General features: G+C 36.9%; 1 protein-coding gene and 1 long non-coding RNA gene across 8 annotated transcripts; one reads left to right on the top strand and one right to left on the bottom strand.

Annotated features, from left to right (window-relative positions):
• Window positions 1–23,669: 23,669 nt before the first annotated feature.
• Il1rap (interleukin 1 receptor accessory protein) lies at window positions 23,670–157,903 on the top strand. 7 transcript variants are annotated; one of them, XR_010051668.1, is made up of 14 exons: window positions 23,674–23,892; window positions 56,711–56,773; window positions 68,437–68,501; window positions 103,671–103,956; window positions 107,567–107,753; window positions 115,499–115,664; window positions 118,135–118,206; window positions 120,070–120,196; window positions 122,446–122,594; window positions 139,448–139,591; window positions 141,625–141,768; window positions 151,509–152,087; window positions 152,393–152,476; window positions 156,112–157,903. XR_010051668.1 is itself a non-coding variant. In XM_023560293.2 (13 exons), coding segments are annotated over exons 2-13 (1,923 nt in total). In that variant the 5' UTR covers window positions 23,674–23,892; window positions 56,711–56,771; the 3' UTR covers window positions 152,395–152,830. The 7 variants fall into 7 exon arrangements, 5 of the variants coding, with proteins under 5 accessions (XP_023416058.2, XP_023416059.2, XP_023416061.2 ...); XR_002788345.2 differs by having other exon boundaries at window positions 23,670–23,892; window positions 151,509–152,476; XM_023560293.2 differs by lacking the exon at window positions 156,112–157,903 and having other exon boundaries at window positions 152,393–152,830.
• A 103,356-nt stretch (window positions 157,904–261,259) lies between these two features.
• On the bottom strand, window positions 261,260–269,924 carry LOC134478772 (uncharacterized). The gene is made up of 3 exons (XR_010051669.1): window positions 269,742–269,924; window positions 266,673–266,854; window positions 261,260–261,777 (listed from the first exon to the last, which is right to left on the bottom strand). It is a non-coding gene; the product is annotated as an uncharacterized LOC134478772 (long non-coding RNA).
• Between the last annotated feature and the right edge of the window lie 18,434 nt (window positions 269,925–288,358).

Genomic DNA, 288,358 nt, shown 5'->3' on the forward strand with positions numbered 1-288,358 from the left:
GTCAGAAGTCATGATCGTAGGTGAGGGCAATTGGACAAATACCCATTTTCTATCTTCTTTGAAAATTTAACTATAAGACTGCTATTAGTAGGAAATAAAATGAAGAGAAGTAACCTCTTTCTCTCTAAAGCCAAGAGGAAGAGGCAAAAAAAATATTTTATTTATTTTATGGTGATTAATTCATGAAGAACCAGCATTAGATACAGAATGAAGAGTGTGGGATGATAAGTTTTAACAGAATTCTTTAAAACTGAAAAATATACATGGAAGAGACAATTTGTCAGATTGAACCAATGTAGTGATTTTTTTTTTTACACTTCTCTAAACTCCTTCGTGACATCTGCCTATGGCTCTCTCGTGTCATCTTCCTTCTGTGATGTCTATTTGTGTGCTTTCACCTCCTATAAGACTCCATAAATTTATGAAGGGGGAAAGTAGGTCTGGTTCAGAGCATGCTTCTCCATGCACAGAAGTTTGTATTTTGTTGGTGCATTGTGGGTGATTACTCATGGGCTGGCGGTACCAGAGGGCACAAGAGACCACGGATTGGGTGTGTGTGAAATCTATACCTTCATGCTATGCTCAATTGGTTTTGCTTTTTTGTTTCTTAAAGTGAACCATGTCAATGGGATTCAAAACTCAACTACATGATTTAATATTCCCTAACACTCAAGTTCTTCTTAGAAGATGAGATACCGGCTTGGTGTTTCAGCAAGGTTGGTCTTGTAAAATCAAATCACACAGAAGTCATGCATGCATCAGACAGCTACATCAGCGATCCTGGGAAAGATGTTAGCAGTTTGCATTTGCCAATTTGTTTTTGTTGGTTTGTAGGCAAAATAATTTCACCAACTCATTTTATGTACTCAGTTTTTTTTTTTTAACTTCAACTCGGTGTTGTGCATTTTCATAGGTAGATGACTATATAATATGGATGGAGTATAAAAAAAATCATTGTTGAAGTCCATATGAAATAAGGATGACCAGAGTAATTTTAATAAAATTGTCTTTTTGTGTCTTGTTCCAGGGGAAGTCAAGTTAGCTAATTAAATCTCAACGCAATGCTTGGTGGAGGCTAAGATCTAAACATTCTGAAGCTCAGTGATGAAAGCGTACTCACTAGCTCTGCACTGCATGAATATTAAAAAAATATATTAAACTCAGCACCACAGTGCTTGGTGAGGGCTTGTGACAGATAAGAAAAACTGTATTGTAGAAAGGAGTAGGTATAGCAGATTTGTAATGAATAACTTTTGCTCACTTTTCCTGTTTATATTTCTCTCCAGGAAAGTCACACCACTCAATTTGACCTTCATTTTAAAATGGGAATAGAAGCTCCTGCCTTTAGCTTTCTTATATCATTAATTTGAGGATTGAATTTATAGACACCAATGCTTATGTAGGGCATATTGAAGAACACGTACATTAGGAGTTCTTATCATTATAATTCCAGGGAAAGACCTTTCCTCCTTAAATATTTATGTAGAAGCTGACTGCATAGCTTCTCTGCTTTGAATATCTCAGTCTTCTTACAATAAATCAAGATAACATTTTAAATCTATTTCCTAGTGCAAAATTGATTGTTCAAAAATGTTTATTGAGTGCGCATGTTAATCAATTAATATATATCAACAGCATATCAGATATAAGGAATTGTCCTAGACTTTGTAGGGAAAAAGAATTAGTATCTTCTGTGGGCCCCTTAAAGATCCTTAAAGATCATGAGACAGGACCCAAGTGAGAAATTCATGTTAAGAGACTGGGGAGGGAGTTTCCATTTTTCCGTTCACATATAATGTACCACACATGAACGATAGTAGGTGCCTGGACTGTATTATCCCATTTAACACTCAAAAAAGCTTTCTTTTAGTGATAGAGTTTTGTAATTCTTTTTTTTTCAATCTGTAAACACCAAGACAAAGATGAGGCAAATTATTTAGTCAAACGCATTCAGAAAACTGGAACTTTAGCTCACTCCAGAGCATGGGTAAATATTAGGAAGGGTAGGTTAGGGAGTGGGTGATAAGAGCAATCCTTTTCTCTATGAGATTCTTTGGTTCCTCTTCCATGTCTTCCACAAGCACAAATGTTATGGTTTAGATCTACAGTGTCCGCCAAAGCTTCATGTATTACTCAGTGGTGCTTTTGGAAGGTGACTGGATCATGGGGTCTAGTGCTCATAGAGGACTGATCAATTGAGGTGTTAGAGCTGAGGGTCTGGTTCCTAACCACCATTCCTTGAGCAGCTTTCTTCCATGGTAGTTCCTTCTACCATACAGTTTCTGCATTTGAGCCAGCTAACCAAGGACTGAACCTTCTAAAGTGCTCCAACATAAAACCTCTCCTTTAAGCTGCAGGTTCAGTATTTTGTTCCAGCTACAAGGTAAGTGATTTAAGACAGCACACCTTTGGAAAACTTACCCTGGCCTCTCTTCCTTTCCCTTTCTCCTGTTTTCTCTCTTCACTGTAGACTGACTCACAAGAGAAATCTTCATCTCAGTGCTCATCATTCTGAATGTGGTTGTCTCCTGTGTCTTTTGTATCTTCACACACGATATTTGATATCACAAAGCAAGTGAGTGACTTTACTTCATTCTCCCACTTAGCAAAACATTACACTCCCATTACAAAGTACATTAAACTTGTCTGAGAAATATTGCACAGATTTGCTAACATCAGATTGAAATGTCAGTTATTTAATTTGCTTAGTGAAGAAAAATAAGAATACATTTACTAAATGTAGATGTTTAAAACTAGCATTGATAATCTCTGAAGTTACGTATTACAAAGACTCTAGACAATTTTTCTATTAATGCCTGTTATAAAACAAGATATATTCCAATGGAAAATTGTTTTTATAAAATTAGATATGAACACATATTCAGAAAGGAAAATTATTAAGCTTATAAAATCACATGTTAAAAGAGAAAAGGATGTCTGGTAAAAGCATTAATAACTATTACAAACAAACCACAAATTAGAAGTTTTGAAATTAAAATAATAACACTACAGTTACCTCATATCTCAAGTTTAACTTTTAGATTGTGGTATTGTTCTTACTCTAAACAATTCAGTGTTTTGATTTTTCTTTTAAAATATGTAATAAAGTACTTATCTGTTCATTTTTCTATAAGAAGGAAGAATATTTATTTTTAGTCTTCTGCTAAAGAGAAAATATATTGAAGTCCCTTTTGGGAGATACAATGCCACATTTATTTCATTTACAAATAACATTGTAGAACAATATAAATAAAACATTCCAGTGTTCACATAAAGTTATACATTTTATTACTTCACTTCTCCTCATTTGTATAGTTGACTACAAGCCTGTAAATATAAAGGTTTTGAGTTTTATGCTTTAAAACTTAAATATAAGATATTTTGTACTATGTATAATTATAACTTCTAATGCATGTGTAATACTCTATCTCATGATACCCCCACACCAAGAATTTTATAACCACTATTCTATTTTCTGCCTTAGTACTTTATATAAATGGAGTCATAAGTGTTTTGTATTTTTGTGACTGATGTATTTTATTTAGTATAATGCTTTAGTATGTTTTCAAAGTTTATGCATGTTGTAGCATGTGTTGGAATTTGCTTCCTTTACAAGATTGACTAATATTTCACTGTATTATTATTTTATTTATCCACTTGTTTATGGATCATATTATTTTATCAATTCTTTTGTGCATGGACACATGGGTTACTTTCATTTTAGGCTGTCATGAATAGTACTACTATGAACATGAGCATGAATATATTTCTTTGAGAATCTTTCAGTCATTTTGAAGATATATCCGGATCTACACTTGGATTAAATGATCATTGAGTGTTTAACTTTTAGACCACACTTTTTTCCATAAAGGCAGCAACATCTTACATATTATCAAGTACTTGAATTTCTCCTCAGAATCAACACCACTTACAAATTTATTCCTTCCTTCTTTCTTTCCTTTCTTCCTTCCTTCTTCCTTACACCCTTCTTCTTCTTCCTCTCTCTCTTCTGCCTCTCTGCTCTTGTCTTGTTTCTTTGTGATATTAGCCATCCTACTGGTTATGAGGTGCCATCTTATTATGGTTGCATTTCTCTGATGATTCACCAGATTAGACATTTTTACAATTGTGTATTGGTTACTGGCATACCTCCTTTAAAGATATGCCTTTTCATGTTCTTTGTCCATTACTTAAGTAGGTTATTTGTACTGCTGTAGTTCAGTCATGGGAGTTCATTGCATATTCTGGTTAATGGCTCCAGGTTGCCAGTGATTCTTCCTTTTTTTTAATTTTTAAAAAATTTTATCTAAATAAAGACTAAACAAACCCAAAAATAAGTAGAAATAATACATACGTTCAGAGAAAAAAATAAACAGTAATAAATCACTAGTTGATGTTTACATATTGTCATTGTACAAATAGTTGTTCAAGATACAAAAATGGAACATGTAAAGTGGGAATTCAAATAGCAAGACTGCAAACAGTTCTGTCCAACTGTCCAACAAAAACTTAGTAACATGGTTGTCAATCCTATACACATAAACATACATGCAGTTATTCATATCTTCATTTATGATTAGAATAAACAAACTAAAGCAGGTTAAAATCTTTCTGAACAAAGAATAATAATATTGCTGGATTTCACATCATGACACTCTGTGATCAGCACTGGGTACTGTAGTGTCTTTTTTAAAATTTAATTTAAAGAAAGACTAAACAAAACAGAAAATGGGTAGAAATAATACATAATTTCAAAGAAAAAAATAAACAATAAGAAATCACTAGTTGATGATTACGGATTGTCTTCTTACAAATAGTTATTCAAGATACTAAAGTAGAGCATATAAAGTGGGTATTCAAACAGTGAGATTGCAACCAGTTCTGTTCAACTAGCCAACAAAAACTTAGAAATATGGTCATCAATCCTATATACTTAAACATACATCAGTTATCCATATCTTCAATTATGTTGAGATTGAATAAACCCAAGCAGGCTAATATCACTCTGAACAAAGAATAATACTATTGCTGGGTTTCACATTATCACACTCCAAGATCAGCACTGGGTATTTTAGTGTCTCTTTTTCTTCAAAGTAGCTGTTCAGTCCATCATGTGTCATAATATCAGTTCTCATAAACTGTTTATAGATTCTACACATGCATGAGTCTTAACATGTGTTTCTATCCTTTCTACATTAGAGAGAGAAACAAAATAAAGCAAGACAAAACAAAACATATTCCTATAAACACATGAAATGAAAAAAAAAAAACGTATAAGTCTGTTGTACAAAGAGTTCTACCATGATTCCTGTATTGTCTCTTATTATCTCCAATAGAATTGGCTATATTACCAGATATAGTATAATTGAATATATCAGTACATAACAGTATTAATAAAAACACAACTTTGTACATAGTATAGAACTTCAAAAACTGGCAGTTATCAAACCAGAATGTGTATCATAGAGTCTTGTCATCTTCAGTGTAGTTGCCTATACTCTCAGACTTGATACTATCAATCGTATCAGTTTTGAATAAAATCTCTGCCTCATTTCTATTATGCTCCTTTTTTGCCATCAGTTGTCTGCTTGTCTTCTTCATTCTGTTTTCTGCTCCATTCATTGAGGCCTCTCTCTGCCACTCTTCCTGGAATCCCAGTACTTTTCTCTCTCTCTAGAATGTCCTGCAGTATTCTCTGCAGAGTTGGATTGGTGGTTGCAGATTTCCCAAGTTCCTCTTTGTCTTGGAAGCATCTTGTTTCTCATTAATTTTTAGAGACAGTTTAGCAGGGTATATCAATCTGGGATGGAGGTTATTTTCTTTCAGGGCTTGGAATATTTCACTCCAGGCTCTTCTTGACTTGATGGTTTGTGTCGAGAAGTCTGCTATTATTCTGATGGCCTTCCTTTATAGGTTATCTGTTTCTTGTCTCTAACAGCTTTAAACATTCTGTTCTTATATTGAATTTCTGGGATGTTGATTGTTATGTTTCTGGGTGTAGCTCTGTTTTGATTGTAGGTGGCTGGAGTTCTGTATGCCTCTTATATCAGAATATCATTTCCTTTTCTTATGTTTAGGAAGTTTTCCTTAATTATTTCTGTAAATAGCCATTGTAGTTCTTTTGTTTGCACCCCTTCTTCTTCATTCACATTCTTTATTCTCAAGTTAAAGATCCTCTTGTCATCTTCTAGCCTCTGTATTGTTACTGTTTGTTTCCTTGTTATTTTTAAGAAGTTTTCCCTTTCAAACTCCCATATTGCAAAACTGTCCTCCAGTGTGGATAATCTATCCTTAGTTTATTTCAAGCTGATTTGCCATCTTTCCATAGAGTTTTTAATTTCCTGGTAATCTCTTTGAATCTGCTTCATGTATTCTATATTTTTTTATATTCTTCATCAAATGGTTCTCTCCTTTTTGAGTTCCTTCCTTCTTCAGTCTGTGTCTTCTTGAGGGGGTGCTTAGTATCTCTTTTATTAATCTTCTTATATCTTGCTTTACTTGGCTGAATATTTCACTTTTGAACTCATCTATGAGGTCCCAAATATATCTCTTTATGTCCACTGGGGCTGTTTCTGATATTGCATGTTTGCTGTTCTCATTCTCCCTTGTATTTTCCTGTCCTGGGTCAATGTTCTCAGGGTTTGGACCTGGGGACTTTTTGTTGTTGCTTCCTCTTCCCATCTTTTTTGCTCCTTCCAGGAGGTTCAGTTTCTTTCTTTGTTGCTTACAATTCTTCTGAAGCACACTGGCTAGATGACCCTTCCCACTGCCATGTGCTAGTAAGTTGCAGACAGGGACATTGTATATTGGCCCCTCCCCTCCAGGTCAATCAAGCTGCTGTGGCTTGCACTGTATTACTTTGCACCAACTCCCCTCTGGGTCAGTCAAGCTTCTGTGGCCTGAACTGTATTACTTTGTGCCGCCTCCCCTCTGGGTCAGTCAAACTTCTGAGGCTTCACGGGGTTAGTGTGGTTAGTGTGCACCACTGCTGTAGGGACTTGATTTTGGATAACCTGTTGGGTCTCAGCCAGGTCACATGACCAAGGCCTAGCTCACTTCACCAATTCCATTTGGGAAATGAACAATTGACTGAAGTCACTGCTGCCCCTTATACATGCCAGTCCTGCCCAGTCCCAGAATGTCATCCGGCGGAGCCTCCCTTTCTATGGAATGACTCCACTCCCATCACTCACCACAGGTTGATCCAGGCACCCTGCCAATTCAGCTCTCTATTTGGCTCGCTGACCCCTGAACTCAATGTAACTGCACCTCCAGTGAGTCAAAGCGGTGGGACCTTGGATGGTTGGCAAGTTTCCTGCTGTGACAGGAGCACTGACCCTTTAGCTGTCCTAATAATAGCACCAGGACTGTATGTTTGGTTGGTTCTTCTCATCTTAATTTCTTCTTGGGATGAGAGAGTTCATCTCCCTCTGTTTGGGGCTCCTCATGCTCTATTATGCTGAATTCTCAGTTGTTTATCTCACAGAGCCTCTGTAACCACCTGTTATCTATCCGCCATATTTGCTCCTCCTGGCAAAAATTTTGGAGATTTCATTCCATACTCAGCTGGCTGCAAGGCAAGGTGGCATGGAAGTTGCAAACATCAGGTTCCAACTAGCAATCCCAGTGATTTTTCAGTGAGCATCTTTGTGATATACTTTTTTGTTGTTTAAATTATTCCCTTGAGCAAGTTTCTGAATTGCAATTTCTGGCTTAATGAATATTACATTTTTAAGATCTTGACTTAGTGGCCAAAGTGCTTCTTCAAAGAACTGTGTGTATTAACTTTACCATCATGGCAATAAAATAATTTAGCAGTAAAACCGAAAGTTCATTAGTAAAATTAGCTGTAAGAATTTTTTGCAGTAGCACAGGTCAAAATGTTCTTTGTCATCTCCATTTACATCTGCGAGACTATTAATAAAATTGTAAAGAACACTGCATCATATTTTTGGCTTGATTATCTTTCCGTATTTATTCAGTTTGATCATGGGTTTGTCTATTTAACCATCAGAATGTGGGTGTTTGTATTATCACTTTTCAAATATCTTACAATATTTTATTTATGCACATTTTTAATTTTAGTTATATTTCAGTTTTCAGTGTTTGATGTCATGATTATATATGTGTGTGTGCATAATTATTAGTCAAATATTTCTGACCACAGAGCTGTAGCATTGAATTTTCCCTCCTGCTATATTTTCTATGATTCTGTTTTAGAAACCAAGGTCAACCTTTATAAATTTTTTCAAGATATTTTGCAATTGACATACTGGAGCTATAGAATTTACACAATCTGCTGCTGTCCTGAGTGGTCACCAAGATGTCAGCCTGTTCTATTATGTGGCCAGTTGAACACAGTGGTGGAGGAAAATGCATCTTTTGGAAACATAGCACCAATAAATAAAATGTCCTTCAGGAGCAGTGAAAGTGTTTTGGTGTCAGCCACAGCAATCAAAGCCATATTAGAAGCAGTATGGCCAAAATAAGAAAGTAAAGGAAAGGGTGCCAGTTTGAGAAGGGTAAGGCTGAAAAATGCTGTCCCATGAAATTTACAGGAACAATAAAATTAAGGTCTCTGACCACAGAGGGTCTTTACAAGGACCAGGATGAGTGATGATATTAAATCTCAAGACCCTGGCCAAATTCCAGTGTGGGTAATTGCATTTGGTCAATTTTAAATTCCCTCTGCAATTTTTAATACAATCTCCTTCTGTGCTTCCTGATGCCAATGTACCACATGCTACTACTCTGCACTGATAAGTCACAGCTGAACTCTGTCTTGGAGAGAACTTGAAGCCACCAGGGAAACATTTATTGTAAAAGGTATTCCTGTCTTTCACTTCTAATGGATCCCACTTCCAAATAGTCTGCACTGGGAAAGTCTGGGCATCATTAGGTATGGAGTGATTTGCCTGGGAATTCCTTTGTGACCCCAAGGAGGAGATCTGGATATTTGGAGGCAGTAAAAAGATCATCAGAATTCAGAAGATCCAAATTATTACCTAGTTCTTCCATTTCCTGTGGCCTTAGCATTTCTCTGCTTGTCAGTGACCAGGTCCTTCCCATGGTTTGACATAGGAAGTCCCTTATGACTAAAGTCTAGCTTCTCCATCTCATTTCTACTTACTCCCTACAACAGAGATGCAGCCAAAAAAAGTGGATGATCTGCTGTCTTTTCCTTGTGCAAGGTCATGACACGTTGCCTTACTTCCTGGGATTTCTCCTGTGTGCCTCCCGCCATCTTCTCTTGAGATATCTTACCTCTCTCTTAATATTGACCCAAAATACAATTTCCATAAAACCATCTTTGATTTACTGGCAGGGAGTTACCTTATATTACACAGTACAAATGTAGAATGTGTAGTTTCTACACATACCTCTTTTACCAGAATTTTCTCTAAGAGTACTACTCATTTCCTAGGAAACAATACAAGATTTTATATTTAACAATTGTTATAAACCCTATTTTCCTGTGGCAATCCCTATTTTCTTGTGACAATGTCTCTGAATAGAAAAACAGATCTTTAATAAAGAATACTTTGGGGGGCTGGGGATTTAGCTCAGCAGCATAAGCGCCTGCCTTGCAAGCAGGCAGTCGTGAGTTTGATCCCCGGTACCGATAAAAAGGAAAAAGACAAAAAAAAAAAAAAAAAGAATATTTTGATTCATCTGCAGTAGATAAGTACACATAGTCAGTCTTTTAATTGTTCTTCTTTACTGTGGACTTTAAAAAATATCCAAAAGTGATGCATTTACAACTTTTACCAAAAGTATTTTAAGTTTGACTCCTTTATGATAATGGTGTGGAGTATTCGCTCTAATAAATGCATTTTAACATACAGTTTATAATGTTATTTCTTGTGGAATTAAAACAAGTAACCATTTGTGAACTTCTAAAATTAGTATTTGAATTCCTATGATTTAGGAATGTTTCTCTGGAAGATAATCAGTTATTCCAGCCATCCCAGAAGAATCAGTTATTCCAGCCATCCCTTATCTCTATTTTCATTTTAAGACTATTCTAGAATAAGATAACTCATCTCACACAATACACATAACCCACAGGTCAGCATAGAGATTGTACAGTTCTAGTTATTAAGTCCAAAACAAAGCACACAAAACCCAATAAAATTAAATTTGAAAACCACAAGTGTACTCTTTACTTTCCTGTGCCTAGAAAAGAAAAATAGCCCACACTTGTAACCTGGAAGAGAAAGGAATATTTTGGCTTAAAGTTTTTGAGGATTCAGTCCATAATCAGCTGGTTGCAAGGCAGAGATGGAATGAAAGCAGAGAGAGAAGGGAGGAACCAGGAACAAGACACAACCCTCTAACCGCCTCCTCCCCTACCCACACTGCACTGTCTTAACTATGGTCAGGTTCCTTCTCCTAACTTCACATTTAACTCTCCAAACTCATCAATGAATGAATCCAGTGCGAGCCCATGCCCTCACGATCCAAGTATTGTCCACAGAGCAGACTTTTGGAGGTCATTTTAGATCTAAACCATAAGAGCAGGTGATTTGAATGCGTTGTAAGGACAGATGACCAGTGTTGTTGGATGATACTGCAAGTTGCTAGCCATTTTAAAAGTAAGGAACTGACAGCTCAGAAGGCAGATATGACTGTCAAGAACTGACAGAGAATAATCAGCTAATCCTAGACAAAACTGAGGTGTGTGTTCTGTGGCTTATCTCCTCTAGACATCGCCACCCTATTCATTTTTTTCTAGGACTCTATCTAGGCTGTTTATTTAACTTTTACAGGTTACTATTGTAAAGGTACAGCAAACCAGTATGCTAATTATAGATCATTTTAAAAATAAGATGTACAAGTCTACTGCTGCTTCTCTTTTTGCTGCTTCAGATTCAGAGGCAGCTAGAATTGCCCCAGGTCCCTGACCCCAAGGTGTGTCTTCTCACCTGAGAGCACATACTTGCTCCACAGAAAGATGATATTATTTACCACCTGGCTCATTTTTCCATCAATTTATGTTTCAATAGTTCACGAGTTACCAGTAAAAGCTAATGGATAAATAAAAACTATAAGTATTTTACAGCAACTGACATGAAGGTACAATCATATTAAGTAAAAATTCATAGCATATCATTTCAAATAAAAATCTGGCCAGTGGTAAAATAATCTTTTAGAGCTGAATCCCTGTTAAGATGGTGGTGTTTACTTAAAAGCTCCTCATGCTGTAAACATGATTTCTGCATTTTTATGTACACATGTTGCATTAAAAAAATGTTGATGGTGGCTCACAGCCCAGTAGAGAGGACTTTTTCATCACAGGAGCTGCTCTATCTATGGCAGTTACAGAGCCACAGTTCAGAGCACCAGGGCAAAGCCTCTGGAAGCCAGCCTTGCCACAAGGAGCCAGCTATTCAAGACCCCATGAGTCCTTGAGGCACTGTGCTAGCCCCCATCCAGGGCATGGCCAGCTGATGGTGTGGACCTGCTGATACAGCTGGTAGAGGTTTTCATGCGTGCCACCCAGCAGAACCAGGCCCAGTGGTTGGAACGTGAGGACAGCAGAAGCAGGACCTGCAGTACCATCAAGTGAGATCAGGAGTGGAATGACAGCACCATCAGCCACTGCAAGAAGGTGACCTTTGAAGCTATGAGAGCCCTATAGGAAACTCACTGAGGAAGAAGGACCAGTAAAGAACTACTTCCTGAAGAGCAAGATCAGCATTGATCTGTGCAGTCAGAGTACGCTCATGGCTCTGTACCAGTACTGAATCAAAACCTTTGAGGAACTGATCAAGAAAATTCATTTTCCCTGGTGTGATATGAACACAAATGATATTAATCTGTGGACACTCCTGAATCCCGCAGCCACCCACGGCTACGTCAACTTGATGAAAATGCTCCTTTAGTGTGGAGCTGACTCTGCTTGCTGTTGACTCTAATAAGAAAATGTGAGGTTGGGGAATTAACTCAGTGGCATAAGTGCCTGACTGGCAGGCACGAGGTCGAATTTGACCCCTGGTGCCAAGAAAAGAAAATGACATGACCTCTACCAGGATGAACCTATCTTGATGTCATCTAGGACTAAATGGCATACCAGAGTATTTTTAAATGGAAAATTAAGCATCCCCTAAGCAGCAGATGATCATGGACATCCATTGGATGTTTGTAGCATGCAGAATTTTGACTGGATAAATGCCCATGGTACCACACTGTTGCACATAGATGGATCCACTGGCTGTCTGTGGGAAGCTGTGCTTCCCCTGGATCGTGGAGTGCATTTGGATGGGTAGAGGACTGAAATAGCTGGGAGCCCTAGCGTGTGGCTGCTTTCTGGAGAGATATGTGAGGTGCAGAGCTACTGGTATCACATGAGGCCAGGATATCCATAGATGATACACCAGTAAGCATATTTGAGGAGAAGGAGGTCAGGATGATCCTACTCCTGGAGATCAAATACATGCAGAGTGTGATTATGAAGTCATAGCTGGGGTATCCCTAAGCCATAAAATATCCAGTGCAGGCAGCTGTGGGAAGGTGGTATGTTGAGACAGCCGGTTGGACAGGGCCAACCTCTATGGGCAGGAATAAGAGGGAGAGGCCACACTGTGGATGTGTCAGACTACACCCAAGATCAGCACCCCTCCCCCTGAAACAGGGTCACTAGGAGGACTAGGACAGATCAAGACAATAGGGGCCCAAACTCCAGCTCAAGAAGCCTACGCTACTCCCAGAATGTTCTAACAGGATTTTGCAATGGGAACCAAGGAGACCTGGTGAGAATGGCTGCTGGGTTCCAGGCAGCACCTACTGGTAAGCACAGCACAACAGAAATGTGGGGAAGATGTACGAGGTGTCTGGCTACAGCATGGCTAATGAATCCCACTCTGGAGTGGCTTTTAAGAGCAAGAACGAACCCTTAAGTGCCTTGGCTTCCCCTTCCTGAACACCCACCTGGGCCGTCACATGGCCAGGCAGGACCAGAGACAGAAGCAGAGCCGGAGCTTCCCCATGCAGTGGCAATGGAACCTCTGCATTTCAGAGACATCATTGGAGATACTCCACTCTTAAACATTGAAGCCTTCATGGAGCATACAGGAAAGAAGGTCAAAGGCTGCTGCCATATTTCCTAGTTTCCTTGTGTTGGAGGAGAGATGCCTGCAGGAGGGAGCTCCTAAATCTAGAGCATCAATGGAGCTTGATGAGGAGCCATCAGAGGGCACCCAGGGAAGGGTAGGCTCAGCTTCCTAAAGTAATACTGACTGATGTTTCTCTGGATGCCTCCCCACTCTCCAAGGTTCTGCTTCCTGCTACAGTGTCTACACTGAAAAGCGGTAGTCTTGACTTAGCCTGCTGTCTAATCTGGAGGGAGCAGTTTGGGATTTCAGTTCCGTTTTTGGTAAAGGCTTCTCAGCACCAACTTTCCTATTTCCCTTCCCATTTTCCTTCTCATATACACACATGGTCAATCCCTACCTGCTGGAAGATGTATCTTGCCTCATGGAAAGTGGTTGGGGCTGAGAATCTGCAGGTTGTTCCCAAAAGGACAGAAGTGAAGACTTAAACCTGGACCTACTGCCAATGCAACTTAAACAGAGAAAGGACTCAGTAAGCTGAGACCTGCAGTCCTGCTCAGAGTTACACTAGGATCTAGGCCACTATCTACACTTGCAAGTACCAGGAAGTCCTCTCTGTATCCAGGGTGAGCCAAGAATTCACACAGCATGGAGGTGACTGCCACAGGCCTGCTCCTACCGCTTTGCCAAGATCTCATGTCAAAAGGGGGGACCTGTGACATCACCTGGGGCTGCGGTGGAAAAGCAGGCCCTTCCACTCCTGGAAGGACCCATGTCCTGTTTTGCTCTCAGGTGGAAGTGTGAATGAATGAGTGCGGCAAAATCAATGTTTCCAAAACTGCTTTCCAACAGAACATTTTTTAGGCAGCAAAACTCCAGGTGGGAAGTACATGAATTCACGTTCTCCCATGATAGAATCACAGGTACATTTTACTGGTTGCTCTCAGAAAAATGAAGCCAAGTGGGGAGCTGCTGCTGGAGGTCTTTTCTAGGGATGGGATCAGTTTGTTTCTGAGGCCATCTCTGGTTAGCAAGGACAGATCCCAGGACACTGGTAAATCTTTTTGATATTCAGTCTGCTTCAATCTGTTGCATCTCAACCATCCCTGCTCAGAGTGAGCCATCTGGGGGAGCATTTGGGGCTGCCTGCTCCCCACTCCTCCTACTTCACATGTCTATTGACAGTCATGACTGCAGAGTGAATGCTCAGAATCATTTGCCTTTTGTGGGATGTCCTGGGACAGGAGCTTGACAGGTGCCCTTGGGGGTCCCTGCCTGGCCCTAAGGGTCCCAGCCTGCTCTGCTGGGGTGGTAGCTCCAACAGGCCTCCCGTTATCATCCTGCATGCCTGTGGGGTAGCAGTGGGAGGCTGGGGTCAGGGTCCACCTGCCCTACAGCTCTGTAGTCCAAGTCTTCATGATGCCAGCGAGGAAGGGCTCCTCATTATTGCATTGCCTTATGAAGCCCTTTGAAGTTCTCCATGCATTACGCGATGTCCACAGGCTCAGCCTAAGTCAGTGTAACAGATAAGCAAGCAGCAAACTTGTTCCCTGTTCTATGCACCTTTATTTATGCTAAAGTTACCTCCTTAAATCTCTGCAGGGGCTCCCCTAGGTGCAACTTATGATGTGGAGAACAGATCTGGGTTTGCTATAACCTACTTCTTTCTGAGCCTGTGAATAATTCTTCAGGAAGGGCACTTTAGCTAGGGACCTTGACCTGGTGAGGTTTCCCTTGTGCCACAGTCCTAATCATGTGATCTACTATCTGGAATCTCAGTCTCCTACTATGGCCCTAGGGCCCCCATATACCAGAGAGTAAGCAAAACCTCAAGAGGTCTGAGTGATACACCGTCAAGAGCAGGGAAGTTGGACCAGAGAATATTCCTGATGGCAGCTCGACATGGAGGACATCTCCTGACACTATCATCAACCCTCTTCAACTGAAGTACAAGCGTCTGCCAGCGTGGAAAGGTGGCTCCAGACAGTAGAGGAAGGTGTACATGACACCTCCAGTATCCCTGAGGTCTAGATTCCCCATCATCTCAGTGCCCTGCTGAAGCAAGGATGATCCAAAATACAGAGAAACACGCACTGTAGGTTTTCAAACAGAATCCACCTTGCACTGACAGAGATGCCTTTGGAGATGGTGTAAAATATTGGGTGAGAAGTAACAAGGGAAGTTGTGTGTTCCTTAGGAAACACGGGTGCAGATTTTCTGATCTTTTTGCTTGGAGACTGAAGGCATCTATTACTGGGAGACCTCCATGCCCACTCCCACCTTCCCTTTCCTCTCCACTCAGAAATCCAGAAATCTTAGCTGATTCTCCCACAGGAACTGGAGGCTGAGGTGGCTCTGGGACTTTTTATCTTTTCTATCAGTGATAAATACTCCTTGTCAGAATTTCAAGTTCCTGAGAGGTTTCCCCTGTGCGTTTCCTGAGTGTTGAGGGAGGAGATGGGGACCAACCTCTAATGAATGATCAGGGTCATCATTTAGTCACACATGTTTTTTACTAAGTAGATCCAACACTGTGATAATGGAAGAATAAGGCAGAATGTGGACAGATCATTTTGGTTATCATTTCTTGGACCTGTACTTTCACAATCCTACCTGATTCCCTGAGCGTTAAGACTTCATCCTGGTTCAATATCCTGGTGATTTGCAGGTCCTGTAATCCTTGAAGTGCAGACTGGTTTAGCTAAGAAACAGCTTTGAGGTCATCCCTGGATAGCATCTGATACTAAGTAAGATGTTAATCAGTCTCTGTCACTGTCACTGTCTCTGTCTCTGTCTCTCCATCTCCCTCCCTCTGACCCTCTCTTTCTCTTTCTTTCTATCCTCCTTCCTAGCTGCCATGAAGTGAAGAGCTTTCCCCTTTGATTTCCTTCTGCCATGCTCTTTCTGCCTTGATGTAACCAACCACAGACTGAATCTTCTGCAAGATGATGAGTCAAAACAAACAACTCCTCCTCTAAGTTGCTAATGCTCCGTATATTGTCCCAGCAACTGGAAAGCTGATTACTACAGAACTCTAAGCTTACGTCTCCCAAAGAATTTATGCTATACTACTCCATCACGTATGCAGCATTATAAAACTGCTCTGTGGTGTTTAATGGATTTCAAAAACTTTAGAAAAGTCAATGAGTACTTACCCTTTTTCCAGCCCACCATGGTTTGTACAGGAATCTTTTCATGGTAGGTATCAGACACTGTTTCATCCTGAGCTCTCTTCCCCACCTGCTCTCCTAAAGTAGGATATTGCAGTGCTTTCCAGGAACACATGCCTTACAAGGTGCCCAGAAAGACTGTGCATAATTCTTGCTATTTGTAGCCTGCTCTTTCTTAGAGAAGAGAAAAAGAAGGAGTTGCTACTCAGTAGACAGCTCCCCGGAAGTGACTGCCTGAGACATAAGTCACAGGCCTGCACTTCACAGGAATCTCATGCTGACCAGAGGGGCTGCTTACCCTGGGTACTGCAAGTGCTACCACGTGGGTGGGCTCTGGCATTTGCTCTCTGAGTTACATAAGTGAGACACCTCTCTCGCCTGCTTTTTTCAATGCTTGATCCAAGAATAGTTATTCAGTCTTTTCTCTCCTGCTTCCCACATTCACCAACTAATCAGAGAACTCATCTTCTTTCATCCTTTCCACCTGTCAGTGACATGTGGTCACACGTCCCTCTGGGATTACACATAAAAAGTGTCTCCATCCTTCCAAAAACACACGGCAACTCTTACTTATATATCACGTCACGGTTGATTGATGAATGAATTCTCCTCTCTTGCCCTGTTGTGTCTTAGCATGTCTTATTTTGGTCCCATGAACTTTAACTCCAAATATCCTTTTAATCCCTTTAAGGAACACTTTCTCTGTTCCTTTTTTTTAACATTAAAATTTTTATTAGTATATGTTTGCTATCGCATGCTCAGACCCTCTTCCCATCTACATACAGTCTATCTGGATCTTTTTTTTTAACCAGAAACTATTTCCTTACCCAATAATCCAAGGATACTTTACTTGCCTTTTCTTATGGATCTTAAGTAGCATAGAGCAAATGTGGCCGTGCAGAACCAGTTATATCTATCTCAGATGACAGTTGGTTTTCATATTAACTAGCTGTGGGACTTTAGGCAGGACTGCTTCTCTAACTATATTTTCTTGTCACTAAATGTAGAGGAGATTTCTTCAACTGCTAAAGGCCACTAGAAATATTTGGAATAATGCATGTTCCAAGGGCATGCCACCTGCTCCTAGCAACTCTTCTGGAAAGAGGAGATGCTATTTCAACCTTGGACATTGTATCTTCTTTTTTCTTTCCTCTTTTGACCTACAATAAAGAAACCATGTCTACCTTATCTCAGCATTTCTTATCATTCCTTTATAGAGCAAATGTTCAACACATGTTTGAATAAATGAATGAATAAAAGATAAAGCAAGTTTCTCAGCGCTGGGGGTAGAAAAAGAATCCTATACAAAAATCTCAGAATCCCATATGACTATTTAGAAGTCCTCTGGAAGTGAATAATACAAATGCCTGCCTGCTAAAGGACTATTCCATCTCCACACTGCTGCAAAGAAAAAACATAGGGCTAGATGGCACAGTCCTCTCTTATTGCTGCAGGAATAAGCAAATATTAGCATGATTTTAACTGGCACCGACTGCTCCCTGTTCACCAGATGGTGACCAGGTTAGATTAGATCTGCCTTAAAGAATAGTACACTGGCTTGGTTTATATGATAATACAGGTGATGGTAGCTAAATGGAGAGTATGCTTTCAATATAGATTTGATTTTGGAGGACGTAAGCTAAGAAATGTGTTAAACACTTACAAGATCAGGTTAGAACTAAAAAGTTAAGTTTTCCTTTTTTGCATGCAAAGTTCTTATTTTTAAATTTCCTGCTGTAGTTAAGTATCAACATGGCATAATAGCCATCCTCCGCTTTATTAAAATCTTGACCTTTGCTTCAAAGTTTCTGTTTGGAAGAAGAAAAGCAAGGAGAGAAAATCAGTCTTTTTCTAACATTTTCTAGGAGCTTTAGGCCACGGGCCAGAAAGACTCAAGCTATTTTTGGAAAATATCCCGGTCACCCTGTCATGGATATAACCCTGTGGGGGCACCGGAGCAGTATCAGCATGGAAACAAACTTTCCAAGGAAGCAGAAGCCAATCGGAAAGCAGAGGCAATTGAGAGAAAGGGATTTTGATTCTCTTCCTAAGGGAACCTGGGAGGAGGATCCACCATACGGTCCATACATGTTGGCTTCGTCCATATCCATGCTCTTGATCATGTCTAAGATCAAACCATAGCATTGCTGCTACAGGATAAGACATTGTCCATAGGAAAACTTCAGTTCCCCCTGAAACACAAGAAAGTTTGACAATATCAGGAGATTGGGATTTTTGCTTTCTTTCAAATAATACCTAATAGTAAACTCTTGACTTTCCTTTTATTTAAAAGGGCTTACTGTTGTGAATTTATGTTTATCTTTTACAATTGTATAGTGTCTCTCAAGGACCTGAGAACTGTTCCTTTGAAATGTAATACTCTAGAAGCAGAAGGTCTCTTCTCCCAGTCCATCTGAGGACAGAACTCCAACTTCAGTAACTGCTAGCCAACAGATCCAGCAGTCTAGGTGCTTGTACATGGGCCAATCTTTTGTAATTTTTCATTTCTCTGACTCTCTTGAACACTGGCTTTGAATTTTCTTTATTTTTTTTCCCTTCAAAATGCCCAAACAGGAGTGGAGCTCGGTTCCTCTACAGTCAGTATTACTAAATAATATCTGTTTTCACCACTCTAGTTTGCTGCCTAGTTTATGTTTTTCAGTTATATGTGCTTAGGCAAATGAGCTTGAATCTATGATGAGGCAGAGCTGAGCTCTTTGTAATCCTCCCTTTAATGTGACTTTATTTAGTCTGCTTGTTTCCCCACAACCAGCTGATGAAAACTGAGGACATTTATCAGGAGCAGAAGCAATAAGGATGCAGACGGTCTCATGAGGAGTGGGGAAAGACAATTCCTGCATATGTCAGGAGGGACTTTGTGTAGACAGAGAGCAGGCAGAGGCGTCTTAAAGAAGGAAGAAAAATGACCCAGGAGTACCAGAGACATGAAAAATATGAAAGGTGCCATAATTATGTCTTCTCCATTTTCATATTTTCCTTTTTGATCAATCTTGCCCTTTACCTTCTATCCAAAAAGAAGCCATCTCAGTATTGTACTTTCTTTACCCTGATTCCACCCCAAACTGCTGTTTGCTGTTTTCCTTCTTTTCTTCCCATTTTTCTGGCCTCCCAAAAATGTAAAAGTAGGAGCACAACAAATTAATCCCTTAAATTTTTGAGTCATCATATGGGCTGGATTAGCAACTGGATGAATGTTTATCAAATGAATAATTTGTGCAAACAGCTGCAAACCACTTTCCGCTAGATATGCATCACATTATGCTCTTGAAACTTGGAATCCAGTTAAAGAGGCATTCAATAAACGTATCAAGTCAAATGTAACATAACTACGACAGACAATAAAAGTGGTGTTATTTAATGTTGTCAAGAAAAGCTTCACTGAAAAGCTGGGAGTCAAGTAGCAACATGAATGAAGATGTGAGAGAAATGCTGTAAGCCATAAGGAACAGCATTCCAAGAGTGGGAGGAGCAAAGTAAAGGCTTCAGGATAGGGACACATTTTGGAACAGCTGCAAGGAGCACACAGCAAACATTTTAAGATATAACCCAAGGCAGAGGCAGAGAGACCCCAGAGGCCACAGTAAGGGCTCTGAAAATCTACCTGGTCATAATGAGAAATTATTGAATGCTTGAAAGCAGAGTATGACATACTTTATCTTATAAAAATAATGATGCATACTTTTATAGCTTTTAGTGGTGCCAATCCCTCTTCTAAGTAAAAGCCTTTTACTTACATAAGCTCATTTAATTTTAAAACAGAACTAGGATAAAGATATTATTATGATTCCCATTTTATAGAGGATGAAACTGAAGCAGAAAAGAAGTTAAATAACTTGACTGCGTTACTATGTTATGGCAGTTGAACCTGGAGTTAGGCAGACTAGCTTCAGAATCTTTGCCCTTAATTCCTGGTCTATATTTATTCTGATTTTCATTTATAAGAATATCTGAAGTGTGAGATATAGATGTATTGCACAAAAGTTTAAGCAAGCACACCATTGAAGAAGAAACCACAGTAACTTGGAATATGGTGCTTGTGTGGAGGAGAGGATTACTGTACAGATTTGGGAGGCATTCTAAATTTATTTGAAACAAAGATTGGGGATGGATTGCCTGTGAGATAAAGAGAAGAATCGCGGGTAACTTTCTGACTAGATCAACTGGGTAAAACAGGGTATTCATTGCAAAGGAAGAAGTGGAGAGGAGATGGGTTGGTGAAAAATTGAAACTAAAAAGTTGAATATGTAAATATATGAAGAAGCATTACAATGTATAAGTCTGTCATTTGGACTATTATCTAAATAGTTGGGTCATTATCATATAGACATTTGAGAAAGCTATGGGTCTGAATAAGATTCCTGAGGAAAGAAATACAATCATTACAAAGATAGAGTACTGGGACATTCCTGCCTTTAGAGATGGTGAAGAGGTTAGGGATTGAGTAAAAGGCTCTAATAAAGACCAGTAGATGAAACAGAAAAGACAAGGAGGTAAGAAACAAAGTCAAGAAGCAATAGGTCAAAGGAGCATAATGCTTTACTAGGTCAACTAAAATGAAGACTGAAAACTGACCCTTGCATTTGGTAATGTGGAGGTGACTGGTGATCTTCAATATGAATGTAAGAACAAAAGTGTGACTGAATTAAGTTCAAAGTGCTAGGGAAACCTGAGGCACTTTACAGTTTTAGAGAGATGATTTAAGATATCTTAAGAGGTGGTGAGCAGTAGGAGCATGAAGAGGAAGATAATAATGCTTTTCCCCAATACTTCAATTAATTGTAAATATGTTACTGAGCACCTCCTACACGGTCAATACTCCTAAATACTAAACAATAATGGATTTTCAGTCACTCATTTGAGAAAGGATTATTCACTGAATAAGTATAAAGTGATGCATTTTAAAACATTTTTCTTAATCATCACAACAAAGTTTTGATATTAAAACAAATTTCCATGAGAGAAATTATGACTATACTCTCATAATCTTAACAAACTTTTCACATTACTTGTAATTGCTGCCTAAATGTTTCCATAATTTTTATTAAGCTTTGCTAGTCATATTACAAATCTTTTTCTTTGTAGATATATGTAATATGGTAATTATGACAACAAGCACATAGCATTGGTCAATCAATCATTTTAATTCCCAATTGTTTTAGTTACTTTTCTCTCATTGCTGAGACAAAATATTCAACACCTAAAATTAAAGGAGGAAAGGTTTATTTAGCTTGGAGCTTTTAGAGTATCAGTCCATAATTGGCTGACTCCAAGGGAGGTTGGCCTGGCAGAAGGGCAAACTTGCAGTGCAGCAGAAGACACCAAAAGCAAGGAGAGGAGGGGAGAGTCAGCCTATTTCAGTTCCTTATATTGTAAGCAGGCTACCTACCCTAGAGCAGTGTAGCACTCACTCCGTTAATCCCAACATTAGACCATGAATCAATCAAAACCCTAGATTCAGTTGCCTCTGAAAAGCCCATACCTCTATGACAGCAGGAGGTTTGGGGGGGACATCCAGATACAAAATAAAACACCAATCGTTCATATACTCTTCAAGTCACGCTGTGATTATTTAATGTCTTTTACGTTTGTTAAACTATGCATAGATCCCCAAAGTTCAAATCTACATCTGGATCAATTCTGAATTACTATCCTCTGCATGTTTCTAGGTAGCATAAGAGATTGTCTCCTGAGGCATTTAGGAACATCAGTGCTGATTGCCTAGGTTCTTATTTTGCATTTTCCACTTGTAGGTTTGTGTATGTTAGGCCATGTTATTTAAGGTCTTTTCATCTCATCTGTAAAGTGTAGATAACAATAGGATCCTACAGGCTTTGAGGGGAAGGAGAATTATTATATATAATGTCCTTATGATTGTATTGTTACTTTGTAGGCCTTACTCATAGAAGTGCTTAATGAGTGTGCTACATATGAAAAACCCAGGTTGGTTTCTATGTTTAATGAATTAATAAAGTAAAAAAATAGTTGTATTCTTGTTTCATACAGCTACATTTTGAAAGCTTTAGGATTATTTCCTTTTGCTTCTGTGACACTTTAGTGAGCATATATTATCTGCTAAGTGTCCAGGATAACTAAACATTTCTTGGGATAAGAAGTGGCATAATATGACCATTTGTGTGGTGCTGACCACACTGTTATGTGACCTTGGTGAGTTTAGCTGCCTGGGGAAGGTGACACATTGCTCTTTGTATTCCTTTAGCTTCAGCAAGACCCTGTCTTCTCTCACTCCACTTCTGGTCCTATTCACCCTGGAGCTTTTCTTTTCCTCCATTGTTGTATTTCTCCTTAACTGAATTCTGTGGATGTCAGTTTCCTGAATACATAAATTAAGGAGAAGCCATTGTCTGGCAGTGAGGAAAAAAGTCAAGGAGGAGGTGACAGGAGAGAGGGAAGACACACTTGAAGAGCTGGCCCAGCTTGGCAGACTGCCCTAGTGAGCGAGTCTTGGAAATGGGAACAGGGATTGAAAGGCCCTGCCAGCCAGGAGGAAATCCCTGCTCCACGGTGGCTGAGGCAGGACAACTGCAAGGTGTAGGCCAGCCTGAATGATTTGGCTGGAGCCTGTCTCAAACTCAAAAAATGGAAAGGGCTGGGAATGTAGGTCAGCGGCCAAGTGTTCCTGAGCTCCAAGGAGGATTCTGTGGGGGAAATGAAACTCTCATTGGGCTAAAAAAGCTAACAATAGAAAGCTCTTGGATGAAGGAGTTAGTCATTGTAAAGCCTCTCCTCAGCATCACAGGAATATCACCCAGTGACAGTGGGCTTTTGGAGAAACCTGGAAGAATGAGATGAGTGGAAGGAGATCATTGCATTCCACAACCCTTCATTTCATTCATTCTTCATATTCTGAGTGCCTACTTAGGCCAGGTGCTGTGCTAGGTACTGTTCACATAATAAGAACATACAGCTTCAGTCCTGCTGTTGAGATCCACTGCATGCTTCTGTGACTGTCACTTCCCACTCAGGCAGAGCTCTGGACCTGGACCTTGGCCATGGGTTTTCTGCATCTTTCTGTTTCGCTCGGTGCTGGTCAACCAGTGGGCCATCCATCGCCCACCGCCCACCGCCCACCACCCACAGCAGGGCCTTGAGGCCCCCGCAGCTAAATGCGGAGAGCTGGGCAGGAGTGGCTTCCACTCCACTCGGCGAACGCGTTCCCGCAGCGCATGCAGGTGTGCGCTCTGCTCTGCGGGGCCGGATCTGCCCGGCGCCCCCGGCGGGGCTGCAGGACGGGCGCTCACGCTCCGTCCCCGCGTGGCACTGCCGGGCGCCCGAGGGGGGCGCAGCCGCGCCTCCGCCCGCTGCGCCGCGGCTCCTCCTCGCGGCGGGCGGGACCGCCACCGCGCCGCCCAGAGGCCGCTGCCTGGGAAGCCCGGGGCGCTCGGGGATCGCGAGCCGGGGTGGCGGGTGGAGCCTGATCCGCCAGATCGCGGCCAATCGCGGGGCGCCGGGGGAGGAGCCCCGAAAGGGGAAAAAGAAAGTGCGGCGGAAAGTAAGAGGCTCGCAGGGCTCAGACAGCCCGGGCTCAGGTCCCCGGGGCGCGCTGTGGCCGGGGCACCGCGAGGACCAGCCGCGGGCGACCCAGCGACCTTCCCGCCGCATCGCCCGCGCCCGCTCGGCTTCCCAGAAAGGTGAGTCTGGCGCTGCGGCGAGGGCTGGGGATACCCAGCCGCGGAAACTCGGGGCAGATGGAGTCCTGGAGACCTTCTCTCCCCGTCGCTCCTGTTTTACAGAAGGGAAAACTGAGACCCAAGACGAGGCACCGACCGGGGTGGCTCAGTGTAGTAGAGCGGCGGCCGGGATTCGAACCCGGAGAGTCAGACCCGGCCTCTGCTCCAGGGACTGAGAAACAGCCGCGCGGGACTCCGCCTTGGATTCCCAGGAGCGCTCCTCAGCCCCGAGGGTGGGAGTCCCTGAGCCTCAGCCTGCAGGCTTGTGCCCCTTCTGGCCCTGCCCCAGCGGCCTCACTCGCTCTTCCTGACCTGCTTTCTGAAAGATGCTCCTGCCCAGAGTGTCCAACAGGCTCCTGGCCCAGTTGAGGAAGAGCTAAGGAAACTGCGCTGGTGACCTCCAGTGGTGGTCACAGTAATCTCCCAGGTCCACAGCACCTGAGCTGTTGGTCCCGTGGGACGTTAGGTGTCCCGGTTTAGGAAGAGCAGAGCGGACTTCAAGGCGCTCGCCCATCGCCCTGTTCACTGAGAAGGAGTGGGAGGAAGCCGGGAAACGGAATGAAAGGCAAAAATCCGAAACGGACCAGCAAACTTCTGTTGTTTCCTCTAAGAGCCTCACCTGTCAACCCTCCACTCTTGGGTTGCCAGATTGTGAACCTGGGCATCGCAGGAGGCCTTTGGGGCTCAGCTGTGTAGATCCCTGGGTTAGCTACCTGCTGGAAAAGCGGGGCTCACCTGGTTTAGGTCTCTGCCCTGTGTTAGCTGTGTGAACTTGGGAAAGTTAGCCCACCTTCCCGATTCTCCCCTCAACCCCCTTCGCAAAGTGGAGATGTGCAGGGGTGACAGTGAGGCTTAGTGCATAATTGTGAGGATGAAATGGGAAAATCCGAATTACATATTGAGGGGAGCGCCTGAAGCCGCACCTAGCCCATACAAAACACTGGACTCCATTGTGAGTGTTGTAGAGTGAGCCTGGAGACAGTGAGTTTGGGAAAGGTGTTTTTACTGCTTAGGAGTGACCTTGCGCTGTGTCTGGAAAGGTGATGCTATTTTCTACTTTGGAGTTGGAACAATTTTTTATTGTAAGCTTTTTTTTTTTTTCCTTCTGAATATTGTGCACACATGATTGGGGTAAGAGAGTCTTGATCTGGAATATCAGATGGATGTTTTTTAGTGATGGGAATTTCCTGCTAGTTTTTAGGTCAGTCCTTTGCCTGTGAACTGCCTGGATCTTAGGCATTCTTGATTGACAAAGCAGGTCTGGGGCTTGAGGGGGGATAAACAAGAGAAGAGGAAGTTGGAAGTTGAGGCAATTTTGTAGCCTGTGCTAAACCCCATCATCCTGTGCTCTTAGATCAGCCAGACAACTCTGTATTGTTCAGCTAATGTCAGAAAACAGTAGCAAAACTGTAATGTATTCCTGTGGGATTGTGCACGCCTGCTGCTGAATTCAGTCCCTTCTGGAAACTAACTTGTTTTATTTAAGCGTGAGCACACGTGTGTGCGCGTGTGTGCACACACACACATCTTTGTATATTGCTGGTATTTTATAATTAAATAGTTCCTTTCATATATCCCCACCCTGCTCATGACAGCTAATTTTGTTTTTATTTCATAGCTATTTAGATTATCTCCTGCCTATATGAATAAAATGCTTAGCATTGGTAGTGGGCTGCCTCCTTCGTCATCCTCAGCATCCCTTTGCAGTACTGCTGCATGCTTGAGAAGGAGTGTGACACGATTGGAGGGAGGGTGAGAGGCCAGCAGGGCCCACTTGGGTGCTTCCCACACCGACTATTTGCAGAGGATGGGATCACTTGCTTCCATCAGCTTGTTCTGTGTGCGTGCATTGTGATGAGCTGGCCACGATCATCAGAACGTGTGCCTGAGGGAGCAGGGACTTGTGGGGAAAGGGAAAATGCTCAAAATAAGGTCATAACAAGGGGCGGAAGGGAGATTGAGAGCAAAGTCTTGTGGGTTCCTGGAAGAAAGCATGCCTAGTGATACCCCTTCTCCCCATGCATATTATTTGTCATTGCCCATTGATACAAGTTTGGGCAATGACATATATGCATCACTTTAAAATTTCTAAAGTACAGTCCACATATATTATCTCTCTTGTTACTTCCAGCAGCCCTGGGAGAAGGACATGGCAGGCATATTAATAGTGAAAGGAGCCCATGTTTTTGGATTTCACATTCCAGCTCCAGGACCTAAGTTACTGGATAATACTAAGCAAGTTATTTCATTGTTTATAACTTCTGTTTTGTCCACCTCTAAAATGGAATAAACACATATACTTTAAGAATTCATGTGATGATTACATTCACTGAAATAGTGTCAGGTATACATAGTGAGTAGATGCTCATTAAATGGTACCTTAATTAGGCCCAATTGGTTAAAAGGAAAATTGGAATGAGATTGGAATGACCCTTGGAGAGTGCCAAGGGCCACATGGTTTGTAAATCTGAGCTCTAAGCAGGCAGTTCACACCTTTTGACTTTTGGATGGGGGATTTTCCTGTCACACTCTGCCACCTCTGTGGTGAGCTATTGAGCAATTTACTTCAGTTGCTAGGTTGATCTTACTTGGTTTGTGATTTCAGGGTATCTTATTTTTTTCTTTTTTATCAGAAAGGGGATATTTCCTTCCTAAGAGAACAATTCCTCAGCATGCTCTGTGAAGTACACTGGAGCCAGTTCTCAGAAGATTTTAAATCAGTGACCCCGAGGCAACCTTTTTATCCTCTGGTGTTTGATGTGATGCAAGTCCTCAGTTCCTAGGAGGAAGAGTACAGTGGGGACATAAAGCTCAGCGTTTCTTCAGGTTTTTCTTCTGTTGTGAGTGGTTTCTCCCCACCGCCATCAGTGATGGTTAGAAGACTGATATGAGCAGTCAGAAATAAAAATCACGAATAGCCATAGCATTATTTCAACTTTTTCACGAACTCTTAAGGCCAAAGGGTGGAATAGAGACATCATTGCGCCTAAGCAACATTTGGGGAATAAAAAAATATCACTGTTTGCTGTTGGTGCTAATCACTGGTCTGGGGTTTTATTTCTCTGTTTGGGTAGTGACAGTTGTAAGCTTATGCATGAAGCTAAACAGATCCATGGCCAGCCCAGTCAGTGGGGCCATTTATCCCTGGTGCCTTCTTGCAGGCCATGGAGTTTTTCCTCTGGGTAACAAGGGCACAGGCCTGTGCGCACAGATCTAGGAGAGTGTTTGGCTCCTCGCTTTGAGATCTGGAAACATATGCTTGCTTTTGCCAAAAGGTAGGCAGTTAGCATCATTTTTAATCATGAAAGGGCAGTGTGGCTAGGAACATCAGAAGAGACAGCAAGAAAACAAAAAGGTCATCTAAAGTATACACACAATTTCATTTGTTGCTCAACTTCGTCAAGCTTCTAGTGGTGACACAGATGTAGGATCTGGTGAGTCATTGTTGCTTTGTCAGTGAAATATTAGAGAGCCACCTACTGTGCTCTTTACCCATTTTAGAAATTGTTCTGTGGGGGAAAAATATCACCAAAGTACAGGAAGGTCACAAAACATTTGGTATCTGACATTCAGGGGATAAATTCAGGTTAGCATTCATTTCATGTGCCTGTTTTCAAAAACATGGCTCATGGCTTATGCTGATGGAAAGGTTTGGAGACCACTATCTAAGATTGACTTTTAGCTGTCTGTATCAGCTGCAGCAGAGTGAGTTCTAGAGTGTTCGCAGGTGCCTCAGCCAAGTTGTTCAGTAGGGCCCTACAGATAGGAACTAGGAACACTGATGTCTACTTAGAGGCTTAACACCTATTCTCAGGAGGCAGTTAATTGCCATTACTTCTTTTATCAGCATTTCCTTCAGTTTATTAGTCTGTTAAATTACGATTATCCACATTAACAGCTACCCTTTATTGAATTCCATCATTGTTTGTGCTAAGGGTTTTACCTATATCATCTCATTCAATTCTTGCGATAATCTTAGTTTTGAAGGCAACTGAGGCTTCTAAAAGTTAAGTAGTATGATCCATGTTGTAGCACAAAACACAAAATGATGCTGAGAATGATCTTTGCATTTCATTCTAGAACTAGGAGGAACCATGAATTGTCCTGCAGCTATACTAGAACTGAGGACCCCGGCTAGGACCTATGATTCATCTCATTCACATCTTGCTTCTCTAATCCTGGTGTAACTTTGCCTGTGCCTGTGTTTTCTTTCTGGAATCTAAAATGTGAGAGACCTGAATTAGCTGATCTCTGAGTTTCTTCTGCTACAGTGCATTGTGTGTTTTTCTTTAGGATTCCTTTCAGCTCTGAAATTTTGCAATCATATCATTTTGTAAACGTCAAGGCTAAAACAGGTAAAGGGGACTAACGAGAAAATACCCTCGTTGTTTTATGCCCAAGAGATGGATTCTTCAGCGAAAGAAAAGTACAAGAGAAATCAGCATTCAGTGGTGCATGTGTGATTGTCCTTTCATTTAAGCACAAAAATAACTCTCCTATATATTATTGTCTGCCTTTTCCAGATGAAAGAACTGAGATTCCGAAAGCTTAGAGACTTGCCCAAGGTTACCCAATTAGTAAAGTGTGTGCTTGAATGCAAAGCCTTTTGTTCTACTATACCACATTTGCTGGATGCCAGAGCGTAGAATCTGTGGACCTGTATAACTAGATTCATTAATTCCCACTCTGCATACCTGTATCCTGATACCATGCCAGCTAATGCTGCCAGAGTTGCAGTTTTTTCCCTCTTAACTTCCAGACCTGAAGCTCATACCCTTTCCTGATATTTCCTAGTTTTTGGAATTCCCTTAAATGTGTATGACATTTTAACTTTTCATTTGATAGGTTTTGTTTTTCCATTGCTTTCCTTCAGGTCCCTGGTTAGCACCTAAATAGTTGAGAATAAGGTTTGACCTGCCCCTTGACTGTCACAATGCCTTGTATGTTCAAGGTAGAAAACTGAAGGAAAGACGGATTCATACAAGGTCAGATAGGTCCAGAATTAGCTTTGTGATTTCCTCTTACTTTATCATTGCATTAATTAGCTTAAAGGTTGTCTCTGTAGATAAATAGCGTGGCTACAATTTCCTTTAATTTTGTGGTTGCAAAAACAAAACAATTGATAAAGGAACCACAGACGCTAGGAGGATTGCATGTCTTTGGCTCAGTGTTGGCAAACACATTTTTGTTGAAATAATAAAAGACATTTTGCAGTCAACAGAACACAGAAATGACATGGAAATACATTCTTGCATATATGGGCCCGCAAAGCCGTGTCAAGTATCATCAATAAACTACCTGAAAATAGGACGTTTCTGCGGAAGTAGGCAGTTGTCAGTTTCCATGGAAGTGGGCAGAGCTACCAAGAGCTTTGATCATAAGATTTCTAAAAGAGCTACGAATTCCCAGTGGTCCATCTGTACTTTGGTATAATTGGCATCAGTTGAACGTGAGGATAGGTAACCTTTTATTTCCAGTTTATGTCCAGCAGACGACTGTGGTCTCTGTGTGGCACACAAATCCCTGTTTGCATTGACGTGCTTCTCTCTCACTCAGTTCTAAGTGCAACAGAAAAGAGACTCAGTCATTTTATAGATTCTGATACCTGAAAATGTGTATTTCACTGATGGCAGTTGGTTAAGCCGGTTGTGTTGGAAAGTCATAGTGATTTCTCACTGTAGCTGTGTAACACGCTTGCTTTGACATCAGACTGACCTCCCTGGACTTGAATTTGGACAACTTATGCAATCTTTCTCTGCCATATTTTGATCATCTGTAAAATGGGGAAAGTAAACCTGCTCCATCAGGCTTTTGTAGGTGCCAATTATAGGCCCTCAGATTTGTTACAAACCTACCATATGGGAATTTTAACTTTCATTATGATCAACAGCAGTGATAATTGCATTCACATGGATTGGAAGATAAAAGGTTTAGGTTCAAATAATAATTTTTAAAATTTATATAGACTCGAAGCCTCCAAAAATCTTAAAATGCTTATTATGTAACACATTCACAGTCAAAAATACTACTTTATTTTACCATAACTCTGAGGTAATTGGGACAGGTGCTGCCAACATTTTTTTTTTTTTTTTATCCTGAGTTTCAAAAACAGTGAACATTTATAAAAACTATGGCGTGCAAGAAGTGGTCGAGCTGAAACCTGGCCTGAAGCTTTCTACCTTCCCTAGTGGTGCAGGCACCTTGTCTTTCTCCCCTCAGCCATGCCGTCTGCCAGGCCTGAAACTGATTATTCGCCTTTTTCCCCAAGGCTTCTGTGTTTTCACCTCTTCAATGAGTATGGGGACATAATGGGCTCTCTAAGGCAGCTGTGATCAATTTCTGCATGTGGAGGAATTGCCTTAGGAGCCACCATGCAAGAGCAAAGCTTCAATCCCTACACCTTGGCCTCCCCACACCATGGCGTCACGAGCCCCAGGCCCCTGGCAGCCAGCCTCCTTAGCCTCAGTGAGAAGCACTGTGCTGAGTCAGAACCAGAAAGATACCTGTATGTCCTTAGTCAGGGCTGTGATCCTACCATTCTCCTCTGATCCACACTCCCCACACACCATGCCCCCAGAACCCAGGTCTGGGGATCAGAAAATTTTGCATACTTATATTTAATATTTGAGAAATGAGAGTAGAGCTTTTTCTAAAAAATAAAGCCAACTCTGGATTAGCATCAATCACTAATCTTCAATGAAAAAAAATATGTGTGTGGAAAAAGCTTGCCTCTCACTTAAAATGTAAGACTTCTTTCACTTACTAAATTGATAGATTTGAGAATGCTAATACACACTGATCAGCACTTTTCTGGAAGATCTGACGTAACTTTTCCAGTTACAGAGTGAGACCAGTGGGGAGTAAGGGTTAATTACATACAGTTAGTCGTCAAAACCCGCCTGGTTTTGGATTGGGGATTGGGTTTGTACTTAGGTATTGCTTGATTATCCTGTCAAGACATAAGCTTCCTTATTTGGAAAACAATGATAAACTTGTCTATATATTTCTTATATAGATGGATCAATAGATAGGTGATAGATAAACAGATAAACTTTCACATGGTAGTTACTATTTTACTTAGTCTGTTGTTTTTTTATTTCACCCTCACTAGACTGTAAAATCCACACGGTGTGAAATTTTTATTTGCTGCTGAGTCCCAGGTACCTGGAAAAGCGGCTGACAAATAGCAGATACGCAGTCCTAAGTCAGTGATGAATAAATATATGGATGGGGCTGGGATTTAGCTTAGCGGCTCAAACACTTGCCTGGTAAGTGCAAGGTCGTGAGTTCAATCCCTGGTACCCAAAAAACAAACAAACAAATAAAAACAAAACCCCCAAAATAAATAGATACATGGAATTGGATAAGGGATTAAATTATATATAAAATATTGAAATAAAATTTTATACCTATACATATACACACATCTAAATATAGGTGCATGTGTGCATATGTATGGAATATTGAATATGTACATATCTAGACTATTGAAATGGTTATTTGTGTATCTACATATGTACACAAATGGGTACACAAATTGTGTCTAAATATAAACATCTGTTTTTATCTGTTTTGGAGATGCCCAGAACTGCCTTAGGAAGTAGAGTTGTTAAATTGTTGAAGTGAGTCCTTATTGTTTGTATGTGATAGTTAACAGATGCTGTATTAGGCAGTAAGGGAGAGAAGGAGACAGAAAGTCAGACAGAGACAGAGACAAGGAAAGAGAGAGACAGAGGCAGAGAGACAGAGACAGTTAAAGACAGAGACAGAAATAAATAAATGCAAATGTTTCAGGATTAAGAAATGAGAGATTACATTAAAATGGTAATAACACTGGAAGGGCATCTCAGGGAAGGTAACATATGAATGTAGAAAAAGTCTGCAAAAAAGCTAAGAGAGGCTTGAGGTGCAGTTTGCACACCAGAAGCTTGGTAAAGGGAGCAAGGACTGGATATAAAGTCCTACACTGGGTAGGAAAAGGTGTGAGTGGCTGTGAAGGTTTCATGCACAGTGCAGTAGGATGTCACTGGGAGCACAGGAACAGAATGGTGACAAGTTTGATATATTGAAGCCTTGAGCAGGGAGGGAAGCAAAATGCAGGAAGTTATTCCTAAAATGAGGAGACAGACTGCACTGATCTCCTATAAACTGCTATGAACAGAGGAGGAGGACAATATAATTTCATTGATGTGTCATTCACAGCCTCTTGTTCCCATTAGACTGTCTCAGAGAAAAAAGAAGAGAAAAGAAGCAAACTAGAATTCTTTGACTATTCTGAGATGGTACTGTGCTTATTTCCAAATGCATTGAATAATGGAAGGAAATGTATGCTCTGTTGCTCAATTCGATTCAGCTGGAAGTTTTATAGTTCTTATGTAGGTGTTTTATGTAATCAGTCTCCCCAAACATCGTACCTAGAGTTATTTCCTTATAAAACTTCAGCTACCAGTGTCTGAAATCTGCTGCACTGAACAGTGGGCCCATTTAATTCTGTATAAAATCAATTTCTTCCTTCTGGTTTTATACTTTTAAATGGTACCTAACTCTTCAAGAAGGAACTTAAAGGCCACATCCTCCGTGAAGTCTTTAATGGCCCATTTATACATAGCCTCATGATACATGCTTCAATAATGTGAGTTGAAAAGAGTGTGACAGTGTATGATAGGGACTGTGTAAATATTAGCCTCAGAGTCTTAGAGTATCTCTTAGGAGACAGGTACTGCTATGATCAGTTTTTATTAAAGAGCAAGTTAAGGTCTCAAGTCACTGAGTCAGGCAGTGCTGGAGACTTTATTTGAACTTGCGCAAAATCAACCTTATGCAGTTTGATTGTAAGATATGACTCTGAATATTTATTATATCTACTGTCTCACTTCGTGTTGCTTTATATGAAAGCATAGGTAAATAAATGCATTTAATAAATGAGTGAATGAATATATGACCTGTTATTCCAGGCTGTATCATTTGATTAGCATTTAGTTTTTAATTTAGTTTTAGATTGAGACAACCAGGGCAAGTAAATGCTACTCACAACCTCTGGGATGTGGTAAAATTACTTAACATCACTAATATTGGGGGCCCTTTCCATGGCACCATTTATCAGGGACACCTGCAACGAATCCCTGATCTCTTGCCTGGAGTTGCACTGTATAGTGAGAAGAAAGAGCAAGAGGTAAAATCAGGGTGCAGGCAAGGATCTAGGGTGACTACTTATCCTAGGGAACAGAAGGCCAGGAGCCATCAAGAACCTTTATTCATGACATCTAATCAAGGACTTTGGGCAAAGGGCGGTGTGTGTTTCTGAAAAGTGATGGTGACTGTGGTGGACCAGTTGGAACAAAGCATTCTGCAAGGACCAGGATGAGACAAGGTGCAGTGAGGAAACTGTACTTCCCCTCCTGGTTCCTTATGTCTTTAGCTGGACCTGTGAGCTCCACAGAAGTCATTAGCCCTAGTGCTTCCAGCTATGACCAGAAAAGCACAGGGAGTTTCCATCTTCTAGTCTGGCTCAAAGGGCAAGACAAGGACAAATTTGGACATCCTCTAGACTCAGTTTATAATTCATGGTACCCAGCACCCTAACCCTTTTTCTCATCTGTGTTCTTGGCACAAAGATGGGGCTGTTGTGAAGATTAAATAAAATATGCACATAAAGTACTCAGCACAGTGCCTGGAACATAATTACTGCTCAGCCCATTTGAACTGTTTGTTACTTTTTTGAACTAAAATTACCTCCCCAAACATGCTTATGCTTACATACACAGACAGTTTTTCAGCCGGGCTTTTTTTATTAACTCCTCTTTAAAAATCAGAGCCAAAGATCCAATCGTAATCAGCGCTGTTAATTTTGCTCCAGGGCCAATTCTGGCACTTCGCCTACAGGAAAGCACGCAGTGCGGATTCTAAAAGACCCTCTTGTAGGAAGAACAGCGAGTCCCGCGGAACTGCATGGGTAGTGAGTCCTGTGTGACTCTGCTGTTTCTCGCTTCCAGGCATCTGACATAAATGCAGGCAACATTTTCAGTCCTGCCCACCTTGTTCCTCAGACAGAGTCCCCTTGCTGGGTAGTCCCGTGATGGTCCCCAAACATCTTGGGTCACAAGGGTGGAACAGCAGAATGCCAGCCATTTGCCCCAAATAACACTTAACCAAGGCTAATTCATAGAGCTTACTGTATCAGTCAGTGTTTTGCTAGGGAAACGGATATAACACAAGACGTACAAACAAAGAGGAATTTAGGAGATTGGCTGATAGTGGCTACCAACAGAGTCAGGTGAGAAAGCGTGCAGAGGGTGTCTGCACACTGGAGAAGGAAGGTTTTAGTCCAAGATCTGGAGCTTACTGCAGTGTCCTGTGCAAGTTCCTGTCAGGAGGCCGAGGGGTCTGCAGTGGAAGGTTGAAAAGTCTAAGCCAGAAGATCAAAGCATCTGTGCCAGAAATCGACTCTGTGCTAGATGCCAGGAGATGACGTTCAAGCTGAAGGTGAAGACAGGAGCTCTTCTGAAGAATAGTAGCAGATCTGTCCTTTCTCATTTCCTCTTTATACCATCCAGGTGACAAGCTGCCCTGGGGTTTGGAGTTGGTGGTTCTCATAGCTAAACTTCTCAAGTTGACACAATCAATCAGTCAGTATCATCACAGGATGTAACACTGATACAAGGATTCTTGAGGTCAGGGGCTGTGCTGAATGCTTTATTTTCATTATTTCATTCTATCATTATTGCAGTCCTATGAGAATGTAAAATTTTAATTATAAACTTAATTGATAACTAAAATGTGAAAAGTAAAAAGTGCCAGAGTTGCCTCCATATGTGTGTAGAGGACTGTGATGAGGGAAACAAATATTTGTTACTTTTTTTTAGCCACATTTTTCTTCAGAAACAGAATTTGCAGGGTTGTAGCACCTTTGGAATCTCCAGGAACTTCCTGCAGGTAAGAGGTGTCTCTATGCACAGAAATGAGACATATGTATGGGGATGGAAAGCAACTTCATTGCACTTGACGGTTTGTTTTGCTCTGGTAGGTGATGACAGTGAACTGAGTCTGGTTCTGTTAGTTGCATTTATTTGGTTCTTTGTAGGAAACCAATATGGTGCTGATTTACTGTCTCAGTTCATTTTGTACAGTTGTAACAGAATATATCAGGTTGGGTAATTGAGGAGGGAGTGAGATTTATTTCTTGCAGTTCTGGGGGGCTGGAAAGTACCAGGCTGAGTGACCTATATCAGGTAAGGCCATCTTACTGCATCATCTTGTTGAAAGGGAGAAGATTGCAAGACAAGAGGAAAGGGAACTGAATTCATCATTTTATTCAGAACCCACTCCCTTGATAATGAATCTGTTCCCACTATGATAGCATTAATCTGTTGATGAAGGTAAATCCCTCATGGCTTAATCACCTTTTATATGGTCCATTTCTCAACATTGTTCTATTGGGAGTTAAATTTCCAACATATGAATTTTGAGGGACATATTCAAACTATAGCATTTACAATGAGTTTTTGTTTTACTTATTGTTGTTGCTGTGGTGGTGGTGGTGATGTAGTTGTTATGGAATAATTAAAAGGAGTAACATTCATCCTCATATATTTCCAAGTAAAGTTTCAGTGTATTAATGAATCTTGCAAAGTTTGACGATGTCCTTTGAGGAAAAATCTGAGCATGCTTGAGCATTCGCATGAGAATCATACCTAATTCATAGTTGGCATTTGTTATGGTTTAAATCTGCATGTCTCCAAATCCATTGGAAGTTGGGCTCAAGACCATGTGCTTTAAGCTGTGGCAGAAAGCTTTCCTGGGTTTTATCTATGTCCTGAGACTTAGGAGGAAATGAGATTAGATTGGTAGAAGAAATGTCAAGTCAGCCTGATGTTCAACATGTGGTGTGGATATGGTAGAGGCGTTTAGCCAGTTCTACATTTAGAGTGTAGAGCATAAGGCAGAACTGAATGATTTTAAAAGGTTTTAGTTTCACCAGAAAGGAAGTGCTCCACCAAAAAGTTGGGGCAAAAGAGAACATAATAACTGAAAAAAATTAGTACTAAAAAGAAGTCAAGTATTTCAGATGAGGACAGTAGTAAAGATGTCTAAAGGCATCTCAGATTCCAGTTATCAAGACCCCACCTTTCATTGGCTCAGGTGCGTAAAAAGGTGAAGGTAAACTCTTTTGTGAGATGTTGCTTTGAAGAGATTCCCAGGGAAGCTTAGGGAATTGGTTCCCTGAAATTTGGTTCACAGTAATCCGTTTTACGATTCATAGCCAAATACTCAGAAGCCTCTGTGACTATGATTCACGTTTTCCTGACTACTGCTCAAGCTGGCAGCAGACATTAGTGTGTTCCAAGAGGTGCTGATGTTATAGGCTTGCAGAATGCAAGGATCGTGAAGTCAGGGAGACTTCCACTCAGATTTTAGAAGAAGATATGGAAGGCCAGGGAGTGTCCCTGAGAGGGCAATGAAGGAAATTGTGAGAGTGAAGTCCAAAGTGCCCTGGGGACCTCAGGGGTTTGGAGATGTTAGGAATGAGGAACGCAGTAGGTAGTGAGATAAGCTGTCCTAAGAGAGAAGCTTTGAGGGCTACAATAGACAGTGCTGGAGGGATAGGACCATTCACACAATTTGGAGCTCACATCTCACCATAGCTTTCCCCAGGCATTGGATGCAGGGCCACAAGATTTAACCTTTTCCCTCTTGTCTTTTTTTGGCTGGATTCATTTCTATTCCCTTTCTCTATTTTTGAATAGGAATGTTTACCATGCCGCTGTATGTCAGCAGTATTTAAATTCCTTTTTTTATATGCATGGGAGATTTCTATCTAAGAGTTTGCCTTGAGTCTCAGATGAAACTCTGTACATCGACTTTTCAACAGTGGTGAAACTGTTAAGACTGTAGTCACTCCTACAGGTGAACTATAGTGAGTCTGACATGCGGCTTTCAGGAGCCAGGAGTGAAATTTTACAGTTTATCTGTGAATGACTCCCAAAATCCTCAATCAGAGGCGACTAGAATATAGGCTCACTCCAGTAATCACTGAATCAGTGCACCAAAGAATTCAGAACTAGATGTGGTTGAAAGAGATGGATCACTCAGAGAGGGACCAGGAATGTACATCTCTATCTCTACTCCCTCATTCCTCTTTCTGGTTTCTGACTGCTATAATGTAAGCAACTTTCCTCTGTCAATGCTTTCTGCCATGTTCTCCTTGCCTTACAGCCAGCTGATTACAAACTGAATAGCCATGAGCCTAAATAAAATTATCCTTTAAGTTTGAGTGTTGAGTATTATGTTCAGTGATGGCAAAGAGACTAAGATAGCACTCATATATTTTTGAGTGAATGTTTGAGAAAGTAAGTGTCCTTTATTTTTCTCTGATAGTGGAAGTTATGATGGGATAATTAAAATTGGTGACATTTCAGTTGGAAGCTTCCTTTTAAAATTTTGCCTTTAAAACCTATTTCAGGAAGAGATTATTGTAAAATATGTGGCATTACTTAATCTTGGTTATTCAGGGCAGTTTATTGGAGTGGAATATAATTCCTTTAAAATTTATTGAAGTGAGATCATTTACCCTTACATAAAATGGCTGCAGACTGGTATATTTTCAAATTTGCGTAATCTGACTTTCATAAATTTTCTGCCTTTTCACAATTTGCTACCTCTTGCATTTAGCTCATCTTTCTCTAGCAGTTTTCTTTCCATTCCTTGATAGACTAGAAATGCAGGCCAATGTGCAACACATTTGTTAGACTCAGTGAATGATAAGAATATTGAAAGTATTAAAAGTAGACTTGAGAGATTATTCTGCGTGGAGTGGAAGGAGAAGTGTGATGTTATGGAAAAGTTCTTACGTGTGAGGTTATCTCTCATAGTCGTACAGGTTTTCCGTTACCGTGTTAGTAAAAGGGAAATAGTCACAGGACTAATTCATTTACTGTTTTGGACAGTAGTATTTTCTGAGAAGTTTATGTAGGCAAGACACTGGTGAGTAGAAAGATTTAAAAAATCCCAGTTTCTGAAGAGTAAGACTTTGTAGATTCCTATGAAAGATAAGATACAGGGTTTGGGATACATCTTGTTTAACATTTGAAGTAAGGTAAGACTATATAATGTAATTGTGTATATTAAACATTTAGTAAACATATATTGACATACATCAAACACTTTGGTGTATCAGACAACTGATAGCTCAGGAGAGAGTTATGAGGAAGTCATGGTTGCTGTGAGTCTTGAAGGGGTGGCCGATAGGATTAGACAGAGAGGAGTTGGTGAGAAAGTGTGGTGTGTGGATTTACTCTAGTCAGGGGAAACAGAAAAGATGTGGACAAATGATGTGAGCACATTTCTTAGAGAAAGCCACAGTTATGGGAAAGAGAAGGTAATTAAGGGCCCGAAAGGGAACAGTTGGAAGATCAGGAAAATTGTCACTAAGGAGGACCCCTGAGAAAGAGTTGGTGAAGAAGTCTCTGGAATGCTGTAGCCTCTGCAGTAATGGGCAGGGGGGCAGGAAGAAAAGGTGTGCATGAAGTGAAGAGAACAGGCTTAGAATCTGGAGGATGGATTGAGACCCACTCTCCTCTTGTTGTATGTAACCCTAATGATGTAAGTGGCCTGCAGAAGGGGCTGGGGCCCTTGGCCCTGGATCAGCACACTAACCTCAGACATGGAGCAGCTGAGGGCAGATCTGGCAAGGGCTGAGGGAACAGTGGATGCAGACAGGGCTCCCACCTGGAAGGCAGCCAGCTGTCAGTAATAATGCGCGTTAATTGCAGTCACCCCGAGGGAACTTGATCGACCCTCTGAACAAATTATGCTCAGCCAGCCCTAACTCAAAATCACACAGAGCAGGAAATTTTGACTCAGTCTGAAACCACAAGTGGTACTCCACAGATAAAAGGAAAGAGATGAAAACAGTGAAAGAAAATAGAACAAGTGACTTTCTTGGGGAGAGCCCCATTTGATTGGGTCTTAGTTACCAGACCCTTTCCCATTCCCCCCAAAAATGAACCTGATCTGTCTTGTTGAGTACCTTAATGTATCCTGTTGGGTAATTTGTGTTTAAGCCTTCAGGGTAAAGAAGAGACAGTGAACATTCTTGAGAAGAGGAGGGTCCCTTATCAGATCTATATTTCACATAGAACTGATGTTGGGTGTGAAAAACATAGACAGGGACGAGGTTAATGAGAATCGTAATAATCCAGACATGAATTCTGTCTTCCCAGCCCTTTCTTCAGTTCTTACTCAGGGTGCTGATCTGTAGCTATTGTAAGAAACTGTGCAAGTCCGTCCTGGGAATTAGAAATGCTAGTATACTTTGTATGCCAAGGTGATTTTAGAACATGGATAACACTGTCAACTAATGCCATTCTGACACGTTTATCTAGCTGTTCCTTAAAGTCTCTGATCAGTCTGATTCTTATGTGTGATCAATAAGGGAGGTAGGTGTCATTGGAGCATTACATTAAGGGAAATTGATTTATGTGACTGGATCAGTATCATTTCAAGGGAAGAATGATGAACATAAAGATGAACAGTTTCCTTAAAAATAAACTAAGGTATTTTGGCTTCACTGAGTGGTTAGAAGCTAATTTCCTTGTTTGACCAAGTGTCCAGTATTTTACAGACTGTTACATTTCCATCATGTCATTCGGTGTGATATGCTCTATAAGATCAGTTTATTCTGTATTATTATACAGAATATGATCAGGCTGAAGCTCCAAGCTTAAGGTGAGCTGGAAGTAGTCACTTAGACCTTGATGATTCAAGAGAGCTCCCTGGGTGTGATGTATCACTGGGCGCCTTTCAGTCGCTCATCCCTTCCATTTCACTCTGTGCACCACTGCCTCTTTATCTTCAGGCACCACTTGGATCATGCCATGTTGCTGTTCTAAATGTGCCCATAGTTTTTAGGCTCCATCATGTTTAAGATCTCTTTCCACTCAAACAGCAGGCTCCTAGTAATCCAGGTGGTGTAGTTTCAGCTATTTTGATTCTTTAACGCCCCACCCCCATCCCACGGTATTTTCCATTGCCTTCAGTCAAACACGTGAGAAAGAGGAGCACGTGCTTTGTAAAAACATGCCTGAGCGAACACTTTAATGTCCCTGAGAGGGTCATACATCTTTGAATTAGATCATTCCTTAAGTGCTCTCTGTCAGTTCGTCCTAGGACATACTCCTGAATATTTCAAAAACGTATTTCCTTCCCTCCTGCTTGTGAAAACACCACTGAACTCATTCACTTATCTTGCTTTATTTAAACCACACATTTACTTGCAAAGCTATATTGCTTGAGTTTTCAACCAGGGACTAGCAAACCCTATAACACCACTCGATGTCTGCGCGAAGTTTTCCTGCTCCAGGGATACTAAGAACATATGTAGTCGAAGTATCTACCCTGGCTTCTCATTTGGGAGAATCTAAGACTTTTGTAGCTAACGATGTAGAGTCACAGGTATGGAGGAAGAAACAGGAAGAGGCATAGAGAAACCAAATTTTCACAGATGCTTTTAAACAGTATGTGGAGTGTTCCTCAAGAAATGCTAGATTCAATACTAGGTCAAAAAGGCTGCATCCCTGGCTTTGCAAGTAGTTAGTCCACTGAAGAAGCTGCTGTGTTGATTCAGCCAACCTTTCTTCAATTTGTCATCCTAGTTCTATTCCAGACTGCTTTGCAATGCGACACACTCTCTAGTTGGTCTTGATTCTTACACTTGAGAACTGACCTCATTGCTTTCTGTGAGATACATCAGTTTGACTTTTATTCTACTTGCTATCTTATATGAGGAAACAGTTGGAACAATCAAAGTTTAGACTTGTAAAAATAAAAAAAAGTAATACTAATAATAATGTAACATTTTTGAATGCAAGGAGCCTTATTTCACTGTAATCTTACCTGACTCCATGAGGCACTTTAGTGACCCTGTTCACTAAGGAAACTGAAACTTAGCATGTTTGCACAGCCATGGAGAGGATTTGAACTCAAGTCTATGTGGCTTTAAATGAAACCTCTTGCTTCACTTCTGCTTGCTGAGGCCAGTACAAATTCATAACATCTGTCCAAACTATTTACACATATAGCTGCACACCTGTAACAAGTGTTTAATTTCTACCGCGATTTGTCTGACAGTTCACCAGAAACTTATCTTAGACTGAGTTAGCCCCACTGACCGCCAGAATTTCTGGGCTCATTGCTTCCTTTTCTCCTTTTTCAATTTCCTTTTAGTTTTAGTTGATTGCTGTTTTAATGACATTTTCATTTTCTCATTCTGTTTTCTTCCCTTTCAAGGTTGGAGAGGGAAGTAGAGGTATAAGTGCTTTGCAAAAACTCTAGTTCTCATTTTTGAAAGTGGGACCTATGGAGATATGGAAAATCTATACCCAGATACTGGGGCTACTGTATGAAATGCCCATAGATGTCTGTTTGTTCAACCCGGCTCCAGAGACTTCAACCAGGACCAGAAGGTCCCAACTGCAGAGGGTCAGAGTCCAGCCAATATAGTCATACATTTATTACAGTGAGGATCCTATGAAAACGAGAATGGTAATGAGATCACCATCACTGGAGAGATTTAAAGAGCTCCTAGACATCCACTTGGCAAGGATGTTACAGAGAGATTTGAATATTGGAAAAAGGAGTTTGAATCAAAATGACATTTAAGGATCTTTCCGGCCATGCAATTCTGTCTTGAATTCACTTAGAAACTTTCTACTGGGAATAAAGGTTTCCCCTTGTTATAATTAACACCAACTAGTGATGTCGCCTCCTCTCTCCCCCTGTGCTTCCCCCTTCTGAACAACTACTCAATTTAGGAAGGGGACTTAGGGCGAGGAAGGATGTGGCTCCTTCCCGCTTGGCAGCTCTCCATGTCAGAATGGAAGACTTGTGTCTGGGCCTGGCACAGTTCCGTTGTCAGGGCCTCCTACCAGCCCAGTTCTGTCTGTGACCAGAGCATGTGGGAGGTGCACATCCGTGTGTAAAAACCTCCCCACGCTGCCAGCTCTGAATTTAAAAAGAAAAAAAAAAATCCTAATGAATGGAGTCTTGCCCAGGGAAAAACCTCTTGAAGGGGTGATGACACACCCCAAAACAAGTTTGAGTCAGACCAGACAAGCATCCCTTGGCGAATATTCCCTTTGCAGTTGGCAGCATCTGAGGAAGTGTCTTTGAGGGCAGTTTCTTCTTGCAGTTTCAAAAGCAAGCTGCTTGCAGGCCAGGACATCAAGGGTGCAGAGCTCCTGCCTCTTTTTTATTGTTTTCTATTTTTGTCTTTTTTCCCCCCTCTTTAAATTAGTTTATTGCTAATCTGAGGTTGTGCTGTTCAAAAATGTCAGACCTTTGATTTCACATCAGCATCACAGACAGTGCATGGGTTCCCGGAGGGAGGAATGTAGCAATGACAAGAAGTATTCGGCAGCTCATTAACTGCTGGGATTTGGAGGAAGAGAAAGAAGCATGGGAAGACTGGCAGTGGGTTCTATTGATTAGGGCTGCAACCTACAGTGGACATTGCTTTTCAGTTAAATAAGGTGATCTTTCCCCTCAAGACTTACTCAAGGCTTCGGTAATCTCTGAACATGTCACATTCTTTTAAATAAAACTTATAGTTCAGTATGCTTTGCTCAGATATATTCTGATATCTCAAACCATGAAGTTTCCAGCTCTTTTAAGGATGCCTCAAGCCTGGCATGGTGGCAGATGCCTGTCATTCCAGCACTCACCAGACTGAGGCAGATGTGTCAAAAGTTCAGTGCCAGCTTGGGCGATGTAGTGAGTTCATTGCACTGCAAGACCCTGCGTCAAAAAAGCAAAACAAACAAATTTCAAAAAGTCGTAGATATCTTTGGTCAGGTCATTCCAGATGTCCTCAGAAAATAAAGATACTGAAACTCATAGCAACAAGATCTCCTTAGGGATCTGATCCAACACTGCCTGTAGGAGATTTGGCTAAGATTCCTTATGTGTGCCATAAATCTTCACCAGTCTCTCAAAAAGAGAACAGCAACTTCAGCTTCTTTAGCAGCTTGCAAATTGCTCTTGGACCTCAGTTGCTGCCTTCTTTTGATAGAGACCACTGTCTGTTTAGGCATGACTCTTTCCCTAGATATAAATGGTGCTTTATTTTTAGGGGACAGCTATATTTTTTAGCAGTCTTTCAGGACTGGGAGGCAGCAGGCTTCATCAGAGAGAGCCTAAAATGGAAATCAAAAGACATCATCTCACATTTCCACTAGCAAGTTATTCATTGCCTGAAAGTCACCTCTCTGTCCTGGGCTCTGTTTGCCAAAAGTGTTCCAGATAACATTCCTGACCTCTGAGATGTATTCTGATGCTCTAGAAGTTATTTGGATAAGAATGATAGCCACTGGGAAGTGTAAAGCTTTCAGTTCACTCATTTTATGCATCAGCTATAACACCCTTGTATCACCACAGAGACATCAGCTCAAATCTCTTCCCTCTTTGGGCCGTTTTCCTTCAAATACATTGTCGACTCAGGTATTTTGGTAATGGCCAGTATTAAAGAAAGAATGGGGATTTGGTGGTCAGAAGAACATGCTAGCAAGGACATTGGCTTATGGTGCATGTATGTGCCTTAGTTTCCCTTACAAATGTGATGGTCGTACAGTAGTATCTTGGTTTATAAACGCTTTTGTTTTTAAACAGTTTGGTTCGCAAACAGAAACATTTGGCAAAATTTTGTATTTGTTTGCACATTCTGCATTGGGTGATAAATATGACTGCAGACATCTTTCCTGAATGAACATGAACTTAGGCATCTTTTCCAGAATTCACTGAACAAATTAAATTTGTGAACTGAGTTACCACTGTAATATCCCTTTCCTGAAGCTCTATGTAACTGTCATTTTCTTGGATTTTTAATGTATTACTTCTTCAGGTGGAAAAAAAAAAAACCAACTATGTCTTATAACTCACTTTCAACTCCCCACTGGCATTTGAATTTCTCATCACGATATTTCAAATTAAAACTGGAGCTTAGTAAAAATGTTCAGTGTCTTGCACTATTATGGAAGGTTAAGAATTCAGTCCCTTATTACCAAGCTCACAATCCCAGCATGGTCCCAAACACAGGTGCCCCAACTTCACATATCCCTGGATTATTTTTAACAACTCACTATGTTTTGGTCAATGTGCCTTTATGCTTTTGTTTTTCTGTCTGTTTAGTGGACTGGCTGACCTACCCGCTCTCCTTGAGATGTCCTATGACCAAGGATCTTATTGTACCTGTTTTGTCTCTGGTGTATATTCCATAGTACACTGCTGATATTTTAAGAAATACCTTTAGGAATTAGTGCTTTTATTAGTAATTACTATTATTAATGAAATATTTTTCCTTCTATTCAAGTTTACTGTTTCTCTGCTTTGGCCTATGGACTCAGACCATCCATTTGTTAGAATGAGGCTCTGAAGGTTTGTATTATCAGTGAAGCAGATCTTGTTTATTTTTTCTATTTGTTTTAAAATTGATGCATCCTACTTGCTGCATGGATCTCCAGTTTGCCTAGTTCTGGACTAATGGGTATTGACCTGATAATTTGTACAGTGTAGAGATTGTATCAGTGGTTGAGTATGAATTATGCCTCTGAATCTTTGATTCTCGTTTCCTTCCTCAGCTAGGTACAGTATTAAGCTCCTTGGTCTGTAGACTCATTTCAGGTTTTCACTGTGATTCATAGGACCTTGATTGATTTTTTTATTTCAAGGGGAAATGACTCTAAGCCTAAATGTAGTATAAAAGGCATAAATTTTCAAAAATAATAGTAATGTCGTCATTGAGAAAATGGTTAAACCTGCTATGCTATAGATAGACAATACAATCATAGTCTTTAAAAGGAATGAGGTTTAATTACTTGAAGTGATCTGGGTAAATATGAGCGATATTTTGTTAAGTAAAAGAAGCAAGTTGCATGACTTAGTTTCTATAAAAAGGAGAATACTGTGTGTGAAAATTGTAAACACTGACCATAGTAGCTACATAGAAAGTAGGATTAGATTAATGGTAAGAGGAGACAACAGGAGATAACTTTTTAATTCATACCTCATATAATTTTTAAAAAGAGGAAAAATTTCTTAAAACAGTATGAATTTTTAAAAATATACAAGGGCCAGGGATTTAGCTCAGTGACATAAACGCCTGCCTGAGAAGCGTGCGGTCATGAGTTTGATCCCCGGTACCAAAAATAAATAAATAAATAATAAAAAAATAAAATATGCAACAAAGTTGAAAGTATATTACACTGAACACCTAGGTACCTACCTCCTGGATTCCACATTAGCCTTATGTGCTACTTTGTCATGTATCTGTAGTGATCTTGTCTCTGTGTGTGTGTGTGTGTGTGTGTGTGTGTGTGTGTGTGTGATTTCATTTTCTACTTGTATAATTAGTTAAGAAGTTAACCTGGAGCCTTTCACTAAAATCATTTTATCTCCCATTCTGAGGAGCCTAGGGTCATATATATAGAGATTTTACTGATTTTCACGAAGAGAGACAAATACCAGTAGAGGAAAGGAGGTTTTACTTTAGGTAACTTTTCTTTCTTTCTTTCTTTCTTTCTTTCTTTCTTTCTTTCTTTCTTTCTTTCTTTCTTTCCTCATTCTCTCTCTCTCTCTCTCTCTCTCTCTCTCTCTCTCTCTCTCTCTCTCTCTCTGTCTCTGTCTCTGTCTCTTTCTCTCTCTCTCTCTCATGACCTCGCGCTTGCCAAGCAGGTGCTTATGCCACTGAGCTAAATCCCCGGCCCTCTCTCTTTGGCAAGGGAGGCAGCGAGCTTGCTCGTTAGGAACTGCCATTGCCTGAGTTTCTCAGGCATCCAGTGATTCCACTCTGTCTCCCTGCAAGTACACATTTTTTCTGTTCTTTGCTTTTCCATGTAGACAACAGTGCAGAAACCTATGCACTGTTTCAACATCATTTGGTTTCCTTTCTTAGGGTGCTGTATTAAGAACATTTCTAGAAGTGATGTTTTGATAATAAATACAGATTACTTGTATTTCCACTGAGCCACTGATTTTAGCCACTGAGATGTACACATGGCAGTGAATTTGAGACAGGCTAGCTACATTTACTGTTGATCTTAAATAGTCTTGATTGAGGACAGGTTTTCCATTGTTATGACTGGCAGTGAGGGAGTTATATTGGAAAATAATGGTAACAGTGATAAATATCAAAATGTGTAATAGGTCTCTAACTTTGAATCAGATCTACTTATAGGATCTTTAACTTCTCCTACTACATCCTCTTCATTGGAATTGTATTTTTGGTGATCAAATGTTCTTTCCACTCACATTCCAAAAAACCAAAAACAGAAACAAAAACAAAAACAGTCAAAACCACATAAAATCTGTATCATTTCCTCCTGGGCCTATGTCCCACCATTGTTTGTTAGGTCCTCTACAGATCATACTCAGGAGAATTCATGCTTCCTTTAAAAGCCCATTTGTGTTTCTGCTTGCTTAATTCCTTTTCTTCTTCCCTCCCTCCTCTCTGCTTTACTCCCCCTGCTCTTTCTGGGCTCCACTTCCCCACAGAGAAACACACCTCCATGGCCACTGCTTTTTCTCCCTGCGGAGATGCAGAGTCTTCTGTTATGAAGCCGCCTTAATGCTATCAGCTAAGGAGTCTCTTGTAGCATTCATTCGCAGCTTTTCAGTGTCTGTGGAGTAGACATAGCAGACTCTGGGGACTGACCAGACATGCAAATCTTGAATCTTGCCCTAGACTTAGGGAATACGAATCTCTCCTCCATCCCTATCTTTAGATCATCTTTGTACACATCACTGCTTGAGAAGCATGTTCTTAGAGCAGATATCCAACTTCACCTTTCACTTGGTTGCTTTCCTGTCAGGGGATTCTGAAAGGCCTTGTCTTACGATCAGAAACTGTATCTTCAGCTTTTTTCTGCAAGGCAGGGCAGAGTACTTCACACACAGAAGGGGCCTATTGAAAGAGAGTCTGTGTTTTTCAACAAGGAGGATATGAAGGGGTCTGCTTATTATCAAATCTTTTCTCCCTGGACTTGAAGATTTGAGTTCTGGGACACCAAGTGAATTCACTGTCCAAGGGATTGTTTTTAAAGCACAGGTGAAATACTTTTGCCTATTACTATTATTGTTGCTGTGTGGTAATATGTTTGCTGCATAACTGGTGTGAATTTTTGTTGTTGTTGTTCCAGAAAGTGGAAGCCTGATCATAAGTTAGTTTAAGGTTCAGCATTAGATTTTGGTACATCCAACTGCAGGGAAATGGAACCAAAAACAAAACACTGTTTTATCTGATTGTATTTTCTTTTTACCAAGTTGACAAGAGAGAAACTTCATGATTTCAAGAGTTTATTTTTCCACCTTCTGTTCCAGATTGTCCACATTCATTCTCCTACTGTCACTGTCTTCTCCACTTTCCCTGTCTTGTTCTTTTCTTTTTATCAGTCACCTCTGCCAGCCCTTGTAGTCTCTATGTATTTATTTTGTAGTCTTCTTACATATTCTACTTGTATTTGAAAAGTCAACACATCAACGCATTTCTGTTCTCGAATTCTGGTGATGTGTCATGTCCCTCACAGCAGTGTTAAGTGTCATTAATAAAGTTGTGATAAGACTGTATATATGTGTGTAAAATTAAACAAATAAATATATAGTAACAAGTAAATAAAATATTAAAGAAATAAGATAAAGTGAAGTAAAGTGGCATGAATGTCTAACTATAAATAAAGTTGAACATACATTAAAATAATGAAAGAGATCATTATTTGGCTTATACAAGAACAAACCCATTGTAAATTTGCACATTTTGAAATGCTATTGAAAATGAATCTTGGACTCAGTGTTGTGGTGCAAACCTAAAACCTCAGACCAACTTGGATTCTCAGATGGGAAGACAGTAGGTTTGAGTCTTACCTGGGCAATGTAGGGAGTCTTTGTTTCAAAACAAAAGATAAGGAGGGCTGGGGATGTAGCTCACTATGAAGGCCCTGGTTTCAATCCTCAGTACTGCAAAAAAGGAAAAATCAAGCCCTGAATATATTGTACTTGCTACATTCATTTCTTTATAGAATAAGGACTAAGAAATTGAAAACTGGAAGTGGTGATCTTGCCTATAATTCCAGGACTCTGAGTACTGAGGCAGGACATGAAGGTCCAACTCTGCCTGGGCAAATCAGTGACTTAGGAAGACCTTGTCGCAAAAATAAATACATACATAAATAATAAACAAATAAATACAATACAGCACAACAAGAGGACTGATGATGTAGCTTAGTGGTAGGCCATGCACTGAATCCTCATTGCTGCAAAAGGAAAGGAGGAAGGAAGGAAGGAATTGAATGTGTAATTCTACTTTCTCCATTTAATTTGTAGGCGATATTTTTTGGTTTCTTTTATGCATGTGGTATTACAATGGATGCAAGTACAGTGTTTTAAAAATTTGATTTGTTTTCAAACTTTCAAGGTGCTCACAATGAAATGGTAAAACAAAAAACAAATTGGAACTGTAAATTCTGTAAGTAAAAGAAAAGACAGTTACAGCTAACCCCCTGAATTATGTCTTACATATGAAGAATGAGGGTTACAACCAAAATTGTAAGTTTAATTTATGATCAAAGTCTTAAGTTATGAGCCAGATCTGAGCTACTAGTGCAGTTGTAGCCAAAGGCTTGTGAGGCCAGAAAAACAGGTGCAAATCTATGTACACGTCAGTCTGAGCCCAGATGCATGTCTGTGGACATGCTTTTGGTCAGTTCTTTATATAATCACTACCATTACTGATGTCAAAATTAACACTACCCTAAAAGGTAGGAAAAAAAAAAAAACTAAGGTAGGAAGGAAAGGTAAAGGAAGAAATTATAATCAACAATAAGGAAATCTTTGAGAAATACAAGGATAGTATTCCTGTGAATGATCTCGGTAATATGTACAGCATGTTGAAATCCACTATCATGACAATCTTACAGAGAAAAATTTTGTATAAGGAAGCTAGTGTTGCTAAAGGTATTATTCAAATTAATAAATTGCAATCTGGTGTTAGATGAGGTTGAAAGGCTTTAATTAGGATAAACAAAAGGGAGTTGACAGGTTATCGCCTGTCTGCAACTATGATTGGTGAAAAAGCTAGAGCTATAAATGCAGTGCTCATCAAAGATAACCCACCAACAAGGGATAATGGTGCAACATTGCCTGCTGGGAAGGGATTGTTAGAATTGTGGGTTTCACAATTCTAAATTAAGAACAGGGGTTCATAGTGTTAACTAATCATGGTAAAGTAATCAGTGCTGATAAAATGACTGCTGAAAATTACACATGCCACTTTGAAATAATGATACAAAGAAATAATATTTACTGTCAAGTTTTCAACTGTAAAAACTGGCCTTTTCTGGAAGAAAATGCCCGAGAGAACATACATTACTCAAGAAATGAAGACAATGCCAGGCTGAAAACCTGTGAAGGGTAGGCCAACTATGTAGTGGTGACCTCATGATAAAAGCTTTCTTGATTTATTTCTCTGAGACCCTTAGAATGTTTAGAAAACAAAAAACCATATAGAATAGGCTAGAGATTTTGTGGAAATCTAATGTAAAAGTCTGTGTACTGAGAGTACTTTTTCTTGAGTGGAATAGAAGGCTTTTTGCCGTAGTGTTAATAAATATCTAGAAGACAGAGATTTACCATTCAAGACTGTCCTTGTCATAGACAGTGCTCCTGATCATCCATGAGATTTGGAAAAAAGATTGGCTGAAGAATTCCTATGGCTCTCAGTTGAGCTCCTCTCACCCAATACAACTCCTCTATTCCAGTTGATAGACCAGCAAATTATAGCTAATTTATGAAGCAATCCACCAAAGATAGTTCCCACAGTGTTTCTAGATGGTCCCAGATACAGATTGAATCCTTAAAAATTTCTGGAAGGAACATTACAACATCCTTTCCTGTGTGGAGTTAATTGAGAAATCCTGGGCCAGTGTCTCTCTCTAAGGACAACGAGATATGCCTGGAAGAAAATATGGCCTAAATTTGTAAAAGAGAGAGAAATGAAAGGCTGTGTAGCCAAAACGTTCATCTGACCTTGTGGTTGATGACATTGTCCCTGTAGCAGAGTCCATAGGCTTTCAGGTACACACTGGTGATGTTGAGGAGCTGGTAGAGGAACTCCCAGAGGAGTTGTTTAAAGAGGAGCTTCAGCAACTTCTGGCTGAGCTCAGAGAATGGCTGTTGAGTTTTCTGAAGAGGAAGGGGAGTATCAACAACCAGAGCAGTGAAGTTCTTCTGAAATAAAGGAAATCCTGAAAAAATGGGCAGAGCCACAGACCCTGCAGAGAAGACCCACACAGCGAAAAACACCTTATCACTGCTTTCACTTGCTTAGTAACAGTGTCATGTGCTACAACTGAACAGTGTTCGAGAAAAGGCAGAAACAGACAACCTTAGACCAAGTGTTAATTCTGAAAAGGTTGAGACCTAGTGTCTCAGAAGCATGACCTACTGGGCCATCCAGGGAAAAAGGACACCAGAGAGCCAGATTGCTGATGCTCTTGTGGAAGCAGATGCCCCTTGGGAACAGTGACTAACTTCCACTTTGTCCTCCCTTCCTGCAAGCCAAAGATGTCACTTTCAGTGGTAGGTACAGTATGAAATTGTTGTTTCTCATAAACTAGGCACATTTTGTAACATTCTGGTGACTACACTGGGAAAATTATTGGTGCTGCTGGTAAATTATGCATGTTTTACTGCTATGTTTTAATTATGAAAAGGTTAGTTAGGAGTGCTTTGGATTTTAAGAATGCATTATGGGTATTTCCATTATTTCTTATGGAAAAAGTCTTGACTTACCACCAACTTGAGTTGCAACCAACCCTAGTGAAAGGATTGAGTTTTGTAAGTCAAGGACTCACTGCAGCTGAGCAGAGGAATTCACACTCTTTTATGTTCCTCCCCCTCCCCCATAGTCCTTCTTCTCTGCCTTCTTTCTCCTTCACAGGGTCTTTTACTATCCTTTCTTTACTTTTTTGTTTTCCATTTTTGGCTTCTGAAGCTGAAAACTTTACAGGCTTTACAAGCACATAATTCTGTTTGTGAAAGTCATTTTTCAAATCCTTTTCATGAACCTGTCAGTAGGCATTTCTTTCATTCTTTTTTTTTCCAGTCCTGGATGTTCAATTAGCTATCTATTATTTGGTTTTATGAATATCAACATGTATTAATTTAAAATTTGTCTCCTGACAACTGAATTCATTTGGTAATTTCTTCTGTTTTTTTTCTACTCATTTGTAATGATAGAATTAACTTTTCTTTTTTTCTGTGATTTGTTTTGTTTTGGTTTTTTTTTTCCCCTGTAGAAGTTGTTTTAACAGAAATTTTAAAGGTTGTAGGTCTAAGAAGTGTTGGGTAAATAAAATTTTAAAAAATGTTTCCCAACACATTCTCTCCATCAGTGGAAAAGAGAAAGAAAAACACACTGATTGATTGAACGTGCTGACCATAATAGGCAATTCACTCAGAGTTTGCAGAGAAGGAAGGAAATCTACTCCGTTATTCAACCAAACAGCCCTTTATATACATGTTTTCAAGGTGAACAATAACATGTCCGGTAAGGAAGCCTCAGGGCACCATTTGACACACCTTCTCCATCCTAGATGTACCTGGTAATTGGTAGATAATTAGCTTTGTCCAGAGGAAAAGGAAACTTCTCACATGTCTTTGACGTGAAGTAATGTTGGAATTTGGAGCAGGTCCTTACCAAAGTTGGGTTCCTACTTTCCCCACAGAAACTGGTAGGTGCCTATCTCTCTTTACATCTTCTTTTCAAAGAGATGGCCTCCAAGTCTTTGCAAAAGGCATTCCTGGGTCACAAGCTGACAGAAGCCCGTCTGGATTCAAAAGGCTTTGTTTGCACTTCAAAGAGAGGAGAAAGTACCTAACAATTACAAGGTTTTTAGAGTAAATGGTCTTAGGAAAGGGTAGGAAATTCTTCATTTAGTTTCATCAAGGAGAGTTAAGACTGTTAATTTTCATTTGTGTTTGTCTCTATGAAGGGTATGGTATCTTTCTCTAAGTTTAATGCTGTTCAAAATACAATCTTACTTTTTTCCTGAGTTTGAGGTCAATCAGATATTCAGCTGAAGTTTGTGTTTGACTTTATGTAACCAATTTTATACCTTCATGATGGCATCTGATTTTAAGATTTACTAGCATTTTAATGTTTTTATGTTTATTCTGATCATAAACGTCTATACACAGTCTATTCACAGTATTGTGCAACTAGTTACATCATCTGTATCTGGGACTCTTCCCTCTCTTCTCACTGAAACGGACCTGAAAACACTAATTCTCTAACTCTTCCTCCTCCGTTCAGCCCCTGGTAACCAATAGCATTCACATTTTAACCTTCTTTCAAAAGCTGCCCATGAAATTTCAATATCCCACCTATGAGCTGTCTATGGAGAGTTGTGTTTTCGCAGCGTTTGAAAGACAAATGTGTTTTCTTGGCCAGCCCCTTGGAAAAACATCTTTAAAGCCTTTGAATGCAGTGCCACCATTTATGTAAGTGGTGTTACCCTTATTACAAATAGTCTAAAGCCTTACGGCTCCCTCAGAAATGTCTCATTTGTGCCACTCCATTACTCTCAAAATAATAATATAAAGAAAGCATCTTTAATGTAATGTATATTTTTGCTTATAACTCAGACCTTTTATGGCATCTCTCCATGACCTTTGCCCCAATGAATGTTTATCTTAATTGATCTTTTGGATTATTTTGTGAAACACCCAGCAAACTAAATATTGAACACTTCCTTCATGTTTTGTTTTATAGCCTGCCCTGAGCGCTGGGGAGAATGATCTCAAATAATCAGGGCAGACAATCTGGTGCAGTCAGGGATCTTTATCTAAAACCAAGCTCTGCTTTTGATTTTGGTGCTATCTTGAGTGAAGAGTGTAACTGTTCGACACTTCAGTGTTTTGGGCCTAATTTCATCATCTGTGAAATAGGAGAATTATGGTCCCCTTTGAATATGTGTGAATATCAAGTGAAATAAGATATGAAAGAGAAGCATCACTGTATTCTGTCAAAGCACAAATTATTTCCAATCGGTAAGATACGTTGTATAGAGTAGGAATGTGGAAGAAAAATTTTTAGTGAACAGCTGTTGTTCTCAAAGTTAAATTTTTGAAGTTTCTCTCTTTATTGTGTGTACACCTGACTTGGCGTATAATCTCCCCACTCTTTACTTCTCTCTGATCTCTGATAATATTCACCTCTCCTTTCAAAAATTATGGTTAAAATCAGAGTCTTCAGGTTTCAGAGTTTGGGATGTGATCTTGTGAAACCCAAGGGATTTCTGGTATGGCCTCCCATTAGCCTTTCCTTTCTAAATCCAGCTTCTTCCTCTTGGCTTCTGGGGAGTTTGAAACAGCAGTGAGACACAGGCGTGGACTGCAACATGTGGAGTCAAACTGAAGAGAGTCGACTTATTTTTGCTCAGCATCAGCATTCTCAGGGGATTTCATCCTGGTAAAAAGATGCAATAATGCTGAATCAAGCTGTGTGCATCCAAAATAAGCGATATTCTAGGTCTAATTCCCAGAGTTCCCTGCATGGTCACTTGGGTGGTAGCTTACTGTGTGACTGTGTTCAGTGTCACCATGCATGTAACAGATGCAAATGTGTGAGTTATAAAGCTGAACTAAGGCTCGAATTGACTGATGGCAAATGACAAACCCAGGGTATTCTGTTGAATGTAAATTGACCAATTTTAGTGAGAAAACGCATAAGTAAAGATGATCTGAGTAAAGAAATGAATGTTCAGAGACAAACATGTAAAAAAAAAAAAGTGGAAAAGGTATAGTATTTTTTTCTGGACTGAGAAATAGCCTGTAGAATTACTCTACTAAGAGGACTGCAATCATTCAATCAATAGTCCAGAGAACTTTCTGTGTGCTCAAATTCATGATAGGACCTGAGACACCAAAGTATACTGTCTTAAAGGTAGATCTAGACAGTCTACAAGAGTCTCAGGAGAGATAGCATACACGTTTAACTGTCATAAAAGTTAAGTGGTTGGTACTGTAAGGGAAGCATAATGAAAGGTTTAAGTCCTAAAGGATGGGCGATATTTGTATATGTGAACAGGGGAAGAAGGGCATTCCAGACAAAAGGAACGATTAAGGGGAAAGGAAGGACCGGGGTGATTTATTGGCCTATCTGTATGTGTACTTGAGGCACGAATCCGGGTGATGTGTGAAAGGATTGGAAAGTGAAGTTTGCTGCCAGGTCCTGGAGGATACAGAATGTCGTATGAAGGACAGCAGGGAAATAGCATTAGGATGTGCTATGTTGGGAAATTGCTTTGGTCCTTGTCATCAGTCAACTTGTACAGTTGTCCTTACAGCACCTAATGCTTACCTAAGACTTTAACAACATTCTCATTTGTGGTGTGGCAAACATGTCTTCCTTTGGCTCTAGAGAACATGATTTCAGTTGGTTTTTTCTGCATCAGTGAATGGAATATTTACATGCAATAACTGTTGGTTTTCTTGGTCAGTTTAATGAAGGCTTGCATTTTCTTTTCTTTTAGAAATGGCAGAAGAACTGAAAGTGATGTGACATTTATTTTTTCTATTATATCATAAGGTCAGCTAGGTGAAGGGGTTATTTGCTAGATTCCATGTATGATGACTCCTTTTAAAATTGGAGGAAGAAAGATTCCTCTGTTTTATAGCTTTTTCCCTATGATGTCTTGTTTGGAGTTGGTCTTTAAGTATCCAGAATCCTAGAAGAAAGGAAATTATAATCACCTCCAATTAGTTGTACTGGCGGAGCAGAGCATTATCACATTTAAACCTACCAGTGTGTCTCATGGCTCATTTTAGCTAATCATTATGCTATGGCTCCTCTATCAGCTTGCCATAGACTGGCTTAGGAAATTAGAAAATTGATTTGAATTTCTTGCTTTTTTCCTAATTAAGAATTTATGACCCTTACTACAAAACCACTGCAGCTGGGAGCACTATACCCTGGTGGGAGAATTTGGAGGAATTTCTCAAAGCGAGGTCTCTTGTAGGAATGCCTTACAAGTCAAACCTCCCCCACTTTTTTCAAAACATTTCAGTCAGCATTTCTAAACTGTGGCAAAGATCCTAATGCTCAGCAATATTACTAAGGAAGAACTCCTCAAGTCAATTAGATTTGAGGAACACTGTAAATTATTCCTAGGTAATTTAGCTGTACAATATGCATTAGCATTTAAAAGACCCTGAGAAGTCTTTTAGAAAGAGATAACTTCTAAACATAACAGTTCACCTAATATTTATAACGAGTATTTCTCTAGAATGAAGGCAAAATACCCAATCATAACTTTTTAAGCACTTTCATGGAAACCCAGATGAGACACAACAGACTATTCAAAGGTTCTAAGTTAATTAAAGAACAAAATTCAAATGTTTTGGATAGGCTTGCCTTTGGTAACTATATTTTTTAGGACTAAGTATTGAATCCATCCTCTGTCTATCATAATCTGCATGAGGAATTGTTTTATAATGTGGCAACCCTTAAATACCCTGTCTGTGTCAACAGAGCTGCTGCATCTGATATTATTTTCCTGAATCCTAGAAACACCAAAGGGGACTGAAATAATAAGACATTAATTTCAGCTGCAGAACTCCGATGTTGCTGACCCTCCGGGCTTATTGCAGAGTGAGATTAATTATGCAGATCTGCCAGCCTAGGCTTCGGAGTGGAAGTACCCTGTTGTAATTCACTGCAGGATCACTCATGTAGCAGGCATATTGGTATGATTATTATTCCACCTAGGTTTTATCTGCCCCTAGACAATTACAGAACCACTTACTGGCATCTCTCATTGACTTCTTATTTAAAATTCCCAGGGCCATGGCAGGTGCTCAGGTCCTTTTGTTGAAGACAGTTACAGATCAATGACATGAGGCGACACGGGATTTTCCTTGGGACAGGACAAATGCTGACATTCTTTGCTAAGCAGATGATAGAAATTCAAATTGTGTTAGAAATGCATGTGTCTCCATGGTCTGTTGTCTTTACCACTAATGTTTAAAGTATTAATCACACGAGCGGATAGAGAGCACACAGTGGAAAGAAAGATCATGAGACTTAGTGTCAAGGTATCTGAGTCTGAATAGAGGCTTCCCCATTTATTGTCTCTTGAACTATGGGGAAATTATTACAGTGTCTGTAAAACTAGATTAGTATTAAACGCTAAGTTCTTGCAGTCTTAAAAGGTTTCAGTGTATGTGTGTAAAAAGAAAACTTCATGAATGACAAAGCATTTGGGACGTATTTTTTGTGCTAATGGGAACTGCATCCATTCTTGGATTGTCAGTGTTGTCATGGTTGGTGTTTCTTTCTATGGCCCCATTAGTTGGGTAATGTCCTATCCACTGGTGTCATCAGAGTGGTACAGCTGCTGAGTGCAGGAAGTGGTACCATCCATTGATATGGTGAGCAACTCTCAGTAGTAGATGTCCTTGAAATGAAGGACAGAAAAAGCATTTCTGTTCCTCAGTCATGGTTTGTAGGGACTTCCATATCTACACAGTAATAGTCACCTAGTTAGCATTTTTCAATCGAGTCTTGCTTTGTGTCATCTTAATTTTGCCCTAAATGTCTCCCTTTCTTATGCATGGCTTCATTGAAGAATAAAATCTTTTTTCAGGACCCAGCTGTAATATAATGAAGTCTTCATACTCAGTCACCCCTGGTTAAAATCCCTTTCCTAACCTCATTATTCTGATCTTTCTCTACATGCAGGTAATTCCTTTCTCACATCACGTTCTCATGGTGCATGGATGGATTTGTATAATCAATAATAATGTGAGTAAACATGGCAGAACTTCATTGTGCAGCTAAAACTAATAAAAATGATGTTTTAGCGTATATATATATATATATATATATGAATATATAGGCATATGAAGTAGGAACTCATTGAACATGTGAAGTAGGAACTATTAGTCTCCCTATTTTATAGTTTGAGAAACTAAGGCAAAAAGAGATTAACTAACTTGCTCAATATTCCATAGGAACTATAGGATAGAGCCAGGATTTGCATGGTTAATTAAAAGAATAGGATTTTTAACTCACAAGTATATAATTAGCTATATGCAAGTTGGAGATCCATATTGGGTTGAAGTTTTGGGATGCCTGGGACATAATAAAACCTGTGCATTCCTTTAACATTTGACACAGAGGCTTCACATTTAGTACTTGATTTCTTTTCATCAGTCTTGTGCCGCAAAAAAGTCCCTGAAAAGCTTATAGAGCAGCCAGAAAATATCTCTCCTTGTACTCTGTCAGTACGTTTTAGTACACATGCTGCTCAATTTCCCTGGCAACACAGTTTAAAACCTCATATTAGGCATTGCTAGAACACCTGTCTAAGAAGGAAGTCAGTATTTTGGGAGTATGTATGTGGTGGAGGCAAAGCATACTTGTTGAAACTAGGTCACTCAAATCTGTAATGGTGTATGGGTTGGTAAAGAATAGCACTGTAATATTCAGGCACAATTCCATTTCTTTGTGAGGTGGACTGCACAGTCTTAGGTTATTTGCAATAAAGTCACAAATGCCAAATGCACATGAAAAGAGCTGTGGTCAGTTCCCCACTTCTTCACTCTGTCCAGTGTGATCTGGTGGACTGAGGTCATGGCCCAGACTATGGGACTGGTGGGCGCACATTGCCATCTGTCAGGATGATTCTGGTGCCCAAAAATTAGTGAAAGAAGCCATAGAATTTTCTCAGCAGGAACACAGGCTCACACAGACCTCCTCAGTGTTGATTCCTAGAGGATTTTCTTTAACACTTTAGATTCAGACATGGTGTTTTTCAGAGCTGGTTTTACTTTTCTGCTTCTTTGGCTTCTGTGAGTTCCCGATGAGACTTGGAATATCAGCTTTGTGTTTCACAGACAAGACTGGGGATGAGGTTGGGGAGGTTGTCCAGCAGAACATTTGCTGCAGTGGATGGAGAACAGGTGAGTAGAAAAGGCTGTGCTATGTGCTCAGAGCCGGCACCGTGTCAGCCCACAGTACGCTCTGTGCTCCACAAAAGACTTAATTTAATGCTTGCCTTTAACTCTTTGTAAGGAATGTAGTTGTGAAAACTAAGGCACAGAAACTCTAAGGTGTGAGTCAGGATGCGGATGCTGGGTGCTGAAGGTTGGATTGGGGGAGACCTCCTTGGTCTCCTTAACCTGGAGTGGGTGGTCTTCAGGGAGTCAGTTCTGGCAGACTACAGGAGGCTTCAAAGAAATATTCTGTGAAAGGGAAACTGACATCAGCTTACACATTGGGCGCAGACCAAGTCTAATGTCTGAAGATAGTTTTATGTTGTGGGCAGAGGATCTCGCTGAGAGGGAGTCACAGAACTCAGTGACAGTGCCATATTCTAACCACTAAGAAGCTGCTCCTTGGGGTGGCCTCAGCCCTGCTGAGAAATGCAGTGTAGCTGTGAATAAGTGTGTAAAGTAGGAGTATTTGTATTGCATTGAACCTCATATTTGCACCACACTGAGCCATTTATGAAGGTTTTTTTAAAATGAACATTACGTAGTGCATTATGTTACATTACCTGTAACATTCTTTGCAACAAATTCCTATTTACCCTACTTTATTGATAAGTGTACCAGGATCTAGAGGAATTGCATAAATTATTCCAGCCTACACCACAAAAATGTGACTAGTAGAGTGTAGAAGAGAGAAGTAATATGTATTGGGGACCATAAATTCACAATGGCTAATTTTTACATACTTCCCTAAGGGATGAATGGAGGCTTGGGGTTATCTGTATCACCCATTTGAGATTTTCCATTAACACTTTAGGGATGGGCTATCCTCTCCAACCCACTAAAACTGAAACTAAGACCATTAATCTAAAAAAGAAAAGAACTCCAGGGAATGATCCTTCATAGCATATGATCATCTCCACCATCTTGAGTCATCCCAAGATTATGCTTGCCCATTGAGTGAGGCTTCTGAGTCTTCTGCCAACTTTAATCTTTCTCTAGCCCCAATTATCACTGGATTTACCCAATAGCTAGTGGCTGTATTTCAGTGTTGTTCTCTTGGTCTATCTAGAGGCATCGACTTCCTAGTCACTCATCCTCAATTATTAAATTTGCTCTGTTTCTTATTTTATCCTCTTGCATACCCTTGATACAGGCAATTGGGGATCTTGGCCCAGTCCCTGGTACCAAGGAAAATGTTCTCTCTACCACCCAGAAGCTTCTCTATATTAATGTGTTGAATGTATCAGAACTCTTGGACTCTATAGTCTGGACACAAACTTAGAATGCAATCTCAAAGTGAAATAAACAAAGCAGACCTAGGCAGAATTTTCTTGGCATTTCAAGAAGGGTATAGAAAACTGCTCAGGGTTTTCAGAAAAAGGAAGGTCTATTAGTAAAAAGAGAGACAAGGTGAAAGAGAACCAGGAAGGTGCAGAGGAGTGGCATAGCTCTCCTGAGGTTGTGGAAGAGTTAGATTTCTTTCTTTCTGTGGTAGCCAATTCAGTCTCAAGTGAAAAAAAATAGAACTTTCTGAATTGAGAATTGATTTGGGTACTACACACTGGGCTTTCTCTCCCTCAGGTAAAAATTTTGCTCTTATATCAGGGTTTCCAATGGGATTCTATTAGGTGTATTGAATGAAGTGGAGTTCATGGTCAAACAGCTGGTTAATGTTTTGTTAAGCTAGGTTGACCACAGTATTTACTTGATAGATTACTTCTAGACTTTGAAATGTCACCAGGGCATTGTCAATCTTCATAAGATGCATGGTACATTACTTCCCACGTTCATTTTCTTAGACTGCATAATTCTTCTACAGAGTGCTCATTATAGGATGTGACCATTTAAAAAAATGCATTTGAGGTGGTATTGTTTTGAATGAGGCTATTTACTTTCTGTCTCTTTTTCTACATCTTTTCCTTTCTTTTTGTTTGATGTAAGTCTGACTTTGCCCCCAAACTGGAAGATTGTTAGTTTTAAGAAGATCTTGCTTATTTCTACATTCTGCACAATTTTTATTAAATTATATGAAATAAATAACCCTTGACTTGGGACTCATATGTAACCCTTGAATTGGGCCCCCAAAATAACCATGGATTTGAATGAAACTCAAGGGTTCTAAAGACTCAGAAGCAGGATCCTGCAGTTGTTATGGATAAATCTGTGGAAACCTGGCCACAGTTTTGTTGCCTGTGCCCTTTCTAACAGTTTGGAGAAGGCACCTTTCTCTTGAGAGTCTCACAGACAGGATCGTGATCTTCAGGCCATCCCTGTGAATTAGAGAGGTTGTTAGTGGCCGTGTTGCTACATGAAATTTAAGGAGAGTAAAACCTCAGTTGGCCAAAAAGCTTTCCTATGCTGGGAAAAGTAATTAATTTCCTAATCTGGAGGCGATTGGATCTTGGTCCACAAGAGATCTGACTCTTTTGTGGCCGTGCTGGTTACACTGTCACCTCATTCCCTGCTCAAACTTCAAATGGCATCATGTGACCCTAGTGCAGTGCTTCCTGTTCTGTGCTCTTACTTGCTTACAAGTGCTGCTTCTGCAGGGTGTTCTCTAGGCTTTGGGCTTTGTTTTTGGCCTTAGAATTGCAGCCTTGGGGAAGACAAGGGCACTTTTTATCCTTTGTGTTCAAGGCTTGATAAGTGTTTGCTGAGTGAATTAGAATGTGTGTTATTGGCATTTTTCTATCCTCAGCCCTCAAGTTCCCTGACATGACTCTGTCATAGTATGTGTGGATTTCATCTGTTCTTTTGGTTTAAGTGTGTGTGTATGTTTAGACATGTATAATTGTTCATTACCTTTCTGAAAGATTTTTCTATTGTCTTAAACACTCTTTAATGTCAACCAAGCAACATTTTTCTATATTATTTTACAGAAAACAAAGCAACATTGAAGTATCTAATTTTATTTTGCAAACCAGATCTCACTGTGTACATCAGTCTAACCTTGGACTCACTGAGTAGCCGGCTACTCAAAGCAATCCTTTTGCCTCGGCCTCCAAAATGTTTGGTTTACAGGTGTACGCAGTCATACCTGGTTTTTGAAGTGCCTACATATTAAGAACAAAACATGTTGATTTTTTTTATTAGGTAGGCATCATCTAAGAAATGAACATTATCATGATCTGGTGGTTGACTGTGAATGTTACACAAGTTACCTGGGCACTTCTTTGTAAATAATCTTAATGGTAGTCCAGTTTACCTTCTGCCCCGCATTTTTGTGTATTTCACATCTATTATCTCATTTGCTAAGACTTGATAATGACCAGCATTTGCTCAGCACTGCTAATATTCCTAGACAATGCTAGGAACTTTACAGGGAGTGATAAAGAAAATTCTTTTTTAAACAATGATGAAGTTGGTGGTTATTTCTGTCCTCCACCAGTCTGCATGTCCATCCAGTTTTGTACGCACTAGAGAAGATGCAGCTGGACACTCATCTTGGTTTCATTTTGAAGGGCATTTATGATCCTGTAGCTCATCACCCTTAAGTTGGTCACAAAGACTAAGCAGGTTACAACTCTTGCTAAGCGGTCGCCGAATCTGCCTCTCTTCTCCTGTAAGGTCATGCAGTCTAATGTGGAAATTTAAGTTCGCCACTCTTTGAAAATTGTTGTTTCACCTTCCTCTCGCTGTAAACCCAGCTTTCGTTCTCTGTGGTGAGACAGGACTTCATGATATATCTTCCCTCACCCCTTGGATCTTGTTGCTATTCAAAATATTAAGGAACAAAAGGAAATCAATCTGCTTGCATTCTATTCCACGCTTCTAAAGAAGGCAGGTGGTGTAGCGCGTTACATCTGTCCTCACAGAGCTCCAAAGACTCTGAAGCCGTGGGGGAAGGCAGTATCCAAGAGAAGTGTGCTGATGCTTTCAGCTCTGAACTTTGACTCTGCTCTTCTGCTAGTAAAGGTGAGCAGCACTGACTTGATAAGCTGAAAGCTGGGGCAGTTCATTGATCTCTCTCACTGTGCATCTATTGCTACACTTTTCTGGAACATTCAGTACTTAATGATGAAACTGTTATTTTCAAAGTACATGCTGAGAATAGGAGCCATATTTAGGTTAAAGCAGCTTTCATTTATTCAAACTGCTTCAAAGGACCCACGTATCATTTGTTCAGTTTTTTTTTTTAAAGAAAAATGCTATTTGTAGCATATTTTTAATTAGTATGCAAGAGAATGGACTTCTCTAGGAGTAGGGCTCTATGATTTTTGACTCTTGTATTGAGTCACGTAACTGCTGCCATAATTAGGTCGCAGTGCTCTTGTGCTCTTCTTTTCATGTGGCACTCTTCCATTATCCTGACCTCTCTGGTCTGTTCTCTGTCACACAAGCTCTGTCTTTCTATCATTTAAATGGAATCATACAGTAGGTAGTCTAGTCAGACTGGCTTCTTTCATCACTCACAAAGACTTTGAAGCTGGTTCAGGTTGTTGATCAGTGTACAGTATGTGAAGCTCATTGTGTGGGGGTGTTGAATAGTATTCTGTTTTTTCGAATGGGCCAAATTTTGTCCATCCATTCACCTGTCAAAATCCATTTATTTCTACATTTAGGCAATTAATAACACAGCTGCTGCAAACGTTCATGCATAGCACTTTATGTGAACACGGCTTGTATTTTTCTAGGGGAAAATCTAAGAATGAGATTGCTATGTTGTATGACAAGATTATATTTGACTTTACAAGAAACTATCCCAGTGTTTTCCAGAGAGCCTGTGTGATTACATATTCTACAGTCTGAAACATTCAGTTGCTTTACTTTCTTTTTTGATACTTAGTAGTTTCACAACCTTTTTTGAGTCATTCTGTATGGTATGTAATGCTATTGTTTTTGTATACTTTTCCCTAGTAACCAATGGTTTTAAGCATTTTTTTTAGTGATTTATTTGCCTTTGCATATTATGTTTTTAAAGTATTTCTTCATTTTGAACATTTTAAAATGAAGGTATCATCAATGCCATTTCTCCAATTTTAGTTTCTAAAAACGGGTTTCTAGTATTATATGGGCTCTCAATTTCTATATAAATATTAACTGTAGCTCGTCTGGATCTGAAAAACAAATTGCTGGATTTTGATTGAGATTACCTAAACTTGTAGGTTAGTTTGGAGGAAATTTTGTATCTCTTCAGTGTTGAGTTTTTCAACTCAAGAATGTGGTATGTCCCGTGTAGTTTTTCTATTACTACTGTAACAAATTAGTAAAATGGTTCTTTAAAAATCCATGCATTGTTGCACATTGCTGAGTCAGAAAAGCAAGTAAAATGTGACATAGCTGATTCTCCAAGTAGGGTGGTCAAGATCAGAATCTAGGTGTTGGCCAGGCTGTGTGCTGCTCTGAAAACTATAGAGGTAAATGTATTTCAATTTCTTAATAAGTATAAGAAAATTTAGGGTATTTCACATCAGTTGAGCTTTGGCAGTTTGTAATTTTGTAGATACCAGTCTTATTTTATTTAAATTGTGGAATTTATGTGCCTGAAGTTTGTGAAATTGCCTTGAAATAAGCTTAATGTCTCTGTGATCAGTAGTCGCTTCTCCTTTTCGAGTCCTGTTATTAGTATTATGTATATTTTTTCCTTCTTCACTCCTCTGGCTAGAGGTGTATCTGGTTATTATTCATTGCAACAATTTCATATGTAGTATTCTTTATTATTTTTATTTTAAAGGTAGCTGTATCAACGCATTCTTTCCTCCTTCTCTTGTTGGTTCATATATTCTCGTTTTTCTATCTTTTTAAGGTAGAAGTTTAGGTTATTGATTTGAGATTATTCTTTTTCAAATATAAGCCTCTAATGCAAAGAATTATCCTCTCAGAACACATTTGTTGTGTCATATGTTCATTTTTAACCCATTCAATTTTTTTTTTTCAAATTCCCTTGGAATTCTCCTTTGGATCCATGGGTCATTTAACATTACTTTTGAAGAGTTTAGAGAAATTTTTTCTCTAATGTTTTTGTTTGTTATGTTTGCCTCAACTCTGTGATTAGAGTACATACTCTCAAGTTCTTTAAATTTGCTATGGTTTAATTTGTGGCATATGATATAACCTATCAGAGTGAATGTTTTCTCCATAGTTAAAAGAAACATACTATGATTTGCTTTTTAGAGTTCTCAGAAAGTCGCACTACTCTTTATGCCCATGTTTTATAGATGTGTTCACTGAGAAAGATATGGTAGAATATGCTTCTTTCATTTTTACTAGAATTAGAACCTTCCATGTTACTTTGCCGAAATTTTGTTTGTTGCTAAATACTGGGTTCTGAAATAGTCTGCATCAAGCACCTTTTATGGTTAGAAAACTATGCATAAAAATTGATGGTAAATATCCTTCTGATTTCATACTAAGGGCTATGTAGGTTTTGAGAACTCTAAAAGGAAAACAGGAACACATTCTTAGAACACATTTTTAGAATGGCTAATTACTAAATTGATGCATGTCCTAAAAACGTTTGTTATATTTTAGGTAGATGCTGATGTAAAACCTGAAACTTTCAGTAATTTAAAGAAGAAAAGTAGAAAAAATAGTAATGAGATCAAGATAGACGATTCAAGGGGGTGATTTGATAACAGGAGGAGTTTTCCCCATATGAGGATGCCCATCTGCAGTTTTCAGCATACTATTAATGGCCACGTTTTCAGCAGGCAGATCCTAGCAAAGAGCATTTGTCAGTCATGGCAAAAACAAAGAAAGCGATAGCTGCTTCATGGTTACGGGAGACTTACAGGGCACAAAACAGGGTCCTCGGGAAAAAAGAACTGAGAAGCATCAGACTGAAGGTTCCAGCCCCAGCTTCCTTATGAAGTTAAAGGGGTAGTTATTATAGGACTATGGTGTTATATAAGCAATCAGGAAGTTGGAAGAAGTCCATTCCTGTGGTTTTGTGAAAGGCCTCTGTGCAGAAGTAAGTTGAACAAACGGTGATCCAGAGCAAATACCAACTCTGGTGCAGAGCCGAGTAGTGTTACTGTGTCACTTGCTGGTCTGATGAGAAAATCCAGGTTGGGGTAACTCAGAGGTAAGGAAAATTTTGCATTTATGAAGTGCAGAGAATCCAGATGATAGCAAGTCCCATAAACAGGGATAGATATTAATGTCCTAGACACATTAATATGCTTCTTCAGTATTTTTATTAATTACATAGAAATAAGTACATATTGAAGCTTCTTGCTTGGTAATGTAAGCATCCAGGTAGACACATTGCAAAGCAGTGGTGTTAAATATGGAGAAATACCAATACAAAACAGGAGTATAAAAATAATCACATGGTAAGTAAAATATATAATGCAAAGAATTTATTGTATGTTAACTTGCAGTCACCTGAATCAAGAGCAAAATCTGACCACTTCAATAAGCTAAATTCTGAATGGTAATTCAAATACCGTAGACCCATGCATGCATTACTAGGTAGTCCCTTTGCTTTCTGACAGTTTCTACATCTTTGATCCATCACCCTCTACCTTAAAAAACAAAGAAGCAAAAGTATTTTGCTTAGTTTTTCAGTTATTAATACAGTTAGTATTAATACAGTAATACAGTTAGTATTAGTATTACAGTTCTAAAGCTGAATGCAGTACAATGCTAAAAGAACCAGAATCTTCTTAAGGATTCAGCCCAGCCAATTGCCTACCTTCAACTTGGTGCCTTTTGTGTGTCAAAATCGGCCTTCACACACATATTTCTTTCCATTATTTGAATTCATCACAGGGAAAGACTAACCCTGGACTTATGTTTGCTCAATGGCTATTTTAGATGAGCTTTGCCTTGGTGACCTGACGCTGCTGCCTCTGACATGATCCAGTTACTCTTGAGAATATCAATTAAGGTCCTCAATCACACTAATTAGACTGTCTTCCAAGTGTTACTGCAGGAATTCAGCAGCTTATAAACAGGCAAATTGGAAAAAATCTAGAGGTGTCTGGTTATTTTTTTTCATAGCTGTGAGTAATTTGGGAGGCCTGAATGCTTTAGGATAGCTGAGCAGTGGGGCTGAAATTACTGTGCCCTGAATCTGTAATAAAATGTCTTGTTGGTCTTACTGACAAGGATTGATGTAGAATTATTAATTACTTTTATTAATGACTTAGATGAGGACATAGGTAGCATGCTGATCGGGTCGGTAGATGACACAGAGCTAGGGAGATAGAGAATAATTACTGCAGTGACCAATTCAGGATCCCAAAACGATTCCAAAACAGAAATGACTGGCAATCCATGCACTACCCGCCTGGCAGACTGACCTCCATTAAAGTACAGTGTGATGGTTTTATCATTCCTATAATCAGAGAACATCAGTGATTCCCTATTTACTATTTAAGTTAAATCCCTTCTTTAGCCTGCTCTTCTGGGCCTTGTCATATTTTGATCCTTTTGCTCTCTGCTTTCCAGAAAAAAAATCTTTTGTAGTTCTCTTCTTACACACTGTACATGAGAGAAACTAAATTATATATAGCCTATTGCCTACTTATGTTCCATATTTTTATTACATTTGAACATTACTCTCCACCAGAAGTTTCTTTTTCTCATGCATACTTTTTTTTTTTTTGCCTCTCTTCTAAGTAATTGAATTGATGTTTGCAAAGTTAGGAAGCACCTCTGTGTTCAGTCTGCTTTGATTGCATTGGCTGGAGTGACAGAATTCTTGTGCTAATCTTCAGTAACACTTATTTGTTCCACTCTGTTTTTATCACTTTTTAACTTTGCATTGCAGGTACTTTTTATCACATGTTAAATCCTTGCTAGCCTCTGCTTAGTGTTGTGAGGTTCATGTGATAAATCTTTGTATTCTCTAGGAGTGTCCCAAGTGTGTGTTTTTCACACAGTTGAGAATATTGAAAGGGTTTGCATGGAGTTTATCAGTGGCATAGTAATGCCTTGAGAAAAGGGCCTATACTTTTCCTGCCCTTCCAGTGATTTTGTAGGAATTTGTAAACATAGAAGGTTCACTACATATTTTGTTTTTGTTTTTGTGGCACTAGGGATTGGGCCTAAGGCTTTGAACATGGCAGGCAAGTGTGCTACTCCTGAGCTGTGCCTCCTTCCCACGGTGCAATGCATTGACTAAATGCATGAATGCTGGAAAGCACACTCCCATGAGGTAGAGGTGTAAAGGTTGGAAAAGAGAAGTTGAGGGAAAAAAAGAGACACTTAGTCCCTGAGATAATGTAGTTGCTCATGGTAGACTCACCTCTACTCTGAACAGCTAAGGTAAAGAAGGAAATATGATGGGAATCAGACATTCCTGGTGGTGTATTTGGTAAGACAGGGCCTGGACATTTCCATTATCCTCTCACACGAAGTCACAGTCTGGATTCCTTGGGCAGTACTGTTTATATCTTGTGGCTCCACCTAGCATTCTTGTAAGTGGCCCATTTCGCTTGATAGAATAGGGACACACTCTTCAGCACATATTTCTTTGACCATTTTCAGCTGGTGAGTCACTGCAGTTGTAAAACTTGTGGCACAGGCTGTTTGAGACAGTTGATTGTTGTCATTCCTTCTTTATCAATTTCCAGAAACATGATCTGGAGAAGTTATCTAGATCACCACAAGCACTCTTATTTGTACAACATCTTCAAAAAGAAAAAAAAAAAAAAGAAAGAAAGAAAGCAGAGGTTTGAACATAGAATTTCTGAATCTTCCAGTATTTATCATCTTATGGAAGTTTTTTTTTTGTTTGGTTTTTTTTTGTTTTGTTTTTTACCAGTGGGCAACATGTCTAAGGTAGTAAGGAAAGAAATACCTTGCAGAGTTGTTAAATCTCTAGGTCTTCCCCATTAAAGATCAAACAACTGAAAGTAAAGAGATGCTTCTTGCTGATTGGCAGTTTTCACTTGTTCTTAATAGAAAGGCTAAGGATCACAGAAATTGGACTCCTGCCTCCTCATTTGCTCTCCCAATGAGAAAAGCAGGAGTTCTAGGACATGAAGTTTAGTTTCCTTAATGTAAATTCAGAGAGTAGTGCACAGCAGACTGAGTCTGAATTCAGAGTGTCTAAATTTTCCCATTCATGGCTAAGAAGGAAACATATCTGGAACATAGAATGTGCTCCACTGAGAAGAGATTAAAGGAATTAGAGGCAGGGTGAGAAGGTCAGATTTAACTGCTAGAAATGTGACTTTTGGTCTGAAAACTCAGATGAGTATTTTTTATGTCAGTGGTTATAGTTTAGTAATTAAGGAAGAGTTTTGGAGCCTTATAGCTGATGTTTAATTGTGGCTCTACCACTGAGTTATGTTATTTCAGCTTGTCTGAGTTACCTTCTCTGTTTATAATTTGAAGACTGAAAACTAAATCACAGCGGAAAATATATCTTATTGGTTGGTTTTGACAACTAACCTTATTGATAGTGTAAAAATATTGGAGTGGTTCTTGGTTGTAGTCAACACGCAAACACCAGGTCTTATTGTCTAGGTGCTTGAAGGTAACAAGTACTCTCCCTTACTCTCCTATTTATGTTGACAGGATGGGAATTCTGTGGTGTGTCCTGAGCCTCTGCTTCTTTGGGATCTTGCAAAGTGAAGCCTCGGGTAAGTGAACAACTTTCAATAATCATTTACAATTTGAGGTCTATATAAATTATAAGCTGTTTCTGAGAATGCATTTCAAATAATATAATGCTGTTTATTTCCATTGGCATTTGTGATAACATAGAATCATGGAGTTTGTGTGATGGGAGGAACCGCTGATATTTCTCAGCACTGGACACAGTGTACTTGATTTGTTGTAACTACAGGAGAATTTCATCACTTTTCACACCCAAGTTAGAGTACTACTTCTTTTCTTTACTCTAGGTTCTGTGAGAAAATAAATGACAATGAGAGTAGCACAATCTGTTTTCCCAACATGGATTAATTTCTTCTTTCCTTCCTTCGTTCTTCTCCCCTGTTTCCCACCCTTCCTCTTTTCGAACAACCAAACTCGGCCATTATGAACCCAGATCATAAGAAATCAGAGTTGATTGTCCACTACTGAGGTCTTTTGCTTCTTTCTACAATTTTTGCCTTAGGACCTTTAATCAATGAATATCTATTTTCTGCCTGATGTATATTTCAATGGATCAAATTGTTAGAAAGATTTTAATACATAAAACTGAAGACTTTTCTATAAATTTCTTTCATTCAGTCATTCTACGATTGAAACACAAAATCCTTCATACAAAGCTCTTTTAATTTTAGTACAGGAGACATAGGGACCCTCATTTTAAAAAGATCCCATGTATAATTCTCCTAAATATAATGACCTCTACTTGAAATATTACTAATTTCTATTCTGTGTGTAAGGGCTTCAGAGGTGTTACATCAGTGATTATATAACTATGACACCAGTTTCTGCAGTATGTTCCTCACATGGCATGGATTCGAGCCCTCCTACCATTTTGATCATCTTTGCTGGGTGCATTTCAGTTTTTCTGTCACTTAAAGCATTGTATTAGAAACCAAAAATAACTGTAACAGAGCGGTATAACTGGGACAGAGTACAGCTCAAAGCTGAAAGTGGAGATAACATCTAAACTTGTGGGCTTTTGAGACTTCACAGAGCAAAGTATGCATTGTAACCAGGGCTGATAGGCGCAGGTACCTTAAAATACCAGCATCTGTCCTGCTTGCCTGGGTGTCACATTTGATTGGTGAGTGATTTGACATCCGGATTTTTAAATACATTGAGTATAGGTCCTTATAATCATTTGTTCTTATTTCATTTGATTCAGTTTGATGTTTGAATGTTATCTGCTCACAGAGGCCTTTTGTGACTGTTAGCTAAAATAGTCATGTCGACCACTCTGTAGTCCTCTGTCTTGCTTTAATCTTCTTGTTTTCTGACTTTCTTTTCTCCTCTTTAGTTCCTCTTCCCTTTCGTTTTCTTCCTCAACCCCTGTCCTTCCCTTCCTAACCTCTCTTCCTTTCTTAACCTCCCTCTTCTCTTCCTCCCTGTCTCTGATCCTTCCTTCCTTCTTTCAGCCCTTCTTTCCTTGTTCTTTCTGTCTGTTTATCTCTTCATTCCCTCCCTCTGATTTTAAGCTACCCAAGGACATAGACTTGTCTGTTTTTGTTTGTTCTCCAAACATGCAGAACAGTAATCAGGACACGGAAATAGAGTAGATACTCAATGTTCAATGGTTGAATAAATATTTCTTCATATTTCCTTTTTCCCTCTCAAAGACTAGCCAGTTTTATGGAGGATGTGTTTACATCCACATTAATAATTCATCACTGTGTTTGTATCTACTACCTCACTGTGAGCGAAAGGGGAAGGTGACTGTTTCTTTTGGTGAGCTATCAGGAATCCCCAGAAGTCGGTCCTGGCAAAGCTGCTTGTCTAAATGATCTCAGCTATAATCCATTCAAGGAACACCCCCGCCTCCCTTTGCCCATTTCTCCAAATGCTGTTGGTAAGTGAGCTTTCTACCCAGGAACTGTGACTCACACTTCTGCCAGGGGAAGCCGCCCTCTTGAATAAGATAAGTTCTCATACCAGCCCCATTGAGTCACCATGGGAGCAGGAAACATGTTGTAATGCCCTAGGCCCATCTGGAGCATACTCATTTGCTTTCCTTATGAAGAGGTATATTGTGTTCATGTCAGTGCTGTACTTCCTAGCAGGAGGGAGGGGAACAAAAAGAAAGCGTTGTGGTCAAAAATAAAAGGGGCAAATGGCCCTTGGGAAAAAGCAGATCATTGCTCATCTTGAGGGATAACCAACCTCTGTGTGCACGGAGGTATCGCCTTCTGCGAGGATGGAGATGCTGAGCAGAGTTGATGCTGCGTGAGACTCTCTGTGCTTTACGTTCCCATTTTAATGGAAGCGCAGATTTGATGTGAGGAACAAAGAAGGAAAATATCCCAGAGCTCTAAAGTGCCCTCCATGCACGTGACACCAGTGAGAGACTTTGTTGTTTTGGGCCGTCCATGCGTCCCCTCTCTAAAGAGTAGCTCCTGATTTAAAATAAAAACAACTTGGAACAATTTAAGAGTTTAGCGTCATGTAATGAAGTTGAAGTGGCTTTCAAGGTACAAAATTCTGATTTCAGACCGTGGTCTTCTGGTAGCAGAACTGCAATTTGCTTATCCAGTTAGAATTGGTCAAGCGACATTTTTATCTCTGGTGCTGATAAACACAAATAAAACACAGCATTGTTTTCTTTTAAGGAATTAAAGCTTGATAACTATAATAGGGATAACATAATTATAATGTGGTGGTGATAATAGTAATAATAAAGTTTCCTTTACTTAAAAAAAGGAGTTCGTATTTTTCATTTGGATTGTCACTTCATTCTTATATGAGCGTGCTGGGAAGACAGTGCTGTCGTAGCTTCCATGTTTGAAAAGCGGACCAAAGAGGTACATAAGTTAAAAAGCAAAACAGAATCTAGATCATATGAAATAGGGAGGCAGGTGTTTTGTAAAATGGAAAGAGGTCAAGAGATGCCGAGAATCAGAAGGGAGTTGGAAGGGAAAGAGATGAACAAAAGAATTACAATATGTTATGCACAGGTATCCTTCTGCCAGATGAAATTATTATGTACTGCAAACATGTACTAATTAAATTAATTAATTTAAAATATTTAGTAGTTCAAAATGTTTAGTTGAATTACTCGAAGACAAACTACTACATAGATACTTGACTTCAACTAGATTCTCAGTTCCCAAGGCTCATGTTAATTTTATGAAATGTTTTCCCCATGAGCTCTTCTAGAATGTAAATGATTGAGAGAGATTATGATTGAGGAGTCATTGGTACCTTTTTTAAAGGAGTCACAGCTAATCATGTTGCTCATTGCCAAAGAACTACTCAGTAACAGGTTTCCGAGGTCTACCTGAGTATATTTTTGCAACCAGTTCCCTGCTTTCGAGATAGTTTCTTCAAGAGAAAATAGCATTGCTCTCCTAGTTTGAATCTTCAAATTCTCCTTTTTGCTTTTGTAATGTTCAGTATTTCTGTTAAGGCCAAGAAGTTTCCATCTGCAGGATTTCAAGAGGAAAACTTGAACACCTGACACATACCACTTTTGATGTGCTTCCCACTGGCTGCACTTTGGAAAGTTAAACTCTTGAAGCTGCCCACAGAGTAGAAATTAATATTTGGAAGTTACAAATCCACATTGGCAAGATAGTAGAAGTGTTACTACAGCTGAGTGATGAATTTGAAAGCTAAAGAACCAGTTACATAAGTGCATCATGCAAGTTAGTGCATGATGTTAATTCTGACCTGCTTATCAGAGCTTCATTTTGGCTGCCTATACTCTAAAAATGCCTCTTTCCTTTACAACATGCTGGTTTCTGAGGATTTGGTTCAGCTGATAGATGTAAAATTTTCCTTTTCCATTATGTCTTATTTTATGAAGCTTAAACAGGGTGGAAATAACCTGTTGATTTGTTGGGCATGTGTTCCATAATGCAAAATGCATAAGTTACAAACGACATCATTTACTAGAAGTTGAGAGACATTGGCTTAAACTTTCATTCAGTGAGCTTTTTAATGACTTTCAAGAAGTCATTTTATCACTTGGTCACTGTGTTCTGCCAGTAAACCAAATCAAACAACCACCTAACTTACAACAGCAGGAATCCACCATCAAGCTGACCTCTTTTTTTTTTTATCCTTTAATTTTTATTAAGGAATAGTGCATGTCTTGGATCTAAACAGGGTACATTTTTTCCCCTAGTATTTTAATTACATTGTTCATGATGAAAATATTTTCAACAGTTTCTCTTCATTTTAAAACTCATGTGTTTCACTGTTTTATGTTGTGGAATCTGCAGTGAAAAAGAGAAATTTCTTTTAAGGATCATATTGTAAAATTTGAGAAAAAACCAGAGAAAAACAAATATTTAATTGAATGCCATAAGAACGCACAGAATTTATTCAGCCTTTCCAAAGTTGTTGGGAGAAGACTTTTCAATTGCAGAAAAATGTTCTTTCCTAGGAGGAAATATGTTTCTTATATGTAATGCAGAACATCTAGAAAAATAATGTGAAGGCATTTTAAACCAAGCTGATAGGAATTCCTTCAAGAATAGAACATTTTATGCTTAATGCATTTAAATATAATTGGCTAGCGTAACTTGTTTTTTTTTTTTTTTTTTTTAATCTGTTTTATTTTTGCAAGGACATATGATATTTTTAATGCTATGTGATGGTTCTTTCAGCTTCTGGTACGAGTTCAATTTGTTGCCAGCCTCAATGGCCTCTTTTTATTTGAATGTGCCTTTTGAAAAACTCCACGCTCAGATGTACTTGTGACATTCAGTCCTGTCTCTGTTGCCCGTGGCTGATCACATTGAACTTTCTTCTTCGTTTCTATGCAATTTTGTCCAAAACATTGGCAAATGAAGAATACGGTTTCATTTTATTCTTAGACCTAAAGGTCTCTAGAGTCCCAGAATTTCACCCAGTTGACCTCTAACTGCACTTCTCAGGAGTGGGTCTGTTCCATCCTTTTGTTAAGCTGCATTTTGAAGATACACAGATGAGTACTTACGAGTCGCTTCACATTTTCCAAGGGTGATTGTGTAGCCTGTTTAAAAAGCGATTTGAGTATCTTAGCTTATTATTAGCTCGATGCTGACTTTGCAAATAAACAGAATCTTGTATGACAGAGCCAGTTCTGTGCAGAAAAATGACCCAGTTCTTCCTTCACCTGGCCGTATGAATTAAGTGAAACTAGACTCTTTGGAGGCAACCCATGGGATGCATATGGTTGTGGGTGGCAACCTACTTATTCCTTTCCCTCCAACCTTCCAGAATATTCGTCTCTGTCCTGTTGAGATAAATTTTGTAGTCCAAGAGCTCAACCTTAGCAGTAACTCGCTGCCAGGCCAGTTCCTCCTCATTTTTATTTCGCTGTTACAAAATTTTCTTTCCTGCTTAACTAATTAACTTCTTTGGGAAATAAAATGCCTTTCCACCCAGGGTAATGACATGATAATTGCAGTTGTAACTCACTGAATGCTCACATTTAATCTTGCATTTACTTTTGAGACACAAAGAGGAAAGTGTAACGTTTTACAAAGAATTCAGTAACTTCAGGTACCTGCCTGCCTTCTCGACCTGTAAAAGCTGGTGTACAAACTTGCCTTGGTTTGTGTTCACCGGTTTTAGAGGAAGTACAAGAATTGAAAATACTTGATGGTTAAGAAAATAAGAAAGAGATAAAATAATCACACCCTAATCAAGGTTTGACTGCGTTCTGTTATTTTCATTAATTTTATGTCTTCTACCATAGAAATCAAAATTTGGATATAGAAATGCATTGTTGGATATAGAAATACATTATTATGGTGGTTGTTGGGCTTCGAATAATATTTTAAAGCTCTTACCCTCAGCCGTATTGTTTTTCCTACCCAAGATATTTTGATATTTTTGAAATGTTAGTTAAGGTAGATAAGGGTATGCCTTTTGATATGGATACCAAGGCCCTGATTTTTGAATTTTTCTCTTGGCTTATGCAGCAGGGTATTGTGGTCCACCATTCCAGCAAGGCAGAGTACATGAGCGTATTTGTGTTGTGGTTTCTCAGTGGAAATTTAGAGCCTATTGCGTAAGAGTAGACACTTAAACAGACAAAAAACTAAAGCTGATGTATATCTGTGAGTCATTAATGATTTTTTTCATATAAGTATTTCTCATTGTCTATTTAGTGTAGTGAATTTTAATTCCTAATTGAAAAACAAATATAGCTACATTTAAAATATAAAAATATTTTATGTTTTAAAGCAACAATAGATATGTAAATTATTGTTCCTAAGGGGACTGAGGCTATTATTGATCATCATTTACTGAGGTTTTGCTTGTCCTGTTGTACTTAGAGGAGAAGGTTTTAATTGCTCACCATAGGCTATTTGATGTTTAAATGTAATAAACCTAGGAGCTTTAAGTTGATGTTCCTGACTTAACTTGAAAGATCTATACTTCCATGGATTCTCTGGGAATTTAGACTGCCGCAAAAGCTGATTAATGAACTGATCTTTTGGCATTCAGAGAGAAAACATTAATTTTATATTTTCTAATTTTCTTTTGATTTATCTTGTCTCCGTGGGAAAATTGTATTTCTCTTATGCAAGATGTTTTGACGTCCTTGGCTTGATTTTAAGTGCCTGTTCAGCATTTTCTACTGTCCACTCAAAGTAAAGGAAAATGAAGGGAAGAAGGCAGGGAGGGGAGAAAAGAAGAGGAAGGAGAAACACAAAGAGAAAATTGGTGCAAAGCAGAGAGAAATGAGAACACAAGCAAAAACTAAAATAGAGATACACGTATAGCCTTCCTAGAGGAATTCATTGGATTTGACATGAACCCAACTCTATACTTTCACAGATTCAAAAAAAAATTTCTTTTGTTAAAGCATCCCTAAATATTTTTTTCCTCAGTTTTGCATTTGTTTCTTTTCTTTTTCTCTTTTTTATTGGGGGGTTGGGTGGGTACTAGGGATCGAATTCATGACCTCACACTTACCAGCTAAATCGCCAGCCCCTTGTTTCTTTTTTGAATAATTATTTGTCCTTGTTTTCTTCATTCTTCGTATATGCCTTCATATTATATTCAAGTGATGAGAGAAAATAGGAAATTTTCTTATGACACAAATTTCCTTACATTTAGTATAACTGCAGTTGTGCTTATATTTTGAAGGAAGGGATGGTGGTGGTTTAACTTGTCATGGCCTTCACAATAAGGAAGGAAAGGGAAGGGTGAGAGGGTGTGGCAGTCTGGATTCCCTTCAATTCTAAGGCAGGAATAACCTGCTGCTGTTTGCAGTCTAAGCTCTGGAATGCCTGTGCAAGTAGCCGCATATTGCTTGAGATTCACTATAAACCCAGGATATATCCAGGTCTAGACAGAGGATGTAGCTTTATTAGCAGAATAATTGAAGTCATGGAAACTGTGAACAAAGTAATTAGTAAATGGAGGTGTTGGGGGAATCCCTCCCTCCTACTGTGTGCAGCTATGAGATTCCAAGAAAAAAGTGACTGCACTGTCCCCATTGTTCCTGGTGACTTTATTAAAGCAAGTGTTCATTATTTTGCCTTTATTACCCTAAATATCCTGTTACTAAAAAGGTTCTTCCTGTCATCTGCAGTACAGTGATAATTGATGACTTCAGTAGTAGCCGTGAAGCATTATACAATATTGATTTTTTAATCACTAAAGGAAGATCATGTTATGCTAAACATGACTTTAAATCCTCTTTGTTTTAATTCTCAGTAAATGAATAATAACTATAGGATGTGTGTGTTTGTGTGTGTGTGTGTGTGTGTGTGTGTGTGTGTGTAATAGAGTAAAAGGAAGTATGCAAGGCAAACATTACTTGAATCAAAGTGCACATTTATGTAATATATGAATTATTGTATTTTCCCTCAGGATAAAGTGATATTTTCTTTTCTCTTTTCTAGTGAGGAACTACAGAACCAAAAGTGATTAACTCACTTGAACTCATTATGGCTAGTAGATTGCGAAACCTATATTGCTATTTGATTTTAACATGCATGACATTTTAAATACGCCTTGCTGACAATGAACTCTTTGTAACTAAAACCTTATTTTCAAAATATGCTAAACAAAGCTGCATGTCAATAATTAAAGGGATAGAAAATACACATTTGCAAAAGAATACTCAACAAAGCAGAAAACAAAAACATAAGATGTACTTTTTATGATGCAAATAGTATTTTGATTTGTTGCTTTTTGAAACATATACAATATTTTTAATTATACTCATCATACAAGTTATAGACATCTTTCCAAGTGTAGAAACATTGTCCTAGAGGAATAAGTTCTAAACAAAATAAGTTTGCAGATGGATGAAGGAAGGGTGGCTCGGTGCAGAGGCAGTGGTCTCTGCAGTGGAAGGCTGCTAGCTTCTGTTCTCTGCTGGGTCACTGCCATGATTCATTTAGCTTCCTAGCTTCTTGTTTTTACCCAGCTACCTCAGGCTCTGCCCTCCCTCTGAGATGGTAAGGGACTTAATAAATAATGTTTACATGTAGCTCAGAGGTTTTTGTTTGGTATCCAGCAGTGTGTAGCACTAGAAAATTCTTTGTAAAGCCTAAAAGTGCCTCTGCATATATATGTGTGTGTGTGTGTGTGTGTGTGTGTGTGTGTGTGTGTGTGTGTCTTGTATGCACACGCTAGACTTTGGCAATGATTGAAAGTGAATTTTGAAATTTGATTGCGATTTTATTCCAAGTTCCATTTTATGTTTGGGAGAGTTGGAATATTCTATCCTTCTTGGAAATTGTTGCTTTTTCGTATGTGTGGCAGCAAAACAGAATAATTTTCCTGTGGACTTGGTGAGTACCCAGAAGGCTGGGCAGGAGGGATTATCCCCAGTCCATGCATAGGGAAGCTACTGCACAGTCTCCAGAATTGAAACCCAAGCATGTTAATGCACAAATCCTCTTCAGTTCCTAGAAAATCAGTTCCTCAATAGGCTGGTTATCCATTTTAAAGCATGCGGTACCTTTATCACAAAAGAAGAAATGTGTCTCTCTTATTTTGAGGCTTCATCCTGTATTAGAAACAAGCCAAAGCTTTATATAAGTGCCACATCTTGGGAGGCTGGCACTTCAAGATAAGAGGTGAAACCCAGTGCAACAGATGTTTCTTGAGCCTCTGTTATGTGCACTCTTTGTATAATGAGGAATATAATGACGTAAAAGGTATTTTGTATTCGTTCATTCAAGTAATCATAGTATGTGGGAATGTGCTAGACACTGCAGGCTTATATTGGTACATAATTAAAGAGCAAAATAAAAGATAATTGGAAACATGGAAATAGATCTTTTGCAAACGGGTAGGGAAACTAGAGAGTATGAGGAGCAAAGGAGAGAAATGAAAAAAGGATGAAAAAAAGAATTAAGATGTATTATGTACATGATGAGAAATATAATCTGCATGAGAAATATAATCATTACGTTCTTCAAACCTGTACCAATAAAAATAAAATAGTAAAAAATCAAAAAAATATACAGAAAAAAGAAAGAAATTTCTGTCATCATGGTGCTTATGATCTTGGACACAGACTCGGAGTGAAGAAATGTAAATAACTAGATGACTATATCAAATTCTATGATGGTTTTGTATAGAGGATTGAATGGATGGAAAGTAGGGAATCAGTACTTCCCTGTTTGGTTGTAAGGAAAGATCTGTGTAAGAAAATACCATTCTACTGATAATTGAAGGATGAGAAACAGTGGCTTGTATGCAATGCAGAGGGAAAAGCAATAATCCCTATGGATTATTTTTTTAAGAACTAAGGAACAAAACTACTGGGAAAGGGAAAAAGGTAGGGAGGGTCCAGTGCATATGAGGGGTGCTTTTGCACTTTCCTCCATTGCAGTAAAAAGTCACCGAAAGGATTTGAGCAGTGTCCTAACATAATCCAGCTAAACTATTAAATGTCCACCCTGATTACTATGTAGGAAATAGAGACGAGATGACTTTATTTCCTCCCAATATAGTGAACAAGGTTACATAGGCTGTCTTTTGCCCTGAAGTATGTAGAAATGTTACATTTAAAAATGAATATCTTTAAAAGTGAGTTACTAAGTTGGTGAGAAATCCTCACAGGCCAAAACTGAAGTGAAAACAGAAATCTAGAAAAGAAAGGAAACCAGCTCTGTAGGTGATGCCTACCCAGGATGATACCCATAGTTGCTAAAGGTGTATTTATGCACTAAATTATTTGGATATTGTTTAATAAAATTAAATTCTTACCTTCCAGTGTACCCCAAACAAATCTCAGTTGAACAAACTACAAGAATGTAAAAAACATAAAAATTTTAAAAATCTAAAGTGATAGCCCTAAATACATGTAAACATTTGTATATATTTGGGAAGGCCTTTCTAAATATATGGTTAAAGGTAAAAGCCATGAAGGAAAATTTGATATAGTTGATTACATAAAGATTAGAAAAATTATAAAACATCCAAAGAGTTAGAAGACAAATGATGAATTGGGAAACTTGTGCTGAAGAAGAGTCCTTCCAGTGTAAGGCATATGATGGGGAAAACGAGCATAGATGTGAAACTGGCAGTTCAGAAAGTTCCAGAACTAAAAACAAGCTTATTATACCAAAATTAACTCAGCAGTGTGAGTAAGAAAAGGAAAACAACAGAGTCCGGGTTTCCTTCACTGGCTTGGTAAAGATTAAGGAGAGTCATCCTACCTGGAATTGGAGAGAATGTGGTGATCTCAGCCAGGCATAGTGTTCGCATGCATGGTGGGCGGAGTGGTGAGAGTGTACTTGTGGTAAACTTGGTTATTCACTGCAAAGTATCACTAAAATGCCTCCCTGTAACCTCACAGTGAATTTTCCTCACCTGCATTCTAAGAAAACCATCAGAGAAAAGCAGCAAAGTGTATTCATAGCTGTGTATTTCATATGACAGTTAAAATAGGTAATGTTGGAAACAGCATAAACATTTCACTGTTGAAGTACGCTTAAATACATCCCTGTAGAAATGGAATGAGATACTGTGGCCCTATCAAAATATAACATGCATTTATAATTATTGGTGCAGCATGGAGCTTAGGATAGATGTTTCTGTGTAAAAGCAGATACCATAAAATAGAACTAAAATGGAAACCTTTAAAAGTGCGTGGCTTTTCAGTTGCTTTTAGAGCTGAAGAGTACAACTTGTAGATCCAGTTCAATTTTCAGGAAGTTTTGAGCCAGTTGTCAAGTATGTAGTTACTGGAAATTAACTTGGGTGAGAATATTTAGACCATGGAACTTGGTCTGTGGATGTTACGAATGAGTTCCTTCTCATTTGCCTGGTAGTTTGCCAGCACACTACTGTGGGCATAAAAGTGTAAGCATACGTGTGCATATTATGGAGCAAACCTTTGGTAGGATATACATGCAAATCTTAACAGCACTTGTCTGAAAATGGAATCATGTTCAGCGTTATTTCCCATTTAAAAATAACAGCTTGCTATCTAAATATCTATAATCCTATTATATTTATCATTAGAAATACAGAGTAACTTAATTTTTGGCAGTAAGGAAAAATAAATACCTGAACTCTTAGAAAACTGAGATGGTAAGCAAGGAACAATTTTTACAAGTGCTGTTGTCTAAATATTGTCATTTTCATTGTATCTATGAATTGGTATGTTAACAGCTTCTTTATTTGAGAAAAACATTTAATATTCATTAAACAGCCTCAGTATAGCACAAAGTTAGGTGTTTGGGGGAGGGAAAAGTGATGTTGTTATTAATTTCCCTGTATTATAACCATGGCTGATATCTGCTAGATAGATAATGTCAAGAAAATACGGATTAGCTACACAAATACTTGGAAGTTGCAGTCAATGTGTTCCTACTTTCCCTCATCAACATTTGCTAATTCGGGAATCAGTCCCCATAGTACCTATATTATTACCTAATTTATATGCTTTTTTGAAAAATTTCCATTGATTATAAGCAGCTCTCCTTTTTATATTTTGTTTTATGCTTTGCACACACAAAATCAGTACCACAGAGTATGCTTAGCCAGCTGTCAACATTTTAAGTTCTGTGGGCTTGCTTATGCATGTGTTAAACTAATGAATACTTTTGCCTTCAGCTGTCAGAGCTCCTACATTTCTCTGTGCAAGAAACATATGTAGTACTGGGTTTACACTATGTGCCAGAGACAATTTACATTTTTTTATTTTCTCTGTTCATCAAATAGTGATAAATGCTATTACGCAGTTTAAAATGCTTATATTTGCAGTTTAAAAATGCTTATATTGCTGAATGCTCAGAATAACGTCATAAAGTGTAACCTTTTTCCAGGTTCATGATGCAAAAGTATAGGTGTAAAGAGGTTAGATGACTTAGCCAATCATACAGCTACTCCAAAAAAGAACCAGACCCAAGCACCTATCTTCCTCTCTTCTTTTTCTGACAGACTCATGGGATTTCCTACCCTTTCACTACTAAGGACACTTTTTACTTTATATTTTTCTAAACACTCAATGTGTTGCAAACAATAAAAGCAGACATCTTATAGCCATCAATACAGTCTAATTTCAAAGCATTTCTTTACCCAAAAAAGAAATTGTATATCTATTAGCTAGTTCCCTCTGTTCTTAGCCATCATTGACCACTGTTTTGCTATTTCTGTGTATTTGATTATTCCAGACACAGACATGTCATACAAATGTAGTAATTTTACCTATGGCTTTTTGTGACTTTTTACTTAGCGTGCAACATTTCCACTTGCTAAACTTTTGAGGAAGTTTCCTAGTGTTTACCAGAATGGATGCAGACAGTGGGGTATAAACATTGAAAGTATTACTTAGCTTTACTAAACAACATCTGCCACTTGTAACAATACTGAAGAACTCAGAAGACATGATGCTAAGTGAAAGAGGCCAATCATAAGATAGCTACCACATGCCAACACTTACATGAGGAATAAAATTTGTAAACCTCATAGAAGCAGAGTAGATTGGTGGCTGTCAGAGAACAGAGAGGAAGAAATAGGGATAAGACAAAAGGTGTGGAGTTTAATTATATGAAATGATTTCAGAGTTACTTGTACAGTTGTGTTGTTAGCAAAACTGTATTGTGTACTTAAAAAATTTGCTAAGAGGATAATTGTTCTGTAAACTGTTCCACCTGCACAATAATAGTAAAATAATAGCAATAAGATAATGACAGGAAAATATCAGAGATAGGCTTCCTGCAGAGATTGTGGTGGCTTCCTGGATATACGCTATTCATCTCCTATGTTATGTACACTACACATGTACATCCATTATTGAATACAGTGGAAAGAAAGTAGGAAAAAGAGATGATGGTGAACTCAGATCTTTGCAGACGAGGCAAAGAAGTATCTAAGCTTTTCCTTTTTTGCTACTATAACAGAATTAAATTTCAGTGCAAGGAGAGGGTCAGAAAATATCCTGGGTCACAAAATGGTCTGAGTATTTCACCATTGTCAATATGTAATGCAGAAAAAAAATAATGCACTCAATTTATATCCTTGTTTCATACGATTCTTAGCATCCTTAACTGTAAAGTGAGCTGGATCGTATTGTTTCTGCCTGTATCAGAGTTGTTATGGGGGTCCAGTGAGGTAACATACTGAAGAAAGTTTCTATAACTAAGAAAAGGAAGCAGAAACCCCCTGGGATGGGTTTAGAAACAATATCACCTGTTATCCGATAAGTACCACTGGTCCTCTGTGTCATAGATTAGGATTGATTAGGTCCTCTGTGTCATAGATTAGAATTAGGTTTTTACATTTGAGGTAGCTGATTGTCCACATGAACACCTACCTTTTTTTAAACTATGGTTAAATTTGGGCCACAAACCTTTAAGGTTTATTTGCTGACCAATTTTATAAGGACTCAAAGGCAGACAGTAGTATTTGTCTTCAAAACTAGTTGTTGAAAACCTAATTCTTGTTCCAGAATTCTTACCACTCATTCTGGTATCAATGACTCTAAATCTGCTCTGTCTGCTAGTATTTTTCATTTGGGTTTTTAAATATAATTGCAAAAGAAAGTGGAAAAAGAAAATGTATTCATTTATTCAATAGTGATGTCTTGAAGCCTGCACCAAGCGTGGGATACAATGGTGAGGAAAACAGATTTTATTCCTTTCTGTATTTCTTATAATCTCCTGGGGTTTTTTGTTTGTTTGTTTTTGCTTTTTGTCTCGATCTTTCTTTGTCTCTGTTATTCATCATGATTCACGAATGGCACCATTACCCTGTATTATTTAAAAGTGAAGAACAAACTGGAGGTCAGGTTTAGTCTCTAAAAGTATGTGAGAATATAATGCAAGGAATTTAGAAGTCCTTTATACCACAGTTCAGCTCTGGCTCATTTGCTAAGTGACCTTGTGTGGGCTACTTAACCTGTCTGAATTTGTTTTTCCTCCTCTGTACAACTGTTCAGTTACTTTTGACTCTCAACATGCTAGGAATTCATAATTGAAATAAATGTGCCGTGAAGAGTCTCTGAACTGAGTCACCTTATTTTTCTTGGCTCATTTCTTACCATTTTAGCTCTCTCGTGTGTGGTTCTGTCCACTTCTGTCCCCCTAGTCTGAGCCACAGTGTCTTACTCTTGGACTTTCCTGTTCCTCCATGGACTGTAGTCCATGCTTCACACGACAGCCAGTCCTGTGTCCTTACACTGGTAAGTCACACTGCCATGTCTTCCAATGAAAATCCTTCAAATATTTTCTGGTATCCTAAGATTTAACTCTCAGGTCCTTATGGCAGCCTGTGCGGTCCTATTGTTCATGTGCCATCTGTTGTATTTCATTGTCTTTCTTGCTTTTCATCATGGTGCTTCCTAGGATTCTTCCTAGCATTCTTTAGTCTCTTCTTTACATTTGTTTTTCCCTCAGAACACTGCCCTGTCCCTTTCCTTGCTAGCACCCAGCTCTAAAGCCTCAAGAAAGAACTTCTCTCCCCAAGACCAGCTCAGGATACGTAACAATCCACCTTACCTAGCTCTTTCTAGTATACCATAATTTTTTTTTACCCCTACCAATAATAACTATGTCTTTTATTTATTTTATTTATTCTGAACCTGGGATGGAACTTACAACCTCACAGTTGCCAGGCAGTACCACTGAGCTATGTCCCTCACCCAACAACTATGTTGTTAATTGTGTACATATTTATTTATTAATTAGTTAATTAGTTCCTTAAAGTGTATCATCTTCTCTAGAAGGATACAGACAGTTTTATTCACCTCTGTACCTTTGGTGATGAAAAGAAGGCCAGCGCTTGGGCAAAACTTAGCAAATGAAGGTGCGGATGTAATAAGTGACAGAAATTTCCTTTTTTATATCAGCTATGTGAAAGCTGGAAGGTGAATAGTGTCACAAGAGAGGACCAGAGAAACTGTTGTAGTGGTCTCGGAGTGAAAGAAATTCCTTCAAACTGAGAGCAGGTAGCTATCTCTGTCTAAGGCCAGGATGTCCAACTGAAAGCTTAAATGATTACTGTGATTTAAATACTTGAAAAGCCATTGAAAAAGAGATCCATGACCAAATAATTGCTTTTTTCCCCAAGGTTACAAGCAAAGCCAAGCCCCTAAGCAAGAGGCAAGAATTTTTAATTTTTTATTTAATTGAATTGAATTAAATAATTAATTAAATACCTTTTTAATTTAATTTTTTATTTTTATTCATCCTTATTTACATCTTTTTCATATTTTTGTATACAAAGTGTACGAATCTGAAGAAATATATATAGTCATATAAAAATGACTACAATTAATGTACAGAAAAGTTCCATTTGTCCACCAAAATTTCTTTCATGCTCCCACTGTGTAGTCAAAACCTCCTCAGCCCATTCCCTAGTGACCCCTGGTTTGCTTTCTGTTCCTGCATCTCTGCCTGTTCTAGAATCTCAGATAAATGGAATTATGCAGAACTGGTTTCTTTTACTTTACATCATGCATTTAAGATTCATTCATAATTGTTGTGTGCAGCAAAAATTAATTCCTTGTTGTTAAATAGTATTTAATCCTATGTTTGTTTTTTTTTTCATAATTTATTATCTCTCTCCATAGTATAAAAACATTTGACGTCTTCCTCTTCCTCCTCCTCTTCCTCCTCCTCCTCCTCCTCCTCTTCTTCTTCATCTTCTTCTTTTCCTTCTCCTCCTCCTCCTCTTCCTCCTCCTCCTCCTCCTTCTTCTTCCTCCTCCCCTTCTCCTCCTCCTCCTCCTCTTTCTCCTTCTCCTCCTCCTCCTTCTCCTTTTTGGCTATTACTATTAAGGTTCTTATAAACATCTATCTATGTACAACTTTCTCCGAACACAAGTTTTCATTTCTCTCGGGTAAATATCTAGGACTGATATTGTTAGGTTGTAGGGTAAGGCTATATTTAACTTAATTGAAGCTGAAAAGCTATTTGCCAAAGTCACTATATGCTGTTATGCATTCTCTTCTTTGGTAAAGGACAGTTCTACCTTCTGCATATCTCACCTAACACTGAGGATTTTCCACTTTTTAAATTTTATTTATTTTTATAGTTATGTAATATTGTTTTGCATTGTTTTAGTTTGTATTTATCTAATGATTAATGGAACAATCTTTTCATATACTTACTTGTATTTTCCTTGATGAAGCATCTATAGTAAGTTTTTTTTTTTTTCTTTTAAATTGTTTGCTTTATTTTTGAATTCTGAGATTCTTTACATATTCTGGATATAAATTCTTCATGAGATAGGTGATTCATAATTATTTTCTTCACATCCATAGCTTGTCTTTGTTAACCCCTAATTTTTCGATTTATTTTAAACACATTTTTTTGTATTTATTTTTTAAGTCCTACCCACACATTCATCATTAGATATACCACTGTTCTTTTTCTATTTAACATGTTTACAGACTTCAGGGCTTCTTACAGTCCCCCTCAGCTGTGGATTGGCACAAAAATAAAAAAAGGTAACTCTCTTACTAACAAGAAGCCTTTAGGTATTCAAAAGAGAATGTAGTTGTTCATGCATCTGAAATCTATAGGGTACAGTATTGCTCTGAGGAATATACAGATTGCGCCACTGCCAAGCACTGTCATTCATCAAGATTTCTCATTGTTCAGATACCTTGAAATCTGATTTCACAAGCAAGGAGCAATGACGGGTCTAGATAATTAGGTCTCACAAACTGCAGTATGGTGATTGCCCCATCTAAGGCCTTGTGTCATTGCTGATGGTGATGGACATTGGTGATGCAAAAGGAACTAGCACCAGTCTTCCTCTTCTTGATAAACTACAGCCCACTTCTTTTACAGCAATGGAGCAGATGGACCGTCTTAGAAGTCATTAGGCCCACCACATCCCTCAGCATCCCAGCTTGCTGTAATTGCCTCTTGATTTCACATGTGGTTTATGCAACTAAGCACAGAGATTATGAATAGGATAAAGGCATTACATTCTGCACAGGTGTGGCTATGGAAGGGGCCCACATAGTCCACACATTGGCCAGGCCACAAGCATCTTTCCCATCCCTGGTTTATCTCTACTAATGGTTATTGTTATGTACTACTTCATTCTTCAAGTTCCATCAGTGCCTTTCAGTTGCTACCAACATCAAATCAGTCTTACCCTAGGTGACACCAGCCTAACAGGTTTGTCATACTCTACTCAATTGTCCCACATTCTGTAATCCAATCTGGTGACTAATTAACTGCCTTGTCACAGCCCATAGCCTGGAATTCTTCCCTTGTATCTCTCGGTGCACATTTTATTCATTTTTCAATCTGAAATCAGATGTATCTTTCTTCTTTTTACCATTTGCTCCCTTTTACTTTGCATTGGGAGTGCTTGCCTGACTTTCTTTTTTTCTGGATAGTGGATCTTTGAGAGCAGAAACTATATTTTCCTTGTATCTTTACCCCCATTGTAAACTGTCAAAAGTAGGTTCTCACTAAGAGCTTACTGATTGAAGGACATGAAATAACCCACAGTTCACCTTGCTTTGTGAACCAGACAGAAGAGGTGTCTGAGTGGCTGATAGTTGTAACTGGAGGTGACAGGGTGATCTGATGTGTTCGAAGCAAAGGCAGACCTGTTTCCCTATTGGCTGTGATTATGCTCTCCTGTCTAGAATAGGAAGTGAGTGATTTGATTTTGGGTAATAAGAAACCACACTCTAATCGTCTACCTTAAATGCCTTCCATTGTTCTGTTTAAGGTGCTTTTCTACCAGCATGAAATGTTCTCCTTCCAGACAGTTGATGGAGGAGCTGAGTCATGCCTGAATATACAGGCATGCCTGAATATACAGACAGAAGCAGCTCATGCCGGAGGGAGCTGCCTCTGAGGACAGGCTGACATTTCTGACTGCTCTGCTTTTCAAAAGTAGGTGTTGTGAGGGAAAGTTGAGCATGAGGAGCGCTTTGGAGTCTTCATTGGAAGCAGGCCTCTCTCATGACACCCTCTCATCCAGACAGAAGTGATCAGCCCTACCATCTTCCACTTCCTGTGTAATTGTGTGGCTAACCCTTCACTTATCTAAAGCCCAGGTTCCTCATTTCTTAAAATGAGACAATAATAAAACTGCACGAAAGATTTGTTCTATAGAATAGAATTGATAGCAAAGGTAAAATCTGATATATGGGAACTATTTGGTATTTAAGAAGTGATAGTAGTGATTACAATAACATTGGCCATACCAGCTATCCAAATTTGGACAAGGAACAAAGCCTAAGTGTTTTATGCCATTATTCTCCGTGGAGATTACCATGTGGCATAACTCAGGAACTGTATTTAGTGATAAGAAAATATGAAGAGCTTTGTCTAAGATGAATTCAAAGAAGAATCAGTAGGTAGTTTGCTATAGGACAGAAGGGCAGAACGTGGCTTGAGAAGTTTGTTATCATAAAGAATCAAAGTGAGTCGTCTATTCAAGGGAAGAAGTGCTATATAAAATCTGCAAATCAGAAACCTAGGAGCTGAGAGTGACTCTTGTGGCAGAGAAGTCTGGTGGAGAGAGGACTGCTTCAGGAATCCCATGACTCTACTGCCCACCAGTGCAGTGAGCTCCTCACCATGCTCCTAGAGCCTCTTTGCAAACTCCCCAGTGGAGGAAGTGCCTTAGCCCCTTTGATCAAAGAATTTGGTGTGTCTGAAACTGCTTTCTAGACTATGGGTCACTGTGACTTTCGCTTACAGTTATGGATTTGTAGTCTTTGGTGGACTACCCAATACCTGACACCCACAGTTTAAGGGAGGAAAGACTTGGCTCACAATCTGCAGAGGTTTCAGTCTAGCTGACTGCGGGGCTGGATGTTATGGCACAGAGCACCTGTGAGGAGAAGCTGCTCATCACATGGCAGCAGGGAAGCAGCAGAGAGAGTCCAGAGAGTAGGTAGGGCGAACGATAAAGGGAGATAAACCCTTTCAGGCCACGCCAACAGTGACCCTCCTCTTGGGACCAGATCCCACCTCCTGACAAGTAAGCTGCGCTCCACCTGCCAGAAGCTATGCTATGAGCTCATGAGTCTCTTGAGGGACATCTAGATATGAATTGTCATACCAGGGAACCATCTCGACTGTCAGCTTTTCCATGAGTCAAGGAACCATAGCACTGGGAGACCTGAATTCCCCTAAGATAAGTGATCATAGTGTTGCCTTGGGATATATGCTTGGAGATACAGACACACACACACACACACACACACACACACACACACACACACCCTCTGTATGTGCCCACATAAAATTTATCATTGTACAGTGAAGCCCTTAAAACTCTTTTCCTAGGACGGAAGACCCTTTTCCTGGTTTAGCACTTATTTTTATAATTTGCATCTTTCTACTTTCTCATAATTAATTGTTTTTCTTCCATGCCTGACATAGCCAGTAGTGAACATAAATGGAGAAAGAGTGGATATACTATATGAAAAAGAAACTTGACAACAACAGCGTTATGATAGAAATTGAAAATCTGATCTTTTTGGAGTGTTTACATTATTTGATATAAAAAGTGCCATGGCCTGTATTGTTTCCTTTGTTTTAAGAGCTGTAGATTTCAGAGAAGTTAGTTTGTAGTTTCTGTGTCCTCTTCAGCAATCAATATGTAAGAAAGAAATATTTTCAACCTTAAGATTGTAGTGAGTCGAGAAGCTGAGGGTAAATAAATATAAGTTTTAAAAATTCAGCATTTGACTTGCCAGAAGAAAGCAGACTGATGTCAGTATAGTGTAAACTGTGTTTTGTATTTGGCTTTCTATACAGATGCAGTGTGTGTGGTGCAAACAAAAAAAAAAATAGCTAGAAACCTAAGAGATTTTCATTGTTGCTCTGTCACACAGTATTTAACCTTAGACACTCATTCCTTTAGACTCAGAGCCTAATACATATATAACGTGTGACGGGAGAGGATGATTTCGAAGGCCCCCTTTCAGCTCTGATATGTGGCAGTGTCCCAAGGTGCATGATGCCTTATGGTGACAAAAGTACTTAGAACCTTGGGTTGGGATTTCATCTTAGCATTTCTCTCTTCCAGATCCTTCTCCTCTTCTCGGTAGGTAACACTGTTCTCCAGGTAAAGGACTACTTGGAAACCTCATAGAATGGCCCCCTCTTGAGGTTTTTTTTCCGTCATTAACACTTGCCTGTCAGACATTTCTCCAAACTCTCTTTCTCATGCTCCCTGCTTTTGATGCTGGCTTGACTCGATTTTCTCTCAGAATCTTTTGTTTTCTGCTTGTCACTACCTGCCTTCAAGAAAAATCTACATGCTTGACACATTATTAAAATTGGATGAGACTGCAGTGGTGTCTCATAGGTGATGCCTCTGTTAAACACAGTGGCAGGATTGCAGCCTGTGTGTCTCTCCTCTGGCAGGTGATGAAGATTGGAAGCTTCGTTTTACTCCAGGCAGTTTTCTCAGAATTGCTGGGGGTGGTGCTAGCAAGGCCTACACGATGTGCTTTCCTTTGATTTTGTAGTTGTGCATGGGAAAAGGCTGCAGAGTCTGACGTTAGGGAATCAGTTCCTAATTAAAAGTTGAAGACACTTGCTATGCTTTTACCACTGGAGCCTCTCTGTCCCTTCAACTGGGGAGTGAGAAGGGGGTTTCAGAGACCCTGAGGACCCAGAAAGCTTGCATCTCCATCATGTTGTTGTGATCCTTGAGGGATCTTTGCTTCTTAAGAAGTAAAGCTGCTGAGTGTGACAACATGTGCCTAAAACCCAATAGTCTGTGGGCTAAGGCAGGATCGTGCATATTGAGCCCAGCCTGGGCAGTTTAGCAGACTCAGTGAGAACCTGTCTCAGAATTTAAAAAGGACCAAGCATGTAGCTCAGTGTGACGGCCTTGGATTCAGTCCCTAGTACTGTACCAAAAAACAAAAACAAAAACATACCCAGAAATGATGAAAACACACACAAAGAAAATTAAAAACCAAAGGGCCCATAATTAGTTGACCTTCTTTATTCGAGGAATCAAATCTTAATTTTGGGTTTTGTGAGCTTGGCTCTGGTAAAATGCAATAAAAACTCAAAAAAAAAATACACAAAATAATTTTATTTCCCTGATGACCCATTTTCTAAGTCTGAATGTCTTTATTTGTACAAGTCAGCAGGATAACTAAGGCTAAAACTTATTAAATTTTTACCATACCCCAGAGGTAAAGTAGGTTTTCTTGGGTGGTTTAATTTAGCCCTAACAGCAGCCCTAACGGGCAAGTGTTTTAATAACTTCATATTTAGTTTCAGGTACTGTACATATGAGGAAACTGAGCCACAAGAGCCTTCTTTACAGGTTCCACACCTGTAGGAAACACTGAGGAAGTGGCTTTTGGTCTTAGGGGCAAGACTTAAACATCAGTTTCTTTGCCTAAAATGACCATGGTGTGAACAATAATTGTTATCCTGTGGCTTCACCAAATGGAACACATGCATACCTGTTTTCTATGCTACACTATTCTTTTTTGGGCTTGATTCCTTACCTATTTCTTGTCTCTTTTGGAGAGGAGTGTACTACTGTCTCATACCTTGGTATCAACTGGAAATGTCAATACAGCTATGCAGGTGGATATATTGTACCAGGATAATGCAGTAGAAAGAACATGAAATTTTATTTGCAAGGGAATGAATTCATACTTCCCCCTAGTCAGCTGTGTGTCATATATCAAGTTAGTGCTCTCTGCACTTTTTTAACTAAAGTGAGCGGATTTTCTTTAAATGTTTTAAAAATTCCCTTGTAGTACATCATTCAAGCTTGAAGTCAGTCCCCGAAAATAAAATATGAACAGCATTTTCTGAGCAACATCCAATCTAAAAATGACCATAGTCAGTTTGGAGTGGAGGAGAGAAGCCTATAATATAAACTACAGCAAGGAGAACTTGAAGAGCTCTCTGCTACCCAATTTACAAATGTCTCTTTCTCTTTTCATCTTCTTTTACACAGGGGGTATCTAATTTACTTTCACAGAGTTACATGAGGAAGAAGTTGAAGCACAAGGATTGTCAGATACTTGCCACTGCTTACTCCATAGAGAAGTGGTCTTAGGATGTAAGTGACTTGGCTTGGTTCCTCACAATGCCATCGTATATTGTAATCTCATCTTTTAGACTTGTCTCTTCGCTGTGCTAACTACATGGGTGCACTGGTATCTTACCATTGTGTCCCTGGAAGTTATAACTAGCTCTAAGACCCATACATTCTGTGAATCTGCAATAATGTCTGAAATGTCTTTGCATTTCATACAAGCAGTTTCTTTCCTGAATGGAAATTTAAAGGCAGAAATATCTTTTTTTTTTTTTTTGGTATCGGGGATCAAACTCACAAGCTTGCTCTTTCCAGACAGGTGCTTAGGTCACTGAGCTAAATCCTGCACCCCTAAAATTTTTAAAAAAATTTAAAGCATAGTTTTTTTTTAAAAAACAATTTATAGTCTTTAGCATTCCTGTGACCCTGAATAAATGTTTTGTAATAATAAAAGAAGAGAATCAAGGCTGCTTGGTTATTTTATGAGAATTGTAATTGGATCTTTACATCTTAATCATGGATCAGAAAAGATTGCTTGGGGGGAAAAAAGAGCTACAACAACTAGCTAATGACTGCTTAGACATTCCCCAGTGTACTGTACCGCACTTGACATAAGCCGGTTTATTTATTGTCATAACAGCTCTGCAAAGAAAATCATTCCCTTCAGCCACATGAGGATACTCATTATAGTAATTTTTTGTAAAGAAAATAATGGAAACATGATTCAGAGGCAGCATACCCAGAATCCATTCTTCAGCCTGATAACTCCTCCTGCCACTTTGATGAGAGAAACAGCCTGTCCCAGGCTGTTAGAATAGTTGTAATATGTGATCCAATTCCACGTTCTTCCTGTTGCATATGGCAGTGGGTGGTACGGGACCCATTTTGGATATCGAAGCATCCTAGTTTAGAGTTTACCTGGTGGTGCTCCAAACCAGTTGAAAGGATTTGATAGAGACCAGGAAATGACTCTTTCAGACCTGGAATTTCTGACATTGTTTAGGACGCTTGGGATTTTTAATCAGCTCCCTTGTTACCAGGAAAATTTTATAGAAATGACAGTTGTGTTTATAAACTGAGAAGACTTCTAGCATAGCAGATATCAATCAAAAATCAAACTGTTCAGAGACCCTAGACCAATGATGGTGAGTCTATAGCACACATAATATTTGTTTCTCTTTTAAGACAAAATATGTTAATACATGCTTTTTCTTTTTTCTAAACTAAAATGTCAGTATTCTGGTTAATTGTAGTGTTGGCACTTTGTGGTAAACAAGAGGATTTTGGATTGCAGTTTGGGCACTCATTTCAAAAGAGTTCACCCTCACTGCCCTAGAATGTTAATGCAATAATGATACATAATCCAAGGCTATCCAATGCTAAGCAATCCTTTAAATAATTCCATTTCATAACATTAAGTTTTAGTATTTATGGCTCTGAATTTAAACTATAGATATGGTTGTTTTCCAGCATGTATCTGGTGGTTCCTTTTTTCTTTTCAAATCACTTCTTTTTCTTTCATTCTGTTTTCTTTTGTTCTTTTTTCTTTGATGATATATTTATGATATATTGCCTGGTAATGAATTTTGCCTTTATTTATTTTTTTTTTTTTTTTTTACTAACCAGGCTTCACACTTCTATTTGATATGAAATAACAGCCTTTAGGATTATGTAAAGATAAATATCCAGTGCCACAGGGAGTAGTACACTGCTGGGGACAAAACTTAGTCTAGGAACAATCTCCAACAGTCCCTGAGAAATTTGAAGCCATTCTTTGTACATTTCTCTCCTTAGTCATTGATCCTTTTCTGAATTTGGCATTATTTTCTTACCTGGCAAATCTCATCATCTGTTATCTTTGCCCAGATCTATTTCCTATTTTCTTCAGATTACTCAATCAACAAAACTCCTCTTTTCGGTGGGTGTAAGGTATTTCTAATTATCTGGTCCAGAAAAGCCATCTGCCGAGTGATTTACCCAGTGTTATTGAATGGCACAAACAACATGAGGGAGGATGATGGATGCCCACGGCCACTCCAGCTCTTCCTCCCCCTTCTAACTTCTGTCTCTTTCCTTTTGACGGCACAGTTGACAAGTCTGAATTTTCAGAAACGTTTTAGAAACCTTTGTTTAGACTTTTATCTCCCCAAATTCAAAGCAATCTAAAATTTAGTCATATTTGTTACATATAAATCATGTGATTTTTTTTAAACTGGTGGTTGATTATATGACTATGTTATATAAATGTTTAGAAATTTTAAATATTTTTTTCGCTGAAGAACAAAATATAATTTGTATTTAAATTTAATCACTTCTCAAAGATGGCTTCATTGGATGGATAAAACTTCACAAACTGTTCACCCACACACATATTTTAACAAACAAAACAGGATATTGTCAGTGAAGAGGATGATCAAGCTAGAAATATAGAGACTCAGGATAAGAGTAGTTTAAATTAATGCTGCCACAACTCCAGTGGGGATCAAGATCACCCAAATATGTAGAAAGGGATGCTTCTCACTGAATAAATTGTAATAGCATAAGGAAGTCTGCAGGCCTGACCAGCTTCCAGGTGACACTAGAGGTGGTGCTGAGTCACGGTCCACTGTTGAGTAATAAGCATTTCTGTAAAATAGTTTATTTCTCATGTGAAGCCCAGAGGAAGAAAACCCAGGGCTGCTGATGCAGCTGCTTAAATTGTGCAGGGTCCCAGGTCTTTTCATATTTAAATTTCGTTGTCTTTAGTGCCACTGTCAGCACAGTGCCAGCTCATACATGTTCCAAGCTGCAGGACAGGACAGAAGTAATGGTGTAGAAAGAACATAGGAGCAGATCAGAAGTTTGCAAAAAAGTTTTCTGAAATCTACCCCAATATAATTTCCGATGTATCCTATTGGCAGTGGACTCACTGACCAAGTGAGAGGCAAGCTGAGAGATGTTCCCTTTATTCTGATTAGCTCTAAGTTGAACTGAAAATTCCCAGAGCCCCAAGAAAAGGAGGAAATGACACAGGGGGATGTAAATTGGCAGACATCACAAATGGGACATACACAACATACTCCTGGCTTCAGCCTTGAAGTTCGGGCACAGGAAATGATTACCATTCGCCTGTTATTTATAATTAGCATATTCATAAAAATTCCTAATTTATAAGGCTTTTGTAAGGTTGTTCACTTTTAATAACTGTAATTTTCTGTAGTATTTTAAGCCTCATTTCTTGGATGTGAAAAGTTAGGTTCCAAATGATTGAGGGGCTTCATTGATCATGATGCCTACTGTGACTTCTAACTCTGATTTATCAGTTTGATTGGATTAAGAAACATGTAACCAACTAGCAAACCATGTATTTAGGTGAGTCAGTGTGGGTCAAGGAGGTGTTATATTGGGTTCTATATATGGTCCATGATCTCTTTCCTGTCTTTTTCTGTTCCCCTATTGTGGTTACTGACCACCATGATTTAAGTAGTGTTCTTCGTCTGTGTCTTTCTATCATGTTTCTTTTTAGAGACATAAAACTGTGAACGGAATCCCCTGCAGCCATAAGCCAAGCTAAACCTCTCTTCTCTTAATTTGTAGGTGTCAGATATTGTGTCTTAGTGATAGAAAAGCCAATATACCTACCCTTCCTCTTCTCTTTAATACTGCATACTCTGTCTCTCCTTCCTCTTCCCCTAACCCATTCCTGATCTCTGTTTCCAGGCTCTATATTTTTCTTGTTCTATTGAATTATCACCTGCCAACATGTTATCTTTTTAAGTTAGCATGTTGGTTGTTTGTAGTCAGTCTCCCAACATCAGAAACTTAGCTCCGTTAGACCTTCATTTTGTTCTTCAGTGTATCCCATTCACCTGAGTTCATGCTTAGTTCATGTTGAATGTTCATGGTGAATAGTTTGCAGATAAATGAATAAAGCTAAAAGCCAATATGTATCATAGTCTTCTTTCGAATCATGACTGTCATCAGAGCCCTGATTCTCTGTACCACGTGCTTCCTCTACACTGCTCCTGCTTATGCTTTAGTTGTGGAACCGCTACACTGTGTTTGCCCTGGCTTCTTGCCCATGCTAAACTTACTGATTTATTGTTTATCTTTAAAATTCCAATTGAATTTCAACGGTATACTCAGTTAGCCAACCTAAACTTGGATTTGGTGAGCATCATAGCCCATGATTATGTCTTGAAGAGTCACGTATATCACTAATTAAAATGAAATTAAGAAAAACTACAAGGACAAATCCAAAACCAGCCTTTCTGTTCTGTTAGTGTCTGCTGTCAGCTTAGGGGAACTGCCAGTTGGGAGAGCTTTTTCAAAAAAATTATTTCATTAGTGCATGTCTGCAATACATAATAGTGATATGTTAGTTTGAGTATATATATATATATATATATATATATATATATATACACATATATATCTTCTTGGATAAAAGAAACCATGCAATATTGCACTCTTTATGTTTGAGTTATTTTACTTATCATTATGATCTCATGTTCCATTCACTTTCCTGAAAGTATTAGGATTCCATTTTTTATGGGAGAAAACATTCCACTGTGTATGTAGACCATGCTTTCTTTTTCCCTGTAGTGGTGGATATCTAGGCTGTTCCAGACTCAGTTGTCATGAATTGAGCTGTACACATGAGTATGCATGTATCAGTGTATTTTGATGTCTGTGATTCTCTCAATAGTGTGCCTAGGAGAGGTGTAGCTGGGTCTAAAAGAATTAATATTTCTATGTTGGGAATCTCCATACCGATTTCCATTGTACTTATGTAAATTTCCAATGTAGAAAGTTTCCTTTTTGTTCACATCTTCACCAACATGTGTTGCTTTTCATGTTATTGGTGATAGCCATACTGATTGGGTATGGTGGATTCTCAAAAGTCATTCTGATTTGCATTTCCCTAATGGCTGAAGATGATAATGTTGTCATGGATTTATTAGCCATTTATACATCTTTTGAGAAATGTTTATTAAGTTTACTTGCCATTTTTGTTGGGTCATTTTTTAGGAGGGGATTAGTCTTTTGAGTTTTTATATAGGCTAGTTATTAGTTCTTTATTAGAAGAATTGCTTGAAAATTTTTTTTTCAATTCTACAGGTTATCTTTTTCACTCTGTTGATTGTTTTCATTACTGTACAGAAAACTTTCATTTGATGACTTCAGTTTGTTGGTTTTTGATATTTTCTGTGCTACTGGAGTTCTGGTCAGGAATCCTTCACCGGTGCCAATAGCTCCAAGTGTTTCCCTTATATTCGCTTCCGGTAGTTTGAAAGTTTCTGTTGGAGATTAAAACTAGACATCTATTTCTCTCTCCTTACTAAAGACAAATCAAAGTGGATTGAACACCCACATATAAAAATAGACACTTAGAAACTAATGAGAAGTTTTTTAATGTGATTTCATCTACAATGCTCTGTTTGGCATTGAATGTAACAAATACTGACGTCAGCCCAGATGTCAGGAATAGTACCTCCATCAACCACCTTCTTTATAATAATACAACATATAATAGAATATAGTATAATATGTTAAAGTGCTTCTATTTAGAAGCTTTATTCTACTAATATTACCACAGTCTTAGGTAATGAATTGTGGGAGTCCCAGCTACCCATATCTACCTTCACCCTTCAGAACAAACATAAAAAACTAATGGCAAAAGGGAGAAAAAAAATTAATATTCAGGATAGCCATATTGGGAAGATATGCAGACACAGTATCTTCAGCTCTGTCTTGGGGGATACTAACATGAGCTTCAGGTTTAAATAAACCTGGGGTAGCGGGCAATAGGGCTATATAGTTCAGCAGTCTGGGTCAAACAGTGGTCTGATTGATTGCTATCTGAGATTTGGTTCCTCAGAATCCTGGAAAAATCATTATTTTGCAGTGGTGATTGGATTCCCATGGTGAGATGATTGCTGCTGCTTAAGGGGAAGACTCAGTTTCCATCATGCGGTAATTTCTCCTGCTTAAGAGAATGGATTTATTATGGGGGTGCCAAGCTTGCTAATTCCAGAATCTTGAAAATACCTTAGTTTTACTCCTTTCTTGATATCTTCAGAGTTGAAGGAATATGAAAGAGGTTAACGTTTAGGGCTAATCAATCTTTTATTACTAGCTTTTAAACAGACATCTTTTACATGAATAAAATTTTTACATGAATATTTGAGCAGGAATCTCACCATGAGATTCCTGCTCAAAATGACAAAGGTAGAAAAAGACAGATACAAAATGAAAGTAGAGATGCCAAGCTTTTATCTTGCTTTTACTTATTCACTGGGCATCTTCAGGACCAAGAAAAAAAGTCAGTCTTTTCATCAAAAGCAGCCTCTAGGTCCTTCTTACGTTAGTTCACTTATTTTATGTATGTGTGTATTTTTAATGAGGATTATTAACTTGTTGATGGACTATAATCCATTCAGATTTGTCATGCAGATTCAGCTAATATATTGATATAGTTTGAATCTTGAATGTCTGCCAAAAAACCATCTGTCAAGGACTTGGTTACCAGCCCATGGTACTCTTGGGAGGTGTTGGATGTTTTAAGGGGTGGAGGCTAGTTGGAGAAAATTAGGTGACTGGGAGATGCTTATTCCTTATTCCTTCCCTCTGTCTCTTTGTACATTGTAGCCACCTTAAGGTCAATCGCTCTTTTCACCTCACGTTCCCACCATTATCCACAGAGCCACCACAGGTCCAAGTGACATGCATGGAATGAAACCTCTGAAATTATTAGCCAAAATAAATCTTGCCTATTTTTAAATTGATTTGTCTTAAGAATCAAAAGCCAAAACGCAGGCTCTGAGTTCCTTTTGTGTTCCTTTAATTCTCATCTAGCATTCTAATATAGGTAGATTATAGATGTGGCAACTGAGTTTCAAAGGAGAAGCATTTTGACCTGGGTCATAATGCAAGGAAGTTGCACCTGGCAAGTAATTACATATGGAAAGTAGTTCCGCCTTCAGTCATTCACAATTCAAATCTTTGCTTTCTTTGCTGTCCATGAGCTTTCCCAGTTTTTACACTTATGAGACTATCCCAGCACACAGCACAGTACCTTGCTCCCAGCAGGTTCTCAATAAATATTTAATAAATACAAATATATGAACAGCTTTCCTGTGGGAAATATCCTGCTTTGAATGTGTGGGGATAGATATGGGACAGGCATCCTAGATCTATGTTCAGGCAGCTTTTATTTGTGCTACCACTCAGGCAAAAGTAAGTCAATTAATCTCTCTGTCTCCGTTTCCTGGCATGTAATGTGGGAATGGGCACGAAAGCCCAAGAGGGGTGTTGTGAGATTAATTACTTAAAATGTATACCCTGCTATATAAATGCTAATTGCTGTCAGGAGCGTGGGTTGGATTTTCCAGTGACTTGGCTTTGCACATTTCCATTAGTCCTCTGTGCCACCAAGTCTCAGCTTTAGGAAATCATTTGGCTGCACGAAATGATCACTTTGTGGTTCCCCCACTTGGAAGGGCCAATTTAGAAAGGACTTCCACCATGGATAAGAAGGGAGATTTGAAACAAAAAAGTAATTCACTGTGCCAGTAATTTGCTAAATTCCCTTTGCTGTTATTAGAAACAAAACTATTTGCATAACAGCCTTTCCCTGACTTTGCTTAGGCTGGTGCCTGCAGTGAATCATATAATTAATTTGGTTTTACATGACACTCCAGCCTGTTGATATAAATTTTATTTTTATTTGTTCTTTGAATAATTTAAAAAGCTGGGCAGGTACCCACAGGTAACTGGCTAGAGAAAGTTAAAAACATATAGAACAAATTTCAAGTGGACAAAAACCCCCAAAGATAAAGCTCAAAAATACCAGTACTTTTGCTCATGTTAATGAATGCCTAAATCCATGTTTACAGACTTTGTTATTAAGGAATCTTACTTACTTTAGAGAGACATGCATTTTGCCCATGAGCATAATAAAAAGGAGATAGCAGATAGAATTTATGCTTTCCCTGAAACATATCACATTTAATTTGATAGAAAGCAGATAGAGTCAGGTGAACCAGCCACATATTTTCATGATTTATCTGTGTTTAAATTTCAGTATGTAAGGACCTTTATTACTATTTTAAAAAGCAATTTAATTCAATTTGCTCCTATTTTATTAACTCGTGTTATAAAAGGTAAAATCTCCGTTTATTAGCAAGAGTAGGCAAGACTAGTTGCTATGGCAGAGATCAGTGTCTTGTCACAATAGAGGTTTATTTTTTGCTCGCACATCACAATCCATTGAAATTAGGTGACATTCATGAGCTCCAAGCAGTGACAGGGATCTAGACTCCTTGCATCTTCCTGTACTTGCCCCTTTTAAATTATTTCCAGTCTTCAGTGTCCGCCTGTAAGGGAGGGTGGCAAGCATTCATTATTATACAGGGATTTCAGGTTACACAGCATTTCTTTGACCAGAATCACAGGACCTGGGCCAAGTTACTAGTGATAAATAGTTTTCATGTGGGCCAAGGAACAGAAAACTGGACTAATGAGCAACTAGAGAGCCTCTGCTCAAGTCAGAGTCTGTCCTATGATCACCAAAAGTCCATTTCATATTTTTCCCTAAATTCATCAACCTGAGTACCTGCGTGTAGTGGAGGTGGTTTCCTATCTGTCTGTCCTCCCATCTCTTACTAGTTTGCAGTCATATTCTTCTGCTTTTCAAAAGAAAAACTGACACCATGATTCCTTATCTAGCATTCTATTATTCATTGCTTAGGGCTGTAAAGATCTCCAGGGACCGAAGTGACACACTATAATGTTGGTCTCAGAAAGCTTTTGTTAATAAAGACCCTGTTAACTCCCCAGCAGGGTTTCCAGATTACCAGTGTTCCTGTTAATAGTGAATCACAACAGCATGGTGGTGTGTGGTCTTGTGGTATGTTGTAGAGGGGGATTGCACAAAGGATGCTAATTTTAATTCAAGAGTGTCATCTCTACCATCATTCCAGGTTGGTCAACATCCTAGGAGAGTGGCATCTAGAGCATGTTTAGTAAATACAGAGGGCAGTGACATCTGAGTTCATTCATACCACACACAATTGGATAAAGTTCTAGCCTCTGTCAGCTGTCTCTGTCTTTAAAATTCTATTCTGTATAATTCAAAAGTGAAATAACTGTCACACTAATGAATAGCAACTCTATTTCTGGAAATTCAATAATAAAGCCTTTTCCTGAGAGACAGTATACTAAGGGTGGCTTTGCTGATTTTATCACGTGGCAGGTATTTCTCCCGTTTTTTCCCTAAGTATTATCTTAATTATTTTAAAAGATACATACACAGAGATTCTTCAGGGTCAATATATTAAAAGACTGCTGCCCAAATAAGTGCATTCTCTCTGCATTAATTTCCTCACTCCCACTAGTTGGCCTCCTCACAGATGGACTGCTTTTGAGTATTTTGCTTTTATTTCTTGTGGCATTTCTTACCTGTATTTTGTTAACAGATTTGTGTATATTGAAATTTTTAATACACTCAGCCCTAGGCATTTTATTTTCAATAATTTTTTTGCTGCATGAAGGGATTATCTGAGCAGTTCTTTCCTCTACTTTCTCTTTCCATTCTTTTCAATATAATATTGCATATTTGATTCGGTTAAAATCATAATTAATGCCTTACATATTAGTAGTTTGTATAATTATGTTACTTTTCCTATGTTTTGAAGTTACTCATTGTATTTCTCCATATGCTTACTTTATTATGTGTCTTTAGAAAATGACTTCAAAAATTTTGTTATTTTCTTTGTTGGTGACTTTATTTTATTTTTTATTTTTTGGTACAGGGAATCAAACTCAGGACCTCATGCTTGCCAGGCAGGCACTATACCACTGAGCTATATTCCTGGCACTAACTGGTGACTTTAATCCCCTTCTGCCTACACTGGTTCATTACTAAGACATGCTGCATAGCTGGTATTATGGAATTTCCTTTGTCATTCCACAGATCCATTCTTCTGCCATTTGAATTGGATCTTTTGTTTTGGGATATCCTATTTCCATTTTATCTTACTCTCTAATTTTGGTGGCCCAAGTACCCAGAAGCTTCCTGATAGAATACACACGGGAACCAAAATGATGGAATCTTTGTTGGAAAATATGTCCTTCATAATCCATTGTTTCATTAGGTTTCAATTCAAGTTTGGAGATACATATCGGCTAGCTTCACTTCTTTCTAGTTTCTAGCCAAGTTGTGCTTTTGCAAGTTGAAAAGCAATTTTTACTCCTGATAGCATGTTTTGCCTGTTTATACTGCTGAGTGGTTTGTAGAATCTTCTTTATTATTTTTTTCTTCAAAATACATTAGTGTTATAAATGTGTTTGCTTATTGTGTATCATAGATATAATGACACGAGTCCTTTTAAAAGGTGTATCCTTTGTTTTTCTTCTTAAAATATTTAACTGAAAGGTTTTTTTCTTTTTCCCCATTTGTATTAAGGCTTTCTGCTTACATTTAATGTTTTTAATTTCAGCCAGCTCTTCTTTTCTCTGAATATTCCTTTGGTATAGAATCCTGTTCTTCCTTCATGAAGGCAATAGATTCTTTATCTCTCTGAAGATGGTAATGATACCATTCCAAGCTTCTTTTATGTTATTGCAATGGACACTACGTTTCATAGTAGAGGTTTTCCTCAGGCATCTTCTTGGGTTGTTTGTTCATATTTAAAGAGAAGTTAAGAAACTGATTAGAAATTCTAAATGTGTGTGAAGTTTGGTAATAACTTTTAGCTTTCTCGGATGATGTGGCTCCCTGTGTTTAAAAGCCATTTATATAAAATTATTAGATCTTTCTACTTAATAGGGTCAATTTCCCTTTCCTACCTTGACCTTCCAGCTGAGTGGGAGCAGGTCTCCAGTCTGGAATTGAAAGAAAGGATGTAAGTGTTTGTCACACGTCCTCTGGTTCTCTTTATCTTACCACTCTCACCATGCCTTCTGTTTTGAGGCACCCATTTACCTTTGCCAGGTTAGGATATATCATTGCTGTGGACAGCAAGCAAACCCCTTTATCTGGGAGTTAGTAACGAGGATCTGCTGTATTGTCTTAGACCCAAGTGAAGTGTGTCTCAGTGTCTGCTTTCAGTTTTGCCAAAGCAGAGAAGAGAATCTGGTGAGACGCTTCCAAGCTGTTAAAACACTTGTCCCAGGGGCTGGGGATTTAGCTCAGCAGCGTAAGCGCCTGCCTTGTAAGCAGGCAGTCATGAGTTCGATCCCCAGGACCAATAAAAAGGAAAAAGACAGAAAAGAAAAGAAAACACTCATCCCAAGTGACCCTCGTAGCATTTTGTCCATAGAAGGTCAGACAGCCTCCTTACTTCAGAGGTGCAGAACAATACAATGTGAACATATGCCTGGGAGGAGAACCAGAAATACTGTGAAGATAGCACTATGGACTCCTTGCTTATCAGGTGCTCACAGTTCTTGGATCTTTCCAACACTGTGAAATGCACATGGGTTTCTTCCTCAGCTTTCCTCCCTGCTGGTTTAGAGTATGTGTTTGTAAATTAGCCAAACTAGTTACCATTTATCTATTTTCGTGTTTCCATTGTCTTTTCCCTGACACTCACCCTTATTTGGGAGTGTGCCTCAAAGGTTTTTGCTTTAGTGGAGTTTAACAGAGGAATGAAGTTGTATTGAATATGTTAAATATGTTGTCTTTATCAGAAAAGTATGGGTGTAATTTTCATGCGCTGAAGGAGCTAATTCTGTGACTATGCAGTTAGTGAAAATACTTTATGCTTAATGAATCTGATAGAATAAAGATTTCTTAAAATATTGTATTGCTAAATAACCTTCTGATCTTTCCAATTCTCTCTGCATGTTGCATTTTAAAAAAAGTACTCCATCACCACTGAAATCTCATGACTTGGTATGGTGACATCTATAGGCCTACACAGATACAATTCTTAAGAAAAGAAGTAATTATCATTTCTCCCTTAATACATGACTAATTACTTTTCATCAGAAGCCAGACATAAAAGCCATTAGGAATTTTAATTGATTCTCAGTCATTAAAATGCTAGACACCTTTATCCCCAATATCAATAGCACTTGGACTAATAATGATGGTAGCCAGAGAAACCAATGGCTAGTCCAGTTAGAGGGGTACTGTATGTACAAAAAATTTTCAATTTTGAAGTTATGCTACAAAAATGAATGCAAATGTAAGAGTTCCTTGATTGCTTTTGGATGTCTTGCATATATCGAGCTTAACAAAATATTGACATTAATTTTACCCACTTCTTTTAGGTTTTTTTCAGTGGGCAGTTGGGTATCTAAAATTACATATGTGGCACACCTTATATTCCTGTTGGACAGTGAAGGTCCAGTCCAAAAAAGTAGTAGAATTTGGAGAACTGGGATTCCTTTCTCCTACCTAGATGAAAGTTTCCTTTTCAGTTATAATTTCTTCCCTAAAACCACTCTCTCCAGGAAGTGCAGCGCCACACATGACCTTTTTCAGCTGTTACTTTTTTCATGGTATGTTTTGGTTCCACAGAATCAAGCTATGAGACGTAATGGTTATACAGGAGATGCTCAAAAGACAACAAAGAAATGGAAAGAAGTAATTTCTTTACACTGCAGGTCCTTACCATATGCATGTATTAGCCAGAGGTCATTGAAGATGGCCAGAGAAAGAAGCTCCCGGAGAACAATCCTGAGGAGGAAGTGTGTTCTCTGGAGGCCTTTACTGTGAAGTGACTTAGCTACCCGTTTTTGCTTTGTGATTATTCCAGAACGCTGCGATGACTGGGGACTGGATACCATGAGACAAATCCAAGTATTTGAAGATGAACCAGCTCGGATCAAGTGCCCACTCTTTGAGCACTTCCTGAAGTTTAACTACAGCACAGCCCATTCGGCCGGCCTCACTCTGATCTGGTATTGGACCAGGCAGGACCGGGATCTTGAGGAGCCAATTAACTTCCGCCTCCCTGAGAACCGCATTAGTAAGGAAAAAGACGTGCTCTGGTTCCGGCCGACTCTTCTCAATGACACAGGAAACTATACCTGTATGTTAAGGTAACTTAACTCGCAGCAGTAATTTTCTTTCTCCTCTTGGGTTTCTAGTCCTTTATTCTGATTGTGAGTGTGGCCCAAAGCTGGGAAGGGTGAGGAAGCGTTTGATAGAGTTGTGCATCACCTGAGTGTCTTAGACGAGGTGAGATGGAGATGTGCGGGAAAACTGATGTGGCCCTGAGATCATTTCCACGAGTGGCTCCTTTTCAGACCCTAACATATGCCAGGGGTCTGAAGTCATTAGTTTATTCACGTCTTTTCTGCAGTGTCAGAACCCACAGCTCCCCTGAGGCATCCATTTCCTTAGAAATTATACAGGGCAGGGAGGAGAACTTGTTTACATCTGTTATTCTTCAAATTGTTCTAAGTTCTGGGCACAGTGGACACACTCAGAGTACCTTGTAGAAGAAGGAATATTTGGGACACACTAAATGAATTTAGGGCAGTGATTTTGTACTTTTCTACCAGAATTCCCCTAAGAAGCAAGTAAACACCAGATCCCTGGGAATCTAAGACTTAGTCTAAACCACTAACCATCATTGCAAAGTTTCTCAAATCCATTTTTTGTTGAATGTCATTATAGATTTGATCTTTTATCCTCAATGTGCCTGTTTTTTTTCTTTTATAATCTGCTAATGCTTTGTTTTGCAAATAAAACAAAACTAAAGCAAATAAAGAATTGAGGTCCCAGCAAAAAAATAACCACTTTAACTCTTTCTTCTTTGGTTATTTTTTACTTACAGTCTCCTTTTATCTACCAGACTGAATCTTTGTTTCCTGAACTCCTATCTATTTTTGTTTGTTTTTGTGGGACGTTTTTTTGTTTGTTTCACATAATTTTCATTACATCCCTTAACAGGTATATTGATTTTCCAGAATTGCAGTAACAAAACACCACAGGCTAGATGGCTTGTACAACAGAATTTTTTTTTTATTCCAAAATTCTAGAGACTAAAAGTCTAAGATTAAAGTTGGCAGGGACCATTTCATTCCCATTAAAACTCTCCGTGGTTTCTAGGCTATCATGCTCTCTCCATACCTTTTCATGACCTTCTGTTTGTGTGTCTGTGTCCTAATCTCTTCTTCCTATTAAGATACTGGTAATACTTGCTTAGGCCCCACCCTTATGACCTTATTTTATTTACAGATCTTGTTTCAAATATAACAAAATTCTGAGGTTCTGTGCATTTGAACTGCAACACATGATTTTGGAGGTAGTGCAGAACACAATGCAATCATAATAGTAATCATGTCTCCTTTTTCTCTCTTAAATGTTAGCCATTCTCTGATTGAGACATATAACATGTTTTGATAAATGTAAGTTATGTGACAATTATATAGATAAGACATCTTCTGTGTCACCAAAAGCTTTTGATCTACGCCACCTCTCTAGTCCCTTCTGCGGCTTTTGCCTGATACTTTTGCCAGACTGACTTGTGGGTTCTGAAGTAGCCTAGACTACTCATGTGCCCATTGGTTATGTCCTGGTAAATCTCAGTTACAACAGATTACACTGGAAAGAGCGCTGACGATCAGGCTGAACAGGCAGGGCATCCGTCGGGCTCCATCAACGTGTGGCTGGTGAAGTTGTGAAAGTTGTGCTCACATCTGGATTTTTGGTGTCTTTTTCTGCACAGTAGGAGCATTGACCTACATGCTCTTTGAGCTCACTGACAATTATTAATCCATTAATATTTCCCTAGCAAATCCTTGGGAAGTAGTCATTGTCTGTTTCTCTTTGATTCTGAGTCTCTATACCATGTTCTAGCACTTCTAATCTGTTTCTTTTGTTTAACTACGCACTACTTGCCTGAAACTCTTGTCCAAATTTCTGTAATCTTTTTTCATCTCACTGATAGAGCTGCTTGAATGGTGAGGATATATCTTTAAGTATTGCTTATCAATTTCTACATGGTCTGTTGTTCAGTTTACCTGTCTGTTTATCTTCCTTGTCTCTTAACTAAACATAGAACTGAAATTGTCTTCCGGGAGCCCTAATAAACCACCTATTGCCCTGCTCTGATTCCTAAACTGAGAATGGCCTTCAACATAGCCATGCAGAATCATGACTGGATGTCTTTTAATCTATAAAGTGAGATTCATCTTCCCATATTTTACAGTTTATTTTTATACTTCTATATTATTCACTGTAGAATTGCAAAAGCCAGTCTAACCACTATTCATCACTTTTATTAAAGTAAGAAACTGTGCCTTAATATTGTTAAATGTGTCTTGTATAACTTCTACCTATAGAATCTGTCTGCTACAGAATATACCTTTTGTTATGAGTGGACAGAGATCATACCTGACGTTGCCCCTTGCCGTGTTCCTATGACTCTCAAAAGCTGCCTTGGAGCACCTTTCCCATCCTCTTTGGGGATGCATGTCCCATTCTTCCATTGTACTTGGTATTAGTTAAGAGTCATTGACTGTCTGCTGCATGTTTGGTCTTGTGGTTAAAAATCATGAGTACAGATGAACAAAACTATTATGCTGTCATCAAAATATTTACTTTTATTATTGTATTGTAAATATATACACACACACACATATATATATGTGTGTGTGTGTTTGTGTGTGTGTTTTACATCTATTTGACGTGTATCATCTAAAAATTTAGATGCTGTATCATATGCAATAAATACAATAAACAAAAATGGTTTTGTGGAGTTTACATTTTTCAGAGGATGTTGATAAATATTTATAATTTCAAAGTATGATATGTGAAATTAATATCTCCCAGGTGTGTAGGAATGCCCCCCCCCATTTGGGATATGGGTTTGGTAGAGGATAATAGACATGGTGAACTCTCTAGGCAGAAGAAAAGCTGTGAAAAGACAATTTCCCAGTTATTCTAAAAGTTTTTTGTGTTTGCTTTTGCCTTTCATGCCTGACTGATTTTACAAGGACTGATGACAGTTTTATTTTATTTATTTTATTTTTTTTTTATTTTTGTCGGTATCAGGGATCGAACTCACGACCGCCTGCTTGCAAGGCAGCTACTTATGCCGTTGAGCTAAATCCCCAGCCCTCTGATGATAATTTTAAATGGTTGTTCTATAGTTTTGTCACAATTTTTATATTTGATTTTTCTGTTTATTCCAGTTTCCTGAGATGGCACTAGATGGACCTTTTTGATTATGTGCTGTCTCTTTTTCCATTTTTCTCCAGCTCTATTACATGGAAAACAAAGGAAAAAACAAGCAAAAACTTCCAGACATAAGGTTATTAGGCCAAAACCTAAGACTTTATAAATTATCCTGGAAACAGTCATTTTCGAGTAGTTGTTTTAACTATCATCAGCTATGCATCCATATGCCAGTCTTGCCTTTGCTTTACCAATAATGAGTAAGCAAATGTTTTAAGTGAAAAATTTTAATCACACACACATTCTTAGGGTCTTATGTAAAATACAAATAATGTAGAGTAAATCATTGTGTGTGGTTTTTATTTTGTGATGCCAGTTGGTATAGAAAATACCTCTATAACTCATTAGATTTTTAAACCAATGTGTGCATATAAATGAGGTATTAATTGAGTTCATTTTTATTATGATCACAATACTCTATCAAATGCAAAGGGAACTACTGCTCATTGCATGTTCTGATTTCAGGAACACTACGTACTGCAGCAAAGTTGCATTTCCCCTGGAAGTTGTTCAAAAAGACAGCTGTTACAATTCCCCTATGAAACTCCCAGTGGAAAAACTATATGTAGAAGATGGCATTCAGAATATCGCTTGTCCAAATGTGGATGGGTATTTTCCTCCCACCATCAAACCAAACATCACTTGGTATATGGTAAGCAAATCACAGCAAATTTTAACCTTTCTAAAGTAGTGATTGTTATTTGCTGCATTAAATATAGACAGTTAAAACATAAATGTAGACACTGAGATTTTTTTTCATTTTCAGTTATTTTATTTGTTCTTAATAGCTTTATGCAACTCTTTGACCATTACCTCATTTGGTGTTGTTTAAAGAGAAGCCACATAAAACTTTGCCCCAGCCCACTATTTCTTAAGTTAACACTCGCTGGAATACCAGAACTGACAGATTTCAGCTGACTTCCTGTGGGACATGTTTTGAGAAATGCTGGCCATTTCTGCTAACCACTTAATGAAGTCAGAAGCTGCTGATTCATCTGGTGAATTTCAACTCCTCAATTAGTCAGTACCGTCATTTATTATTTATATGTGTTTTCTTGTTTGCCCTCATTTGTGGGTGCCATCCATCTGTAGTCTTTTCCACATCTGAGAGATTTGGAAAGTGTTTTTAATCAATAAACGAAAGTGTCAGAAGGTGAGGGTGGTGGCGGCAGCTCAGCTCTGACTCTCTTCAAGTCTCTGCAGGCACCACAGCTGAAACCTCAAGGACAGTAGTTGCCACAATATTCAATGACGTGTGATTTAGGTGATTTCTAAGAACTGATTTCAGCTAAGTGAATGAGAGAGGCCACCAGAAGCCTTAAGACATAAACGAATACATTTGTAAAAGGCCAGAAATTAGATAACTCATTTAAAACTTAGAATGAAGGAAATAAATTGTTTCAGAAATGAAGCTAAACTGAGAAGAACATAGCAAATGCCAACAAACACACATAATAATGTGAAGCCATAAAGTTTTTAGGGCATGAATTACAGAAAACTTACAAAACAATAGTGAGGAAAATAAGATTAGACTGGGTATATACACGTCAGATAGTATACTTTAAGATAATGAGTGTTACTAGCAATAAAGAGGACATTTTATACTAGTGAAAAAGTGATTTCATCAAGAAGACATGAAAATAAAGCTATAGTAATACAGTACAGTACTTCCAAATACAGTTAGCAAGACTTGACTGAATTGAAGGGGAAAAAGACAATTCCACAGTCACTGTGGAAAATTTTGAATTCTCTAAATTGCTATTGAAGTAACTTAAGAATGAACTTAGAGAGACTTCTTAGGAGCAATTTGCAATGAGATTTTGAGGAAAATCGTGCTTGGAAAGAACTATTCTACTTCCTATGCAATTCTGTGCCGAGCAGGCAGTGGTTGCATGTGTGTGGTTCTGGAGCATAAGAGAAAAATCAGAGCTGGTGATAGAGAATTGTATGCATCTATGTGATATTTGAAGCCCTTGAGAGGAATAAATAAAGCGAGAAGAGAAGCCAACAAAGTGAGTCACTGGAGACACTATTCATGCGGTGAATGGAAGCATGAAGTCTGAAAAAAAAAAAAAAAGACTGAGAGAAAAATATGTCAGTGATGTAAAACAGTTGCCATGGCAGTGGCCCAATAGTGTACAAGTGATGACAATCGGCAAACAACCATCTTTTCTATCTCTGATCATAAAAAAAATTGCTACTGGTGCATGCCATGCAGGCTTTGCTTCTCCCCCTTTGCCTACTTGGCAGATATTTTTAATCCTAAGATTTCTTCCATCTTGGGGACAAATCAGTGTTTTCATTAGCTATATTTTCTGCTGCTGTAAAACAGTGGCAGTGTTGCTTTTTGCTTTTTGCAGTGTTGCTTCTGGCATTATGCTCAAACATCCAGTGAGGGACCACAGTCCTACTACAGCAAGTCTCTTTTGGTTGAAATCTCTACGTTGATGTCGTAGGAATGGTGTATTTTACTACAAGGTTAAAAGTTACATTAATTAGGATCAATTCTAGCAAATTTGTTTTTATATCTGAAAGTTGAAAGCTGCTGTATTGAAACGATGAAAAGGAAGCTAATATAGCAGACATTTTACTAGTGCTGTATAAGGCAGTATGTCAAGGTGCTGACTTTATATGGTGTAATATTGGTGATACTCTTCACAACTGTTCAAGAGGGATGTCGTCTTTCAATAGACAAAGAAATGGAGCCTTAGAGAGGTAAACACAGTGAACATCCAATGAATGCAGGGCTTGTTCCAAGTGCTTTCTTTCAGTGTTTTGCTCAACATTCTTATGAAGTAGGCTCTCCTGTTTTCTAAGGAAAACAAGGTAGAGTGCCATTGAGAGATTTCCCAAAGAGCATAGGGCTGTCAGCCAAGATTGAATCCCATGTGCTATGCTCTGTACTTTTCTATAATTTTCTCAAAACAATTAAGATGCAAACAAAAGAGTCAGAGATTTCAGGTCAGTTTTGTGTGATTTCAAAACCTTTACTTTCTGGAACTGATGTACAAAAGGTCTTTACTGTTAGAATTTAGGGTCCTTTGCATCTTAGAATATGTAGCGGATGATGAGCTGAAGTAGGGGACCAGGGGAACTTGTGAGTGGCAGGGCCTGGGAAATGAGAAAGGGCTCTCATATAGTATCCTTGGAGGAAGCAGAAAACCTCATGTTTGTATTTCAGAATTAAGGGGGAAATGGGGCAGGATTTCATTTTCTTCCTCTGCACATCTTCACTTCATCTTTCTCTTCTCTTCTGCATGGCCTGGTTTCCTTAATTCAGGAACCAGAATTCACAGTTCTCTAATTCAACAATCCTAGGAGGTAAATTGATGCTCAGTAAATGTTTGCTGAGTAAGTCAGGTTTGGTAACCAGCCTGAAAAGGAAATTGTGGTTTCTAAGTGATTTCCTGAATTTCAAGGAACTTCTAGAGCACGGTATGTTTATAAATTGGAGAATGCCTGTTTTATGTACATTGGGACTTCTAAGTATATAGCAGTAAAAATGGAAGTAAATGTGATCCTGTTATTGCTGTCATTTTTATTGCTATTATTATTAGATTTATCTGGAGACCCGGGTTTTAAAATATGGCAAGCCATCCAAACTTTCGTATTACTGGATTAATTTTCTGTCTCATTGATATGGTTAGATATTTGAAATTCTGTTTTATAGAAACACTCATAAAAGATAAAACAATTTTTCCTTTTCTCCAAAGATCAAAAAAAATCCGCTTTATTGGATGTTTTGTTTATTATACTATGACAACTGCTGAAAGCCTCTCAACTACCACTCAGCAGAAACAATGTCAAGCTGGTATCAGTTTAGCAAAAGCAGATCCTGCTACCCATCGTGGTGCTTAAAATTGGGGTATGACCCTCCCACTTGTAATTTTTACCATGTAATCAACCAGATTTTGTCAGATGTTAGATACTTGAATCTCAGAAAATAGCAAAACCTTTGCTTATTTTTTTATGAAAAATATCATCAGGAAAGAACACTGCTGATAAAGTGTCTTGCTAGCATTACATGTACTGTTGGGCAGTTAGTCCAAGGTTTGTGTAATAGACTTTGGTTTTTAAATGCTTGCTTTAATTTGGTTTGACAGCTTAGATTGGTTCTTGCTCTCATGCCTTTCCCCATGGTCCCCATACAGCGATTTCTGACCTTTGAAGATAGTGTGTGTCAGATTTTCTTTTAGAGTTACTTGGATGCACTTAAACATGCAATGTTTTACATTCACTGTTAGGGCTTTCAAGGACTCAAAATTCACCATTTAAACTTAAAACCAAATTCAAATAAATATCCACTGAGTCTACAGGCTAAATTAGGTCAAATCAATCACCCATTCTGTGCTTTGATAGAACTTAATTCACCTCTCCTCTTTGTTCATGTGGTGATTGTATTCCAAATGTGCTGCACAGGGTGCTCTTTCACTTCCTGTTCCTTGAATACCAAGCACACAGTGTAAAACTGAGCCAATACACATTTCACTTAGGAATTGATTAAATAATTGAGTGAATTAGATGAGAGTATAAAGTTTCACGAGAACAAGTGCCATTTCTGTTCTTTCTGGCTTGTTGTGTGCATAGCTCCTAACAGTGCCTGGCACATTGGAAGGACTTTGCCAATATTTATAAATATTGAAAGACTTAGTTCTGTTTACTGGAAGTGACTGAGTTATGTAGCTCTTCTGAGACTTCATGACAGAGTAGAATGTATTTTATAACCATATAATCTTGGATGTAAAAGCTTCAGCAGCTATTCCAGACTCTCCAGAACTTGTGCTAGTTAAACTCTTTGTATTTTTATTCTTTTCCCTTCCTTTTAAATTTCATCACTCTGTGTTTCATATTCTGTAAACGCATCACCCACTGTATACACCATGAGCGCTCTAACCATGTCTTAAGCCGTTGCTTCTTACATATATAGTTTTGATGGTGGAAAGGAATGTGCAGATCTCCATGTGTCAGACATTGAGGCAGATTGTTGATCAGGCAGATGTTACTTATACACCTCCTACCGGGCCATACAGCAGAGAATTTTCTAAAGGAGGAGGTTTTCATGGAAACACAACATTGCAGTGAAGTAATTTAAGTCTAAAAAGAAGCAGAAAATACTATCAGAGTGCAGGCGAGTTCTTCGTATCTTCCCTGTGCTTGGAGTGTATCTCGCTAATGTTTTCACTTCTCCCCAGTAACTATGCATGTTACAATTATGCTGAAAGATCCAGCCCAGAGTTTCCTTCTTCATTAAGTTTTCTAGATGCATACTGTTGGATTTGCTGCATATACTCTTCTGCCCCCATAAACCTTCTATTTGATTTGTGACACTCTTTCATTAAACTAAATACCTATAGGTTAGGAGCCTAATCTTTTCCAGCTTTGTGCTTTGTTCTTTCATGTGATAGGTTCACTGAAGGAAAACACTTACCCTTCGCTTCTGCATGGCATTCCCTGCCAGCAACCTTTCTTTCTCCACATGCTTTATTTCCTTCCACTCAAGGATTTCAAAGTCACTTCTTGTGCTGCTTTTTACCCCCATGTTGGGGTTGGTTGTCACAGTAGCAACTTAGTGGTTGAAAAGTTGTTCTTCTATTTCACTTCTCTATTTTGAAATCAGAATGAGGAAGTTCTCGCACACCTCGAAGGACTGTTTGTTCTATAGTCAGTCTAGTGTTTGTTTCTTTGTAAACATCCATTTACTGTTAGCTTATTTCTCATTTTTGGAAATGTTTTATACTTGATTATTGAAATCTGTGTTTGTTTCCATTTTTTGATGGATTCCAAACAAGTGGTCCTGAAGTCATTACAAGATTCACAAAGTCTTATTTTTCAACATTTCTTTATTATGTTTAACAATGTCTTAAAAGTCATATTCTATAGGGTCTAGAGAATGAACTGCTTATAAGGAAGCTTGAGATCTAGTTTAACAGTTTGGGCTAAAATGAAAAGTTTAAGAGTGCCTTGATACTGATTCCTTGACACATATAAATATTTACAACCTGAAATAATGCCTGTATTTCGGTTCCCCAAATGCTACAGGCATAATGGATTCCTCTCAACACACTCTTAAAAAAAGTGCTGTTGACAAGTTTGGTATAACTGACTTCTAATCTTGAAAAGTACACTTTTCCAGCTTCCCACTAATTGCAGGAATCAGTGTAATTCATAGGACAGAATCCCAGCATCACTATTAGCAGTGGAGCTGGCCTTGGGGTTGGCATGGTTGCAGAGCTGCTGCATTGCATGAGGGACTCTAATAGGTAGAATTAAAAGCAAATGCTTTGACACCAAGATTTAGGTTCACAACTAAAGCAAATAGACCTAGATCCAAATTTCAGTTTTGACACTGCCTCGTGCAGTAACAGTGACTGCCACTTACATGTCATAGGTCTTTGTTTCTATATCTATGAACTAGAGAGAAAAGCAAGAATGGGTTGAGATAATGGAGCACATGGTAGTTGTATATCTCAGTGTAATCTGTACACCACCAGCTGGATCATGGCTGAGGAGCAGTGTTCAAAGTTAGCTAAGCCAGTAAGTCTTTATTCAGCTGTCTGGAAATCTGAGTTATAGCTGTAAAATTTCCTATCTGGAATATCTCTGTGTTTTGTGGTTCTTCTTTTCTTTTCTTTTCTTTTCTTTTCTTTTCTTTCCTTTCCTTTCTATTCTATTCCATTCCGTTTCTTTTCTTCCCTTTCCTTTCCTCCCCCCCCCCATCTATAAAACCAGAATATATTCTGATCTGTCTACTTCACAGGGATTTAAGAACAGCTAAACTAACAAATGAAGAGAAAAATATCTTTGGCTTTTTTAAATGAAAGGTGACACAAAAATCAAATAGAGTTCTATAGGCATTCTGTCCTCAATTTAAACCCAGTCTGGCATAAATGCACTGTAAGAGTTTAGGCCTTTGTGACTTCATTCTTTGCGATAACCTAAGGTGTTGAAATCTTCCACTGATGTGACAAGTGCCCAGAAGCACTGCTTATCAAAACAGGAGAAATTGCACTGAGGAAATCTCATACCCCAGCTTACATCAGATCCTCTCCACGCAGCCGAGGTTCAGTACTATTCTCAAAAGACGAATTTCCTGTGAGAAAGATTATGAAATGTGCCTCTTAAGGTAACTGTCATATTTCAAAATATGTGCTTCAGGAATTGAAGAAAAATTTAAATGTACCAGAATTACAGTTGCACATAAGAATATAGGAAATTAAACCTAAAATTATTAATAGATCAGAATTTTAAAGACGTAAAGGACCTCAGAGATGAATTAATCTTTTTTAACCCATGAATTAACGATGCTTAAAAGCAAGACAAAGACATTTTTTATCATTATAAGTTATATAAAATAAATACATTCATCATGGGAATTAGTGTCTATACATGTGGATCTTGATCCATTTTACTTCTCTTTTCCCTCCCCAGCTCTCTTTTCCCTTCCTCAGATTTCCTGCCAGTCTCTGTCACTGTTTCCTATCATCTATCTTTTATTTTAATGTTAAAGCAAAGTGATATTGTTTTACTTTTTTGAGAGGTGGGGCTTCTGGCAATCAAACTCAGGACCCTGTGCTTGCCAGGAAGGTGCTTATGCCACTGAGATATATCCCTGGCCCTCATGCAAAAGGTTTTTTGAAAAGCAAATATTCAACATGTTTTTTTCATGAATGAGAAATTGAATGTTTCACTAAAATAAAAAATAAAAAAAAAAACACTAGCCATTTGATGAGACTAAGCCAAAACAAGACTCTAATTACTTTGTCAGCAATAGTGGAGTCTCAAAACTTTTGACATCAGTTGACTTGTAGGAGCGTATGAGAAGCACAAAGATACTTGTCAATCTTGATAAGGCTCCGTGTTTTTAATATTTAAATTCTGGAGGCTATCCTACTACTCACTTGTAAAACTAAGATAAAATAGAGGAAAACGAGAATGGCAAATGATGTCTAAATCAGAGTCTGGTTAATCTGACAGAGTGAGTGGGATCCTGAAATAATAAAATCAGTGATAGTTGCAGAAAAAATGAAAAGTAGTTGTTTGCTAAAGAAGAGTTTGCAGTTGCTCAAGATTTCTTTGTCATCATTTCCAAACCGTAACCTTGCTTCACAATCAACACTGGGTTCCAACAATTTGAGTACTGGATCCTGAGACAGGAAGAGGTCTCTGTTTTTAAAGTCACACCTTTGCTCAGAATTTTAACTGCCTTCTTGCAAGAAAGTTAATGACATTCATGCCACCTTGCAGAAATGTTGTCTAGATAATTGACCAAATAGTTTTGCAAAAAGTGCAGAACAGATTATTTCGACATTGTTCTGTGAAGAATTAGATGCCAGCATAGATGTGTTTGTATATTTGTGATGAGCATAGCTAAGATATAAACATCTTTTCTTCTTCTAGGGTTGTTATTTAGTAAAGAATTTTCATAATGTACTGCCTGCTGGCATGAACTTGAGCTTTTACATTCCTTTGACTTCAAATAATGGAAATTACACGTGTGTGGTTGCATATCCGGAAAATGGGCGCATCTTTCACCTCACCCGGAGTGTGACCGTGAAGGTGGTGGGTAAGCATGACCTGTATTAAGCACTCACAGAAAAATATGCAGTAATGTGACACTGGCTCTTAGAAATTTATTACAGTCAGTCTGTAGATTCTGTAAGTGGAGACATATTTTTTGTCCATTGCACTATCCTCACAGCCTTCAGCAATTCCTAGTGCAAAGTAATCATTTACCAGCTATCAGTTGAGTCAACGATATGTGAACAAGTGAAATAAGGCTTATGGGGGGGTGAAAAGTGTATCAGGCAGACTTCTGTTTATTAGCCTTATGACTGATCAAGTTCTCCAACTCATCCTATCTGTAAACTAGCACTAAGATCACCTAGTAATTGAGAGTATTAGAAGTAATATACATACAGGCTGATAGATTTCCAGGCAAGCAGTGGAGTCTCAATGAATATTATTAATATTATTGTCCAAAAAAAGTATTTTTCTTGGTTGGGTTAAGTACATTGTCTCATTCTATATACTGAAACTACTGTTGCTGTTGCTGGTGATATTTGCTAGCAGTTCTCAGCATGGTTTTGCATTGAGGGAACTGAGCCAAAAACAGGGAAATGGAAGAGAGAGTCCCGTGACAGAGTTGGAACTCCTATCAGATCCAGATATTGAGAGAAATGATGTCACCATATGTGGCATTTAAGGGCAAACCATAATTTCCACTGTGTCTCCCCTGTTTAAAATAACATATGTGAGTAATATTTTTCTATACTTATATTCAACTAAGTGGAAATGTTGAATCCCAGAAACAGGAAGTCAGTTCTTTAAAGACACTCCATGAGTTAGTAGAACAAGTCAATTTAAAACCTTGCTGTCTGTCTGTTCAGTGATTTTTCTACTAGTTGGACACCAGATTCAAAGTTTCTACTAGTTGGACACCAAATTAAAAGTTCTAATGTAGGGCAAATAAAATTCAAATCATATAATTTTTAAATCATTTATCTGCTTACTTTTTGAGTGACACTGAGGTGGGTTTTTATTCTCATCTTAGAGTTAAGGGAAGATTTTCCTTTAAATAAAAACTCAGGTTCATATGGTGAATATATAGCCACATCACAATTAAAACATGCTCACTAAATCTTTAAAACCACAAAAAGTTCATAGAAGGTTTTTCTTTCAATTTAGGAATACAGATTATTATAAAGAGCAGTAATCCCATGAATGGGCTTTTAACAACAATTAGGTAGATGTCTGTTGATATAAATCTTTTTATGCATACATTTATTTAAAACATTTAAATAGATCCCATACAAGACTGAGGATTTTATAGATAAATATTTAAATAATAACTAATAAATGAGTTATAAATTGAAAATTACCATTAACATAATAATGCTAATTTATATCTAATGTGTAATAATTTGGTATCTAAAAGGAAGTATTTAGAGGAGAAATAATTAAAACATTAAAGCTTTTAGTTATACTGTGTTTGGCATAAATGAGAAGTCTATCCACATGTAAGTTTTAGAAGTGAAGGACCCGAGTTAAACAGTGTATCCTGAATCATGGGAAGAATTCAGTGTGCTTTTTTAGTGTCTTTATAAAGAAAAAAACTTGCTTTGTTGTACTCACAGCACTTGTCACCAAACGTGTGAGTTTTATACACCGAGTGATCCTGCAGGTCTCTGAGGCTTCTATCTGTGTTCCCTACAATTTAAATCAATTTGATACTGATTACCTGGTTAGCACAGGTCCCACAGTGGAAGGGCTCAGTCCCACCGGACTGCCCTGCTTCTCCCCTTCAAATGCCATTGCAAGCAGTGGGTCCGCAGGTTCCCCACATCTGCATCCCATGTGCGTATGGATTGATGGTTCCTACAACTTCCTTCTTAAATCCTGTGATTTTTCCATAGTGGTTTACAAAACTCAGAAAGTCATTTTACTTACATTTACTAGATTTTTATAAGGGATGCTATAAAGAATTCAAATGCACACCAAGGTGAAGATGTACATAGGTGAGGTCTACAAGTATCTGCCAGGCTTTTATATCATACCTTGCTTATCTTTCCTGCTTCCAACCCTCACTGTGAAGCTATTGAGGAACAGTGGCCATCTGATTAGCATACAGAGAGAAGCTCCTTACTCCATTGGATCCAAGAGTTTTAGAAGCTTTAGGACTCAAACTGGGAGTTAATACCAAATAACAAAAAGCTAGGGCAAAAATACTCATAGTCACCCTAATACTCAGGAGATTAAGTACCAATTAGGAGCTCTGTGTCAAGAGCCGGTAAAACAGACTAAATATATTCTTTTTAGGATGTTGCACTTAGGCACTTAGTTGTTTGCTTTAATTGAATGAAGTACAGTAAAGTTTTATATATAAAATACTACACATCTTCTCAGGAATTGAAAAACTGTCCCAGGAAATTGGACACAACTTCATGGAAGATTAATATAGCTACATGATTTAACCTCTCTCTCTGTCTCTCTCTCTCTCTCCTTTATCTCCCTCTGTCTTATTTTCTGTATCACAGGCTCTCCAAAAGATGCATCGCCCCCCAAGATTTATTCCCCCAATGATAATGTGATCTATGAGAAAGAACCAGGTAATTATAGCTGTGCAACTGAATTCCAGTTAGATTCTCTGAATTACAAGTAGTAAAGTGCGGTTAAGTTAGCAAAAGACAGCAAGGAGCTGCTATAAAGAAATGCATGAGTTTAAATTGAAAGCCTGTTGTCAGAAACCGAGGCAGCTCTAGGGATGAGCTGCTCTGGGATTACATGGGCAGAAAACTCAGGGATTCTCTGCCTCTCTCTCTCAGCTTCTGTGCCTTCTCCTACTGGCCGTCTTCCTCTGCTGATCAGCGATTTCTGTTTCACACAGACTTGACTTTGCACAATGCTGTGCTTTGCAGAGACAGGAGCATAAGACATCCGTTAAGCTTCTGTGCCACTAACAAAGACTGGAGGGTGGATCTCAGAGACTACACTAGGACTACCATAGAGAAAAATCAATAGAGCTATTACACCTGCGCACAGAACACTATTGAATGTTTACTGTAGCTTCCTCTGTCTCCTGTTGGTTTTTATAGTTTTTCAATCTAGATAAACATCATTTGTAACTGATCAACAAGAAATAATTATGTTCTTGTGATGCAAAGCCTCACACAGTTGAGTGAATAGAAAAAAACAACATTTGAGCATTTTCTTAACTGTATCCTTTATGATAAATTCCATCCAGACACAATGAATGATATAAAAGAGGATTTGTTTAAAGTACACTAAAGATAATAGAATCAGTGATCAGTAAAAGTAGAGAACAACACCATCAAAAACAGAAAACACTAAAATTTGTTTGATTTGCCTTAGTTAAAAGAAAAACAGACAACACACGTGTCATCTGCTAACCTCAAACCAACTGAATTTGTTAGAATTAGCTGGGGCATTTTATACGAGTGGAAAATTCTTCTCACTGGTAGGGTTAACTTAATCCTGCTCATTTCTAAATTGGTCTTCACTTTATCTTCTTCTGTAAAGTATTGAAAGGGAAAACTGAATGAAACAGACCTAAAATCATGCATTAGGGTGGGACTAGAATATGACCACTCTGCCAGATAAAGCTAAGTTCTCATGAAAGTGACAGCACAATTTATCGTCTAAAGGGACACACTTCTGGAGAATGAAAGCTTTCAGTATAGTAGTCAAGAAAGCACGAATAAAGCACAATTGTTCTAAGCAAACTGAGATGAGAAATCTAATCCAAATTCTGGCCTCCTGTTTATTAACAATTTGTCCTCGACATATCCTTTAACATGTAAGTTACAGCTTTTGCTTAGAAAAACCTCACAATGTTTTGTTAAGATTAAATAAGGTTTTTAAAAGATGTAAATATCGAGCACAGAGTTTTTGGTGAGTGTATTGCTGCTGCTGCTGCTGCTCTCTCTCTGTCTCTTCCCTCTCTCCCATCTTCCGTCCCTCCCTTCCCTCTCTCTCAGGATATCCTTCTCAGAAATAAGCTAAAGATAGCTTAGAATTTCTGTTTTTGAGGTATCTTTAAGTTTACTGACCAGCTTGAGCCTTTCCAGATGAGGCCTCCTTGGCCAGCAATCTCAGCAATGGCGTCTCCTTTGGAAAAGACCAAAGATCTGGAGAGTCTTCCTGTCACTCTTTCTTAGGGAGGGATTAGAAGAGCAGTCTGTGGAGGTTGAGCCCTAAACAGGACGTGGGCAGAGTCATTTTGAGCCCACACTGCCTTGTTAGAGCATATTGAGATGATATTAAAGTGGTCATTCTAGTAATTTATATAAAGTTATTGACCTTCTTTGTTAGTTTTGTCTTTTTGTTTGGTTGTTTGGGGATGGGATATTATCTGTGGTAGTCCACCAGACAGACCAATATAACCAACCACATGAAAGTCACAAAGGAGCGGGTTAACTTCATCTGCTAATTTGTTTCTGTTTTTGTTTTAGGAGAGGAGCTCCTCATCCCCTGTACAGTTTTTTTTAGCTTTATTAAGGACTCTCACAATGAGGTTTGGTGGACCATTGATGGAAAAAAGCCTGATGACATCACTGTTGATGTAACCATTAGTGAAAGGTATCATAGTGGGCCACAAGGAAGCCACTAACCTTTGCCCCTCAGTCTAATACTAATACGGCAGTTTGCTATGTACTAAACAATGAGAGAAAGATTTTCATTTCTACCTACCGTTCACACAACTGTGAAGAGTTTCAGATCTTTCAGAGCTGTCTTCCTGAGTCATAGCTACTGCACCTGCTATCATCCAAAGCCGTATGCCGCCTAATGTCCGTTAAAGATTTGAATCAGAATGCCCTGTGGCTTGCCATCTCCGCCATGGTTTTTCCCATTGCCTGCTATCATCTTAAGCCTAGCAAAATCAATACATTTATGATACTCACTTGGTAGTAGGTAGGACACTTAGCCTGTGAACAAAAAGGTTACAATGTAGGGCTGCAAATATATGAAAGTAGTCTTTGTCACAGTCCTGGGGACTCTGCCTGTATTTGTGTTTAATACTGCAGAAAACCGTGTTTAATTAGCATATTGCACTGAGCATACATTGTCTATTTTGTTCATCCTTAAATACGTAATCATTTTTTAAATGTTGACTATGTACCTCTATGTTTTTAAATTTTTAAGTTTCAAATGGTTGAGTAACGCTGTTCCCTTATGAAATAACAGCATGAGGCATTTCATTCTTAAATAAACCTGAATGTTTGAAAGAGAAGCATAAATTTTTAAAGGCAATAATATTTCTCTGAAAATGAACTATAGCATTACCAAAGAGCAATTGAAGCACTGCAATTACTAACAAAATCAGCAGCCAATCAATTACATAACAAAAGAATTCTAAAATCTTAAGCTGTGTCACCTGTGTATGGATAGAATTCAAAAGTTGGGTTTTTTTTCCTTAATAAGTTCAGATTTTGTGCATCAGTTATACAGTGGTTACTTTATATTGGATACTTAGTTCCTCACCAGGTAGGTTTTGTAGGAATAACAATGACAGAGTAAACACTGCAGTATAATCTGATAAATACAGTGACTTGGAAAGACTGGCCCGCATAAGGAGATTTAAGAAGGGATTTAGTCAGTTTTAGTAGATTTAGTCAGTTTCAGGGTTCAGTTTAGGAGTTTCTCAGAGGATGTATTACCAAAATAAGGATTTGGGTAGAAATTACCTGGAAAAAGAAACGGAAAGACTTCCTGGTAAGGGAAACTTCACATGCCAAGGCTTAGAGGTTAAGAAGCAGAACACATAAAAAGAAATAACCTTTCCAAAATTGAATTACTTTTTGTAGAAAGGAATATGTGACAGTTGTGGCTGAAGGCTCTGAGGCAGAGTTACTGATCATTTTAGGAATTCTCCTCTTTGCATCCCCCATCTTCACAGAAATAATAACAGTGAAATCACCTTCCTCCTGACTGTGATAGAGATCTGTTGTCAGTGTCTGTCAGAGCAAGAGGTGAAGCTTAGGCTAAACCAATCAGCACCCTTAGCCAGATTTTTAGGACTGATACACAGTAAACCTAATCCAACAGGAAAACTGGATGGCAGTCAGGCATAAGCACAAAGCAGGTCAAAGGGATTTTAAATCTTGATCTTAGACTCAAAGCTCTAGATCTTCGTCTCACTGAGTTTGGGTATATTTACTTTCCCAGTTTTTGTGCTCCTAGCCATTTCTTTTCTTGAGAGTGTTAGGATTTACCCATGACCAAAACATTCTGTGTTCAGCATCCAAGCTTCCAGAATCACTGAAGTGCAACGGCTGCTACTGTGAGATAATAATGATACCCTACATCGACATTGATTAAGCTTTGTTCTCCTACATATCCACAGACATATTCAGTCCGCAGCATGCTTTGGTAAATTACCACATGCAGTGCACTGTGTAGCCATTACCACTTTCCTCTTTTACAAAACACAAGATGTGGAAGCCTTAGTTACCTTGTCCAAAGTATGTGGCAGTAAATGGGAAACCCTGACACAAAGTCCCAGGCATCTAATCACTGAAAAGACTACAGCATTCTGCACCAGAAGCTTGTACAAAAGAGATATTTTTCTTTCAAGAGAGAGCAGTAATAAGAAAGCAATATTGGGATTCATTGTAGACCTGGAGATGGTGTACAGTACACATGGTGAACAGTAGTATCAATATCTAGATGTTCCCTTTCATAGACATTGTGTCACGGGCAACACTGTCTGTAAATATCCTGTCTGCCCCTACCTGGGAGCTCTTTGGTTGCTTCCTTGCCTGATTCACATGTAGTGTGAAACCATGGAGTCTCACACAGGCTTTGATTTTTTCTTCCCCTCTCTCCAGTGCAAGTTACTCTACCATGGAAGACGAAACAAGAACTCAGGTTTTGAGCATCAAGAAAGTCACCCCTGAGGACCTCAAGCGCCACTATGTTTGTCACGCTAGAAATGCCAAAGGAGAGGTTGACGGAGCAGCCACGGTCAAACAGAAAGGTAATGGATGCTCTCTGGACAGATGTGTGAACTCCGACTGTAACATGGTGGTGAGTAGGAGAAGAGAGATTGAGAAGGAGAGAGATCCTGCACCTAGCGCAGCATCTGACATGTAGTCATGAAGCAACACTCAATGGAAACACCTGAGAGAAGGTTTCCATCCACATGAAGATAAATACTACTTCAAATCATACTTATTTTGGGCTGGCTTGGGGTTTGAACTCAGAGCTTCTCACATGTTTGTCAAGGAGCTGTAGCCCCAACCCCTCAAAATATTTCTAATCATTCTAGAACTTTAGTGTCCTAATGGTGCTAAAAAAATTCATAGGATCATCATACGGAAGCATAATTTTATACCTATACAGTCATTAAAACTGAAAATATTCAAAGCTACCAAAGATAAAATTAAGCTGACAGTCACCTGTTATTTGTAGAGCATGAAGACACTTTTAAAAATCATTAATGACAGAGTTCAAGAGGAAAAAAAATCATCTTATAATCTGACCAAATTCTTACATAATTTTCCCGACTAATGGGTTACTATGTACCCATTGATGTCCTTAAAGAATAATGAAATACAAATAGCAATCATCTAATTGTATAAAAGTTAAATAAAGTATAGAGTGCTAGTTCTCAAAAATATATAATTTTTAAATCATCACAAAACATCCTGAATCAATATTTAATTAATTTTGTAATGTACCAACTATAATTGCTAAAAAGAAAATTATGATTTTTACATGTTGTAAAAATTATTGCTATGCTAATATGACTATATTTTTGTATAATAAATAAAATTTGTGAAGCCTCCTTGTGTGAGCTGTTGCTCTTAAACTGTCTAAAAATCTCTTTGGATTTCTCCCCTAATACAGAATCCCAGTCAATCCATCCCTTCCAGAAAGTTTTTTCCGTCTTCTGGAAAAGAAAAAGTAATGATGTCATCACACTTTCAATCAGGTCATTCAGAATCATCCTAGATCCTAGAATTTAGCAGAGCTTAAAATATTTATATCCAAAGTGGAAAAAACTAGTTTATAATCATTACATTTTTGCACTGGGACTAAATCTTTTTTTTAAAAGCTGATGAATCAGCAGGACACATCAGAACATTTTATTACAGATGAGAAAGACATGAGCAAGGCCGGAAGTGTACGTGCCTCTTCAGAAGTCTTGGTTTAATCAGGATAAGTCATTGTTGCTGCTCCTTGGTAGCCTCTCTAAAGACTGATGTCTTCAGACATAGCAACTTTCCAGTGTCAGTTCCTGAGAACTCCACTGGGAATGATTATGGATGCGAGTGCTGCATCTATTAAACTTCAGAGTTCAGATAGCCTGTTGAAATTGCGGTTTCTGTGTATGCTAACTCTGTGATCTCGGTAAAATCATGCAATCTCTCTGAACACTAATTTCTTGATAGTTAAAGTGAGCAAAATAATACCAATACCCCATCAGGTCATATGAAAGTACTCCAAACAGATCTTGTGTCTCATAATATATACTAATTCAATGAATATTACTCTTGTGATATTTTTCACAAGGTTTTCGTAAGTGTTATTTGACAGAGGCTTTTACGATCACATGCATGTCATTGTACTCTAGGCTTAACAAAATTAATCGGATTTCTTATCTCAGGAACCCTAAGGTTTTCATATGTTAGCTGGCATTTGATATGAATATCCATGGGGTTTATGATAGAGAGAGGTTTCAAATGTATCTCACTTGAGATTTCTTAAGTCTGGGACATTGCATGGAACACCTCTTCTGAGGCATGCGTTCTGGAAAGCAGTTATGGAAAAATGATATAAATTATTAATGTATTGTCAAAATTAAAAATCAAAACAACCAAGTAAAATATTTTCTTTAGGAGTGAGGCAGAAATCTGCCACCAGAGCTGCTTGAGCCACTAAGCCCCTGCTCCAAGTGCAGTGTGGACAGCGTTAGGGACATGAAAGGAGATGTGGTCAGATGAATTGTGCTTTTTGGTCCAGCGGTACCAGATGTATTCTGGCTTTGTTACTTAGCTTCTGATCTGGGCCAGCTAATGCTGAAATTCAGAGGGGCTATCTGAATTCATGAGCTCATGTTCTTTCTATGTATACTATGATACTTTCTATGATCCTTCCCTGAATTCAGTCACTCAGCATTCTCAGGACTTCATCAAAAATAAAGGGGGCAAAGACTCGGATACAAAATAAGAGAAATTTACTTAATCAACTTTATTGATTAAGCATGCATGACAGCATATTGTCATCTAGTCAGCTAAAGCAATTATAAAAGAAGAGAAAGTTAATGTTAGCACGTTAATGTACTGTTGTTTTTTAATATGATAGTGAGAAGGATTTAGGGAAGGTGTAAGTTTAATTTTATGAGAATCTGCCAAATCTACTTTCAGTTTTTTGGTGGTTTTCAAAAGAACCAGGAATCCCAACTCAGGACCTTATGCTTGCCAGGCAGCTGCGTGTGTCACTGAGCTGTATCCCTGACCAAGTCTGCGTTTTGGATGTACCCACATTTCAGATGCTACTCTGCCCCACCAACTTTTGAGTTATCTGATGTTAAAATTTTAACTAAGAGATGAGTAGTGGTATCACACTATTTTTAATTTGCATTTCTCAGGTACTAATGATACTGAGCACTTTCTCATAAACTTATCGGTCATCATTTAATAATCCTTTTTGTAAAGTAGTCACAACATCTTTAGTCACTTTTGCTATTGGATCATTTGTTTTTAATTTAATGGGTAACTGGACACACAGAGAATGCAAAACTTTGTCAAATATATAATTTTACACATTTTATCCAGCTTGTAAATTCACTTTTTTCTCAATTTTTTTGTTTAGTTGTTTTCTAAGTCCTTACTAGTAGTTTTGTCCACATTAGGTTAGAAATACCTTGCAGTTTCTTCTGGAAAACTAGTATATTTTCCTATGATCCCTTTCACAGTATTTTTGTATATATAAGTAAAGCATTTTATCTGTCAGTTGTTTCCAAATCATATTGAAAAATCATTTCCTTTTTGTTGAATTGTTCTGAAAACTTGTCCAAAACAGAGTAGGCCCCGAAGTTGTGACTGTCTCTGCATTCTGCCTTGTGACCTGTGGATCATTCATCCAGTGTGATTCTATCTTAATTAGCATAGCTTCCAAGTAACTCATAAATCAGATACCATACCTCTGCCTGCTTTTCTCTACATAAATTGATTTGACTGTTTTAGAGCTTGTTGATTGATACATATTCTAGGGTTTTGATTCAAACTTTACTAAAATATGAATCAACTTAGGGAAAACTAAAAACTTTAAAACACTGCTTTCCAATCCAAGGACATGATATATTTCTCCATTTATTTGTGTATTTTTATTTTTTAAGCAATAGTTTTTCCTGTCTGTCTGTCTCTGTCTCTGTCGCTCTCTCTCACTGTCTCTCTGACTCTGTCTCTCTCTCTCTCTCTCAGATTTGAAGGTACAAGTCTTGCACACGTATTGTTAAACTTGTAAAACATTTCGGGGTTTCGATGCTATTTTAGTAACCATCTTTAAAATTTCACTTTCAAATGGTTTCTTGGTAAACTATACAAGTGAAATTATTTGATTTTTATGGATTGATCTTGATCTTTTGGCCTTCTAAATTGATGTCCTGGTTTGTGTTCAGATCCCCTCCCAAGCCTCATGCAATCATGGACGTGGCTAAGTCTGCTATTCGTAATTGGTTCATTGTCTGATGCTGGGATTGGTTGTGTGAGTGCTGTGCCTACCCAGAGTGGAGCTGGCATACAGTGTAAGGGCAGGAAGGGTGCGTACATGGACCTCTTTTGCTGTGTTCATGCTTGGTTTTTGCAGTGTCTATGATTGGCTGCCATGCCACCTGCCTTGGAGCCATCTGAGTATGCACTGTAACTCTTAAAACTGTAAGAAATAAACCTTCCCTTGCTTCACTTTGGGTTTCACGTCAGGTATTTTGTGTTAATAAGGAGAGGAAAATAATCATGATAATTGACTACCTAAATGGTAAAGTTTTTGTTTGTTTTATTCTTTTGGTCACTTAAGATTTTCTATACACTTGATCATCTTTCCCATACAAAAATAGATTTTACATTTCCTTTTCAGGTTGATACCTTTGATTACTTTTGCTGTCTGTTTCTTTTGGGCCTCCAGTTCAGGGATCAATAGTAGTTATGAAAGTGATTCATCTTTGCATTATTGAAGATAAACATTCACACTATATATTTTTAAATAGCTTCTATCTGCATGAGGGATTAAGGTTTTTTCATTTTTCTAAAAATAATGTTTTAATAAGGGTATTAAATTTTGTTGAATTCTCTCCATCCAATGAGTGGTTCGTGTGAGTTTGTTTTTCTTTTTCTAATCTGTCAGTGTGATAATTTACAGTGCTTGATTTTGAAAAATTTATCCAGTTTTACATTCCTGGAATAAACCTCCACATCAGCATGTCTTGTCTTTTTAATACATTGTCTGACTTGATTTGCTAATATTTTCTCAAATATCTGTGCACATGTTAAAGTTTTTGTGCATATCAGTATTCATGTAAGACACTGATTTACAACTTTTATTTCTTACAATAATGTTCATGCTATGAATAACTATGCCTGTCTTCTGAATGCCTAAATATAAAATTGTTGTTATTTTTGGATAATTTTTAAAAATTACCTATTAACTACCTGGGCCTGGGGTTCTGTTTAAAAAAGAATGCTTTGAATTGTAAGTTCAGTTTATTTAGAAGTTATTCCAGCCTTCTGTCTCTTCTTGTGGCAGATTTGAGAATTGTTCTTTCAAGGAATTTTGTTTTAAATTTATCTAAATTTTCAAAATATTGGCATGCCTTTCTTTTATTATCATTTTATGCCTACAGAATTTTCAGTGAGGTTTCACTATCATTCTTGCTGTTTGTAATTTGTGTTTTCATTTTCTGTTCTTTATTGTTTATCGTTCCAATTTTACTTTTTTCAATAAACATATCTCCATTTTTATTGCTAAAATATATTGTTTCATTTGTTTTACTCTTTTATTATTTTTTTGCTTACTTTGCAATTAATTTGCTTTTCCCACCATAAAATGAAAGTTAATATTATTGGGTTTAAGTAATTCTTCTTTTTCATCGGAAGTATTCAGAGCTATGAATTTCTCTCAAAGTATTACTTTAAAAATTTAAAGAAATGTATTTGCATTATCATGAACAATGCTATGCGATCTTCAAATTTTCTTTTTCATTTCTTGTTGACCCACGGTTACTTAGAAGTGTGCTACTTGATTTATACATAGGTGCTTATTTTCTTGAGCTCTTCATTAAATGAAGTATGAAAATTTAATTTTACAATTTATGTTCACTTGATAAAATGTGATACTGCATAATGCTATTATGTCTAGGTAGTTAAAATATAGCTGTGGTCATAAAAACTCAAGGAGAGGGCTTCTCTGACTTCAAAACCATCTGAGAAAACTGATGCAATAGGAGAAACATGAATCTGGGCTTCAAATAGGACGTCAGGTTCCAGCTCTGGTGCTGACTGTATGTAAACAGGTCCAACCCTGCTTTCCTCTTCCTCAGGTGCCTCCCTTAGAGAGCACTGAGAGAACAGATCAAAAGTGCTTTGCGTTGTGCTACCCTCTCGATGCTGACTTCTGACTTTTAATTGGATTCTGTAGTAACCGAAAGCATAGTTGGTATGATTTCATTGGTTTCAAGTATATTGAGTGTTTTGTTTAATTCTTTGCATATTTCCAGTTCAAGTTAGTATTCCACATGTTCCTGAGAAAAGTATAAACATTCTGCAGACATTGAGCATAGTGTTCTGTCAGTGTCAGCTCATTCAAATAGTGTCAGTGTTGTTTAAGTGTTCTATCTTCTTACTGGATTTCTTGTCAGTCTACTTAGTCATTCAATAATTGAGAAAGAGAGAGAGATTGAAATATTTACATAGAAAATGGATGGCTGTTTCTTATTTTTACTTCTGCCAGTATTTGTTTCATGTACTTTGGAAATGTGTTATTAACCATATGTAAAATTAATATTCAATATCTTTTGATGAATTGACTTAAATTATGAAATATCTATTTTCTGTAATACACCATGGCTAATTAATTTAGATATTTTGGCTTTCTTAAAATTACTATTTTTATTGTACATTTTTTCTATCCCTTTGTTTTATCCATCAGTCTCTTTATATCATATACATGTTATTGGATCTTGAATTTTTAATCTAGTCTTACAATGTCTGCCTTTTGGTTCAAATGCTTAATACATTTATATTTAATATAATTATTCACTTGCCTTAATTCTTACATCTGCTACTTACTGTTTTCATAATCTACTTTTTATTCTTTTTTGCATTTTCTGAGAAATTTGTGGTTTCTTAGTGTTATACCTCATCTTTTTTCCACCATTTTTATTTTGCTTTCACCTATTTTGTTTTAGTTTTGTATTTTTATACAATTTTTATCTGAAATATACAGTTAATATTTTTGTATATATTAAGAAGTACCATGATATACTCTTTAATTTTGCTTTAAACTGTTGTCTTTTAATAAAGTTAAGAATAAGAAAAAACTTTTTTTAATTTCTGGCATAATACACTGGTAACAGCATTTTAATCTCAAGAGCTGTACAGAATTCCTAGGGGTGCACATCTGCTGGTGATAAATGCTCCAAAACTGTCTTATTTCATTTTAATTTTTATATCTCAACACTTTATTAAGGAAGTTCTCAAATGCATGGAAAATTTTAAAGAATTATACAGTGAGAAGTCATATACCCTACATACATTCTAAATTCAAAGTGTTACTGTTTTTATCTTTTTCATACATATATTCATTTTGCTTTCCATCCATCAATTCATCTTGTTTTTGAAACCTTTGAAAGTAGTCATAGACATCAATAAATCATATCCTAAATACTTAAGCTCTTATCATTGCTAGTTTTAATAGTCACTTATGGTACTTTTGGTTTTAGGTAATAAAACTTTGATAGAGTAACAGTGAAGAAATTATGTGCACAATGTGGTAATTTTTGAGAAATACATATATCTGCATAGCCTGACAGCTTATCAAGAAATTGAATGTTACCTTCACCTCAGATCGTGCCTTACTCTTTCCTCTTATAAGCTTTGCTGCTCTCTCCCCCTACCACTGGTAACACAAGAGTTTTGAGTTTCTTTTACAGAATAGATTTTTCCTCTTTTAAAACATATGTGCATGAACCCATGCAGAATTTACTGTTGTGTAGAGTTCTTTTGTGAACAGAAGTTCTTGATATTTGTTCATTCATTCATTCATCCCTGTCTTTATCAGTCATTTGCTCCTTTTGTTTGCTGAGGAATAGTTATTTAAAAGAATGATTGCATTTATTTATTCATTTTCTGGCTGGTGGACATTTGATTTGTTTCCAGCTTGTGGAGCTTTTAATTACACTTTCTGTGAACATTCTTATCCAAGTGTCTTCGTGGACTTTTGCTTTTAGTTCTGTGATGTGAATGGTGATGAGCTAGTGGTGAATCACTAGCTTAGTTGCAGTGAAATTATTAGATCTGTCCACAAGTGTCTGTTGTTGCACATCAATGCCTGAAACAGAGGCACCTCTTTACCATCCTGGTTGTAGCCATCCTGGTGAGCATATTGTGGTACCTATCAGATAGTCTTATTGTCAGTTCTCTGATCACTGAGTAAAGAGCACTTTTTCACTTGCATACAGGCCATCTGTATGTCTTCTCCAGGGATACGACTGTTTAAATATTCTGTCCATTGTACCACTAGATGGATTGTGTTTTTCTCATTGACTACCAGGCATTCTTTTTTCTTAAAGTAGAACACTTTTTAAAAACTTTTATTTTTATTGGAACATTTTCGTTATACATAAGATGACATTCATCATAGGGCATTTGTTCCTATTGGTGGTATACATTGCTTCTTCTTTTTTATGGATTTCCCTCCCTTCCCTTCAACCACTCTTCCTTTCATTATTTACAAATGCTTTGTTTCCTTCCTTTTTTTAAATACTGGTGATTGAGCTCAGGATCTCACACTTGCCAGGCAGGTGCTTGTGCCACTGAGCTAAATCCTCCACCAAAAACTTGGTTTCTATTTTTACCTTTTGTTCTGTTTTTTTCTTGTCCCTTGTTTTCTTTTCTCTGTCCCCCTCCCTGTACCTCTTATTATATGAATGTTTTCTTCCCATTTCCCAATATATGTTATACATTTTGGTCCTTATTTGTACTTTCAATTTTCCACACCAGAGAAATGATAGGGTATTTAAACATGTTTGGCTGATTTATTTCACATAAAAGTATGGTCTCAAAGTACACTCATTCAGCTAGAAATGTCTCAAGCTTACACTTCTTTATTGCAGTGTATAAACAACCCCGACATTTTCTTTATCCGTTCATCAGTTCATGGACAGGAAGGGTATTTCCAAGATTTACCTATTACAAATGTGCCATCATAAATGTGGGTATGCATGTATTGCTGTAGTAAGATGGTTTTAGTTCTTTTGGAAAGGTAATAGCTAAATTGAATGGAAACACTAGTCCTATTTTTTTGAGGAATCTCCACATTGATTTCCACAGTGGTTGCACCAGTGTACACTCCTACCAACAGTGGAGAAGGGTTACTTTTTCCCCATAGCCCCTCTAGTATCTGTTATCAGTTGATTTCTTCATAATACCCTTTATTTCTCGAGTGAGATGGATTCTCAGTATTGTTTCAATTTACATTTCATAAATGACCCGTGATAATGAACATTTTTTCATATTTCTATTTATTATTTCTTCTTTATCTGTGAAGTGTCTTCATTTCAGAGTCCATTTTTGGATTGAGTCTTTAAATTTTGCAGGGTCTGATTTTTGTTTTGTTTTTTTTTTTAGTTCTTTATATATTCTAGACATTAGTCCTTTGTCTAAGGAGTAGCTAGCAAAAATATTTTTTCCACAGTGTATAATGTTGGTGATATCTTTTGGGATGCAAAATCTATTAATAAGATGAGATCACAGTTACTGACTCTTGATATTTCCTGCACAATCAGGATTTTGTTCATGAAGTCCCTGCCTATACTTATGTCTTCAAAACTTCTATCTATTCTATCTTCCAGAAGATTTAGTGTTTCAGTTTTAATATTTATATCTTTGTGACATTTCAATTTCAGTTTAGCGAATGATGAAACATACAGGTCTAGTTTTCATCTCCAGCATGTGGAAAGGTGGTTTTTCCAGCACCATTTATTTAAAAAGCAGTCTTGCTTCCCATAAAGGTGTTTGGCACCATTGTCGAAGAGTAGGTGGCTGGATGTGTTTCGAGTTGTTTCTGTGTCTGCTAATCTGTTCCACTGATCCTCAGCTCGCTCGCTCTCTGTCGCTCTGTCTCTCTCTGTCTCTCTGTCTCTGTCTCTGTCTCTCTCTGTCTGTCTCTGACAGTACTGTGCTGTTTCTTTTCTATTACAGTATTTTGTAGTATAATTTCAAGTCAGGGATTGTGATATCACTGACCTTGCCTTTTTTTTTTTTTTTTTTTTTTTTTTTTTTTTTTTTTTTGCTACTCTAAGTCTCTTCTGGTCCCAGATGAATTTTATAGGGTTTTTTCCCTCTAACTCTGTGAAATATGTTATTGGAATTTTGAAGAGGATTCCATTAAATCTGTGTAGCAATTTTGAAAGTATGGTCATTTTCGCTATATTGGTTCTTCCTATCCAAGAACAAGAAATATCTTTCCATTTTCTGATATGCTCTCCATTAACCTGCTTCAGAGTACTGTGGTTTTCAAAGCAGAGATCTAATCTTCATTCAATTGATTCCTAGGTATTTTATTGTTTTGGATGCTGTTGTGAAAAGCATTTTTCCCTGATTTCTCTCTAGTGAGATTATTTGTATACAGGAATGCTACTGATTTTTGAGTGTTGACTTTGTATCTAGCCACAGTACTGAATTTGGTTATTAAATCTAGAAGTGCTTCGGTAGAATTTGAAGAGTATTCTATATGAAGTATAATGTCGTCTGCAAATAATGATAAATTAACTTCTTCCTTTCCTCTCTTTATTCCTTTAATTTCTTATCTAATCACTCTAGCTAATATTTCCAGAACTATATTGAGTAAGAGTGGTAACAGTGTGCAGTCTTGTGTTGTTGCTGATTTTAGATTGAACGGTTTCAGATTTTATTTAGTGTGATGTTGGCTGTTGATTGTCATGGATGGCTTTAATCAGTTTGATACAAAGACCATTTATCCCAATTTTCTTAGGTATTTTAATCATGAGTGGATGTTGGACTTTGTCAGACACTTTTTCTGCAGCTATTGAAATGATCATGTATTTTTAATCCTTGGCTGTTAATATGGTGTAATATATTTATTGATTTGTGGATATTGAACCATCAGTGCATCCCTAGGATAAATCATACTTGGTCATGATGTGTAATCGTTTTAGTTGGTAGCATTCTGTTTACCAGTGTCTCACTGAGGAATTTTGCATCTATGTTCCTTAAGGAGATTGGCCTGTAGTTCTCTTTTTTCTCTGAATCCTTTGGTGGTTTTGGTGTCCATGTAATACTTGATTCCAGGAAGTATTCCAGGACTTTGAGAGTATTGCTTCTCTTTCAGTTTCATTAAGGAGTTTGAGAAGTAGCAGTATTGTGTATTCTCTAAATTTCTTGTAGAATTCAGCAGTGTATCTATTAGGGCATGGGCTTTTCTTTGTTGGTAGGGTTTTAAATGATTTCTTCAATTTCATTGACTGATACTAGTTTATCTAGAATTTTTATATCTTCTTAATTCAGCTTTGGTAATTCACATGTATCTAGAAATCTTTCCATTTCTTCTGTGTTTTCCATCTTAGTAGAATATGGGTTCTCAATGTTGGTATTCATGATTGTCTTAGTTAGTGTATTGTCTTTGCTGAGACAAAATACCTGACACCCCAAGTTTATTTAGATCACAGTTTGTAGATGTGTCAGTTCAGAATCAGTTAGCTCCAAGGCAAGGTGAGTTAGCAGAGGTGAACAGGTCCTGCTGGGCAGAAGGTAGCAAAGTAAACAGGAGAGCAAGACCACCCTCTTTCTGACCCTTATGTTGTATGCAGGCTGCTAGGATTGGAGACAGTACCCAACCAATCTGTGGACTAATTTAGTACTCAGCCACCCTTAATCCTAGCACTCTTAATCCTAACATTGCACCATTGGTCACCATACGACCTAGACTCAGCCACCTCTGAAAAAGCACCACCATGAACATACTAGGCTTCATGGGGGACATCTTAGCACAAGTCATAAAAATGATTTTCTGGATTTCTGCAGGATTTACCCCTTTTCATTCCTAACTGCATGGATTTGATTCTTTTATTTTCTTTTTCTGATAAGGTTGGCTATGAGTTTGTCTTCATTTAATCTTCCCCAGAACCAACTCTCAGATTCTTTAATTATTTGTATTGTTTTCTTAGGCTCAATTGCATTAATTTCTGCTATGCTCTTTATAATTTCCTCGCTGCTGTGAGCTTTGTGTTTGACTTGCTCTGCTTTTTCTAGAAGCTTGAAGTTCAACATTAGGTGATTTGAGCTCACTCTGTTTTTCCGAAATGTGAATTCATCACTGTAAAGTTTCCCCCTACGACTACTTTCATTGTGTTACAGAAATTCCAGGATGTTTTACTGGCATTATTGTTTAATTGAAGAAATGTCTAATTTCTTCTTTACTTTCATCTGAGACTCATCAGTTTTCAGGTATTTTTTATTATTCCTAGCTATCAGTTCTGTAACAGACACATTTTGCCAATGTTCTTTTCCCCTTTGTCCCATGCCATTTTCTTCATTTCCTGTAAATTTTATTGTGTAAATGTGCTTACTTTTGATGAGATTAGCACCATATTTTAAGGTCATGAAGTTTCACCATTTTGGGGAGCTATGAGCTGTCTCTGTTTTTTTATTCGTTTATATGAAATAGGAATTAAAGTTTAATTTTCTTTTCATGTTAATATCCAAAACAATTTACTGGAGATTCTTTTTCTCTTATGCTGTTCTAGTGATTTTGTTTATATTTTCAATGGATAGATAATTTTTGATTAAAAGATTTTTCTTGACATTTTTAATCTAGCTCTTTAAAACTGTTATTTTCCCCTGGCTAATATAATTTATGAGTGAATTGGGATTTTTTTCATTTTGCTATCATTTCCTTGTTATTGTTTTTGTGATAAATTGGGGGATTTCTTTTTTTCTTCTTCATTGGTTTTGAACAATTACCATATCCTAATATAGGCTTGCATTTGTATGTATCTTATTTATTAGTCTTTCTTGTTCTGCAAGTTTGTATTTTTCACTTAAGGACTGAAAAATTTTTAGTCAGTACTTCTTCAAATATATCATCCTTCCTTTCTGATTATTTTAATCCTAGAATTGTATTTGTGGTACACAACTCAGTAATTCCTCTAGGCAGCTGAAATTCTCATTTTTAAAATCCATTTTCATCTGTTTTTGCTTTCTGTTTTGGTAGGTTCTAGTATATCTTGATAATTTTTTTCATCATGTCTAATGTGCAACATTTTTTATTTCAGAAATATACTTTTCAGTTTTTTAATTTCAATGTTTTCCATTGAAATACTTTCTTTGATATTTTCTATTTGTTCTTCACAGTGTTCACTGAACAGACAGATTTTAATATGCAGTTTAAAATATTTATCCAGTTCTTACATCATCTCCTGATTCTGAGTCTGTTTCTATTTGATGATTTTTCTTCTGAATATGGGTCGCGTTCTTACTTTTGCTGTTTTTTTCTTTGTGAAAGGCTGTTATCCCATTGTGCACTTCATAGATATTAGAACACTGAATGCCTGAATTTATTAGTTGACTTCCTTAGATACAGCTTTCTCTTTATTTCATCATCTCATGGATCTGTATAAGAATTTCCCTACATACCCTTTTTTACAGGACTATATGGTCCTACTTCTGAGGCACAGCTTTGGGAGTGTGGGAGCAGCTAAACAAACGTTATTTCCTCTATTGACTGGGTTCAGGTATCTCCAAGTCCTGCTATGCTCTTAGAATTATTCAACTGCTTGTTGCTATCTGACTGGCCTTGGCAAATAACACCCTAACTAAGCACAGATTTACATTTGACCAAAAAAAGTCATAACCACATGTAAGTTTCTAGAGTTTCCTTATATTCAGGTCTTTTCTCTGTGGTACTCAGGCCAGTGAATTCAATTTAACACAGTACCATTGAAGTGATTTTTCTCTCCTTAGCTCAGTGTGACCACTGTCTTCTTTTGACTTTGTTCCTTCTGTGCCATAATCCAAAAAGTGTCTGCAGGCAAAAAGTCAGAATGGTTATAGAGCTGATCTTTTCATATAATTTTTCCTCAAAAATCGCACTCATATGTTATTATTTGTCCAATTCAAGAAAAAACATTATTTTAGATATTATGGAAAGAAAACTACACTAATATTACTTTTCTGTGCACAAAAACTGAAGCCAAGATTGTGTAAGTTTTACCATACTGTTTCTAAATCAACCAGATCTAACCAGGCATGGTGACACACTCCTATAATCCCATTCTTGGGACGCTGAGGCAGGAGGATTGCTGTAGATTTGAGGCCAGCCGGGACTACAGAATGACTTCAAAGCCAGCCTCAATTGCAGAGTGAGACTCTGTCTCAGAAACAAAACAAAACAAACAAGTCTGCAAGTCAATTCAGTCATAGCTCTCTTGCTAACATCACTTTAAAAATGTATGCTGTTTGTTTACAATTTAAGAAAATGGTCATTAGTGTAATTCTAAAAATTATAAGGTATTTCCCACAATTTAGCACTGAATACTTGCAGGGAACAATTGAAAGTCTAGGCAACTGGCATTTGGTTTGAAGACTCAATACATAGAAAGATTCTAATTACTGCAGTGAAGATATATAACTGAAGATTTGCAAAGAGAAGGATGCTTGCAGAATTAGAATGCAAAGTGGGGGAAGAGTTAGAGGTGAGGCATTGAGAAGTTTTACCCAAAGGTTATTGGCTAGACAATTATAATTTGGAGACAACTGTTATTAAAGAACTTCAGAAGGAATAGAGGAAATTGTAACTCAAGGAGTAAAGGAAAGCACTTGGCTGTATCCTGTGTTAGGGTAAGAGTGAAATCAGCAGGAGAAGGACTGTAGGAGTCCAATCTAGTCACATTGCATCACCTGTCTCCTATTGGTCCAGTATTACATCAGCATAAAGCCGTTATGCCATAGCGCTAGACAGTCCAGTCAGGGCAGACGGAAAATGTGGACTGAGGAATACCATTCTCTGTAAGTTGGCCCTGCTTTATCTGAAAGCCTTGTATGGCGCTTCCTGCACACAGTGCAACCATGTGGAAGAATCAGACTGGTATATTATTTACGAATTAAGTCTGTTAAATAGCACTTGAGACTCCTTGATATTAAAGGAACAATACAAAATACAGTCTGTCTGACACATATGAACAAGTGACACAAAATGTGAAAACCCCATTAGAAATAAAATAGGAATTGGTGAAATAAATGTGGCAGAGAGAAATTCATGAGGGTGATTGAACTCTTAGTCATTAATCAAGGCATATATTGATATTTAGGGAAAAAAAAAAAAAAAAACATTTCAGGTAAATCTAGCCAATGACCTCTCCTAGCTACTGCCTGATTTTGTGTAGATGAAGAAAGCATCCATCCAGAGAGAACTCAAATAACAGCAGATAAAATAACAGCAGGATTAACCCAGTGTGCTGTTAACATAATACGTACTCAGAAACTCCAGAGACACAACGATTTTTATGCCAGCTACCTAAACTGATCTTAGTAAATTCTCAATAACTACACTGATGTTGCTTCTGGCATTGTATGATGGAGTTTTCTTATGTTAAAAGGACCATTTCTCATGGAATGAAGACATGAGTACCTGATAATAATTTTGCACTGCTGACTCTCAGGTTATACCTAAGGATTTATATCCTGGGTCTGGAATAACAAATTGACAGTGCAGCTTGCTCTTTTTTATTTTAAGGTATGGTCAGGCTCAGCTCTGGGTTGTTTAATGTTTTCTTTATAGGGTACATAATGGTTCTAGAGATGTTTTTCCCACTAATATATGATCAATAATTAAACTTTCAAACATACTGTGACAAGGTCCTTGCACAGTGGAGAGTCTCAGTAGCTATTCCAGCTTGAGTGCCGCCCTCCCATATCCTCTCTCAGCAGACACTTATCACCTACAGTGTTTCAGGTGCTCACACCTAACCACTCTATCTAAGATACATCTACCAGGCAAATGACTCTTGTTCCCCAGTCGCCTCTACCACACTACCTTTATTTTTAACATTCATGACTATTTAAAATTAGCATATCTATGGCCGTATTTACTTACTTGCCTGCATTGGAATGTTAATTCCAAAAGTGCAGACGCCATTCTGTCTTATGCAACACTATAGAAAATAGCAAATGTCACTAACTAATTACCAAATCAATTTATATCTAATGTGCATCACTCAGTTTCTGATCCAGCAAATGGTGTGTTCCTTCTTGAAATTGATGCTTCATTATCACAGCAAACATAATAACCAGAAGCTTCTGAGACCTAATGCAATACCTGGCTTCTTTTAAGGATATTGGTAGTACAAAGTGTTATTTGAAATGTTATTTGAAATACTATATGTTCTAACAGTGGCATGAGAGAGAAGAAGTCTGCTCCTGGAAGACTATGAATGTATAGTTTAGAGGAGAATGAGTGGGTGAGAAACCAAGCCTCCAGACAAATTACAGTGTAAGAGCAGTGCTGTAAGGCAATCATAAACCAGAGAAATGGGAATTTACACTGGCAGAGCTCGAGTTACAAAGTCTTACTCTATGAAACCTCATACAAAATAAAGACAGTTGAACTTGAAAACTAAAAAGGGAAAGGGCTGTTTCACCCAGATTCGTGGCAGAGCAAGAGCTTGCTATTAAGTATTTTTGAAGTTTTAGAGAAAGAGCTAAAAGTAAGTAAGGCAGGAAGGTAGCCAATGATTTGGTTGTAACAGACTTTCTTACAGGGATAGTGAGTTAATATCCAGTTTTGAGTTAAATCGGAATTACCTCACTCTTTGCTGATAGTTGAAAAAACTGCTAAGGTGTCTTTGATTTGAAAATAAGCTGTTATATGTGGAAATAATAAGATTTTGCAAGTCAGTTTTTGGAATGTATATCCTAAAACTGTGGACATGGGAAATCCTTCCAGAGCCAAGCATGGTCGGCATTTGGTGAATGATCCCCATTTCTCTGCAGAGAGAGAAAAAAAAAAAAAAAAAAAGGTTTTTGAAGCCTATTTGAATGATACTTTGCAAATTAAAAGCCTTTTATATGATACTTTGCAAAGTAAAATTAATGGAAAGTCACTAAAAATTGTACTCAATCAACTGCTTCAAAAATTAAAATTCTGCCAATATGATGGAATTCTCTAGGTAGGACTCTGGGAACTCCATCCTCACAGATGGTCAATCATAGAAGTGTGCTATTCAAAAATACCTTTTTGAGAATATTTAGGTAATAAATTGTACATAAATTAAATATTCTAAACCTTTCCAAATATTAACGTTCTACTTAAATTTGTGTATTGTCAAAATCTATAAAAATCATCCCATAGTTAAAAAGACACTCCATACCAAGTCCTAAAGGCCCACACATGCACATAAAAACATATATGACACAACCCAATATTAAAAACAAATAGTCCCTAAACTCTACCATGTTAACCATTTGTTCACACACGGAGGTCAGTTTCATGATTCAGTCATTTGGCTTTTCCAGCTATTGCAGGGAGATGGGTCAACATGATCACTGGAAATTAATTCGGTTTTGCTGTTATTTTTACTATAATTTCTTTTGCTAGCACCAAGATACACAGTGGAATTGGCGTGTGGTTTTGGAGCCACAGTCCTGCTGGTGGTAATTCTTATTGTTGTTTACCACGTTTACTGGCTGGAGATGGTCCTCTTTTATCGGGCTCATTTTGGAACAGATGAAACCATTCTAGGTAAGGAATGGAATTTTCATGCAAATCTCTTATATTGTCCTTAGAAAATGTTCACTTGATAAAAGCTAGATTAAATGGAAGATTTAAGTAAATGACCTTTCAACTCTTACTATCAAAAATCTTTCCAATGTATATTACCACCCTTGAGTAAATTGGTGTGATTTAATCTAGATTAGCATTGTCAAAATAGAAAATAAGCAAGCCTTTTGTTATTGCTTGTGTCTAGATGTCCTCTCAAATCCTCATGTGATCATAGGTGTGGCTTTTCAGGGGTGGCTGGATCTAGGATTTCTGCTACTGGAATTAAAAAAGTTATGCTTGGATTGATTTAAAAGTGTGATACTAGAATTAATGTTGTGAGTGCTACCTGCCTTAAGGATGGGTAGCCTATGTAAGACATAAGGGACAGAAAGAGCTGTGATCATGGCTTGTTGCCTGTTGCTTGCTTCTTGAATGTTTTTGCTCTCTTCTGCCTGCCATGATCTGTTTCTCCTCTGTGAAACCCTTCTGCTATGCCACTACCTTGGAGTGAGGCAATTATAGACTGAAACCTCTACACACTGTGAGCCAAAACAAATCTTTCCACCTTTAGCTTTAAATGTTGGGTATTTTTTCTCAGCAATGAGGAAAAGTAAGATACCATACATGAAACTTAATTTTTTCTAATGACTACATTAAAAAAAAGTAAAAAGAAACAAATGACAGTAATGATCTGATTTTGTATATTCATATTTTTATTTTACCACATAATTGATATTAAAAAGTTAATGAGACACTTTACATTCCTTTTGGCAATAAAATACTCAAAATTTAGAATATATTCTACAGTATACTTATAGTATACTCAGTTGACACTAGCTCTATGTCAAGGGACTAGCTCTATCTCAAGCTCTATCTTAGTAGACACATTTTTGGGGGTATCTGTATTGGACAGTGCAAGTTCACACTTTATATTTGAGTGCCCTATCAGCCAGGACTATCAGCATCATCTAATAACAATAGGAAAATTTTATATCTAATCTCTACTAAATCAGAATCTACATTTTAGCCATATTCCCAAGTGATTCATGTGTGCATTAGTTTAAGAAGCACTGGTCTAGTGAAAAAAAATGCCTTTAAATATGAAAGAAGCCATCTAAACGTGCAGACTATGTCTACCCCATAAAGACTCTAAAGAAGCAGGCTTTTGGAAGAGGTGCACAATCTGTATTTCTAATGACTTATGACTTCTACAGTCACACAATTTTGGGAAAGATTATTATATTGAATACATGTATATTTTAACTGTAGTTCTGTTCAGCTACAATTTAAACACTGTCAAAAAAATTTACTTGATTTGTAATACTAATGTAGTTTTGAATGATATACTATGACAAGAGTAGGAATTTTCTGTGTGGCATTAAATGCTAACACATATATTTTGCATTGTTGTTCTGTTAATTCACAGTTAAATGGGCTAAACCTCACTCTTTCTCTAATAAAGACTCAGTTAAGTGAGATTAGATTAGGCAACTATATGGGTCAGCTTTCCTGTTGCTGGTACAAAATACCTGACACCACAATTTAAAGGAAAAGAGGTTTAATTAGGTTTATGTTTTCAGAGAGTTCACTTCATAGTTAACTCTGTCAAAGGCAGACATGTCACAGTAGAAGGGAATGCTATAGCACACATGCTTTCTTCCTAGGGGACAGAAAGAAAAACACAGAAGAGCCCTTGAGACAGAAAAGGTCCAGAGCCTAGATACAGACCTCAAGGTTACACCTTTATGACACACACAGACACACCTTGAAGTATGCTTTGCCAAGCCCTAGGGAGCTCCCATGGTAATTATGTCAGCAATTAAAGGCATAGAGATAAAATAGCCATTTTTCTGGAGACTGTCACAAATAGAGAATCATATTGAATCTGTCATGTAATTTATGCTTGTAAGAAATAAAACTGTCTAATATGCAGAAGTTAGATTTAAGAAAAAATAAGTAGTGCTATTAATAAACTCTCCTAATTTATATTGGATCTGTGCTCCTTTTGGTAGATGGAAAGGAGTATGATATTTATGTATCCTATGCAAGAAATGCTGAAGAAGAAGAATTTGTCTTACTGACCCTGCGTGGAGTTTTGGAGAATGAATTTGGATACAAGTTGTGCATCTTTGATCGAGACAGTCTACCTGGGGGAAGTAGGTATTTCAGATGAGTACAAATGACACCATCCTGAAAGGCAAAGGTGATCCTTCACTTTGGATCAAATGTGAAACTCATAGCTTCTATTTGTAATGTTGGATATTTAATGTGCAGTTTGTAAAGGAATAGAGATATCTTTATAATTAAAACCACATTATAGTCTGTGCACTTTTCAGTCTGACTTATGGTTTCAAAATATTTGCCCTTGTAATTTTTAAGAACTCTTTACCAGAAAATTGGGTACATGGTGGATGAGGACTCTATTCAAGTACCACAATGTTCAAAGTTCTGTTTAGTCACATTTAGAATTTTAGGTTTAGGTTGATTTCATTTGATTTGTCTAGAATTTTCTTTTTACAAAGAATGTACAAAAGTAAGTTTCTTTTGCAACCTGAAGTTTACTCAGTTTTGTTGAAATTGAGGTATAGAAGAGACTGCATCACTAATAACAATTAGAATATTTCCTTTTGTTACTTGGGCATTTCCTTTCCTTATTTTCTGACAAACTAGTGCTACTCACATCCTCCTTTTCCTTAGTTCTGCATCCTCTTTTCTATCAATTATTAATTGGAGATGTAGGGTAAAATGTGTAAGGCTATAGAGCACTCTCATAGATTTAAAAAAGGAAAGCTTCAGTTCATGAATATTTTAAAACAACAATATAGGTCAAGTGCAGCTGGTGACACCCTAATGATGAGAGTATTAAAACAGTAACAATTATAAACCTGCTGCTAAAATCCCTACCTGAAATTTATATAATGGCTCTTTGAAATTTATATAGTGGCTCTGATGGTAAGCATGACAAGCTAATTTTCTTCCTCAAAAATCTTGTTTACGTTAATCATTTGTTATGTGGCTTGGAAAAATAATATGTGGATAATTGAGACAAATACAGTTGAGTTGGATGGATCACTTTCATTATCTTTCCAGTCCTCAACCAGAGGCTCATCATACTTGTGTCCTATAGAAAACATCTCCTTTAGTGTAAATTTGCCAGGAAATCATGAATTATACAGTTAAGGAATAAATTTCACTCATTTTAATATTTAATTTACCACATCCCTTACTTGTTCATTTATTCACCATATAGTCACCCAACAGTGACTTGTTTACTATGTGAAGTGTTAAAGAAAAATAAACACTACATAACTAGGTAAGAGCCTCCAATAAGATTTAATAGTTCTTCGAAGAACTCAAGCTCTGCATAATTCCCCTTGCATCTCGCTTTTAACACATGACTCTTGAATCACTTTGGATTCTCCCTGCTTCTCACTCAATCCACTTTGCCTCTAGGTCTTTTTCTATGCTTACAACCTATGGTCAGCCTCCAATGAAGCTGCTTGGAGTAGATAGCGTCTTATTCCTGGATTCTCTTCCATGTTGCATTCCTAGATTTGAATTGCAAGCTTTTGGTACCTGTGCAGATTAAGAATCAAAACGACTGCCTCAGACTGTTCAGCCTTGATATAGGGCTCACAAAGACAGCATTACCTGGAGATGACAGTGTCTCTAACCCATGGAGGGGATTATGCAGTCCTTGCTAAGCATCTATAAAGAGAGATTAGTCTGAAGAATTTAGTGACAGGAATTAATCAGAGCCCTGACAGCAGGATAAAATTATACTGCATTTTCATTTTTCTACTTTTATTACTTGGAGAAAGTATTTGCCAGTTAGTGAAAGCAGACTCATCAGCTGACAGTTGCTAAAATACATGGCAAAAAAAAAAAAAGAAAATTAAAAAAAGACTATAAAGAGAAAAATCTAGAAACAAATATGGTGTCTAGAGCACAATGAGGTAGAATCACAGTTGGGAATAAACTGTTAGTTGAAGTATTATTGGACTGGCCAGAAGTTTTGAAATTCCTACTCCAAGAAATAATATTTCTCTGAGTCAGGGAGCTGTCCAACCATAGATAGAGACTTTCTAAACATGAAGGTTCTGCTCTTCTTCCCCTGTGGTAGGGAAAAAAATTTGAAATTTTATGATTTTGATTCTGTAATAGGTAACTTTAATTCTTTCCATACTAGAGAGTCTGTTCATTAGTGTCTAAGGGTAGGAAGAGGGACTCAAAACTAATTCCAATGGGCCACGCTATGCCACACTGAAGAAACTGATTTTGGTACAACACATCCCCTGTGGCTCAGATACTACTTTTGAAGACCATGGTCACAGTCTTGTCTCATTTGGAATTCTTTTGGGAGGAGAATATACTTATATAGTGTCCAGTTTCCCTTAGGAAACTGACAGTTACTGGACAGCATGACAGTTAGTAGACAGCAGAAAAAAGTTTTTTAAAATGTTCCTGGTAAAAAAAAAAAATTTAAAAAAAAAATTTTACTTAATTTCTCAGCTGTCATCTAAAGCCTGCTACATTTGCTCCTTGAGCCCGATGCTTCTGGAGGGTCCTCAGCCAAAACTAATCCCCGTGGTGTTTTCTTTCCCAGTTGTCACAGACGAGACCTTGAGCTTCATTCAGAAAAGCAGACGCCTCCTGGTTGTCCTAAGCCCCAACTACGTGCTCCAGGGAACCCAAGCCCTCCTGGAGTTCAAGGCTGGCCTAGAAAATATGGCCTCTCGGGGCAACATCAACGTCATTTTAGTACAGTACAAAGCTGTGAAGGAGACGAAGGTGAAAGAGCTGAAGAGGGCTAAGACGGTGCTCACAGTCATTAAATGGAAAGGGGAGAAATCCAAGTATCCACAGGGCAGGTTCTGGAAGCAGCTGCAGGTGGCCATGCCAGTGAAGAAAAGCCCCAGGCGCTCTAGCAGTGACAAGCAGGGTCTGTCCTATTCATCCTTGAAAAACGTATGAAAGGGAAATGGAAGGAGTGAAAAGAACCAGGGGTGCTCCTGGAAGGAAGAGCTTCCTTTTCATCACTGCCAGTTCTTGGTTTGATAGGCAGAAAAATAATTCTGAATGAGCCTCCTCATGGGGATAAATTCAGGGCGACTGCATGGCTGATTGTTCTGCTACTCAGGCAATACCAAGGTTCAGAATGATGTTGTCAAGTCTTGCCTGTCTCTGATGTCACTAAGAATGTTCTTTGCAGGCAGAGACTTGGTTGATAAGAATTCCCCCCTCCCCCTTCCCCTCTCCTCCCCCTCCCACCCGCTACCAGTCCCTCTCCACCTCTCCCCTCCCTCTCCTCCCCTCCCTCTCTCTGGCTTCCATTTTAACACTATGGAGCAACCTTGCCTGTAGATTTAAAGATCTTTTGAAGATGCATTACCTGTTGTCAGGAGTATTACAAGATTATGAATGCAGTTTTCTCCTTTACTTTTTTACTTATCCATTAAAAATTTAAAATATAATCAGGGCATACAGTCATTTTAGCTGCCGGGTATGTTTGCTCACCTTTAAGCATTACACCCACTTAGGGTGATAGAAAACAGTGTAACTAAAAATGTTCCTTACCGTTGATTTAACGAACGTGCTAGATTTCCTCCTGTTATTCCACATTTTCCCTCATCTCAGGTACTTAACATCATGTTTGTAAACTTGAAAAATAGATCTTAATGTTTGCTGTATTATAGTCAATTCTGAGTCATCTACAGATTGAACTGTATCCATGCATCTAACTCCTCAGTTCTTACATCAGTCACTCAGAGCCTACAGGTGAAAAGCAAAGCAGATGCTGTAGGTGGCTCACACTTGGTGCAGTCTGAGAGGAAACCCTGAATGGTGCTAATGGAGAGCAAGAAAGTAGCAAAATGCTTTTAGTGCATTTTTGACTTATGAAAAGAGCACAGAGGATGATGTTTGGCAATTTGTCTTTGAATCCTAGCCTTGCTAATGTGAGAATTGGAAAAAAGATTTCTCCATATTTGTGTCTCCTTATTACAAGTTTTAGCAGGTAGATTTAGAGAGGTCTTGAGAGGTGCTTTTAGCATTAATATTCTAAAAGAATTAATTGTGCTTCCCATAATTTAGTCATCAGTACAGATAATGATTTAATTCCAAATAAGCCCACCTAAAAGGTTACTGTCAATTAAACTTGCTTTTAAGTAAAATTGTACTACACGTCAGATTTGAAAAAGTCAGCTCTAAGTGCAGAATTTACAGAATAGTGTATATCTGTGTACATGTAGAATATACATACATGCATATTCATGCAGAGAAAATTCATACATGTGTGTGTAGATATAAATATCCATAATCAGTGTTTCTGTGTATGCACATGAATTTTCTATTTGGCTGGTATATATCATGACCACTGAAACAGTATTACAAGCCACTAGGAACTTTTACTTTTGTGCTGTTTTTAAATTGTGTTTGTACTGTTATGTGTTTGTGTTGGTATTTTCAGTTCGTTAATATTTGTGAATTCACAGCTCACAGAGTGGTAGTTGCCATTAGCTATCTTCTTTAGATGAGTGTCATAACTTACCACTGCCTACAGTAGGTGATCTAGGTTGCAGGGCAATCAGCTGTTCACTGAGCATCCATGGTCATTGCTAAACACTAGACAGCCATCTGGTATTAATTGATCTTCTGTACTATTCCCAGCAGGGCCATTGAGAAACTAAGCTATGTTAATCTCTGTGCTCAGGTATGGGAACTGTTGAACAATACAGGACAATGAATATACCTATAAATAGGCAACGCAATAATCCATAAGTTAAGGAAGGCCCTTATCTCAGTAGTGTAAATGTGAATAAGCAACTCTAAAATTAACTTCTATGTTATATTGTCCTGCATCAGTGTTGTAGTCCATAATAAACCATTCTCTGTGTGAGGAAGAAGTTTCTCCTCTAAAATCTTGATATGGTGGCATTCTTCGAACCATTATTTTTAGACTTATTAATGCTTTTCTTTATTACAAATAACTATTAGTCCTCCTATTAACTCAAATCATAATGCCAGAGGAGAATTGACTCCAGGTAAACTTTCATCTTTTTTTTTGGCTTGAGTTTAGGTAAAGAAGGGAGAGTCTCATCACCTGGGGGCTATTCTTTTGTTATGCTGCATTTCTTTTGCACTTTTCCATTCATATTTATCCCAAATCCTGTTGGGTATGCCTAGAAATTAATTTTTTCTATTTATATTACTATGTTCGGAACTGAATGCTTCCAAATGTTGTAATATAGAGCACATCAACTCTAAGCCACAAGTCTCATTCTAAGAGAATTTAGTTTCAAGTTTTGTTTAGTTTAGTGTTTTTATGTTTCAGAAGATGCCCAGTACGGATTATTTGAGGGAGATGGGGACACATATTTATAATTGATCAAGCAAGAACAAATCATGTCTCTTAATTACAAAAACAGAAAAGAAGTAAAAAACTAGTGGTTTTAGATCTGTGCTACAAGGACCTTCTGCACCCGGGGTAACAAAGAGTCATGCTGTATAGAATGTCTAATTCCACAAACTCAGTTTATTTAATTCTCCTTTGTACTGTAACTTAGATGATTCCGTAGTATTCTAATAAAAAAGCATTCCGTTGTATTGGGAAACATGGTCACCCCACTTGTTATTTACCAATTTTCTTTTGATGGTTTTAATATTTTAAGGTTACCTTTTTAATTTTATTCATGAATTTTGTATTTTCCATTTTTCATTTGATGTGTGTAAATTTTACGTATTTTTAAAATAAACCATTTATTTTCAGCTTTGAATTTTATTTTGTGCATGTGTTTATGTCTTTATTTTCATCTTTGGGCATAAATATGGGGATAAAAATAAATGCTTATACTTATAAAAGGAAATCAAATAAGTTACAGTAGTTCAGCTTCTTTCTGAGAGAAATCTGAGAAAGAAGGAAAATTCTTATCAAGAATATTTCCTTTACAAATTAGCAAAAGAATTAAGTGTACTAGGATATCTTGTGCGTATTTGTGTGTGTGTATTGTGTGTGCGTGTGTGTGTGTAGAGGCAGACATAGAAATGCAGGAGAGGATTGATTCCTTTATTAAAAGAAATACAAACTTACTCGTTTTGGTTCATGGGTAGTTATATGAATATTTTATCTTTTAGACTTAATATGACTCCAAGACAGATGCTCTGGAAGGAGATCAAAAGATTAATGCCCTGCATTAATATGTGATAATTTGAATCAGAGAGGCATTCCTATAAAACTTCAAATAAATCACTGAAAAATATTTGGATGTATTTTCTTTTGGGGTGGTAATATTGAGCCCTTAAAGATAAAGGATGACACCTTACTTTTAGGATAATTCCTATTTATATCCACTTATTCAAAGAATATTTGTTGAATCCCTGTAACATCCTCGGAGCTGGTTAACTTGGTAAAAATTTTTCTACTGAAGTACTTGACTTTTGCCAACCAGTACCCATGGTTAGAGTTAAGATCAATCAGTCAAAGTTACAAGGAAGTAGATGTCTGTTCAATTAAGAAACACCTATAGTATAGCTGAACGTTAATGGAATTCACTGTTCTCGTACATGATGCATCTCCCATTGCAGGAGTTACAAAAGAGGCTTCCTGAACTCATGTTAGATTTTACTTGTGAACTTTTTGCATTGGATAAGTAGTGATGAGTCTTAAATTGCTTTCAACCTTAAACACTTATATGACCTTCTTGGACATAGTGTTGACTACTCAAAAGATTCAGTCTCAACATTTTGTTACCACCACTCACCAAGTTATTACTGACCTTGTTAAAAGTCTCAAGATATTTTCTTTAGTCATTTACGGATGCCACTAAGTGTTTCACCCAAGCAAATCCACAGTATCACATGTGAGACACATGTAACAGTATTGCATTTGTAGCACATGTAACTAGACTGTCTTGTTTTTCTGTCCTACCCAAGAGATGTAAAATAACTTTCACAATCAGCTAGGACACTATTTCAGCAATATTTTTTATCTGCTACCGGTTTACACTACACGGAACTTTTAAAGCCTATGTTTCTCATCAATTCATGTAAGGCGATGCTCTACAGTTAGTATTAGGAATTGATATGAATTCAATAAACATTAGTATATATTCTTTCAAATGATGCTCACCAGACATTTTAGGAATAATTTAGTCAAATTATTTATTCAGATGTTCGCTGCATGCTACTCATTCATATAGTTGTCCAATTTGTTTCACCACCCTAGAAGTCTATTCTTAAGTGCAGTTTGTAGGTGACTGAACTCAGATTGAAGGATTTGAAAACAAAAACAATTAATAGAGACAGGGAGATTTTAATGTAGAGCTATCTTCCATATTAGGTGCTCACTTTTTATTACACTTCAAAGCTTAAAGGACAGAAAGAAACAGAAATAGCGTGGGGCATGAGAGAGGTTGGGAGGGAGGGAGAAGAAAAAGTTGCTATTGTTTCTTCCACCAGTATCCTAGATACGGAATAAAATTATAGGAAGATTATGACTTTTAAAGAAGGAAATGTCCCTGCCTATTACAGGGTTCTGTGCCACTACTATGACTTCAAAACCAACTTAGTGCTGCAAAAAAAAAAATTTACCCCATTATTGCACAGCCACATCTTGTTTGAGATAAACAGAAAACAATCTAATTTGCTACTCCCCATGCAAATACTATTCAGTGTTAAGATACGATAATAGCTCTCAATGTCAAGTGGGAAGTTTTGACAATATGGAAGTTATCTTAAACTCTGCCACAAAGGGAGGCGCTTCCTTTACAGTAACAAGTGGGGAGCCCTGGGTCTCTGTGAAGCCTCTTCTGAGAAGCATCTCCTTTTTCACTGGACTACATTTGGAATTCTGCCACGTAGATCTGTATTTACCATTGTCCTCCTTCAAATGTATGTCCTCTCTGTTCTGGAAACATTTACACATTTTTAAACAGCAACAAGCTCTTAAAAGCAGTATTTTTAGATCAAACAAAGGATTGTATTTTCAATTGTGGTATCCCTATTGAAAAGAACATACACTTTTCTAAAGTGAGTTCTGTGTTTTGAGGAAAAACAGCAGACATACCCTGCACCCCTACCCCACACACTTGTGGAATTTGTACAAAATTGCTGCGTTAAATGCCAGCCATGTTGGGCTTTTTTGTGTTTATGAGCCAGAAGAAATAGAAAGGTTTCTAGTCTTATTTTCTCCATTTTATTTCACAAGCAGCTTCATAAATTCTGAGTAGCGCTAGAGAGGACAAAAAGTACCAGAACACACACATGAATTTGAAGATTATTGCACTCAGAGGTTTTATCTTTCTTTTTTTTTTTTTTTTTTTTTTTTGAGACAGGGTTTCAGTATGTAGTTCAGGTTAGCCTTGAACTCACTTTGTAGCCCAGACAGGCCTCAAACAGCCATCCTCCAGCTTCTACCTTACAATAGCTGGGCATACAGTGTTTGCCACCATGCCCAAACACACACAGGTTTTGAACAGAAGTAACAGTTTAAATTTATCTTGCAATTTCAAAACAAAAATGCTCTAAAATATGTTTACATTCTTATTAAGTCAATCAAATGTTCTTGAAAACTGACACCTTTTCCAATTCATATTCAAATCCATGTTAAATTCTCTGATTGGAAACAAAAATTAGGGAAGGTTCGTAACCCCCTCATTCTCTCTCAAGTTCTTAATCGTCATACTCACACCTTCACGCTGTCGTCACAAGCTGAAAAGTGTCTCCAAAGTGTAAGTACAACTGAAGTTTGTCTTTAGAGTCTGTTTTAGGGTTATCAGAGCCATGATTTACACATGTGAAACAACTTTCTTTCGGATAATCTCACTGTTGGAGTTCCTAAATCTCACTGTGCATTAAGTACCGCATTTATTTGAAGAACTTTCTTTTGGGACCTGCCCAAATCCACCTTATTAACTATCAGAATTGAGTGATTTGTAAAAGTCTTAACTAATTGATTGGTTAGTACCCTTTGTCGTTGTTTTGTGGCTGATTTCTGGCCAGTTCTTTACAGAGCACACACACAAACACTCATACATGTTCATGAAAGGACAAAAAAGGAAGGAAGGAAGGAAGGAAGAAAGGAAGGAAGGAAGGAAGGAGGGAAGGAAGGAAGGAAGGAAGGAAGGAAGGAAGGAAGGAAGGAAGGAAGGAAGGAAGGAAGGAGGAAGGAAAAACAATAAACATTATTTGACAACAAAGCCAAGGTTACACCCCTAAGTTAGATATCAAAGGAAATACATAATTTAAGGATCTCAGAAGGCAGTAATTCCTGCTGTATTTGGCTGATCAAAACATCGTGTCTGCTATTCAAATATTCTTAGAAGACCCATACATAAGCAGAATATTCCTCATAGAAAACTATAACAGTGGTGAGGTGAATTTAAATTACATTATGGATGGAATAAGAGAAAAATCCTGAACATATATAGTCTATTGGTAAGGAGAAAACATAGCAGCATTACAACTGTTGTCAAATCCTGCAAACGCTGGGGGTCAGATATGTGACTGGTCAAACCTGCAGAAATGGATATTTCAGAACAACACAGAAGGAGATGCTTTTAGAGTTGGTTGCTTTAAATACCAATTTTACTTACTGATTGATTGATTGAGTGATTGATTTGGGGATGGAAGGAAGACTTTGTTAAAGAAAGGGATGCCAAAATAAGGTTTTGCAGGAGCAGGAAAGGATTGAACTGAATTCCCTCCTCCTCTTTGAAGTTAGTAAATTCCCCTCAACTATGAAAGAGGATGGAGTCAGTGAGATTACTTGATTTCTTGAGTATCGAAAATCTGTATTCTCACATATTTCTCTGTTGCCTGCCCTTTTTAGGTTTGACCATGCGGACCTGGGCTAAAAAGTTTTCAGTCAACATTATACTGTTTTCTCATTTTCCTGTAGATACAGTGGAAGCAGTTTTTGATTTCATTCAGAGGAGCCGGAGGATGATCGTGGTCCTGAGTCCCGACTATGTGACAGAAAAGAGCATCAGCATGCTGGAGTTCAAACTGGGAGTCATGTGCCAGAACTCCATCGCCACCAAGCTCATTGTGGTTGAGTATCGTCCACTTGAGCGCCCGCACCCAGGCATCCTGCAGCTGAAGGAGTCTGTGTCTTTTGTGAGCTGGAAGGGAGAAAAATCCAAACATTCCGGCTCCAAATTCTGGAAGGCCTTGCGGTTGGCCCTTCCCCTGAGAAGTCTGAGTGCCAGTTCTGGCTGGAATGAAAGCTGCTCTTCTCAGTCTGACATCAGTCTGGAGCATGTTCAGAGGAGGAGAAGTCGTTTGAAAGAGACTCCAGAACTGCAGAGCTCAGAGAGGCCCTCGGGGGCCCCTGCAGCCCCAGGCACAGTGTCCAAACCCCGAGGGAAGCCCTCCGCAGCCTGCCGCTGCTGTGTCACCTACTGCGAAGGAGAAGGCCAGCTGAGAAGCAAGAGCCGAGCAGAGATCCACACCCAACCCCAGTGGGAGACGCACCTCTGTAAGCCTGCCCCCCAAGAACCAGACACTCAGTGGATACCAAATGGCACCAGATTGGGACCCCCTGTGTCCCAGATCTCTGCTCTTGCTCTTCACCATTTCACAGATCTCTCTAATAACAATGACTTTTATATCCTATAGTTACTGCGTGGTTATATCCTATAGTTACTGGGTGGTTGCTGCCTATCCCTACCTACTAACCCCTCTTTCTGTCATGAACCTTTGGGAATAATTGACTTTTTATCGTCTAGTGGACTATCAGGTCTGTGTCCCTTTTATTGATTTTTAAAAACTATTTATTTCTAGGAGTCAAAAGACCCGAAGAACCTGAATCCAGAGTTACTCCCTCTATTGGCCTCAGAAGAGCACACTCTTCTTGGGCCCTAGAAGGTCAGTATGTGAACATTGCCTAAAGTCTGATCCTCTTCCCGATGGTTTAACAGTGACCCAATAACTTAAGTACATTTCCATTGTGGATTGATTTCATTTTATGATGAGTCAGTCAGGTGCCCTTGGGCTGTGAAGCTTACAGGGTGTGTATATACCAAGGGAGCATCGTGGGGAAGAGTTGGTTCTGGTGGAAGTTGTAGGACAGAAGCTCAGTAGACAAACCTACAACGCCTTTACCCCAAAGAACCAAACATCCCCGCCTAGGAATACAGGACACTCTCTGTTTCACTGTACATTAGTGTGCTTTGAACTTCCAAACATTGTTAGCATCAATAAAGTTCTATTTTTATGTCACTTCATTTGTACTAACAAGTTTTTAACTCCTCTCCCTTCTACTTTTTCTGACTTTTGCATTCAAATGTGAGTGAAGAGTGGTCCATTTCAGGAAATTGAGATTTGGTTTGGGTACCAGGGAAACCAAGCTGTCCCTATAGTTTCTTCCTGATGTATATTAAAACAAATCTAGGAAAGAGCCAAAAGACAGTCAGGAAATGTTTTCAGTGAAACAAAGTTCATGTAATAATTTTATTGTTCTCTCCAAAGCTGACAGCAGAAAATTTCGGTATTGTAAAGTGTTCAGGGTAGATTTTGGTGTCTGGTCACTTTTGCTCATTCAGAACTGAGAAGGGATATTAAATGCAAACACCAACAGGGATCAGAAGATAACAATTTTTTTAATACAGTGCTAGATATAAGCATAATGCCATTGGTCCCTACTTAGTACTGTACCGAGGTGGATGGAATATAGTACAAACAAGACTTTCTTTCCTGCAGACATTTTCCCATAAAAATTAAGAACGTATGATATTTGATTTTCAAGTCTGTACTGCAGTAGGGATCAATGAACCTTTAGATGACTGAAGAGCACATATTTCTTAAAAGAGAGACAGTTGTTATTCAGCTCCATTTGTTTGCTGGCATTCATTGATTTATCCCCCTGTGTTGCCAGATGTTCTAGTTTTTTGAAAAAAACAAAAAGTGTGGATTTTTATGTATTTCCTCAATTACAGGCTGGCTTAGAGTTATTTTTAAAAAGTAAAATGAAATCAAAGAGCCAAGGAAAACACATCTGTGGGACATGTCCAGCCTGAGGGCCCCTGGTAATTTCAAACTAAAGAATTCAGCCAAAGAACAGATGTTGTAATGGGATTCAAGTGCCACTGGCAGTGCTGGCATTGGAGAGCAGAGCTGGCCCTGAGAATGTGTGGGGATGTTTATGCCCCCACAAACTGAAGACATATGAGCCTTCAGAATATGGTTAATCTGACCCCCTCCTACAGGACAGTGAAAACACTAAAGTTGAGTGTGTCTTCTATACATTCTGGAGAGGTCCCCTGTCTTGTGGGTTTACAAGAAAATTAGAAACAAAGTCTGCTATTAAACGGAAGCAGATCAAAATAGGAAGAGACTGTAGTGACTTGAGCAGTCACCTTTGGTCTGTTAATCCTGGCTGCAAGTGAGCTTAGCTCAGTGAGTGTCAGATCCTTTCACTGTTGGAACGAGAAACAAAAAAGCTCGTCTCTACACTGGAGGAGATAAGGGTCGTCCAGAGAGTGAATGTTACTCACCGTGGAACACATCATTAGACAACGACAAGAAATCCCAACAGACTATTAACTGGAAAGGCCTTGTTCTATATTTCATGCCTGCTTGAAGATAGTAATCCATGTTTGATGTGTGTTCAAGGGTCTTATCTTGGCAGACGGATGGCAGCTTCTCCCCAAATTTGTTAAGGATGTGTAACATCAGAGGCTGCCAAGCCTGTAGGGGGGAAAGGAAGGGTCTCCTAGCCGTATTTAGCCTTATGTTTTGTTAACACAGTATCCCAAACTGCACAATATCTTTGCAAAAACTGACATACTACTTTTGTTATTTCTAAATTATTTTCTGAGTGCCGAAACATAAATGAAAGAACTAATGGCAGAAAAGATGAAATTTAACATTGAACTCTTGTGAACAGCTGTGTAATTTGTGCACTCGCAAGGCTAAATTTTGATAAGTATCAATTTCTTTTGACAATATAAGTACAGCGTAAGCAATGCAAAGTCCCAGCTTTGGGAATTAGTGACCTAGGGGTCAGAATGATAATGGGTTACACTTTTACTTTATGGAGAAAGGTCCAGAAATTCTGTTATTATTCCTTGACCCATTATGCCACAGCTGAATGTGATAGTGTCATATATTTCAATGAGACAAGTGATAGTAAGGGCACATTTTTCTTATAAGCCATGAGTATGTGTAATGGAAATGACATAATTATAAGGTTAAATAAATACATATATCATTATGAAATAAATATTGGCTTTTTAGGAATGTGAGTTTAAAGTCAAGTAGTCTTTTTTCTAGCTCAGCTGTGATATCTCTGAACTTCAATCTGCTGCTAGCTAGAATGGAGGTAATATTAATCTCACTGAGTGTTGTGAGCATTAATTGGTATATTACAAGTTTGCGTCATATCAATTACTTCTTTTTTAAAAAGTACTAATTCAGTTTGGAACGGGAATCTATTATCTAGAGTGAGTGACTTTCCTAAAGACACTCAAGCAAGTTGGGAATCTAAACTCCTAACAGGTTTTCCAGTGTCAACTGGAGGAAACAAAAGATAATACTATTATTACAAAGTCCTCCAGATGGAACTATTTCTGTAGAACCACAGAATATCAAATAAAAATCCATTTAAGGTAACTGTATAAACTAGGGTGTCATTTGATCTTGTCATACCATGATTTTATAGGACGTTCTTTTTACACATTGTAAATTTAAAAAGCAGTCATTTTTAGTGTCTTCTAGTCTCAATGATTGTGCCATATGTTTTACCCCCAAATATACCATTTTGCATTTTTCTTAATGAAATACAGAAATGCATTCAATAGTTACCTTGAAAAGAAGTTTAATCTTTCAGTAGCTTTGGGAGATATTATACATTCTAAAATTATCTCATGGATAACTAGTCTTAATAACTATTAGAACTCTAGTAATAAGATATTCACTTCCATATTGAAGGTTTAAAGTGATTGGAAAACTAATGTTCATTTCAGAAAAAGGTATGGATAATAAGTTGAACGCATCATTAAGATATGCACAGCACAGATAACTCCTATGGTAATGTTCAAATTTTTGTGCATCTGGGAATCACTGGGGACAACTCACAACTCAGGGCAGATCCCTTTGGCTGAAGGGCTGTTGTATGAGGTGCTGGGCATTGTCTAACAATCTGCATTATTTTCAACTGTGACCTTGATAATGTGAATATGGTATTTCATGGGTAAAACTTGGAAATCTACTACTTATAATAACTTTTCAAATCTTTTTCATAATTCCTATATTGTTGTTCAGGTTGTAAGGAGAGAAAGCCTCCTCTAGGGTTTTTGTCTTGGACTTCACAAAGTATATTTCTTGAGTCACACACAAGAACCTCTTTATATTCGTACTGAGATGGATAGTTCTTGACCCAACCCAAGAGTAACTAAGTAGGTGTGTCCAATCTGTACTTTAAATAACTTTCTCAGATGAGAAACAAAATGTTTAAGAGCTATTAATTTTTACTTCTCTTTTACTCCTCTTTACTCTTGTAGGCTCCGATTTTCTCCAGCCAAAGAGGACTACGAATCATCATTTTAACAAGGTGTTTGCAGGCAATAGATCAAATTACGGGGCATGGTTAGCCCTTGGAATTGGCTCGACACAAGGAGACAGTTGTATACAGTGACTTGTAGAATGTATTTATGAGACATGAAATATCGAACATTGACATTTGTGACTTGGTGGGATTGCTGTAGTTATCACGTGCATTAATTAGAATAAGATAAGCTATGGGGCTAACAACCCCAACATTTGAGCAATTCCATACACGAAGCCTTGTTTTTTGCTTATGCCACATGTCCAACAGGACATTTTTTTTTTCCCCCCTTTGGTAGCTTTGCCATCTGAAGTGTGTCGCTTGCTGTTGATCTATACTTCAGGTTATATCCACATCCATTATTTTCATAGAATTTATTGACCAGGACTAGCTCCAAGATCCTGATGTGGTCATAGGGAAAGTCAGAGATAGTACAGTCTTTCTGTGTCCCTAGGGGGAAAAAAATGAGTTGACCTTAGAAAATACAGACATACATAGTTTCTTTCTTCTAGATAGAGAATGAAAATGAGATAGCCTGAACAGGGAAAATGCTATAAATTGAGACAAAACTCATGCTCTGATAATGAAGGAATAGAAAGGCTTGGTTGCCAGCACCCCAAGGTAACAGGATAAAATAGCACACAGAAAATAGTACATATTTTACATAAATGTTCTCCAAATAAGAGTTGCTGGATGAAAGCATACTGATATTGACAGCTTCTCCTGAAGAGGAAGCATGCTTAAAGATGTGGAAGTCACTGTACTTGCTTACTTTCCTTTCAGTGGCGTTAGCTCCCTAAGAATGTGATGCTCAAACTATCTGCAAATGAGCCATTTCATTTTGGATATGCAAGGAGCCTCAGAAGAATTGAAGGCATTTAGAACACAGCAGAGCATGTAACACAGTCATTGAAAAAACTACATATGAGCCATTTATCTGAAGCACTAAACAGGGGATTAAAAATGTGCAAGTTAAAAGCTCAGATAAAGAAACACATGCTAGTGTGGGTTGCAGTCTCTCTATGATCTGGATTATGCTTGTATTAAAGATAAGACTTTTTATTATGTAAACTATTGTTTGATTCTAAGAAAAAAAGTCTCTGGACTGGCAAAGATGAGTTGTAAGATGTTAAAGTGTAAGTGAGTTACAAGGTTGAACAAAGAAGTGTCATTTCCTAATGTAAGGTCCAAATTCAAAACCTTTTAAGAATAATTCAAAGGCTTTTCCCCTTGGGAATTTCGAACATTGAAAACCATTTAAATGCGAAGAACAGCACTGAAATGTTTCAATGGGAAGAGAGAAGGCAGCCTCCAGATAAATTCTGAAATCAGATCATGAGTTACTTTTATTTTATGTTAAGTAATGGGTGTTTTTACACTCCCTTGTTTTATTTAAAAAATTAAGATAAAGTGGGATACTCATAATTTACTTAAGACTCAAGGCATCTAGTATTATTCATTTTTCTATTGTCATAGGCTGTGTCACGTGCTTTCAGTTAATTTATTATTAATGGCATCATGGTTTGAAATATCTTGTGAAAGTGGTTCATAACCAAAATTAAACATCACCTTTCAAAAAAATGTAAATAGCTGGTACTGATCCCAGCCTAGTAAATCTCCCTGAATGATTTAGATGTGTGTTCTTATAAAGGATGATTGCCTTAAGTACTTTTAAACTTTTTGAAAATTACTCAATGGAAAATCAATGATGATATATTCTAAAAATGAAATAAAAAGTTAAAAACAAATCCTCATATGGTAGACAGTATTCTTTTTTAAAGTAAAATATCTTGAAACATATTGCTAAATACTGTATTTGAATTTTTAAAAATAATCATTTATCATTTATAATACTTTATGTCTATATTATTGACATTATTATGAAATTACATAAAACAGAAGAATAACAATGCACATAAGATAAACTTATAGGAATAATCAACACAATTACTAATCTGTGTAGCAAAATGGGAACCCCTAATATTTATTATTTCATGTCACTGGTCATCTAAAACAGGATAAGATGTTTAAGATATAAGGAGTTGTTTATGCATGAAGACAATTATTGTAGATTATTTCTAAGAAGAGAAACACACAAAACAAGGGAAAAACAAGCTCCACTAACCCATTTCTAAGCATCAGTAATATAAAATAGAAGAGAGATGAGTAAGATCTCTGTAGTATTGGAATGAAATGCACAGTATGTAATTGGTTTCAGGATTTATGGAAGAAACTTGGATGGTTATTTTCATTATAAACACCCTTGATGTAGTAGAAAAATGTTGCAATGGACTCAGAAGATATACTTTGAAATATAAATTCTTTTTTGAAAGTGCAACTTTAAATAACTCATTATTATTTTCATATTATTACTTTCTTTATATATCAAATGGGGATATAACAATACCTATCTTGAATACCTAAGATTAGATAAATATGAAGCTCTAAAATCTATAGAATACATGTTTGGTGGCATTATTAATATTAGTATTAATATTTTAGTATTAATATTAGTATTAATATTTAGTATTTTGTTAGCAAAGAAAGGTAAGAAAATAAAGGGAATTCGCTTAAATTGTAGAGTAATGGAGTGTTGTCAAAGCACATGGTCCAAAGCACATGATCTAACTGGAATCTTTTATATGTGAAATTTATAAATAGAAAGTTTAGCTACTGGTTGCTTTAAGTGTTAAAAGCAATGAAAATGGTATCTGAATAAGTAAGAAGTAGGAAAAACAACCCTGATTGTTTTGCATTGCTGTAAGAAATAACCCTTTAGAAACTGAAATGAGTATGTATTACTCAGTTTCCATGGGTCAGCAATTTGGTCTCAGCTTAGAGACATGGTTCTTGCTGAACGTGACAAAGCAGGAGACTCCCAAACTCTTGAGTGGGGTTTGTGCATGTGAGTCTTACCGAGGATAGAGAAGCCAGGTCTTCCACAAAGGCCTGGCTGTGGGTAGGAAACCTCAGCTTCTGCCTTGGACACTTCCCTGCAGGAACCTGCCCATGGGACTTCTTGAGTACTCCAGAGCGAGTGATCTAAAACAGAGATCAAGGAGGAAGCCAAAGTGCCCCTTACAATCTAACCTATTTACAAAACGACACTGTGGTCTCTGCAATATTCCATTTGCCATACATAAATTGTAAGACCAAATCCAATCCAGGAGGTGAGGGATTGACATCTCCCTCTTTTTTCCTTTTTTTTTTTTTTTTTTTTTTTGACTAGGATTGAACTCACGATCCTCACTTGCAGGCACAGGTGATTTATCTACTAAACTAAATCCCCTGCCCTGACCTCTCCCTCTTGAAGGAAGGTGTGCCAGAGGACATACAACGCTTTTCATCACAGTAACACAGGTAGCTTTTTACTTTTCAGTTGAATAAATTAAGGACCCCACCTTCACAAACCATCTGGTCTTTAACTTTCTCAAATTCAGCCCTAACTTGGTAACCCACTGGCAGTAGAGGTGCCGCCCCTTCAATGAGACCTGGCTCTCTCTGGTTAGGACATTATTTTGCCTAGCAAAGAATGACAGCATGGGGAAAATTATGTCTTCTGGGGTCCTGCTCTCTACCTCACCCATCTCCTCTCCTGCTTGACAGAGAACGCAAGCCATGCTCTGGAATATAGGTACAAGATAGATGGGGCTGGTGAGCCACATGGTTGGTTTGGGGTCTGACTCTTGAAATTTAAATTTAATTTTGGAATAACCTTTAGATATATTGGAAGTGACCGTTTATTCCAAAAAGCAACCACTGGGTAATCGCTTTGCCTGAAGTAACTGAGACTCCCCTCTTCGCTCTGAACGTCAATGGTCATGTAACATTAGACAAGTGATATTATCCTCTGTCTCGTACTTCTGAAACCTCACAATGATGGGATTGGAGAAGACATTTGTAGGATGCTATAATTCTATGATTCATTGGTTGACTGAGTAAAGCTTAAATAATCCATTACCCTCTGCGTATATACACAGCTACCCCTGGGGTCTGGTGATAGTAGGAAGAATGCTGAACAAGCAGGAGGCTTTGTCTGGGATGAGCCATCTCCACTCCCTCCCTGTGCTCGCTTCCAGTCCTTATAACACACATTTCTCACTTGCAAAGTTGTATTAGCTTCTCCCTTATCTGTTTTCCGCTGCTGTCTGGAACCAGCAGCTCTGGGAAGATATATTGTGTTTACATGGAACTTGTTCATGATTCACCTTTGGTGCCTCCAGTTTCTCTAAATCAATTTAAATCTCAAGGTCTAAGGTGACTGGTTTGTAAATTAGGTTAAACAAATGGTAACTTTGGTCTTCTTAATAGTTTTATGACCTTATCTCTCACCCAGTACAAATTCATAGCAACCTTCTTATGATGATATATTTCACGATATCCCAGAAATGAATGGAGTCTGGTTTTAAAATCATACAATGTATAAATAGCAACATTTCAGGAAGTTAGGAAATCTAAGTTCTAGTCCAAGCTGTAATTCCTTTCTGTGGCCCCTTGAGTAAGGAGTGCCATCAGTACATCTCAGCTATGAGGTTCTACAAGTTTTTTTTAGGTTTGAAGATGTACTCCAGGAATAACTGTAGCCCAGATGTGTAAGAGAACTTGGCTTTCTCTATAAAAGCATTACATGCTAGTTGAGTTGCACAAAATCAGACCAAATCCCTGAGATCTCTTTTTCTCGCATCCTCAATTTCTCATCCAAAAAGTCATTCAAAATTCTTCTCTCCTACTTCTTCCCAAGTATCTCAAGAATTTAAGCTAGATACACACTATTCGATTCCCTGAACATGCCACATAGTCTGATGTGTCTTTGCGAATGTTACTTCTGTTTGGAATATCTGCCCTTTCCTCCTTTATTATAAGAGCTCTTACAGTGTTTCAAGTTCAGCTCAACTGTTCTGAAATCTGTGGAATTTTACCTGGGGAAAATAGGATATTCCATCTCTCACTCTTGCATCATTCATAATACTGCTGATAGAAATGCAAACCTGTATGTGTCTGTTTTACCTATTATGCTACAGCCCTGATGAGGAGGTATATATATATATATATATATAAAATCTCTAACTGAACACTCAGCCTGGTGCCAGCCATGTATAAGTCTTTCCATTGGCATATCTGTAAATTCATCATCATAATGATTGCCATTAGTAATAAAAGAGCCTCTTTCTTATATCTCCCCCCATCCCTGATAAAGTGTTTTATCAAAGGCATCTCTTTGAGCTTCTGTTCATCAGTGTGTGAAAAGAATTCCAGTATTGGAATCCTGCAGCTCCCAATACACATTCAGCCCTGGTAAATGTGGCCATCAGCATTACTTGAAGGTAGATGATCCATGACCAGAGAGTGGGAAGAGATGCAGCTGTGTCCTGCCTGGCCTGGTTGCCACTTCAATTCAGGATGTCCCTTCCTGCTCAGCTCTGCAATAAGAGCCGATGCTGGAAGCAGCACCAGGCTCGTCGGCAGATGTTCTGCTTGTGATCTTGCTATTAAATAAGCTCAAAATGCCAAAACGCCAAGCTGTGACAAATCCTGTCTACCTGCAGTGCACTATGGAGTATCTCCGGCTAATGAATTGAAACATAAAAAAATCACTTAAACCTGTTCATTGTCAAAATCCAGAAAATACTAGGAAAATGAAATAATGTCTTGGGGTAAGGTCAGATGGTAATGAAGAAATCAGTTCTTCCAAACACCTTGCTTCACATATGCTGTCTTCTCCAGGCCAGTGCAACCTGGCAAGACACTACATGGATCAGCCATCCAGTCCATGCTCACCACCCCTGTGGAGGGTCAGGATTCATCATTTGTCATAGCAGCTTTTTGGTTTTCCTTAATGAGTGTACCACTTTCTAATTGTGTCTGCTAATCACAGGATCAATGTTTTCAGGCTAGCATCCTGGCCAAGGCACTAACCTTCTCCAAAATGAATTTACTTGGGCTTGTTTTACTTTGCATTTTGGGTTCTCCATTCTCTTATCTATGCCTGATTTCCTTTTGCTTCTATAATGGACTGAACCCAACAATCTAACTAAACAACTTGTTTCTTAACATTTTTGCACAATAGGGATATATTCAGGATGCTTTGATCTTGGAAAACACTCTTCTCATACGCTCATACTTTACATTCAGTTCAAATACCATTTTTAATTTTTGCTTTCTTTTTTATTAAATCCCACATGGCATTCTTCCATATTTTCATTCAGTTACTCATTCAATAGTAAGTACTTTAATTATGTATTTATTCTGTGTTCTGTACTATTACAAAAAACAGAACATAAAAGAACAAAGCAGAATAACTTCATTCTTCCACCCATCTTCCATGCTAGTGCTAAGAGTTACAAAAGAAACCAAATATATCAGTGTGATACAGAATGTGATATAGAAGTAGATGGAGGAGTTTTGAGGTGTGGGGAGTACTGAGAGGATACTTCCAGTTTTAAATAGTATTGATAGAAGATCCCTGTGAGAAGTCCTGTGTTGGAGTGCAAAAATAATATGACAAATAGGCCATGAAGTCAGATACTGGACAGAGGAGACAATAATATATATGACATTCTAAAGACTTCATTTTATTCCAAGTTAGATGGCAAATATAGCAGAAAAACAGATGATGGCCAGAAATAGAAATTTATGGAGAGTATAATAAATTCCCTATTCACACATGTGCAGCCAAGGTTTAGGAAACTAAGCATGAGATGATGTATCACACAGTACTAGTATCAGCAGGAAGTATCACTATTCTAGACCTCAAGTGGCCAAGAACAGAAATATTTCTAAGTAACCAGGGGCATCTGTAAGCAATGAACTCTAGACCGACAGCTATGGCTTTTAGCTTAGGGAATTAGCCAATACTTTTTTGACCAAGGTGAAACAAAGGGAATATTTAGGCCTTACTCTCTGTCTTCCCATCAAGTATTAGCTATTGTGTTTCATCCTTGAATCCAAGTACTATCCAAAGACCAAGAAATCTTGCAAATGCTACGTAGAAGTTCGTCCTCCCGAGATAATGAACGTAAGGAACAGAGACTCACAGAGCTGAGGTCTCTGGGAGTGATCCAAGCAGAGTAATCTGATCTTCCTACAGTTTGACAAAAAACTACCTGTTTTGTGGAGAATAGAATTTACTGAAAAAAGATGGAATTGAAGGCTACTATACTAAACAAAGAAAAAGACGGCAGAGATTTAGATTAGCCTATTGTCAGACGAGCAATGAAGTGAGTTTCCAAACCATGTAGTTTAGAAAGTTGAGCAGACAGGAGTTTCTGCAATGTCAAGGCAGGGGAGGAGTCAAGAATCAATTCGTGTTTTTGGTTTGAATAAATAGAAAGATGGAACTTTGATGGGGAGAGGGGATCAGAGTTTTTTACTGTTAATTTCAAGTTGGCTTGAAATCAGTACTGGGGCAGGGGATTTAGTCCCTGTATAAGCTCCCATGTGGCTGGTGAGAGGTTGTGAGTTCAATTCCGGGTACAAAAAAGAATTTAAAAAAATCAATAATAATGTTTAAGTGATAGCTTAATGGTGAGAGTCTACCATTTGACACAAAGTCTAGGCAGAGTATATTCATATAGAAATAATCAGAAATCATTATTTAAACAGTGGATGCTGATTGGAAGAAGAAACATAATAACAAGTGAGATATCCAAGTGATGAGACATCAAGATAATGAGAAAGAATTAAAAAGTCTTAAATGAGATTAACCAGAAAATCCAAAGCCCTGGATGTCAACTGAAGAAAGTGATCTGAAGGGCAGGGAATGACCAACGTCTTGTTCAGGGGCTGGGCCAAGTAAGATCAGGATGGAGAATTCACTACTCAGTTTATGAAGAAAGATTTAACTGAAAAAATTGACAAGAAGTCCCTTGCAAAATGCAAAACCCCAAATGGAGTAGATTTAAGAAAGTAGAGAAGGAAAATTAAGTACAGCATTATGACAATTAGTGAAATATAGATGGGAAGGGGAATAAAGACATGAGGTTCTAGGAGTGCAAATTGACATAAAAAACTGTCCTGGTGCTGTTCTTCCTGCATTGATGAAAATAGCAACAATAAAACTCCACTTTAGAAGAATAATCTACACTTGACATGTAACTGTTGACCACTTGTATGTGTTTTCCTTCACATTTGGGTATTCAAGGACAGGTAGATAGAAAGAGAAGAATAAACACACAGGGTAGACAGGAACAAATTGCTGGAAGCATGACCCTGAGTAAATAGAATCTAGTGCACAATTAAAAGAGATGTTTTCCAAGAGCACAGAGTTCAAAGGAACGGGAGAGATAGTGGAAGGTGAGTAGTTACTGTGCTGAGAATCTGAAGTCAGCCTTTTCTACTGATTCTAAATTTAAAAGAACCAAGGTAATCAGCTAGACTGAGAACGTGAGAGGAGATGTTGAATTTTAGATAAAATGGCCAAATAGGGAATGGTTGCTAGGAAAGGGAGTGAATATTCCCAAGGAAAATGTGGAATAATTTCTGGAGCAATAAGGATCTGTATAACAATGGTGACCAGCATAGTGTGGGTTTTACCCCACATCACTTTGCCTGCACTGTTCAGGAGGAAAGTGCTTGTCAGTGTTTGATTGTGCTGATTGACTTGAATCTAAACTCTAGAGGGAAGGAACTGAGAATATGGGAGAGTGTAGGAATAGTGAAAAGTCATAGGTCCAATAGATTAGTAGTCTTGATGAAGTCAAATGATTGTTGAAAAGAGTGTTCTAATTTAAGTGAGCTAGAAACAAAATACTACAAACAGATTACAAAAAGTTGAAATTCTTCCACATCATAATGTCTATGGTGAGAGAGTGGCAGCAGGGAGAGAGGAAGATCTGCAAAAAGAGGACCATGGTAGGAAAGGAGATAAGAAACTGCTGGGTCAAATTACACATAGTCTTTCTTAACCTTAATCACCGAGAATTGAGGTAGTGCTGGGGAGGCATTGACAGTGATCTAGGTAATAAAATTACAAATTGTAGGGGGTGGCAGAGATCAGGAGTTAGTGGATGACTGCATCTGGAAAGCAATTTGGGTGATTTATATAAAATTTAATGCTAATTTTATACAGGATAAAGGGATAGTGGCCCAGGAGCAGAAACAAAGGGAAAGGAGGATATTTATTTTACCACTAGCCAGCTGTCTGAGCGATAGGGAAGGATAGCAGGCTCTGCCTGAGAGGGCTGGAGGAGAAGCAGTATCTCCTCTGACAATCCAGTTTCCATTAGTTAAGAAAAGAATTTACAGGAAAAAGATTAACAACAGTGATTTTGCTAATGACTCACTGAGTTTCAAAATGTTGTCATGCTTGAGGAAAGCTGGATAGATAGATGTGAGGAAGAAGGAAAGACAAAATCATACATGAATTATGTGTCAGGAAACGTCTTCTGAGAGGATTGTGTTAATATGACTTCGATTATGAAATTAGTCTGACTGACCCCAGCAGATAAATGAGTAGGATGACAGGATCAGGTTGAGGGAATATGAAGAGTTTTCCAAGAGTAGAGTTTGATGTTTTGACAGTGACCAGAAGATATATACATATACATACACACACACACACACACACACACACATATATATATATAGCTGTTGCAAATAGGACTCAAGTGCTCTGGGAATGAATGGTCCAGTATTCTCTGATGAGCTTGTAAGTGTTGCATATATAGAGAAACGGACTCTTGCCAGATACGTATGCAATTTTGGAGCTGTTTCTTGATCCATGTAAGTGTAACTTTGAAGCATGAGAACTATGTTCTTTGTTTTCTAACCTGTACATACTGATTTATTTAGCTATTTCATAGTTTCTTTTTATGTGTAGTTATTGCTGCCTGCTTGACATCTGCATTGTCTGTCTATATATGAATTTCACATATAGAAGACTCTATATAAATCATTCTGAAGTAACATTATAGCCATCATCATTTAGTGTTGGACATGAAACTTTGAAGTGAACCCCAGAATAATACGCTTGACAAATGCATGACCAATATATTTTTTGTAACCCAGCATCCGTGCTCCGTTTTCACGGTGGTAACATTCTGATTCTCTGGGGTATACAGCTCTTCCCTTGTTTCACTTCTTGCTTAATGAGCAGGATGAGATCCAAAAGAGAGTAAACTTCAGTTGTCCAGTAAGTAGCAATTTCCTGGCTATCATGATTAGTTTTAGAGAAGACATGTAACCCAAACTACTCCAAAGAAATTCGCTGGTACTGCTTTGGAACTTTTAGGAAAGAAAATTATCTTTTAATGGATTGTGGAGAGAATGGGAGCTACTAAATCCTTCTTGCTAAATGATAAAAAATGTGAATTAAGCTAATGCAGTGAGAAAGAGGAGACAAATAAGAATAAAGCATGATTCTTGAAAATTTATTTTGAGTCCCTAAATCAGGAAATACTTATAGCAATTTCTGTCTCTGGAACTTTCAGTGATGCATGCCAATATATTTCCTACCTTTTTCTGAAAATTGTTGGAGTGATATCTTCCATTTATAAATAATTGACCATAACTAATACAGTCACTTTATGTAATGATGAGTCAGAAAGATTTTGTCCATTAATCAAACCCTAGGATCCTAAGAATTATTCAGTCTTCTAGGACGCATTATAGAAACAGTAAGTCTCTTTGACAGTGGAGAGAAAGATCTTGTCTAGAAGTGTTCTTTCTGGCTCTAGCCTTCTATTTGTACTTTCCATATGATGAATAACCGCAGTTAGGTCATTAATGCAGAGATAATTAACCAAAGATAATTAAAAGTAAATTCTTCTTCCCTTGAAAGCCATGCAAAGTCTACAATTAAAGGTTCATTCAGTTATGACAATGCCTATATTCAACACAAGACACAAGTCTTACAACAAAACCTGGAACAAATATTTTAAAATCAAAACAGGCTTTCTGGTTCCTCTTATATTTTATCAAATTCCTGACTCTTAGAAGAGCTTTCAATATGTTTAATTTAGAAAGTTCAATTTTTATTCAGAGATATAAATCTGTTAATTAATCAATTATCATTAATTCAGGAACAAACCAGAACAGTACGTGAGAAGTTACACTCAAAAGGCACAGAGAGAATTTTTGAAGTACACTGCATGGTTACTTTCAAATTTTGAAAAGCAGATAAGAACCATGTCTTGTTAGATATTTTTATGGCACACATGGTCTTTTGAGAACATACTAGAAATGAAAGCAATCCAACCATTCTCTGTCTCTCCAGTAACAGGTTCACAGTCAACAGCATGTCTACAGCATATGACACTATTTGCTACACACACCTTAATTCAGAAAATCCTCAGCTAGATGTCTCATCCAGAGAGTTTCATTAATTTCCCAAAAAGGACACTGAGACAAAACATTGTGTTCCATTCCATGCAGATAGTTATCTCTCTCGTGGAGCACATTGCTGATGGTTTATATTGAAGTGTATGAAAAAGCCACTTCTACACTTTTTAGTTTTTAAGATTATTGTTTTCATTTAAAAATAAATATTTTCTTCCTAGTTTGCAGTGTTTTTTATCCTTCTGACTTTGCATTTTTTTTAAAGGATCGTGCGAGAAATAAGTAGGGATTAGTTAAAGAGACAAAGAGACAGCAAGTTCTACTTAATCACAAAATCAAGGCATCTAATCATCCCAGTTATAACAAGAGCAAGATAACTATCCCCATTTTATAGTTGTGAAAATAGAGATTCAGGAAAACTAATTTATTACAAATTCAAACAGCCAGAAAGAGGCACAACCAGAATTTGAAAATCAGATAAGTAAGGCTTCAATGTTTAAGTTTTCCTTAAAATTCAGGTGGCCTAATGATATTTACCATTAGCAGAATTCTTAAGTTGTTTGTATTTTTGACACTTTTGACACATTATGATGAGGAAATATTACCAAGGATGGTTTGATGATTAATAACTCTTATTATTTTGTCATTAGTGATTATAATAAGACTACATAAATGATTTTGTAAGTTAAAGTATAGTTTTCTGTGTGTTATAGGCAATAGAAATAAATTTTATATTTTAAGAATAGCATGTAATAGTGGTGCTATGAAAAAACTGACCAAGACTTTAGTTCCTTCATATAATGTAGATTGCACTTAGGCTTCAGTATAAATCCTAAGTCAAAATGAGTGCTGCTTTGTTGCATACAATGGGTCCTAAATTCTCTGAAATCCCTGCTGACTGCCAGTGTCACTTGAAGACATAGATATGTATTACATTATCAATAAGAGATTTATACATCTTTGTTCTGCACTTGTCTAGAGCCTGAAGTTATACTAATTAATTTATTTAGAAGAATCATAAATAGAACATTTTTTACAGAAATTGGAAATAGACTACTCCATAGATCCTAGGCAATGGCACCTATAAAAGTGCCAATATTAGAGGCTTCCAGTATTCAGAATTCACATAAGACTCCCGAGAAAGTTGACCATGGAAGATGTTATTACACACATGAAAATTAAGCAGACAGTCGACTTAACCAAACTCATACATAAAGAATAACAGGAAAGAGAGGAATAAGAGACTTTAAAATCAATGTTTTTGCAGGGTGTATTTCAATGCTCAAAGTCAGATCTATAAAAAACAAAAAAGAATAAAAGATGATGTTATAAAAGTAAATAGTTTTTAGTGTCTATGAAATTCTTAGCAAAAATTGAAGCTAGAAAACTTCTGGAATCATATTACCCAAGAGCTGAGAACAAAAATAAAACTGTCACCTAAAATTATGTACAAAGTCAAGGCATAATTCACAGCCACAGATGAAATAAAGATATTTGAAAAAATGCTAAGTGTAAGTACTATTCATGGGATTTATATGTAGAAAATTTACTGAAGAAGAGATTGCAAATCCATAAGGAAGAAGTGAGTATAAGTAAAAAAATTAAGTATAGTGAGAAATGTAGACATTAAAACTAATATTAAAATAGTGATTTTTTGCATGTGTAAAGAGGAAATAAAATGCTTGATATTAATAATATGAAAAATAAACAAGCAATAATTAAGGAGATGATTAAAGAAGACTCATTTTTTTTCTTGTTTAGAAGAAAAGAAAATTAAATTTATTTACTTTTGGAAGATACCATCCAAGTAAGTATTTCATAGTATAATAGATGCTATTAGAAGAACATAAGTATTTACCTTTAAAAATAATAAATAAAAGCATAAAATGATACAGGCAAATGGCAAGTCTACCAGTCCTGTAGAAGGCCAAAATAAATGTTAAAAAAAAGTTTGATAGAGTCCTACACTGTAGCTGAGTGGCAGAACATTTGTTTGGTACATGTATTGAGTAAGACAGAGAGGGAGGGAGAGAAAGAGAAAGAGAGAGAGAGAGAGAGAGAGAGAGAGAGAGACAGAGAGAGAGAGAAAGAGAGAGAGACAGACAGACAGAGACAGAGACAGAGACAGAGACAGAGACAGAGACAGAGACAGAGACAGAGAGAGAGACTATTCTGTAGGTTAGTGTGTGTAGTTTGATGTGTTCTCCAAGAATACATGTGTTAACCTTATTCTCTATTGTGAAGTATTAGAAAAGTGGAAACTGAATCTGACTATGACGTTTAGAGGTGCGGTCTTTCCACGTGGTTATGATTAGATAATATTATCAAGATGATTTAGTACTATTGGCTTTATAGGCAGAAGGAAAAAAATGCCATCAACAGATATGGCCTGTCAACACTTGGGCCAAATTTGTAAGTCAAAGTAAACCTTTTGTTTTTACAAAGTTACCTACCTTCAAATATTTTATTATAGTAACAGAAACAGCAACTAACATCAAGTAAGTTCTAATGTACTAGCAATTGATAAAATATTCCATCTCCATGAAAAACTTTATAGGCAGTCTTATGAATATCATGGATACATGCTCTAAATTCCTACCAGCAGGTATGTCTGAAGAAAAGCAAAAGAATATGCATGGGGATGAGTAAAAGGGGTTCAAATTTATCTTTAGTGTATGTTTTTTTTTTCCTTTTAGAAAAAAATATTTAAACAATCTGTAGTACTTTCTTAGTTGTCAAGTCTGGGTGGTGAATATATGGGTATTTTAAATGCCACATTGTTTCTTTAATTTACGTAAGTGTCCCTTTTTAAAATTGAATATAGTATATTCATGCTAATAGATCACTGAAGTGTTGGGGACTCTTGCTTCTGTTTCATGCCAGTAGATAACTCCATGATTAAGGTTTCCACAATAATGAGCTACAAATATTACTAGGTTTGTCGGAGACTCATTTTTTTTATTTTCCAGCACATATGATATTAAAAAATAAATCTATTTTGCTTAAAGTAGCTCAGAAAATCTCTACTGCTTTTACATTAACCAACCTGACTATATATAAGAGGTGTAAGAAACCAATGAATTTGAAAAAAAATCAATCTCTTGTAATCTAGATGTCTGAGTTGATTTGATTCCAATTGATTTGACTTGATTTAATGTAACTCAACAAATATTCATAAAGCAGGTGTTAAAACAGAAATGATGATGACCAAAACACATGACATATGGAGTTTATTTTCAAATATTTGATTGATTGGTTAAGCAGTAAACAAAAGAAAATGAAAAGAATTACAGACAAGAAAAAATGTACCCAGGTGTATCCAAAAAGGAGATGTTTTAAAGGGAGTTAAAACCCTATCTGCCAGGAGTGAGGATGTTTTACTCACAGTCAGTAACATCGATGTGCTAGTTTGAAAACTAAATAGCAATTTAATTCTGTTTGATTCAAGATGGGTCAAGTGTACTTCAGTTTCACGTACAATAGTAAGCCAAGAAAAAGTTAAAATGTTATCACTTTAAAACTTTTAAAAGATTTAAAGGCACATCATTGTGAAAAGTCATCCTTCCTGATCAGAAAATCTGTGTTGTTAATGGATTTGCGTGACACAGAGGGTGCTGGAAAAACCTGTGTCTCCCCTATTAGCCTCACCACTGTAAATGACTGAGATTTTCAAACTTTTCACAACTAGTGTCATTCATTTGCAGTATTCACTTCATTTTATTTACTTAATTTATCCATTGTTTTATTTTGCATCATTTCAAATAGGATATGGTATAATATAAATATGGTAAATCGACCAAAAATAAGATTAACCCATAAAAATACATAAATTCACATATAGGAAGTTTAAAGGTAAAGTGACTATGTTATATTTGTCAAACTAGGGCTCGGATGTATAAATTCCTGCCATGGCATCACTTGACTGTATGACGTCCTGGCTTTAGTATCACTGGAGTCACTTGTGACAGTTGTGATTATCAGGCTCTCCAGAGGAAAAGAACCAGTCGGAAATGTATACACATCAATCTAAGTGTAGATAAGAAGCTGCAGGTAGACTCGTTATATGGAATCGGCTTATGATTATGCAGGCTAAGGAGACTTCAGATTTCATCTGTAAGCTGGGTACCCAGAAAAGCTCACAGTGCAATTAGATCTAAATGCACAGATCAGAGATCCAGAGGCTTTCATGATGATAATCCAAGTTCTGCACAGGAGAAGATCATGATGGAATGCTCCAGCTCAAGTAGTGAGGTAGGAAGAATGGGACGCATTTCTCTTGTCTCCACCCTTTGTGCCGTTCAGGTCGTCATCCATTAGATGACACCTAACTACTGTGAAGAAACAAATCCCCTTTACTGATTCCAAATGGTAATGTCGTCTGCAAATATCTTAAGGACCTGGAGGCAATGATTAATCTGGGCACCCTGTGGCTCACTCAGGTTTGACACATAAAATTATTCAACATAGTTACTGCGCAGTTACAGACAGTGTACCTTGCCTCTATGCTAGCATCATAAAAACCCTGGAGATTAGCTGTGTCTCCTCATGCACAGATTTTCCTCTTTGTCCTTGTTTACATCCTGAGGTCCAGTTTCTCTGATGTGAACACAGGTATAGCAGCTTTCTTATATTTAATGATGCATAATGTATTTGCTTAATTTATACCATCATTTTCAGTCTGTCTAGTTTCTAACTTTGAGGTGTGTTTCTGATAAGCAGTGTATGATCGGACCATTTCTTAATTGACTATGGCAATGTTTGCTGATTCATTGGAGTATTGCTTTTACTTTCACTTAAAGTTACTTATTGTTGTGGATTAAGTTTTCCATTTATCCCATTTATTCCCCTTTTCTCTAGTCCCTTTTCATCCTATTGAGGAAGGTGAATACTATGGTTAGTTGGTATTCATTTTTGGTCCCAACATTGGTGTTGTAGTCAGGGGTTGTGCAGAGAACAATTAGAATCAGGACATGGAGTTTATAATATTATTTTTATAACAGTCACCCAGAGTTAACACAAGAAAATGCAGTAAATCTATCCACAACACTAAAGACATAGAATATTTTGCCAAGGACTTGAATCCCATAGTAATGTCCCATGTGAGTCCAGAAGAAAACCCGGAGCTCATGACAACACCTCCCATGAGTCCAAGTGGAGGTCTAGAGCCTACAAAAAGGACTCACTGCTAGTCTCTTTTATGGATCCACGCTGGGAAGCCCCAAAGGTCAGCAGTGGAAGCTATCAAGTCTTTGCCAGCAGGATGAAGAAGCTGTCCTAATAGGTTGAAGGTCCTATGCTGGAGCCGAGAAGTCACACTCACAGCAAAGACCAGGCAGTCCTGAAAAGCACCACAGCCATCCTCAGTGGCACAGAGGTCCCGAGCTCCTCCAATGACAAGCACAGTCAAGCACATGCCAGAAAGCCAGCATGATAAGTTCATCCTGGAGACCAACTGGCACACATCTTCCCCTCCGGAGTCAGGAAGCGATGCTCAGTGTGAGGACCAGAGCTTCTCCAGGAGAACCAATGGCTCAAACAGCAACACGTAGGAGAACCCACAATGCCTCAACACCTCAACACACCTCAAAGCATTAATGCCTCTCCTCCATGTCTCTATTTATGCTGGCAACTTTCCTCAGGTGAAACATCTACACTCAGCAGCATGGTGATTCAATTCCGCTGGTGTTAAGTTGACCACCAGTTTTTAATCGGCTTTAGCTAAATATACTTGTTACTTTCTATTTATTGTGCCAGGGGTTAAAATAAGCATTATTAAGTTATTGCAGTTTCCCTTAAAATAATATTATAGACTATTATTACATTTATGTATTTGCTTACTTAGACTTACTTACTAGACTGGCACTGAACTTGGGATCTTCCTGCTTCAGCTTTCTAAATTCTGGAATTACAGGTGTGCGAAGATGAACAATGCCTGCTACTTCAGAGAGTCTTAAATAATGTATTTCTCGTTAAATTCTCACCCACTGAAATCTAGTTGTCTTATATTTTATTTCCACATAAGCATGATACAGCAAAAACATTATTATTGTTTTAAATAGATAATAGTATTTTGAAAGATAGACATATAAAAACTTTTCTACCAAAATATCTTTTGGAATTCACCCCAATATTTCTCTGTCCTGATGCTCTTACTCTTTCTGCTCATCTGACATTTCATTGGGTATAATTTTTTTCAGCTTGAATAATTTGATTTACTATTGGTGGAACTCAGTCTTTGTAGTGCAAATACTCTGGAAAGAAATCATCTCGGGTGTTTGTCTGTGTTAAAATACTGGGTCTAAAATTCAAAATTGATGGTAGTATTTGTTTTTATTTGTTTAATTTTTAAAAAAAACTCCTGGTAAGAAGTTAGTAGTAATATATATAGCTATTATTGTCAATGAAATATAAAATATCTCTTCAAAACTTTTAAGTTGCCTTAAAATCAATATATTTTGTTATAATTTTAATAAATTCAAACTCTTCATTGTGTGCATAATTTACTGATATTTTATCACTTTATTAAAATATTTGCATCATTCCAGAAATTTCCTTATGCCTGTCCCAGACAATGATGTACTGCTTCTGTCAAAGACAATTATTATTTTTATTTTAAAGCCAGTTTTTCTTTCTCTGAAACCGCACACACCGAATTATGTAACATAGAGCCAGGCTTGGTGGCTCATGCCTGTAATCCCAGCCCTCAGGAGGCAGAGGCAGGAGGATCGTTGTGAGTTTGAGACCAGCCTGGGCTACAAAGTAAGCTCAAGACCAGCCTGAACTGCATAGCAAGACCCTGTTTCAAAAAGACAAAAAAGAAAAGAATTACATAGCATATTATTTTTAATATTCTATCTTCTTTCATTTAGCATGTTGTCTGTGAGATTCATCCATATGGTAGCATATATCAATAGTTTGTTCCTTTTTAATTATTGAATAGTACTCAATTGTGTGAATACATCACATTTTAAAAAGATACTACCTTTTTTCAAAACCTTTAAGTTGCTTCTAGTTTTTGAAGGAGATAAACATCTATAAATATTCTGAAAAGAATTTTCAGGAAATTATACCTTCATTTCTATTGCATAAATACCTCAGGGTGTAATTACTTGATTACAGGGTAGGTTTCTGTCTGAAATTATATAAAGAACGGCTGAACCTTCTCTAAGATGATAGTGATATTTTGTATCCTCACAAGGAGTGTGTGAGAGCTCTCATCCTCTCACTGCTTCACATCTTTGCCAATGTTTTCTACCATCAGACTTTTAATCTTAATCACTCTGTGGGTGGGTACTGGTATCACACTGCAAATTTAATGTGTTTTCCTTAATGAGTAATGATGTTGAGAACATCTTGATATACTAATTAAACACTGGCCATTTGTATGTCTCAGTCTTTTGCTACCCTCATTCCATTGTATTTTTCATATAATTAAGTTAATAAACTCATTTTGTGGTGCAGGACAGAGGACCCAGTGTCTTTCACAAACTCAGCAAAAGCTCTACCACTGAGCCACACCTCTATCCCTTCTGTCTCTTATTATTAGATTTTAGCAGTTCCTAATATGGTCTGCAAAGAACTATATGTGTGTGTATTGGTGTAAGCCTTCACATGTATATATTCATAGACACTCATAAGTGCTTATGTATACATGGTATTTTCTGCCATTACATAGATCACATGTTATTTTTAATGTAATTTTGTTGAATAAAAACTTTAACTCCAATGAAGCATAACTGACCTCTTTATCTTTGTGGGTATCACTTTCTAAGTCTTACATATCAGAAATAAAATTCTCTTGGGTATCTCCTTATAGTATTTTTTTTTTTTATCATTTTCACATTTAGTGTTTTTTAGTCCAGTCCCATTGTCCATTTGAACGCTGTGATTTCATGTGGTGCTAAAGGAAACCCACAGCACAGTTTTCTTTCTTGGCATGGTTAACAATTCCAACACAGTTTGTTGTAAAGGTAACTGTTCTCTCCATTGAACTGCTTTGGTGTTTTAAATGGAAGTCATTTTACTGGGCTGTGTGGATTTCTTTCTGTGCTAAGGGTTCTGATACAATGGTACTATTTTTATGTTGATGTCTGTATTGCTGTTTTGATGATTGTATTGCTGTTCCCTTCTTTCAAGATTAGACTCACCCCCTGTTTGTCTATTTGTATCACACTTCAGTGACTTTAATTATTTTTCTAATTTTTTTTGAAAATTTTTCATTGTTATTTCCAAGATTAAATGATATATCCACTTTATCCTTACCAAGACCAAGCATCCGTTCATTCCTGTTTGGTATGATGTAATATGATCATGTTTGTTTGAAGCACTTCAAACTACTTCCTTGAAGAAGGAAATAGATTTGTGATGGTTGAATTTATAAGTTTTTCATTTTATTTTGATGTGAAAGAGTATCCATTCAATCATTCTGTTTGGTACTGTCACTACAACATTTAATAAATTACATGAGATATTCAATCAGTTACTATAAAATAGGGCCAGGTGTGGTGGCACATGTACTTGTCATCTCAGCACTTGGGAGGCTGAGGCAGGAGGATCACTGTGAGTTCAAGGCTTATCTGGAGTACAAAGTGAGTTCAAGGCCTGTCTGAACTGCATAGGGAAACCTTGTCTCAAAAAGTTAAAAAATAAATAAAATAAAAAATAGGTCTGTAGAAAATGATTTTTGCCTAATTGGAGGCTAATGCAAGTATTCTGATCCCATTTAGGCAAGGCTAAACTTTAGTGTTTTGTAAATTAAGTAGATTATGTGCATCTTCATCTTAAGATGTTTACTGGGGTGGGACCCCATCACAGTTAAGAAACATCAGAGGCTGTGTGTCTGACCACGCAATAGTGAACTTCAGTTGAGAATGCCCAAGTAGGAACTTGTTTAAGGGATGTGGAGACTTGAACTACTTTCCTGGAAGATTAGCATGAGAAAATGATTTGGTGGGAAGATTTGTGCTCTCAGGGAAATCTGATAACGTTAATGTGGCCAAAGAATAACAGTAAAGAAATGCAGGTTTTAAAAATTAGGCTGAACTTATTAATAGTTGGCCCGGCCATACAGACCTTATGAATTGTAAGTATTGGGGCTTTAGCTTAAGGGCAATAGAAAGAAAGTTAGGAAGAATCTTCTGAACAAGAGAAGGGCACGATGGGATTACTATTTAGTTGTATTAGTACAAATTTGCAGTAGATCATAATTGCATCCCTTGTGTGGAATCAGAGCATTACATACCAGTCTTAATTCTGTTTTTCATCCCTTTTCCTTTTCTTTCTTCTTCCTTCACTCCATCACTTGATCCATTTCCTGCTTGAGAAAGATCTACCTCCCTGTGTTCTATAATCTATCTTATTTTGCCTTTTATTTATAATTTGCGTTCCTCATACATGAGAAGCCATGTGATATTTAAAGTTGTGTGTCTGGTTTACGTCACTTATCATGGCTTCATGGTGTGTCTATTTTCCTATGAATAACTCGATTTTATTTTTCCTTATGGCAGAGGAGCACTCGATTGTATGCAATGCACATTTTATTTATCTATTTATTAACTGATGGACATATAGGTTGTTCCAAATATTTATCAATTGAGCTGCTATAAATGTATCTATACATGGATCACTGTAATATGATGTCTTTAACTCTTCCAGGAAGATACAAAGAAGCGGAATAACTGAGTCTAGTAAAATTGCTAGTTGGAGTTGTTTGAGGAATCTCCAGATTGATTTCCAAAGTAATTGTGACAGTTTACATTCCCATGATACAGAAGAGTTCTTGTTATCTGTAGTCTCACCAGTATTTGCTATAATTTGCTTTCTTGATGGTAGTGATTCTTTCTAGATTAAGATAGAATCACAGTGTTGTTTTAAGTTAGATGTCTAATGGACAAAAATGATAAGCATTCTTTTTCATGCAATTATAAAGCTCATTCTGGCTACAGAAAACAAAAAAGAAAACAATAGGGAGAGAGAGAGAGAGAGAGAGAGAGAGAGAGAGAGAGAGAGAGAGAGACAGAGACAGAGACAGAGACAGAGACAGAAAGACAGAGACTGCATTGGAGAAGAGAGTTTCCTCAGAAGTGTATTTGGTAATGGTATAAGTTAGAGTAGATGGTAACTTCAACTAGCTGATGTTCACACTGTAAAAATGTGAAGACTTAAAGGAGCATTATGTAGTGAAACTGTTGCAACTCGATGGATTCAGATTATGTGGATAGATATGAGGAAAGAAACTTGTTTCCTACTTGATTCTTTACCCATTTTATTTGATGATGTTATTTTAAACTCATGAAATACTGTGAGATACATATGATTTCAAATCAGTGAATGAATGCATAAATAATACTTAATGAATGATATTCTATTCCACCAAGTTAAGAAACAGGGCTTTTAAAAATTTATTTTGTTTTGCTTTTTAAAAATTGTGATTCTTGGGGAGCTTGCAACTCTCCCAGCAAACACATTATGTTGGTGATCAGTTTCAATATTCAGAAGAAAGTTTATGATTAATATGGTGGCAATCATCTTCATTTGGTAAAAGTGAACCTGTGGTAAAAATGAGGTCACTTACAGAATGTAGAGTTAGAAGAAAAGAAAGAATCTTCTAAGCTACACTGCAAATTTATCCACTTGCCCAGAGAAATATTACTTTTCAAAAGCCATTGTTGATTGTAATGGATTTAACTAGGCAATTGCAAAATAAAATAGGTTGAGTACTGGGAAGTTACTGCCAGTATAAGGGAGACTGGTTTCTACTTTATCCTCCAATTCTCCTTTTCAACACTGTATTTTGTTTTCCAAAATGGTGTTAATGCTCAGAATGTATCACTAAAAATTTGACTGTATGTGACCAGAATATTATACTTCACGATATTCTTTTTTAACAATTATTTCAGAAAAATATAAAAATAGGAGTAACTCCAAAAAGTTGCCATTTTATAAAGAAAAATTTGCATTTATCAAGTAAATATACACTAGTGAAAGTATCTGTATCTAGAAGAGGCTGCTGTGAGACAATTTTTATTACTAGAGAGACTTGTTTTATCTGCGTAGCAAGACAATGTTTATTCACCACACATTTATTTCCCTTACCTTTCCCTGACCTCCCAGAAGGCCCAAGTCTGAAACTTCTGTAGTTCAGGGTCTTTATAGGATGTCTTTGAGTTTCACAGTCTTGTGTGACTCTTGAGTGTGTGTATGTGCATGTGATTAAGATATTTATTCCTCCCTCTAATTTGTCTATCACAATTTCATTTGTATCCCAGCCAAACAGCTCAGAGGAAGGAGGGAAGCCGCCTTTTCCCTAACCTATACACATGGCTAAAGAGAAAATAAACACAAATGTTAAGTCTTTGAAAAGTTATTTAAGTATATATTTTAGATACATTAAAATTTCATTTTATTTTCTTCCTGGAAGATATGTACTTTGTAATTACAGAAATATTTGCTTTCTGGGATGCTTACAAAGAATGTCATGAGGAGGAGGGTGGATTTTACTCTTTAACAAATCCCTGTTCTTTTTGTTTTCTTTCCAGTGTCTTAATATGTACCCTCACCTACAAATTCAAGCTAGTCAAGACTGAAGTGCAGAGACAATGAAAATACTTACCCAAAGAATATCTTTATAGCTTTCCCAGCCCCAAATCAGTTGTTTTTCATCTCAGGATTGAATGTGTGTGCGTGTGGGTGTGTGTGGGTGTGTGTGATTCTAATAAAGAAGATAACATTTGAAGAAATACTCTATAATTAAGTAGGTCTGATCTCAGTAGGCTAGAGATGTCCCACAGGCTTTGGTGATCTTAGAATCCCAACGTGTAATGTGGAAAGCTTTTTAGTCTGGCAATCTGCAGGATATGAACTTTGTACTTCAACCTAATTATTTATAGCTCAAGGAAGCAATTATGTATTTGTAATTTACTTGGTTAAATCTAATGTGGAATAAACACCTTTTTAACCAGAAAGATGACTTAAAAGGATTATGGAGGATAAGAGTAATAGTCACAAATATTTATCTTGCTGTTTAGAGTTAATAAAGTGCATCAGTAAACATCATTTTGCTGATCTTCACAAAAAAATCTTTATGGAGAGTGTGTATAGGGACATTATTATTATTTTAACTCTTGAATGAAGAATCTGAGGCTTGGAAAAATTAAGGGATCTGCATAGACATAGAAAGAAAGGAATTAAGGGACTATTTGTATAGTCTAAATTTTACACCTCTTTTAAAATCTTACATTATCTCCCTGAAAAGCCCACAACAGAAGGAAGCAGCTCTGGTCTGAGAATAGTTATAACTGTATCTGCACAGAGATTTCTGTTGAATGAGATCTTTCATCTCACAGAATCTCTTCTGTTTTTGTAGTAACTGAATTAGCTTTTGTTGTTGCAGTTGTAAGGATGATCTAGGCTATGACTTGGCTGAGGTAACTCAAGTGCTTACCTACCCAACAAACTTCACAAAACGCTAAATGACCTTCACACATGACTAAAACCTGTAGAGTTACTTTGAGCTGCTTAGTACACAGTGGTCTCAATCTTGTCTTCTTTCTTCTCATGAACTCTTTCTTCCACTCTTCTATCTAATTTTCTCTACTGTCTAGAAAATGCAAAGGTAGGACCAGCAGAATAGCCAGGTCTGGAATGTCTTTGCTTTGATGGATCAGAATTTATTTTAGTTCACTTTTTGAAGAAAAAAAATTATCATTAATTAATGTGGTCATGAATTTCAGTTTACCAAGAGTGAAAAAATCTGCCTTTTCTCTTGGAGATGGGTAGGGACATCTCACAGAGCCATACAGAAAACAGTGGGGATAAAGGTAATGACAATGACCCAGATATGCAAACAGTATTATTCTGCACTACTAACATGCACTAATACAAAACCAAAGTGGTTGCCTTGTAGAGTTCTGCTCTCCTCTCTCAGATGATGTGGTCTCAACACCCAACTGTTGTCTGTGGAAACTGGGTAAAAGCATCATCCCTCTGTCCTGCCCTGGGTAACTTGGGAACTGCAACAAGCATAAAACACATGCATGGTATGATTTATCAAAGAGAAAGAGTCTGTGATGTAACAAGGAGGTATATTAGAAGACTAAAAGGGAAGGAGAGGACAATAGGGCACAGGCACAGTATGACTGATTGGCACTGTTCTACCTCCCTGAGGAGCTATATAAACTGAATATGAGGACAGCTTCTTAGGAGAAAGAAAATAATTTATGACTCAGCTCTCTCTCTCAGGCAAATGTTTCCCCTATAAATTCTTCATTTCCTCAAACTGTGCCTTGTACTTATGTGGACTCTCTCAGTTCTCTGCTTCCAGCTCTGGTGGGCCTGCCCTGAGAAGGGAGGCAAGCGCTACATGGTGGGGTCCGAGCCAGTGCACTGTCCAGTTGCATGTGGGAAGATGTAAGGTCTAACAGTTGTAACTGAACCGGGAGACAGATGAGATCAAAGGATCTAAAGTGATCTGTACAGGATATCTAATAGAGACAATCTGATCTCTTATCTATTCTATCATCACTTCTGTTTGTGTTCTACAGTAGAGAGCCTTATATTTGTGAAAATAAGATGCTTTCACTTTGTTCAGTCTGTCACCATGTGTTCTAGATGTTGGCCACGGAAGCCCACTTAGATGTAAATATTTAAATAAGCACCTACTTAGTAGTCAACAGTGCCTACTATTCCTTCCAATGATGAAGAGGTAATCAATTACCTCACTCTTCCCCTTTCCATTCTAGGTAGCTTCCTCCCAGAATATTGGCTCATATAGTTGATTAGTAAAGTCACAGTTCTTGTTCTTCTTCCCAAATTATCTTTTATCATTAGGCAAGAACCCAACATGTCAGTTCCAACCCACTCCTCTCTGCCTACCTTAAGCAATAGAGAACATGACTGCCCATCACGATCGGAGCTAATTATGTCCAACTCTTTTCTTTGCTTGATGATCTACTGGCATGAAGACTCTAAATAAAGCAGTTGGTGAGTACTGTTTCAAGTTCATGAGACACCCCCGGCAGTTCATGAGACACCCCTGGAAGAAGTGTTTACCCTTCTGGGAAGCAAGTATTTTAACAGCAAAGCCAACAAACAAAGTGACAGGAAGTCCACATTGTGTGACTGTGGCTGCCCATGAGAAACAGTGAGAATATATCATCTGTTTCTCAGATCCAGATATAAATCTTGATTCCCAAACAGAGAATTACATAACAACTTTCCTCTAAAGGAGAGAAAGAAGCCACCATACATAGCTTTACTTCCAGTTGAATTTACTCTGCTTTCTTTTTCTTTTGCACAAATTTAAATAAACACAGCTGTACTTGTTTTGTTTCCCAATGATGGGGAAAGTACAAATAAATGGGTCCACCCAGGCCATGTGTGTACGCATCTATGCACACACTTATCTCTCTTTCTAACTCTCCAAGTGTCACGTCAAAGAGAATCTGATACTCTCTAAATACTGGTACCCATTTTCTCTTAGTCTCATCATTCCAATTTAAATGTCCTTTCCTTGTGGTTTATTTTTCTTCCTTTTCCATACTCTGATAGCACTGTGTTGTGATATCATGATCTAAAATTGTGATCCACCCCTGCTATTTAAGGAATTCCCCCACACACATCTGTGTGCTTAGCTGTGACGAGCTGTGGCAGTTTCTGCTGCTGTGTGGTGTGTGGGATCTGTAAGTGAGGTCCTGATTTGCAACACCTACCCAGCCCAGCTCATTCTCATGCTAGGGTGGTTTCCTTCCGGAGTCCATGTCAGCGAGGTGCTCTGGCAGAGCTATTGCCCTCTCCTAACCTATGAATTTAGTTTGCTTCAGAAATAAACTTCCTCATCCTATATGCTAGGGAACTCTTGGAGCAGGTATATTAGCTAAGCCAGCTTTAGAAGATTAAAAGGAGTGACTCCTCGTGCTAAAGGTTAAACATGCTTCACTGTACATTAAAATACTTCACCCACACCAATTGCAGACATTTTTTGAGTACCTACGCTATTCTGGGACTGGATATTCATATTCTACAAATGTTATTGAGATATATTGTGAAATGTGCTGGAAATAAGCAGAAAATAATGTCAGTTATACGTATACCTATGTCACTATATATAAAACTAAGGGTTATAGGCCATTCTAATAATCATGGTAACCACAAATGTTAGAACAGAAAAAATAGGATAAAGCACCAACAAAGAATTATGGGTTTCAGATAATATAATGAATCTAAAATCTTTTTAAATTTTAAAACATTCTAAATATGCAAAAATGGATAATAACTGGGTCAATACTTAGGTTTGGTGGCTTTACCTTTCCTTTTCTCTCTCTATTTTTTCCCCTTAGTAAGCTTTTCTTTCAAGAATTATCAAAATCCACTTCACCGTTATTGTCTAATCACAGAATTTAGGAAAGTCAGTCTCCATCTTGAGTAGCATGACCATATAGCAACCTGGCCTTCAAAGCAAGACACTCTTCTGAAATTGTACATCCCAGAATTATCCTTTCCTTTTGGAAATAAATAAAATGAAATAATGTGAAACAAATTGCCTTCATTGAACTGGAGAAAGTGCTGAAACTCCCCTCATTTAGATTTCTCTCAGCTACCGTGAGTAAACTCTCTGATGCCTAGTGGAGAAGCCCTGGGTTGTGATCTCTAAGATCACTTTGATTTTTGCTATTCACAGGTCTGATAACACTAATAACCCTTTAGTGACCCTATATATTAGTCAGTTTTACAACCGACAGTGTAACCAATCAGCAGCGGCAGCTACTGCAGTCTCCCATAATCCTTTTCATGCAGGTTCCTTACTCTTCGGTTTCCTTAGGGGAAACGCTAGATAGAGCCACTTCAGCGTTCTGATATGAAATTTATGCGGCATGTGTGTTGGAGATCACTGTGAAGTGGCTCTGAGCAGGATTTAAATTTTACTAATTGGCTTTCTGTGTTTATCCGTGAGTCTGTCCTAGGCCTAGACCCCTTGCCTGGCGACAGGAGCTGATCCATAGTAAGTGAACCTCTATGAACCACTGTTCCTGGCTGAGGCCTGTAGTGGCCTGAGCCCAGAGCTACCTCCGAGGGCAAGACCTGGCCACAGCTGAGGACACTTGGTTCCAACCCCAATTAACAAGATAGAGGCTGGGGCTGCAGAAATTACTTCTACAGTCTCACTTCTACCATGTCTTCATGATGGAGACAGTGCTACTGAACTGACTTGGTTCATTACTGGGAGACGTCCTTGAAGTGACTCCCAAAGTCCTGCTCAGTGCCTGCACTTTCCTCACCTGCTCTGCCTTTTGTCTTTGTCTTTGTTCCTAATAAAAGTGGGTTGATCCAGAAAACCTTTTGCATTAACCCTCAGAGTCATGAGCTTAATTAAAGGGTTTTGACTCTCCTGGACCCCTAAAAAAATCACACAATTTGTCTCTTTTTATCTAACCTCCGCCATACACTCGTTTGGGAGATCAGGGATCTAGGTCAGGACCTGATACGTATGTGTATTTTTAGTCCCAGACATCTCTTTGGAGTTGATTTTAACCTTCATTTTTTAGATCCTGTGATCTTCCATAATAGGTGTGGCTTGAAAATCCTATCAGCATTTCCTCTAGGGCTTAGTATCAGCTACTAATTTCACCGCTAGCATAAGTGTTGGGTCTATCCCGGTTCACAAGCGGAAAATATTTAACTAACATCTCTGCCAAACTGTACTTCTCCTGGGAGTGTTTTTAAAAATCACAATAAGGATGAAAAATTTAGCTTAACTTCTTACCTACACATCCTCAAATAGTAGTGTTCTGCTGTGTGCAGAGATGGGGGAACACTGAGGAACTGAAAAGATATCTGAAGTCTCAGTGGCTACTACCATACTACCCTAATTCTGTAAATCCAAAGGAACTGCTAAATAACAACAGCAACAATAAAAACTCCAGCACAGGTAAATCACAGCACACTTGCCACCCTGTTTTGGGTATAACATACATATGGAATAGTTTGAAAAAATTTTATTTAGCTCCATCTAGTGGTGGATTTCTGAAAAGTGATTATTTCTTAACTGGTTTGCTTATTTATCTGCTTTTATTCTCTTTTCTTTTTATTTCTTCTGGATCTTCTGGAAATCCTTAAGCACAAATTGTCTGAAACTGAATTGCATTTCCCTTGAAAGCAGATATTCCAGTCAGAAGAACAGAAGTATTTCAGGTGCTCGCTACTGCAGCAAAACGTGTTATAGAAATTACAGGTTCAAAATTAGTTTTCACGAGGCCCTTGTGGTTTGTATGGACAGATTTTGCAGGATGAGGAACTTTTGTCACACCAGAAAAAAATTAAAATGATAAATGGTCTTCATTAATTAGCATTGTATGATTAAGCGAGGAAAATGTCAAATATATGATATGGCGTTCATCCAGTACACAAAGACGGCTTAACACACATTTTGAAAAGTTTCAATTATTCTGGGTGCAACATCAAAAGACAGGGAGTAAATGAGAGTCGGGGAGTGGATGGTGGAAGCAGCCTATGCACGTAGGCCTGTAAGTTGTAAGCAGATTACCACCAAGGAACATGAACTAGGGCAGCAGCGGGGCAAAGTGCAGAGGACTGAGGCCCAGGGTTACTCCGGATATGTAGTGGTTAGAGTTTGTTGATTGAATCAATGCAAACAGGGAAGAGAGAAGAGCTGATGTGAGTCCGTGGGCTTGTGGAAGTTCCCTCCAGAGTAGAAAACACACTGCTCCCCCACCGTGCTATGTCCCAGGATCTTTCTCCCTTGACACCCCCATGGCATTATTGTCTTGACTGGGTCAGAGAGACAGAAAAGGATTGAGATTTACAGTTATGGAGAGGTCATTTGATCAGAGAAACCGGGCAAGCTAACAGGACTTAAACTAAATTTTCTCTTTTTAGCATACAACAAAAATAAAGCTGGTGCCTTATACAGAGTGAGTTATGAGTGACCAAACCAACTCTACTTCACTTTATTTATTTTAATGCATCATGGGTTTTTATATTTTCCTTGTTACGAGGCATTGTAGTAAGCACTGGGAATCTGGATAAAAACAAGAAATTCTTGTTACCCGTGGCTTAAGAGAAGCACGCAAACCACTCTGAGAAATGTGAGATCTAAGGTAGAACCCAGAGAACAAGCAAGCAGTGACCTGGGAAATGAGAGGCGATGGTCCCGGGCCACAGCAGAAGGAGTCAGTGACAAAACCCAAAGAAAAATGCGCTGCATGCATAGGAAAGGAGGGAAGGAAGAAAGAAAGGGAAAGAGGGAGGAGGGAAGGAGACAGAGGGATGAAACAGGGAGCAAGAAGGAAGGAACTGATTTTCAGACATAATACAATAAACCATACACATAGTTCATAAATAAAAAAGCACCTGTCTTCCTTCGCTTGTAACTCCTGCCTTAGTGTCAAAGCATTTTAGATATCTGTCTCAGCATTTAAACAAAGCTACCTGTTCATTGGTGGATGGGTAGTTTTCACCACTTGGGTTTTACTGAAACTGAACGCTGCAAGTCATTCCTTGTTAGGAGAATCTTTTTGCTATCACAGCAGGATGCTTTACTTATGCTTGATAAGGCCCCACAGCACTAGGTCTGATGGGAGCCCTGCCGGTCCAGCGTCCAGCCAGGAAAGAGAATCAGAGGTTGTAATTTGGTTTTTGGTGTGTGATTAATACACAATATTTTCAATTCCATCAAGTTTTACTTTTTTTTCCCCCAGTAACTTTGTTTTAAATATTTTTCTAAGCCAGCTCCAACAGGAGCTTTTCTGAAAAGATTCTTCAGGAACTTCTCTCACGTCTAAAAGATGAATGGCTTGGAAACTCATCTTTGGGATGGGATTCAAAGAACAGAGAAAGTGTGGACCTGGTTGCCTCAGCTCAAGGGATGGTAGCGCTGCACACAGTTTTGGGTGTTGAGATCTCATGTAGCAACCTAGATAGAGGTCATCCAGGGGGAATAATGTACTTGTTCGCTTTCACTTTTGAGGTGTTTTTCCCCAAGGGAGATGACTTTTTTTGGAGACAGGCTTTCAAGGAAGTAATTCAAGTTCAACAAAGTCATGAGAATGCACCTTCTTTTGCACCCAAAGCACAGAGAAAAGGCCTTTTGAACACACAAGAAGAAGATGACTGATGAATTCAAGGGAAGAAATAGCCTTGAGCTGGGAATCTCGCCTGACCAATTGTGAGAAGATAAATTTCTGTGTAAGCCACCCATTCAGCAGTGCTGTGTTCTAGTGATCGAAGCTGACATACACATATGTGTAAGATATATGGTATATTTTTTCATGCCTATGTCTTGTAATCTGAGCAAATACTTTGAGGATGATAATGCATAATATATTAACCATTGTTAATCTCTTAGTATTTTGTATTGGAATTCTGTATCATGTTTATTCTTTTGGTTTTCAAAATAAAAAATACACATTGATTCTTATATATGTTCTTCCTAGTTATTTCCAAACTTGTACATGTTATTTCTTATTTTGTTCTCTTTTTCCTATGATTTTAAGAGAATGGATTTTGGGCCCAAAATATCTGTTACTTTGGCCAAGTTCTTTAATTTGCTTTTAGTAAATCTTCCAGAATCTAAGAGAGGACTGACATTAATACTTGTTTTGCTTATTAGACTGCTGTAAAGTTAGACTTTAACAATGCATAGAAGCCTGGAAAATAAAAATGTATTTTTGTGATACATTTTCTATATTCTAGATTTCTTATTTTACATGAAAACAGTCCTTTTTCCAACAAAAGTAATTGGAGCTTTCCTTTACTCTCCGTTTCTTGCTCACCTAGCATGAGTTCCACTCTGCTATCTGCTGTCTGACTTCCCCCTGGCAGGGACAGCATCACAAGCTCAGCGTTATTCTTCCTCGAAAAGTGTAGTCAGACAGACCATCCATTGAGGCTCCCGCTACATCAATAGACGATTGATTCAGTTTGGTCACTAGGCAACATATTTTAGGAAAAGCATGCTCTGGACACTATTTTTCGCACATATTTTCCAGGAATAAAAACATCTGCAGATAATATTTGGCTTTGTTCTAGGATCCATGCAAGTTAAAAATGATCTGCCTTCGCTTGCCCATTACACCATAAATTCTTTCTAAACACATAAATCTTTACCAAGCTGGCTCTGATGCAGAATACAGATGCATAGGTTTAGAAGGAATGTGAGAAAGGAAGAGTATTTGGGCAGAACATTAAGAAAGTTAGATTATCAGGCGAAATATATACAAAAGGTAAAGAAAGCTGGCAGATGCTTAAGCACTCAGGCAATAGTTTCTGGGTATCATTTGGTTCTCAATTGTTTCAGACTCTTGGAATCTGGACCTTACTCTAAGGCTTTTTTTTTTTTTTTTTTTTTTTTTTTTTTTTTTTTGCCTCCCACAATGGCCACTGGAGGGCGTTGTCAGTCAGCAGAGGGAGATTTATAGAAAAGCCTTCACTGGAGCATTTTAAAGGTATAAAGATGGAAGATGGCTGTTGGGTCAGCCAGCAGGAGAGCAAACCCAAACATCTAACAGATGAGCCTCAGTAGTCCTAATACCAGCCTCTTGCTCCAGGGTTGTCAGTTATCGAAGTTACAGCCTAAAACTTTTTATGTACACAGTCTACACGCAGGCACACTAAAACAAATTCAGATTTGAGGCTTATCTGTCTGATTTACAAAGCTCAAAGGGGCTCTTCTGGCCTCAGGTTATTGGAGATGTTCTCTCTTTGGTCTCAGAGCTGTAATCTTCTCCATTGTCTCTGACATCAATGACCCCACCTCCTCAGTCTCCCTCACTTTCCTCTTCCTCCTGGAATCACTTCTGGGCGTGCCCAGGGGACAGACATTGATCCTATTTCCTTTTGTACCTGTGCCGTTTCTTCTGTGATCTTTTCCAGCTTCATGACTTTTGGAAATCACTTATAAGTAGTGACTCAAAAATGTATTTCTTAAAGCTGTGTCTTTCTCATATGCTCCAAATTCTTAATTTCCAGTGTTGACTTTTCAGCTCCACTTGATTATCTATAAAATTAAGGTCTCTAGTAGCAATTGCTGATATTTCTGCCTAAACTGTTTTCTCATCTCAACTTCCAGTTCCTCAGGTGAAAGAGGTTGTGGTTATTTTTCACCCTTTTCTATCTCCCTCCCTCTCTTTCTCTCCCTGTCTCTCATGTTGTATCAAATTCATAATCTGATCAATAATCCATAATCGAACACTGGCCTCTCTTCTTTTGGCTTCCATTGCTGTCATTTCTCTGAGACTATTTAGGGAATAACCAAAGGACAGTATTTATTATCTGTATTTACATACTTATAACCTAAAATACATTTTCAAATACTATTATTGCATTTCGTTCTTGGCCTTCCCTGCCCATGTAGTAGGTAGAAATAAAGAAACTTAATCTGTACAATATTAAGAGATATATTTGAAATCACACCATGTGGAGTGCTGGACGCTGAAGAGTTTTCCAATGATAGATGAAGGAAGTAAGGAAAATGAAGCAAGCTTTCATAAAGTTAAAAGTATTTCATTTAAATTAGTGTCCATTATTGTGAAATTAAATTCTCTGCAATGTTTGATGTCATAACTCAGTTTTCTTTATAACACTCTAAAAAGCTTGGTAACATTCACAAATGCCTTAAATAGGCAAAATTAAAAGTTAATTGCTGAATCTGAAAAATATTATGTTCTGAGACATACAAAATCTGAGAACCACTGAACTACACTCCTACTTCTCAGTCAAGAAAATTAACGGGCAGTGTTATGCTCTCATTAAACTGTTTTGCTTCTAGACATCTACTAGACTATTCTTAGACATTTGAAGCTGCCTATTTTTATATCCATTTAAAAGAATGACTCTCAAGCAGGGAGTGTTAAAAGGGCACTTTCTGTACTTGTGCCTTATGTGTATACCCTTCCTCTCTGGTTGTTTCCCCGCAGACTTGAGATGAGGCAGCTGAGACAAGTAGAAAAGGTTCTTCTTGTTTTCTTAGATGAATAGCAGTTCAAAGGCCATGATGAGTTCATTTTAGAAAATTGTCTCTTTTTTCTATGAAACTTCTGGTGAATATAAGTCATAAGTATTTTATTTTAAATGATTGCTAGCTAAAACTGCTGAGAAATATTGTTGGTAGTAATGAAAAGTAGGTCAGAAGAATGTAAAATAGAAACAGTCAGTTCATCCTTCCACAAATGAGTTTAAGCAGGAGGAAATGAGGTCTACTCAAAATACACTGAGCCTCAGAGATGAAAGGCAAGCCGATGACGGAGTAGTGACCAGCAGTGGTAGCAGAAGGATTGCATTTAGTGTGGAAACTGAAAGACCATACAAAGAGCACAGATGTCTTATTTCAGGACTTTCATGGTCCAGACTATCTCAAAAAACTCAGTATAGGTTGCTTTATGATGCTTAGCAACAGAAACAATTTAAGCTTTATAATACTTCTCATAGCCCTTGTTTACAAAATATCATTATTCTCTTTAAACAAAGAATTGGTTTTTATAGATGGAAGTTATCATGAAAAAATTGTCTATGAAGTAAAGAAAAACTTCCTAAAAATCTGGACTCAAATGGTGACTTGATTTTCTTAGGGGATCAAATTTTTCTTGGTTTTGAAAATATTAAATAGTAACTTTGATATTATTGATAGGGAGTGGAGGAGAGGGAAATTATTTGTTGGATGAGAGAGGGGTGGTAGTGACCCTTAATTCATTTACCATTCTGACATCCTACGATTTGTGTTTTGGCTATAAATTATTTCCTGTAGCTATATCATATCAAAAGACCCTTGCATTAATCAAAGGTCTCTTCTATTAATTGAGCTTCTAAATACCTGGCCAAGTAGAGAAAAATATTCACCTTTATATTTTCCTGTGACTACTAATAGGCTCAAGACTTCTGCAGCTTTTCTTATAAATAAATAAATTAATCATGTCTATAATCAGATATGACTCTTCTATGTATTTTGGACTTTTTAATAATTTCTATCTTCCATTTCAGAATTTTCACAATCACCTTCACATGCATGATCTCATATAGGCTTTACAGAAATTCTGTAAGAAACTTGAGGCTCTGAATACATAGAATGGGAGTGATCCCCCACCCACAGTCCACCTACTTTGCTGCACAGATGGTAAGGATTCCAAAAGCCAAAGCTTCTTCCTTCTATATTTTGATGCCCTATTTTATGTACTTGGAAGCATCTTCCAAACTGTAACATACCAACATTAACTTTTACAACATATATGGCAAGCAAAGGTGGGTGGGTAATGCTTTCAGTAGAAGAAAGCTGCAAAGGAAGGTCAGTTTGGGAGCTGGTTTGGATGAGCCAGAATAGTTTACATGAAAACCACATGTCTTCATAATTTATTTTGTTCAAATGCTGGAACAAATGCAAAACTGATGGAAGAATATGCTGCTCCTTTGTGCTTCAGTGAATTCCTTATTTTGAAACATGTAATGATAAATGTTTGAACAAATGCAATTATAAAGTTAAGGAACCATACACACCACACACGCACACACACACACACACGCACGCACACACACACGCACACAATCACACACACACACACACACACACACACACACACACACACATTTGTTTTCCTTCCAGGGCTGTTGATTGGAAATATGCCACAAAAAAGAATCCCTATTTGAATAGAAATATATTTTCATTTGTTTGCCAAATCCCTTGCATGGTGCGACTTTCTCAGTGTGAAGTTTACCTCGAGTTGAAAAAAAATGTGGACAAACCAGATTTTGTGATTCAGCATCTTAGAATAATTTGCAAGACATTGTTGTTTCAGGTACAAACTGAATAGTTTTGCAACAACTGAGGACTAGTAGGAAAGAGTTGGATGTGGAATCTCAGCAATGTCCATGATGCTAGAACAAATCATAGTTTCCATTTTATCCTTATATACTTAAGAAGCCTGTTATTTAATTTCCTTGTTTCAAGCACATGTACTCTAAATGTACACTATTATGAATGTGAGTCTGTGTATCTGCTTAATCCATATGCAGTCATTGTAAATCTTTTTATTGGTTAAAATTTGAAATCTGAGAACTTAGCTCTCTGTTGACATTCTGGGAAGTTACGTGAAAAATTATGGTAGACTTAATTTCCCCGTTGTCTGCTATAAATGAATGAGTAAGCTTGAATCTGCTGCTTGCCATTTACTGAGATAGAATGGCTCATCCAGCATCATACAGAATAATATTAGAGAATCCTAGGATGTCAGAGTTGGAACTTTCGGACCCACTGTTGCAACTTTATCCATGAGCAAAACAGAGTCACTAGAAGTAGTACGGGAATAAATAATTTATTTTAGGGTTTCAACCTTACACAAATGTAGGAATTGAGAAAGTGACGATCGAGTGCAGTATAGGAAAAGCCAAGAAAAAGCCAATAATCATTTTTCCTCAAGTACTGGTGAGTGTGGACAAATAAGAGCATCGGTGGAAGCCCAAGTAATCTAAAGGTGACATAAAATTATAGTTAATGTACTTGTGCTTTAATGACAACTTATCACGCGCTTCTCATCTCCTAGTTCTTTCCTCACTGATGTTTCCATTCCCTTGTATTTACATGTAGTTGAATACAAAAGTGCATACAGTTAAGTGTAAATGAGCAGGAAGCACAAGAAACTCTGTAAGAGCCACACTGTCATAAGAACAAGGATCCTAGCAGAAAATAACTTAGGTGGAATGTGTGAGTCCGTTTTTACTTTCTCATGGAAATTTGAAGAAATCTACTGGGAAAGGAAGTGAAGGGAGCTAAGGAAGTAGTGGGGAGCTCCACAATCTGGTGTTTACAAAGCAACCCAAATAGTCAATGTCTGGAACATACATCACCAGAGGAATAGGAATATTTGGTATATATCATTGTTCTCTTCTAAGGTCACCATGTCCAACTTTCAGCTCTCAAGAAATTCCAATATGGTGAGATAAATCCCCTCATTTTCCTAGTGCCCAGGACTTCATCAGCGTGTAGCCCCGGCTGAGAATAGTGTGGATGGGGCTTACCCAAACAGTAGCTTCTACTAATGATAGCAACCAGAATGTCTATTTCATGAGTCACATTGCTTACATCTGGTTGCTTTCTGTATCTTTGTTCCATTGCCATATCTGGTTAGCGCATTGACACGATGCTGGGTATTCTTGTTAGATCACTGGGTCCTGTGTTGATATAGAAGACAGTATCAGAAACTTTCTGCGAATGATTCATGGACTGTTTTGTGACCAAAAATGTTTTAGTTTTATCCTCAGATTTCATTTATAATTAGTTTTCATCACAGTTTTTGGATTTTCACTATTTAACCATAATCTTTAAGGCATTGTTCAGCTTTCCTCTTGTTGTTAGTATTGTTTTTGAGAAGTTCAAATCCATTTACCTCCCTAAAAGTTTGTAAGACATTTTTTGTATCACAATTCTTTATGCTTTCAAGTTTGATATACTGTATTTAATTTATAGCTTAGGAATTATTTCTGAGTAAAGTCTGTAATGTATTATATAAGCACTTCTTGGCTTTCCTTTCTAGAACCTTCTCATAAGTTTCACTCCTTGAACTCGTTCTCTAATTTTAGTGTTTCTTGCAATTTCCCATTTCCTATTCTTGCTGTTCTCTTTTCTTTGTCATCCTTTGAACCTGTTACTAAAAACTTTCTGTTAAGCTCCTCACTTTGGCTATTTGATGTTTTGTTCTTTGAAATATTTATAACACTTCTTGTTTCATGGCTGAAATATTTTTCTTATTGCTGTGGGGATGAAAAATGTCAGTCTTTATCAAAGTTCCTTCTAGTCGTGTAGGCATCATTTATCCCAAGTTACTTATTTTTCTGTTTGCTTTGTCTCTTTTACACTCGTTCATTCTTTGAGTGTTCTGCACATTTTTGGCAGTTGGTTGACCCCATTAACAGCAAGAGCACAAATGTGGACTGGAACTCTGCTTGTTGAGACCTTGCTGGCCACGAGGCAATCGTTTTGGGCTTTTAGTGATACAGTTTCTTCCACAGGCTAATTAAACTGGAAGATATGATCTACCAATCTTGGCTTTGTGTGTTTTAAGTGTGTAAAGGAAGGAAGGGATCAAAGTGGGTTTTCTTTGTAATTATGGAATGGTATCTCATTAAACCTCACAGCAAATTACAAATTAAGATGAAAGGTGGTGGAGATTTAGCTCAGCGGCATAAGCACCTGCCTTGCAAGTGTGTGATCGTGAGTTTGATCCCTGGTACTGATAAAAAAGAAAAAGACAAAAAAAATTAAGATGAAGGTAAATAGCTGCAAAGTGTTAACATTATCTTCATAGAACTGGAACTTAAGGAATTTAGTGCTGTATCCATGGTCTCACATGACTGAGTGGATTAGTCAAGACTGTTGTGTAGGGAAGGCCAGTTCCACATACATTATATGAAGAATATGTAGCACATTTACCCAATAAAGGCTGGGTAAGAGTTTCTCTGAGAGTTTACCAAGATCTCATAGCTTTTTTTCCCCCTGTATACATGAAATAGGAATCAATATCACATAGTTATATAACTTTGACTGAACATTTCAAATCCTTTCAGCCAGAGAAGCTTATTCTACCTTTGTTAGTTCTAAAACTAAAATAATTTCCAGTCTGTGTCCCTCTCCCCAACTCTATTGCTCCCTTTCTCATCTTCTACATTATCAGAAAAAGCTCTGACTTAAAGAACTCATACGCATTCTTATCCATTTCTTATATATATGGGAACCATGAAGAATCTAAAAGTTTATCTTTTTCTAAAAGATTTTCTAAAATTATATCATGCCATTTTGGGGATTGAAATGTTTGAAAGATTTTCCATAAGAACAAAGAGTATAACATACAAGCTTAACATGGTTCAAAGGCCTGATCAGGCTAATTTCTACTCACAGTGCACCCTTAGACTTTACTTCATTTGCATTGGTCAAGCCATTACAGTTTCACTTCTAATCTTTGGGAACTATCAAAGAGTTTCCTGCTTATGCTGTACTCTCTATCTAGGATATTCTCCCAACAATCACACTTTGTGACCGCTGTATAATTATTCTTTAAAACTCAGTTTAAATCATTGCCTCAAGAGGTCTGGCATCATTGAAAGCTCAGATCAATTAGATCCTTTATGTTTCTTTTAATGTTTTAGATTTTCGACAGGCAATGTGTGGATAATCAGAAAAAGATTTAAAAACTCTAAGAGGTCACACTTTTCATGATATGAATTTGCACATCACGTTAAAAGCATGTGCTCTCAGGGTACAGAGTGAGATTTTAAGAGCTCAGTTGGTATGTGTTCTGGATTGACAGCTGGTGGTCAATTTGCAACACCAGCTGAACTGAATCAGCATGGTGCTGAGTGTGGACTGCCCGCCTGAGGATTGTTGCCAACATAAAAGTGAGAACTGGAGAGAAAGATGTGGTGTTGTTGGTTCTCCTCTTACCATTGCTTCCCCTGGAGGAACTTGTCAAGCTTCTTTCCTGATATGAATGTGGCTGTTCTCATCGTCAGAGGAACACGGGACCTTGTTGTCATTGAGAATGGCTGTGGTTCACACTGAAAGAGCTCTGGTTCTTACTTTGAGCATTGCGTCCTGGTTCCAGAGGGAAAGCTGCTATGTGTTCATTCTCCTAGAGAAGCTAGTTATGCTGGCTGCCTACCAAGAACTCTTCTAATCTTCAGAGGAGCTCGGGACTTCGTTTTCGGGGAGGATGGCTGTGGTAGTTTTTTGAGAGAGCTTTGGTCCTTACATTGAGCATGGCTTCCTGGCTCCAATGCAGAACCCTCAGCCTCCTGGCACAGATCCTTCATCATACTGGAACAGACTTTATGGTTTCCACTGCTGACCTTTGGGCCTTCCCAGCATAGATTCATGAAACGGACTTGCATGAGTCATTGTCATAGACTCTATATCTCCAACTGGACTTGTGGAGGACATTGTCATGGGCTCTAGATCTTCAATTTGGCTCATGCAGGACATTGCCATGGGATCAAGGCCCTCAGCTAGATTCTTTGGAATTTTTAGTATGTGGACAAGTTTTTTGCACTTTTTGTGTTTGACTCTTTGGGTGACTATTATAAAATAATTCTATACATTTGTGTCCAAATTGTTTTTCCTTGCAAACTCTTGGCTACAACAGTGCAAAACCATGAAATGAATTGAAACAGCATCAGAAGGTTGGACTTTGTCACCAACTGATGGCTTTCAATAGTCTTTATTGTCTCTGTCACCTTGATCACCTTTGCTTACTTAAGCAAATCATATTGCCTCTTGGGGACTGCATTTCCCCTTGTGTGAGGTACAGAGATCGAACCAGATTAATTCCTATGGATTTTTTCAGCTCAATATTCTGTAGTCCTCCGTGTTAAGCCACGGGTTTCTATTTTCAAATACTGTCCTGCAGAATTTTTCAAAAATTTAAAGTAAATCTTAAAACTCATGTATTTTTTATTTAAGTAAACTTTTTCTTGACTAAGGTCAGGTCTGCCATCATCTGAATACCTTTTTTATGATTTTAGTCCAACATTGAAATTAAACTGTATTTCTAGATTGCATAGCAGAAGTGGGAAGAAATCTCAAAGCACTATTGCAAGCAAAAACCATAGTGAATATACTTCCAATGGTTGTTATCCTGAGAAGACCTGAAAATAAACATTTTTAAAATTATGAGAAAAGAATGCTATAAAATATGTACTCATTAGTGTGTTTAGGAACAGACTCCATGATGGTGATAAATCCATGTTAATTTAAAAATTTGAAATTGTAACTTTTTTGACTTATTATATCATGTTAGCCAAAACTTAAAACCAAATGCAGATCCTAGTAAAAATGGTTTAATTATTAATTTATAGTGATTGTCAGCTTTATGGAATGTCAGGCACCAAAGTTTTTTTTTATTTAAAGGACTTCACTCTTTCCCCAGCACAGTCATGGGAGTTTCTCTTTGGGGAAAACTGTGGATGGGATAAGATTTATAAACTGTTAACCTGATTTAAATGTTTTGCAAAACCCAAAGACTTACAGATTTTGAAAAATGTTGATATGTTATTAACTACACTTTTGGCAAAATACCACTATGGAAAGAAGAAGAGAACAAACTTTCAAGAATGTCTAAGAAATGTTAAATTAAACTCATAAGAAAGGCATGCATAATAACAATAGTAAGCAATGAGGCTTGTTCTTCAGGCTACCATTTTACAGAGGAATCTTTCTCATAGACAAGTATTAGTATAAGACAATTGTTATGGATGTATGGATGGTTTTCACTATGATAGTGCCTTACATATGTGAACATTTCAAAGTAGTCAGAGGACTTTCACATCAGGCATTGACTGTATTGTGAGAACTGAATATTGTACAAAGTACCTAAACAAGCTTTCTTCATAGCTCCATACTCCACATATGCAAATGTCCTATAAAATATGCTGAATGAATTAACAAAGTTCACACACATATTAAACTGTGAAGTGCAAAATAAGTTTTTGATACCATTTACATATCCAGAAATAGTTTCTGTCATTTGTCAGAATGTCTTAAGTAGATGATGAAAAATAAAAGAAGATCTCTTTGGGCATGGTGATGCATGCCTATAATTCCAGCACTCAGCGAGGACACTGAGGGAGGAGAATCACAAATTCACAACCAACTAGGGCAGTTTAATGGCTCAGAGAATAAAAATGGGTGAGGGCATAGCCTTGTATGAAGGCCCTGTGTTTAATTCCAAGCCCTGCGAAAAAAACAAAAACAAAAATAAACAATCGGCGAAAACAATTAAAAAAAAAAAAAAACACCTAAGATCTATAGTTTGTGTTGTGCTAGCCTTCAGTGAACAAATCAAATCTTAGAGACAGCAGGAGAAAAATAACCAATAAAAATCTGGAAAGATGAATTTTCAAAGAACACATCTTTCTTTGCTATTTCTTACGTGGATACAGAGACCTCAAATCAGTATGTATTTCTTCAGTTCTTAGGTTTTGCTGTCTGCACACGAAGCTGTAACCAAGCGTTTTGTTTATCTTTGTTTTTTTCCAAGCATTTAGTTACCACCACCAATATTTTTGCAGTATTCGTCTTAGTTTATCATGTAGGAATTAAAGAAGGAAGTTCAATGTTTTTGAGCCTTGTGTCTGAATAAAATTACTTTTGAATAATTTTTAAGAAGAGAAATACATTTGAATAAAATTTGTAGGATTAAGTGAAGAATGCTTGAAACTGAGAAAATCTTGCCTGCACACTCATTAGGAAGGAAACTGATGAGTGTGTATGGTAGATCATGCACAAAACCCCAGAAAAGGAAAAGTTTCACTTTGAGGTCAAGTTAGGAAGCACTTGAATACTGAACACAGCACTTTGTCTGGGGAACAGAAGGAATCTGGATATTTATTCAGCAGAAGGAAGGCTGTGTAGATGTGTACTAGAATATAAGAATAATTAAAAAAAACAGAGCAAAATATAAGAGACAGTCTTTCAATAGCCCAATAAGAAAGAACATGTTTCCACCATTTGCTAAGTGTGTAATCTAGGACACATTACGTCTTTGTAAGCCTCTTTTTTCTCATTTGTGTCCCATAGGATCATTGTTAAAATTCGGCAGGACATTGTGTTGACAATTACCAGCACAATGCCAAGTATAATATGCATGTTTGATAAATGCTTATTATTATATTAAGTCAATTAAGATTCATGATTTAATTTTGGAGTATTTAAAATACAGATTACTATTATTCATTTCTTTTTATTGACAAAATTATGTATGTTTATAGGATACAATGTAATGTTTTGATAGATGTATACATCATAGAATTAAATTCTATGACTAAATCATGCTAATTAACACATCTCTCAACTTACACATTCATCCGTTTTTTATAGGTGTGGTAAGAACATTTAAAAATCTGCTTTCTTAGCAATTTTAACATATATAATGCATAGCTGTTATTAACTATAGTGACAAGGCTGTATAATAGGTCTCTAGAATTTATTTCATTCATGAATATGTCCCAGTGAAATATTAGTTTCTTTCTCCATGAAACTTTCTTTCATAACTGAGGACGAAGGTATAAGAACAAAGGTAACAATAGTCACCAGCAATGTCATCCCCAAGACCACCCACTTGGCCTCTCTTGCCCAAGACTGCCTTGCCAAAGACTCTTACAGCAGGGGGGCAGGCTGTCACCGGGACTTTTACTGCCTTACACCACACAAGCAGAGTGGAACAAACCCATGAAACAACATTAACCTTCTTCATCCTTAAGATGCTGAGCATGAACTCTATGCTCCCTGGTTTGCTCTTTTCCCAGAGTGAGTCAACAATGGTGCTCCACTTATCTTGGAATGTTTGCTAGAAACTTGGCCCTAATTTATTTAATCATTTATTTATATGGCCCATCCTATGTGTAAAATGGAACAGTGGAAATATTCTCTATCTTTTATTGTGTATTTCCCCTTATTGGAGAAAAAATAGGATCTCTGTTATGTTTCAAGGTATGGAAAATGTAAAACTAGTAAATATGTATTAGGAACAAGTAAGTAGCAGGCTTTGATTATGTTCTCATCTATTTATTATTATTATTACTATTACTATTTTGATGGCATTGGGTGAATTCAGAACCTTTGCACTGAGGTACTCTATCAGCCTTTGCTTTTGGCAAAACTGGACCCCACTTAATTTCTCAAGGGGAACTCAAACTTGTAATCTTCCTGCCTTAGCCTCCCAAGTGCTAGGATTAAAGGAATATGCCACAGCATTCTGGTCTATTATAATTTTTGGTTGGTTTTATCTTACCAGTGGTTAAGAATGTTCATATTTCTGGGCACGTAAAATGCCATAGATGCATATAGTATTAAAATAGCCGTTACTTTTGTTGTTGCTATTTAAAAGCACCAAACAGCCACACACGTGTCATAATAATTTCCTGCAATAAAGAACAGAACTTTGAAATAGATATCATTTAATCCAACATGCTACTGATCATTATTCACACAGCAGATCCTCTTCAGTGATGTTGGGATTTAAACACACAGTAGTACACTTTTTCCTCCTATCAAAGTATTCCAAATGGGGAGGCCACATGAGGATCAGGCCTGGGAAGGAGCAATAACTAATTCACTTCAAAAATTATTTAATCTGAAGTTGAGTTATCTACCTGCCATTCTGGCTATGTTTGCATATATCTTCATGGTTGGAAAAATGTTGCTTAGAAGAGATAATGAATCCCTTTTAATAACGTTTGGTCATCTGAGTCCCTTTGTTAAGAAACACAGCAAACAATCCTGTGTTATTTATGTGCACTTTTAATCAGAGAATGACAAAATTTTAAGTTAGGAGGGCGGGTAAAGGTCTTTACATCCTGCATTCAGTACTATGTTGAAATTGTCCTGTGAACAATGTACGAGGATAAGAAAATGCCAGTAAAAGGCATATTTATTTTAATATGACACGTTGGGATTGTGTCTGTAGCTGATAATGACTGTATTTTAGTACTATAGTTTTCAAAGTTGCTTCAGAGAAAAAAGAAGGCACCATTCTGAATATATTGTCTGTTAAAACTCTAGGACGAATCTACTCAATTCTTCTAGAAGATTTGATGTTAGATTGTTTGAATTTCCAAGAAAAGAATAAATATTGCTGCCAGAGAATCATCACTTGATTCCTTCCTTTATTAGCCTATCTTTTACTGATTTCTACCATGAAGTGGAAGAGAAACAGAATCTAAGAAGTCTTAAGTAGCCATATAAATTCACATTCCCAGTTAAATTAATCCAGAAGATCAATATTTACTTTTTTTAAATCCAGCAAAGTATGTTATATGAAACTCAACATTTTGTTCAGTGTCAATCTACTACTACCACTATGTGTTCAAATTTTCTACCTATTAAGTTGCTACTGGTATTTGTACTGGTATGAACTTATTACGTGGAGAAGCCACATTTGATATTTAGATACACATAAACTTGTTAACCTAATTCCACACAGGCTAATAGGAACACCAAGCCTTTTAAGTTAGAGAAAGTAAGAATTGTGTGATTCAAGTCAATTGGGGAATATGGACAGTACAGATATGAGGTGCAATTTCTATGAAAATGATACTGTTGGTAGAATCTCATCGAATTTTTCAAAAATAAATCCATTTGAGTAATTAATTCATTTAGGTAGGCTTAAAAACCAGAATCTGTGACTATTAATCGTTGGCTGGAAAATGTCTGTATGAATTACTCATACCTTTAAGCATATGACAGAAAGAAAATCCATTAGAACATTGTAAGACTTTGTTTATATGTCTTTGTCGCACCTCAGCTGTCAGCAAACCACGGTGGCTATCTGGTTTCAAGTGTGTCCAATTCGTTAAAGTGGCAAAAATCCTTTCATAACACAGATTGTGTCCTTCTTGTTCTGCTACCCATTGCACGCACAAAATAATCTCTTTAGAGCAGGTGGCTCTATTTGGAATGCCTGTTCTTTCTGTTTCTTAAGATGAATTTGAATATTTTCTGTTTAAGGTAGAAAATGGACATTTGCAATACCTGATTGCAAATACCTGATTGATTTTTCATAGCAGAAATTAGACTAAGAGCTTGTACTTTGTATTTCCTTCAATTTCTGATAATCCAAGTCTATGGCTAAAGACTGAAAGATGGGCCATTCCATCAAAAGCCCAACCCTAGAAATACCTTCTGTCAAGATAAAAATATTCTGTTGAAGGGACAAATGTCATGTTTTCTGTGAAGATAGCCAAATATTATTTCCGGCAAACAAAGTTGCCACACATTCCTTGCGGATGGATTAGATCCTTACCAATTTCCGCTGCAAAAGTAATGGCTTCATTGAACTTGCCCTGATGGATCTGTCACCCAGGAGTGTCATTATTTCAAAATGAAAAGTGACATAGGAGAGAACAACCATTTGAGACTAATGTAAGTTTTTCTTTTTCTTTTTTTTGCCTGAGTGTACTATTAAAGAACACTTAATCTCCTGAATAATACCACAGGCCAATTTGCCACTTAGAAGAGACAAATACCAGAGAGAGAGTCCTGATGGCCACAACCCAGCTTTAGTTAAAGAGGCCAGTATCCCATAGGGAACCATGAGCTCATAATGAGGCACTCAATTACATCTGGAAGTCAGTTTTATTTTAAAATGTATTATTTTAATAAGACCAATGTCTGCTATGACAGTAATAATACTCATAGACAAAATAGGTCGGCCCACTATGTACTGGCATTAAGTACTCCATCTACAACATATTCTTTAATTATGGCATCAATCCTATGAGGTCAGCATATTATCTATCTTTCCATTTAAAAGGTAAGGAAGGCAGAGAAGCCAAGTGAAATATTATTATAATAAGGAACAGTTAAATGGTGCTTATTACTTGCAAGGCTACGCTTTAAGAGTGCAGTGACATTAATTCATTTAACACGTGCTACCTCTCTGTGAAGAGGGAATATCTTGGGCCCAGTTTTAAGAAAGGAAAGTAGAGACACACAGAGGTACTGAAAGATGGATTCTGGACTTGGACGCTGATGCTGTGTTCCCTAAAACTGTCTCTTACCGCCGCATTGCATTGCCCGTGTGTTTCCACACAAATCCCAAAGGTTTACAGCTGGGTAGCACAAGCAAAGGGCTTTGATTTCAGGCCTGGAATATTAATAGTTATATTTTATTCAAATGCCCCTTCAAACTACCTCCTGCCCTCTGTCTCTAGATCCCGCTTCCCATTTTTATCACCCCTGGGTTTGTTGCTGTGCAGAGATTGGCAGAGATGCATACAGATGCGAGCCCCCCCTTTAAAGGTTTTGCTGTTTAATAGGAAATCTTTTTCTGTGGACACAGGGCCTATCGACCAGCTGACTCAGGACGCCTTCTCTAAAGGGTCACTCTTGGGTCGGCAGAACTTTTTCCAGAACACCTGTAACTTTGACTCCTGTAACTCTTAGGTATTCTAGGCTCTCATATGACTCTTTTAACTGACTACAGAATGAGCCCATGGCCATACTGAAAACATCTGTAGTATTTCTGTCCTACAATACTTGTTATAATTCACAAAAGGAGAACTCTGAAACGTTTTTCCTTACCTCAGAAGAGGAAAAGGCTTATGTGAAGAATAGACATAAAGAGGACAGACTTGAATCAAAGAGTGAAAACACATTTAATGTTCTCGTATCTATCCTTTTTTAGGGGAGAAAATGATGGTATGCTATGAAGGAATTAAAAATGTATCTAAAATTTAATTTGTTATGGTCCCCAGATATTATCAAATATAATAGACTGAATAAAAATTATTTCTGCAGACACAAAATGATATTGAGATAAAAGTGGAGGGGAAAACACATTTTTGAGAGATTGGTATTTTGAAGATTTTACTAAATTTATAGCTAATAATTTAAGTACTATGGAAGAAATTAAACTAAATGAGAAATCACATGGCCAGGCTCCAAGTCTCTCTGATACCTCAGGGTCCATTTTTGTAGATAAACTATTGTTGAATTTAGTGTATTTCATTGAGGAAAATGATACCATTTTTGGAATTATTCTCCTAGTTCATATATCTATTTTCTGAGCTCTTCAGTTTATAGCATTCACCTGATCTATTGGGTACTTTTATATGTTGTCACATACTTTTACTTGCTGAGCTCTATATTATTACAGTACTTTATTCTGTTTCACTGTAAGTGATGTCAGTGTTCAGTCTATGCATTCTACCTATTCATCACACATGTTCCTTGCCCAAAAGGGGTATAGGATTAAAGTCTTGATAATAAGGCTTCTTTAGAAAGGTATTCTTATAAAAATAATGCTTTCCAAATACACCAGTACAATTCAAGTTTGTTATTTACAGAGTGCCAATGATAAATTGCACTAAATTAGAAATCACACCACATAAATAGTTGGATCTAATTGTAGAAATGTAAATATGATGATGGATATAATTACTGAAATGACTGCCAGCAAACACAAACTTATTCTTTGCACTGTCAGAGTAACCTTCTCTCTTAAACTTGTTGGTTCTTTTTTTTTTTTTCGTGTTGACATTTTCAATAAATGATTTGCTTGGTATTTCTTTGGTAATCATAGTAAAGAACTAATATTTGGGGGAGTAACTTCTCATAAAAAAAGGAATATTAAAGAATAGTCCTACTTTTACCCAAATGTATTGAAATCATAATCCCATTTCTCTTGGCAGGTTATTTTTCATCACATCTTAAGTGTAATTATTTATACTTTTTAAAATTTGATTTTGTTAGTACTTATTTTCAGTACACAAAGTTCATATTTGCCTTAAGGAATAGGTTCTGTACCTAAAACATCCTGATTCTCTTTTATTCCTCTTCCTCTCTACCCACCTCTCTACCTTTGTCTCTGATCTTTCTCCCCCATCTCAATACTGTGACTATTATAACTTTGTAGTTCGTGTTATGGCATATAATGCTCACATTCATTGTGGGCACTTGGTTCATGTATGTGACACATCCTACATCTTTTATTCCCACTTCCCATCCATCGTTCTCACCATTGGTCTCTTGGACCCTTTCCAATCTACAAAAGATCTATATCCTATTTTCTTCTATCTTTCTTGTCTTTTGCTCTTTAGATGAATTTAAATACTTTAAATCTGACTCCTAGAATCAGGGAGACTACAGATCATGTAATATGGAGATTTTGTTACACACCAATGATAGAAAGAGTGCTGTACTGAATATGGAGATCAGATGTGAAGTTCTGGCACTGTTACAGTGTTTTGCGTGATACAGTGTGAATAAAATCTGCACAATAATTTTTCCAGGAATGATAAATGTGATATCTCAAGACATAAGTTTTTGCATTCTTCCTTCTACATAGGGCCCAAATCTACTATTTCTCTTATCCTGGAAAATTATATTACTTTCCTTGTTTCTCACCCTGGAGTGAAAAACGCAAGTTCATAAAGAAAACAATCTACAGTTGAAATAGCTTTTGGTGCTGCAAAGAACTAAGGGATCTCTAGGGAGACAAAGTGACCATGTAATAGATGTGCTTGATATTTTAAGTGTCAGGCTGTTAATGAGGCCAAGGTGCCTGATCTTATTTGATACTATTCACCTATTTTCTCCTTATGTAATTGCATTTGCAGTGTGCAAGTTCTTCTTAATAAATATAGTCATGTCAGAAATCAAATGTTTCCAACTTCTTAATACTCCATTAACTTGGGCAAATTGCATGTTTAGTTTTGAGAGTCAGCTATGATATCTAAAGTAGGATAATAACACCTAGCTAACAGAATATTCATAAATATTCAGAAAATGTTTGTTTAAAAGTATTTCTGAATATTTTTAAAATTCAAAAGATGATGATGATAACAATGATAAGAGAGAATGAACACAATGTTTGTGGACAATCCAGTAGTTTATACAGTATTCCAAGCCAAATATGTACTAACAACCTTTAAGTTAGCTTCAGAATTTTGTGGATTTACTTTTAATTTTGATTCATCAACCCAGATTTACCTTAGCAAGAAGGATCTGAATACCATCTACTTATTTGATTAACAAATCAATTAACTCTTCCAACTTCCATCACTAAAAACATAGTATTGATAATGTTAATATCATATTCAAGCATGATCATTCCCCCCAAATTTATTAAGCTTTATGATTTTTTATGACTGCTTCTGTTACCTAGTGAGAAATGCTCATTGCATTCATTTGTCTCTTTATGGTGTTGTTGCGAATTGGCATAGTCATCATTTAGAGCCAAAGTATCAGAAGTAACCTAGGACTAATGCATATCCTTTGGGCTGGGAGAAATATGGAGGAAATATAAGTATATAAAGTGACAGAGTTGTCTTCCTGATTTGGATTTGAAATTTGTTTAGCTTCAAAAGAAAAATCAAGTCTAATAAAAATATGACTCTTAACTTGTGGTTAAGTCTAAATCTTTCAAAACCTGCCAAGAAATTTCATTACTTTGATCAATTAAATATATGCACTAGAACCCTGGAACTAGTATTTTTCACAGCTCAACTGGTTCAAACTGTGATGTTTGTGAGCCATACACAGCCAAAGAGAGTATATAAAGAGAGTGCGTTGCTTGCACATCCCAGTAGTCAGGACCACTGACTCCAGAAATCCTGCAGCCTGTCCCAGGGATGAGTTCACAACTGAGATGTATGCCTGAAGTTTCAAGATCCTAACTTTGAGGAGAAAATAACCCTAAATAACTAAGGGTAATGAAAATATTAATTTAAGGAATTCATTCTGTCCAGTCTCTTCCTTCAGGAGGCTGGGGGGGTAGGAGGGTGCGGTGCAGAAGTTGGCTCCTCCTAGGTTGTGGTGAAAGCCAGACACAATGTTTTAACAGGATTAGGAAATACTGATAGGCACGTGTCAATGGAGTCAGCTCAAAAACATGGGCAGCAAATATTCACAGAGAGTTTAAGCACACACAAAATAAATATATTTTATTACATCTGAGCAAAAATATCTGAAAATATCAAGATATTTCAAAATGAGATGCTCTGCCTTGTTAAGTATTTTGCAAGCAATTTTCATGCAAGCTAAATACAAAAACATCACATCATGATTAGGGGCAGTCATTGCTTATGAAAAACTACTAAGTATGTGATTACTTGTCTAAATTTGATGAAGTATAGAATCAGCTAACCCAGGAGACACACTATACATAGTAAATGGCCAAGAAGGCAGAGATGATAAATCTTAGCTTAGTTTTGAGTAAGAAAGTGACTCTGACCTACCCAACGAGTAGGGTCCCATTTTCAACTACATAACATATACTGGGACCTACTAAATGAGGTAGGGGAACAACATCCTGGCCTTTAAACTCTGATTCAAAGATTTTAAGATAAGTACTCTTAGATTCTCTTGGGTGAATAAGTTTATTCATTTCACAGACAATTTATCTACATAAAGATCCATTTCTTCTGGTGTTCATTTGCCCACCTGTTAACCTGAAAACATCTGTAATCCTGAGAAGTAAAAATGAGTATCTTTGTTCTTGTCACTCACATGGCTCTTGAGATTGATTTTATAATTGCTGTGGCACTCTGCCTTTGGTCACTCTGTCCATGTTCTTATCCCCAAACTGAAATTCTCCTGTGTGTGGAGCCAGTTGCAGCCCTATGCATAGGTCAGTACCTACATAAAACATTGCTAAATTCAGGATGACTGATACAAGGAACAAGGTAGTGTAGTTTATGAACTTGACTATTGATAATCAACTCATCTCAAGTTCGGTTCATGGTAAAATGGACCTTTGTTTTCCAAGCTAGAAAATTCAAGGGTGCCCTTAGGTCTTCTCTATCTTTATATCACAATCCAGAGAGATTTGTGCTAGAGTTACAAAATCTTACTAATTGTACTTTTTTCATTCTGTGCATTTATTGATACATTTTAGGTGAACATAATGATAACATTCAGCGTAGGGATTTTGTGCCTGTACGTGATACAGCTTGACTATTTTTTACATTTCTCTACCTTCCTTTCAACCCCTCGTCCTCTCCTTATCCACAAAAGCTTTGCTTCCATTTATTCCTTCTAGTCTCTTTTTTTCTCTTGTCTCTTTCTTTCCCCCTCCTTTGAAACTTGTTCCACCTCTCATTTGAACATTTTCTGCCCATTTCCCAATATTTGTTATACATTTTGGTCCTCACATCAGAGAAACAATGTGGTATTTAAAAATGTGTGTCCAGTTTATTTCACTGAAAAGTATGGTCTCAAAGTGCCACCATTTAGCTAGAAATGTCTAAAATTTATCCTTCTTTATGATAAAATAATACACCCTGTATTAAAAAAGCCCACATATTCTTTATGCATTAATTGGTTGATGGGTACTTGGTCTGTTTCCAAGCTTTAGCTACTACAAATGGTGTAGTTATACACATGGGAGTGCATATATCACTGTGGTATGATGTTCTTAATTCTTTGGGGGAAAATATCAAAAAGAGGAATAACTTGGTGAAATGGAACCTCTAATCCTACCTTTTAAGGAATCTCTGCACTCATTTCCACAGAGGATGCATAAATTACATTCCCACCAATGTGGAGAAAGTTTCCTCTCCCCCCAAAACCCTAGCAGCATTTGTTTGTAGTTGATTTCTACGTAGTAGCCTGGAGTGCGATGGATTGTCAGTGTTGTTTTAATTTACATCTCTCAAATGATCACTGATGTTGAATATTGTTTCTTATATTTTTGTGCTATTTCTACTTCTTCATCTGAGAAATGTCTGTTAATTTCAGATGCCCATTTTTGGATGGGACCTTTAAATTTTGGAAGTCTGATTTTTGTTGTTGTTGTTGTTCTTCATATAGTCTAGATGGTAGTTCTTTGTCTGCTGGCAAAACTTTTTCCCACACTGTGATTTGTATTTTTATTTTGTTGGTGATTTTTCTTGGTGTGTGTAAAGCTATTTATTTATTTATGGTCTTACTGTGTAGTTCGGCCAGGTCTTGAACTTAATTTGTAGCCTAGGCTGGTCTCAAACTCATGGCAATCCTCCTGTCTCAGCCTCTTATGTGCTGGAATTACAGTTATGCAAATTACTGTACAAGCTTTTTAAAAAGATGTAATCCCAGCTGTTGATTATTTGTCACAGTTTCTGTGTAACGGTGTTTTGTTCACAAAGTGTTTGCCTACACCAGTATTTTCAAGAGTTTTACCTATTCTATCGTTCAGTAGATTCAATGTTTCTATTTTAATATTTAGATCTTTGACCAATTTTGATTTTAGTTTAATGCCTGGTGAAAGATCTGAATCTAGTTTAAATCTTCAGCATGTGGAAAGCTGGTTTTTCCATCATATGTACTAAGGAGCCTGTCTTTCTTCCAGTGAAGCTGTTTGGCACCTTCATCAAAGATAAGGTGGCTTAGTATGTCTGGGGCTCTTTCTGCATCTTTTAATCTGATCCACTGCTATTTTAGGAATCTCACTCTCTTTCTCTTTCTTTTTCAGTTTCTCTCTCTCTCTCTCTCAATATATATTTCTATTTATATACATGTAATTGATTTCTTTTATCTTTTTGATCAGTCTTCTACTGTTTTTCCAGTACTATCATTCTCCCAAGAAAATTTGATCCTAGCTAAAACTTCTTTTGACATCTCCTTGCTTACATGATGAAATCCAAATGCTTCAATTTGAATTGACACAATTCACTTTGTCAACTCCATCTTCAGGCTCTGTCCTAATTGTCCTTCAAACACGTTGGCATTTTAAATATCCTATTGATAGAACTGTAGAAAGGAGAAGAGGAAGAGGACTGGCGGCGGCTGAAAAGATAAGAAGTATAAAATATAAGTAACCTTTATTTTGGGAATGCGGGGAGAGACACCCCCGACCCCCTGGGGCGTGGCATCTCCACCCCAGGGCTAGCGATCTCTCCGTGGAACATGTGGTGTGAGGCACATAAGTAGCCTCCGCCTGGGGTGGAACCCAAGGGGCATTAGGGATGCACAGGCAGCCCATTGGTCTTAGTTTGGCGCCAGAGGTAATTTCTAAGGGTGGGGGGAGATAGGAGCTCCTTGGCTTTACTGGCTACAGTATCCGGCCTGGGCCAGCAACCCTTTCACTATATCTTGTCATATGCTATTATTTTCTTTTGAAATTCTTGGTAAAAATCATAATTAGATTGTGATAAACTTTCCATTAGCATTAGTGAAACATTTGGAAATGATGATTTCTATGCTATCTACAGTGAAGTTCTATTTTTCAGAGTACAATCTAAAGTCCAATATAAAATTTCCTGCTAGTCAAGTCTTGACCCTGACCTGATGTTTTGAACTGTATCAGTCTTTGAGGTGATGTCATGACAAATGCAGGAATGTACTTCTGGGGAAGCAGACAGCCTTGGAAATGCTAACACATCAAAATCCCTGGAGTTTATCTGACACTTCCCAATTTCCAATAACCTTATGTTTATTTGACATCAAACTAGAAGGCAAGTATTTTAAACAGCAATATTCAAATTGAAGAAATAGCTTCTGTGACTTGGCTTTTAAGAAGGTAAGTGGATTTTTTTTTTTTTTTTTTTGGCATGCTTCTTTGTTTTTGCTGGACTTCTTTTTAATTTGTCAAATGTACATATCTGCAGGCAAGGTTGCTGCTAACACATGTGCTGTTCTGTTGGGTGAACAGACTGAGTTGTTTCAGAGATGCTGTGGTGAGGATATGAGAAGGCTGCTTGCACCCTGCTCATGCTGAAGACAGCTGCTCTTACACACACACACACACACACACACACACACACACACCCTAAACACAGACGCATACACACACACACACTATTACTTTTAGAATAACTTTAAAATATTCAGTTTTTTTAAAGAAACAAATAATGCACATGTCATATTTCTATCACCTACAGCTAAGCAGAACTCTTTTATTTTTATTCATATATTCTTATATGTATATTTAAAGTATACGTATACATCCAGGTTCTATCTTGTCACTTGCATCATTAGTTTTTTGTTAGTGGGACAGAATTCCTAGCACACAAAATTTAAGAATGCAAAAGGTTTATAGTTTCAGAGGTTTCAGTTCATGGTAAGCTTCAAGTTTGCAAGGAAGTGGATTAGAAAGGTACCATGGATCAAAGCAGCTCTCATCATGATATCCAGAAGCAGAGGACCAGAGAGGGAGGTACACTCCCCAAGGGCACAACCCAGCATCCTCCAAAAGTCATCTTCTAGCAGTTCATTTTGCTAGAACATCGATGGGTTAATCCACTGATGATTTCATGCCTGCATGATCTACTCACCTCTCCAGGGGTTTTCTAGTCCAGTATACATGATATTTAATATTACATGGAAAGTTTGGATTTGCCACTAGTCACATTTTTAATAGTTTTATACTTTTTATTTGAGGATTAAATTTATTAAGTACTCATTAGGATTTTATTTCGTCATCCAACACACAGATCCACTACAGAGCTAGGCCTAATCACTGTTCAGCCCAGTGACTCAAGTAGGAAAAATGGAAGCTAATCCTTGTCCAAGGACTTTTTGAAGAAAGTAACGTGTCCCAGGTTGCTTTAGCATTTCTGTTATGATTTCCTGCGACAGCAATGGACATCAGCATGACTGAGGCTTTCTTATTGTATATTATTTTATTATTTAATTTTAGTTTTTACTGATTCTAAGTAAATTTTTTTTAACTTTGTCTTCTCTTTCTGTGCCTCTATCTCTATTTCTTTCTGTCTCTCTCTCAGATAAATCTCTCTAGAGTTTAATTTTTATCAACTGAACATTTTAAAAAGCTTTATTCAACCCTTATATTTCCACTTTCTGAATTGGTTCTTTAACCTATCATTTAAATGTAATCAATCTAATTTTTATCATTTAAAACAGAAAAGAATGATTCATCCTTTTAAAACTTTATAATCTTTGCTGTTCATCTTGTTTCACCCTAGTCATCTTTAGGACTATGATTTGTAAATGTAGCTGCTATGTCAAGAGTTTTACATGAGGTATCTAATGTAATGCAAAACCTCAAACTATGCCACTAATTAGTCTATTCTGTTTCTTTCAACCTCAGGGTCTGAGATACTGGATTGTGGCCAAGTTATCCATTTCTGATTCTCTCAGCTCCATTTCTAACGCAGTTACAATTGTGATTTGGCTTTGCCCAATTTGCTAATGAATAATTCTAAACTTTTCAAGTTTGTAAACGCAAATCAGTTCTCCATCTTCATTGGCACTCAATCAAAAGGATGTTAACATAAGAGAAACTATTAGAATTGGTCATGATCTTAAAATTTAATCTTCTCCAGTCCTTTCACAGGGGTGGTGGAGGTGGCTGCTGGGATAGCTAGAAAATTAACCTGATTAGAGTTATAAAACAAATCTGCTACAAATCCAGAACTAGATTTCATGTCTTCCAATTCCTATACTATTCTTTTGTCAACAAAATCATGCTGCCTTTCTGGTGCTGGCTTATTAAAGGAGCTTTTCTGCAAAGCACTCAGAGAAATTTCCTATGTTTAACCCTAACGAACGGTGTTAGGCAATCATATTGTGCCTTTCTATGCTCCTGACTTTTAGATTTTATGCTAAGTGATTTCTTGGAAGTGAATCCTACCGTATCAAATACATTTCTCCAAAAGTCATTAACTTGTTCTACCTTCTGAATTCATCACGACTCACAAGTATAAAAGCCCCTTGAGGAATTACTAAATGTCTCAGACATTTTAAAGATGTTCTGGGTCAAATTACCATTTAGAAAGAGGACACTTAAATTAGAAGTGGAGAAAAGAGTTGAAACTCAACTGATTTACTCCCTGAAGGAAGGAGGAATGTCTCAATTAGATGCAGTATCAGGTCAGACTTCTCTGGAGGTTTTATAGTGATACGTAATTTCAGTGTCCCTGAATAACCAAATCTTTATAGATGACCTAATTTAATTATAAGAATAATTGGTGTAAAGGGCAATATTCACCTTACATTAGACTAAAGTGTAAGCATGTTGAAATTTATTAGTGCATTTGAATCATTTACAAAGCAGAACACTTCCCTATCACTGAGCCTTAATTCCTCTTCCTTCTTATTTTTACCTTTCAAACTCTGTTCAGTTTCTCAGCACACAAAATTTTCTGCAATCAGAAGTGCTCATTCTGACTCAGGAAACTTTTTGGAATTTCATCTGTGCTGTTCTCCATAGATAATAAAGAATCATTTCTATTTCTTTCCTGCCCACTACTTTATAAACAACTTTATATAAAACAAACAAACAAACCAAACCAAACAAGCAAACAGAAATACTGAGTTTATCTTCCATCCTGAGAAACTGGCATGTAATTGGGGTTCAAGATATGCCTGAATTGTTCTGAGCAAAATCTGACTCGTGATTGTTTCTAGAGAAACATGTCACCGACAGAAATGCTTAGAAATGTATTGTTGAATGGCAAATATAAAAATAAATGTTTTCCTAAAATCCTTCTCAAATGATTCAGATTTGTTCGATTTGTATTCAAAGGAAATGAAGTTAACAGTTTCAAGATGAAGGCTAAAAATGAGAATTAGCTGATTCTGTTGTGAGGAAACAAAATTCATAAACCATTTAAACCACCCAACCGAAACACAAACAGGAGTGGGCTGTTAGGTATTTACATTAGAATTAGCATTCATTTCTTTAAATGAGGAACTAATGTTAGCTCAGTTTCCATAAAAATGAAGATTTACCAGTAGTCACATTTGTCTGCATGGGGAAGGATTTTGCAGATCTTAACAAAGGGATTAAACAAAGAGAAATGAACAAATTACCCAAGTGTCACCCCCAACTATTTATTTGGCTTAATCATTCTCAAGGCACTTTGGACTTCCTCAACAAACAAAGCCACAAAAGCTAAGTTAGGTCAGTTATCCTTTTGGGTTTTTTTTTCCTTAGGAGATTTATTCTGCTCACATGCAAAAGAATGTGAGTTGGCCTTTCCAACTTTTATTTAAAGTATTTAACAATGTGAATCCAATCCATAAACATCAGCTGAAACCATTACCTTTAAAATGAACCCTGAAGGAATTTGAAACAGTGACTGTGTCCTCAAAGGGTCTCCTATGTTATAGGTACACTTTACATGTGCCAGCAAAATACCTATTGAGCCACAGGCTGAAAAGTACAGTCATGGGGATGAAGATCTATCATAATTTTAAGAACAAAAATCTTATTTGTGGGTTTAGGAAACCATTAAAGTAAAGAATAAATGAACGATGCTATTAAGTTGTACATTATCAAAGATTAATTGTTTGATTATATTTAAATCATCACTACCAACATTTGAATTATTTCACAAATATCCTTCAGTTCTGTCTTTCCTGCATAACTCCAAGGCATGAAATTACTTACTTACTAAAGAATGTATACTATATTTAAATGAATTTACTGAAATACTGTGAAACATCAGTTACCTTGAAATATTGGAACATGGTGCACTCATATTTCTTATGATCACAAATATATCTATTCAAATGCAAAACTACTTACTAGAAGAAGCATAGAACTTCTTATCTATGTAAACTAAATGCTATTACATTTGTTTTTCTATGTGATGTAAAGGACTCTCACTATTATGGTTTCTGTTTTCATATCCTAAAGTATATCTATGTTTATAAAATTCAGACATTTTAAGGGTTTGTTATTTGTTTGCCTCATTCAATGACGTTTATTTATAGAATACATTATTAATTAATGTAAATGACATTCAGAAAGGTAATAATATAGGATGTCTAGTGATTAACCTAATGAAAAATATGCATAACTCATAAACAGTAGCAATTTATTGAATATATAAAATTAGTAGTGACATTTTTATTATAGGTAAGTTTATTGTAGATTTCAATTTTCATAAATTAATTCATACTTATAACTCAACAACTAAACTCATGTCTTCTGAAATTGCAAAGCAAGGAAAATCAGCTGAAAACAAACAGATAAGAATATCAAAGGATATCAAATGGAAAAATGGCCATATATGCAAATATATTTTTATAAGTGAACACATTCAGTACTAGATAAAATAGATATGTAAAATAGAAAATAGTATAACCACATGTAAACTTGTTTTTTGGGTTTTTTTTGTTTTTTGTTTTTTTTTTAAGTATTGGGAATTGAAACCAGGGTCTTCCCAGTGAGTTTCACCCCCAGCCATTTGTTTGTTTATTTATTTATTTATTTATTGTGGGGACAGTGTCTAAATCACCAAACTGTAGGGCTAGAGTAGAACTTGTGATTCTCTTGACTCATTCCCAAAATGCTGGGATTACAGATAGCCTGAGGCCAGCTAAGTTGAGCATATTTGGGAATACATTTTCAAATGAACAGAGAGCTTGGTATTATTTAATATTAAGTCTAAAATTAATGTTTAGAAAGGAAAATAATTTATTTCTCAAGGTTTACTCTCAAACATAAAATTGTAAAAGTATAAAAAAATTGTAATTCGTTTTCTGGGGCATATATTGCAAGTTTTTAAATTTGAAAAATTACTCATATGCTTTCAACTTCCTCTTTATCGTTTCCAGTTCGCATGGTGGATCACTAAGGTGGACTAGTACAATAAGAAAAAGAATTCTGTGATGATAGATGTCCCTGTTAACTAATATAGTGGAAAGAAGAATAGTTAACACCCTATACAGAACACTTTATTTTTCTTTATTGATGGCAATTAAATAGAATTAATTATCTGTAGCCACTGTTGTGACCAGAATATCAACTGTCTTCATTTTTTTTCCAATAAGGGTCAACAGCTAGTGTAAATGTGTAAGTCCCACCATCTGAGAGTGATCTTATTTTCTTGTTACCCTCCTTGATCCATCTGAATTTGTAGATACCATACAGCTGAACTGCCCATGACAGTATACTTTATGCCTTTGCTGATAGCATTAACTTCTGCAGTTTCTCCTGAAATGAAGAATTGCTGCCGGCTTTTTATAGTTTGAAGGGAGAGTTTTATGAATGAGCACTAGGTCCTTAGCCTAAGGCCATTTATTTCACAGTCCCAGAAACAGACATTGCTACCAGCTTTAAGAATGTTCATCCCAGTTACACACTTGAGATCAGGGAAACGACCAGAGGACGTGTCCGCAGATCTGCGCTTGCATCCTGGGATTCATCTGGATCATAATTTCACTTTTAACCCAATCTCTAACAAGCTTCAGGTTAAGTCTACACGATGCATTTCAGAGCCCAACTTTAGATCTAATATCAATTCTGATTCTGTATCACACTGAAAAATATCAGTAAGCTGTTACCCAAAAACGGCTATGGGCTTCTTTGGTGAATAACTGGGAAGTAATTATTTAATTGATATGTGGCAGTCACTGGATAATTCTTTTTCTGAAAGATTCAGCCTCTCTTTAAATTGATAGACTATAGTTTGGATGGTTGTCTTAGAGACAGAAATTGGGTAAAGGATCACATTTTTCTTTGCAGTCAGTGAAGTCAGCCTTCTGTTTACTTACATGTTATTTTCTGATTATCCAGTTGTAGCTCATCTATCTCACCCCTAAGATCTCTATGGTCATCACCATAGATTCCTAATATTCTATTATCTTCATTGCTACAGCAAACGAAGTTAAAGCTAGCTTTCATGCTATGATTAAGTGCTAAGATTTGACTTTTCTTATTCCGTATTCTGATAAACACTAAAGGAGATGGTGTACAGGGTTGGTAAACTTTACATCCACAGCTGAGCAAGAATGGTCAGAAATTATATTCTCAATAATGCCAGTGCATCCTTCTCTAGTGCAGCCTTCCCTTCTTACTGCTTTAGTGAGTCGTGCGTCATTGTAGGAGGTACACGAAGCACATCATAGCCGAGCTAAAATCAGATAGGCAAAAAGGTTAGTGGTGCACCATATGCATCTACTAAAAATGGCTATCAAATCAATCTTACTGTGCAAAAATATTTTTTGGCTCACAACGTTCTGCAAGGCAAATCCATATTCCTCCGCAAGTCATACATAACCATTTTAAATTGACTTCTACTTACCATATGTGGAAATTCACTCCCAAAATACCTCATTATCTATTCATATGAAATTCCTTCTTGGTGTCCGAAAATGTGTGTTTTTCATACCTTCCTGACTTTGCATATGTTATCTTCATTGCCTGACATATGTTAAATTTTGCCATGTTTTATACAGAGAACATATTTAAAATACTTTGATGTGTATTCAGAGCACTGTACACTTGATTTTTTTAATTGTGTCATTACCATGGCATTGCTTGCCAAACACCCCAGAGAATTTTCATTAGTTACTTTTAAAACTCTCAGTAAAATAACCCCAATGCATTATGAAACATTACGAAACTTCAGTATCTAAACCCCTCCGGACAGAATGAGTCCCTTCAAATTCATTTTTACTGAGTAATTTTTATAAATTTCTATTATAGGACTTATCATATTGCATTATGATTGTCAGTAAAGTATGTGTACATAAAAAAAGAATTAAAACTTAGAAATGGGCCAGAGATTTAGCTCAGAAGTATAAACGCCTGGCTGGCAAATACAAGGTGTGAGTTTGATGCCCTGTACCACACACACACACACACACACACACACTTAAAATGTGTGTCCAGGAATGTGGCACATCATGTAACTTATCTTTTTATCTACAGTACTAGTTATCTATTAGTTGAGTGTTGAACCAACAAAGGAGGAGAGTTGATATTTTTCTTTTAAACTTCTATATGAAGATAAAATAAGCCCCCTGAAGTAGTCTGCTGATATATAGTATTGCCATTAGAAACAAATTACATATGATTCTTTAAAATATTTTTCATATGTACAAATATATATGATGTTTTTATTAACTGTGGTGGTTGTGTTTTCATAAAACATCTTAAGTAGACATACAAAGACTAATATATCATTGCATTATATATATATATATATTTTTAAAGCGGAAATTCTTCAAAGCATGAGTAATATAGCAAAAGCCAGAAATTCGGGACATGCATTACATTCTCTTTGGACTCTTGGGGGAAATGGTGTGAAAAATTTAAGCATACCACTGCTAAGAATTTTCATATCCTCAAAAAATTTAATATCTGGAAAGTGTGACTCTACAGTGAAACTTAGGATTCAGTTTATAAGAAAAGAAAAATTTTTAATTCCCAAAATGTTCATAATGATCAATAGTTGAATTCAAAAAATAGAATTATGATAAATTATGTAATTTTGAGTGCTTTTGCTCAGGGGTAAAATAAGGAGATGTGACAATTTAAGTTGAAGTTACCACACAGTTGAATAAAAAAATTATTAAAATCCCTATGTTTAGACTCATTCCCTCCAATAATACTAGAAATTATTTTTAAATGGATAGCAAAATTTAAATAACTACCATTCTAAAATATATAAAGTAAAATTCAAACAAAATGGGCGTAGTATAGGAGAGCAAAACTCATATAACCAATATTTTATTTGGAGGAAATTTTATAAAATAATTTTATAAAATAATAAATAGTTGAAAAATAAAAGCAAGCCCTCAATTTAATATTCTAGTGATAGTAAAACAACAATAATATGAAGACGTGTTAATTAAAAGTGAAATTATAGAATAAATTCAATAATATTGGTATGTAAAATAAGAACTATCTCTCTGAACACTGATAAAATAGATATATTGATAGCAATATTGACAAGTAAAATGAAATTTGTTTAATATGAGAAATTATAAAGCAGATCAGGAAGTATGTAAGTTTACCCCTACATACTGTGTTAAATTTTGTTTAAAAAATGTGAAAGTCTACAATGGATTATCTGGTTAATTTTCTAGGAAAATAAAATTTAAAGTAAATGTAACTTAAAAGGAATAAAGTCAGCACCCACCACCAAAACAAAAAAATAGAAATCATTTTCAAAGATTTCTATGAGAGTGTGGCAAATGGCACTAAGAGACAGAAACACAATTTTAATCTTTTTGTGGCAATGTTAGTTGCCAAGAGTAATGAAGAACAATTAATATGGGATTATAAAGATTTAAACACGTATCCTTTCACTTAGAGCAATTCCATTTATAAAAACTGACTCCCAAGATAGACCTTCACCAAAAAATTTTTATTTCCTCAGAGACCTTGGTAAGTAAACCTGCAATCACAGCTATTAAGGAAAATCAGACAGGATGATCACGGGTTGGAGGCCAGCCTGAGAAGTTTAAGGAGATTTTATCTCAAAATTAAAAAATAAAGATTTCTGTACATGTAGCTTCATAGTAAAAACACTTCTGAGTATCATCCCCAATACCCTAAAGAGCAAACAATCTGCTTTATTTCACTCTTGTTAGTAATAATAATAATAATAATAATAAAAATAATAAATCAGAAGCAATGTTGGTGAATATCAACAGAGAATTCTTGTTGGTAGATTAAATGTGCCAATGTGGGGAATTATCTACCTGTTCAAAGTGAAAATCAGCAAGTCCTACAATAATACATCACACTCTTTTAGTTAAAGGTGAAGGGTAAGCGATAGGAACACCACTTATGCTTGCCTAGCACGTATGGATATCTGGGCTCAATGCCCAGTCACAAAAGATGATAAAGAACATGACTGTTTATATTAATAAATGCATGTTAACATGTTTGCATGTTAATAAATGCATGTAACATGTTTGGAATGACACACATGAAGCTTTTATTAGCATTACCACTAGATTATAGAAGAAGTGGTTTCTCTTTATAAATTTCTGTAAGACTTTAACTACAATATTGTTTCACAAAGTTTAAATATATGTATATATCTATATCTATCTATATATATACATAGAGAAAGAGAGAGAGAGAGAGAGAGAGAGAGAGAGAGAGAGAGAGAATTGGACCCATGTGTTCTGTTCTTGAGATTAACTCCTGAACCACATATACTCTATCTAGTAGAATCATCTACAGTGCACAAAATAAATAAATTTCTTTGTATTGAAAGAGTTTTAATATTTATTATTAAAAGAAAAATCAGGTCAGTGGACATGGAATATCTAGTTATAAAAATACTTATATGAGTGAATAAATGATGGAAAATATTAACTTCACATTATCAGCAATAGTTACTTCTGTGGGATATTATTACAACAGTCCTTTCTGTTCTGTTTTTGGTCTATTACTTACATATCTGGGTTGCTTGAAAATACTGTACTTTTTGATATTCAAGCTATTAAAACAAGTATGTCATTACTGGTTCTGTAGGTAACCTTTGTGTACCAGGCTTTTACATGTAGTTTGCAGGTTCTGATGACATTTTCTGTGCTGCTTTGACCCACGTTTACTTTGATGTGCTTTGCTTTGACCCACCTATACTTATAGGAACAATTGTATTTTTTACCTTCTAAGTAAGGCTGGTAATAGCAATAGATTCAGGAAGTGATTGTAAGTCCAACTTTTTTTTTTTTTGGAAAAAGAAAAACCTTTTTTTTTAAAACTAAAAACTTTATACATAAAAGATTTGATCAAAGGAAAGCATCAAACAAACAAAAAGATAGAAGTAATTTGAATTCTGCAGAATCAGTTGGATTTCACAGAGGAACAATCTTGTTTCAACTTAAAATCGCCACACAGACCCATCAACAGGCTTAAGAAACAGGGCTCTGGGGCTGATGTCACCAGCAGGGTAACGGCAGGGAGAAAACAGCCTTCTTTTGTGCTAAAATAACCCTGCCCAGACACAGGTCAGCCTGACTCAGATTTGGGCAAGTTTTATCACCTATCTAGGTTCCAATCTATTTCTGTATACATCGAGGCTTAAAATGAAGCATAGGCAGTGAAACCATAACCTGAAGAACAAATGTCATCTTCTACACAGAGGAGTGTCCACCTGATACTTTTAGCAAAATGTAGAAGTGTAAATTTAACAACAAGGCTCACCTCATATAGGAATGGTGCAGCTTTTAGCACCAAAGAATTTCTAGAAAGTGAGAGAAAGGGGAAAGATCTGCTAAATCTTTCCCTAAAATTGTCATCACTGCAAAGAGTGATGTGTTTTTGTCTCTGAAAGCCACGCTTAATGATAAATGTCTCAAGAAAGAGGGCTTTTAAGGCATCTTTTTCTTTTTCATAATACTGATTTTTGCAATGAAAATGTGGCTAAATAATAGTCAGTTAGGGAAATAAGGAACTATGTGACCTAAGCTGATTCCAAAGAGACACATTATATATTAATTGAAACATTTTATTATATGTCATCTGATTTTGGATTATAGAAGTGTGTGAAAATAATTCATTAGTTGGCACAATAAAACAATCCCAGACAAACTTTTTAAGTTGCTTTCCCTCTCATATATCGAAAATGTTTAACATAAATAAAATATTTTCCTAAAATTTTTTAGCTAAAGGTAAAAGTTTGGACTCATTTTGGAAACTTAGATAACCTATTACCATTTAATTGGCTCAGAAAATTTAACTTAATTCCTGTTGTCTTCTTAAAATTCAGCATTTCCAGAGGTCAGAAAAGTCAAAGGCTCAGAAGGAACATCCTGTCCTGTAAGCTGGCTTTTTGATCTTGCTTATTTGGAATGCAAGAAGGACTCAGATTACTTTTGAACCAGAGCACACCAATTTCACAATCTGCCGCTCTGTCACATCTAGGGAAAGTACTTTTATTAGATAGAAAGTAGAATACATTCAACTAATCATCTAAGACTTATTCCTAAAATATTTGGGGGAAGCTGGATATGGGTTTTCAAAGATCACAATCTCTTTAAAATTAATCAAAGAATGTGTCTAAGTCTGGCTCTTTTGGGTGATGTTGAAGTTAGGAAATTCTTGTGGAAAAGCTGATCCCTCATTTCTTTAAAGTTTGAAAAATACACACTTCTAAAAATTTTATTGGGAAATATTTTAAAACTTAGAAAAGTTGGAACAATGAAAATAGTAAAAGAGAATATCCACGTAACTTTTACCCACGTTCACCATTGTTAATATTTTATTCCATTTGCTTCAGAATCCTCTCTATTCTACTTCCTCCTTCCTTGTGTGCTCATTTTAATATATTTTTTAGTGTGGAGCTAATTCAGAGAATCAGGGGCATTCTTAAAGAAACAAACATAATTTTGCAAGGGTGTCTTTGCAGAAAACTGAGAGTCTGGTGGGATCCTTTGCTTATAAGACAAAAGAATCGGTCTTTGTCATTCTTTCTCTATTAGGACCTTGTCTTGGCATAACAGACCTTTCAAAGTTACACAGTCTCCTCAGTAGCCCTGCTTCTCTAAAATGAGATTTTGAATCTCTGTAACCGCAGGAGAGAAGGATCTCTCTCTGTTTCCATGGAAGCCTTATCATTTTTACCAATGTAACTGAGACCCAAGTTCATTTAATTTTTTTAAAAGTGTTTGAAGTTGTAAATAAAAGTCAGCCATAGCACATGCTTAAGAATTACTATCTCTCTTGTATAATTTATTTCTTTCTCTTTTTCTTTATTTTGGGGGAGTATTGGGAATTAAACTCAGGATCTCACACTTGCCAGTCAGACACTGGGCTACATCTGTGACCCATTTCTTATATAATTTAAATATCCTCACTTAATACTACCTTGGAAACTAAATCTTCATCTTCTTCTACACCTTATCCCAAGTGACTGCTGTAAAATTCTTGGCGAGTATTATAATTATGTACAAGGGCTCTTATCTACTTTCCACCAACAGCATGGACCTTACCGCCATGGAAGAGCTGATGCTCAGACTTTCAGTCACTTAGAAGGCTGAAGCAGGAGAACTGCAAATTTGAGGCCAGTCTTGGCGACTTAGCAAGATGTTGTCTCAAGAAGAAAAACAGATGAGTAGCTTAGGGACTTGACTAACCATGAGGCCCTGGTTTAAATCCCCAATAAAACTAACATGCACACACACACACACACACACACACACACACACACACACACACGATTCTTTCATGTATTTTTAACTGATAACTAAGTTCTTTTGGCAATAAGTACTATTTCACAGTCTGGTTGTTTCCCAATTTGTACATTCGTCCTAGTTGTTTTAAATTTTAGCAGTTAAGAACAAGCTGTTATTTGTGCTCAGGACTTTGTGTGCAGATAAACTTTCAAAGCATTTGGGCCATAGCAAAGGACATGACTGCTAATCATACTGAAAGATGATCTGCACTTCTTTAGGAAACTGGGAGACTGTCTTCGCACACGCCTGTGCCATTTCTCATGGATGAGCATCTCCATGTCTCCTGTGTATGTCTGTCTTGCCACACCCATGGCTTTCTCTTTAGAGCACACTTCTCTAGCAATGACTCTCCTAATTTTAGTTTCTTTTGAAATCTAGACAGGTTGAAGATTCCCAAGTCATCAATTACATTTTATTTAATTTTTTTTTGTTTTATCTCTTTTCTATCATCACATTATCTTATAAGCAATAATAAGAAATAATAATAAGACTGCAACTCGAGACTTTACTGGAATATGCCAGATACTATGTGTTCAAGATAATTGTTTACAAGTTGTGTTTTCACATACCTATGAAATGAAACACAAAAAGTGTCTGTTGTATAAAGAGAACCCTTTTCCAGTTCCTAATAACACACTCATTATTTCTTTCTTACATCTTACCATCAGAACTTCTGAAGTCCATATTTCTGTCAAGTGCTTTTGTAATGAAACAGAAAATCCAAAAAAACTCACCAAAATATTTGTAGGTTTAATAACCAAATTCAGTACCATAGCTAGATGCAAAATCAACATTCAAGAATCAATAGCCTGTAAAAATTTCAAGTTTACCCTTCTTTATGTTTGAGTAGTACTTCACTGCATAAAATATTACATTTTTTTATTCGTTCATTGGTTGATTGGAATTTGGATTGTTCCCAAGATTTAACTCTTACAAATCATGCTTCTGTAAATATTAGTGAACATAGATTGCTGTGGCATGACATTTTTAATTCTTCTGGGATGATATCCAGAAGGGAAATTGCTGGGATGAATGGGACCTCCAATTCTAGCTTTTTCAGGAATCTCCACAATGATTTTCAGGTTGGTTATACCAGTATTCACTTCCACCAGTGTAGAGAAGGGTTTCTTCTATCCACAGCCCCTTCAGCACCTGTGATTGGTTGATTTCATGATAATAGTCATTCACGAATGAATGCGATTTGAGACTGTAATCAGAAGTGAAATACTTCAGACTCACATGCGAACATGGCACTGTCTCCCTAGTGTTAGAAACTGAAAGAGTTAAATGAAGTCTAAAATGCACAATAGACATTGCAAAATGGGAAGAAATTGTTCAAAAGGAAAACAAACAAGAATGGGAGAGGAGAAAGGACAAAAAGGAAAAGGGAAAAAATGCAAGTCCTAAGTTATATTATTAGTGTCTCTTATTTTATTGAAAGACAAGGTTTGTGTTAATATTGATTGGAGAAATTTTAATGCCCATATCTGTATTCTGAATAACTACTTTAAAGATAACAATATGCAATATATTAACTATTTTTATTCTCCAATTATTTTGTTATGAAAAATTTTAAACATTTTTCTATAAAATGAAAAAATGCATAGCCTTCCTGTGCACAAATAACAAACTCACTGAAGGAGAAATTAGGTAGACAACACCTTTCATAAAAGTATCAAAATCAATTATATGTAGGAATCAATCTAATGAGGAAAGTAAAACACCCGTACATTGAAAACTACATTATCCTGAAAAAGGAAATTGAGGAGGATATCAGAAAACTGGAAAGATATCCCTTGCTTTTGAAGTTAGGAAGTACAATATAGTGAAAATGGTCATACTTTCAAAGATGGTAAGCAGATCTCATGCAATCCCAATAAAAATTACAACAGCATATTTCACAGAATTAAACAATGCTAAAATTTATTTGGAACCAGAAGAGATCTAGGAAAGAAAGCAAATTCTGGACATTAAAGGCCAGGCAGAGGCATTAGAATCCCTAACTTAAAATTATACTACAAAGATACCATGACACAAATAGCATGCTACTGGCAAAAATAAACAAACAACAACAACAAAGATACAAGAATCACTGAAACACATTAGAAGATGCAGAAACAACTCCAGATACATTTACCACCTCACCTTTGATAAAAGTGCTGAACACCTTCACTGGAAGAAAGCCTCTTTAAGAAATGGGATGAAAAAAAACTGGCTTTCTACATGCTGAAGATCAAAAGTAGACTCATGTCTTTCACCACGTATGAAACTAAAATCAAAATGGATCAGAGATCTAAATATTAAATCAGAACATTAAATCTACTGGAAGATAGAACAGGTAGGATTCTTGAAGACATTGGTTTAGGCAAAGACTGTGTACAAAACCCTGGTTGCATGGAAACTATCACAAAGAATCAACAACTAGGATCTCTTAATTTAATTTTTTTGTATGGCAAGAGAAACCACCAACAGAATAAAGTGATAACCCACAGTGTGGTAAAATTTTTGCCAGCTGTTCTTTAGACAAAAGACAATATATAGAATACATGAGGCACGCAAAAAAATCAACTTCCCCCCAAATTTAAAGACTCAATCCAAAAATGAACATCTGAAATAAGATAAATATCAGATAAAAAAGTAGAAACAGCAAATACATATATGAAAAATGTTCAGTATCAGTGGGGCTGTAGATTAAAGATGTGTGGTCAACTTAACCAGCTAAATTCAATCAGCATGGGGTAAGTGTAGATAGCCCACCTGAGAACAGTTGCCAGCATAAAAAGGAAGGAAGGAAGAATAGTGTTGTGGGTTTTCCTAAATGTTATTAGAGCTGTTGGTTCTCCTGGAGGAGCTTGTCATTGCCAGCTTTCGTGATATGCATTCCACTATTGCCAATGGGGGAACTTGGGCCCTTATTGCTGGAAGTGGCTGCAGTTCACCTTAGGGGAGCTCTGGTCCTTATTTTGAGCATTGCTTCAAGCATCCACAGCATAGAACCCTCAACACACTGGCACAGGTCCTTCACCTCACTGGCACAGATTTTCTAGTTTCCATTGCTGACCTTTGGGTCTTCCTAGCACAGATCCATGAAACAAATTTGCATTGTTGTGCACTCTAGGCCTCCAGCTGGACATGTGGAAGGTGTCATTACGGTTTCCGGGTGTTCAACTGGACTCATGTAGGACATTGCTGTGGGATCCAGGCCCTTGGCTCAATTTTCTAGGTCTTTAGTGTTGTGGACACATTTTCTTCGCTTTCTTATATTTAACTCTGGGTGACGATGGTGAAATTCTGTGTCCTCTATGTATTTGTTCTCCTTGTAACCCCTGACTACAACAATTGGTCATTCAAGGAATGCAAATCAAAACAACACTGAAATTCCACCTCACCTCAGAAGAAATGGCTATTATCAAGAAATCAACCAATAACAAGTGTTGGAGGGGCTGTGGGGAAAAAGGAACCGTTCTCCATTGAGTAGAAACTGATGTAACCACTGTAGAAATCAGTGTGGAAATTCGTCAAAAAACTAGGACTAGAGGTTCCATTCGACACAGTTGTACAGATTCTTTGTATCTTCCCAGAAGAATTAAAAGCATCATACCATAGTAATACATGTACACCCATGTTTGTAGCAGCACAATTTAATAGATAAATCTTGGAAACAGGCCAAATTCCCATCAAATGATAAGTGGATAATGAAGATGTGGTGTTTTATACAATGGAGTACTACTCTACCATAAAGAAGGAAATCTCGAGACACTTCTAGTTAAATGGATGCACCTTGAGGCCATACTCTTAGGTGAAATAAATTGGACACACACGTAAATACTGTATTGTTTCTTTGGTATGAAAAAATCAAAGATGTAAATAAGGATGAAAATGTATAATAGACATTTTTACACAGGAAAAATATTCAAATGAAAAGAGGAACTAGACAAGAGGAAGAGGGAAGGGGAAAATTAGAAAAGAAGAGAAATACAGCAACGAAGCTTTTGTGAGTAAGGAGGGGAGAGGAGTTGAAAGGAGGATAGAGGAATGGGAGAAAAAGAATCAAGTTATATCACGTACAGGAAAAAATTCCCTATGATGAGAATGATCATTATGTATACCTAAAATGTACCAATAGCTTAATTTTTAAAAATGTGTTTTATGATGATTCAGGTATTTCTTAAGCTAATATAGCATGATTCTACCATAACTTTAAAATTCTTCAGTAGTCTAATTGCTGCGCAGGTTAAAGACCATTTCACATGTTTAATGATTTGTTACAATAGTACCTGACTTCGAGGCAGCAAAATTTATGTTAATTTTAGTTGCTGTGATAACAAAGCACCACAAATGCAGTGGCTCAAAGCAATGCAAATTCTTTCTCTTAGAATATTGGAGTCCAGGAGTCCAAAATCCATTTTTTTTTTTCTAAATAAGAACCAAGTGTTAGTATGCCGATCCTCTCCGGTCTCTGGAAGAGAATTCTGTTCCTTGAATATTTCAGCTCCTAGAGCTCATTTGGATACCTTGACATGCAGCTCCTCTCTCCACTCTCTAAGTGTAAAATTTCAATCTCTGGTTTCTTCACCTCATGGGTTTCTCTGTGGCACAGACTGTAGTATCTTTAAATCTTAATGAGGAGCCTTGTGATTATATCAGGTTCATGTGAACAATTCAGGATCAGGTCCTTATTTCAAAATTCTTCATTTTATTGCATCTAAAATTCTTTTTTTGCCATGTAAGGTAGTGTTTATATGTTCTGAGGATTAGAACATGAGCACCTAGGTAGTTGGGGAGGAGATTTTCAGGCTATCAGAGCCCAAAATTTGTATCCTTAGAACTCTATCTCCCCATTTCTTCTCCCACACCCACACCACTGGTAGACACCATTTTTTCTCTCAGTCTAAGCACATTTTAATATTTTAGAGTCCTCTTGTATATGAGACCGTGAAGAGACTTTCTTTATGTGTCTGGGTAGTTCATTCATCTTGATATCCTCCAAGATTTCCCATATTATGGCAATTTATTTACCCATTCTTCAGTTGAGATACAGTTAGGTTACTTCATTATCTTGGTTTATATAAACAAGACTGCACCAAATGTGGGGGTTCAGACACACTCATGAGATTGTGATTTCACCTCCTGTTTGTGTATAAACGAAGAGATCACTGGATCACATGATAGTTCTAATTCTAATTTCCTTAGGAATCTCTCTACTTATTTCAATAATGGCAACACTAATCTACATTTCCATCAATAACTCCTTTTCCTTACCCCTCACCAGCATTTGTTTTCTCTTGGCCTTTTGATGATGCTTCTCATACTATCGGTGTGAAGTGATAGCTCTTGGATTTCCTTTGCATTTCTTTTAGGACTAGTCCTGCTGAGACCTCTACGTATTTTATTTAAAGTCTTTGTGTTTTTTGGAGAAATGTCTGCTCAGATCATTTACCCATTTAAAAAATTTTAAATTAGGATTACTTGTTCTGTTATAGATGTGAGTTCTTTGTAAATTGTGCATATTGACTATATTTCAAATATATCGCTTACATGTCAAATATGTGTATTTTTTTCTCCATGAATGTACTGCATTCTTATTTTGTGGATTGCTGTACATAGTCCTAAATCTTACATAGAATAATTTGATTTTAGTTTCATACCCTGCAGTATTGATATACTAGCCTAAAAAATCAATGCCGGCAGAGTCAATGTCAAGGAGCTATCTTGTTATGACATTTAGAAATATTTTTATCCCCCCTCTGTACTCAGAGATAAACAAGTATGGGAAATGGACATAAAACAAAATGAAATAGGGATTGTAAGTTTTTAGTAAATTTGTGAGGCTTTGCAAAGAGGCTTTAGGGATATTGCTTAGAGTGAAATTTTGGTGGTCTGTGGAGGCCTATGCAGGGTAAGAGTATACTTTTCGTTAGAAATGCCTACTTTATTTGTAAATGATGATTCTTGATACTGAACCTAGTCAAGATCTACAGTAGTATGAAACTGAAATTTAAATGTATAAACAACAAGTATGTATGTAGCAAAAAGACATAGGACATTATATACAAAGAGCAAAATATAAATAAATATTAAAACTGTATAGGATTTATTTTGAAAATGACCAGTTAAGAATTGCTGAAATTCAGACAATGTCAGATTCACTGGTGTTGCTGCCTTACTTTAAAACACAGAATCTCAGCGGGCACATGTTCACTTTCTGGTGACTCCAATCAGCTGACACTACAGAAGATGCTCTCCAAAGGAAAACATTTGCTCAAAAGTGAGTTCTCTTACAATTCTCTTTAAAGCATCTTTACTGTGAATGATCAAAAGGAAACAGCATTGCTTTCATTTCTGTCAAAGACTATATTGTATTTCAGTCCACAAAGTTCAGTAGTCAAGTTGTATTTCTGTAAGTAACAGGCAGAAAGTCTCTGTTTCATTTTTCACTGGACCCAAAAGCAAGATTGTTTGAGCTGCAGTGTCACCCCAGGATCTTCTGGAAAATGTTCCTGCAGCGTATACCGAGGTAACCTCTCTTTATCAACCTTATTCCTGCTGTATGAAACCTTGCCACCTCCCATTTGTCTCAGCTCAGCCCATCAGATTATCCACTCCACATATATTTACTGTGTGTTGAAAATGTACACTGAGATACTAGTTTAATGAGAAAGATATGATCGTTTTTATAATTCTAAATACTGTATCTCTGAACATAAACCTTCTCCTAGAAAATACTCTAGATCCAAAAGCAAATCATGTAAATACCTGCCTCATGAGACTACCTATCAACAGGAGAGACATACCAAGTCACAATTAAATTAATAAAAAGTTGTTAAGAGACTACGTGTGGAAGAATGGGGCAAATAAGTCTGGAAGGGTATGTTAAGGTAGATTATAGATTGTTGGATACTAAGCTAATTGAGCATGGACTTCTTTTTAGGTTATTAGGGGATATAGAAGGATTTCAGAATAAAAGATAGTGTTTAAAGGAATTAGTTTCACAGTTTTATATGGAGGACATTAGATGCTAAAATTTAAATTCTTTTACATTACTTTGTGAATGACATTAACTTTTGAGGATCTGAAAAGAAGTTACAAGGAGTCAAATTATTCAGAGTAGAGCAATGCCTTTTAGTAGCCAATTACTTGCTTAATTGTATTTTCAAAGACAGTTGAAAGTTTTTACTCTCCCACAAAGCACTTCTGTAGATAAAAATGCTTTTGTTATAGCATTGCTCTTTTAGATAAAAGATATTTTCTCCAATCATTCACATTACTGAAGACCAAATAAGTAACACATTGCTGCATTTCTTATCACTTCAGTGGAGACTGAACACTATATTCCTGAATAACAAAAATTGTTTTTTATCTATCTCCTTCAACAATAATGACAATCTGAAAATATACGTTTTTGACAAGTTCCAATCACAATACAATTTAAATTATCTGTTGTTACTACACTTTACAACATTATCTCTAATGTAGATTGCTTATTGAAATTTGAACACTTTTCAAAAAATCATACTTTTGAAAATGAAATCCCCCACGATGCAAACTCATATCATTATTATCAATGAAGAAACTAGTAATAAAATGAGAGAATACTTTTTAGAGTAAAAAGTTTTATCTCATGTTCAAAGATAATGAGAACTTAATGGATTCTTTGATTTAAGAAAAGGATGAAAATCTATTTTAAATTTTAGTAACATACCTATAATTGGATAAACAGCAGTGACAGACATATTTTGAGTGTCTTGTGTTAGTCTGGAGTCAACAGAAAGCAGAACCTGAGGTCAGAGTCTTAATTACAGTGTGCTGCTGGTAAGTGCTACGTTAGAGAGCAGGACTGCAGGGAGAGGTGAATGAAAGCAAATAGAGTGGAAAAACTAACTCCGGGACATGCCATTATTCAAGCAAGTATAGTTGATCATTAATCCAAGCCACTGCAGTGCCTCACAGGCTCCTCAAAAAACACTCTATGTTGGGAAGCGACAAAGTAGATTTATAAAAGGTCTACCAGTTATTCACGATCTACCAAAGTTATGCTAAAGAGTGGTATTTCTCAGTGGTGTGCAGTGAGTTCTTAGCTGGGTCCCTTGTTTCCTAGCCTTTCAGTCAAGAAGAGAGCACTATTGCTGGGAAATGGGCATTTGACAAAGCTGGCACCAATGGAAGCTTTGGCACAAACGACACAAATGAGTTTAATCAGCTGAGGAGGAGCACATGAGATGTACATGTTTCAGGTCTTGGAAATGCACATGCATTTGCTTCTAAGTATACAGTAAAATTATGTGTAATATTTTGGTAGTGTTTCACATTTAGTACTCCTACGTATACTTGTTTACATCTCTTCACAGCTGAAAAAAATTCTAAATTTGATTCGTCCATCAAGTATTTATTAATCCGTTTATAGAGATACTGTACTTTGCCTTTACTCTCTTTACTACCATTTTGCTATTGAATAGAGATAAGTAATATTTATGGTGAATTATATAATAGTACTAGTTGACAGATTTCTGGAATTCATACTTTTTCCATTTAGATGTCTAACACCAAATGATCTTGACATCTTTACAAAGACTTGAGGGAAAAATGATCCAATAATTTCTTAATGCAAAATGTGATGGAATTTAATCCTGGGAGTTGGGCGGGTGGGTGTGTATGCTAATAGTTTGCCAGGCAGCAAAGATATTCACAAAGTCACCAGAAAAGCTGTTGATTTTCAAATTAGAGTCCATATTCTCTTCCATCTTTCCCCTATAAGACATTACATATTTTTTGCTGAATATTCAAGACTGAAAATGCTTCATTTTTGGAAATAAGACTTCCAGTTAAAGCTTTTACCATCTAAATCTTCCAAAGCAGCTTCTTTTCAAAAATAAACAGATAGCTATGCAGATGGCTGAGATTTAACATTTGGTAGACAATAAATGTGGAAATTTCAATAGAAAAATTTTACAAGGATGTAAATCGATCTATACGTAAGGCATATATGAATTTACCCTATATAACCCAGGCATGAGAAACACATTAATTTTTTAAAAATTAATTTAAGCCTGGCTCTGAGAGCATGTCACACAAGAAAGCAAAATGTCCGCTATTATTCACAGGGAGAGTTTTAAACTTTACTGGACAATGGCAAAACCTAAGGTCCTTTTGTTGTCATGGTCACCATGGTCAGACCTCTTCTTTCTGCTCTAAGATGACTGTTGAACACTCATTCTTTGTTATTGATTGTTTAACAGACAAGGTTTGAGATAATATTACTGGTGCTTTCAAGGTGTAAGAGGCAGCCTCTGCATGCTTTTTGTCCAGTCAGGCCTTTATGTGGGAGCATCTGGAATGTGTGCCACAAGAATCCTCAGACATCTTCAAAACTCTGCCCTCCTACAGTGTAATTCTCATTCCACCTCTGAGCACATTTCTCTTGGTCTAATAGGTCTGTTTCCTCCATCCTTGGCCCCACTTATGGTTAATTTCTTTCTCTGAGATCTGGCTAGGATTTTCTTCACATAAAATCCCGAGAAGTTGCTAGTTATTCCTAAGCAGTAAGAATAAATAAGATATTATGGAAGTCTCAGCATAAAATCAATTCTTTATCTTCCCTGTAAAGATGTTTGTGAGCTAAATTTAACATGCAATTACAGTAAATATTGTTAATTTGAGTTTGGCATATTTTATTTCTTTTACTAAGCTCAGTGCTATCCTTGGATTACTTCAATATTTGCTTTTCTATATATGTATCTTTTATTAAAAGATGCTGACAATCATTCTCTAGCAATATGAGGTACAGGGAAGGAAGAACGATTTGAAAATGTTTTAGAAAAAGTTGCAAAACTCAGATACTTTGAGAAATGTGTCTTTAAAAAATCATTTGGTGAGCTCTTGTCAATGTGAGTCGCCATCTAATTATTGTTTCTCCTCCCATCATACATTCACACATGCTCTCTATAACATGCATAAATGTATATGTGTTTATATTTATATAAAGTTCTGTACATTGTTACTTATAAAGTTTATAAAGTTCTGTATTGTTATTCTTCCCAAAATTCAAAATCAAGAAAACCTATTTTTTAAAAAACAACAGGGAATCAGCCTCAAAGAATTAAGCAATAACCAAGGAGTTCATAGACCAAAGACACTAACTCAGAAAGCTTATGCTAGAAAAAACAGACTTTCACAGTCTTGATAGTACATCACATGGAAAACCCCTATTTCAGAATGAAAGCAAATCTTTCAATAGAAATACTACCTCTTGAGCACCAGTTTTTCTCAAAAGATTCATTTAATGGTTGTTCTTCACCCACCTAACCATCTTTACCTTTATACTCCTTGTTGGAAGAAACTGAATGTTAGATTATACAGATTTCTCAGATTTACACAGCTAGACGATGACGGATGGAATGAAGATGTAGCTTAGAATAAACTCACCAAAAGTAGTATGTCTTTCTGTTTGTGAGACATGAAAGAGAAACATTTTCTTAGTGCTGATATTAATTCATTTTCCCTAGAAAACTGTACACTGAATAAAGGGTTGGGGCAGGAATCTAACCTCTATACATAACTCTTTAACTATTAATGGTTTATTTTACTTATATTTATAGTCCAAGGTCGTCCCATTATTGAGAAGGAAAAGGACACTCTGTACCTTCATTTCTGACGATGACTTACTGGTATGTCAAATATGTTTAGACAAAATAAGCACAAATATGAAGAAAATACAAACACCTAAGGATGAAATCATGAAAGTAACTAGTGAAAGGAGTAGACATTACTGCAGAGGGGTGTTATTTTTCTGATTAATCATTTGTATTTAGAGGGATGTTTTATAATGCAAAGAGCATGAAAAATGTTCTAAGGAGAAAATCGTATGTTCTCTTATTTTGGATTTTTAACTTTTTAAAACTGTAATTTAAATTAACAGAAGTTGAATTCAGTCATTTTAAGCTGTTCAGTTTGGTTTTGTTCACTTTCAGTTTCCATCTGGGAAAATATGCTGCCAAAATATGCCTTTGAAGGTGGCTGATATGGGTTTCCCATATGGGATCGCTGACACCAAGCCAGAAATCTCCTGGGAGCCCTTGCATTGGGCCCCAGCTAGATATAAACCAGTTATTTTGACTACTTATTTCTTGCATAGAACCAATATGAAATTAATTGAGGTTTGATTATGCACGGAGATGACAGGGAGGTCTTCAGTAGATGAGCAGTAATAATTAAGAACATAGCTCTGGGAATCAGACTTCAAGAAAACTAATTTACTTAATCCTCAAGTACATAATGTGCAAGTATTGTAGATTGTAGGAGAGAATATAAATAAAATACTCATCACAATGCTTCTTAACTAACAGGAGTTAGACAAATGACGTATTTACACATTGTATTTAATTCACAGTTGCAAAAATTAAGATGCTGGACATTGTTTGTCACTTTAGTAATATATTATCTCATCCATATTGTAGAGATAATACTAGTATTTTTACTAGTATTATCTAGAAGGTCACCCAATATTTCGGTCACTACCTTACAATTCAGACACTAAGTATTTGCTTCCCATGTATGTTTACAGTAAGATTGTAATACATATGCCAATAACATTTGCATGAATAAAATCACATTATAGACATGATTTTATGTAAGATTAAATTTCAGCACATTTGATATCAGGAATAGTATCTGTCTCATTCACTATTATATGTCCAGGGTGCCTTATGGATTTATTTATTTGAGTGGAATATCAATTTTACTAGAATTTAAAGCCATATTTTAGGGGGGTTTGCATATCTTATGAATGTTGAAATGTAGATATCTTTTCATGACCTTGATTGAAAACTCAGGAGTTAAGTTTATGGATCTTATGGTAATTCTACTTCTAATTTCTGAAGAAGGCTACTTATTGTTTCCTATAGAAGCTGCAATATTTTATCCCCGTCAGTAGTGTACACAGTTCAACTTCTCTACATCCTCACAAATTTTTGTTTTTATTTGTTTTGTTTTGAGAATAGCCATTCTAAGAGGGACAGGGTTTTAAAACTTTAAAACTGGCATTTTCCTGAAAAAATAGTGATAGTGAGAAAATATGTAATACTATTGACATGTGTGTCAATGGAAAATATGTCTATGCATATCTTTGTCTATTTTCTTAACAGAATATCTGTTTATTTGCTTTTTTCCATTTAGTTGTATATGTTTCTTATATATTTTTGGGATTTAACCCATTACCACATAGAGTTTTGTTAATGTCAACCATCATATGTTTCGATTATGTTGAGCTGTCTTAGACATTAGGGATGACAATGCATGTGGTTCTGTTTATTATTATTTTAATGCACTGTTAATTAATTTAGCTAGTATTTTGTTAAGAGTTTATATTACAGGCATTTTCCTGCAGTTTTCTTTTCTCCTAAGTGTCTACTTGGTTTTAGTTTCAGGGTAATGTCAGTTTCATGAAATGAGTTTATAAGGCTTTTTTCTGTCTCAATTTTTTCTAAGAGTATAAAAGAATTATGGTTAATCTCTCTTGTTTCCTCTCTCTCCCCACCTTCGCTATCTGAGATTGAAACCAAAGGCTTTGCAGAGCTACATTCTCAACAATTTTTAAAATTTTATTTTAAGACAGGGTCTTACTAAGTTGCTCAGGCTGAAACCAACCTTATGAGCTTTCTGCTTTGGCCTCCAAGAATTCTTGATTACATATATGTTCCAGTACTTCTTTTTGTTTTAAACAATCAGTGAAACTATCTGATCTTGGACTTTTTTTGGGTGAGAGATTTTTATTTATTTTTCAATCACTTTCTTAATTTTTTGTCTCTTCAGATGTTCTGTTTCCTGACAACGCAATGTTGTTGAGTTTTCTGATAACTTATGTGTTTAGTTTATCCAATTTATTCAGATAAATTGCTCAAAGTAGTGTCTCATGATTCTTATTACTTTTGTGGCATTCATTGTAATGACTTCTCTTCCATTTCTGAGTTTCTTTTGTGTATCTAGGTCACAAATTCTTTGTCCATTGCTTCTCTATTTTTGCTGTTGAAAATAGTAGTATAAAACCCACAAGAGTGTAGCGGTATCTGTGACACACAGATTTAATTTCCTTTGAATACATATGCAATAATGGGGTAGGTGAATTAGTTGGTAGTTCTAGTTTTAGTTGTTTTTCCTTGGAAGAAATCTCTATATTTAACTTGCATTCCCACCTGTAAAGTGTAAGTATTCCCCTCTGTCCACATTTGTTCCAGCCACAGAGCCAAATGATCACAGACTAAAACATCTGGAGCAAATTCCTCTATTCTCAGGTATTTTGTCACAGTAGGGGAAAGCTGGCTAACATTTGGACAACTAAGATTTGCAGCATTCACTATTGAAGAGACTGTGTTTTCTTCAATGTACAATTTTGATACCTTTTTCAGGGATCAGTGTATTATAAGTGTGTGCATTTTATTGCTGATATATTTACTCTGTTTTATGGGTCAATATATCTATTTTTATGATAGTACCATGTTGTTTTGATTATTATAGGTTTACCCTTTACTTTGAGGTCAAACATGATGATGCCTCCAGTTTAGTTTTTTTTTTTTTTTTTTAAGATTGCTGTGGCTACTCAGCATCTTTTAGGTTTACTTATGAATTTTAGAATTGTTTTATTTTGTGATGAATGTCATTGCTATTGTTTGATGAGTCAGGCTGAATTACTAAATTACTTTGTTTAGCATAAATACTTCACCAATATGAATTACTCCAACTCATGAACATGGGATGTATTTCCATATTTTTCATTCTATTCAATTTTACAGTGTTTTGCAATTTTTATTTCAGAGATCATTTGCTAAATTTCTTCCTGGGTACTCACATAAATTTTTTTTGCACTTATTGTGAATTATAGTGCTTTTTTATTTTTTTCTATGAAATGTTTTATTCATTATTTAAAACTGCTACTGATTTCTGTATATTACTTTCTGAATTAATTTATCATTTTGGCAATCTTTTGATGAAGTCTTTAGGCTATTTATATATGGAAATTATGTTATATGCAAACAGCAATTACTTGACTTCCTTCTTTTGTACTTAGGTAACATCCATGATATACATATGTGTTTCCTATTGCATAAATACTAAGGCTAACATTAGAATTTCTAGCACTATGTGGAATAAATATTTGTCTTGTTTGGATCTTATAGGGAAAACACTTCCTGCTTTTCACAGCATGAAGACAATCTAATTTTTCATACATTACTTTTATGTATTGAGCTACATTTTTAATACCTAGTTTTGAGAGTTTTGCTCATAAAGACATGGTGAATTTTATTAAATGTTTCATGATTTTATTGGAATAATTTAATATCATTGGGTATAATCTTGATTGGCAGGTTTTTTTTTCTTTTAGGACACTGACTATATCACTTAATGCTGTCTGTAAGGTTTCTACTGAGAAATCTGTTATTCTAATGGGGATGCCCTTTCATGTAATTTGACTTTTTTTCTTTGCCATTTTGAGAATTTTCTCTGTGTCTCAGACATTTAAAAGTTTGGTTAAACACACCCGAAAGAGACTTAATGGAATCTATTTGGGGTTCCACATATATTTTTGGTATGGATTTTTGTAGTTTTGTTAAGATAGTGGATGTTTTCAGCTATTGTTTTAAGTAGATTTTCAAAGATTGGTCTGATCTTTTCCTCTGAAGCTGCAATAATGAGAATATTTGTTTGCACAATGGTATCTTGTCTGTCTCATTAACTTTCTTTACTCATTTTAAATTATCTTTTATTGTCTGAGTCATTTTCTTTAAAAAAAATTCTGTCTTAAATCTCACAAATTATTCCTTTCTGCTTGACCTGGTCTATTGTTGCACAAAAGTCTGATTTCTTATAAAAACTCATTTATTTGTTCAGATCTCACATTTCTGTTTGGTTCATTTTTATGATCTCTGCTGAATGTCTCACTGAGACTGTGAATCTTTAATATTTGGTTGAAATATCTCTTTATATTCTTCTGCCAATCATTTAGTTTCTTTTAAATTGTCATTTCAAAATTTTTTTTCATTTTGCTCCTTTGGGCACACCACATCACTTTGCATCTTCATAGTTCTTTGTTCTTCATTTGAATTTGCACATCTTGCATATCAGTGGCCTCTACCAACTTCAAGGGTGCTTTGGAAGTAAGTGCTTCTCTTCCATCTGTATGTCTTAGGGTGCCTCTTGGATAGTCTCAGCTCTAATTCCAGGCACCCAGAGCGGTGCAATCTCCATGTAGTATCCTCAGCCATAATCAATATCAATAATGCCTGTGGATGTCTTGCTGACTCACAGTGGTTTGAGAACTTTCTTTGCCAGTTAGGATGTAGAGGACTCAGGTAGAGGTTATATAAATAAACATTGAATGTTTATGGATAAGACATTTTCTAGTGGTTCTGAGAATCACCTGTAGCTCTGTGTGCCAAGCACTTGCCAGTTTCTGGAGGGTTGAAGCCTCTCTGGCCACCCTGGGAGGGTGTCATGTGGCTCCTGTGACAGCATAGTTGAAACATCTGTTAGTTTCCAAGTGAAACGTGGATATAGGGCTGTTTGGTAGGTTCGAATACATTTAGCATTGGGTGTCTGATAGCAGGGTTGGGGAACCCATCACTCTTTTAGTGCCACTTGGGGCCTGAGCACCCTAGTGAGGCTGGCAGGGCAGAGCCCAGTGCCCTCAGCAATCAGGAGGTTGCATTTGTCTATGTCTGAGATACCGTGGGAGCCCCACCTCAGCAGCGTGTTGCTTGTCTGCGCCAGAGCATTGTGTTGGTTGCTTTTTCTGGGCCTCCTTGGGTTGTGCAATCAGAGCAGGTATCCAGACAGCTCCCGGGCTTGCAAGTGTGTAAACTAGGCTGTCTGTCAGCTTCTCAAGGCTTCTATGTGACAACTGACTCAAAGTGAGCTACCAGATACTTTCTAGAGCCATAGAATGGTAGGCTGGTCTGCTTGGCCATTTCTCAGAATCATGAGTCAGCAGCATCACAAAATGACTCTGTCCAGTGAAAGCCTGTGTGAGTGAAGATACAACATGGGCAGGGCATTTTCTCTGGGATAAGACCACACCAAGGACCCCCTGGCAGCTCCCAAACCAGACTCAGAGACTGAGGATGGCACATTTATCTACCAGCAGACAATTCAGATTCTCATGGATTAGTGAGACAGCAGGGGCCTTCTGATTACTAAATCCTATATGAAGTCCTTCTTTGTTCTAAATTGACCTCACTGGGAAGATGGGATGCCAGGTGCTATGTGCTTCCTTCATTTCTTTATAAGGCCAGCCTAACTCTGCCCCATCCCTGCTGCTCTCTGGCTTTCTTCCTCAAGCACTTCTATGGAGTAGAAGTTACTTTTTAATTTGTTTCAGTCCTTTTTTTTTATGGAGGGAATTGCACCAAGCAACTCTAAATAGTGAAATGGCTAATACCATTTGTCCACCTGGCTATTACTCTTCCAGGTAGAGCACACCAAGACAATTTCAATGATTATTGGCCCTTTGTCCCATCACCAGTGCTTCCTTGTAGATAATTTTGTAGCATTCTTAGAAAGACCTAATGCTTCTAAAGTGCATCCTGTGTATGTTAAGAATAACAAGAGAAGAGTTGGACTCTCACACTGAAGACGTAAAATGCAAAACATGTATTAATTACTTTTTATGGGGGGAAAAAGCTTAGAAATAGAGAACCCCAAGTATTACTGAGTGTCTGTTCTTGGATGGTGGGGATGAGTAATGTCGTGTTTCTTTATTCAGACAAGAGACAAATGATAATAAAAAGTAAAGTTCTTGTATTGGTTAAGGTTCTCCTAGTAAATCCTATGATTTATTAATTGGGGATTTCTTAGGTAGGTTTATAGGACCAGAGACAGGAGAGGCCCTCTGCTTTGAAGAGCCAACAGATGCGGTAGTTGCTTAATCCAAGAACCCAGAAGCCACAGCACAAGAAAGATCAAGCATAAAGCACTACTCTAAGACCAAGGATCTGAAAACTTCACAGAAATGTGTGGTTCTGAGTCTACACTGAGAAACTGAAGGAATTGGAATCTGATATCTGAAGATAATTGTTGTAGTAAGGATTGTGCAGAGAACAATTAGAATCAGGACATAGAACTTAAAATATTATTTTATGATGATCACTCAGAATTAACAAAAGAAAGTGCAGGAAATCTGTCCACAACACTACAGACCCAAAATACTCAGTGAAGGGCCTGGATCCCACAGCAATGTCCTGCATGAGTCCAGATGAAGACATAGAGCCCATGACAATGCCTCCCACAAGTCGAACGGGAGGTCTAGAGCCCACAAGAAGGACTCACACCGTCTGTTTTATGGATCCATGCTGGGAAAGCCCAAAGGTCAGTAGTGGAAGCTACAAAGTCTATGCCAGTGGGGTGAAGGAGTTGTGCTGGTAGGTTCAGGGTTGTACACTGGAGCCAAGAAGTCACACTCAAAACAAAGACCAGGGCTTTCCTGAAACGCACCACAGTCATCCTCAGTGATATGGAGGTCCCGAGCTCCTCCGATGATAAGAACAGTCGAGTAAATGCCAGAAAGTCAGCATGACGAATTCGTCCTGGAGATTAAACGGCACATGTCTTCCTGTCTGGAGCCAGGAAGCAATGCTCCATATAGGGACCAGAACTCCCCTAAAATGAATCACAGCCACTCTCACCAACAAGATTCCCAAAGTCCTTTAATGACAACGGTTGAACTCACACTGAGGAAGCTAATCATGATGAGCTCCTCCAGGAGAACCAACAGCTCAAATAGCACCACATGGGAGAACCCACAACACCTTGCTCTTCTCCACCTCTCTATTCATGCTGTCAGCTTTCCTCAGGTGGACCATCTATGCTCAGGCTACAAACGTATTCAACAGTATCACCCACAACCAGGTTGAATCTTCGCCGCTCGGTTTGCTGGCCTAGAAGGCAAAGATCTCCAGGTACACACTGCCGACACATACAGAAGTGTGCCGCACCAGTATGCTAACCATTTCTTAATCCAGACAACCTGGTTTGTCAAAATTAATGGTCATGGTCCTCACATCTTGTGACATATTAGGTTGGAAACATGAATAAAAGCATAAAGCTATATTTTATATACGAAATTAAAAGCATGTTGTCATTCTCTCAGAAAAATACCTCTTGGTCAGAGGTTGTCTTGTATAAGACTCACATTTTGGATAAAAACAACTGACCATAATGTTAAGGACGATTTTACACGGGAACCAGTGGAGACAGGTAAGGCTATGAGTTTGAGAATAATAGTGAACAGAGTAGAGTTAAGCATGTTTAGAAATCTTTTTCTTTTCCCTTGAATGATTGAAAGAATATTTGTGCTGTTAACTGAGTTGAGAAACATGCTGTGCATACTGGGTGTAATCAGTGAGGGGAATCTGGCCTTTTCATCTGTCAATCCTGAATATTTCTTTCACTCTAAATTTGGCATGCAGATGGGACCCATCATTATAATTGTTGTTTAACATTTATTGGATGTTGACAGTGTGCTAAGCCTGGTGTGGAACACGGGGAAAGCATGCATATCTGCACATTCCTCTCCCACATCCATCTGCTTCTTTTCCTTTGTTATTGCCCTATTTTTCTGGCATGTGAAAGTTGCCCATTGGCTTGTTACTCAATTAACAACCACCAACTGTGGTTCACAAATAGTGAAAAGCACTAAGGCACTTTGAATGTGCACACTTGGATCCATCCATAATTCATGGGAGCTGAGTATGTGACATTACTGAAAACTTCGCTCAGAGGAGGGTTGCGTGAGTTTAGTATGCATGAAAGTTGTTTTGTCGTTTTCCAAAAGTTTTATATCTCCTAGCTTATCTTAATCATAACAAAACAGGAAATTGTTGTTTTATTTCCAAATCTTTTAAATTTCAGAATAAAACAACAAGCAATATAAAAATATCAATGCTTTCCACACAAGATACCTACAGTTTCAATTCAAAGAAGAGATCATTATAGATAAATCAAAATCTCTTTCTGCCTCCCGTATTTTTGCCTCTCCCTAATCACCCAGAAGTAACTATCATCATAAATTTAATAAATTTGATGTGACTTTTCAATTGATGTTTTTGTTTATAGATATCACTAAGAGGTATAAACTAGTATAGCTTTGTGTATTTAAAATTTAATTAAATTACTTTACTTTGTACATTTCCTTTAAAAACCAGTCAGAGAGTCAGGCATGGTGGTAGGTACCTCCTACGTCAATAGTTTGGCAGACATTTTTATTGATTCTAAATTTTTACTACTGTAAATACTTTTTCAATTAACTTCTTTATGTGTATAGTTTATGGCACAAATAAGATTTTTATGGCACTTAGAATATATACTGTTGTTTTTATTATTCATGTGGATCAAAATTTTCAATTTTAATCACTATTGTAAAATTACTGTTTACTATGATCATATGATAACATTCCAGATATAACACAAGAAGATGGGCACTAGCACATTTTATTTTACTAATTTTATGGTTGTGACTTGGAGTGACCATTGCTTTGCTTTCCTTTACCTAATTAAAAATGAGAATGAACATATTTCTTTGTACTTAGCAGTTATTTATTTTCTTTGAGTTAAAGCAACAAATTGCATTTGGTCCAATTAATACTTCCTAAATATGAAAATCCAAAGACACCCTCCTATTTTTTCTATTAATTTTATTTGCAATTTATTTCAAATAAATAAGTAGGTTATTTGAAATTTATAAATAAATAAGTAGTTTATTTGAATAATAAATATGTAGTTTATTTGAGATTTATTTTTGTTGTATGAAGCAATCTGAACTTTGTGCTTTTCTAAGTAGATGATCAGTTATCTTAGCAGGTACACTGAGTTCTCTCTTCCATTCCCACATATCACGGGTAATATGTGCCAAACCTTTTACATAATCAGTTCTGTTTCTGAGAAATCTAATTTGATATACCAATTTGTTTCTTTATTCTTGTAATGATTTCAGAAGGATAATTGTTAGTACTTTTTTAAAAAAGCATTGCATTAGGAAGTGCCACCTGCTCATATGTGTATTTTTTCTTGTGATTTTGCCTACTTTTATTTCTTGATTTCTCAACTTGCCTTGTCTTCTCTCTCTGCATTACTCTTCCTTCTCCCTCTTTGTGTCTATTTATATCGTACTCTATCTAACTCATTTTCTGTCAACTGCAATACCACTTAGAACTGCGTTTGATTGATAAATTATATTGAAACCTGGCATGGTGGCATGCATCTGTAATTCCAGCACTCAGGAGACTGAGTCAGGAGAATCTCCATGAATTCGAGGCAAACCTGGGTTGTGTAGTCAGTTCAAGATTGTTCTGAATTATATAGCAACACCCTGTCTCAAAAAGCCACAAAAATTTATATTGAGATAAATTAAAATTTTTCTGTTAGTACTTTCCATCAAAGAAAGTTAAATTTCTCTCTACTTTCTCAGTTTGCTGTGTTTTAAGTATCCATATGTCTTATAATTTTTGTGCTTTCTTAAATATTTTGTATAATTCTACTAGATTTTCTAATTATGTGTTACTACCAATAAAAATTTAAAATTCTACTTATTTTTGTGGTGTCTTGCAACTGTGTTTATTTTATAACATTTCCTGAATATTATCAACATATTCTCTTTTGTACTGTTCATAAGTACTATTAACTCTTTTTAGTTTTACTGTTTTTTTTTTCTTGTCATTTCATGGATTGGAATTGCCAATCAAATATTGCATATCAAACAATAACGTTTAATATCAATGTTTACATTATCTAAATGCAGCTAAACTATTAAGAGAAAGCATAACCTCTGTAATTGATATTTAGTAGATCATCATATGATCAGAATAAAGGAATTTTCAGTTTCTGATGTTAAAATGTTACTTTAATTACTTTACTCATTAATGAATTTTGGGTTTATTGAGAGATCCGTTTGTATTTAATGAGGGAATTTTAATAATTCTCAAACTTATTGTGTTAAAAGTGTAAATACCTAATCTTTGACTGAAGCATTGTGTTCGTTTTATAAATTTTATTGCTTGATGCTACATATAGAAGCACAGAATGCTAGATCATATATAATTAATTTGCTTAATATAGTCATATTTATGTACATAAAAAGAATGTTCTATAATTTTGTTATATTGTACTTAGTTTTGATATTAAAATTTTACCAATCCTATGAAATTGACTGCATATTTTTTTCTTTTTGATTATCTGTCATGTTAATATAAAAATATCATATAACTTTATTATATTAATTACGCAATCATCTTTACTTAATCTTTTTTTGTGCACTTTGGACTTATTCTGGGTATTCTAGTTTCTCAATGAAATTCTTAGCTCAGTTATTTCACTTTGTGTTGGTTTGATCATAAGATTTTTTTGTCTGCTATCATATATCTGACAGCTTTTAAAAGAAATGCCTTTGTTGGTTGCTAGAAACACAACTTTACATAGTCCATGAATTCTTCAAAGGAATTCAAATTATTTTCCAGACATCTATATCACTGGTATAAAATATGTACAACAAATATGGCTGTATAATTGTAGATTATGTAATGTTCTGGTATATAACTGACATATACTTAAAATGTCTAAATGTGAAATTATATAACTATTAGAAAATATTTAAATCCTATGTATGATTTGTATACTATTGTTATCACTACTTAATCTGTCACAGCTAGATTTTTGCTAAAAGTTAGACCTAAATAACAGTGTCAGGTAGAGTGCTCACAGATAGAGTCACACACATATGGGTAATTCTTGTTCAATAAGTTAACAAAGTAGACCAATGATAAAACATTAGTCACTTCAGCAAATTCTTCTAAAACCACTGACTATTTTTATGCAAAAAATCAATTCTACATCACCTCATAAAAATATACTGGAAATGATCACAAACCTAAATGTTAAATTTAAAAGTATAAAATTTATGAGAAAGCATAGAAAAAAATCTATGTCAATCAAAATGCTTATATCTACAACAGAAAAATCAGAAATCAAGGATTTTTTAAGTTGTTAATTAACACCTTTTCATAATTAAAAATTTACATTTTGAAAACCTCATTAAGAAAATAAGATTACCATCAGACAAGAAGATGTCATTTACAAAATACTTCTCTGATGAAGGGCTGGCATCTAATATATATAAAGAAATATTATAACTTCATAACGTGAAAATAGCCCAATCAAAACTGTACAAAAACTTTGAACAGAAATTTGTAATTGCCAAAATAAAATAGAAATGACTCAAATGTCAATCAACTGTCCCTTGAATAAGCAAACTAGAACACTGCACCTTGGAATGCTATTCAGCAACTACAACCAAGAAATTATTATTGCACACAACATCATGACAAACTGGGAATGAACTGCAAAGGAAAGGCCCCAGATTCAAAAGGTGATGGAGTTTAGTACTCCCCTGACTTGAGCAAGGATGTGGAAAAAACAGTTACAGGCAGAGGTTGGACATGGAGAAAGTAAGCTGACTCAGAAGACCACATGGAAACTCTCTGGGGTGATGTAAATATTCACTGACTTAATTTTGAAAATGGTTGCATTATCATGAACAATTGTTGAAACATGACGGAGCTGTAGTTAGAAAAAAAGATAATCCTATCATATTTAAATTATAATCAAATAAGCCTGGTTTTGTTTAGTGGACTTATACTAATTAATGGAGATTTTTTTTTATCTCCACATGCTTCACATTTTTAGCGCTGCTTTAAATGGTACATTTTACAAATTTAATTTTGAACTGTTCTTTAAACCATGATTTTGTGTTTAATTTGGTTGAATTTCAGCAAACTCTCTGAACTGGTATAGTAATTCTAAAATATAGAAAGTTCTGGATTTTGGGGGGTGCAATCATTTCATTAGAGGATTATTTTATATTTTGTTTAATCCTAAAAAGAAACAAATAAAATGAAAACGATGTATATAGATCTTGTGCTTTTTACTACAGTCTGCAGAGCTCACAAATGGCAGAATTATAAATTCAGCAGTGCTCTTTTGAATGTAACCAGAGTGTTTTTTGATTATCTTTCTTTGAGTGTTTTTAATTTAATCATTTTTAAAATGTAGTCATAGTATTGGTTGTTTTTTTTTTTTTTTTTTAATTTAGTTGCTCTGATCATGTTGTTTAAAAGGTTTGTTTTGAATGTGCTTTATTGGCAAGGCTGGAGTGGATATGCCAGCCAAGACCTTATTTTCTGTTTTAAGTAGTAGATTTTCTCTTTCTCAAGGAAATTCTTCAGTGCCACAGTGGACCTGTAAATTTGTGCACATTCTATAACACAACCCATATCCTGTAAAAATAAATGGGTTAAAGATCCAGAGGTGGTCTATCCCATTAATAGTATTCAATCTTTGAAATTTACTGGATTTACTCAGAGGAGGGCTACTGTTTCTACCATGCACAATGAATTGTAAGATGTTAAGTCCGTCATTTTGAGAGGCTGTGGTGAGATCCTCCTTTACCATAAATCCAGGGCAGATGAGAGCAACTGCAGAGGAGACACAGGATTATGACAACATCTTTTATCCCAGAAACCACATGGCACTAGAATTAGCAGCTTTGGAAACAATTTTAAGTTAACTTTTTTTGTTGAGAAAAGTTTCAGAGTGTGAATAAACCCCTGATTTACTGACATACATAAGGAACACTGTCCTGGCAATGAAGTTTCACAGGCAAGGCATGCCTTCAGGAATGTGCAGACTTCCACAGGTGATGCACAGAAATGTAGTATAATCACAACTGCCAAGAAGGCCTCACCTCACCTTTAGATTATGTGTGAGAACACGAATACATTGACTTAAAGAAATGTCATTTCCTCATTCACGATAAGAGATTGGACAGTATTTTTGATTTAAGCAAATAAAGAGAGGCACATTTTGAAGAATGTCTGTTTTTGAGTAAAGAGGCAGCCCTAGATAAACTTACATCTGATGTTATTGGGAGATTTTTGGACTTATTTTGTTTCAAAGATCTAGATTCTTCATTCACTGTAAGTGTGAAAATCGAGTGAGGCCTATGTGGTTTGTAACTTTTGAAAATAACTTTTGCCGTCTTCCCCCCCCAAAAAAAAGCTTTAAAGTGATCTATGCATTTGCTATCAGACCTTTCCAGACTTGTTTATCAAAGACCTACTGATTGTTAACTGTTCTCTGTCATTTTTGTTAATATTATATTTAAATAAAGACTGAATAGAGAGATATCAGAATTTGTGGCATTGAAGATATGTTTAAATAACATTTTTAAAAGGGATAAGATGCAAATCAGTCCAAGTAGAAAGGCTACTTAATCCCAGTTGATATTTTATTAATCTTTTGAATCTTGTAAAATGCTATTTTTTGGTTAACACTTGTGTAACATAGAAATTTAGTTATATTAATAAGGATAAAGTATTAAAGTTTGTAATGACAAAAACTTAAAAATGGTACTATCTATATATAGCATATAAATCACCTAAATATTAACTATATCTTCAAAACACATTTTTATCAAATTACATTAAACCCATAGAACAATATAGAGAGAACTGATGTTTTTGTGTGTATTAGAATCCGTATCTTTGGTATATCTCTTTTTTTTTTAATCTAGGTCTGTTTTATTTCTTTTATTTGAATTTTGTAAATTTTAAGATATAAATCCTCATGGTTTATTTAATTTATTTCTAAGAAGTTAGTTTTTTATTCTGAGCAATGATACTATGTGTTATACTATGTTCCCCAGGTTTGCTTTTCATATAAGAAAACATAGGTGCTTTGTGTCTGGCTCATATGTCCTGAGGTCCTTTTGAACTCATTTTATTGTTCTATTATTTAAAAAAAAATACGGTGAGGATTATTTGAGTTTGACATGGGTGGAGAAGAACCAGGACAAAGTCAGCTTAGATATGGTCAGTGCTCATTGTAGGTGGATGTTGAAACATCCTATCGAACTACATTTGTATATATAGTGACTACTTCATGCTAGTACAGTATTTTGAAAAATGTGTGCATATTCAACAAAATATATCCTTCAAAAAGGAAATCAACACTTTGTGCAAAAACACATTCCTTGGGATTTGTCAGTGCAGACAATTATGTCTTCTACAAATAAGAGTAATGTTGTCTCTTCCTTTTCAGTCAATATGTCTTTTGCTTTCTGCTTTTATTTCATGGGCTAGAACTTCCAGGTGAACTGAGAAGTAAAAGTGGCTGCTTTTGATCTTGGAAGAAAATTGTTTAATCTTGTACCAATTGATATCATATTAGCTGAAAGTTTTGGTAAATATTACCTCTTAAAAGATATTTTATCGTAAACCAATGTTATTTTGTTTATTGCTCATTCTCTGTGTTGACTGATGTAATGACATGATATTTACTTTTTAGCTTCATACAGTGAATTAAATTGATGGATTTTAAATGTTAAACCAGCCTTCTATAACCGGGAAAAATTTCATGTACATCAATATTTAAATTTTTTATATATTGATAGATTCAATTTCCTAATGGTTTGTTAAGGAACTTTACATTTAAGCTCCTGAGAGATAACTGATGTATGGTATTCTCTCCACTTTTATTTTTATTTTGCAGTGTGTTATCTTATTTTGGTACCGTGTGAAAACCAGCATAATAAAATAGGCTGAGACGTTGTCTCTTCAGTATGTATGGGAAAGAGTTTCATAAAATCAATATCAAAATAATGTGTGGTAAAATTCTTCAATGAAAACATTGAAGTTTGGCTTATTCTGTGGGAGCTTTTATGTGTCTTACTTATTTTTTATTTAATTTTAAGAAATGCTGGTGATGAGGATTGAACCTAAAGTTTGTACACAGTATACAAATGTTCTGTTATTTAGCTGCACCACTGGCCCCTGCTGGAGCTTTTGAATTACAGGCTTAACCTCTTTCAAGGTTGTAGGACTCCTAGGACTAATACACTCTGATTAAATTTAGGTAGCTTATGGTTCTACACTGAATGTACATTAGCAGCCCTCTCTGCTGGATCTTCTTATTTTCATTTTGCTAACTATCAGTTCTGTGGTGTTGCCTTTCATCCTTCACTAGGTTTTGGTTTTGAAGGTCTTTGATATAGGTTTATAAATTTTATTTGATTTTGTTTCCAAAGAATTATCTTTTGGTTTCAATGATTTGCTATGTTGTTTACAGTTATCAATTTTATTGAGTATTAATTGTGTTATTATTTGCTTCTTTCTTCATATTTTCAGTAAATTTTGTTTCACATATTCCAAGTTCTTTTTACTTTCCAGGTACCTAGGGTAGAAATTTTGTTCCTGATTTACAGCTTTAGTGGCACTTGCATATGTTTTGATACATTGTGCTTTAATTTGCATCAGTTTTATTTTTTAATTTGCTGAGACATTTTGGACTTCTGGAGTAGTCAAGCAGTCAAAACCCGAGTGGACATTTTTCTATTTTAATTGTTAGTTTGTCTCATGATGTTGAGAGAGTAGTATTAAACATACTTTAATACTTCTGTTTAGTTGAGATTTGTTTTAAGCCCCAGGATACGGGTAAATGAAGATTCTGTGTAAATGAAGATTCTGTGTGTTTGAAATCAAACACATATTTCTGAGTAACTAAGCTTCAGTCACATGAATTGAATGTAGTTACAGTCGTAAGGTGCAGCTGCTAGTGTTACTCAGCTAGTAAAATTTCCAAGAGAACCAGGAGCTTATAAAACATTATAAAAATGAGGAGAGTCTGAGACTTCCAATTGGCTCACTTGAGATATATTTTATAGAAAGAATGTCATTTTGCTAGATATTAAAAAGGGATAAATCTGAAACATGAAAGTTAAAAGAATAACTTTATTATCCTTAGTGCCCAAGAAAGGTATAAGAGAAGTTCATTTAATTCTAGGATTTGAATTTCTGATGATCATGCTTTTATGGACTGAGTAAACATGAGAATGGGAGTGAGAAGAGGGAGGAGAGGGGGGCATATGGGGAAGGAAGGGGAGGAAGAGGAGAAGAAGGGAGGGAAGATGGGGTGGAGGAGGAGAAGGAAAATAAGAAGGAGGAAGAGACGGAGGAGGTGGAGGAGAAGAAAACAGAAGAAAAAAGAGAAGGAGAAGGAAGAGGAGGAAGTAAAGGAGAAGCAGAAGGAGGAGGAGGGAAAGAGAAAGATGAGAAGAAAGCGAAGGAGAATGAAGAGGAGAAGGAGAAGGAGGAAGAGGAGAAAGAAATAGCTCTTTAGAAGTGAGAACCCAACAATGCGGCAAATTGATCTTGAATCCCCAGTTGTCAAAACTGTGAGAGTTAAACACCTTAAAACACCTAATCTATAGCAATTAGTTATAGCAAGCCAAACTAAGATATTTGATTTAAAAACTCACACCAATTTGCTATTGATGCAAAAGACATTCTTTTGTTACTGGTACTGCTTTCCTCTCTGAAGAAACTGTCAAAGCTATTGGATGGCAGTGATTAATAATATGTTAACATAAAATCAGGCTTTGGGCACATCAGGATTCAAAGTTCATAAAGGTTCACAACAGTGAATTCTTCCCCCATTTGAAACAAAGTAACAGTGCCTGTGACAAGCTGTATGAACTGTAATATGTCAGAACTAAATATCTAAGCATTTTTGACAAAGTACCAAACTATTTCCTTCTGGTAAACAAGGCAAAGCTCAACTGTGTTGGAATCTAAGTTTGTGTTAAGAAATTATAGGACATAATAACTATATGCTTTATCCTACCAGGGTAAACAGGTTCAACTATGAGGAAACATGAGAATTAATTTGGTAAGTAGGACAATTGAAAGATGTAGGATATTTTATATTAAATGATTTTTAAAAAATTATTATTTGCATGAATGTTATACATCTATTATTCAAATTTTCCTTGTGAAAATAGATAGCTCACCATTTATCAGTAACTTGACCAGCACTGCATCATTAAAATTGAAATTTTAATATTTAAATCCATGTCTTCACATATTAAGTTCATTTTTGTGTGAAACATAAACCATAGCTCTCTGGTAATAATGAAAATCTTGGTCATAACCAACATCTTCACAAAAGTGATAGAAAGAATATTAACATTTTAAATAGAATGATTACTACATATTCTGTAACAATTCTCCTGCCCAAATATGCTGCCACTCTGTCTGGGTCTCCTTTTCTGATGGCTACTCTTTTTCATATTTGTTACAGCAGAAGGAACCAACAGCTCAGTCAATCAAACTCTTTTACCTGCCTTCACTCATTACTGTAATCATCTCCTTTAGTCTTCTGTATGTGAAAACTATGACCATGACTCTCAGATTTATGACCATGACTATCAGATTTTTCCTACCGGATTGTGTATATCCAACTGTGTCCTTCACATCTCTACTTAGACAATTAGTGGTGTTTAAAATTAACGTGTTAAGCAACTACTAATCCCATGCCCTAAAACCTTCAGGGTCTCCATCTCTATTGCTTGCCATCCATGCACTGTATTTCATCTTTCCACCAAATAAGTGGTGGAGTGACGGGTCTTTGTGTTGTTTCCACTTTCTATCTTCTGTGGATAATGCTATTATGAATGTGTGTGCAGTCCTCCATGGGAACTGTGTTTTGCGCAAGTGCTCCTTTTGTATATGCTCAGAAATGGAATGGCTAGGATTTATGGTAATTCTGTGATTAAGTTATAAGCTGCCACTAGACCATTTTCCATAGTGGCATCTTTATATTTTTTGCATGATATGTATTTTTAATCATTTTAAAACTCTACATGTTTTGTTTTTTTAAATAAAGATTATGTAGATTTTCCTGTTACTTAAATCTAATTTAATTTTATTTGCCTGTTGAATAAAATGTCTGTCATTTATATTTAATACAATGATCAAAGCATTGTATTGTTCACTGACATTCTATTCATTTTTCATTTTTTATCTCTGTGCTTCATTGTCTTTATTGTTCTATAGTACATAAGTAATTGTATATTTAATCCAGTGAATTTTTATTTAATTTGCAATGCCAAATATGGTTTTAACTTTTCTTTAATGAGTGTTTTATCTTTTCTTTAATGATTTATTGGTTTACTCTTAATACTTGAATGCAGTCATAATAATAGATTAAGTTCTTGTCTGCTTTGCAATCATTTCTAGTATTTTGGGTCTATTTAATTGACTAACTGTTCCTGACTATTAATCACAGTTTTTGCATCTAGGCATATCTGTTGATTTGAATTAGATACTTGGCATTTTCATTTCATGTTATTGATTGTCTGTGTTTTGCTGTTAAAAGGTTGGATGTGTCCTAACAGAAAGTTCAATTACTTTAGGTTAAATTTAACATGTTTGGTCGTCATCTTAAAAGATATCCTGATTGCTGGGCATAGCGACAGACATCGATAATCCCAACAGCTTGGAGGTGTAGATAGGAGAATTCCCACAAGTTCACTACCAGCGTGGGATACAGAGTTAAGATGAAGGCTAGCTTGAACCACATAGCAAGAGCTTGTCTGAAAAAAAAATATTATTTTCATGATGTTTCCTCTGTAGCCTTTGCATATGAATAAAATAATATATGAAGTGGTTTGAATGAAATGTTCCCCAATGTCCTGTACATAAAAGGTTGGGTTTCAGCTTCTGGTGATATTGAAGGGTGGGGTAACATTAAAGAGCTAGGGACTCACGAAAGGAAGTGACATTATTGAGGATGTGTCCTAGAAAGGCCTCTTTATGATCTTTTGTATCTGTTTTTACTGTTCAGTTTGCATGAAACCAGTTTGGCTCCTGCCCCATGTGCACCGGCCATGATGCACAGTCACGCAACAGGTCCACGGCTCCAGAACCAAGCAACCACACGCTGAAACTTATGAAACCATGAGCTAACATGAACCCTCCTTTTTCTGGTTGGTTGTCACTGTAACCGAAAGATACTTAACAGACTGTATGGTGCTGAGACTCTGTCCTTACAAGCTACCAGCTGAATGCTTCCAGTGGTCAATAAATGTACTTCACTCTGGATACTAACAAAATGTAAAAAAAAAATATATATATATACAGTCCTTACAATCGTTTAGAATCATTTAACAGATTTCCTATATTCTACTCCACAATTTTGCAGAAATTTACTCTCCGACACCCTCATTTTATTAAGATTTAAGAGAATACAATAATTTCAATTTTTTTTCCTGATTATGTGTGTTTTTTCCTTTACAGTGTGCAGAAATTTCTAGCAAATTGCAGCTTCCTAATCTCTGTCTATTTCAGTTGGCTATACTGCTATTTTTTCTTGGGGTTTCACTCTGTGCTGGTTAGTTTTGTGTATCTGCATAGATGAACCATGGTGCCTGGATGTATTGCAAACATTATTCTGAATATTTCTGTGAAGGTGTTTCTGGGCAAGATTAACTTTTGAAAAGGTAGACTTTGTGTAAAGTAGGTTTCCTTCTGTAGTGTAGGCAGATCCCATCAAATAAGTTAAAAGACAAATAACATAAACTAGAGAATGACTTTTCAGGGAGAGAGAATTCTGAAAGAGCTCATTTTTACACTCAAATTATAGCATTACCTTTTTCCTGTGTCTCTGTCTTGATGGTGTATGAGCTTGTACTGTACTTTCTTTGTCCTGAACCTTTAATTGCTTTTACCAATTTCTATAACACCTGAATTTCTTAAAATAGATGTTATTCTAGGTATGCTTGAACGTGTGCTATTGGTTCTGTTTCTCTGGAGAGCCCTAACACATACATTTTCTCCATCATCTTGAACACCTTCCACAACAAAGTGTTATGACAAAACACCCACTTTCACTTTCCTGTTTTCTCTTAGAGGCAACAGGTCTAAGTGACTTGTTCTCCAATGCTCTATATGCTGTATTTCAGGTGTTTTCTAAGTATTTCTATAATGGAAAATTATATACATTTCCTGTTATATTATTATAACTAGAAATTTAATTACAATGAAAATATTTAAACAGAAAACAATTCAATTTTTTTTAAAAAAAATTTTTGACTATCTTTACTGTTTTATTAGTGCATGTCTGCAGTATCCAATGATCACTTTCATCATGGAGATTTGCACACACACTTAACACATCTGAATTCTTCTGTTTGTCCCCTTTTCCCTTCCCCGCAGCCAACACTTCTGCCCCTCCATATTTGCAGAAGTTCTATTTCCATGTTTTTCCTTTTATTCTGTATAGTCTCTGTTTTGTGCTTTTTAACTGCTTATTAATTCTTTTCATAATTTGTCCATAACAGAAATATGAATTTTTAAAATTTAACTGAAGGAAAGATGTAAGATATCAACTGAGAGTCAAATGAACATGAGATCAACAATTGGCCGTGGTGGTAATAAGAGACAGAATTTTCAAGTTGGAGAAATGTTTTTCTAATAACATTGTACTTCCTGACTTCATTTTTTTTAAGGCCCAGATGTCAGCTGTATTCCATTGTCAAAATTTTATGAAATACCTCACAATCTTTTCAATACATTTTATATCTGATTCAGTTACATTAGATTTGGTGTTTGGCTTTTGGCAGCCCAAAGACTCCTCACCACTATTGCTTATCATTCCTTAAACCTTGATTTTCTGTTACCATGAATATCTTAATTCATATATTTTCTCTGTTGCAGTAACATGTACAATGATTTGGCCTTTCATTCCCTGATACTGTGTAAGACTTAAAGGGAAAATTTCATAAAATATATTGAGTTTTGCACTGGCTTCCTGTGCAAAAGTCAGCGTAATTTTAAAATGATAGGCAAAAACTCCTTTTGTAATAAAAACAAAGTTTTTAACAAAGCCCTTCAAAGTTTCCACTTGTGCAGTTTCCTGTAATCCTAAATCTCTAATTATAAATGACTTTAATTACAGTGCTCCTTTTTTCCCCTTTTACATAGGGAAGGCAATGAAATATGAATCTTGACCTTGGCCAAACTTACATGAATTCAAAACTTAACAATTGATGTGAAATATGTAAATACCAAACAAGTTTCAAATGAAACAAAAAATGCAACAGTGATTCAGAAACAGGTGCACCTCAATTATACCTAAGTAAACATTGCATAACATTGCTAAATATTAATTTATGTTTTGAATAGCTCCTTGCAGTGATAGAAAGGCCAAGGGAGCAGTTTGGGCATACCATGTGGTGTCTTCAAAACTCACCCAGTTTGGATTTCACAGACCCATAAAATGCAGAAGGAATATAAAAAAGCATCTGCTCTAGATTCTTCTTTAAAGTAGTTAAGAAATCAGCTTTTATAACATATGAATAACTGTGATTAAAAATATAAAATTCTTAGGTTAAGATCTTACTAGTTTTCCAAAGTGAAATTATAGAAGGATTGTGCTATTTATCTATTCAGCCAAGTATTTGTATAGGAAATAATTACATAGTATTGAATGTTTACTATGTGTCATTCACTATGTTCTTTGGCGTCAATCAGTCGTAAATGGATCACAGAACATCAGCCCTCATAACTTTTATATGAAAAATAATATTTCTTCTACATAAGAACAGTAGTATTTTCTTTATTCATGTGCTTATGCATAATGGCCTCATAGAAAAATCAGTAAGATATAACTGATTTGTTACTTGTACTTATTTTAATAGTCAAATTTTCTCAGATATTTCTAGCAAGAATCCAGTAAAATTAGCTTTTGTGCTCTTCTCTCATTTAACGATCCTTGCTTAAGGATCTATTTATTTTGAACTGCAGCAAATTATTCTAGGATTATCCTGAATATTTCCTGACTCAGCTCTTGAAGGCATTTCTCCAACGATTTCTTTCATGGAGTGGCAAATAAACAGTGCTTAGAATTCACAGCGGGGGTGATAAGAAGCGTAACTCAGTTTTAGGATTTTTTTAGATGGACCCAACATCACAACTATAATACATCAACCAAATTCTTAGTATGAGTCTAATCAAGAGCAAACATTAGATAAGCTGAAAGTGAGAGGCATGGTACAAAACAAATGTCTCACATTCTTCAATAAATATCCAGGCAATAAGAAAAAGAAAGACTGAAGAATTCTACTAAAGAAAACTAAAGAAACAGAATAAATGGATGTAGCATATGACCCTGAAATAGATCCTGCCTCAGAAAAAAAGTAAGTAGTCTATAAGTTTAATAGTGACTCTCATTTATGTTGAAAGGAAAAAAATTTCTTTTTTAAATAATACCAACAAGGAAGAGAAGATGAAAATATGAATTACTTACTATATGGGATTTCCTGAAAGTCTGGTATGATATATTAAACAACAGTTTTAAATAAAGAGACCAGAGGTGTAAATCACACCATATCGAATATAGCCCTTCAAGGGCAAGTCACTTACACTATGATTCTTACTGAGTAAGAAGGTCATGTGAAAATACATTTCTAAAACACTGATCCTCATCAATCAATTGTCACTATTAATCCTAGATTAGTGTGATTTTTTTGTCTATTTCTTTGGTTTGAATCTGGTACCTTGACATTGTAGTTTATAAAGTTACCCAGATTATCTCTTCCTCTCCAAAAGTGACTCTAAAATATCTTCTTTATGACTATTTTGCTTTATGAAGCATGTATTATTCTCTGTAAATCTTGACATGAACTATAAGTAATTTGAAGCCAAAGAGTACACTTCCTTAATTCCATAGGACAAATCACAATACTGTAAAAAGTTTTTTAAAAAACATGAATTCTCTATTGTTTGCTGAGAAAATGTTGATCATAGATATTGAAGAAAGGCTACTAAATTTGATTTTCAAATATCTCTCTATTCTATCTCAGGAAAAGTCAACACACTGCCCTGGTTGCTTGAGTCTCCTAATTGTGGAAGGTTCAACAGTCCTTGATGTTCAATCTGCCTGTACCACCACGTGACTTCCCTTCTGTGTCTTTCTGTGTGTGCCTTCACCCCGGTCTTTTAATAAAAGAGTATTTTTAAAGGAATACAGGGAGTTCTCCCACCTCCTGAGTTGAATGTAAGTTTTTCTGATGATGATGTTAATGCTTATCTAATGATGACAATGTTCCAGCATTTTGATGAGATTGGAATAATGTTTAGGTCCTCTGATAATACTTCTCCAATGGTTATATCATGGTAATAGCTGACAAGGAAATATGCCTATTAGCAAAATTTGGTATAATTGTTGAAAGTAGATGATGGTAGTTTTTGGAATTCCTTCACATATTGTAAACGTATCAGCCCAGTAACTACTTGCAACAGCCCTGTAAATTGAAAGCAATAAAAACAGAGGAGAAAAAGAAAACAGAAAAATGAAACAAACCCTAAAGAAAACTCATAAATAATTGAGATTACCAGACAAATCAGAGGTCCTAAAGTAGTCAAAAAAGTACAACATTTTTTTTAGATTACGTTAGGTCTCTGATAGCAGAGGTTGTAAGGGTGCATGTTTTTCACAAGTGTTTTAGGTAGAAAATTTCCTTTGGAATTATCAGCTTCCAAAATCAATGGATCTGGATAAATTAATTTAATTTAGCGATTATTTATGAAGTGTATATATGGGAGACAGAATGATAATTCCCCAAAGATACACAGACCTCAATTCTTGGACTTCGTGAATACCTTAATTGATAGAAAAAGTATTACAGTCAGAACTAAAAATCAGAAGTTTAAATAGGCAGATTATTCTGGATTGTCTAGAGAGGCCCAATCTAATGCTACAAACCCCCATCGCAGGGAATTATACTTTCTTCTTATATTAAGTACTAAAATTCTACTACTACTACTATTTCTATCTTCATAGTTAAAAATAAAATTAGTTCTATTGTGAAAGGAATTTCGTGACACAGAAGGCCCAGATTTAAGGTCATTCATATTCTGCTTCTTTTTAGGTGTTTACAGAACCTCACGCTTCCTGCCATTAGCAGTAAGATAGTGCATTGGACTGGCACCTTCTCTTGACTGTATCTCTTGACACAGCCTCTTGTTTCAAGGTCTTGGATAGTTTTTAAGGCCCAAACTACTAGTCACTCAGTCTTTCTCCAAACCGTGTCTATGTCTGCTTTGAAGGTCAAATATTCAGCCATGCCTGCATAAATATTTTTGAAAATTTAATTGAGACCAAATCTTAATGGTTATATCAAAATACAATAAAATAGTTTCCCTTTGAGAAAACAAACTGGTGATTACAAATCATATATAAAGAGAATACAATACCTGTTCAATACATCTAAAAGCTTTTTCATCATAGGAAAAAAAATATGACCCATCTTAGATTTGCAGTGTTTTCTATAGTTAAGAATCATATCCAGAATATATTTAGATATTTGTCTTGGAAATAATTTCACTCCTTAAGTATACAAAGACATTTACTCAATGGTACTTTCCCAGATTTGTTATTTGTGTGTTTTTAAACCTCCCGTCAGTGTTACCCTGCCATCATTTGGTACCTGACCTTCCAGTCATTAACACTGTGGCAAAGTTGAAGCTCACAGAAAGAGTAAACAGTCATCATCCAAAGCTTTCAACTCTGCCTCTACCAAGACAATGCGTCTGAAAAGAAAGACCTATCAGCAAGGAAATGCCAAAGGTCTCCTCTCTGCAGAAAAGACCCGCAAGTCAGTTTCCACCCTGCAGGTTGGGTTATGAAACAAAATAAGCTGTGGAGATTTACCCTTGCAGATTTTCTTGTGGATGCTTCCCTGGGGTATTCGTAACATCTTTTGATACTCCTTTTTGAGTTTCTTTTAAGAAATTAAATAGCAGCTGTGCAGATTGAATGAATGATGTCCTCTGCATCCATTTCTTCACAAGAATTTTATTACTTATTCTTTGACAGCCTTAGGTTTCTATTTTGTTTAGAATACTGGCTGCAATTATATTAGTTACACAGTCTTTTATGGTACTCAATGCAAAATAAATATATGTTGTTCTTCACTGAAACAGCCGGGGGGAAATATTAAAAATACTAGTACTTTTTTTTCTTCCATAGTTTTGTTTTGCTTTGTTTTGTTTTTTTGAGACAGTGTTTCCTCTGTAATGCAGCCTCACTGTGCAGCCCAGTTTGACCTTGTATTTAAGACAATTCTCCTTCCTCAGCCTCCTGAGTGCTGAAATCACAGGCATAAACCATTCGTGCCCGACTTCTTCCACACTTTTATCCCTGTCATGTCGTTCTGTTTTTTACATGACTTTATGTCATTCAGATAAAAAATTTAAGATCTCTTATATGACATACTACATATGTCTTTATAATATGTGTAATACCACTAATATAAGGGCAACTGAAATTGTATGTAAAAATCACAGAAATTACCCAGTTCGTACTTTGCAATTCATGTATAAATATTTCATTTTTGCCAGAATAAACTGTCCAAAAAAGTAGCTCAGTGACATTAACTTCACTTCTTTATATTTGCACATTCTATCAGAACTCAAGTTCCAGCTAACTTCCCAGTAAGAAAAGTTTAAAAGACAAGGGAGCTAGGGCTCTCTTATCTTTCTTTTTCATTCTAGGTCATTATATTTAGTGCCATTATATTTAGTGATCTGCGAACGTAGGGATATAGCGTGAGTGAGAAAGGATGTCCGGGGGTTCCTTGTTGTGTATTTACCTTCTTTCTGCATTCAAAGCAAACTTTCACTGGCTTAGAAAGAACCACCTCTTTCCAGCAGTCAGTACAATTCTGCTACATTTGTAGGCAGAGAATGCTTATCTTTGATGCACTTTGAATTTCCCTGAAATTCCATATACCTTCAGTTTGCAGGCAGTCTCACTACATGGGACATCACCAACACTATATATGAAAGGAAAAGAAGGCAAATACAACGAGTGTGTCCTCCTGTTCACTTAGACAATGCTTACAAACCACAGCTCCTAAGTTATAGATCAAATTATTAAGATATTCAAGATGCTGATGGCAGAGAATTAAGCAAGTACTAGGCTCTTTTAAGCTCAAGGTGCTATATGTGCACAAAAGCTGCCTACTTATGATGATATATCTGTAATTATTTTTTACTGAATGTCTTCATATATCCAGTTCTTTATGTATATTTTGAAAAATCCTGAAAAAGTTTCATCCTTGTTTCATAGAGTATGGAATGAATGATTCAAAGGGTTATTTTGTTCCATATGTTGCCTGTTCCACAGACAGAAACGATTTAAGTTTGAATCAATAATCAAGCTATAACAAAATATGAAATTTTAACTAATCCTTGAACATATTATAAAGTATGATCAGAATTAGTGGAATTTTGAAAATCCATGGCTTCGATAGCTCAATATTATAATTTCATAAGTATGGTACAGGCAGTCCTCACCATGCAGAACTTTGTTAACCAAAACTGGCACACAGTACTCTGATATGGTGTCATCACTGTCTTTTACTGTGGAATGCTGCAAATCAAGTACTTCTTACATAATTTTTCACATTTGTATTGTGGTCTTTAGTTTTCCCTTTCGGTTATTGTTGTTCATTAAGGTGTTATTTATTATGCTATGAAGATTTATTCCAACAGATCTGGGACTGATCTGAGCTGTGTCACTGAGGTATCCACACAGCGCTGGCCCTTGATCAGACCAGGAAATATATTAAGAGTCCTGTAGCTTTGTAAGCATATGTGACTGATACTTGGGGATTATTTGCATGACTTTGTCAGCACTGTCTAATCAATATATTGAGACTAATGATTTGTGCCTGGCCTTGGGGAAAACTGCAGAGAATTCCTCCATGGGGCTAATTACATGCCAAGGAGATACTAATGTGGTCCACTGGGTATAAAGTAACACCATCAAAACACAATTATGGATTCTCCAGCCCCAAGTGGGTTGTGTACAGATTAGTAATCCCTGACCTGAGAGAAGAAAAACAGCTGCACAGCCTGTACACACAGCGGGAACCCAGGGCTGTTCTCTCGGGACTTTTTACTGTGAGGTCTTTGGCTATCACACGCCTCCTTATTTTAATGTTTTTTCTTTATTGTTCCTCCTTTCAGTAAATGGCACATTTACATACATTTTCATTTCTTGTCTTCCTATTTAACAATCAATCCTATTACTACATGTGCTTTTAGAAATGATGTTTTTCATCCATTATATATACACAATATCTTGAATGTTGTTATACTTAAATATCCATAATCAGAAAAATAGCTCTATTGTTTCTAAAACATGTATGTGTCCTTTTGCACATAGTCCATCCTGCCCCGCTAGGAGAACAGATTTACAAATTTGTTTCAGGATATTACCAGAAAATACAGTGCATAATTATTTTTTAAAATTTATTAAACTAAGATACATATTACACTCAAAATACTTCCTCTCATTTTCAACATACTTATCTCACACTTCTTGCTACTTTATGAAGCAGGCCTGGAAGCTCTCTTCTGTAAGTTTCTTTAGTTTCAAGGTCATGGGTGTCTGAACGTCCCGAATGGATTCAAGGTTTTACCTTTTGCTATGGTGTAGATCATGATGTTCCTCCAAAACCTCATGTGTTCAGAAGTGCTGCTGTTGTAAGGTAATTCGCTCATGGGAGCACTTTTCTCAGCAGTAGATTCGTCCACTGAAGAATGCATGCCTGAACGGAGGTGGGACCTCTCTGGAAGTAGGTTCTTGGGGGAATGGCCTTGGCAGAATGTGTCTCCCTCACCAGTTCCCTCTTTCTCTCTCTGCTCTGTAGTTACGTGATGTGAACAGGTTTCCTCTGCACCAAATGCTTTCACCTTGCCACTTTCACCTTGAGGCCGGCCAGCTGTGGACTGAAATCTCTAAAAACTGTGAGCGCAAATAAGCATTGCACCCTTAAAATAGTGGGAATTGTGTATTTTATCTTGGCCACTAGAATGCAGCTAAGACACTTTTCATGGTATATTGAATCTCAGTAGGAACCAGAGGCTGCATGATGCCAGATCCAATGAATAAGGTAGAAGAAGACACACTAATATTTTACAAACTTATTTTTCTGATGAGTGACAGCATCACCATTGGCTGTATTTTTTAGCATACCTTTCAGAGATGTTCATGAAAGAGAACTTCCAGAATTTCTTCAGAAAATGGCAAGAATGGTGGAATTAGTGTGTTAGAATCAGTGTGTTGGAAGTGAGGGGTAGTACTTTGGTGTGGATGAAGGATGATGTGTTTTACTATAATTTATTAACTTTCTTCTTATACATTTTGGTCACAGCCCCCTGCCACACACACCCATATTGGGACACTAGTTTTTGCACAGGGATGAAGTAGGCTATTTTGCACAATGAGGGAAATACTGATGGCACACAATCTGTAATTGTTAAATTAGAATTAACTACGCAATAAATTGAACTGTTAGTTCTTTGTCCTGAGATCTCTATGAAGAAAATTAGAGGACTTCTGAGAAAATTCTTAGTGAAAAAGAAAGTGAGTTTTTTGGTTTTTGTTTGTTTGTTTGTTGCATATCCCTAAATGGCAAGATACATATATAAATCATTATTATAGTGGAAGAAAATAATGATAATAACTTGACGTAACTAGGAAATATCTGTATTGGTCAGCTTTATATTTGATGGACACAATACTCAACACTCACAACTCAAAGGAGGGAGGTTTAATCTGGCTAATGGGTTAGGAGATTTACTAGGTTGGCTGGTTCTAATCAGAAGCACCATGTTGGACAGCCAGGTCAGAGGAAAGATGCTTACAAAACTCAGAAAGCAGAGTAGTAGAACAGTGCATACAGGGAGGTGTAAGAGATCAAACATAGGCCTGCAGGCATAGCTCCAGGAGCCATCTTGAAATAACGAGAAATGTGCTTCAGTAATCCTAAAGGTGGATCACAATGACAATCCAAGTTGACATTGTCTTCTAACTGCCACATTTTGTCCATTGAAACCCCAAGCACAAGAAAAGCCATATTTAATTTCTCACACTCAATCTCTAAATAAAGACAATAGCCAGTTTATAATTCCATCTAACATAATACATCTATCTATCCCACGTGCAAGCAGAAATTCAATAATCCCTTCTTGAAGTCTCAAGAATTCCTGTAGTTTCAAAAGTCCAAATCCAAGGCTCTTCTGAAATTCATTGCAAACTCTTTGCTGTAAATCTCTGCAGAAATCAAAAACAAGTTACATAAGCTCAAGGTACAAGGGCACATAATGAACATTACCAATGCAAAAGAGAAGAAAACAAATTAAAAAAACAGGTCTAAAGCAAAACGTGGCAGCACAAACATTAAGTCCTATAGTTCTATATTGAACATCTGGGGCATATGATGGGAAAATGTGAGTTCAGTTGGTTAGGCATGACACTGTCTTTATGTCTTTGCTGACTGTAATCCACATAGCCTTCCACTGGGGCTGACTCCACACAGGGCTTACAGTTTCCTCAGTCAATTTCCATGTGTCTGGCGCCTCTGATATCCTAGGGTCTCCACTGTGGCTTTGATTAATTTCTAGATTTCCATACACTGACTTGTCAGGGCCGCCTTGCATGTCATTCTGAGTCTTCCACTGGGATCTAGGTGGATGTCACCCTGCCTCCAATACTTTGGCATTCTGCCTGCTGATAGTATGAGCATTATATGGATGGAACCAAAATCTCCTGTCATTTTGAGCAGCAGCCAGAAAATATTGAACCATGATAGTAAGAGCTTCTGAGTGCTTGGATGGCTGAGCACTGTGGAAAATCCTGTAGAACCTAGAAGCCCTTTCTGGAATGTGAGTTCCAGTGACTTTCTTATCAAATGAAAAGTTTACACTTTTATATGCTGAAGCCTGTAATTAATGGGATCCTGCTGATCCCTGAGATAGCCCAAGGCACCTTTTTCTCTTATTCTTGTACAAAGTAGTTGATTTCATTTTAATGGTTTTAATCTTTCCAACATTTACATATTTTTCAATACCAAATTTATACGTGATTCTTTCTAGATCTTACTTCAGTTTTCTCTTTTTGCTCCTCTACCTTATGCCTCTGAATTTTACTAGAAATGTGACTAAAAACATCTCACCGTACCAATGCCACAATCTAAATGTTGGACTGTCTTGAAATTTTATCTGCCAGATTAGTCTACTGTCTGTAATCTGAATCTCCTGAAAAGTCTCAAGACATAAGTAATAAGGTAGATTTTTTGTTAGAGTGTAAAACACATGACCTCCAGTTCAATTGCCAGCGTAGTACTTGTTCCCAACCAAAACCTGCTGAAGCTGACCTGTACTGTCAACACTCCTAGGAGCATTCTGGTGTTTTAAGTACTGATATGAATAAGCCATGAAGCTCATTTAAAGCCTTCTGGGGTACCTAGCTCATATCTGTGCAACTTTACAGACTCTTTTAACGAAGTAGTGTTAAAAGCTTCTGAACCTCATGGTCATGTAAATTTATAGCAATGACTTTACTTCTGGTAGTAATTTTCTGTATTAGTCAAATTTCCTTTGCTGGACATAAAACTTAATATTCATAGCATAAAGTAGAAGAGATTTAATTTGACTTATGATTTACAGAATTCAGTCAATAATCACATGGTTCAAAGGCAGTAATATCATAGAAGAAAGGCATGGTGGAGGAGAGGTGCTTATTACATAGTAACCAGGAAGCAAAGAAAGGAAACATACAAGAGTGACTAGACTAGGCAGAAGACTAAATGTAGAGCCTAGTGGCATATCTTCCAGACCCAGAAGACACACTCACACTTCCACCAATCTCTGGAGCAGACTCCAAAGCCAATTAAAATTGACATTGCTGCAAGTGCCACAGTACCCAAATTGTTTTTCTCAAGAATCAAAAATGCTAGAAAAGTGATTCTGTTACAGTACCGGGGATTGAACCCACGACCACCTGCTTGCAAGGCAGGTGCTTATGCCGCTGAGCTAAATCTCCAGCCCCAAGAAAAAGGATTCTCAATATACAAAGCTCCTCATGATATTATCGATGACAGACTCTGTTGATCTGCTTCTAGTACTACATGATTTTCATTTTCATGATACCAACATGGTTGCCACATGCCAAGCATCTCATCTATTATCCAGAGAACAAAACAATAGTAAAAAGAGCAAATGTGCTGATAGGTGACTTAAATGATTTTTGGGAATTAGCCCATGTCCTCTTATATCTTATTGTCCAAAGGATGGGTTAAGTTATTGTATTTATTTAAAACATGTTACAATTAATTTTTTAGAGCTTTAGAATAAAGAAAGTAAACTGAAGGGGGATGTGAATATTTTTTGAGAAATCATCAATATAATCATACCTCCAATATGCTTTATTGGTAATAAATGCTGTGAGAACTAACCATGGTTAAAACAATTTCAGATGTTATTTGTAAGTCTGCCAATACGTTCTTTATAAGTTAGCTGTTTTGTTGTGGCAAAAGAAAAAAAAAACTGTGAAATATGAGATTGGTTTTCTTGAGAATAAAAGATCTAAATTATTAAAAGAAAAGTTCTTTTTCTCCATTATGTAAAGGTTCTGTTTTCTATGAGTTATTTTATGCTATCATGTGAAATTCTGTCAACTTCACTTAATTGCTGTGTTAAAAATAATTTTGCTGGTTTTTTTTTCTTTTTAAAGATGTAAAGATGTAGGGAGTCATGAACAATTTTTGAGCAGTTGTCTACAAGTTTCCTGAACAGTGTCATGTTCAATTATGCAGCATCCTCAGTCCCATGCCATCTACCTTATTGAGCAAGCAAACATCCAGGTATAGAAGATTGTGGGAGAAACTTGAACATGATAGAAATTTAATTTTTAAAAAACAGGGTAGTATCATAGGTTTGAGAGAAGTGATAAATGTAAGGACTACCGACAACTGTCAGAATTTTGTGCTAAATTTAATAGCAAATAACAAAATGTGCTAAATTCTATAAATAGATTAGGATATTTCATTTGTTTTTTGCACATTAAATGGTAATAAAAATGAATTTGAGGTAGGTTTTATGTATAAATCATAATGCCTGATATTTTATCGGGTATTTATTGTTTTACTAAATTAATATTCTTTTAAAAGGTTAGAATAAAGCATGCACATAGGCAACAGATTGTGCTAGCAAATCCATGGTACATATAATCATATAAAAGCAATGAAAAGAATGTTGATAAATAGAGAATGCATTTAATAGCTAATATTATTTTTAACAAACTATGAATTTGTAACATCTAAAATATGTAACATCACCATGGAATTGGCAGTAATGTGTAATAAAATGTAAATAACTCTTAAAATGCTCACAAAAAGTGAGCTCGGATAAGTTTCTCCTAGATGATCACATATTAAAACATGGCCTGGAGTCCCTGCTTATTTATTCATAGTAGGACTGACCTAGAAAGTTGCATGAGATTCCAAATGTTGTTGTCTTGGGAATAATTTAAACATAAGCACAATAATTCCAGTAATTCTTTTTTTACTTACTGTGTAGTCATATTTCCAAACTCTTTTTTACTAGAGGATCTCAGCAAAATAACCATCATTGTACTGATACTGACTGAGCCCTTAGACTCGTTGCCCTCGGGAGATGAATGCTAAAATAAATTAATGTAGAGTTTGTATCACAGGAAAGAGCAGCAGAAGACAGGTGACAAAGTGGCTGGGCATGAAATTGCCGTTGACTCCATGATAGAGGGAAAACACTGCATAACTTGAATTTTATCCACTAATTCCAAACCATTAAGACACTGGTCCTGATTTTTCCCCATGAGAAAACTGCGGGATCTAAAACTGTGAATGGTGAAGCACTGAATCCTCGGAGAAACATGCTCTTTTTGAAGGCCTCATAACTTCTGTACCCTAGTGACAGCGCCCTTCAACAGTACTGGCTTTGTGTTGACAGACTGCCTAACTTTTAAAGTCATAAACCTTTGTTTTATTTTACTTAGGTTTGTTGTTTTATGCAGCACTTTCGATGCTTTGAAGTAAAATCTATTAATTGATTTTAAAGGAGAAAAATAAATCTGAACAAAAAAAGTCATTCATTAGTTTGTTCACTAGGGTGCTTTCTCAAATCAGTCCTTGAAAAAATAGAGTCCCCAAAATGTGGTTTAATGCAGTTTTTTTTCCCAAAGTAGACAGGATTATGGCACATTTTTCTGCTATGTTTTTCCTGTTTGTTTCTACAACTTCAATCTGGGAATCTTGGATCCATAAAATCTATAATGAAATTTTACTGCAACCTAAACTATATGTAACTCTTTTAAATGCTAAACTCATAGTTGCCTATTTAAGACATTAAAAATAATACGTGATTAGTTTTAAGTATATGAGGAATTAAAATAATAACCTATGGTTCGGATATATTGGTCCTAAAGTCTATTATATGTGGCAAGTAGTTGAAAACATCTGTTAAGTTTAGACTTTCAAAGTTAAAACACATGCTATACTCTAGGAAAATACTCAGTCATGAAGAGAATAAGATATAATTTCCAATCTGAAGAAGTAAAATATTTTTAAATTATTTTCATGTGTCAGAAAAGAAAAAACAGAGGAAACTGAACACCGAGGCAGTGACTAGCCAAACACTATATCTAAATAAAAATGTGTCAAAGATTCTGTTACATCCAAATGACTATTTTTCTCCTTTAGCACAGAAAAATTATTAAGGCTGGACAAAAATCTAAGCATGGTTACCTGCTGCTTCAAGAAGATATGAGTTTCAAAAAAGACTAACAGAGCAAACTTTGAAAATAATCAAATAGAAATTGTAAAGAGAATAATGTTGCATTAAGATAAATTTAAGAATCAGTGCAAACATTAAGCATTCCATAAGTGCGGTCAAAGAGAGAGTTACTGAACTGGAAGTTACATCTGAAAGAATAACTGCATATCTATCCTGTAGATAACATGGGTTAAATAAATTTAAAAAATGAAAAATAGGTTAAAATACATGGATAGTGGACTGAGAAGATACAAGCAACTGAATACAATTTCCAGGATATGAAAATGTAGGGAGTCATGAACAAATAATAACAGACCATTTTTCCAGAAATGAAGACTGACGTTGCCATGTACTTACTGTGTCCCCCAGAATTCATCCATTGGAAATTTAATTCTCTACTCAGCAGGGCTGGAAAGTTATTTCTTCCTCCTTTGGGTGGTATTTCTTCCTCCTGGATAACACAATGTTCAAGGTGCCGCCTTGAATGAAGACAGAATCTTTACCAGGTACTGTTGACTTGATCTTGGACTTTCCTCCCTCTAGAATGTGAGAAACAAAACTGTCTTCTTTATATTTATTACCAAGATTGGTGGTATTTTCTTGTGGCTGCACAGATAAATCGAAACAGATATGATGAATCTTCAGGTTGAGACAGAAAGCCCAGATCTTAACCAAAATAATTGAAACTAGTAAACTTACAAAATCAGTGTAGTAAAATCAGAATATTACAGAAGTAGAACCAACTATTCTGATATGATTTAATACTCAGACTAAAATGGGGTTAGATGCTCCTGAGTCTTAGTCACATCCAATAGCTCCTGGAAAACAGGGAGTAAATCTTTCTTCATTGCATATATTGGTTCATTCATTCGTTTGTTTGTTTGTTTTCACACAGGAAATGGAACCCAGGACTCCACCCCCAAGTTTCACCCCTAAGCCTTATTATTATTATTATTATTATTATTATTTTTAGGACTGGGTTTCCCAGGTAGAATTCCTAATCACAATCCTTGTCTTAACCTCTCTGAGAGCTAGTATTACTATTTCATTTAAAAATTTTTGGTGTATAGTATAGAGTCTCACATTTAAGTAACATCTGACAAGGCAGAGTGAAATTCCTGCTATGATAGGACTATATGAAAACTAATTTATGAACATAGAGAAAGAACAGATTCTTTTTGAACAGAATAATGAACAAATCCTAATGAAAGAGGCAGAACATCAAACAGATGTAACTTACCTGACCATTGAACTCAGAGACAACGCAAGTCAAAATCTGGAGGCAAATATCAGTGCGTGGAAGACTGTGTAATCCGAGTTACCTCGAATATAGGAGAGAATGAAGTACAGACAGATGGGTGCCACAGGATTTGCTTGCCTATATCTGTAATGTTGCACATGCAGCTAGACTAAAGAACTTCAGACCCCAATTCTGATATAATGGAATCTAGAATTATCCTAAAAGCAAAGAAGATCCCTTGAGTCTGTCTGAATATTGAACAATGATTGAACCTATGCGTTGGAAGGATCAATCCTAAAGATTAAATAATAAATATTAAAGACAGAGGCTTCTTGTCACATGAATGTCACATAGTTGGAGAAGAGGGTTGTCAGGATGGGAAGAAAATAATCATGTGTACTTCTGAAGTTTTGAGTAATTCCAGTTCTGTGTTTGTGTTTGTGTGTGTGAATGGATAAAAAAAGGGTAGCATATGTGCAATCATACACTCAAATTTACAAAATATTCTGGGTCTGTTATAGTTTAATTGACATTTAGCTTAAAAATCACTGGTGTGGTTTTTATCTATTTGGTCAAAGTTGAATTATTTTAAATGCTGGTTCTCAACTCTCTCATCTGACCTTAGTTTGGGAGGCATGATTGCTGTGAGAATTAAATGAAATAATTAATTAAATATAATAGCAAATATAAGGAATCTAGCTACAGTACTTTGCTCATATAGACATTAATAATAGTTGTTTAATAAGAGAATGACATCTTTCCATTTGACTTAAAACTTCTCAGAGCTTTTTGCTCCCAGATAATGGCAATTTATCTTCTTATCTATGGGTGATGATTTTGCGTGTTAAACATCTCTTACGTAACTTACACTTAGACATCTAAGTCTAGGTCTTTATTTTAATCATAAACTTTTGAAAGTGTTCTTCTCACACCATAGCATTAACCATGTTACATGCATTTAGCACGGTACAGCTGATGAGGATGCCCTTATTAGGGTTAAAACAAGACTCATTTGAGGCAAGAAGGAATTAGCAGCTAGTAAAGTGCATGAGTAGAAGGAATGTATCTACAGCATGAGATAAATGAGTCCGTCCTATTAGAAAACAGGGAACACCTTCAGTGCTCAGCATTGCTGTCTTACCTTGTCTGCACAGTCTTCTTGAGCCAAGAAAACCAGATTTTCCTTGGTATGGTTAAATGGCTTGAGCTAGGAACAAGGACTGAGCTGATATAGGAGGAGAATTTGATATTGACATAACATAGGGTTTGTAACCACCAAGCCTGACACACAGCAGAATGGTATCTAACAATTTCTGTGCCAGTGGGCTCTGCTTATATACAACCTCACCTGCCTTCTAGTCAGTTACAGGAATAAGTATCAGCCATTTCTAAGGTCACTGGATTTTAGCCTGTGATATGCAACAATGCTCTTTCCACTTTACAGATTCGATTTAATATATGGCTTCAAATATTTTAAGCACAAGATTAACTTCATACTGATTAGATTCTAATGAAATTAACATCACTTGCTTGATGATCATCTGCTTGATGCCATTGCAAATTTGGCGTTTAATGATCTAATATTTATAACAATCCTGAAATAGTTATTTTAATATTTTCACACCTTTCTAATTACTGAATAACTATAAAAACATCTATGAGATGACATTGAATAAAATATTGCAAAATATTTTGTTTAGAGTGCTTCCAACAATGGATAATAAAGATTTTCCACAAAGACTAAACCAAATGTACATGCTATCAACACACACACACACAATCAGAACAAACAACACTAAAATGAGTATTGTGGCAGTTTCTGGTTCTTGGACCATGAGGGCTTTTTAGTGTTCTTCTTGTGAATATTCCCGTCCTTGTGATATTCTAAACTATGTGCCGATATGTGTCTCAATGTTTAGAGAACAACTATTACATCAGCGATTATACTCCTAATGAGAAAAATATATACTCAAGGTTACATAAGGAATAAATGGCCCAGTTTGTCAATTCTTCCTCGTTTTGAAGCAGGTGACAGGGGGAGTTCACTTGATCTAAGCTCAGAGTTTTGAGTTGTTCTTTGCTGCATTTATTTTTCCAGGAGAGTTTCTCTGCCATGTGTTAGAGGCCAGGAAGAAGAAGAATGGGCCCTTCACTTAATGATGACAAATAGCAGCTTTGGTCCTTACCTGGGAGGCTGTGGCAACCTGGGTTTGCCTTTTGTGTGTGTCCAGGAGCAGCGGGAAGGAATTCAGCCTGGTAGCTGGATGCTGGCCGGGCTTCGGGTTGGCGTGTGTCTAACATTGTCTGGGGAACGCGCTGTGCCCGCCGAGACACACTCCTCTCCCAAGGACTAGAGCTAAGAAAACAAAAACTCCTGGTGCCAAGGCTACAGGCCTTATCTGTAAATCACTTCATTTTCAGTCTTTTCAAGGGTACTTTGACCTTAGTTCAGAGCTGGAGCAGGCACAACACATCCATTTTTCAATGACAGCCCAAAAGATCAAATACCTTTGGCTCTACCGATTCTTGATACTGTGTCACATTTCCTATGGGAGCATCTTTTTAGAAGATTCCAAGAATATGTGAGAATGTGTGTGGGTATGTGTGTATTTTTATGTGTATGTATGTACATACATCTATATATACATGATTATTAATCTACAGTGTATACAAAAAGTAGACTTGCTTCTTGATATTTTAGAAATATTAAAAATTTAATAACATTATGAGACTTCAACCTGCATACTAGGATAAAAATGTCAACATAAAGAGAAAATAAGAAGATACTTTCTTTCCAACTTGTGTTTTAGTGGAAAGTGGTATTAGTGATTTTTCAACTCATATATTTATGAAGTTCAAAATGAAGACTAGAAAATATCTCAAGGTCAGAAAGTGAATTCACTCCTGAATAGAACACAATCTTCACCTCCTGTCTTCATTTCAGTTCTCTAGGGATGACTATCTTGACATATGCAAAGCATTTAGAAAATATGATTTACATAGTTATCATTATTACAATAAAAATTGCAATGATAAAAATGACTGAAAATATTAACTGGCATAATCTCAGGGCATGAAATTGATAGCGATTTTACTTTTTGGCTATTATCAGACTTCAAATATGTACTTAAATATTTATTACTTAATGATAATATGAATTTAACAATTATCAGCCAACCCTTCCTGCTGTTAGACAGTTCATAGTACCACCAGTTCATTTTCATAGCCCATTTCCTTAATAGGCTCTTGTAAATATATATCAAAAATTGTAAGATGACAGGACCCACAGGACCCAAGATGGCACCTTTCTATTTCTGCAATTCTTGAGCTATAAACTGGATTTTAAATGTAATGTTAGTTTCATAACACGGTGAATCCAAATTAGGTTCAAATTATAATCTTTCCCAAGCAACCGTGCAACAGTCTGTAGGGGAAGTTTTCCATTGTGAATCAGTCCAGACTTCCACCAGTCACTAGTGAGGAACAGTGCCCCACAGGGTGAGCACAGACAAAACACGCTTGTTACTTATACAATAAGATTTACTATGATGCCCATTATGGTTTGACTATTATCTTCTTTTGAAGCCCTGTAAGGTTTCCAGCAAAGGTTTTATTGGTCTAGAACAGTACTGTTTTGATCAATTCTATTATGCCTGATGATATAGGCAACTCTTTTTAAAAATAGCAAGAGGCACAATGGTCACCATTTTTGATCACCTGGTATTCTATTTTTGCATCCCGTACTATGCCCATCCTTCTGTTCTAACTGACTCTGTTTTATTTAGTCACGTTTGGTTTTATTCTCTTCAAAAAAAGATAATAAGAACTGTGGGAATAATAAAACCCAAAATGTGTAATTGTTATTGTAAAAGACAGAGGAAAGGAAGGTGGTCTAAGGGATATAACTGCATGTATGTTTGAGTGTATAGGATAGAAAACCATATTACTGAGCTTTTGCTGGATCATTGAACAGAACTGTTTGCACTCTCACTGTATGAATGTCCACTTTATATGCTTTAAATTTATAATTTGGACAACTGTTTCTAAGATGACAATATGTAACCTATTAACTTGTGATCTCTTACTGTATATTTTTCTTGAAATTCTGTATTACTTATACTCTTTTACTGCTTTTTTATTTCCTTTCTTTTTTCTCTTTAAATAAAAAAACTGTACAAATAAAGAGTTAAAATTAACGATATATGCACGAGGTAGAGACTGTACAAGAAAGACCAAAGTGAGTCGCTGCAGTAAATGAATTCTGTGTTATGTTTGATGCAGCTACCATCCGTGGCTTGCTGTCTGCCATGGGGCCCAAACTTGCAGTTTAAATGGGCATTCATCTCCCGTGTTCAGAGGGCCCAAGAGTGCAGCCATGTTGCTAAGTAATAGTGCACACTGAACGCTGATCCTTCAGATGTTTAGAGGCAACTTTCTCAGTTTTGTCTGTGCCAGAGAAGAACAGGATTCCCTGTCACAGTCCTGCTCAGACTCATGCTCTGATTATGAGGACTTTTGTGTCCAGCAGAAGACAAACTTTACTTTGTTTTTCTTAAGCTAAAATCCAAACACTCTTTTGAATGCCTTCCTGAAGCTGAGTAAGATTTCAGTAGACCCAGAGGAAAGAGGAATCTCTTGAAGCATTTGCAGCTGTGATTCAGGATGCTTCACGTTCGTTGTCAGCTTGAATTCTGGCTTGCTGCTTGTGCCTCTTAGCTCTCAGGTCTAGAAACAGACGGTTTAGATTTTTAGAAATGAAAATCAAAGCTATGCAGAGGCACATGAGTTGACTCTCCAAGTGCTACTCTGTGATCTCATATTTCTGAGTTGGGTCTATCTCAGGGAGTTTTGTCCTAGATGCTCTAATAAGACAGAGTTAATTTTTCAGTAAGAAAAGCTGCCGGTCATGCTTAGAGACTTTGGCACCTTCTCCTTGAGGAATCAGCTTGCCACTGATCTTGAGCAGCCTCCCAAACTCATTAAGGTCCAGCTGTGTCCCCAACGATTCAGTGTTAGCATTGGAGTCAGCACAGCAGCCACTGCTGCAATCACTGGCTGAAGTCACTGGCTATGAGACCTTTCTTCGTCTCAAAACAAGGTTTTTGGAGGGTTTCTGGGCCAGCGCTATGGCTCAAGAATATGGTTCAACAGCGCAAGGGCCTGCTTGGCAAGTGCAAGGTCCTGAATTCAATTTCCAGTACAAAACAAACAACAACCAATAAACAAGCTTCAAGCATAACTTAGAAAAAGTAAATGAAGACTTTTTGCCGCTGATTCACCCTCAATCTTTAATATCCTTTTCTTTTCAGTCCTGGAGCCATGACTCTGACTTGTATGGCAGCAGGTGAGGACACAGGGCAAAGCTACTCCGCCTGTCTGAGAGCCCTCACATAGATTTGTGCCCACACCGCCATGACCCCACTTCTTGCCAGCTACCAGCTTCTCCTCTGTGTCACTCCCCAGCCTCGCTGATGGTGGCGCTCAGATTAAAGAGAACAGTGTTCTTGGAGGATATATTATCTGTTTTTTCCCCAGGCTCACAAGGGAATTAATAAGTGGCTCTTGAATTCCATTTTTTTTCAGCCCAAGAAGATATCACACTTGTAATGGCTGCCTGAAATGGTAGCTAAGCTCAGACATGTGAGCTGAAAAGCGGCTTCCAATCTAATAGCTAAGCATGACTGCTAGAGTCACTTACATGTGTTTACTATTTCACTGATATTTTGAATCTATTGTCTCGTTTTGTTTCCTAGAAGCCCAATGTGCGAGAGGTGTTGTCATTTAACACTGGAGGAATCTTGTGACACATGAGCACTTGTCAAAGTTCTCACAATTAAAATCCATATTTTCAGGTAAAACCCTGGTAAGACTTCTACCTTCACATTCTTGAATATGGCTTCATATTCTTGAGGTCTCAATGTCATCAGTATCTAGTATTTGCATTGTATGTTATAAATTCATATATTATATTTTAGTACCATGTATGATTCTTACGGCACATATGAAAGCAAAGATGGCATAGCAGCCTCCTTACATGTCATGGCCATGCCTGGTATGAGGCTTGTGGCTTCTGTTGTAGCTTTTTAATAAATGACTTCAGCAAAAATCTTTCTGTGACCCTCCTTCTGTTCCTCTTCTGTCATAGTAATACGCTTGCATGGATAACGGGAGAAAAGATGCATAAGCTGTTTCTGGAGTTCACCTTTGTCAACTTGTAGAAGAGGAAACCATGAGTGCTGCTGATTTTGAGCAGTTCTTTAAGAGAGAGTTAAAGTGACTAGAAAAACTGGGGTTGTCCGCAGAGAGACTGTAATCACTGAAAAGCACAAAAACAAGAGCATTGTGATTTTGGAAGTGCCTTTTCCCCAAGGCATCTGAAATAGTAAAAATATTTGAAGAATCTTTGTGATTGGCTGTGCATAGTAGCTAACAGAAGAATTGTTAATGATCTTACTTTCAAATTAAGCAGAAAAAAAGAAGAGAAGTAAGACGAGGGCAAAAATCAGTTAATATGCCATATTTTGTATGAGTTGCCGAATAAAACTTAGAAAAAAGAAATTCTGCCCGCGGTAAGCCCTAAAACATCCTCAGCAATGTCTCCAGCCTTGCGCAATTCTTCCGTTGGTTCCAAGTTATCACCACCAGATGGCGCTGTGCATTAGCGAACATCCTGCCTGGGAAGCGCTGCTCTCGGGGTCTCTTTGGAGAACTGAGGAAGTATTACTGAGCAGAAATATTGAAGTGTTAACCGCAAATAGGTACGTCTGTGTAATTTAGGAAATAGTAAAAAATTCGGGTTTATTTTTGTTTTAATAAATCATGTAAAACATCTCTCTGTGAGAATAACTGGTGCAACAAATCAGAAATTCTATTCTCCTTGACAGACAGTGGGCGCTAATACAAGGAAGTGTTTGTACAATTTGAGCAACAGCAGAGCCGTGGAAATGTAAATGGTTGTACAATTGTTAGCCAATCTGCGATCTTTTTTCTTCTCTGATCCTCATCAGTGCCCATTCTGAAACTCTGCTCTTCATGCTCATCAGATTTTCTTTTAAAACTCACACACTTATGAATTTGCTCAGCGACTGCATCTACTTCACAATTTTGAAATCTCCTTTGACAGCATTGAAATAGCAAAGTGTCTGTTTTCTTTATAGGATCATTCTTAACACTCGCCTTTGTGCTCAATTCATCCTTATTGAAAACTGGATGATTGACTAGTAAATGGTACCACGGCCATTTTTCTGTAGGCTCAGTCCTCATTTTCAAAGTGTGTTTTTGAGTGCTTCTTAGGGCCTAGGACATAGAACTTCTGATCTAAGAAAATAAGAAACAATTATGATTCACTATGCTTCTTAACATGTTCTTCCTTAAAATTAACCCAATATTATTCTGCTATAGGTGTTACTGATGTAATCCTGAAATACGTATATAAGTTCATTCATTTGCCTGTGCAATACAAATTGCACGAGTACCATTTCTTTTTAAAGAGCATTTTCTCCACATTGAATTGTATAAATTCTGCCATTATGGCTCTATTGCTGGAATCTAAATTCCACTTTAGCATTTGACAAGTTTAATCTTATTTTAATATCAAACATCAAACACTGTCAATTTGTGGTATATATTTAATTTATTCCTTTCAAAAGTCTTAGTACATATTTGTAACACATAATAATTGCAACCACCCTGGTGAATTAGTATACGTTCAAACTGTATCGATCTTCTTTTGCTCATTTCTCCCTCTTTTTCTTTTTCCAAATCACGTTCCAATTTACACCAGAGACGTAAAGATGAGCCAGGACTGACTAAGTGGACCTGATCTCTCCAGTGAGCTGCCCAGAGAGGTAGCAAGACTCCCATTACTCTGGTTTGAGAAGATGCAGGGGGACTTTTGTTGGAGAGTGCAGTTAAGAAGATTCCTGGACCAAGTTCTGTAGAGCGAAGTCAGAGGGGTGCAATAGAAATAATTTGCAAAGCTTGCAAAGCTTTTATTTTCCCTTCATTTAAAATACTTTTTTATGTTTTTTGTTTCTGTTTCCTTTTCAGCTTATGAACCATTTCTTAAAATCATGTCGTGCATATTTTAGCATGAGGATTCCTGGGTCTCCTCTGATATATATTATGTCACAATTCCAGGAAGAAAATCAAATAGTTAGGAATATTTGTAGTATGTTCCAGGGGTAATGATTATAAGGATTAAAATTTAAAAATATCTGTCTGCCAGAAAGCAAAGTGATTCCATCTCATGAGTCAGGTTTTAGGCAGAAAAGTCTACTATAAAATGCAATTACATAGACTGCAAACAGCAAAACAGTTCAAATAGAGTGTTGGGCATATTTGGGGTGAAGAATCAGAAATTACAGAGGAAAGAAAATGCTTCCTTACTCTGGTTTGATTGTTGGGGTAAGAAGAGGTTTGTTAAAAGAACTGCAGTCTAATTCTGTAACAAAATAATTTGTAGAGATGACTGCCTCTTAAGAATGTACTAGGAAGAAAAGACATTTGCAAAACACTAGAAATCAGAAAAAAACTGCTGTATCTGTGAATAACTTAAAGAGGTTCATTTTTCATGACAAATGATTTGTTTATAGAGAAGTATTCTGGTCTTGAAATTTTTCCTGTGACAAAGAGAAGGTCAATGTAATGATTAACGTAAGGGAGTAATGTGACCAGATTTGTTTTTATTTTAAAGATTATTTTTGTTTAAGTGTAGAAACTAAATTGTGTGAGTATGGGGTTGTGAACAAGAACATGATGCACTACTGGAATGGGGCAGGAAACGGCCACAAAACCTAAACGTTCAATGTGTCTGTTACCAAGAAATTGGGAAGATCAGATTAAAAAATAAGCCCATAATAAAGCTTTGTGGGGGTAAATGAAATATCACAGGCTGGTAAAACCTTAGTGAATACATCACAAAATGATGAAGAGCTTAGCAGCGACTCCTCCCTCGGAGAGCACAATATATTTTTTAAATGGATCTTAGGATAAGCACCTCAGTGTGCTGATAGAGATGCCTAGGCTGTAAACTCAAGTTAACACACATAAAAAGCATCATATCATTTCATCACTGGAAGTCTGGCTTGCACATTTGTATGCAAAACTGAAGAGTTAAAGAAAACAAACGGGGAAAAGAGCATTAGTTCTGTACCCTCCACTTCAAAATCATTATTGAACGGATATACAAATAATGCATACTAAGAGGCACATCAAACAACTAGTCCTAAAGCAAATGCACCAGAGACTTGTTAATGTTAGAAAGAAAAAGGGAAGTAGACTGCATCTGCATATGTGCATAGGGTAGCAATGATATTTCCTTGTAATTCTTTCATGCAAAGATAAAAGAGAAAAGTACCACGTCATCACGTCCACTGTTTAGACCCGGGAGACTGATGACACCAGTCCCTGGGAGGAAGAACACAAAGGGCAGGATTATAGCAAGACTGGAAGGCCATAGATAGGCAAGGTTTATTTTATTTAAATTGAGGTATAGATGATATTTAAGTAGAGAGGGAAAGTGAAAAAAAGTGAGTTCAAAGAAAAGAAAGGGATTTGACTTAGAGATATGTCTGATGATTTAAAACATATGAGAGAATTGCACCAAAAGGGAGAATGTACAGAACAACACAAAATAGAGGATGGCAGTTAGAACATAGAGAAATACAATTGTAAAGCTGAGTTCATTGTACACATAACAAACAGAAATATATTGTGTACATCCCTGGGTGTGTGTCCAGATGGAAGCACGCACAGTTTAATACACTTCAGTTGCAAACACTGTTGGTGCCAAATTCTTTTTGCAGTGAACCAAAACTGTTGAGGTGAGCTGAGAACTCATCCCTGAAAAGGTATAATGACCAAACACTGCAGCACACTGTGGCTCTTCAGGATTGCAACACTGAAACACTTTGAAAGCATTAAACTTTGAGTCTTCCAGAATTTTACCAGTGGAAGCCTGCTAGACTGCAAGATTACAGTCTGTGACAGACGAGGAAGTACAAAACAAGAGTCCTGAAATGATTAGGCTTCAAGTATGCAAACTACCAAAAAGTTAAGCATAAAAGACTGCAATTTCCTGTCCATGGGTCAAAATACCCACATTTTAAAAGAAAAGCTGATTATTTTGCTCATAGTTTTGGTCCATGGCCAGTTGACTGTAAGGCAGAAATTAGGATGCCAAAGGAATGTGGTGCACGAAAGATGCTCTAGCCATGGCAATCAGGAAGCAGAAAGAGAAGGAAGGATCCAAGAACAAAAACAAAACACTATTTGAGGTCATTCCCAAGTACCTACAAAACTATCCAACCAGTCCCACTTCCCGAAGCACATTCTGCTACTGAATTCATCAGTGTGTTTTTATTTTGTGTATGCCAGGGATCGAACTCACACCTTGCTCTTGCCAGGCAGGCACTTAAACTTGTAAGCTAAACCCCTGGCCTCACCAGTGCATTTGTATAGGGCTCGAAGGATTATATCACCCTCCAAATATATGAAAATTTAAGGGGCATTTTTTATTCTAAACCATAACATTTCACCTATCTCTCAAAAGATTCGTTTCCTATCCCATTACATAAGATGCAGTTCAAATCATCAAAATTTTAATAATCCCAGTCTGGCTAAAATGCCAAGTCCAGATCTCTTCAGAGAACCAAGGAAAACTTTTAGTTATAGCCCATGTTAAAAAACTAAGAAGAAAGCTAAACTCTTCCAACATATAAAGACACACAATAAAACACTCCCATCCTAAAAAGAAAAAAATATAGGAAGATACAGAGGAATGGAACCAACACAGCACTGGAACCCATGTAGACAACATTAAATTCTGTAACCTCAAGTGCAGGAACTCAGGCATCTTGTCGAGAGGTGTGAATTCTCAAGGTCTTAGGCAGCCCTGTCCTACCACATTGCATGTGCTGCCCTTGTGGCCCTTCTCTTAAAATTTAGGCTGGTTCTGCTTACTTCCTACAACTGTGCTGAGATCCATATTCCTGGCATCTCCAACTTCCTGAGTTCTCTACTATGCATACAGCTTCATTCTCACAGCTCTTCACACTGTCCACTGGCCTCTCAGACCTTCTGAACTCTGGGTGGAAGCCTCTCTGAAACCGCAAACCTTGTATTATGCATACATATAAAACCAGCACCACATGGGTGATCCTAAAATCTGCTAGTAGCTGCACTTCCTGGAATCATGGCTCCAGAGGCTTCTGAGTTCCTAGATGGCTAAGTGCTATGAAATGAAGCCCAAGGAACCAGTTTCAGAGGCAGACCTCCTTGACCTTGGGTCCCAGAGTCTCTTTTTCAAGTGAAAGCTTTACCCCTTTGCACCCTTGAGCCTGTGAAGAATAGAATCTTTTTGATTCCTGAGATGCTTTAGTCATGTTTCTTAATGTCTGAATGAGAAACCCTTGGCTTCTTTTTTAATCCAAACCTTTTCAGCAACCATGCTCTCTGTGGCCTCAAATCTGTGGGCTTTCCTTTCTGTTGAAACTGGGAGCATTTAACATATGCTTTTTGCTTCTGACTTTCTATCGATCTAGCTAAAAGCAGCCAATAGTAGCCATGCCATAGTCTGAATGTTGGACTATGCTGAAATTTCCTCCGTCTGAGAAATTAGTCTACCACCCTTAATCCTTGTACAAAGTCTCAGGACATGGGAAAAATGAAGATAAATTTTCTACCAATGTGTAACACATATGGCCTCTAGTCCAACTACCAGTGGAGTCCTTGTTGTCAGCTGAAATCTTCCAAGCCTGGTCTTTACTGTCTGTGTTCCTGTCTGAATTCTGGTCTGAGCTCCAGAAGGAATCTTCCACAAAATTCAGCTTATAATAAACTATAACTTCTCTAATAAGCATCTTTAAAACTTTTCAAACTCCTGCCACAAAGCCTAACCAATGGCTCCTAAACTACATAGTCAGGTAGAGTCAAAGCTGCAGTAACTCTTGTCTGGTACCAAAATCTATGTTAGTCACTTTCTCAACAGTGAAGCAAATTACCTAACACTTACAACTTAAAGGAGAAGATATTTGTTTTGGTTCGTAGTTTCAATCTAGGGTTGATTATCCAAAGGCAGAAACATGATGGTAGAGGAGCATGGTACAAGAAAATTGTTCCATCCATGGAAGACAGGAAGCAGAAAGAGAAGAGGGTTCTCCAGGTCATGCCTTACGTGACCTACCTCTAACCAGGCTCCACCTGCCAAAAACACATTCAGCTACTGAACTCATCCATAGATGAGATGAACATAGTATCCTCATAATCCCATCACCTTCCAAAGGCAGGAGAGTTTTGGGGAGCATTTTAGATATAAACTGTACCTGCCTCCTAGTGTCACCTCTGGCATCTGCTTGTATAGGAGGTTTCCCCAAAAAGGCAATAACTTGACAAAGAGGGTTATCTTTGGCTTAAAGATTCTTCCAGAGTCAGATCTGTTATGAGGTTCATCAAAAGTTTAGCTGATCTTTCTACATGTCCTTTTCTGGCAAGTACATTTTTTGCCTACACTGCTTACATCAGTGTGTTTGCAGTTATGAAGGAAAATTATATCTCTTGTGTTCATTTTCTTGAATTTTGCCATTATTTAAATATTTAAATCTATAGATTTTTTAATGAGATCATACAACATGCTTTCGTTGCTCTTGCTTATCAGCAAATCGGTTACTGTTTATTGAAAGGGGAGGTCTTAAAAATATCCATGTCGTACAGTGATATGTTGTTGCAGTCAGCATATTTTCACAAAGGACTTTCAACCTAAAGATTGAGTACTAAGGTAGTAATTAGCCTCAGAGCAGAGAAAACTCAAGATTTTAATGTGGTTTATGTATATTTGATTTATGTTTCTGAAAGCTAGCAAGTCTAAGTGATCATATTAAGTGATCATATTAAGGTTTCACAGCAAACTTCCCTTCATGTATGACCTCCTAGAAACACTGAGGTTTAAGACCCAGAGGCTTCAGACTGCTCTGAAGCACTGTTGGATTGGTTCAGGAAAAAGGTCTTATAGATTACAGTCTCCCCTGATGTTCTCCCAGGATGAAATCCTATGCTGACAACTGTGGTTCTGGAATCTCTGGGGCAGCGCCATCCCTACCACTCCATGAGGCATTACCTTAGTGGAGGAACTGTATGATTGCTTGAGCCATAAAACAAGATTCTGCCTGAACCCCCATGTTGTCTGCAATATCATTTGAAAACTTGGTGGAAGTAGTTGCGCCCCAGAGCTCTTGTTTACCACACATACATACCGAAGCCACATATATATCTGTACCTGAGATCAGAGCTATGCAAGCCAAAAACTGCTGAATACAGAAACCCTGAGAAGCAGCGTGACTACATGGTGGGTTCCCAGAACACAGCCACTGAAACCAGTTTTCTCTTCTAGAGCTCTGAACCTGAATGGACGAGACACCTTTGAAGATCTCTTGCAGCAGTCAGTTTTCCCATGCTGAGACACTCCACCCAACAGCCACAAAGTAAAGGGGGAATGGTTTGATGGAGCTCACAGTTTTAGGGGATTCAACAAATGATCAGCTGTTCCCAGGCCATAAAATTCATGGCAGAAGGGTGTAGCCTAACGATGTTGCTCACTTCATGGTTGGTGGGAAGCAGAGTAGTGTAACAGAACAAGAGAAGAAGGGGGCCAGGGGCTACATATACTACTCAGGATCATGCCACCATGACCCATGCTGTCATAGACGTGCACTTTACTAATTCCCTACCCATTTTCTTAATCCAGTGAAACTGACCTATCAGGATTAGCTGCCAAGATCCACTACTTGTCAATGTGACAACCAGACATATCTCCACAAACCATACCTCATGTCCAAAGAAAGCCAATACCAAGTTCAAAATACCATCTAACAAGACCCAACCATCCGGGATATAATCAGTAATATCTTCATTTCTTCTTTTCCAGCATTTTTCAAAGTCAAAGTTAAGGTCTTTTCAGAGACTCAAGGAAAACTCTTAACTGTTATTTTCTGTAAAAATAAAAATATTATACTTTCCTAAGTTATAATAACACAGGAACAAAATATTTTTATTGCAAAAGAAGTAAGGACTCAGAAAAGAATCAGGATTTCCCCACATACCTGTTTTCCTTTGTCCATTAGCTTTTGGAGAGAAGTACTAACCAGGAGAGAAGTGGTTGTATAGTAGCTGGTTAGCCTTCTTTAAGAACAGATTCTGCAGTCACACTTTAATGCTATTCCTGACTCCATCCTGTCTTAGTTTAGAATTCTAGAAGCAATTCCTTCTGTTTCTGTGTGCCCCACTTTTTCACCAATAAAATGGATACATATGAAATACATACCTCATTAAGTGATTTTGACATTGATATATATATATATATATATATATATATATATATATATATATAATTTTACAGATATTTATTTACCAGATACTCCATAGGCTGAGTCAGGAGGATCATAAGCTTGAGGCCAGATTGGGAAATGTAGCAACAAATTGCATTAAAAAATAGGCTTGAGATATAGAAAGAAAAACAATTTTGAACCCATGAATTACCTATAGAAAAGAAGTCAGCTGCTGTTAATGTTTAACTCAATTTGAAACTGCTAAAGATAAATATTTTAGACAATTCTTCTGCATTTTCTCTCCCATGTCTTCACCTTTGTCTGGCCCAGGTTTCTTAGGAGGTCTGCACTTACTTTCCTGATACATTGGGCAAGTCTAGCTTGAACAAGCAGGCCAGGGGCCAGGAGGCTCTCTGAGCCTCTCTAGTGTCCAGGCTCTGCTCATTGTGAGCTCCATCAAGCTGTGGAGAGTGCCAGACATGGATTTCATTAATCCTAACATCAGTAGGTCTGAATTCATCGCAACTAATACAATACCTGTTTCTCTAACCATGCCAACATTTCCTTGACACAGTGTCTGACCTCCTGTTATTTCTCAACAAAAACTGGCAAGTACAACCCAGCTGGTGAAGTAAAGCAGCCCAGCAGGCCACAAACTGCTGAGTGCAACCATGCTGAAATGAACAGCACATTCCAGAGAGATCCACAGCAGCTCGGCTCAGAGGAAAAAAAGAATGAATGCAGAATCATTTATACTGGAGAGAAAATCTCAGAGTACAAGATTTCCATAGGTGTCTTCTCTGCAACAAAAACCTCTGTCACATTCAACACAGAATCCCAGACCTTTCTGATTCTATTGCCATGTTTAAGATGTTTTTCCAAAAGATCTCTTTCCAACTACACCCTCACTGAAAGAATCACAGATGTCCTTCTGATGGGACAAGTCTCTAAAAATCTTTGAAGTTTCTGCCAGCAGCACCAAAAGAGAAGGCTGCGTGCCATATCTATGGGTAGGCTTAGTTACAGGTCGCTTTGAGGATGAGGTCAGACCAAGGAGACTGCTACATAGTACAAGAAATGTACAAAGAAAGTTGGGTTTGTTTCCCTTATGAACTGGGTGAAATCATAAATTTGGTGAAAATTGTTATATTGAATCAACATTCCTGTTCTGTGCCTTACTCTTCTATGAACCTAGGATGATTTTCTTCATCAAAATATCAGATCTTTCTCAAAGCTATCACCAACAGAACGATACAAAGATACATGTTTACATGCATACAATATGCAATGACCAAATGGATGTAGTTATCATTTGAATTTTCTGAAATACTTATTAATTTTTCCAGGAAACCTTTGCATTCTTACTTTCTAGCTCTTTATAAAATACACCACACTATATTACAGACTACAACTCCCTACTCTGCAGACAAATGCTAGTGTTTATTTTTACTACCTAACTGCATGTTGGTATCAGTTGTTTCGATTCCTTCCATCCCCCCTCTCTGTTCCTTTTCCCTACTCACCATTATTATTTTTTGCTTAGGTGAAATCAATTTACACATATTCCCATAGATAGAGCACTCACCATTTGCTCTCATGCTTGGTTTACTCTTTTGGCTAAGGAATAGCATTTTAACAATATTATATTCAGGTCACTGTCATAAGATATGTGAGGAAAACAAATAGGTGTAAATCTTTCCTTCCTTTAAATAATGCATACCCTAGTGATCAGGAACCAAGTAAATTGATAATTACAAACTAGGAATTTTGGGGAAAAAACTTTTCAAGGGAAAGAAAAAAGGAAGAATCTAGATTAACTTGAGAGGCATAAGAAATGTATCCTCTTAAGAAAAGGCAGCTTTTAGTTGCAATCTAAAAAAAAAAATATGAAAGTTTAAAAACTGATATGGCTATGTAGAATTATCAATACTTTATAACAAGGACAATTGTCCCACCATTTTCAAATAGCACTTGCTTAAAAAAGAAAGTAACATAATGTGTTTAAGATTTAGTCTTCTCAGTAATCAGAAGCACGTTTTACTGTTTACTGGGTGATTAAAGAATAACCAATAACTTTTCTCAAATCCACAGATACCAAGGCTCTATTCTGAACTCAAATCACTTCTGATACTCTTAGCTATATTTGACACAGAACTGTACATAAAATAGATACTAGCAAATGCCTGAATGACAGTGAGAAGCAACGAGAAAGGCTTGCACACAACTAGCAAATCAAAAGTTATGAACTACGTTACTTGGCTCAGAAAAGGCTTCATCTATAAACCAATAATCGTATTTGGCAGAATGTTATCTTGCAAATGAGGCCAGGATCTGGGCATGCCTTTCCTAATGTACTCATAATTCATTCCCAGGTAATGAGGGAGACTTGGGTATCTGATCCTGGATCCTTTCGTGCATGCAAACCACTCAGAGGTCTCTAATGAGCACTAAAAGAGAGGAGCTTGAATGACCTTGAATTAAACGTAAAATTTTAATACTCATAATACATATACCCACTAAGATACAATAGACTTAGCTGTGTAATGATACTTTAAGTCATAATGGGATTCTAAGATGATAAGAATCATAGGTAGTGATATTGTTGAAACCCACATTTGGAAAACTAGATCTGTAACTGTAAACTTTCATCAAGTAACTTTATGGTCAGAAATAAAGCTTGCTCATATCTAATTAGAACTTCTACCATTCGAATTGTTTTCAGATATCATTTATCACATGAAACTTCACAACTCACCCCACACTTAATTCTTTTTTTTTTGTTTTTGTTTTGTTTTTTTTTTTTGTTTTTTTTTATTTAAGAGGAAAAAGAGAAAAACACAAAACAAACCAAAGCGGCGTAAGGGTACATGCAATACAGAACTACAAAACAAAACAAAACAAAACAAAACAAAAAAACATAACAGTAAGAAATTACCTGCTAGTAGATTACACACTATCTTCTTGAAAATAGTTCCTCAAATCACAGTATCAAAGAACACAAGGTGGACATTCAAACAGGGAGACTGCAAACAGCTGTGTTCAATGTTCCAAAAACATTGATAAAGTCAGCTATTTAACACCCCCAAACACACTTGCTGTTATATCCGTTAGAGCTCTTTTTCTTTTTTTTTTCCCCTCTCTTTTTTACAACAAAATTTACACATCTTGGATTTTATTACTCCTTAGTGCTTATTACTTTCTTTGGGGGGGAGGGGAAGAATACAGTCAAATATGGCAAAACAAAGCTGTCAGTCAATACCAAGGATAGACATAGCACATGGTGTAGAACAGAGTACAAGTTTATCAACAATGGTTATCAACGTTGTCCCTTGTTTCCTTAAAAAGAATTGTCTATCTTATTAGATATTATAAAGTTGGACAAAACAGTAGAGAACAAAACCAATAAAACTTAGGCATTGTAAACATTACAGGACTTCCAAAGAAGACAATAGTCAAACCAGAATGGGTATCTTAGTGAATCTTATTGTCTTCAAAGTAGTTGCCTGTGTCTTCAAACTTGATACTATCATATAGAATGGAACAGAGTCTAATCAGTCAAAACAAGATCGTGGGAGTACTACAGGACTTCAAAACAAGTTAATAGGAAATCGAAAAGAGTTACTATTTATATATCCTAATTTTTTTGAATTTTTTCTTTAATTAAGACAAACATAAGAAATGACTAAATAATTTTTTTGAAACAATAAGGGGGAGATTGAGATAAAACAGGACATAACAATATAACAATAGAGGTCACAGCATGACTGTTTCAACAACCTAGTACTTCACCACCTTATAACCTGACTTAATAGTAGTTACCATAGTGTCTTTTTCCTTGAAATATTTGGATAAAACTTCATATACTCTAGCTTCAAATATTTTCATATCAAGAAGCCCAGAATAAAGCCTTCCTAATTAATGAGTGAAAACTTTATAAGGCTTCAAGGCCACATAATGGGGAATCATGATTACCACATATTTTTATATATTTGAATCATTATTTACATTAGGGAAACTATTCGGTATTCACACATGCGAGATTGATTTATTTCACTAATGAGTATGGTCTCAAGCTGCGCCCATTTATTGATAAATATGTCAATGTGATCCTTCTTTATAGCTGAATAATACTCCATTGTATAGAAATACCACAACTTTTTTATCCATTCCTCAGTTGATGGGCACTTGGGTTGTTTCCAAGATCTGGCGATTACAAATTGTGCTGCTATAAACATAGGTGCACGTATATCACTGTGGTATGATGCTTTCAGTTCTTCTGGGAATATGCCTAGAAGTGGAATAGCTGGAATAAATGGGATTTCCAGTCCCAACTTTTTGAGAAATCTCCAGACAGATCTCCACAAAGGCTGTACCAGTCTACACTCCCACCAGCAGTGCAGGAGAGTTCCTTTTTCCCCACAGCCTCTCCAGCATTTGTTGTCGGTTTTCTTGATCCTGGCCATTCTTTCAGGAGTGAGATGGTATCTCAGTGTGGTTTTAATTTGCATTTCTCTAATGACCAATGATGATGAGCATTTTTTCATGTATTTATTTGCCATTTGCATTTCTTCATCTGAGAATTGCATATTCATCTCAGATGCCCATTTTTGGATTGGATCTTTGAATTTCGGAGGTCTGAGTTTCTTTAATTCTTTATATGTTTTAGACAAGAGGCCCTTGTCTGAGAGAGAGTTCACTAAAATCTTTTCCCAGTTTGTGGGTTTTCTTTTCACTATGCTGGAGATTTCTTTTGACATGCAGAAACTTTTTAATAAGAAGTGGTCCCAGTTATTGATTCTGGGAAGTATTTCCCGTGCGGTTTGAGTCCTGTTCATGAATTCTCTACCTACTCCTATGTCTCCAAGGTTTCTACCCAATTTGTCTTCCAATAGATTTAGTGTTTCTGTTTTAATATTCAGATCTTTGACCCATTTAGATTTTAATTTAGTACACGGTGATAGACATGGGTCTAGCTTTAGTTTTCGGCAAATGGAGAGCCAGTTTTTCCAGCACCATTTATTAAAGAGACTGTCGTTCTTCCAGTGAACCTGCTTGGCTCCTTTATCAAAAATAAGGTGGTTGAGGCCACACTTAATTCTTGCAGTACAGTTATGATATAGATTTTATTAAGCCATTTGCAGAAATAAAGACTGAAGTTTTACTTGGTCAATATTATCTAACTGAAAACAAAACACTCTGAAAGAAACAACTCAAATACTTATTATCTAATTCTAAATTTCAACTATATTGTAATAAATCATACATCCTCTGAATGTCATCTAAATTGCATACAAATGGTAATGTGTTGTATACATATGAGATACTGCACAGTTACTAAAGTATCTGCCAATTAGCAGTTTACTCTTTCTTTAGCAAACCTTTCTGTACATCTATTACATATGTCCATCCCTGTTCCATGCATTACAGGAATGTAAGGAAGTGATTTCCTATCTAGATCTAGAAGTGAATTTGTCATTTATTTCTTATTTATATATTTCCACACTGATCTAAAAACAATTAGTCATTCACAAATCAATCATGTTTGAGCAGTTGAATAGTTTGGTACAGCACAGAGGCACATCAGTAATTCCAGACATTAGATTTTAGTCACTAAAGAGACTTTGTTATTGGCCTTAGATGTAACTCCTTATTTCACTGTTATGTTTGATTTCTCCCTTTGGAATAAAAGTAGATCACTAAACACTGTTTGCACTGACCTAGTTAAATACACATGAAAATGACAGCTTTTTCTCAGTGGAGTGGCTTTAAGTAAGCAGCAGATATTTATATTCCTGTAAAGTATTGTTTCAAAACATACCAGCAGCAACTCACAAAAATTAGTAGGCTAAGCTAGAGACTTTCCGTTATTACTCAACCTGCAAGTCACTTCACTCTTTAATTCATTTCAACCACTACAAGCTTTATTGAAAAGCCACAAGTGAATATGTTTACTTGGTTTCAGGAAGATAGATTTGTCACCCTATGCATTCTGGGATAAGACTTTAAAATAACAAACACATTGCTAGTAAGGCTGGATAACAAGTAATCTGTTCAAGATTCGCTGTTTAGAATTTCTAACTAGGAACACATTGTTGGTCAGGTTGATCAGGTTTTCTAGTGATTACTAGTCCTACATTTGGACGAGACTGAAAAGAATGTCTAATGGTTATGCATGATCTATATTAGCTGTCCATTTGGAAATTAAAGAAAATTATTCTGTACTCAAAATAATCATTGTCAGAAAATTACTCATTTTAGTTATTTGGGACCGGATGCAAAGTGGGCTGTCTAGTTCTCTGCTTCTGTATTTGTTGACCAGGATACTCTACTGGGCATATTCACAGCCATTTTCCCATTGAAGTATATTACAGGTGCTTACTTGGGTAGACTAAATTATGTGAAATTGCCAATATTAGAACATATTTGTGCTATAGAAATGAACATTGCCAAAGGTTCCATTCAATAAATGGCCCCATACCTGA

The sequence above is a fragment of the Cavia porcellus genome, unplaced genomic scaffold (assembly GCF_034190915.1).
Source record: "Cavia porcellus strain 051 isolate PalLab524CR breed Dunkin Hartley unplaced genomic scaffold, mCavPor4.1 scaffold_14, whole genome shotgun sequence".
NCBI lineage: Eukaryota > Metazoa > Chordata > Mammalia > Rodentia > Caviidae > Cavia > Cavia porcellus.

What these genes read in the sequence shown, in the direction of transcription:
- Il1rap (XM_023560290.2), top strand. An exon ending in CTTGCAAAGTGAAGCCTCGG is followed by an intron (nt 68,502 to 103,670) that starts GTAAGTGAACAA and finishes TGATTATTCCAG; the next exon opens with AACGCTGCGATGACTGGGGA. An exon ending in GATCTATGAGAAAGAACCAG is followed by an intron (nt 118,207 to 120,069) that starts GTAATTATAGCT and finishes TTTTTGTTTTAG; the next exon opens with GAGAGGAGCTCCTCATCCCC.